The sequence below is a fragment of the Antechinus flavipes genome, chromosome X (genome assembly GCF_016432865.1).
Source record: "Antechinus flavipes isolate AdamAnt ecotype Samford, QLD, Australia chromosome X, AdamAnt_v2, whole genome shotgun sequence".
NCBI classification, from domain to species: Eukaryota; Metazoa; Chordata; class Mammalia; order Dasyuromorphia; family Dasyuridae; genus Antechinus; species Antechinus flavipes.
This window is the reverse complement of record NC_067404.1, coordinates 83,040,118-83,266,127: the sequence shown is the minus strand read 5'-3', so window position 1 is coordinate 83,266,127 and position 226,010 is coordinate 83,040,118. Positions and strand designations below refer to the sequence as shown.

At 44.9% G+C, this 226,010-nt stretch overlaps 3 protein-coding genes across 7 annotated transcripts; 2 read left to right on the top strand and 1 right to left on the bottom strand.

Annotated features, from left to right (window-relative positions):
• The first annotated feature begins 3,888 nt into the window (after window positions 1–3,888).
• GDPD2 (glycerophosphodiester phosphodiesterase domain containing 2) lies at window positions 3,889–13,257 on the top strand. Its single transcript, XM_051968138.1, has 16 exons — window positions 3,889–4,292; window positions 5,670–5,791; window positions 5,949–6,052; window positions 6,482–6,575; window positions 6,809–6,868; window positions 6,988–7,086; window positions 7,780–7,873; window positions 7,950–8,095; window positions 8,208–8,290; window positions 8,388–8,538; window positions 8,770–8,991; window positions 9,186–9,334; window positions 12,195–12,342; window positions 12,470–12,552; window positions 12,737–12,765; window positions 12,875–13,257. The coding sequence occupies exons 2-16, from the start codon at window positions 5,690–5,692 to the stop codon at window positions 12,922–12,924; spliced, it is 1,614 nt and encodes a 537-aa protein (XP_051824098.1). The 5' UTR covers window positions 3,889–4,292; window positions 5,670–5,689; the 3' UTR covers window positions 12,925–13,257.
• Window positions 13,258–18,672: 5,415 nt separating this feature from the next.
• DLG3 (discs large MAGUK scaffold protein 3) lies at window positions 18,673–88,292 on the top strand. Of its 5 annotated transcripts, none has more exons than XM_051969138.1 (21): window positions 18,673–19,352; window positions 22,035–22,088; window positions 22,470–22,520; window positions 23,146–23,270; window positions 23,669–23,838; window positions 24,173–24,309; window positions 24,837–24,981; window positions 25,228–25,387; window positions 28,646–28,802; window positions 29,010–29,112; window positions 67,282–67,396; window positions 79,694–79,870; window positions 79,974–80,049; window positions 80,817–80,916; window positions 83,459–83,500; window positions 84,275–84,325; window positions 84,703–84,804; window positions 85,001–85,173; window positions 85,528–85,637; window positions 85,754–85,845; window positions 86,267–88,292. In XM_051969138.1, exons 1-21 carry the CDS (start codon window positions 18,996–18,998, stop codon window positions 86,371–86,373), a joined length of 2,604 nt encoding a protein of 867 aa, XP_051825098.1. In that variant the 5' UTR covers window positions 18,673–18,995; the 3' UTR covers window positions 86,374–88,292. The 5 variants fall into 5 exon arrangements, with proteins under 5 accessions (XP_051825098.1, XP_051825099.1, XP_051825100.1 ...); XM_051969139.1 differs by lacking the exon at window positions 80,817–80,916 and adding an exon at window positions 82,166–82,211 and having other exon boundaries at window positions 18,674–19,352; XM_051969140.1 differs by lacking the exons at window positions 80,817–80,916; window positions 83,459–83,500 and adding an exon at window positions 82,166–82,211 and having other exon boundaries at window positions 18,674–19,352.
• A 6,558-nt stretch (window positions 88,293–94,850) lies between these two features.
• On the bottom strand, window positions 94,851–208,650 carry TEX11 (testis expressed 11). The gene is made up of 26 exons (XM_051969186.1): window positions 208,576–208,650; window positions 208,366–208,485; window positions 198,512–198,592; window positions 197,628–197,702; window positions 191,883–191,968; window positions 175,078–175,135; window positions 166,900–166,995; window positions 141,920–142,001; window positions 141,136–141,223; window positions 134,529–134,680; window positions 133,128–133,213; window positions 132,572–132,709; window positions 128,310–128,412; window positions 123,750–123,874; window positions 121,162–121,247; window positions 120,192–120,251; window positions 118,386–118,432; window positions 116,723–116,809; window positions 115,043–115,113; window positions 113,716–113,832; window positions 111,387–111,459; window positions 110,232–110,381; window positions 109,339–109,447; window positions 108,458–108,578; window positions 96,650–96,814; window positions 94,851–95,419 (listed from the first exon to the last, which is right to left on the bottom strand). Exons 1-26 carry the CDS (start codon window positions 208,648–208,650, stop codon window positions 95,348–95,350), a joined length of 2,523 nt encoding a protein of 840 aa, XP_051825146.1. The 3' UTR covers window positions 94,851–95,347.
• Between the last annotated feature and the right edge of the window lie 17,360 nt (window positions 208,651–226,010).

Here is a 226,010-nt window from a genome sequence, read left to right as displayed (position 1 = left end):
GAAATGGCAAGAGAACCCCAAATGAGATCACAGACAGTTGCACGTGAGTGAAGTGACTCGATGGTCACAAGAGTGGGGATTCCTTTTGGAACTAGATGGCTGCTGAGGACTCTCAATTTCCAAATGTGTGACATGACCATTAATCCTTTCTCTTCCTTCTACCCTAAAGGTTAGGCTCCTCTAACCAGTTTTCAAGAGGAACTAAGGACATGGGGACTGTAATTTCCAATGATATAGGGAACTCCCAGATAAGGAAACCCCCTCTCCCAATGGAGGTTAGTACCTCCTAAGGAAACTTTTGAGTCTTGCCTAGGGCACAGAGGGGCAGGATTGGAGCCAAGAGGTATCAGAGATGGGACCTGAACTCTGGTCTTCAACGCTCCAAGGACAGTTATCTATCCACGTTGCCTCTCTGGGGGAAGTAAGGCTACTTTAGTGTGTTCCATGAGGATGACCTCCACAAATCTGGACTCCATGCCAAGAATCTTGGATGATGATGTCATGGCAAGAGTTCTGACTGAAGTCAGCCAAGCATTTATTAAGCACTTATATTATACCAGGCCCTCTTTGCTTGAAATTAGGAAAAATTTAACAATTGTGGCCATCCAAAAATGGACGGGGCTGCTTCTAGAGCTAGGGTCTCCCTGCTAAGCACTGGGAGTACAAAGAAGGCAAAAAAACCAGTCCCTGCCCTCAAGGAGTTCGCATTCTATTGGGAAAGACAACAAGGTGTAGCTACAAAATATCTGCAATGAAATGGAGTGTAATCACAGAAGGAAAGCGCTAAGATTAAGCAGGAAGCATTTGGTGGGAGACCAACCAGACAGCAATGTCCATGATCCAGAAACAATTTAGCAAGTGGAAGGCCGGTGGGGAATCAAGGATGATAACTGAGCTTCCAATCCTGGGTGACCCAGAAGCTGGGGCTGGTTCCCCTGATATTAGGAAGTTAGAAAGAAGAGAGGGTTTGAGGAAAAAAGGAATGAGTTCTAGTTTGGAATATGGTGAGTTTTTGAGATGTCCAAAAAGGCAATTGGTGATGAGTGACAAACTCGGAAGAGAGATCAGGGGCTCGAAGCAATGAAATCCGCAGGAGAAAATTATATAGAGTAAAAAGAGAAGAGGACCCAGAATACAGCCATGGGAGTGTCTCGAGGTTGGGGTCCACAGTCAGTAGGCAAGACTTGAAGATCTCGCAAAGGAAACTAAGCAGCGGGCAGGCAGGTGGGGAACGTGAGTGGAAGAAGGCAGCAAGATGAAAACCTGAAAGAGAACACATCCAGGAGAAGAGGGGAGTCAACCACGTCACTCACGTTACAGAGAATTCAAGGATGAGGGCTGAGAAAAAGGCCATTCAAATTTGGCCAGCGGAAACTTTGGAGAAAGCTATTTCAGTTGAATGATGAGGTTGAAAGCAGAATAATGGGGGGAGGAAGTGGAGCCATCGGGCTTTCTCAAGATTAGCTGGGAAGGGAAGGCAATCTATACGCCAAGAGCTAATGGGATGGTCAGATCAAGAGAGAGTTTTTGGAGGATTGGAGAAGATGGGTGCACGTGTGATGGCAGCAAGGAAGCGACCCGTCTACAGAGAAAGATTTGAGATCGGTGAGACTCCACAATAACCGCGAACCTATGTGATAATCGGCTGTGCTGATGATCAGCCATGGGAGACTTAGCCCTTCTCAGCAATGCCGTGATCCGAGACAATTCCAGTAGACTTGGGATGGAGAATGCCGTCCGCATCCAGAGGGAGAACTGTGGAAGCTGCCTGTGGATCGAAGCGTGCTATTTTCACTTTTGTTTGTTTTCTTTCTCAAGGTTTTTCCCTTTTTTTTTTTTTCCTGATTCTTCTTTCTTTAAAAAAAAAATAGCTTTTTTTTTTTTTTCAAAATCCATGCTGAGATAGTTTTCAACATTCACCCTTATAAAACTTTGTGTTCCAAGTTTTTCTCTCTTCCTCCCCTAGACATCAAGGAATGTTTAAACACAGTCAAGTCTTCCACAATTAGCGCGCTGCACCCAAAAAAATCAGATCAAAAAATCAGGGGGAAAAGAGAAAGACAAAAGCAAGCAAGCAAACAACAGTGAAACTCCTCTGCTGCCTTGGGCTCCACAGTCCCCTCTCTGGATGCAATAGCTCTCTCCATCCCCAGTCTATTGGAACTGGCCCAAATCACCTCATTGTCAAAAAGAGCCACATCCATCCCACTTCATCATCCTATAGTTTTGTTGTTGCCCTGGATAATGATCTCCTGGTTCTGCTCATTTCACTCAGCATCAGTTCATGTGAGTCTCGCCAGTCCTCTCTGTATTCATCCTGCTGGTCATTTCTTACAGAACAATAATATTCCATAACGTTCATATACCGCCGCTTATTCTCCAATTGCTGGGCCTCCAGTTTCCAGTTTCCTGCCACTACAAACATGTGGGTTCTTTCCCCTTTTATGATCTCTTTGGGATACAGGCCCAGCAGTTACACCACTGGGTCCAAGTATGCCCTTTGGGTATAGCTCTGAATTGTTCTCCAGAGTGGTTGGATCAGTGCCCCCGTTTTCCCCATCCCCCCAACATCTATCCTCTTTTCCTGTTATCTTAGCCAAGTTGAGAGGTGTGTAGGGGGACCTCAGAGCTACCTTAATTTATATTTCTCTGATCAATAGTGATCCATGATCTCATGGCTTTCGTTTCTCTGTCTGCAAATTGTTCCTCTGATTCCTCTTTCTCGACGTGGCCAATGTGGAAGTGTGATTAATATGACCGTATGCGTTAAATCAATTGTCTTGGGGAGAGCGGTGGGAACTCAAAACCCTAGAAAAGGGAATGTTGAAAACTAGCTTTAAGTGTAATTGGAAAAATAAAATACTAATAAGTGGGGGGGTGGGGGACTGACCTAGGGATACTCTCCAGGCTCCAGGCTCCTTCTTGCTCTACAGGGCAGCTTCCCAAGCCCTGCACTGGATGGACTCTCCCTTCTCATGGGCTCTCTCCCACCTCCTGGACTTTGAAAGAAGGCATTCTGACCCAAGCGAAGCTAAGGGCACTCGGCTAGCCCCCTCGAAGCTAAGGGGGTGTTGGACGGAAGGCCCAACTCCAATGAGGCCGAGGGGCCGGAGAGGGCCAGCCCTGCCGGCAAGCAGTCAGATGCTCTGCATTTTAATGGGGAAGGAAAGAGGGGAACCTCCCGAGCTGCCAGCCTGGGCCTCTCGGGACACAATAGGAGCGGGAAGGGGGGCTGGGCCCTGGCACCCGGCAGGGTTTCTTCTCAGCTCCAAGTGCCGCCGGGATAGATGGAGACTGTGAACCTTCCCGTCCCCAGAGCGGCTCTGCCCCCTTCCCAAAACTGGCCCTAGCTTCTGCCTCAGAGGGCACTGCTCCAGCACCTGGCGGCAGAAGTGCCCACGTCCGCCGGCCCTTTCGGAAGGTCCGGCGGGACCCTTGCCGCCTTTCCCAGCTTTCCGACCCTCTAGAACTTGTGCTTCAGTGGGAGGAGAGGATACAGGCCTCAAAAACAACTGTTTTGGAGCAGGTACGGGCCGGGGGCCGAGCCGGGGCCGGGGGCCGAGCCCGACCCACTAGCGGGTAGGGTGCCAGCCCTGATCTGAGCCGCAGGTTCTGGGTGGGCACGGCCGTGGGGGCAGAGAGCCCGGAGGAGGGGAATGGGAGCCGGCCCTCGGTTTTCCCAAGGGAGATTCCAGCCACCAGGCATGCCTGTCAAGCCGTGGCCTTCCTCCCTGCACCCTGCCCCTCCTTTCGCTGTAAGTTGCAAAAGTTGTGGCCTCCTCCCCCAACCTCAGCCTCCCCCTCCTCAGCCAGCCCTGGGCTCCTGGAGCCAGGACAAAGCCCCGGCCCCCACAGGGGACCCGATGGGAGGAGAAAGGGGAGGCAGCGGCACAAAAGAATTCCTCAGGCAGCTGGGAGTCCCATGACTACGGCCACAGGACAGCCAGGGGCCGGCAGGCGACCCCCGCTCCCTCCTTCCCCCGGGCGCATCCTCCGGGCTCCCTCCTTCCTGCTCCCGCCGGCCTCCCTCCGGCCTCCGACCTCTCCACCGCCTGATTGCCCTCCTTCCCCTGGGGCTCTGAGGCAGGCTGGGTGCCCAGTGACCCGAGCCGTGACCTGCCCCGCAGCCTGTAGGCGACAAGAGCGTAGCTACCTGTGACTTGGGGGAGCTGGGAGGAGGAGGGGGAAGAGCAGAAGGAGGAGGAGGAAGAAGAAGAGAAGGAGAAGGCACTGGGGCTGGCGGCTGCGGCTCGGGCAGAAGACAGACGCATTCGGATTGAAGAGCCGGGAACGTGAGCGCGCGCCTGGGTCTCTGTGGGGGGTGTGTGGGGGTGTGCGCGCGCGGGTATGTGTGCGCGCGCCCCCGAGAGGAGCTGTGCCTACACCAGGTGTGAGGCTAGAGGGGGCCGGGGATGGCCGGGGGGCTCCGGACCGCGGGGGATCGGGAAGGGCGACGGACCGGCTCGAACCGGAGCAAGCGCCCGGCCGGCATCGGCTCGGACTCGGAGCGGCCCCGGCTCCCCGTGCCCCGCCTCCAGGACGGGGCGCCCCTTGGGACTGAAAGGGGGGGCTACTTGGGGATTTGCATTTGTAGAAGGAGCTGGAGACCCGGGCAGGGGAGGACTGGGGGCCCGGGAGGGGACGCAAGGTGGGGGCAGGGTGGCCGCCCAGCAGAAGTCCGGGCTGGACCGCGGGAGGCGGCGGAGAGCTCCGGGGCGGGGGCTCTCTCCCGGCTCACCTTCCAGTCTCCAACTTCCCGGGACAATTCCCTGGGGGGGGCACTTTCCAGGATCCCACTGTCCTCGCACCCGAGCCTCCCTGCCCCACTGAGGCATCGCACCCCCTCGGACTGAGAGCTGGGGGCCAGGCTGGAGCCCGCTTCTGTCTTAGTACCCCCTCCCCTTCCCCTCCAATTCCCCCTCCCCCTGTGTCAGGAAGGGAGGCTGAAGTACCGGCCCCAAGTTGGAGCTGCTCCCCCCCCTCCAACACACCCTGCCCTGGAGCTCCGTGCACTTCAACCCAGGGACCGAAGCTTACTGGAAGGGTGGAGCCCCGGGGAGGGCAGGGAAGCAGCTCCGGGACTGGCCTTGGCGGGGCTGGGGGACCCCCCCCAGCTCCCGGCCAGCCTCTCCAGGTACTGAGGGCACCTTTCCCCACCGGGACTGAATGAGGAACCAAGACCCTCACCCAAGCCTCCGGCTTCTCAGATTTCTGGTGGGGTCAGCCCCAAGGCAGGGCCCCTTACCCAGCCACCCCTGGGGCAGCTGAGCCGGACTGGTCCTCAGCTTGGTTTGGTCCTGGCCAAGGTCTCTGGGAGAGGTGGCTCCCCTGGATGGAACCTGCCTTATCCCGGGGCAGGGCTTGCCTCAGCTTGCCAGGCTGAGTTGTCCTGCCCTAGTCAGTTATACTTCAGTGTCTAGACTTGCCCATCCACTCCCCCTCCTCCCAGGGAGGAGAAGGAACTACCAGCCAGCACTTGGGGCTCCCGCCTTTGCCCTGTGTGCCCTCCGTGGCGTTCTCCTGCCCGGCATCCGCAGGATTCAGGTCCAAGCAGGCTTGTCCCATCGCCCACGCACCGTGGGCGCAGAGGCCCGGAGTGTCCCCTGGTGTCCTGAGGTGGGTAGGCAAGCCAAGTAGATGCCCCCGACAGATTAGGGTCCCTCCTCTAGGAGCGATCTGGGCCTTGGCCATGGCAGAGTCCGGCTGCTTCTCCCTGTGGGCCCGCTGCCTCCTCAGCCTGTACAGCTGCTACTGGAGGAAACACGCCAAGGAGAAAATGCCAACCAGCAAGGTGTCCTAGAGGGGAGGGCAGCTGGGGGGGGCACCGGGGCCACAATGGGCGCCTCTGGGATGGGCTAAGTCATCCTTCCAAGGTGTGTCTCCCTGCCGGGCTAGGATCTTGGCTGGAGGAGCTGGGGGCCTGACCCAGCCTCTCCTGCCCTTTGCAGGGTGACTGTTTCTGGTTCGGCGTCCTGGCTGTGGCCTTCCTGTTCTCGCTGGGCTGGTTGTACATCGGGCTCGTTCTGCTCAATGATCTCCACAATTTCAATGAGTGTGTCACGGACCTGACCTAGTTCCCAAACTGTAGGCGTGCACACACACATGTACACAAACCTTGTGCTATACGCACAGGTTCGCACACATGTGCACACATGTGTGTACACACATGTATCCTTGCATACACACACATCCTATACACACACACACACACACACACACACACACACACACTTCCAAATGAACTCAGAGTTCCAGTTTCCTCTGCCAATCCCACCCAGTTCCGACTCTAATAAGCTCAGTACCCAGAGACCTTCAGCCCCACTCCCCTCCATCTCCCACCACAAACCCTTCACTGTCCCCCTGAAAGGCCTCTGCTGTACCCCGGTTCCTAGCCCCGCCCCTTGCCCCCCCTGAATACTCCCATGAGGGCCAAGGAAACCCTTTCCCTGTTTGGAAACTTCCCTGCCCCTTCCCCTCCTAGGTTCCTGTTCCGACACTGGGGCCACTGGCTGGATTGGTCCCTGGTGCTGCTGCCCGTCGCCTCCGTGCTGGTTACGTATTCCACCCTGCTGCTGGTAGGTCCCAGCTCCCTGCTCCGGTCCGATCCGTACCCCTGGCCCCTCCCCTTCTTTCATAGATCACCGGGGCCAATGGCCGCGAGAGTCAGTTAGAGCACCTAGGCCAGCTCTTCTCATTTTACAGAAAAGGAAACTGAGTCTCAAAGAGGAGAAGGGGCTTGGCCAAGGTCACCCTGGGGTCCATGGGAGCCCAGGTCTCCTCTCACTGCTCCCGCCCCCTCTTCCCCCAGCTCTTGGCCCTATTCCTTCATCTGTGTGGGCAGCCCCTGCACCTGCACTGGCTTCACAAGGTGAGTAGGGGCCAAGGTGCCAGGGCTGAGATGGAGGTGGCGGGGTGTATTTCCCAGCTAAGCAGGGCCACGCCTCTCCCCGCCACCATGGATGGAAGTCTGGCTGCTTGTATTCTCAGGGGCTGCTGTCGCTGACTGTGCTGCTAGTGGCCGCTGCCCTGGTGGGACTGGAAATCAAGTGGCAGGAAGAATGGAAGAGCCTTCGCCTGTCCTTGCAGGTGACCATTTCCATGGGTCCCATTAAATGAGACAATCTAGCCCCCATTTGGCAGACTCTTTCTTGGCCCCCATTGGATGATTCAATCTAACCCCCCCCATTTGTCAGTCTCTCTTGACCCCCATTGGTCGGTTCAATCCACCACCCCACCTATCAGAATCTCTCTTGGCCCCCATTAGATGATTCAATCTAACCCCTCCCATTTGTCAATTTCTCTTGGCCCCCCATTGGTTGATTCAATCTACTCCTCACTTATCAGAGTCTCTCGGCCCCTATTGGTTGGTTCAATCTACCCTCTCACTTATCAGAGTCTCTCTTGGCCCCCATTAGATGATTCAATTTAACCCCCCTCCCATTTGTCAATTTCTCTTAGCCCCCATTGATCAGTTCAATCTACTCGCCACTTCTCAGAGTCTCTCCTGGCCCCCATTGGTCGGTTCAATCTACTCACCACTTATCAGAGTCTCTCTTGGCCCCCATTGGTCGGTTCAATCTATCCTCCATTTGTCACTCTCTTGGCCGCCACTGGATGGGGTAGTCTCCTTGGGCATCCCCCTACACTCGGGAAGTCCTCACAATGGATCACCTTGGGCTCCCTAAAACCATAAGAGGCCCCAGACTCCAAAGGGAAAGGAGGCAGGGAGATTGGGGGTTTCCAGGAGGGTACCGCTTCTCATTCCTTACCTCCCCCTAGGCCACAGCCCCGTTTCTGCATCTGGGAGCAGTGGTTGGGCTCACCCTCCTGGCCTGGCCAGTGGCCGACGCCTTCTACAGGGCTCAGAAAAGAGGTACCAGCCCCGGCCTTCCCATCTTCCCGTGGGCCCTTTCCCCTGCCACCCCGCCACATCTCCCCTCTCCCTACAGATCCCAAGGTGCTGCTGCTGCTCCTGTTCCTTGGGGTGGCCCTGGCCATCTACCTGGCCCCCCTGGGCATCTCATCACCCTGTCTAATGGAGTACAACCAACTTCCCCAGAAGCCTGAGCTTGTAGGGCACCGGGGGGCTCCCATGGTGAGCTTGCACCATGGGGAAAGGGAGGGGAGGGAGGGAAGACTGCCCCCCAGCGCTCCCCTCGCCCCACGCATGTCCCCACTGACACAAGGTCACCCGCTTGGCTTCCCAGCTGGCCCCCGAGAACACACTGATGTCCCTCCAGAAGACCGCCGAGTGCGGGGCTTCGGTGTTTGAGACAGACGTGATGGTCAGGTGAGGGAAGTCACGGGGAGGGAGAGTCTAGGGCGGAGGGCAACCGTGGCGTGGGGGACGCAGGTCGGGCCTCCCCCAACACACCCCGTGCCCTCAGCTCCGACGGAGTGCCCTTCCTGATGCACGACAAACGTCTGGGGAGGACCACGAATGTGGCTTCCGTGTTCCCTGACCGAGCTGCCGGACACAGCAGTGACTTCTCCTGGGCTGAGCTGAAGCAGTTAAATGCAGGGACCTGGTTCCTGGAGGTGAGGAGGTGACCTGAGGGAGGCGGGGGGACGGAGGGTCAGCTAGAAGTGGCCCCTGCTCCGGCAGCTTCGCCCAGGGGACTCGGGGGGCCCAGGTTTCAGTCTCAAATGTACTAAGAACTCAGGCTGCATTCTTTTCCTCCCGGGGCCTCTGTTTCCCAGTGTGTAAAGTGAGTGGACAGATTCTCTAAAATTCAGTGACTGAGCTACGCGTCCCGTGTCCCACTCTAGAGACAGCCATTCTGGGGGTCCAAGAAGCTCTCGGATGCTGACCAGCGGGAAGCCCAGAACCAGACGGTGCCGTCGCTGAGAGAACTGCTGCTGGCAGCTGCCCCCCTCAATCTCTCCGTCATGTTTGACTTGCGCCAACCCCCACCGAACCACACGTATCACCACACTTTCGTCAACTGCACCCTGGATGCCGTGCTGAGTGCCGGGGTGCCCCAGGCCATGGTGATATATCTGGGATCCCCGCCTCCTGACCCCTAGCTCGGGCTCCCCCTGTGCCCATGTCCTGGCCACGACGGGAGTTGTGGTCTGGAGACCCCGACCTCCCCCCCCGCCAGGGATCCCATCCCATCCCGATGGCCTCAGCCACGGTGACGCTCCGCATCCTCCGCCCCCTGAAATCCCCCCCCAAATTCCAGGTACTCTGGCTGCCGGATGAAGAACGGGCTGAGGTACAACTCCGGGCACCCAACCTTCGCCAGGTGTACGGGTATCGAAAGGAGAACACGACTGAGCGGCCCCTGCGCCTCAACCTCCCTTACCAGGACCTTCCACTGACAGACATGAAGTGAGCATGAGGAGAAAGAGGGAGCTGTTCAGGAGAGGGCGGGGATGGGTACCCGCGAGGCTTCCCTTCCGGGGCCGGGTCCAGGGGAGGGAGAGGAATTGGGGGCACGGTACGACGGTGGGTTGGCTACAACTCTGCCATCCCCTTCGTTAACGGATATTTATCGAGGGGCAAACCTCTGTCAGACACCGCCAAAGAGAAGTCCGGCCCTCTTCCAGGCCTTCGTCTAGTCCGACGGCCTGGCTCCTCGGAGCCAGACGGGAAAAGCAACTTGCCCAAAGTCCTGGAAGTGGTTGGGGGGTGGATTTGACCCCGGGTCCCCAGCTCTTCCTACTGTCCTGCTCTGTCTCATAGAAAGAGCTGGAGAGAGAGGTACACGGTGATGTGGGTTAAATGGTAACCCCCATTTGGGAGCACCCAGTTTAGGGATGGATGTTCCTGCTTCTGGGAAGATAGCAGTCCCTCCTGGGGACTGAGTTCCAACCTCTGGCCACCATAAGCGACCCCTTAGGAGATAACGTAGCCCGATGATAAGATCACTGCCTTTGTTGTGGTTCATTATTCAGTTGTGTGTGACCCTCATTCCCCCATTTGGGGGTTCTCTTAGCAAAGATCTTAGAGCGGCTGTCCATTTTTTATACAGCTCATTTTACAGATGAGGAGACTGAGGCAAACAGGATCAAGTGACTTGCTCAGGGTCACCCAGCTAGGAAGTGTCTGAGGCCTGATTTGAGCTGGGAAGATGAATCTCCCAGACTCCAAAGCTGGGGGCTCTATCCAGTGCAGCGCCCACTGACTGGCTTTGTATTCACAAAGACAAAGTTCAGCTCGGTGGTGACACTAAAGTCATTTTGTCATTGTGTCAAATGAGAAGCTTGAACTCAGTGGACCTTAAGGGCCCTTCAGGCTTGGATCGAGGATCCTAGGCTCTTGGGTGTGCAGATCATGAATCCCATGTGTGTCCATTACGGCAGAGTCCCCTGTGGGAGCCGCCCCCTCCGGAGTCCAAGGGGACCCCCCCTTTGCCCCTGGGGGCTTGCCTCCCCCTCACTTTGCTGGAGCTCCAAGATGAGCGCTAATAGTGAAAAGGAGGAGGAACAAGCGCTTATGGAGCACTTCCTCTCCTCCGGACTCTACAAAAGAGACCAAGACTGACATTTTACTTAAGCCTTGCACACCATTCCCTTATGTTTGCTCATTCTCTCCCCCTCCACTGCTGCCTAACTATGGCTCCCTTCCCCCCTGTCTAACAGCATGCTCCGTTCTCCCCAAGCCGGAAAAACCAAACAACCCCCAAACTTCCCTTGCCGTCCCCTTGAGCTATCCTCCTCTATGTCTTCCCTTTCACAGCTGAACCCTGGGACAGTTTGGCAGATATTTGCAACCTGGCTTCCGCCCCCCTCTCCCTTCTCCCCCACTGCCTCTAGGGTTGGTCACCCACTAAGTGCAGTGGCCGGATCTCTGTCCTCTTCCTCCTCTCCTCCTTCCCCTGACTCTGGATGTTTGGCCCGGCCCCCGTAGGCCCTCCTTTGGCGATCTCATCACTCCCCATGGGTTTGATTATTGTCCCTAGCCAGATGACTTGCATTTCTCCACCCGGGGCTCCTGTGCAGTCCAGTCCTGAACTCCCAACCTCCTGCTGCCCATCTCCAACCTCACAGCCTCAGCCTGAGCTCCGGCTCTTTCCTCAGCTCCTCCCCATTTCCAGTGGCTCGGGCTCCAAAGCTGGAGCTCTTTCCTCTCCATCACCCGCCCACTCTCCAGTTATTTGCCGGATCCTCTCAATTCTTCTTCCCTAACATCCCTTCTTCATGTCCGTTTCCCTCAATGCTACGGCCACCGGGATCCCTCATTCAGCCTCTTCATGAGGGTGGGCTGCCCCGCTCGCTGGGTTCTTTATTCTGCATCCTTCCCACACTTGCCAGTCTTCCCCAGGTGACTCCCCACTGCCCATGGGTAGCTGGTAGGATACGTTGCCAGTTCCTTGGCCCAGCCTCGAAAGCCCTCCCCCAGCCCCGGGTCACAATCCCCGTTGCTCCTTTCTGTAGACGCTCTATCTTTCACGCCAGTTGTCATTCATCTGTCTCCCTGTGCCTGGAATGCCCTCACTCCTCAGGTGGAGGCTCTCAGAATCCCAGGCTTCCTTTGGGGCTCACCCTCTGGGCCGCTTCTTCCAGGAAGTCCATCCTGACTCCTTCTGGTGCTCTGTCCTTCAAATCGCCCAGTACTGCCCTACCTATGTACGGGTTGTATGCCCATCCTGGCTTCCTTTGGATTTTGGAGTCCCATAAGTGCCAGTCTAGAAGAAGGGTTCTCAGAAGGGATCCCTGAGGCCCGAAAGTTAGGATGCGTCTGGGTTGTTGATGGAGAGTGGAAGATAGGGAGCCGTCGAAAGCTCTGGAGGACATGATCGGAGATGAGATGGGGGAAGATTTAGGCGACGACTCGGGTGACTAGGGGCAGAGACTAGAGGCAGGGAGTCCATGGAATAGGATGCTGCAGTTCTGCAGTGAGAGGTCATGAAATCCCACACCAAGAGTGGATGCAAAAAAGGCGAAGATGCAAGAGATGTTACGAGGGGAAAACCGATGGGAGTTGGCGACTCATTGAGGGTCGTGAGTGAAGGAGTGGAGGATGACTGGGCTTTTGAGTGTAGGGGATCGGGTGAGTGGATGGTGCTTCCGGGAACCCACCGAGGAAGCTGGGCTTGGAGGGAAAGCTACCGAGTCCCTCCGGGAAGATGTCGGGGCCGAGCCGTGGCCGGCCAGAGGCACCGAACATCAGAGGTTGGGGGGCGCTCGTCCGGCCCCGTGGAGTCCGCGGCCCACGGGACCCTCCTCTTTCTCTCCGGCACCCACAGGCTCCTGCAGCGTGACAATATCTCCGTGAACCTGTTTGTGGTGAACAAGCCTTGGCTCTTCTCCCTGCTCTGGTGCGCCGGGGCTAGCTCGGTCACCACCAACGCCTGCCAGCTGCTGCAGCAGCTGCCCCATCCCGTCTGGCTCATCGTAAGGACTGTCGGCTTCCCTCTCTATCCGCCCCCTCCACTGCCATCATTGCCTTCTGTTAACCCTTAACCCTTGCCCCCCCCAAAGCATCCAGCAGGGGAGGGCTCACTCCTAAATGTCTCTACAGTCCCCCCGGACCTACCTGATGATCTGGACTGTCTCAGACTGTGTGTCTGCCCTGCTGCTCCTCTGGATCTTCTTCCTCCAGGGGTGAGTGCCCCTCTGTATCCCTCCACCTCCGTGCGTCATGGAAACGAGCCCGAGGTGCCGCCGGGGCTCGGAGCCCCTCGGGCCCTCGTCCCCGTGACTGGGAAGCCCCCAAACTGGGAGCGCTATGGGGAGGGGGGAAGCTCAAGCCGCCTGAACTGACAGAACAACCCTTCCCTCTGTAAAGGAAATGTGCCAAGGAGAGAGAGCAGGCCGGTAAGAGCTCGGGTGTTACCCATTTGTTGGCTCCTCGGCTTCCATGTTGCCCTCCCACTCCCGACCGTCCCCTCCGCCATCCATCCTCACGCTCACTGTATTCCTCCAGTCTCAGAGACTGCGGTGCTGCTCACCAAGATCAACAACTTGCTGGAATGAGGGAGGTGGCCCTTGACCCCCAAGCCTACCCCCTCTATAGCCTGAGGATTTCCTGCTTCCACTGGGTGGGACCCGTGACCCCGAGATGCTGCTGCCGGACCGCCGCTGTCTGGGAGTAGTCAGACTCCCCGGGCGGCACGTGGTGGGTGAGTGGGCAGGCCCCCGGCTCGGCCGGGATGTCTGTCCACCCGCCCTCCTGGAGGACAGGGGGGCCTCGGACCCTCCCCGGATGCCGCTCCCCCATCTCCCTCCCTGCCCACCTGAGCTCCTGGGGCTGCCACGAACAAGGTGCTCTCTGACTCTTCTCTGTCATTCAATGAATCGAATCCCCCACATGGTGTCATTTGTCTTTAGGGCTTCGGGGGGTGGGGGCGACACTGGGCTCCGGGTGGGCCAAGGAGCGGGGGACCCCAACGGGGCCCCGGGCTGGAGTGGCTCGCCTCCGCTAGCTGCCCAACAGCACCACCTAGCGTTCCCAGCTCCACCCCGCTTCTCCACGGGCGAGCAGAACATTGCCTGGCCACTGGAGCTGAGGAGTCTGGGGGCCTCCCCACCCACCCCGGCCCGGATCCCGCCACCCCCAGCCCGTCACCGGCGACAGGTCGGGGCTCCCGGTGGCCAAGAGACAGGCTCCGGCCTCAGAGCTAAGAAGCCCTCCGTCACCTTGAGTCTGACCTTCTCTCCTAAAGGAGGGGACAGATTCAGAGAGGAAGGGATTTCTCCTCAGAGAGACGGCCCTGGGTTTGGAGCAAAAGGACTTGGGTTCGAATGTCAACTGACACTCTGGGAGACTTTGGCCTGACCTCTCGACCCTTTGGGCCTCAGTTTCCCCATCTGTTAGAGAGACCGCCTAGTCCAAACCCCTCTTTATAGATGGGAAACTTGATACTCTGAAGAGGGGAAAGGGTTCATTTAAGGTTTTCCTGCCTGGGTCCTCTCCCTCCAAATCCTCCACTTCCAAATTTTCCCCAGCCTCTCCCAGAACTCGGAGCTTTCAAAAACTACCCGGCCAAGAGCAGGGGCATGGGGAGCCAGAATGTTGAGAGAGGGGCACGTCGTCCGGGCCGGCCGCCTTAATTTTCCTTTCCTATGGCAGTCTTGGCCAAGAGGGGAAGGGTGCTGGGGGGGAGAGGGGGGGAGGCGGCTGAGAGGCGGCTATTGGGCAGCACCACTGTTCCCGGTTCCTCCCCTGCCCCGTGGGGATGCCCTCCGAAGCCCTGGTACCCACAATGCTGTATCTTCGGCGGAGGGCATCTGCGTGTGTCCACGGCAACAGGATGTGGGGATTACAGCACAAGCTGCCTCTTGATTGGCGGGGGCGAGTTTGAATTTGCTCAAGAGGCTCCGAGCTCCTACAACCCCTCCTCTCTTCCTCTCTCCTCCCTCCCTCTCTCCCTCAGAGAAATAAATCAGCAATGGAGGGAAGCCACCGAATGTTTGTACTCCTCCCAAGGAGTAGCCTTTCCTGGAGCCGGAGAGATGTGTTGCATGGGAGGGACCGGGCAGGTCCCAGTCTCGGGAGGGCTCATTTGGGGCTCTCTCTCTCCTTTTTTTTTTTTTAAACCCAGTCTTTCCCATAAATCTGTCTGTCTCACCCCAGCTCCCAACCCTGAGCTAGTCCCCCAATGAAGCGCCCCTCCCCCTACCTCCCACCTCGGCTCCTTGTAGCTGGGAGGATTTCAGCCCCGCAGCCCCAGCCCCGAGCCCCAGGGAGGGCTGGCTCGCTGGGGTTCGAGTTTTCCTGCTCCATTATTTTTAGCTGCTGACTCACAACTCCTGGCATCCGGGGCTGGGGCTAGCGGGCTGGGCTGGGGGGCTATTAATAGAGCAGTTGCCGAGCTCCAACCCAGTTCAGTTTCAGGGCCACGTGAAACTGGGTTCCGGCTCCATCTCGTGCCCTTTGGGGATATTAGGGACCCAGACAGTGGCCATGACAGCTACTCCGCCCCAGAAGCCCCGAAGAGAAATGCCCTTGGGGACCCCTCCAGGAGCAGCTCCTGCCCAGCACCCCAAAGGCCTGGCGGGTTTAGAATTGGGGTTCCCCGCAGGGTGAGGGACCGGGAAGAAATCTGTTCCTGGGCCCACAGCCTTCTACTCCTAAGAGAAAAGACTGGCTGCTCCCTCCTTTGAAGGTCCCCATGGGGAGTGATCCTGGGACCCGTGGCCAGGGAGGAAGATGCTGGAGCCCCACGACCAAGAGACTAGACAGAGAAGCTGTAGATCAGCCTCCTCAGCTGAAATGGGGGGGGGGGGAGAACTAGCAGGTTTTCAGCACCTCAGTTCAATCCAACGAGCACATATTCTAGGCTGTGCAGTAGAGATAAGGTCTGCGGGGAAACGCCCTCCCCCAGCCACGGTTTACTGGGGGGCGCAACATGACAATACAAATAAGGTAGGGAGAGAAGGCCCCAAAGGCTTGAGGAGAGGCTTTCCACAAAGGGGGGCGCCGGAGGTTCTCCCCAGAGGAAGAGGACGGCCTGGGCAGAGGCAGGAGATTGTGTGAAGAACAGTGAGAAGACCAGTTTGGCTAAACCCCGCCAGAAGGGGGCGTGGGGGGTGCAGCAAGGCTCTACCATCAGACCCATCTCAGGAAGGCTTTTTAATGCTAATGTGGGCCGTGTGCACTTTCTCCTAGAGGCAATAATAGGGAACCACCGACACTCCCGTGGGTCTGGGTAGGGACCGAGCTGAGTTTTAGGAAACCGTGGGAACAATAGAGGGGAGAGACCGGAAGCAGGGAACGCAGTCAGGGGCTACTGAGATGGTCCGGGCACAAGGTGCTGGGGATGGGGAGGGACTGGCCAGGATCTGACAGGGGCTCAACAGGGACAGTGAGGAAGTGGGCGGAGCCGGCGCCCCCGGGGTGGTGAGCCCCCCCAGCGCCTGCTGTCTTTCTGCTCTCAGCCCTTCTTCCCTCTGCTTCCTACCCCGGATAAACCGGCAAGAGCCATTTTTTTCTTGCTCAAGCCCCAGACCGCGCGCTGCTACAGCAGGCACCCCCGTCTCCGTGGGGAGGTCTCCAGGGCATCTCCGGCCGGTTCGCCCGGATGCCCAGCGGGCACCGAGCTGCCCACCCCTCCACCTCCAGTCATTTCCGTGGCCTTCTTGGCCACGAGGCTGTCCCCCCGAGGACGGCAGAAGTGGGAAGTTGCAGGGGAACGCCGAGTGGGATCGGGCTCCGTCAGCGGCTCCATGTTTCCAGGGCCAGAGCTCCGGTCTCGGGCGGGAGCCGAGCCGGGAACTCGAGGCAACAGTCAGCAGATGGGGGCAGCGTCAACACCCACTCACCTCCCCTGCTGGAGACCTCGGCTCCCAACATGGCTGGGGAAGGGAGGGGGTGGGAACATCCCACTGCACCCCCCCTTAAGCGCCGACTCAGGCCTTGCTGTTGCTTAGCAACAAACCGACCACCTGCAGGTGTGCGGGGTTGCTCTTAACCTTGGCAGGGGGGCTAGCTCTCGGGAGCCGGAGTGGCGGCCCCCTTCTTCTGGGTGGAGCCAGAGTCGCCAGCATGGAGACAGACCCCCCACCTCAGGGATAGGCCTGCTTCGTTCTCCAGAGTGGGAAAGTGAGGCTGCGAGTGGGGAGGAGCATTGATGGCAGTGAGGGGACCAAAACCCAGATTTCCTGCCAGACTCCAGCCCGGGGACGGGGGTGCGAGAGCATCCTGGTCCCCAGAACCTGGCGGAGGGGGAAGGGCGCGAAGCCCTCAAGCCCCATGGGCCAGGCTGGGAAACCCAGGGTCCCACCGCTGGCCAATTCGGTGTGTCAGGGTGGGCTTTAGTCATTGCTGGGGCCAGGAAAGGATCTCCCCCCCCCTTCATCCCCTTCTCTGCTGGGTCCAGGCTGAGCTCTCTGACCAGAGCCCCAGGGATGAGGCCTCAATTAGGCAAGACCTTCTCAGTCTCACCTATTTGTTCCTTACATTTTAAGAGACTCCCCAGAGACACTAACAGCTCCCCCTTTGTCCCTTCAGGATCGGGGAGGGTGGAGGCAGAGAGGGGCCCCATCCCTGGGCAGCCCTAGGGTCCGAGAAAGGGGTCTGATGCTCCAAGCTGGGAATGTTGGCTGAGCGCCCGTCAGTGACTTTGTGAATGGCCCCCGAGCCATGGCCACGGGTTTAGCCATTCATAGCCGAGTCTGGGGTTTCCCAAGGGATCTGCTGGGGAACCTCGGGCACTACTTCCCAGATCTGCTGGAGTTCCCCTACAGGTCTCAAAGAACATGGAGCAGCCCCTCGGAAGGCTTCCTCCTCAGGGAGGTTGTTTCCATGGCCCAGAGACATCTGAGGGCCTTTAGATGGCCCACAAAACCCTCCCTGGAACATTAGTTCCCTCTCCCCTTAGAAACAGGGGCCTACTTCTAGTAAAGTAAGAAGCTAGAGAGTTCCAGGCTAGCAGGAAGTGGAGGACCTCTCTTTCTTCCCCTATTCCTGGGAGACCATGGGAAAGAGTCCAAAAACACTTGGACTTGGGGGTTGGAGTTGGGGTCAGGGTCAGGGTCATTGGAGGAGTCAGCAGTCCACGTTCCTTTGGCCTTCCACCTCTCCCTAGGTCCAAATCAAAGCTCCTCCTCCGAGCCCTTTTCCAACCTTCGAAGTCCTTGGCCCTTCTCATTCCTAGCTCTCCCTCCCCATTCCCCAAGGTTGTGCCTCAGTTACAGAAGCCCTCCCATGCCCAATTAGCTTTCCCCTTCATGCTTTTCCCCTCTTCAGCTCTGTTTTCTCTGTGATCCCAGAGCTTAAAAGAGCTGGGACCGAGCCACAGCACCTGCCAGCAGGGATATTGCTCTTGGGGGGGGGGTGGTCTTAGTGACCTTACTCATTGGAGCCCAGAAATCTGTTGCTTGGATTTGTCTGCTAGCTCGGGGGAGCTCAATCTACCGGCTTTAGAATCTTCCCCACAGCCCTCATGTCCCCCTGGAAAGGGGGCTGTTGACACCCCAGGACAGACCCGTAGGCTGTGGGGGTGACTCTGCTGGGCAGCTCCCTGTCAAATTTGAGGTGTTAGTTGACTGGGGCTCCCTTCCCAGCTTGGCTCAAGTCCAAGTCCCGTAGCCCCGGCTTTCCCGGCCTCGGAGAGGCTGGGAGGCCAAGAAGATGCACTAGACGGTGAGGGTGGGTGAGAACAAAAAGCAGGAGGCAGTGGTGGTCTGGACGGGTTGGACAGAAGTCGGGGGTGAGCCTGATCGTAGGAGGGTCTTGAAGGGAGCTGACTGGTACTGGGGGGGAGAACGGACGGTGGGACGATGGGTGGGCAGGGAGTGGCAGACGAATATATCTTCCCATCTGGAGGACCTCACCCCCACCCCCCATCTCCCCAGGCCCCTGGGTCTCATCTCCATCCTCAGGTGCCTCATCCCCATGGCGAGCACCAGAGTTGCCAAGCTTCTCGTGGCTCCATCCTCAAGAAGAGTAGGCAAAGACCCTGCCGACTTTGGGGGGGGCCACAAAGGGCTAGAAGCCTGAGGCTGAACCAGTTCTGGGGTCTGGCTCTCCGCCCCGATCCTTCTTCCAAGAGCACTGTCCCCCAAGATTTCGGGAGCTGGGTTGAGATAGTGAGGGGGGAGGGGGCTCCCAAGCAGGGGAGGGGGAGGGGGCAGGCAGCGCCGGTTGCCTCGGTCCCTTTAAGGAGCTGCTGTTTAGCATTCCTGCTGCTGCTGCTGCCTCTGCCCGAATCTGCGCGCTGATTGGCTGAGAGCAACTGCTCTGGGAGCCAGGGAGAGATGCTCTTGATTCCACTCGGCTCCATCCTGGGGACCAGAGCAGGCGCGGTCCTCTCAGGAGCCAGCCTTCCCTTCCTCCTGGTCCCTCCCCCTAGCCACCTCTGGGCCTGGGCCCAGGAGCCACCACAGGCGACACGGAGCCACCGGTGCTGGAGGGGGAGCCGTGGGGTCGGGGCAGCGTTGGGGCAGAGGCCCCGGGACGTCCGCCCGGCCCCAGGCCCCGCTCAGCCCGAGCTCCCCCCCGGGTTCCCCCTCCTGCCTGGCCGGAGCCCTGTGATTGTGCCCGGGAGCCCGGTGGGGTAGAAGTGGCCGGAGGCTGGGGGGGCCGAGCGGCGGGGGCAAGTGCCATGCACAAACACCACCACTGCTGCAAGTGCCCGGAGTGCTACGAGGTGACACGCCTGGCTGCTCTCAGGCGCCTCGAACCACCTGGCTATGGGGATTGGCAGGTGCCTGACCCCTATGGAGGAGGGGGCGGCAACGGGGGCAGCGGGGGCTATGGGGGCTACAGCTCCCAGACCTTGCCTTCCCAGGCAGGGGCCGCCCCCACCCCTCGAACCAAAGCCAAACTCATCCCCACAGGCCGGGACGTGGGGCCTGTGACCCCTAAACCTGGCCCGGGCAAGAGCACCCCCAAACTGAATGGCAGTGGCCCCGGCTGGTGGCCCGAGTGCACCTGCACCAATCGGGACTGGTATGAACAGGTATGGACTGGGGGAGAGGGGAGCTGTGGAGGGGGTGGTGCTCGGGAAATTGGAGGGTTGGGGGACTGAAGATGGCAGTGTGAGGGAACTGAAGCTTCAGAGAAGATATCAATGCAGCTGGGGAGAAGGGAGTGAGTGTGTGTGTGTGTGTGTGTGTGTGTGTGTGTGCGTGCGTGTGTGTGGCCATTTGGGGAGAATTTCAGGGGACTGATGTGTGAGGGTGCACCCCATAAGGGTGAATTTCCCTGAGTTTGGGTGTCAGATTTTTGCCTCTGTGTATATGTATGTTGGGGGGGGCGCCTCTCCAGGGGAGAAGGAGGATTGAGGGTTTCTCATGTGTGTATGTGTGGGAGAAAGGCGATTCTATGGGTTTCCATGTGCCTGTGTGCACGTCTGTAGCTAGATGCCTGTGAGCTCCCTCTGCACAGGTCTCTTTGTGTGTGTGTGTGTGTGTGTGTGTGTGTGTGTGTGTGTGTGTGTGTGAGCGTGTGTGGGTGTGTGGGTGTCTTTCTGCATGATATGCTTCTAAGGGCTCTTACGGCTCAATGTATGTATCTGCTGGCATGTGGCCGTGCGTGTGAGTGTGAGTGCGTGTGAGTGTGTGTGTGAGCAAGTGTGAGCGAGTGTGTGTGGTGTCTGCCCGCTGTGAGCAGTTCCATGGGCAGGGGAGGGACGAGAGGTAGCCGACACCTCAGAGGCTCAGGGGGGCCGCCCGCTCAGTAGCGATGCCCCGTTGCCTGGCCCGGCGGAGGTGGGCAGATGGAGCGATTCTATTGTCCGAGATGTTCCGGTGGGCCTCCTCGCCGGCTCCTTTGTCTCCGGCACGTCAGCTCGGTCTGGGGAGTAGGGGGTGGGGGAAGGACAAGGGCAACCACGGTGGGGGGGGGCAAGCAGGGCCAGCTCCTTCTTCGGGTCCCCCAACGGCACGGTGTCTAGTGGAAGGCAAGATGCCCCGGTGTGGAGGACTGCCCCAGTGTGCTACGTCCCTTCCTTGGCTACCTCCAGATGGGTCGCAGCTGAGTCTCCCCCTGCCCCTGCCTCTGTACCGCTTGCCAGCTCCCTGGGTGCTGGGCACAACCCCGGCTTCTACCCCCAGCCCAGCACCAGCTTAGAAAATGGAAGGAGCATGTGTGTGAGGCAGCAAAATGGAGTCTGGACCGGCGGAACCAGGGCCCTGGCATGCCACGCATGGTGGGAGGAAGGGGGTGGACGTCCACGTCTGCCCACGGCTCGGGGTCGGGGCCCTCCCGAGAAGCCGGGAGGGGGACCTTGAGGTGGGGTGAGGTGGCAGCTGAAGGCTCCCCAGCTCCCGCCCGTCGGCTGTTGCAGCCAACGTCTGGGGCTCTCCGTTCCCCAGGAAGGACGGGAGGCTGGGGAGGGAGGCTGGCCAGCTCTCTTGCTCCCCAGCCTCCTCCGTCCAACCTCCAGCCTCCTCTTTGTACCTCTGGCTCTCTGTCCTCCCCACTTAACCCTCCTGGTCCCATCAGCCCTGAGCCCCTCCCCCCATGCCATGCCATGCTTGGAAGCTGGAGCGGGCTTAGGGAGGGAAGCAGAACCTGCCTGGGAGCATCCTGGCCAGGGATGGGGGGCCAGGGGGAGCTCTGGATCCCCCCCAACCCCCGCCCACACATGTAGCCCGAAGCTCAGTTATGTAGAGAGATAGGGGGAGGGCCGAGGCCGGGGCCAGGTTAAGCTGCCCGAGACTCAGCAGGACATGTGTGTGCACACATGTGCTCAGCCCCACGTATGTCTGGCCGCCTGTCCCTCCGGCCCTGAGGGCGGGCAGTGTGGCTGGGGCTGGAGAGGCCAGAAGCAACCGCTTCTCCACTGCCCACGGGTGCCAGGCCAAGGGGGGAGCTGGGAAAGAGCTGGGAGCCACCCGGGGCGGCATGGCCAGCTGCTGCGATCCCCTTTTCCATCCCCACTTAGGCAGAACAGAGGACGAGGGCGCCAGGGCGGGGGGGGGGGGCATCCCCCCTCCCTCCTCCCCCTTCCACCACCCCCTCTGATTTCCTTGGTGATCAGTCTCCTCTCCACCCTGCTGCTTCAAGGGATGCCGGGTTTTCTTGGGCTGATCCCAAGTGTGAGGGATGTGGGGACCCGGGGAAAAGGCTGGGAGGAGGCACGGAGGCGAGTGCCGGCACTGGCGGGGGAGGGGAGCCGGCTGTCGGTCTACCCGGGATGTGCTCCCATGGGAGAGATGGCCATGTGTGTGATCACGGCCAGGGGGGTCCGGGTGTCAGGGGCCATCCCCCAGAGGCCAGGCTGCCTTTTTGTTCTTTGGGGAGTTACCAGTAGCCCCTGAGGCTGCTCCACCCACAGCGGGGCTGGAGCTCAATTAGCAACAGTGCAGTGTGGCCCCGGCTTGTCCGACGTAGGGGACGTGAGCCCCGGCCTGCCCTCCTGTGGGCCCCAGCCCTTTCTAGGGAGCAGAGCCAGGGATCTGAGCTCAGGCACCAGGAAGCAGGCTACAGTGCGGTTGGACTGGGGGCCCGGGCCCCTTCTATTCATCGTGGGGGAGGGGATGGGCAGTGGTTTCTGACATGGATGGTTCTGGTAGAGAAGGGCCTATGAGCCAGTTCCCAGCCTTGGAGGGTCAGGGCCAGGTGGCTGGGGGGGGAGAGGAAGCAAAGAGGAAAGGACCCATTCCCTTCTCCCATGGTGCCCTGTCTCTGCCCTCAGGCTAGCCCTGCACCCATCTTGGTGAATGCAGAGACCTTGGAGCCCAGTCTCTCGGTGAGTGTGCCCCTCTGATCTGAGTTGGGGTCGCTGCTCTGGCCAAGCTGTCCTGGTCCTGAGAGGGTTGGAAGTGTGTGAGTGTGTGAGTGTGTGTGTGTGTGTGTGTGTGTGTGTGTGTGTGTGTGTGAGTGTGTGAGTGTGTGTGTGTGTATGAGTGTGTTTCTTGAAGCAGAGGACGGAGTGAATTAAGTTGCCATTCAGTTCCATCATTCCCAAGAGTCTCTCTCCTCAACCCACCCCCCCACCCATCTGTAGATTTAGGCTCCTCTGCTCTGGGGAGGGGAGGGGAGGTGGGAGGTTGGGAAGGCAGGATGATGGGTGGGTGGGAGGAGGGGAGAATAGGAAGGCACTTGAGGAACTGTCTGTGTCTCTCCCCAGGTAAATGGCAGTGATGGGATGTTCAAATACGAGGAGATTGTGTTGGAACGGGTAAGTGCATTCTGGGAACACAGAGGTAGGGGCAGCAGCTGAGACTCACAAGGAGAAGGCGATCCTTAAGAAGAAAGGGGGTTCAGGCCACATCTGTGCTAAAGGCTATTGCTAAAAGGGCTGCAGTATAACAAACCCCTGGGGAAATTGAGATCCCCTGTTATGGTCCCACAGCACGAGCCACAGAGGCCTGGGGGCTCAGAAACCCGAGCTCCAAGGTGACTTCTGTAAGCAGCCCAAAGTTTCCGTTCACTGTCCCCACTCTCATCTCCTCCCCTCACCTCCCCCAGGGAAGGCTCAGAGCCCTCTTCTTTCTTCACACCGGGTCCAGGAATCCCACCTGCAGGCCGAATGTCCCCGGCACCCTCCTCGTGCCGGCCCCCCAGATCTGGCCTACTGGCCGAGAGCCCACAAGACCGAGGTGTTTGCATAGTGTATCTTTATAAGTGACATAGCCACACGTGGACATCCCAAGTCCCTCGCACCACCCATTTGTCCCCACTCCCGCTCCTACCTTTCTGACCACCAGGAGACCTGGTCCCAAGAAGGAGGGAAGGGGAAGCTCAGGGATCCTGTTGTTCATCCCCTCCCTGAGTAGTTCCTTCTTTCTCCCTAACCCCCCCAGGGGAACTCGGGCCTGGGATTTAGCATCGCAGGGGGGATTGACAACCCGCACATCCCTGAAGACCCAGGCATCTTCATCACCAAGATCATCCCCGGCGGGGCAGCTGCCATGGATGGGAGGCTGGGGTGAGCTGGCGGGGGGGGGAGATGTTTAGGGCTGGTTTTCTCCCCATTCGGCCCACCTTGTACTGCCTGCCCCTGTCCCCTACCCCAAGGCAGGCTGGCAGGCTGGCAGGGTCCTAAGCAACTGCACTGCCACAGCCCTTGCAGATAGGAGCTAGCCCCGATCCCAGGACCGAGTTGGGGATCCCAGGACTGAGTTAGGCCCCAGCCCTCCAGCTTCATCTACTTGTGTGACTTGGGACAAATTGCTCCCCTTCAGAGTTGTAGCTTCCTCAGCTATAGAGGGGGAATAACAGGTGCCCCATGGCAAGGCCCGGAGAGTGGCCAGGCAGACAGGGCTGTAGCCGGGGAAAAGGGGAGGACCCAGTGGGTGATGACGTGTCCCATGGGGGGCTCTGCAGGGTGAACGACTGCGTGCTGAGGGTGAATGAGGTGGACGTGTCTGAGGTTGTCCACAGCCGGGCTGTGGAGGCCCTCAAGGAGGCTGGCCCTGTCGTGCGCCTGGTGGTGAGGAGGAGGCAGCCACCGCCTGAGACTGTGGTGGAGGTCAACCTGCTTAAGGGACCCAAAGGTGTGCTGACCCCCGTGGGCCTCTCCCCCCCCCCCAAGCTTATTCACCTGGATGGGCAGGGGGGGGGCTGGCACACAAGGGGAGGGGGAGGGCCTGGCCTCTGCAGGGTAGGGAGCCCAAGGAGGGGTGGCTCCTCTAAGAGGAGAGTCTCCCTGGGATCAAATCACTGGCTTCAGTAAGGTGGGACTCTAGTCTGGCAGACTCAGCTTTCATTCCCCTAATGTTCTGACTGGGGATACATGTGAGGAGCAGGGGTGGCCACCAATCAGATCTCTGCCTCTCTTCTCCCCCACCCTCACTTGCCACCTCCCCTGGCCCTGTTCTCTTGCTCCAGGCTTGGGCTTTAGCATCGCAGGGGGGATTGGGAACCAGCACATCCCTGGAGACAACAGTATTTACATCACAAAAATCATTGAGGGAGGTGCTGCCCAGAAGGATGGACGACTACAGATTGGGGACCGGCTGCTGGCGGTGAGACCCTGGGGAGGGGTGGTTATGATGGGCCTCTCTAATGGGGGACGGATCCTGGATACTGGAAAGTCTTGGAGAGAACTCTCCCCATCCAAAAATTTTATCAGGTGTGGTTTGTAATTTTATTTTTTGGGGGGAAGACTCATGGTCCAGGGGCCCTAGCTCCATTTGAGCTGTAATTCTTATTTGAGAAGTGGGTGTGTTTTTTTGGTGGGGGGTGAAGTCCAGGGGCCCCGGCTCCATTTGTAATTCTTAGTCGGGAGGTGGGTTCCACCTCAGGCTCGACTTCCACTTAGATCACAGGATAATAGTAGATTTGGAGCCAGAAGAAACCAAGGCCCCAGCATTCCAACATCCCTGGTTCCTAAGCTCAAGTCCCACCTTCTAGAAACCACTCCCAGTGACTGGGTCCCAGGGAGACTCTCCTCTTGGAGGAGTCTCCCACTCCTTCAGGCCCCCTACCCCGCAGAGGCCGGGCTCCCCCTTCTCCCACTGCGTGCCAGCCCTCCCTCCCTCTGCCCACCCAGGTGAACAACACCAACCTGCAAGACGTGCGGCATGAGGAAGCCGTGGCGTCCCTGAAAAATACATCTGACATGGTCTATCTGAAGGTGGCCAAACCAGGCAGCGTGCATCTCAACGACATGTATGCGCCGCCTGACTACGCCAGCAGTACGTACCCACCCGGCCCTCAGCCCTAACTGCCAGCCTTTAGCCTCATCCTAAGTAATGGGTTTCCCTTTCTTTGGAGGCTAGACTTTGGCCACAGAGCAATGAGATGGGCGGATCAGGCCTTTGAATAGTGCTGGGTCTTGGGGTGGGGGTGTGGAGAAAGCTGGGGGATACTCAGGCTGAGGGGGGTGGGAGGGTTAGGGAGAAAGGCAGTCCCTGACTCTTTTCTCCCTTCCCCTACTCCAGCTTTCTCTGCCTTGGCTGACAACCACATAAGCCATAATTCCAGCCTGGGCTACCTAGGGGCTGGGGAGAGCAAGGTCAGCTATCCTGCTCCTTCCCAGGTTCCCCCGGCCCGCTACTCCCCCATCCCTCGGCACATGTTGGGTGAGGAGGACTTCACCAGGTAAGAACTCTGGGACTCATCCTGCCCTTGGTGTGTTGGAGGTGCTGCAGAGGCTAGGATGGCAGAGTGTCAGTGGGAGCCAGCCCCCCACTGGGTCACCCGCTTGTAGAGCAGAGACAAAGTGGAGGTGGGCCCTTCCCTTCCCCTGGCCCTCTTCTCCCTGTTCTTCCCTTCTCCATGTTCTTTCTTTCCTGGCTCTGGCCCTCACTCTGATCTTAGAGCCCCAGGCCCATTCCTCTTCTCTTTGCCTTCCAAGTTCAGTCCCCTTTGTCTGCCCTTTCACCCCTTTAGCTCCTGGCATTCCCAGGGACTTTATTCTCCCTTGCAGCCTTCTTTTCCTCCTTCCCTTTCCCCCTTCCCAGCTAGCTCCCCTCCTTTCTCTCTCTTTCTCCTGTTTCCTCCCCCCGGTCCCTTGTCTTTCCCTTTTCTCTCCTCGGTAGAAAGAGTGTTGGATTTGGAGTTGAAGGCCCAGTCCAGCTCCTTGGTAACTGGGTGCCTTTGGGCAAGTTCCCACCCTGTGAGCCTCAGCTTCCTTTTCTGCCAAATCAGGGGATGCCCTAGATCAGTGGTCCTCAAAGTGTAGTCCAAAGAATTGTTGGGGTCTCTGAAACCCTTTCAGAGGGTCTACAAATTCAAACTCATTTTTTATTTCTAATATAGTAAATAGCTATAAATAGAACCCATGGGAACAAAAACTCTTTGAACGGATCCTCGATAGTTTTTTTAAAAACATGAAGACACCGAGAACAAAAGTTTGAGAACCACTGCCCTAGATAGTCTCAGAGGGCGCTTCCAGCCCCGCCAAGCCTGGGACCGGGTGGCCTGTTTCCTCCCTTCCCATCCACCCTTCAAGGAGACAGTCTCTAGTGGCTAGGAAGAAGTGACTCGCAGGGGGTGCTTTGGTGTGAGCTGGAATTGGAGGTGGGGTGGGGGAGGAGCTCAGCAGGGGGGCAAAAGATGGGGAGAGGACTTCTCCCCATGTTGTCGTCTGGGAACGGTCCGCAAATCACCAAAGGGCTAGCTTTGTTGTCCATTAGGGTTAGGTCTCACAGGCGCCTTAGGCCGGTTGTGGCCCTCCTTCATTGAATGCTCAGGTCGGGGCGCAAGGGGCGGCCTCCCGCCCCCACCCCTCCTGGAGGTGGAATGTGGGTTCTTGATGTCTGTGGTATTCCTGCCTCCATTCCCCATATGGGGTCTCGAGTCCTATGGCATTCTCTCCCCCCACCTGAAGGGGGCACTGCCTGAGCCCTTCCCCCACCCCTTCCAGCGTGGAACGATTGGCTCAAGAGCGCATGCTCAGTCAACGGTCGGGAGTGGCGCTTGCGCACTCGCAAGGGCCCAAGGGGCAACCGCGAGCTCGAAGCCTAGTGGCAGGGCTTTTCAGGTCCCGTCTGTGGTCAGGGCCAGGTGTCGAGGACCGAAGCCGCTGTGAGAGGAGCCCCACGAGGCTGACCCCAGCTACGTCTGGGAGCCTTGGGGGAGCTTCTCCACGGCGGCTGGAACTCGCCGTCCCGGCCGGAAGGGGAAGGAGGATGAGGAAGAGGAGAAGAAGGAGAAAGAAGAAGCGAAGGAGGAGGAGGATGAGGAAGAGAGACGACCAGGAGCCACTGGACAAGGAGCACGAAGAGGAGGAAGCAGAAGAAGAGGACGAAGAGGAGGAGGAGGAGCTGGAGCCCCCCATCAGGGAGGAAGAAGAGGAAGAAGAGGAGGTAGAGGAGGAGGAAGAGGAGAACCAGTTAGAGGAGGAGGAGGAAGTGGAAGAAGAGGAGGAAGAGGAAGAGGAGGAAGAGGAGGAAGAGTGGGGGCGGTTGCTGTTCTAGAAGCGGAGAGGCCGGCGTGGCAGCTGCGGCAGTGGCAGCGGACCAATCAAAAGAGGATCCTGAGGGTGTGGTGGAAGGGAAGGGGGGGGAGGGGGGGAGGACTAGAAAGAGGACTAGGAGGGCCGGGAGAAGGACGACGACGACGACAGCGCCAACAGCCCCGGCGACAGCGAGGAAGACGACCGAGACCATGACTACGACCACCACCACCGCCGCGACCACGCCTGTGACCACCACCGCATCAACCGCCATGACCACGACTACCACACGGACCACAACGACCGCCACACGGACTACGATGACCACGACCACACCCATGACTACCACACAGACCATAATGACCGCCATGATGACGAAGATGACCATTGCCTGGCCGCTGCCGCAGCCAATGCCAACGCCAACTTTCCCGAAGATGATGACTCCGACGAGACACTGTGAGAGCGCGAGTAGGGGCCCGGCCCAGGGCCTGGGGGAGGCCCCACCAGAGCCTGGGCTGGTTTTTTGGCCCTGCTCCTCCAGAGCCCAGTCTCTCTGGGTATGGCCCCCGAGAGCCCTCAGGCCCGAAGAGGATGCCAGGTAGGAGCCATGATGGCTGCCCTGACTGTGAGGAGAACCTTTCCTCACTTATCCCCTTCCCTCCCCTACTCGGCGGCCTAGGCCACGAGCTTCTCCACAGCCCGGGCACTGGCCGTGTTTAAGGGCCTCACTCGGCCCCAGTGCTTGGAGTTTGGGGGATACTGTAGGCAGAGAAGGAGCAGCTCCTGGGCTCGGGGTTGAATGGGAGATTTATTGTTTATTTATACCGACCTCCCGCCCATGGGAAAGAGAACTGGGGCCCCGTGGCCTGCTTCGCGTTGAGCTTCCCAAAGCGTTGGTGAGTTTGGAGCCCCCCTCTCCCCCCAGATTAGAGCATTCCTCCTGGAGGAGTCCCAACCCTTCCCCTTCTTTCTTTTCTGGCTTCCCACCTAAGACAACAGGTAGTAGACAAACGGGAGCTCTGATGTGAAGGAGCCCGGGTCAGAGTTTCAGATGGGAGAGAAGCTTAGAAAGCCGTTGTTTCCACCCCTACAAGGCTCTGGTTGCTTGGGCTGGGCTGGGCTGCTGGGTATCAGTTCATTAGCACATCTGCTGATAGAAAAACTTGTGTGGGTGCTAGCATCTTCCCTGCTTCCACAAGCTAATACCCCAATTTCAACACCTTTGCCCTTTCCCACCCCCAACCCCCTCCTGGGCACTCCTCTGTGCGGGAGATGTGGCGACAGGGGCTTTCTGGGGAGAGGATCCTAATGGAGCGGCTCTTCTCCTAAAAAACCCCTTTAGCCTCTGGCAGCGTTTGGGGGGACGCCGAATAGGCTTCGGAGGGCAGATGCCTGCCTGAAGCCTCCCCCCCTTAGTTCCCTGGACACTTGAGGCTGATCCCTGTGTTCCTTCCCACCAGGGAGCCTCGGAAGATCGTTTTGCACAAAGGCTCCACAGGCCTGGGCTTCAACATTGTAGGTGGAGAAGACGGAGAGGGCATTTTTGTGTCCTTCATCCTGGCTGGAGGCCCGGCTGACCTGAGTGGGGAGCTGCGCCGAGGAGACCGAATTCTCTCTGTGAGTGGCCAGGGGAAGGATGGGCCTGTTGTGGGATGGGGGTGGGTGCGGGCCAATCTTTAATTGTAAAGGGGGGAGGGGGTGGGAGGGCGCCCCGGGGCTTCTGCACCTTAGGTCGGGGGAGCGCAGGTGGACCCGCGCCGTCCTCCTGTTCCCTGACCTCGGGGCCGCGGGGAGGATGGGCTCATGGCTGCTCTTTCCGAACAGGTGAATGGGGTGAACCTGAGGAACGCCACCCATGAGCAAGCGGCCGCGGCGCTGAAGCGGGCCGGCCAGTCTGTCACCATCGTGGCCCAGTACAGACCGGAAGGTAGGAGACCGAAGCCGCCCCCTGCGCTTGGCATTTGGGTCGCCGCTGCCGCAGGGGGCCTGAGGTGGGGGAGGAGGGAGGCGAGGCGCCGAGGGAGGGAGTTAGTGCTCCCTGTCTGCGGGGGGCACGTGGGGCCAGGCCACGCCCTTCCCTTGGAAGTGGCCTTTGAGCGTACTTCAGCGTTCGGGACTCTCGCGCTCTCTTTGTGTTCGCCCGGGGGGCGGGGCTGTTATGCAAATGAGGCAAGGGGCCGCCCGCGGCCCAGGTGCCCCTGAGGCTCACCTCGGGGCGGGGGTGGGGGGTGGGCCCGCGGGCGCCGATTGGCGGGGGCGGGGCGGCCCGGGGCGGAGTCCCGCCTCCTGACCCGTGGCGGGCGGGGTGGAGCGGGCCCAGCCCCGCCTTCTCGCGCTGCCGCCGCCGGCTCCTCCTCCCGCGGCTCCCCCTCCCGCGCTCCCCGCTTTGTGTCCCCGGCCTCCCGCGCGGGACGTACGGACGGAGACCCGGAGGGCTACCTAGAGCGACGGGCGCTTCCCCAGCTCGAGGCCCCGGGGCCCGCACAGGTGAGCTGGGGGTAAGGGTGGGGCGGGCCGAGAGAGCGAGACCTCAGTTTCCCCACAGCGCGTCCCTACCAGCGGCTTCTGCCGCTGCTGGGCCCCGGGCGCCTACCTCCGGCGGGCGCCGGGATCTCTCTTAACTCCGGGCCCTGCGGGAGGGAGAAGAAAAGATGGAGGGCACCCGGAGGGGTAGAAGGACCTGGGAGGGATGGGGCGTCGTGTGCTGCTCTGCACCCCCCAATTCTGGCGTGTGGCAGTTTCCAGCTCAGCAGCCTGTCTTCCCCCAAGTCCTCCACCCCCCCCCTCCCCCATGCCGGCTCGTGCCCGGCCCTAGCTTCCCCAGTCTGATGCTTAGGGTAAAGGGGGGAGGGCAGCTGTGACGCTGCCTTGGCCGCCCCCCACCACTTGTCTGGCCACCTTTGCCTTCGGAAGCCTCCTCGTTTTGTCTCGGGGCTGCTTCATGAAACTCCTTCCCTCCCGGATAGAGCCTGGGAGGGGAGGGCCCCGGAGGTTCCCCAGCCCTCGGGCTTGTCCTGGAGGAGCGGCGGGAGGGAGGGGGGAGGAGGCTCCTTGGGCTCTTAAGTTGCTTGTTGGAGGAGGGCTTGGCTCTCTCCCCGTGACTCCCAGTCGGAACGCACCTGGAAGGCCAAAAAGGAGGGTGGCCCTTCCCTACGTGGCTGCTGCCCTTAGCCCGCACCTCGCCTGATGGAGGGACACCCGGGCTGGGAGCTGGGGCTTTGTGTCTCTCGGTGTTGGGGTGGCCCCCGCCGCAGTGGGGGAGCGGGGGAGGGGGGGAACACCTGACTGGAGGGAAAGCTTTTTCATTGCCTTCTGCTGTGGAGGCCGGCCTCCTGATCTCTCCTAACAGGTGGTCATTAAGTCTATCAACGGTGCACCTTTGACAACCTGGGCAGCTGACACCCAAACGGTCTTTGGGTTCTGGGAAAGCAGCTATTTCCCAAAATGTGCTCTCTGGCGTTGGGTTCATAGGGACAGTTGGGCACTCTAGGCCTCTGCTGGTGGGCACTTGGAAAGCTGTTTTGTCCTTTTGAAGCCCAAGAGTCCCTTTGGCCTCCTCCCACTGGCTGTGCCGCCTCCCCTGGGGTAAATACTGTTGATTCTTCCTCAAATTGGTCTACATTCTGGTTAGGCCTTCATTGCCCTTCCTGTGAAGTGTTTGGGGTGCAGAGTAAGAGCTCAATGAGTGGGTCAGCCTCTTGGCTCCCTTACAGAGGTAGAGGCTGAGCCTCTGTGGAGGAAGGTTAGTTAAACAGCAGGCCCGCGTACATCCGGAAGACCAACAACTCCCAATTCCCACTGTGGCACGCACGGGAAGGGGATTTTGGAGGCAGGGCGTTGAGGGAGAAAGCTAACATGTCACAAAAAGTAGCAAAGAGCTGGGCCTCTCAAGAGAAAAACCCGGACAGGAACAATCCAAGTCTGCCTCTCAAAACATTGGCCAGCAGGGGATGGCATGAGGAAGCCACACCTAGGAAGCACCTCGGGCCATGGATCTGGGGGCAGTCCAGTTCTGGGGGCTGGGCTAGGCTATATGGAGGCCAAAAGGCTCTTAATATACAGCTCCCCTCCAGGGTCAGGCCAGTCTTCTGAGGTGGTCTGGCATCTCCACTACTAACTGGCTGGTGACCTTGGTTGAGGCCCTTCCCTATCTTAATGGGAGGGCTTTCTGCCGGGTGACCTCTGAAGTCCCAGCTGCCTCCATTTTCAGAGCCTCTGCTCTCCATGTGTGAGCTTACTCTTCCTCCAAGTAACTCATGCTCCAGCTAAATTGGATTCCTCTGTTCCCTGTGTAGGTCTTGGGGGCCTTTTCCCTGCAGACTGCCCCCTCCTTCCTTAGCCCCATTAAACATGGGCTCTAGTGTCACCTGCTCCTTGAAGTCCCCCCCCCCCCCCCCCCCGTTTGGCTCGAGATTTGGGCCTTCCAGTGCTCCTTGCCCTTCCTCTTTTTGTCCCACTCCCTGGGCATTATCCCCTCTAATTTGTTTTATTTGGTCATGGGTCCCCACGTCTCCCCCCCTCCACAATTGTAAGCCGTTTCTGCAGGTGACACGGGACTTTGTGGGGTTCCCAGCTCCCCTCCTTCTGAGCACTGGACAGATATTTCTGCAATGGAATCCTGGCAGGCAGGTCCCCAGCAAAGTGGACCCAGGTGTCCAGATTGCAGGCTTCGCAGCTCACTGAGGATTTCTGAGGTTCTCTTGGCTTTTGGGGTGCCAGCTTCCAGTAGGTCATGTTCTCTTTTGCTCCATCAGGCTTCTTTCCCCGAGGCTTTAGTTCATCTCCTTTTCTTTAGGGCAGCTGCCAACAAATTATTTTTTCCTTTTGTTTGATGCCTCCCCTGGGGCCCCAATATGGAAAAAAAATCCTTTCGCCAGTCCTTAGAATATAGCCCCAAGGGACTGACTCCCCCCCTCTCACCATGCTTTTTCATGGATGCTAATTTATTTTTTTAATCAAGGATTTTTGTTAATCCTTTCACAGAAGTTGTAAAGGCCAATTATTGTGGGTGTTTGCTAAGGAAATTAATACAAATAAGATCTCTTGGCAGAACAGCCAGCCATCTTGTCTCCTCGGCCCCCTGAGACTGTTTCTTAGGTGGCAGGAAAGAATTTTAGAAATGTAGATGAGGAAACTGAGACCCTGGGGGGGACTTGCCTAGTTCCTGCTTCCCCATGTCTCCAGGGTTCCAGATTTGTAGTGGCAGACTTCTGGAGCTCTTAGAGCCATCTTGCAGATCAGGAAGCTAAGGCCTGGGGAGGGGAGCCCCAGAAAGATCATAGAACATTAGAACTAAAACATGGGGGCTTCACTTTCTTCTCAGCGTATGCTCCTCTTGTCTTCTTTCTCCTCCTTTTCTAGTTGACGAAGCAGGCTGGGAGGGAAGGGGACTTGCTCAGGACCAGGCAGCTTTTTGAGGGGGCTGGATCATCTGCTCCCCAGAGACACATCCCTGAGCTGGATGCTTTCTTTCAGACCTGACCTTTTAGAGTAAGAGATGCCCATAGAAACACCACATAGATAACATCACACATACTCTATACATGTGAAGGCGTTAAAAAAAACAAAACCCCAAAAAACCCAAACAACAGAAAATGGGAAAGAATCCAAAAAAGAAAGTGAGGAACAATTGCCTGACTTCCTCTTCCTGGCAGGTAAGTCAGGTTTAAGAACAGAGGTGGTGCCAAGCTCTGTGGTGCCTGTGGCCACTGCTCAGGCAGCAAAGGGAGTGAGGAAGGAGGAAGTTCCAGAGGAGTGGGCTGAAGGGCAGTGATGGACCAGGGCCCAGCAGCCTGGGGGTCGTCCTCCAGCTTGGGTGAGGAGGCCTGGGCAGAGCCCGGCCTCCCCAGACAGTGGCCTCTCCTCTTTCTGTTGCAGTGGAATTCTTTTTCTGAATGAGGGGAGGCCATCATCTGAGAGGGAACGGCCTTCCTCTTACGGATGCCTTGGTTCTCGCTTGCTTTCAGCTTGCTCTTCCCTCAGTTTGGGTTTTTTACAACTATGGAGATTTTCTGGAAAGTTTGTGGCTCAGAATTCCAAGGCGAGTCCTAAATTGGTCACTTCAGTAAACCAGGAAGCGATCCTTTATGACTAGCACTCTGAACTGGGATGTAAAGTCCAGCTGGGTGGAGAGGGCTTGGGGCTGCTATTTACTTAAAAGCACCGGCTTCCCACCTCCTCCCATGATAGGAGAAGGAGCCCTTGCTCTCTTTAGGTTAGATCAGACGTTCCTAAATGGGGTCTACGGACTCATATTGGGGGGCAAGAACTTGGACGGGGAATGATTGCATCGTTTGTTTCATTGACGTCTACTTGATTTAGGGTTCCTTTAATCATTTAAAAACTTTATTCCGAGGAGGATTCTCTAAGTTCGCCTAGAGTGCCGGAGGGGTCCACGGCCCGAGTTTGACACTCTGTTAGGTGGAGGATGTAGCTGCTGCTGGCCCTTTGGCCCAAAGGAAGCTTTGGAAGCCTGTGTGAGAGGGGGTCATGGGGGTGGGTGGGTGGGTGAGGCTTCTCTGCCTTGGCCCAAGGGATCTGGAGCAAGATGCCAGTACAAGAAGCTGTTTGCCAGATCCAGTGGCGCCAGAATGAGTTCTGCCTCTTTCATTGGGCCCAGTCTCTGCCTGGGTTCTGGTGGAAGCTGTAAAGGGAAGCCTGCTCTTTACCCTGAAGGTACTAATAGTCTGATACCAACTAGTATCAGCAGGGAGAGAGGGAGGCTGTTATGGGATGGGGGAGAAGGAGGGGAAAAGGAAGGGAGGGAGAGAATAGGGAGACACAGAAAAGGAGGGAAGGGGAAGAGAAGGAGACAGAGAGAGAGAGACAGACACACACACATACACACAGAAAATAGAAAAGGGAGAGAGAGGAGTGAAGGGAGAGAGGTGCAGAAAGAATGGAGAGGGGGAGAAAGGAAGAAGAGAGAGGAGAAGGTCGTAGAGAAGTGTGTGGCATGGAGCCCAACGGGGGTCACCGGGCCTTCCTGGGGTCCTGGGTACCCTGAGGATGCTGGGGATATGTGAGCTTGGCTTCAGAGTATCAAGTGTGGCCTGCGTGGCTCTCTCATTTGTGGTATACATTTCTGACGTTCACAGTACCGCATCCTGGGTGTTTTAGGTGGTTCTTAGTCACCTGCTTGGGAAAGCACAGGGGCAGCTGTTTATCCGGCTTGGCTTTCCTCAGTCAAGATTCCGAGGCAGCTGCGGGAAAGCCCAGAACCGGACAGGAGCCCTCGCTGCCCCAGTTAGCTCTGTGCCGTAACCAAGTCATTCAGCTTCTGAATCTCGACCCTCCCCTGGCTTCCTTTCTTAATATTTCCCCATTTCTATTAAGGGCATCTCATCCCCTTAGTCCAGCATTGTGACCTCAGGGTCATTCTCGATTCCTTCTCCTGCCTCTTTCCAGAGATCTAGGCCTCATGGCCTACGTCTCCACACCATCTTTTTCCTGCAGCCCCTTCTGTGCTTTCCTATTTCAGCTAGCCTGGTTCAGGTTCTCCTTGCCTCTTACTTGGACAGCCCCTTAATTGACCTTCCTGCCTTCCATCTCTTCCCTCTGCTGTTCAGCCACTAAATAGTGTCACAGTAACTGCTAAAGACAGAGGTTAGACCAAATTTTACCCACCTCTTAAAAAAGAAGAAAAAGAACCTTCGGTAGCTCCCTATTGCCTGGCATTTAAGACACTCCGCGGTCTGACTCACGAGTCTCTAAAAAAAGGTCGGATAAATTTGTTTTACTACCAGAGATGCTTCTTTGCAGACACCCAGACACCTCCACTCTCAAAGAACATTTCCTGAAAAAAGTTGCGCTGTTTGCTGTGCTCTGAGGTGGAGACCTCCCATTGTCTCCTTTTGCCTTCCCATACTGCATCCGACAGCCAGGTCCGTTGTGCCTGCTACCCTTAGCTCTTCAGCTCCAGGGCCTCTTCCTTAGGCCAGCCTTCCCCGTGTCCTTCCCCCCCCCCACCCCGCCCCAGCTGTCCATGTATCCTTCCTCCCCCTCAGCCCAGGTTGTTCGTCTACTTCCCTACTTCCCTTCCTCAAACCACTTGTTATTTCTGTCTGCATTCTGTTTCCCTTGAGAAGACCCTGTTGTTCTAACCTTCTGGGCCTGTAGCTCCTGGCATACTACCGCCTCCCACAGTCGAATTGAGGCAGGTGGACTAGCCGATCCCCAAGATCTTTTCTAGCTTTGTGATTTTGCCCTTATTGCCAAGTTGGCTTGAGCCTGGAGCTAGGCGACCATACCAGTCCCCTGGGGGATGAGGAGGGAGCTGTGGACATTTGGAGGAGGGCGAGCCACCTTCCCTTCTGTGTTAAAGGGCCTGGGCTCTGGCAGGGGTACCATGTGGGAAACAGCCCGATTCTTCTCATGTTTATCCTTTTCCGCTTTCTACTATGGCTGAAGGAAACTTTACCAGAAAACTGGCTGTCTGGCCCCAGGCTGGTCATTTGGTCCCTTGGAGACAGTTGATGATCTGAATTGGGGGAAGGAATTTCCTCCCTGGGACTTCCCTATACTGATGAAATCACTGGCCTTGACCTGAGTCTGTCTTGACTCTATGCACATATTGAATCAGGAGGGCAAGGGCCACTGTTTGTTTTTGCCTCTCTAGAACTTTCTCCACAGCAGGCCCTACCCACCCTGTGCTTGTTGAGGCAGGGAAGGCCCTTGTCACTTGGAGCTCTGCTCCCTCAAAAGGCTTTTGACTCTGCCAGGACTTAGTGTGGCCTGACATTAAACTTCAGTCTTAAATTCCACTCTGACAGAGAGGGGGCTAGGGTTGGAGTTTGGGGGCGTCCGCGCTTGTTTCGTGAACTCGTGGCAAGCTAGGAAGCCCTAGCTTTCTGCTCGATCCTCGTGTGACGCTCAGAGCTACGTGGCCCAAAGAGCTTCTTTGCCTGCCACCTTTCTGCCTGCATCCACATCCCTTGCAAAGCTAAGGCTTTTTGTGGCCCACCAAGTTTCTTTGGGGTCAGCTCAGGAATCCATTTTGAACAGATCCTGAGCACTTGAGCAGGGCCAACTTTTTAGAACCATCTTTTTACCTTTGACTCGGATTACCCAAGTTAAGGAGTTCGGTAGTTAAAGACTAGGTTGAATCTAGGGGCTTAGCTGGTAATCCCCAAAATTAGCCCAGAGGGTCCCATAGTAGTCATAGAAAAATATAGCTGTGTTCTTGGGCTAGAGAGGAATTTTCCAAGTGTTCCTCTGTGATGGTTTCCATCTGGGCCCAGAGAGCTCTCTCCGGGTCCCTGCAGTCACACTCTCGAGGGCCCTTTTCCAGAAGTGGGGTCTAAAGTGGGCCACATTTTCAGTGTAATGGAGATTGAGGGAACTGCGATTGTCCCAACCCTGCTGAAGTGAGTCCTGAGGACACTTGAGTGCAGAGGTTCTATTTGACGTGCACTAAAACATCGAAATACATTAACAGAAGTCGGGCCACCTTGCTGTGAAGCCGGTGCAGCCTGTTAAGTAGGACAGGCTGTTCTGAACCAGGGGACCCCATGAGCTGGAAAGCTGACAGAATGGGCATTTCTGTTCCTTTTTCATGCCCTGGAGCAAGGGGCCTTTGTCTGAAGGTGATGTCTAGGGGTCTTAGGGTGTTTCTGTTGTAGGGTGAAAGGGGGCATGGGCGTCCACCGGCACAAAAGTTTGGCTAATTTTGGCATTCAGAATCGGTGCTAGAGCTGGCACAGGGATCTTAAAACTCATCTGATCTGAGCCTTTCACTACACAGAAAGGAAGGAGTAAACAGAGGCCAGGATGCAGGCAAGATATGCCCGCCACATCCCCTTGCCTCCACAGGGACTGTCAGGCCAGACTTTTTGAATCTCCTGCCCTCTTTTGCATTCCTTCAAGGGCATGGGATAAGGGGCAGCTAGGTGGCCCAGTGGATAGAGCACCAGCCCCAAAGTTGGGAGGACCTGAGTTCAAATTACCACTGCCTAGCAAGTCACTTAACCCCAATTGCCTCAGCAAAAAAAAAATAAATAAATAAAAAAGGCATGGGATGGTGGACAGAGTGCTGTGCTTGAAGTTAGGCATCCTTGGGTTTCAAATCAGGCCTATAATATTTCAAAATTGGGTGACCCTGGACAAGTCGTTGAGCAGATATTTATTAGCTAAGTGCTGAGGATGTCAAAAAAAGAGCCTCCGCCAGCCCCTGCCTCCCAGAGGTTCCCATTCATTTGGGGGTATGATGATAATCTGAGTCCTTGTTGCTATGGTTTCCATACATGCTCATGTGGTGCTCAAAATGGTCCCAGAAAAGAGGGAGCTGCTCTTGCTGCCACACCATCCCCAAGGCACACAGAACTTAGGAGGAATTTGAACCCAAGGCTCCTTGACCGTAAGCCTAGAAGTCTAGGCACTGGGCCGTACTGCCTGCCAGGGTGGCCTTGCTGAGCCTGTGTGAGATGTAGAGATGACAAATGTCCAGCCGGATTCCCCCAACACAGGGCCGAGAAGCAGGCAGGGCTTGCTTGGTTTGCTTTTTCCATCCTATGGGTAGAATGCATTCAGATATTTTGTAACTTAATGAAAAAACAAATAAAGTGAGCATTTCCGTATCAAAAATAAATCAGATGTTGAGGATTGCAGAAGAAACTACAAATCTTTATCGTAGAGCTTGCTTTTCTTTTTAATTATATAATAAATTCTATCTGTTGCTCTCAAAGCCATTCTGTTCATCTCTTTCCTTCTGAACCTTTTCCTGCTCCTTCTATGCATTTTAAAAATGCTTCTTTGTTTTCTTCCTTTTTTGGGGATGATATTATTGCTAAACCCCTCCCTTCCTCTCAACTTTTTCCATTCCCCTACACTCTTCCTTGCCCCAGAGAAAACAAAAAGGAAAAAAAATAAAAATAAAATCTTCATAAACAAATACGCATGGTCAAGGAACACCCCCCCCCCTGCCCAGAAATGGGTATTTTTGTTTCGCCAGGACTGGGCTTCATCTTATTTGTGGCTATGAAGCCCTTCTCAGAATCATTTTGTTAACTACATTAAATAAAAATACACAAAGGAAACTCATTTGATTCATCTACCAGGATCAGATTTTTTTTTTTTAAGTTCCTTGGACTCTTAGTTAAGAATCTTTGTGGTAAAATAAACTTCTTGAGGGCAGGGGCTTTTGATTTTATCTTATAGTGCTTTAGCACTATAACTTGGAAGTTGTTTGTTAAAGTGAATTGAACCTCAAAAAGATTTAGGAAAAGTTAATTGAACCTTCACTATATCATGATGAAAAGGGAACATTCAAGTCAGTTAAAAAGTATATCTTGTTGTTCACCTTGAAATCATCTCTCTCAGGAGATGTATAGCACATCAGGCCTCTGGCAACATAAATGCTCATTCGTTTATCAAATTTCTTAAATTTTTCAGTTTTTCTTTACAGTATTGTTACTGTATAAAAAGTTCTGCTTCTGGTTACCTCATTCTGCTTCTTCAGTTCATAATGTTTTACAGCGTACTAATATTCCTTTATGTTTCTATCTACCCCCCCTCTACCCCACCTTCCCTTCTTCTCTCTCTCTCTCCCTCCCTCCCTACTTGATCAGCCATTGCTACAACAGCTAGAACAATATATGCACAAACACACATCAAGGTCTTTTCTTTAATGTCTGTGCTTAGTAAAGGTCTTCCTGGGTCAAAAGATGTGTCCAGTTCGGAGATTTTATGGCGAGAGTCCCCACTTGCTTTTCTCAGCCTCTTCCCACAACTCCTCCAACCATTGTCAGTTTCCTCTTTTGTCATCTTTGCAAATATGATGGGTGTGAAGTGGAATTTCATAGTGATTTTAGTCTTTGTTTCTCTCATTTTTAGGATTTGGAGAATATTTTTCTTATGGCTATTGATAGCTTCAAGTACTTTCATTTGTGAATTACCCAATCATATCATTTGACTATCAATTAGAAAACAGCTCTTGTTGTCATATTTAAATCAGTTCCTTACATAGTTTGGATGTTAAACTTTTATCAGAGAAACTTCTATAAAGATTCCTCCCTTCCTCCCCCCAGTTCACTGTTTCTCTTCTGATTACAACTAAAGTGACTTTGGTTATTTAAAAAAAAAAAAAGTTTTTAATTTTATGTATTCAAAATTGTCCATTTTCTCTTCTGTGATTATCTCTACCAGTCCCTTGATCATGAATTCGTTTCCTTTGTCCCTTTATATCTAAGTCATGTTCCCATTTATAACTTTTCTTGGTATATGGTTGAAAAATGGATATGAAACTGCTTTCTGCCAAACTGCTTCCTAGTTTTCCCAGAAGTTTTTGTTGAATAATGAAGCCTTACCCCAGAAGCTTCATCGAACCCTACGCTGCTGTGTTGATTTGCTTCTGTAGGTTGTGTACCTGATCTGTTCCACTGGTTACCTATTTTTAAATCCCTAGCAAAGAGTTTTGATGCTTAATGCTTAAGAAAGTTTGAGATCTGTTATTGCTGGGCCTCCTCCCTTACTACCTTTTTTCATTCATTATGTTCCCTTGAGATTCTTGAGCTTTTGATTCCCCAAATTAGTTTTTTTTTTTTTTTCCTGGCTCAACTCGGATGGTAGAGTGTATAAGATGTTAAAATAGTCATCATTGATACTGTCGCTTTGGGATCCAGCGGGCTTGGCAGTTGCTCCTGTCCTCTGTTTCTTGTGAGCCCCGAGTCACGTCTTTGACTGTCTCAACCTTGCAGTAGTTCGCCTCACCTCTGGGTTCTCTTGGAGTGGTGGTGTCCCAAAGGACCTCTGTCAAATTAGAGCAAAGGAGAGGAAAATGGAGGGTGATGCTGAGGGGTTTGAAAGTCCGGCCTTGAGATGATCTAGTCCCTCATGTCTGTCATTAGACTGTAAGCTCCCAGTGGGTGTTTACCACAATTCAGTTGCAGGGCTCGATTTGGGGGCAGGTGACTGCTACGTTTGTAGGCAGTGATTTAGGCTGCTTTTTAAAAGATTCATTTCTTAGTTGTACCAGCAAACAGCCCGAGAGCTTGGTTCTTTTTTATATACCAAAGCTAATTGAAGCAGATACTTGTGAGGAAGCATTGAGAGGTGAATTTTTCAGGTCAGCAAGTGAATTCCAGAGATGAACACTTAGCATGAATCAACAGACACAGAAATTTATTCAACTTCTTTTTGGGGAGTTTGGGGATTCAGCAACATAAATGCTTATTTGAATCCAAATAGAAGAATTTCTGGTCTTCGTTTTAATCAAATATGATGTTTTAAAAGCAGAAATTACACAAACTTCTGATAAAGGTAACATGGGAAATTTTAAAATATTGGATTATACAGATAATTCAGTCTTTATTTTGTTCCTATTTGTTCACAGGCTGAAAAGTAATAAGAAGGAATTATACTTTTTCTCTACTCAAGTGATTTTTTTTCCATTTAGAAAGAATTACATTCCCATCAGAATGGGTTCAGTAGGCAACACTACATCTATACCATGAAAGGGGTATAGCGCCCTCCAAAATCTATAAAGAAATAAGGGAAGTGGGATGGGCAGATGGGAAGCAAAGGGTGGGGGAAGAAGACAAGGGAGGGCTCCTGGGGTGGGGGGAGATCAAGTAATAGCAAGTCAAGTTATGGAGCAGAATTTAATGAAAGAGTCAGCAGGGATAGGAAAGACGTGTGTGTGTGTGTGTGTGTGTAGAGGTGTGTATGTATGTATTTAAAAAAAAAAAAAAAAGAATTCCTCAAACCCAGTAGATAGCATGCTACAGCAGAGCTATCCTGCGTTCTCCCTGGCTGGCCGGAGATCTTGGGCAAAGCCCTTTCCGTCTCTTGGCCTCCATTTTCTTCTCTATAAAGTGAGAAGGTTGGACCTTGCTGACCTTGGACATCCTTTCCAGCCCTGGTTTTTTGTGACTCTAGAAAGGAAGAACATATTACTTCCATACAGAGAGAAGCCATTGCTATTTAAAGATGGAAAGAGTCTCATCCAGCTCTCCCTCAGCAGTTAAAGGTCGAGCCTAGAAAGTGAAGCCTGTATATGGCTTGGAGGAGGGACCTCTTTCTAAACCTTTGCTACATTTGTTCATTCAACAACCACTTCTTTGGCATCTGCTTGATGCCCAAGAAGTACAAAGCTCATTAAGATATAGTTCCTGCTCTTGTGGAGGTTTAGGCCTAAGAAGAGGAAATCAAAAATCTGCACTATTGAGAATCTACCTGTGATTGAAGCTTAAGAAAAGTCCAGGAAAGGGAAGCACATTCTCAGCTGGGAAAATCAAGAAAGGTTTGATGGAAGAGATAGCTTTTGAGCTGAGCCTGAGAAAGTTTTCAAATATTGAGATACTGTTTGATTAGAAAGCATTCCCATCCCATGAGGATAAACTGGAGTTTTAATGTATCCTAAAAGGCAGATAGGGTGAAGTTTTTTTTTTTTTCTTACTAGAAATTATTGATTTGTTCTCATTAATTATATAGCAACAATAATGGGACAAAATGGAATAATATTTACAAAATATAAATTATCCAGATTAAAAATAAAAAATAGATAATTTAAATAACTCAAACTCAAAAAAATCATCAAAATTCCTGAATATTCAAAACAAAAGAAAGAAGAAATTAAAGGGAAAATTGCATTTAAAATAAAGAATATTAAAAAAAAAAAAAAAAAAACCTTGGAGTCTTTCCATCAGAACATTCATTGGTCCTATATGAAAGCAATTATATTCTTTTTTTTTAAAAAAAATTATTTTTTAATACATATTGCTTTATAAATCATGTTAAGAAAGAAAAATCAGAACAAAAAGGAAAAAACCATGGGAGAGATTTTTTAAAAAAAAGTGAATATTGCATTGATTTACCTTCAGTCTCCTTAGTTTTCTCTCTGGTTGCAAATGGCATTTTCTGTCCAGTCTGTTGGGATTAATTTTGGATCACTGAGAACTGAGTCTTTCATAATTGATCATTGCACATTTTTGGTGTTTTCTGCTTTTTTTTTTTTTAGCATTAGTTCATGTAAATCTTTCCAGGCCTTTCTAAAATCAGGTTATCATTTTTTATAGAACAATAATATTCCATTACTTTCATATACCATAACTTGTTCAGCTATTCCCCAATCGATGGGTATCTACTCATTTTCTAATTCTTTGTCACCACAAAAAAAGCTGCTACGAACAATTTTGCACATGTGGGTCCTTTTCCCTCCTTTGATTTCCTTGGGATACAGACCTAGTAATGGCACTGCTGGGTCAAAGGGTAGGCACAGTTTTTTATAGTCCTTTGGGCATAGTTCTAGATTGCTCTCCAGAATTGTTGGATTATTTCACAACTCCACCAACAATACATTAGTGTCCCAGTTTCCCCACATCCCCTGCAACATTTATTTTCTATTCTTGTCATCTTAGCCAATCTGTGAAGTATAAGGTAGTATTTCAGAGTTGTTTTAATTTGCATTTCTCTAATCAATAAGTGATTTAGAGCTTTTTTTGGGGGGGGGAGTTTGAGCATTTTTTCATATGAGTATAGATGGCTTTAATTTTCATCATCTGAAAATACCGTTCATATCTTTTATCATTTGGGGAATGACTTTCATTCTTATAAATTTGAGACAATTCTTTATATATCTTAGAAGTGAGACTTTATCAGAAACACAAGCCATTGCTTTGTACTTCCCTTTTAATCTTGTTTGCTTTGTTTGTGTAAAACCTTTTTAATTTAATGTAATCAAAGTTATCCATTTTGCTAAATTTTTCCTTGCTCTCCTAATTTGTTTATGGTATCAGTCTTTATGCCCAATCATGTACCCATTTTGACCTTATTTTGGTATGGGGTGTGAGATGTAGGTGTATGCTGAGATTCTGACGTTATTTTCCAGTTTTCCTAACAATTTTTATAAAATAGTGAATTCTTATTGCAGAAACTGGAGTTTGGGAGTTTATCAAATACTAGATTACTATAGGCTTTGATTATTGTGCCTTGTGTATTAATCTGTTCCACTGATCCACTATTCTGTTTCTTAGCCAATACCAAATGGTTTTGATGACTGCTGCTTTATAATATAGTTTTTAGGTCTGGTACTGCTAAGCCACCATGCTTTTGTTGTTGTTGTTGTTGGTTTGTTTTTCATTAATTCCCTTGATTTAAAAAAAGAAAGAAAGAAAAGAGAAAAAAAATTCCCTTGATATTCTTTATATTTTGTTCTTCCAGATGACTTTTGCTGTTATTTTTTCTAGTTCTATAAAACAAATTTTGGCAGTTTGGTTATGGCACTGAATAAGTAGACCAATTTAGGCAGAATTGTCATTTTTATTATATTGGCTCAGCTTACCCATGAGCAGTTGAGATTTTTCCAGTTGTTTAGATGTGACTTTGTGTGAGATGTTTTGTAATTGTGTTTGTATAGTTCTTGAGTTTGTCATGGCAGATAGTCCCCCAAATATTTTATTTTGTCTATAGCTATTTTAAATGGGATTTCTCTATCTCTTGCTGATGGGCTTTGTCAGTAATATATAGAAATGCTGATGATTTGTGTGGATTTATTTTATATCCTGCAACTTTGCTACAGCTATGAATTGTTTTGAGTAGGTTTTTGGATGGTTTTCTAGGATTCTTTAATAAGTATATCATCTGCAAAGAGTGATAGTTTTATTTTCTCATTGCCCACTCTAATTCCTTTAATTTCTTTCTTTTTTCTATTTCTAAAGCTGACATTTCCAGTACAATGTTGAGTAATGGTAATGATCCTTGTTTAGGGTGAAGTTTCAAAACAGGAATATGAAAAAAGGGATTTCTGAACTAATTTCTGAACAGGTTCCTGAGGCATGAAATTATTGGATTGGAGTCACATGCTACTAAGTGTCAGGAGTGAGAGTGACGCTCATCTAAGAGATGCCAGGTCACTATTTCACACACACACACACTCTCTCTCTCACTCTCACACACACACACACACACACACACACACACACACACACACACACACTCTCTCTCTCTCTCTCTCTCTCTCTCTCTCTCTCTCTCTCTCTCTAAAAGATGGTTTTTCATTTAGCCCAATTAAAAAGAAATCAGAAGTATTGGGTGATGGCAGAGGGCCTGACCCCTAAATCTGATGTGCCAGTGGGGTCTTTAGGAGATTAAGTGTGGGAGCTTGGTCTTCTCTGTTTCTCTTCAGTGTCTTCTTTCTTCTAATCTATTTAACCTTGTTCATGACTCTGGTGGATTCACCTGAAAACACCACTTATCACATGCCTGCTGGAAAACCATTTAACTCATACCAGGTACTTTAATAAATGCTTGGCAAATGAATGCCATCACCCTCAGAGTAAAATCCAAACAGTTTTTCCTGGCTTTTAAAGCCTGACGTAGTTTCCAATTAACTGTTCAGCTTCATTTCCTGCTAGTGGTGTACACCTTCTGTTCAAGCCAGGTGGGATGCCCGACTGTTTCCTGACTGTTGGGATTCTTATTGCTCCCCTCACTGTCCCATCTTTTTACCCTGTATTCTGTAGGACCCACACCTTTTCTCTCCCATCTGAGAAGTTCACATTGCCTTTTCCTTTTTCAAAAACTTCTTAGTCACTTATTGCTTTGGTGCTTCCTGGCCAGTAAGCCACTTTGGATTTGCTTCTATGTTTCCTGGACATTTTTGATCTTCCTGGTCTCAAGGGACCGTGTCTAAAGTTAACTAGGGTTGTGACCGGAGGAAAAACTAAGTTGAACTCACATTAGCAGAGCCCTGAAGTTAAGACCATGGTTGGCCAGGGTTTGCTGAATATTCTTGTGATACTTTTGCCTGTCATTAATAAAGCTTGATCATTGAATATTTAATATATAATAATGCTAATTTCATTATTTCTGCTTTTCTGTTTTCTTTCTAGAGACCTAGTCCTTTTTAAAATGATTATTTCCTTCTTTTTAACATTTTCTTTTGAAATTTTGAGTTCCAAATGATTTCCCTTGTACCCCCAACCCACTGAGAAGGCAAAACAATGTGGTTTCTTTTTCATGTTTATCTTTTTATGCTCCTCTTCAGTTGTGTTTGAATGTCAGATTTTCTTTTCAGGTATGGTCTTTTTATCAGGATTACCTGAAAGTCCTCTATTTCATTGAATATCCATTTCCTCCCCGAAGGATTATACTCATTTTTTGCTGGGAAATGTATTTTTGGTTGTAATCCTAGTTCCTTTGCCTTCCAGAATATCATATTCTAAGCCTTCTGCTCCTTTAACATGGAAGGCACTAAATCTGGTGTGATCCTGACTGTGGTTCCACAATATTTGCATTGTTTCCTTATGGTTGCTTTATATTTTCTCCTTGATCTGGGAGCTATGGAATTTGAATATAATATTCCTGAGATTTTCATTTGGGAATTTCTTCTAGGAGGTGATCAGTAGATTTTTTTTTCAATTTCTGTTACCCTCTGGTATAATATATCCAGTTAGTTTTCTTGCATAATTTTTTGAAATATGATATATAGGCTCTTTTTTTGATCATGGCTTTGTAGTAGTTTAATAATTTTTAAAATTATATTTCTTGGTACTATTTTTCATGTCAGTTGTCTTTCCAATGAGATATTTCATACTTATACTTTTTTTTTCATTCTTTTGATTTTGTTTTATTGAGGTATCATGGAGTCATTAGCTTCTAATTGCCCAATTCTGATTTTTAAGAAATTATTTTCTTCAGTGAACTTTTGCGCTCTTTTTTTAAACCATTAGGCTAATTATGTTTTTAAAGCTGTTCCCAGCAGCAAGAGTAACAGCTTTGGGGATTCTCAGCCCAGATGCAGTAAGGAAAGGGATCAGATAATTGATCAGGAAGAGACTGTAGGATTAGGGTAGTGCTAGTACGAACCACCCAGAAGCAGTTTTATAGTAGAGAAGCACTTGTGGTCAGTCCCAAGGGACCAGAGACTATGGTCACAGTTCCAAGGCCAAGAGGAGGGTTACTGCTTGGGGGGGAAGGGGAAGAGGTAAAGACCAGAGCACAGACCAAGAGAGGGTCACCTCTCCCCAGTTCACATCACCTTGGATTTTCTTCAGATTGAGGTTTTTTTTTTTTTTTTAATACTCTTAATTTCTTTTTCCAATTTTTCCTCTATTACCTTCATGTCTTTGTTGCTTCCAGGAATTGTTGTTGGCCTTGGGTCCAGTTATCAGTTTTCTTTGAGACTTGACTTGTAGCTATTTTCAATGTTGTTATCTTGTTCTAAGTTTTTGTCTTGGTCTTCCTTGCCACTGTAGTAGTTTTTTTATGGTGAAATTCTTTTGTGGCTATTTACTACCCTACCTATTTCTTGACTTTGAACTTTATGGGGTTTTTTAATTCAATTTAATTTTCAATGTACATCCATTTTTTTACATATTTCCATGTGACTCATGTTGGGAGAGAGAAAACAAAATCAAAGGGAAAAACAATGAAAAAAAAAACAGAAGAAAAAAAATGGTGAAAATAGTATGTTTAAATCTGCATTCAGTCTCCATAGTTTCCTCTGTGAATGTGGATGGCCTGAACTTTGTTAAAATTGGGCTCTGTTCAGTTAGGGTTGGGGAAGCTCTACTTCACAAGCTTCAGATCTTTTTGTGCTACTGTTCTCAGAAATTGTTCTGGGGTTCTATAAGTTGTCAATGCTTCCAAGGTGATGTGAACTGGGGAGAGGTGACCCTCTCTTGGTCTGTGCTCTGGTCTTTATCTGTTCCCCCCCCCCCAAGCAGTAACCCTCCTCTTGGCCTTGGAACTGTGACCATAGTCTCTGGTCCCTTGGGACTGACCACAAGTGCTTCTCTACTATAAAACTGCTTCTGGGTGGTTCGTATTAGCACTACCCTAATCCTACAGTCTCTTCCTGATCAATTATCTGATCCCTTTCCTTATTGCATCTGGGCTGAGAATCCCCAAAGCTGCTACTCTTGCTGCTCGGAACAGCCTCCACTCCCTCCCCCTCCTCCCCCTATCTCCCAATGTCACAGACTTCTGCTGACCTCTTATATTGGCTTAGATTAGAACAATATCTCTTCCTCTGGCCCAGGGCTTCTTCAACTTTTTCTGCATGTGACTCCTTTTTACTTGAGAGATTTTTACATGACCCTGGGAATATGGGGATATAAAATAGGTATGCAAATCAAATATTTCCTGATAAATCATAATTTCACGTCCCCCCACATTTAACTCAATGTTAACTCAATGTGGGTCACCACTCACAGTATGCTTTGCTCTAAAGTAGTGGTTGGTCATCTTTTTCTGTGATATGGATCCCTCATTCAGCCTGGTGAAAACAGTGAGAGAATTTATCATTGAAGGGAATCATGATTTTTAAAACATTTTTAATAGCTTTTTATTTACAAGTTATATGCATGGGTAATTTTACAGCATTGACAATTGCCAACCTTTTGTTCCAATTTTTCCCCTCCTTCCCCTCATCCCTTCCCCCAGATGGCAGGTTGACCAATACATGTTAAATATATTAAAGTTTAAATTAAATACACAATAAGTATACATGTCCAAACCGTTATTTTGCTGCACAAAAAGAATCGGACTCTGAAATAGTATCCAATTAGCCTGTGAAGGAAATCAAAAATGCAGGCGTACAAAAATAGAGGGATTGGGAATTCTATGTAGTGGTTCATAGTCATCCCCCAGAGTTCCTTCCCTGGGTGTAGCTGGTTCAGTTCATTCCTGCTCCATTGGAACTGATTTGGTTCATCTCATTGCTGAAGAGGGCCACGTCCATCAGAATTGATCATCATATAGCATGGTTGTTGAAGTATATAATGATCTCCTGGCCCTGCTCATTTCACTCAGTATCAGTTCCTGTGAGTCTCCCCAGGCCTTTCTGAAATCCTCCCGCTGGTCATTTCTTACAGAACAATCATATTCCATAACATTCATAGACCACACTTTATTCAGCCATTCACCAATGGATGGGCATCCACTCAGTTTCCAGTTTCTGGCCATTACAAACAGGGCTGCCACAAACATTCTGGCACATACAGGTCCCTTTCCCTTCTTTAGTATCTCTTTGGGGTATAAGCCCAGTAGAAACACTGCTGGATCAAAGGGGATGCACAGTTTGATAACTTTTTGAGCATAGTTCCAAATCGCTCTCCAGAATGGCTGAACGTGTTCACAATTCCACCAACAGTGTATCAGTGTCCCTGTTTTCCCACACCCCCTCCAACATTCCACATTATCTTTCCCTGTCGTTCTAGCCAGTCCGACAGGTGTGTAGTGGTATCTCAGAGTTGTCTTAATTTGCATTTCTCTGATTAATAATGACTTGGAGCATCTTTTCACATGGCTAGAAATAGTTTCAATTTCTTTGTCTGAGAATTGTCTGTTCATATCCTTTGACCATTTATCCATTGGAGAATGGCTTGATTTCTTATTAATTAGACTCAATTCGCTATATTTTAGAAATGAGGCCTTTATCAGAACCTTTGACTGTAAAAATGTTGGGAATCATATGATTAAAGCAAGTACAAATTTCTTTTAAATTTTAGGGAAAAGAGAGATGGCATTTTTTCTCATCCAAGTTTAGGGATCCCTTAAAATACGTCCACAGACCCCAGGTTAAAAATCCATTTTTTTTTTTTTTGAGAGGAAACATGGCATTTTGACTTTGAAGTCCTACCTTGGATTGAAATCCAACCACTGACAAGTTTCTTAACCTTTCTGAGCTGCTTTGTACAATGAGGCTGAACATACCTGTCGCATCAGCGTTGCTGAGTTGTGGTGAAGCACAAATGAGAACATGGGTGTGAGCTGCTTTGGAAACCTTCGGGCACTCCCTCAGTGTCAGCTGTCAGCGCCACCCCCCCCCAAAGGCCAGGCTGCTCCCCCCCCCTCATCTCCATCAACTGAAGACAATAGTGAGGAGACCTGAGGATTGACTTTGAATCTTCCCGCTGTCCTTTTGGGAACTCACTGTTTCTTTGGACTCATTCTCCAAATCTGTCACTCTCCCCATCAGTAGATGCATCTTGGGAGTGCTAGAGTGGATAGAGAACTGAGCCTGGAGATGGGAAGGTCAAAGATTAAATCTGGCCTCAGATACTTACTAGCTGTGTGCCCTGAGCAAGTCACTTCACGTCTGCCTCAGTTTCCACAATGAGGACTAATAATGGCTTCTCTTTCCCAAGGTTGTTGTGAGAAGGAGATGGTAATTATAAAACACTACAGAAATAATGGTGTTGATGATGATGATTCCTCCCTTTCCTCCCCTTTTCTGTACTTCTCTTTTATTGTGGAGGGTATCACTATCACGCTGGTCCCTTAGGATCATCCTCACTGTTGCACCCTTGCTGATCCGACATATGCAAGCACTTGTTTTTCTCTACATTGCCTCAGTGCAGACCCTCCTTTCCACTCACCCAGCCGTCACCCCAGTTGAAACTCACTTTACCTGGACTATTGCAAGTCTCCCATCTATTTTGATGGATATATTTTGTTTTTACCTTACATTTCCTCATGTATCTGCCCTCCTACAGCGTTGTTCTTTATAACAAACATTTTGTTTTTTAAAAAGGAAAAGGAAAAACAAATTGGCCAAAATGGCTGCCATGTGCCACTCTCCATTTCCCAACTCTGTGCCTTTGCATTGGTGTGCTGGGCCCCATGCCAGGAAAACTTTCCCTCCTCACCTCATCCATTCTTGGTCTTTCTTGAAGCTTCAGCGGAGGTTTTCCCTTCTCTTCCCAGCCACTGGCACCCTCTCCCTCAGAGGTTCCTCTCCATCTGCTCCAGAACTATCTTGTGCTGCTCATCGATTAAGGGTTGACTTTTGTGCTGGAACAAGCTCGGGGATGGCAGCGACTTTTTGCTTATTCCTTGTACCCCCAGATATCGGTCTGGTGCCCGGCATATAGGAATCACTTAAGTGCTCAGCGCTTGATTAATGCCGTTCTGGAGACTTTGTGTCCTGAAATGATGAACAATGAACATCCCTTCACCTGAGCCTGTTCCAGCATGGGGTACCTCCCCTTCATCCTACACGCTTCCCCCTTACCGACTAGAGAATTCCACCCTGTGACTGAACCCCCAGGATATTGAGAACCCGCCTGAACTCATTCTTTAATGAACAAACCCTCACCCCCATCCTGTGCTCCTCATCTCAGTGATTCTGACCCCTTGATGTCATTATTGAAACCCCCCCTTTCACTGCTTCTTCCCCCCAGTCAGTCACACTTTAAAGCCACTGTGTTCTTCGGCATTCCTGCGCCATAGGTAATGGACTTGTTTTCCTTTCTAACACCAAGGACAGGCTTCTTCCTGATGACGTAGACAGCCTCCCTGCGCATCCTTCCCCACACCTTCCCCTCATTAGACCTTCCAGGTCACTGTCACTCATAACCCCTCTTCTTTTGAGGTTTCCTCAATTCAGATTTACCAGCTAATCAGAAATCTGGGAGCTGTTATCTCCTGACCCCACCTTCACCCCCTCCCAGGACTCTCCCTTTCTTTTATCAATGAGTCAATGCCTGACTCATAAGTTGCTTTCTTCCTCAACTCCTTCCCTCATATTAGGGGACTTAAACATACATATGAGTAGTCTCTCAAACACTCTGAACTCCCTGTTCCTCAATTTACTTTAAATTTCCTATGACTTCCTCCTCCTCCTCTTTCCTGCCTCACCTACCCATCAGGATGGCCATACCCTTGATCTTACCATCTCCCACAGGCCCACGGTCAAGAATTCTGAAATTCCCTTATCACAGTCTGTTGTCATTTCACTTCTGCCTCACAACCCTAAAAACCCTGTCATTAGTCCACACCTTGAGCTCCAACCCCTTGACGTTTTCCCCTAAAGCATCACTGTTGCCCTAGTCATACCCTCTTTCCTTCCCCATCTTGACCCTTAGGCCTACACTGCCCTCTCTTCAGTCACTGACTCCTTTATCCTATCTTGTCTTGCCCCATATCACTCCCACCATCCACTGCCTTCATTCTTTAAAGCATGATACTAAATGAAGCTGGAAGAAATCATGACATTGGCCTGCCTGGGTCCACTTCAAATGGAGATTCCGTGATGTCACCTGGGCCCTCTCTGTGGCGAGGCAGTCCTTCTATACCTCTCTTATCCACACCTTCTTCCACTAACCGTAGTTGCTTTTCCAGATTTTTCTGTCCTTCATCAAACTGTTGTTATGGCCTGATGGCAGTTCTTCTTGGCTTCGGATTTTCTCTCCTCCAAGCTTCCTGAAGCATAATTCTAATCGTCATTCCCCTTTCTGCCATTCAGTAAATTCCAGTGACTATCACCTCCAAGATCAGACCTAGAATCCTCGGTTTGGCATTCAAAATCATTTGTAACCTGGCCTCTCCTGCCTTTCTGTTTTTCTTAGCCTTTCCTCCTCTCACCTGCTCTTCAGACACATGCATTTTTCACTGGCTGGCTCCTATTCCGAGAGTTCTCCCCCCTTCACTTCCATCTCCCTGTCTTCCTTCAAGCCAAGTCAAGAAATATTTATTCTGCCTCTCCTGTGTCTGGGCACTGTGGGAGGTCCGGAGAGGACAAATGAAATGGAATACTAGCTGGTCTCTACCCTCAAGGAGCTTGTTGTTGCCTCATCACGTGGAACACGTTGAACAAAAAAAGCTACAAATCAGACTCAGGGGGATGAGGGAGAAAGTCTAGCGTTGCAGCCTGGCCCGCTTCTGACACAGAGTTTCTGATTGAAGTCATCCATTTGGAAGTCCAAGGCAGAAGGCCCTTCCAAGATGGGGAGAGAGAAGCTGGTGTGCAGTCCGGTGAGGACCGAACCCCAGCAGAAATCTGACTTTCTGCAAAAAGCCTTCCTTGATTGTTCTCCACGTTAGGGCCTTCCCTCTATTGACCATCTCCAAGTTTGCCTCTCTCGAGCTTGTTTGTACACAGCTTTTGGCATTCCCCTCTGGGTTGGGAGCTCTTTGAGGGTGCTACTGTCTTTTGCCCTTCTTCGTATCCCCAGGATTTAGTCCAATCCCTAGTACCAAGTAGGTGCTTAATCAGCATGCTGGTTGACTTGAATTATCTTTTTTTTCATTTTTTTTCTGAGGTTGCTAGAAATGCTTCTGAAAACTGTCTTTTTTTTTTTTTTTTAAACTATTTGGCGTTTTATAGGCTGGATAGGTAGATAAAGTGACGGCTTTTTGTAATTGGATACAAATGCTGGGAGGTGATCTCATTCTCTGTGTAGACAAAATGTCTTGTTCTTCTGTGGAGCTTGAAGTTGATGGATCTTTGGAATGGCAGCGCTGATGAAAACCATTGCCATCTAGTTTGGGGGGGGGCCGGCGTGATGGCTGGGGGGCTGGGCCCTCTGACAATGATTCCATCCTAGTAGAGTTGAGTTCTCCAGGCTATTGGAGGCTTGTTGTAATTCTAAGGACATTGTTCAGAATTTAGAATTCAGATAGACACAGTCTTGGGACAAGTTGCCCTTTTCTTCCTGCCCTCACTTGAATGTTCTGTAGGCTATTGCACAGGTGATTAAAATGACACTTTGTCGAGTTGAAGAAAAGTTTGTTGTTATTGTTGTTATCTACCAAGACAAAGAAAGGATGAAAAGCTTTTCTGGGCTTCGGGTCAGCGTTCCCGAGTTCAGGAATATGGACTGTGGTCTGGCTGATTCCGGAAGGTCTCTGGGATAGAGCAACCAAGGACAGTGAGAATGTGGGTCAGTCTAGGGGGCGTCATGTGGCCACGAGGCATATGGGGGCTTAAGATTGATTGGCCGAACCTATATGTAGGTGCTAGTCTGTGGAAAGTAGGGCCGGATTTCACCTATTTTCACACCTATTACACCTATTTGGTATAAATCCAAGTTTGGGATACACATAAAAGCTTATCTAATATGATGATGTGGAAAGAACCCTGGCTCTGGGTTACAGTCCCATCTTAGTCGCTTCCGGGATGACCCCTGGCTGGGCCTGAGCGCCACATCTCAAAAATGAGGGAGTTGGACTCCATGACTTGGGTAGTTCCCGCCCCGGCATTTGCTCCCAGAACACCTGTGTGTGGCAGGGAATCCATTCCAGCACAATTGGGAAAAATGCTGGACTAGATGACTAGATGGTGGTTTCTAGTCTGTCTTAAGTAGTACTTGAATGAAAAGGGGGGGGGAGGTCTGGAATGGCAAAAGCTCATGGCCCATTGTTCCTTTGTAAGCATCCAAGGAGTTGTGGCCATTGTCTCTTGTATCAGGCAGAGAATGTTCTGGGTAGAGCCAGGTAGTGGCAGAGAGCTCTAGGGTCACATCTTTAGCCTTGGCACTGACTAGCTGTGTGACACTTCACTCCTGAAGTCAGTCCCCTTGCTTGTAAATCAAGTGTAGGTATTGTTAAACTTTCTCTCACGGAGCAGTAAAGCATTACAAAGGCATGAACTGCTGGTCTGGAAACCGACTTGTTAGATTTTTACTTTTTTGGATATTTTCTTGCGTGTGGTTTTTTCCCTTTTGTTCGGATTCTTCTTTTGCAATATGACTTATGTGGAGATAAGTTCAATATGATTGTGTATATAGAATCTATAGGCAGATTGCTTGCCATCTAGGGAAGAGAGGAAGAAAAATGGAAGTCAGAATCTTATCAAAGTAAATGTTGAAAACTATATTTACTTGTAATTAGAAAAAAATCAAATATTAAGTGGGGGGGGGGGGAATAGCTCTTAAAAAAAAAAAAAGGGAAGAAAACAAGCCGTTAGAACACATCCCACATGGTGTTTGGAGAAGCCAACAAAATAATGGATAGAAAGTATTTTGGAAATCTTACCTCCCCAACCCCCCAAAAGTGATTTTAATAAATCCTCCTGATTTTTTCTGCCAGGGGCACCTTTTAGGCCCGAGCTAAATTTTGTCATCTTGTTGTTTTTTATTCTTTAGGTTTCTTTTCTCCTAGAGCCATGGTTAGGATTCTTTCCCTTTCCCTTTCTTCCAGACTCTTGTTCCTTCACCTTTTCCCTTCCAGAATTAAGGGAGCCCTGTTCTTTACCAGATTTGCTCGAGTCCTTCCTCTTCCTCCTCCTCATTTTCCTCCTCACCACTCCTGCCATTTTGGAGCCTCATTTTTCCTTTCTCAGTACAGAAGGTCACTAAACTGATTTTGATCATCTATTAGAGTTGTGTCCTAGTGATTCCCATCAGTGTGTCCTGCCCCAAGCTCTGTAACTAACTAGCCAGAGATAGATAGAATGTGGGGGTTGGGGAGAGTCTGCTTATCCACTGGGATGTTAGTCTCAAACCTAGTTGTTCCTTCTGTCTCCTTGTTGTTCAGTTGTTTTAATCGTGTCCAGCTCTTTGTGAGCTCATTTGAGGTTTTTCTGGGCAGAGATGCCGGCACGATTACTTATTTCCTTCCTCGGCTCATTTTACAGACGAAGGAACTGGGGCAAACGGTATCGTGACTTGGCCAGGATAACACAGCTAGTAAATGTCAAATTTGAGCTCAGAAAGACATAGACCTCCCTCCAACTTCATCCACTGTGCTACCTAGCCCATTTCCTTGATCATACTCATTTCTCTTTTCTCCCTGTCTTTTGCCAAGTATAGTGATCTGAACTGCTCATGGTCTCTCCCCGGCGTGACCGAATCCCAGTGTGGGATGAGTATGGTAGTCTGGGTTCTGATTTCTTTCCTCGTGATGCCCAGATCTCGGTTTACCCATTTGGAGCTATGGCAGCACATTGCACCGTTGTCTTTAGGGAGCAGCTCCTGGGTCCTCTTGATCCCTATCATGTTGAAAGTGTAAAGTTTGCATGATTTTCCCCTTATTCTTACGTCAAAGTTACTCACATGGCTTCAAGAGACTGTGATGTTTATTACTATTGACTTGGCATTTCATTACCCTAAAGAGCAGGCTTGGTAGTTTTGTTCTAACCCTGCTCCCTGGGGGATTGTGGGACCCATAGGCTTCTTCATTCCGAGAACCGCCCTTTGGTCTCCCTGCCTTTAGTGTTCTCTCTCACATGGAGATAAGCCAGAATGGGACATGACGAAGTCAATGACCTCTAAGTTGGGAAACCCCCATGCTTTTGAGATTTGAGATTAGAGGCTGAGTACCTTTCATCTGTATCCAATTTTCTTAAATATAAAATATAATAATTATTGCTTTTCATATTTTGGAGAAAAGCAAATGTTTTGCCCTTAGGAGGACAGGTGTGTTTTGCTGAGCAGTCTTGGGTTCTAGGGAATGGGCTCTGGCTAGGGCCCTTTGGGCTTTCTCATTTGGTTTGCTCTCGTGAGTCTCCGTTTTGTGGTCGACCCTGTTTGCCAACAGTAAGTTAAGCACACACTTAATAAACACATGCTCTGTACAAGGTTCTTATGTGTGACCTGTCCCTGTGATCCTCTTGAGTCCGAATGGCTCGTTCTCCGATTCTGCCTCAGTGACTCTGGGTGACCCCATAGGCATCTCTCTGAACCTCTTATGTTGTAGAGCAGTAAACCAACATGCATTGGTAAAAGGGGCAACTTCCTCAGCTCCCTGCAGGCCTGGACCTACCCGGGACCTCTTTTCAAACAAAAGAAGAGTATTAATGGTATTGTCTTAGAACTGGGGTTACAAAATCCAGAGGTACTTCTTTCTTATGTTCTTCTGGCATTTACGTAGATAAGTAAAGATATATCATTTCCAAAGTTAATGCAAAATGATTGGGAAGGAGGGAGAGGAGCAGTAACAATGAGGTTCTCCTAAGAGGCAGTAGCTGAGCAGGATCATGAAGGGGGTCAGAGATTCCAGGAGGATTGGGGGGCACTCCAAGCATTGGCAGAGACATGGAGATAGGGGATGGAGCTGGTAGTTGGAAGGGAAGAGAGAGTCCGTGAAATCATTGTTGAAAGATGGGCAGAAAGTGCCCCGCAAAGGGCGTCCACAATCCAACAGGCTAGTTCGGCCCTGATCGGAAATGACACGATGAGCCTCGTGCTGCAGGAATATCACTCGGGCAGTCGTGGGAAGCACCAGAGGCAGGGAGTCCAGGGTTGTAGTTGAGAGCCTGGTGGATGCTGTCCAGTGGTGGCCGTGGACATGGAGACAAGGGTGAAAGGGAGATGGAGCTTGCGGAGGAGAAATTGGTGAGTTTTAAGGTTTGCAAAGCACTTTACAAAAAGGATCTTATTTTATGCCTTGGGAGGTAGGTGCTGTTATTTCTCTCATTTTACAGATGAGTAAACTGAGGCAGACAGGTGACTTGATTTTCCCAGGTCATCCATCTAGTCAGCATCTGAGCCTGTTTTGGAACTTGAGTCTTCTGCCTCCAGGCCCAAGTGCCCTGTACTTTGTAGCATTGCTTCCTGGTAGCTGCCTGCCCCCAGGGAACTTGGCAGGCAACTCTTTAAGACTCCTTGACCCTCCTTGGACTTTGTGATCCATGCTAGCACTGATCTAGCACTTTCAGGTTTACAAAGCGTTTTACCAGTGTGATCTCATGATGGCAGTAAAATGCATAGGATTACATAGGGGAGACATTTTATCAAAATACAATTACCACATTGAATTAAAATCACTTTCACAATCCCCAGGTTAAGAACCTCTGCTGTAGATGTCATTCACTTAGATTTGGTTCAGGGAATACTTTTCTATTTACTGTTGTAAAGACTTTTTGAAATATACCTCTCTCTTATCCCCTACCCATTTAATAAAGATCCTTTTTTAAAGGAAGGTAGATAAAAAGCACTGCTGCAAAAGGAACCACCATATCAACATCACCTGGCACTGTTTATACTCTGCCACACCTCTGGAAAAAAGGAAAGGAGATAAATTTTCTGTTCGTCTAGAGGGCCAGACCTGGTCATTATACTTTTATAGTGTTCAGTTTTATTGGGGGGCAGGGGGATGGCATCCATTTAAATTACTTTAGTAATATAAGTAGTACATTAGAGACATATAGTATTATTTTCCTGGTTTTGCTTATTTCATTCCACTCCTGTTCATATAAGTCTTTTTCTGCTTCTTTGTATTCATCATACTTGTTTCTTCCAGCATAGTAAGATGGCATTACCAATATTCACGGACCATGGTTTGTTCTGTCATGCCCCAGCTGATGGGCATCTTTGCTCCTAGTTTTTGGCTACTACCAAAAGTGTTGCTTTGAGTATTTTGTTGTATAAGAGACTTTTTTTTCACCTTAATCTTCTTAGGTTATGAGCCTACAAGGGGAATCAGTGGGTCAAGTAATAAAACTATTTTCATCATTCTTTTTTGCATTTTTTAATTTGGTAGAAGAGAACACACCTTTTAAAGTTTTCCCAAGTAGCTTTCGGTTACTATCAAATCGTATGCAATTTCCAACTTTAATTATTCTTTGCCAGTTTTCTGGGTATGATGTGAAACCTCGGAGTTATTTTGATTTATGGCTAATTGTTACCATTCAATCTTTCATGTGGTTAAAAGTTCACAATTCTTTTGCAAACTATTTACATGCTTTGGCCACTAATTCATCTTAGTCATATTTGGAAATTAATGGAAATTTACCTTTTTTGGATTTACTTTTTTAAGAAGTACTTGATGCCAAAAAAAATTTTTTTTCTAAAGGTTTCTCATTCTACCGGCATTGATTTTGTTGACACAAAGGCTTTTTGATTTCATGTCATTGAAATTAAAGTACCCATTTTATCTTTTATGAACTCCCCTGTCTCGTTCTAGGTTAATAATTCTCTTAGCTGTATCTGTGAAAAGTACTTGATCTTCTTTTCTCTTAATTTTTTCCTCTGCTGTGGCCTTTTATTTTCAGATCACTTATCTGTTTTGAGCTTATTGTGGTATGTGGTGTAAGATGTTGGTCTAACCCTTCATTTCTGCAAAGTGGAAAAGATGAGAGATGTGGACGAGATGTCTAGATAGTATGATTACATGGATTCCTAGCTGCTTGAATGGCTGTACACAGGGTTCATTGTTAATGGTTTGATGTCATCTTGCCAGGGGGTCTCCCCTATAGAACTGAGTACGACCTCTTTGCATGGTTGATCATTTTCATCAGTGATTGAAGACGAGGCATGGATGGTATGCGCGATCAGGTCAGCAGCCGACAGAGAGCTGAAATGGACAGCTACCACGTCGAATGGCGATCGGAATCCTGAAAGATCTGAACAAACTAGAATATTGAGGTGAAATTCAATAGGGATAAATGTCAGGGCTTTGGGATTCCCAAAATCAACTTCATGAATAGTAAATGGGAAAAGCATGGGTAAGCCACAGTTTGTCTGAAAAAAAGATCTTGAAGTTTTAAGGAACTACAAGCTTACTGTCAACAGTGCTATATGATAGCCATTTGAATCTCAGGTTTTTGAGAACCGTGGCTTCTATTTTTTAGTTTATTTCATTTATTTATTTATTTTCATTTTTGGCATTCACTTTTTTTTTCTTTTCTTTCTTTTTCTTTTTTCTTTTTTTTTTTTTTTTTGCTGAGGCAGTTGGGGTTAAGTGACTTGCTCAGGGTCTCACAGGTAGCAAGTGTTAAATGTCTGAGGCCAAATTTGAACTCAGGTCCTCATGACCTCAAGGCTGGGGCTCTATCCACTGCGCCATGTAGTTGCCCCAAATTTACTTTTATAAGATTTGAGTTCTAATTTTTTTTCACACTCTAGAGACCTTTCTCAAGATGGCAAGCAATCTGATATAGGTTATACATTTAAAATTATATTAAACATTTTCACATTAGTCATGTTGTGAAAGAATTGGAAAAGAGGGGAAAAAAACCCAAAGTGAAAAAATTATGCTTTGATCTGCATTCAGACTTCATATTTTCTTTTCTGCATGCAGATAGCATTTTCTGGGATGAGTCTTTTAGAATTGTCTTAACTCTTCTCAGCAAAAAAAAAAAAAAAAAAAAAAAAAAGATCCAAGTCTGTCAAAGTTGATCATTGCACAAGAAATGTGGTTTCTAGAAAAAAGGTGTTAGTCATAGTACTATCATAAGTTTAGAGCTAGAAGAGATTATAGAGATCATGGAATCTAACCCCCTTGTGTTAAAATTATATCTTGTTCTGGTCCCCAGACGGTTCCCTCAACTCCTTTCTAGTCAGTACAGTAAGATTTAAGTAGCCAGTAGAAAGTAGCAAATAGCAGGAAGTAGGACTTCAGAAGGGAAGCTAGAAGTCTTGTACATACTGTCAGTGTGGGCGGTTGTACAATGGAAGTAATGATACATCTACCTTTGGGGGGGGGGGTTGGGAGGACCAAGTGAGATAATGTTTGTAAAGCACTTAGCGCAGTGCCTGGCACTTAGTAGACATCACGTAGATGCGCGTTATCATCACCGTCATTATTATTAGAAAGGAATTGGTGATGTGGGCCTGACGCTTTTGAGAAATAAGGGCTCGAGAGGTGAGTAATTCTGGTCATCGTCCACATGGCGAAAATTGAAGCCTTGGAGTCGATGAGATCCCCGTGAGTGGACCCTGAGTTACTCCCTCGGAAGGTGAGACTGGTCCTGGGAGGAGAAAGCATCTGGGGGGGGGGGGGTGTCAGTAGGGCTAGACACTGCCCCATGAAAACTGAGAAGAAGCCCTCAGATTTGACTGTTAAAAGATCCTCAGTAATCTGAGGGTAATTTAGAGGTTGCATTGTAGTGGGTTGAGAAGTGAGAAAGTTGAGGAAGAGATATAGATGGCTTTTTTCTAGCCATTAGACTGAAAAAAGTAGAGAGGGGGGCGTCATGGGAATAAAAAGTGCAAGAGATGGGTCAAGCGAAGGCAGTGGGGCACGTCTGTAAACAGCAGCAGAGGAGGAGCTAGTAGTTAGAGAAAGGTTGAGAATTAGGGCATTTTACGGAGGCACCCGCCAGAAGAGTTAGAAAGGAGTTGGCAATGATCAAGAGGAAAAATAGAGGGTTGGTGTTGGCAAGCAGAAGGGCCGCCGCTTCCTCTGAGCCTGCGGCGAATCCACTGGAGAGAAGAGGCAGCTCATGGTGGACGGTCTCTTTCCACTTTCTCAATAGGGGATGAGGTCAAAGGGAGTGTGGTTGGTGTGGGCAAAGAAGAGGTTTGGGGAGCGCAGTAAATGAGAAAGGAAAAGGGAAAAGAGGGCCCTGGTGAGGTTATAGAACACACGTTTGTAGCCACCATCTGGGCATGAAACTTGTTTTCGTTATGGAACTCGGGGTCCAGATTTGACAAGGCATGAGCAGTGATTGGATGAGAGGGCAGAAGATTGAGGGGAGAAGATGGTGTTGAGAGGTCCCACAAAGTGGGAGTTTAGAAGGAAGGGAGGCAGTGGGACCTCAGTCTTATATGGGTAAAGTTAGAATCCAGGGTGCCCATTGGGGGAACTGGGGGACCAGGCTTAGATGGGTGGGAGGGTGTAGCGCTGGGGGCCACCGGGTCCCCATGTGTTAGTGGGCCAGGGTCCCCACAAGGCCAGCTGCTGAGCGCCTCCTCGGTCCTCACGGATGCTCAGACTCAATGGAGGAAAGCCCAAGTTCAAGTTTGGACTCAGATACTGCCTTAGCTGTGTGATCCTAGGTAAGTCACTTCACTCCTCTCTGCCTCGTTTTCCTCATCTGTGAAATAGGAATAGAACCTACCTCCTGTGGTTGACTTTCTGTTTGTAAAGTGTTTGCAAACTTGAAAGTGCTATGGAAATGCTAGCTGGGATGCCAGTGAAGATGGTTGGGATTGAGGAAAAGCTGAGGTCAGAGGTTGGCCTCTGCTGTTTCTTGGGGCACATTCGTATCAGTCATATTGATGAAGTCAAAGTGTGGGTAGGGTTTAGAGTTTCAGATACATGCTGGCTGCGTGACTCTGGGCAAGCTGTTCAGTGCTCTAGAGCGTGGTGGGGGAGTGTCAGATGCTCCTCAGTGTGACAAAATGGCCTGGGGAAATAGTTCACAAAAGACAGAAAAATACCATAACCCCTCGATGGCGCTGAGTCTGGGCTGGCAGGGATCCGACTGGTGACTGGATTAATTAGTGGCCCTGGTTCTCTGAGTTGGACTCGGCTGCCCTGGGTGACTCGGGAAGGCCTTTCCTCCCAGCCCCGTCCCTCTCCCTGTGACCCACGGCTGGGTTGTTCCCAGCTGCTGCTTCAGCGCATCACTCCCTGAGGCAGAAGCTTATCTAGTCCCTTCAGTAACCCCTCTTGACCATGGCCCGCTTCAAGAGGCAGCTTTCGGCTCCTGGGACAGCACTTGGCAGTGAGCAGCCCTGCCCAAGCAGGGAACGGGCTGCTCGGGGAGCACTCACTCTAGGTGCTAGAAGTATTCCGTTTCCGGCCGTCCAGGAGATTCCTGCATGGGACAGAGAGGCTGGGGCGGTCCACTTTGACCAGAGAAGCGATGGGGGGGGGAGGGTCCCTTGCCTTCTCTGAGCATCCTCGGAGGTGAGGAAGCAGGGCCTCTGTCACCCATCTGCCCACTGTGGATGGCAGCTCAGAATGACTGCCGCATGAACCCTCCCCGGGGAGCCCGGTTCACTTGCCAGGTCATGGGGTGCGAGCAGAGTCTGCCGCCACAGCTCGTCGAAATCTGCACAGACCGAGGCAACGTGAAGCTGACTTTTAGATGAGATCAGGGGCATGGGTTGGCATGGAGGGCAACAGGGGGGCACTCGGGGCGGAGGGAGCAATATTTAAAGACAGACAAGTCGGCATGGCTGAGTTTTGTGAAGTAATGAGATATGACTTGAGGTGTGGAGGGACGGGAGGCCTTGAAGGCCAGGCTGAGGCCGCGGGATGAGAGTTTTGGCTGGGGACCAATGAAAGAAGAGAATATTTCAGTGGGTATAAAAGTGGTCGAGGGGGCAGGGAAGACTCGCCGCGCTCATCTCGAAGTAATGCAGGCTTCAGCGTGGCTAGAAGCTGGAGGAAGTGAAGGTGCTTGTTTGTTCTCTGTTCTCCAAGAGGACCGGAACTTCAGGAAAGTGACACCACAACATGCAAGCGAACGGGATTTAAGGGAAGGAGGGCTGAGATGAATCTAAAAGAGACTGGAGGAAGCTGGCCACTGCTTATGACCTTGGCTTGGGATGGGACCGCCATGGAGAATGAGGAGGACATTGGGAAATAGCATGTTTTGGAGGTAGTCGAGCATAAACCTGGAGGTGACAGCTGTAGATAACGGAGGTGATAGCTGCCATTTCCATAAACACCTTAGAGTTTACAAAGCATTGTACAAAAGTACCGAGTCTCACGGCAGCTTGGCAAGATAGGCACCTCTGGCGCTATTGTTCTTCCTGTTGTGAGTGTTGAGACCATGGAGGCTGGGAGGTTGATTTGGGAGTCATGCGTGGAGACAGAGAGAAAAAAGGGAGGGAGACAGAAAAAGGAAGAGAGAAAAGGAGGGAGAGACAAAGAAAAGGGAGAGAGAAGGAGGGAGGGGGAACACACACAGGAAGAGAGAGGAGCAGAGTGAGAAGAGGAGGAAGGGAGACAGGTAGAAGGAAGGAGAGACAGAGAAAAGGGGAAAGAGAGAGGGAGAAGCTGTGCTCCTTGGGCAATTGTGAGCTATGGTGAGCTCATCATCTGAGGAGAGGGGAGGAAGAATACTCGGTAGTTTGGGATGAGGAGGGGGTGCCTCAGAGGAGACCCTGACATTGCCATGCCATCTTTTTCCCTCCCCCTTCCAGTGCCCTTCCCTTGTGACTTCTGAGGTCCAGTGCCAATGATCTCAGGGTTCTTGCTCTGGACCTTTCCTGCAGTGGGCCGTCTTCCACACAGCATGGCACCCATCCTCACCTCGTGACTACCTTTCAAGGCCCACTTCGAATGCCCCTCCTGCTCCTTCCATCTGGGATTTTCCTCAGTTTACCCTGTCTACATTTTCTTTGTACATGGGCCTTAGTACGTCACCCCCTAGCTGACTGTAAACTTCCTGAGGTCAGGGGTTGCCTTTTGCCCTCCTTGTGGTCCCAGTTCAGCACAGTGACCGACACATAGTAGGTGTCCCTCTGACTTTGCCAAGCTCAGCTTTCAGTGATGGAAGGGATGTGGGGAGCAGCACGGTTGGGGGGGGGAGGGCTGTTTTGTGACCCGGAGCCAAGCGGGAGGCAGAACCCCCCGAGTTGTTCCCCAGTCTCATTTCAACACTTCCATCGGAATCTCACACCTGCCACGTTCACGTGGCGCATCGTTGTGGCTGGCCGTGTGTGGCCTGCTCAAATTGGCGTGGGTGGCTTTGCTGAGTTACGGGCTCTCGGTCTATAGCCAGCTTTTCTTTTTGGTTCTGAGCACCCCTATCCTCCGGCAGGGTAGAGGGACCTGGGGGTTCAGCCGGCCCCCACCCTAATAGATGGCAGGGCTCGCCACCAGCAGACGAGTCAAAAGGAGGGTCCTTTAAGGTGGTGAGCATTCCCTTGGCACTTGAGAGCAGTCTCTGTGCTTGAGCAGAAGGGCGGCTTCTTGTATGTCACTTTTACGGGGTCGTAGAGGCAGTTGAGGCACCACAGTGGAGGAAGACCCAGGCCAGGTTCCAGGCAGGGAAGGCTTGAAGTTACATGTGACCTCAGACACTTCCTAGCCACGTCATCCTGGCCAAGTAACTGAACCCTGTGCCTCCGTTACCTCAGCTGTAAGATGAGGAGAAGAGTGGTGGGGTTATTGTGATGATCCAGTGAGATCCTGTTAGGAAAAAAGCATTTGGCAAATAAATGCCAGCACACAGTAGGTGCTTAAGGAATGCTTGTCCCCTTCTTTCTTTCTTCACATACACAGGAGCAAAGAATTTAGGAGCAGCCCCAGAAACTTCCAGGTAAGGAAACTGAGGTTTGAGGTATCTGGGTCTTGCCCAAGGTCAAGTGATTTCAGAAATCCCGGGGCTGGGACTCGTTATTCCCGATCTGGGATCCCCATGTTCCCCAGCTGCCATAGTCCTAGTTGGCCCCGGGCTTGCTACTGATGGAGGGCCTTGGCTTGTTAGCTGGCTGACCCCTGACCTTCACCTCTGGGTCTCATAATAGTGCCAGCCTTCCAGGGTCGTTGGGCCGTGCGAATGACATGCCATCAGCCAACCAGAAGGCGCTCTGCAAATAGCCCCAGCGGACTTGGAAATACACCCAGAGCCCAGGAGAGCGCCGGGCAGACACCCTCACTTTGGAGCGCCAAGTTTCACGAAAGCCGGATTGTCACCCCAAGCTGCCGGAGAAGGGTGCTCCGGCTGTGGCTTTCTAAAATTCCCTTTGAAGAGACCTAGTTACTAAGCAACTATCATGGCCCGGCTGCTCAGTGGGAGGGGAATGGAACTAGTGGCTTCCAAAGAACAGAAAATAAAAACAAGTTGTTAAAGAGCAAACAGATATGAGGACAGCTATTTTTTTCCTCCCTGGGTTTACCACATACTTCTGTCTTTCATCCATCTTCCCTGAAAAGGAGCCTGACTTGGCCGGAATCTCTTCCTGCCACATGGCAGCGGCCTCCCTCTATCCGTGAGGGCTTGGCGGCAGGAAGCCGAGTGCGGGCCCAGCACTCTTCTGGTCCGAGCTTGGGTTGGTGGCGGCGGCGGCTCTGGCACCACCCCCTTCCCTCCCCCCCTCTCCCCCTCCCCAGCCCCTCTCGTGCAAATGGGTACTAAGGCTCTGGGCCGGTCAACGGTCAGAAGAAAGGAGAAAAGGCGATGTCGATTCTGGACCAGCTTGGCCCCCACACTCAGGGACCTCTGCCGAGTCCCTCCCCTTTTCAAGAGCTCAGCTTTCTTCTCTGTAAACTAAAGGGGTTTTTACCCTTTTTATGTTAGTTTTATAGGGGAAGAATTTCATTCTGGTGGGAGGGGAGGGGGAGAGAAAGTTGGGGGGGATTGTGGAGGGGGCTAGTCAGAAACACCAGCTAAAAGAAAAGGGGCCGAGAATGTTTCTTTTCAGTAGAATCAGAATTTTCAAGCCAGAAGGGAGCTCAGCAGCCATCTGGTGCAGCTAGTGCCCGCTAGAAGCCCTCTGAGGAGGGGGAGTCCCCGGGCTCCCATGTGCCCCTTGAGGCTGAGCTGCTCCATTCCTCCAGGTGCTTCTGCTCACATGAACTCAAGGCCCTTGACCATCTGGGCCGCCCTCTTCTAGATTCTCCCCAGCTTTTCTTCTCAAATTGTATGCAGAACTGGACAAGGATATTCCAGGTGGTGGTGGGCTAGGGAGAGGGCCGGAGTCCATCGAGCTCATCATCTCCTACATCCTGATGCGGCCCAAAGGCCCCACAGCTCACGCTGCTGGCTCCATTCGGAGCCCAAGATCCTTTTCAGCCAAACTGTTCTCTAGCCCCCAATTATGAGGCTTTATTATGTTTTCTTTTATATTATAATATTTTATATTATAATTTTAAAATAATTTTTATATTTTATTTATATCATTTTTATTTATATATTTAAATTTATTTATATAAATTTAAATAATATATAAAATATAAATTTATTATATTTTATATTATGTTTAAATTATGTTTTGCAACCTCCTTGGCTTTCTGAATGTGAGTGTCCCAAAGTTGGGATTTATCCTCTCCAAGTGTTTGGTTTCCATACCCATGTACTCGGGGTCACAAAAGTTTCTTGGGCAAGTGAAATTTAAGCAGCTCTGCTCTAACCCAGCCTCTGCCGTTTTGTGCTTCTGGGGGTTAGGGTTAGACCCAAACGGAAGATGGTTAGTGTTAACCCCACCCCAAAAGTTAGCTTATTATGAAATGTAGAGGTAAAACGAGCTCCTTGTCATTGATTGAGCTCTGAAAGCCCTCGAAGGGAGACTCATGCCTGCCTCTTCGCTAGCTTTGTGTCCACCGGCAAACCCGCTTTCCTCTCCGAGCCTTCGTTTCCTTCTCTGTAAGATTAGTGGGGGGGGGGAGGGGTTATGGATGCTCTCAGCTCCAATGTGGGATGGCTTTTTAGAAATTCCCCAGACACCTTGGAAGCCCCTCCTTACTCCAAGGCCTCGGACCCGCCCGGTGGGATGCTGGCATCAGCTGGGAGGTGGGGGTCCCACACTTGGAGTTTTCCTTTTCCACCTGAGATGAGTCAGTGACTATGGTGCTTCCTCCATGATTTCAGGGAGGAAAAGAAGAGCGAACACAAATTACCAGAACACTCAGCGCTGGCGCTTCTGGGCCTGTCGTGCCCAAGAGTTGTAGACCAAGCCTTTGTGAAGAAGCGGGGCCTTGCGCAGGCGGCTCGGGAACCCCACCCCTTCATTGACCTTTTTATTTAGCTAAAGGGCATCAGGCCCTACCGAGGAAAGGAAGAGCGTCACGTGTCCGAACAGGTGTTTGGTTTTCTGCCTGTGTGACCCTCCAGACGAGACGGGGGTGCCGAGTGCCAGCGCTCTGTGGCGTCTTGACATGTTGTTGTGGAATCGGCCTGGCAGGGACTTCCTGCTTCACTCGGAAACAAGGCCTTCCATTCTGAAAAACAAATTTGAGTGACACTTGGCTCATTTTTTCTCGTTTCCATATCCCTGGGTTATACCCATCGCCTTGTTTTACCTAGTAGGTGGGTTTCTGTGAAGGGGATGGCCATTCAAAATGAACTCCGTGGAAATGCACGAGGGGAAGTTGGTACTTCAAAAAGTCTTGTGGCAAATCACCTTTCTCCCCAGACCCCATGGTTCAGATCACATATCTTTCTTTTGGATTTTAACAAGAGAAGGGAAGAGCTCTTTGGGATGGCGTGATGGGCAATGGGACGTGAGCTTCTGGAGCAGATACGGCAGTGTGGTACAGGGGCGAGGGAAGTGGCGACCTCGTCATAGTGAGTCGAATGAGTTTGCTTGTTAAAGTTGCACTTCCCTCTAAAGCGAGGAACCCTTTTTTGCTTTTGCTGCCCGGATTGAGAAGGAGGCAGTGGCCTGGAGGGCCTTTCCTCCGACCACTCCTTTCTTTATATTTGGGGCCATCTGTTATTTGAAGTGGGCCAGAGGAGTCTCTTCTACCATCTGTTTTCCTTTGGTCTTGATGTTGCTGCGAAGAAGAAACTAGAACCTCCTTCTAGTTGTTTGTTTGTTCAGGGATCAGGTTTCAGGGCCAACAAAGGCCTTCTCTAGCTCAGGTTGTCCAAATGTTGCCCATTTCTCAAGCATGTTCTTTCCGCCTATCGGGGTGGAAAGATTTCTCCCTTCCCAGGTAAGACGTGTCCTGGCTCCTGGCCAACAAGTGATGCCGTTGGCGGGCGCTGCTTTCCGAGTCGACTTGACAGAGATCTGTCAGTTGCTTCTGGAAGTTACATTGTAGAGCTACTTGGCACCTTGGCTTAATTATTCTCTTCTCGCTCCCCCCTCAGAATACAGTCGCTTCGAATCCAAAATCCACGACTTGCGGGAACAAATGATGAACAGCAGCATGAGCTCCGGCTCTGGCTCACTTCGGACCAGTGAGAAGAGGTCTCTCTACGTCCGGTAAGATGCGCGGACTCAGAAAGCTCGTCTGCCCTACCTCCGTCCGGCCTCCCGATTAGTTAGTGGGCAAGGGAGCGTGGACTCCCGGGGCCGGACAAACATGGCTCCCGGGTGCTCGTAGGCTGGAGAATTGCTCAGGGTCTTTTTCAATGGGCCTGATCCTTGGAGTTTCTGCAGAGTCCTTTTGGTTGGATGGTACTGTTCAGTACTCTTGTCTGGTGAGAGTGGGGAAAGCCTGGTATCCCCCTTTCTCCTTAGGAGGCTTCAGTTCATGTAGCTCACTGAGTCTGAGCCCTAAAGCCCCACACTTTCACACCTTGGACTTGGCCACGGTACTGCTGAACTTCCTCTCATGGCTCTCTAGGAGGAGCTGCATTTGGATGGAAAATGGAAACAGAAATCCCTGGACTAGTTTGGGGGCGAAACGTGGCCACGGCTGCCTCCACTTGAGAAAGCTGGTACCCGTTGGAGGCATTCTGGGGCTGTCGCAACTCTGGCGGGGCTTTGGCTCCCGATTCGGGGGGGGGGAGGGGAGGAGGATCCTGTACCTTGCTAGATTTATTTTTCTTTTAATACCAGAATACAGAAGGGAGCCAGCCTTTTTGGCCAGATAATCTCCCAGAAACCCTCCTTTTCCTTTTCAGCTGGTCTCCTTGTGTATTAATAGTGCTTTTCCCTCTTTTTGCCTAAGCCTGAAATCCACTTCCTGTTTGAGGGGAAAAGAGGGGCATGGAAGGGAGCATTGCTAGACTTGGGATTAAAAATAAGGCTGTCTTGTCTAGCCTGGAGCCCTTGCTAGGAAGGAATCAAAACGAGTGGGCCTCCCCCCTGCCCCCGGATGTGGCTCTCCAGGGAATGTGGGAAGCTGCTTTGAAGGCAGTTCCTTTGGAGCTTAATTTTTCGAGATTTCCCCTGTCCTCTCCAATGTCCCAGTTCTCCCTTCCCGGGGTAACAGGTGCCCCGCCTTTTTCCATTCCGGCCCTTCCTTTAGTCATCACCCTCGTAGCCCTCTCAACATCCCCTCGTGGATCGTGGAGAGACGTCGAGAAGGGAGAGAGAAATGGAACTAGGAGGAAGCACGCTTTGGTGATTCAGCTGCACCCTTTGGCTTCTCCATCAGCGGCCCCGGGCGGGTCCTGACCGAGGCCGGGTGGGCAGAGCCCCTCTGTGCTCTTTGCTGACTGCCTGCTTCTCCCAGTCCATCGCCCCTTTTCCCTGCACGCTCCTCTGCATCCCCCTGCCTGGTCCCGGCCTCTAGGTGCTTCCGAAGCAGTGAGTGTGCTTTGGTGACTTCCCAGGCCGGACTCCTGGTCCTGGTGACTGGCAGAGTCAAATACTTCACAACTCAGAGAAAGCAGAACCACTCTCAGAGTGCTCCTGACTGCTTCCAGAGCCGAGTTCAGAGTCTTTCCTTTCAGGAAACGTTTGGTAGGGAAGCCTTCAGGTATCAAGCAGCGTGTCCCTCAGCCTCTAGGTCGTACCTGCTGTGTGTCGGGCACCGGGCTGGGCCTTGTAACTTGGTGCTCATGCCCGTAGCCATGATTTCAGGGGATCCCCCGGGCCAGATTCTGGCTAGATTGTGATGCTAGGCAGCCCCAGGGTTGCGACAGAGAATTGGGGTTGATGATCACAGAGGATCGGGACACCATGTCAGACAGGTGTTGGGATTTGGTGTGACCTGGAGCTCCCGGGCTGGCACACATTTAAGTTCCACTAAGATGGGGACCGGGACTTTTTCTTTTTTGTGCTTTACACCCCTCCCAGCGCAGTGCCTCATTGAGGTGCTTAATTAGGATCGCAGCTTTAAAACAGATTCGTCCGCCGTGAAGAAGTTTGGAGGGCTGCCTTTCGGAGACTGGGGGGCTGCCTGTCAGAGATGGGGGGAAATTGGGAGCCGTCGGCTATGTGAGCAAGGTCTCTTCGGGCCCAGGAGTACTGGAGCCCAAGAAAACTGGTCGGGCAGGTTTCCCAAAGATCCAGGGCCAAGTAAACCGGGGGCTTTCAGAGAGAGTCAGGCCCGCGGCCAGGGAAGGCTTCCAGGGAAAGGCTTTTGTGAATGACTCCAAGTGGAAAGGGCACTTGACTTGGAGCCAGAGAACCCGCCTTGGAATCCCGCTGACGTGACCTTGACCTCCGCCGTACACTGAGGACACGGAGCTCGGCCCTGACACTCCTGCTGGGAATGCGTTCCTACCTCAGAGAATTGTGGGTTTCTTTCGAGATCTGACTTTTGCTTGGAGAAGGCTTTCCATGGTTGTCCCCTCTCCCCAAAGCGTCCTGTCCTCGTTTGTTTCACAGAGAGTCTCTGTTGTCTCTCTGGTCTGAGGGTGAGCTTCACCATCCCCTCTGTGGTCCCAGTGCTTGGCTCGGTGCCCAGCCCAAGGTAGGTGCTTAAATGGTTGGTGATTGGCCAACTAGCCCAAGTACTTCAGGCTAAGTAGAAGGCATTTCTTATTGGATTCTCCTAAGAACCCTGGGATGTCGGGGCTGTCATTCAGGCCCCAGCACTCCGGGGGTCGCTTAGAAGTATCTTGAGACTGACCCTTTACGCTTCACTAGGCCACCAGCTCCCGCTGGATTCTTGGGTTTCCGGACACCTCCACCATCCTCGTTTCTCTCTCATTTTCGGTTTCTTCCTGCCTGTGGCTCACAACCATGTCTGTGTCTCAGTTCCCTGGTGTCATCTCTGAGCTCTCCCCTCCTCAGCCAGGCACCTCGGGTTCCTCTTCCTCCTAAATCTTGGGTAGTCCATTGGGTTGAAACCATCCTCTCCGAAGCTCCTTCAAAATCTAGCGTCCTTTTCTCTCCGCTCTTCCTTCGGGACTTCCGGGCACCATTTGATCACGCTAGCACCCATCTCCTCCTGGATTCTCGCTCTTGCTTCTCTGTCTCCATTGTTGGACCCTCAACCAGGTCATGTCCACTGAGGGTGGTTAATCCCCAACTCTCTGCCCAAAGCCCAAAGCCCCCTTCTGTCTGCTCTCTACTCTCTTGCATGGGGAATCTCCTCAGCTCCCATGAGATCCGGGATTGTCTCACTGCAGAGGATTCCCAGATCTCTCCAGCCAACCTCGGCATCTGTCCCAAGCTCTGGGCCCTCATTGGCTTTGGGACACCTGGATTTCGATGTCCTACTGGCTTCCTGAATTTCACGTTTTCTCCCCCTCCCCCCAATCCCATTCTTTTCCCGAACTCCCACCACAGCCCCACCAGCCTTGAAACTTTCAGCTTCATCTTCAAGCCCTCGCTCATGTCGGGTATCCATCCCATTGCCAGATGGCGGGCCCTCGTTCCCCACGTGGCCGAACCGCCAGAGCCCGGGTCTGATCCTTCGGTCAGCTCGTGTTGTGTAAGGGAGGAGGGGCCGGGCCCATGTACATCCTTGGTGCTCTTTTTTTTTTTTTTCCCATCTGTCTCCTTTAGCGATTCCATCCGGTGCAGTTCCTCTCGCTGCGATTGCGGGAGGGAGCTTAATGTAGTGACAAGAGTACCGGACTTGGTGTTAGAAGACAAACAGCCATATCCTGCCTCGGCCAGTGCCAGCGTCCTAGTGGCCTCAGTTTCCCCATTTCTAAAACAAAGGTTTCAGATCTAAGTTGATCATGATCACCTTGTGAGATAAACTCATAAAGAAAGCGCTTTGGGGATTCTCCCCCCGGGATCACTCCTGGATCCGTCTGCATAATCCTGCCCCTTTTGATGATCCCCAGTCCTGAATTTCCCACAGTCTGTAGGAATTCCCACCTTGGTGGACACGAAGAAGTCTTTCTGGCCTCCTGCCTCTGTAGACTAATCTCCCCCAAAGCGCTGCCCACTTAAAAGCGTGACCCTCCTTTGACCCCCGAATGACATCTTCTTTGATTCACTGGCTAGCTGATGTTGGGACGGTCCTTCCCCTCTCTGGGCTGTGCTATTTTCCCGGGACACCTCCGGATGCCAGCTCACAGCTCTGGGCGGCTGAGCCTCCGTTTATTTCTGCGGCATCATGTCGGTTGTTCACCGAGCGCGTGTGTGTACCTGCCACCGCTGAGGGCGCAGATACAGGATCGAGATGGTCCCAGCCCCCAAGGAGCCCCCCTCCTCTTGGCAGGGGAGCCCATGCTCACAGATTGATCCTGTTTTAGCATTTCGACAATTAGGAGAGTGCTTGTGTAGATGGTGACCGCTTGGGAATGGTTTCCCGGCCGCTGAGGGAGAGGGCCTCCCTGATGCCCTGCCCTTGAGGTCCGGCAGAAGAGCCCAAATAACTGGAAGAACATTGCGACACCCCCCCACCCCCACCCCCCGGGCTTTTCTTCATTGTCAGTCACCTTGTTCCTTCACCCACTTCTCATTAGGAAACGAGTCCCACTTTTGGAATAACACCCCCTTTTGTAAAATACAGACTCGTCAGGGCTCCCCACACTTGTGCAGAAACAATCCGTGCAAAGCAAAACCACACATTTATTAAACACATCTTAAGGATAAGACGACAAGACCATGAAAATCCTCACCCAGCTTCATTCGCTGCCGTGGTCAGAGATTGGGAGATGGAGCCCAACCTCTCACTTTTTGAGGAAACTCGGCCTCAGAGAGAGGGGCAGGAAACAAATAGGAACTCTGAAGTTTACAAAAGTGAATGTTGAAAACTCTTTACATTGAAGTGGCAGGGGAAGGCTGGGAAACTGAGCTCTCTGGCTCCAAATCTGGACAGTCAAATCCAGTGGCAATAGGCACTTTGTTAGGAACCTGGGTGTTCAGTGCTGGGCACAGGAGGGGGAAAAAGGAATGGGATTGCTGCTCCGCCTCCAAGAGGCAGTCTTGGCTCTCCGCCAACTGCGGACACCACCGCCTGGGCCCTTGCTGCCCATCGGAGGTGGGGTGGGCTCTGGCCCCAGCTAGAGATAGCTTGGGATGTTGAGGGCCCATCATCAATTCGTCCCTCCCTTTCCCCCAGTCCCAGAAACCATTGTGGAGGCTGCGGGGAGAGAGTACTAGAGTGACCCACTGGGCACAGCAGAAGGCAAGGGAAGGATTGGTGACCCTCGACTCCACACCCTGGCAACGTCACCTTTGGTCTCGCTGTTGCTGACTTTGATTCGAACTTTGTTTAGGTTAAAATAAGTGGCTCTGCTTATGTGTGGGGGGGGTGGAGTCCTTGAAAATCTCCAGAAATTTTGACCGTAGCTTTGTGGTGCCTTTCAGAAGGGGATCCACCCCACAGCTTGGGGCAGGGTCTCGGGGCCGTCCCGTTGCTCCATTTGGCCTGATTTTGGCATCTGGGGTTTTCATTTGGTTTCAGAGCCACCAAGCTCAAATACTCCCGCCACTTCCAGGACTTCAGGTTTCTCAACAAGTCCTTCTTTTTGCTCCATTGTTCTCCTCACACTTACTGGTCTCTGGGCTTGGAGAAGCCGTGAGATCCGGTGCCCTTGTGATCCAGAAGCTCGAAGGGTCAAAGCTTGCCTCAGGTTTTCTGTGAGCCTTCCATTCCTCCTCTGTACTATGAGGCACGTGCTAGATCTCTCCCACTGGCTGCCCCTTCCATGCATGGTGACGTGGAGAGACTCTAAGGAGGTAAGAGCGGGTGAAAATTCTCTGGAATCATGTTGTTGCTGCCAGTACTGTGAGGATGGGAGCTCTGGGAGTGCAAGGCTGGGGTTTTAGCCAATGCACCTCACTGAATCTTGACCAAATAAAGGTGTTCTGTCTTCTCTCCACCACCACCCCCCCCCGCTTCCCCTTCCCCTCCAAAGGAGGGACTCAGAGGCTGCTTGCTGAGGTGTATCACCAACTGCCTGATTCCACCTGAGTCTAGTCTTCCATCTGCTTAATGTGGAACATGGGCAGAGGCTGGAGGCCACCATTTGGTCCGGCCCAAACCTGGAAAAAGAATCTTCTCTGGCCCCGGGCGAATGGTCCTCCAGCTCTTTCGCCACTCTGAGAGCCCGGTGCTCAAGGTCCCTCCCAGTCATCTCTTCACGTCCGACTCTAACCCAGTTTCCTCAGATCCATTCTTACGTTGCATCGTGAGCTCAAGGTTCCTTCCGATCCTGAGTTCCTACCTGTTGGCATTTTCCAGCCTCTCATTGTCCGCTCTAGGCCGTGTATTTGAGAGGCAAGTGGGCCAGACGGGGCTCAACCGGAGCAGTCGGGCCAGCAGGGGTGCTGCCTCTTTGGGCCTAGCAGTGCCAGCCCAAGGTCACCACGGCACAGTGAACTCGGGCCATTGGAGCCACCGGATCTAACCCATTCTCCCTTAGTCCTGTCTCATCTCCACCTCCTAGAATCTTAGCTTCTTTTTGGGACCAGCTCAGGTGCTGCTTGAGCCCTCCCTGATTTTCTCAGCTATTAGTCTTCTTTTCTTTCTCAGGAGGAAAAAACCTTGTGTTTTTTTTTTTCTGTTTATTTTTTTTAAAAGACAGTAAAGGAAAATAAACCAAAACAAACAGAACCTTGTTGTGTGCCCAGCAGAACATCAGGGAGGATTCAAAATATAGAACGATAAATTTCCAATTCAAGAGAGGACGTGTACTAGTATATTCACGAGTGTCCAACTTTTCTTTGCTTCCTCATAGGTTGTTCTTTTTGTTTGTTCTTTTTTTCCTCTTTCATCTCCCTCCCCCCCTTGCTCCAAGCAGTCTATAGCTAAGCACAGATATATTTGATATATAGATACACACACTTTACCCCTAAGTAAACATGCATCTAAAACAATATTAGTATAGCTGACATATATAATATCTCTCTCTTCATTGAATGTTTCAAGCTTGACTTTGTAGAACATCAATGACTACCAGTCATGCTTTTTTTTTTTTTTTTTAATAAATTTGACTCCTGATCCTTGTCATGATGTTCATGTATATCTCTTCTTTCCTATCCCTGCTGACTCACCTACTTTAATTCTACTGCTTAACCTGCTCTGCTAATATTTAACCTCCCCCTCCCCTGAGGATCTCCCTCCCCCCCTTATTTCTTTATAAATTTTGGAGGGGGAATAATATCCTTCATGGTATATATTTAACCCATTCCCGATGTGAGTTGGTTTTTCAAACTCCGAGCCTTCTTCCCCCCTCTAATGCCTCTGTATCTATTCTTTCTCTGCACCTCATTTGGACAAATCTTTCTTTTGTGCTACCCAATTGCTGATGTCAATCTTAAACATATGGTACACACGACCACGTTAAGTTCCTTGAAATCAGTCATGGATGTAGGCTTTTTTATATGTTAAGTTTTTTGTTGACTTTGGGTTTGGTTGAAAGTCCTGAAAATCTGCAAAATCGCTGAATGTCCTTTTTTTTTTTTTTTTTTTCCATTCAGTACTATGGATAATTTTGCTGGATGTGATATTTTTGGCCACGGGCCTAGATCTTTTGATTGCCAGTATGTATGATTCAGGACTGCGGTCTTTTATTGTGGCTGCAGAGAAGTCCTGTATGATTCTAATTGTAGCTCCGGGGTATTTGCATTGTTTTTTTCTTGTTTCTTGCAAAATTTTCTCTTTGATCTGGGGTTTTTGAAATTTGGCCATAATATTCCTGTGCATTTTGCACAAAGGATCTCTCGTTGAGGTGGTGACGACGGGTGAATTTTTTCTGTTTCTACTTTCCCCTTGTGTTCTATCACTCCAGGATAATTTTCTTGGATTATTTCTTGGTCACAACTTTCAGGTAGTCCGGTTCTTCTTACAGTTTGTGTTCCCCACATCTGTTGTTTTTCTTACAAGATATTTCACATTCTGTTCTATCTTTCATTCTTTAGAATCTCTTTGGTTATTTCTCGGTCTCATGGTTTCGCTGGCTTCAATGGCTTCAAGGGGTCACTACTTGGTGTTTCCATGGAGCAAGCCTGGAAGTGTTTACACTTTACATGGGTTCCCAGTCTTTCTTTGGATCCCCCTGTTCTGCCCCAGGGCTTCTTGATTTTTCATCAGTCTAGGTTTACTCTGAGGCGCAAATGTGTTCTGTTTGTGGGGGAAATCAGGAGAGCTTGAAATTTACCAACGTTTTCCTAGTAGTTTTTGGAGATCCTTAGTGCCAGGCACCAGGCTTTGTTGTTCGGTTGTGTCTGCCCCTTTGTTTTGTGTGTGTGTGTGTGTCTGCCCCTTTGTAATGCCATTTAGGATTTTCTTGGCAAAGATACTGAAGTGGTTTGCCCATTCCTCCTTCAAGTCTTTTTACAGATGAGGAAACTAAGGCAAGCAGAGTGAAGTGACTTTGCCAGGCTCAGCTAGAAAGTATCTGAGACTGGATTTGAACTCGGGTCTTCCTACTTCCAGGCCCGCAAACTTGATTCACTGCAGCAGCACCTAGCTGCTCCGCCTTTAGACAAAGCAGGTGCTTATTACTCTTTTTTGGTATGTTGAATTGTTTTCTAGATGGTGGCCAAGGATTGGCGTGTGTGTGCGTGTGTTTGTTTTCATATTAAGTGATGAGAACGAGAATAGGGTTTCCTTGAAACTCATTTCTAGGAAAAAATCCAATTCAAGGAAACTCTACCTCTTAGGGTTCTGGTGGGTAGGAAACGGGCGCTTGTAATGGCAATCATCACCACGTAGACTCTTAGTTACTGCCCTACCACCCACTGTGATCATGGTGCCAAATTTTAAACTCAGATTTGAAAAACTCTACCTTGTATAATTGGGTTACTGGGACGTGGTCAGCCCGTGTCAGTTTATCTCTTCGTCATTCTTGTTATGGCCTGTCACATGCAGCTCTAGGCCATTTTTTTTTTTTTTGCTTTGTTTTAATTTTAATAGCTTTTTATTTACAAGATATACGCCTGGGTCATTTTACAGCATTGACAATTGCCAAACCTTTTGTTCCAATTTTTCCCCTCCCCCAGATGGCAGGCAGACCAATACATGTGAAATATATTAGAGTATAAATTAGATACAAAATAGGTATACATGTCCAAACCGTTATTTTTCTGTACAAAAAGAATCGGACTTTGAAATAGTGTAGTTAGCCTGTGAAGGAAATCCAAAATGCAGGCGGGCAAAAATAGAGAGATTGGGAATTTAATGTGTGATGGTTCTTAGTCATCTCCCAGAGTTCTTTCGTTGGGTGTAGCTGCTTCAGTTCATTACTGTTCCATTAGAACTGATTTGGTTCATCTCATTGTTGGAGAGGGTCACGTCCATCAGAATGGATCATCACATAGTATTGTTGTTGAGGTGTATAATGATCTCCTGGCTCTGCTCATTTCCCTCAGCATCAGTTCAGGTAAGTCTCCCCAGGCCTTTCTGAAATCCTCCCGCTGGTCATTTCCTACAGAACAACATTCCGTAACATTCACGTACCACAATTTATTTAGCCATTCTCCAATGGATGGGCATCCACTCAGTTTCCAGTCTCTGTCCATCGAGGCCATGTTTTTACTGAACAACAGACTTGTTGCCATCTTCCTTTCCTGCCTGTGGCAGCATTGACCTGAGAAGTGAGAAACATCAAGCTTCAGCTGGGCAACTTCAGTTCTTGTCCTGTTGCAACAGGAGCAGTAAGGGGCAAGAAGTGAAGTAGCCCAGCTGAAGCTTGATGTTGTTCAGTGGATGCCCATCCATTGGAGAATGGCTAAATAAATTGTGGTACGTGAATGTTATGGAATATTATTGTTCTGTAGGAAATGACCAGCAGGATGATTTCAGACACAGGGCTTTCCTCAGGGTGGTGGGGCAGTGTTGTTCATGAGGTGGTGTGTGGGCGCACATACTCCCCCACTGTTCCTGTTGCATATGTTGCAGGAGACAAAGGGCTTTTCTCAGGGTGGTGGGACAGCATTGCTAATTGGGTGGTTGTAATTTCAGAAGAATTACCTGTTCCTGATGTCTTATCAAGCTGAAGAACTTTGAAAGAAATGGATTTTCTTCAATCTCTGCCATGTGACTGCTGACCATATATGCCATTGTCATTATTCTGCCCCGGTTCCTTACTCACCGTCCCTCACCATCCACATACATCCCTTCCCTTGCAGCAAGTAGAGCTTTTTTAAAGCCTCATGGACCTTTGTTCTGGGAAACCTAGGAAAACGTGAGTCGTGCCACCCTGTCTTCCAGAATGCAGCTTCCTTCCCAGGTCACTCTGGCACACTCTGCCGCTTGAGTGCTGTTAAATACAAGTGGAGGGTGTCACAAAACCACTTGGGCTAGATTCTTCATAGAGTGGTAACAGCTTATTTCCACTGAGCCCTCACTGCAGCAAGGCAGTTTTCCAATTATTGCATGACACAGTGACTGCTGCACATCTTCTATTAGGTGTCCTACTTCACTGAAAAGATAGAAATTATTCTCCACAGGAAGAGAAGGCATTATCTGCTTTGCCTTTCCTAGACTTCATCTCCTCAGTCTCTGGTGGAGGCTGCTTGTCCTCTCATTCCCCACATACTCACCATCCCCTGTCCTTTAGCAGACTGCCCCCATGTGCTAATCTCCAGTGTCTCCTGGCCTACTGTTACTTTCTCTACTAATTCAACTTTTCTGTAGCCTAAAAAAAAGCTTTCACCAGATCTGACCAGCAGCACTAGTTTGTTACCTTATATTTCTCTTGCTTTTTCATTCAGAGTCCTTGAGAAAGCTCCCTCTCTTCTGTCCTTCCACTTCTTCTGTTCTCACTCCCTCCTCCAATCTGTTGCCCTCATCATCATGAAATCCACTAGGCCCTCATCAATGAGCTATCCTCCGACTTGTGGGCTAGCTCTCCTCTGTGGTTTTGTGACACTCCTACTGATTGTCCACTGTTGACGTTTCAACCGTGGAGCTCTTTTTATTACTCTCTTACTTGGTCTGATGGTCTCTCTGCAGAGGACTCCCAGATCTCTATCCAGCCTCAGTCTCTCTCCTGGGCTCTGGTCCCTCGATTACCACCTGCCTTCTAGACATGCTTTAAGCTTTTGAGAATGACTCATGTTCGGTCTCCCAGGTTTGCCACCACCTTCCTGCTCGCCTCACCTATCCAGTCTGTGGCTCAACTTCCTGTTTCAGCCCAAGTTATGTTTATAGTAGCCATTTTCCCCGTGTGTGGAGCAAGGATTAATTGTATACCCACAAAAGAAATGCTATGAGACACAAACTAGGATTTGGTTCGTTTGCTCAGAGACTGCTGCTCGAGTTGCAGGAGACCCTGGGAGGAGCTTGGTGGGGGGGGCCCTACTGCCCAGGCCAAGTGCCATCCAGACTCCCCATCCAGGCTTCTGGTAAAATGGGCCGGACTCAGACCATTATTTTTCCATTGATCATCTTCTCCATAAATGATGAAGGGAGAAGGGACTCCTTTCCTCACTACCTGTCACCTCTGATCAGAAAGCCTCTTGAGGCTCCACAGTAAAGGTACCAGGAGCCACCTCAAGGCACGTCTGAGGATGTCTGTCCCCAGAACTGATAGTTGGCAGTGACCTTCCTGCCCCACTCCTCAAATTGAAGGCCTCCTTTTCAGGAGCCAGCCCCCCCCCCCAACCCTCTGCCTCTGCTCCCTTGTTGTCCTTATACTTCTCCCCTTCACATGTTAGAACCCCTGGCTTCCTCGAAGACAGGGCTCAAACTTGATTTTCTGCAGGAGGCCTTTCCTGGGCCCTCTCCCACCTGCTGCCCATGCCTCACTCCCTTCTTTTGCATGTTATTTTTTTTTGGGGGGGAGGGAGGGATGTGAACATGTCTTCTCTTCCTTAGACTAGAAAGTCCTTGAGGGCAGGGAGCAGGCCTAGTCTATCATTGAGGACTTACTAAAGGCCTGTTGAGGGGCTGCTTTCCCACTTCTGGGGGACCCCATTAGAACAGGTAGCTTTTTTCCTGCCTCCCCTTCCCTGTCATGGGCAGGATTGGGATTCTTCCAGCCCAGTCCAGATAGCCTAGGCTACCTCATGGCCTCTGAAAAAGGGGGCACCTTAAGGTGCTGGCTCACCTTTTCTTGCTTCCGAATCCTGTCTCCTTCCAAGAAGAGTTCAAGTTCCCCCTCTGCTTCCGCTGTGGCACCTGCCGTGTGGCCCGTGCATCCTCCCTGGCCCAGATCCGCCCCCTTTCCCCCAACTAGATCACAAGCTCCTGGAGGGCAAAGACTGTCTTGTGCTATGGTGATTGCCCCAAGGCCTCCCACACTGTGAGCTTTTGGTAAACATTTGGGTGCAAAGTGCAGAGCTCCCTGGAGAGGTACGGAACAGGAAGTTATCACAAAGGGAGGGCCACTTTCCCAGGATGCGGCCCGGGAAAGGGGAGTGTCGGGCATTCTTTGATATGATTAGAAAGTGGGAGGGAGTAGAAGCCTTTCCTGAGAGAGAAGGGCAGGGGAGGATCTGCTAGCAAGCCTTTCTGCTCTGGCTACCTTTTAGAGCTTTATTTGACTATGACCGGACCCGGGACAGCTGTCTGCCAAGCCAGGGGCTCAGCTTCTCTTATGGGGACATTCTCCATGTCATCAATGCTTCTGATGATGAGTGGTGGCAGGCCAGACTGGTCACCCCCCACGGAGAGAGCGAACAAATTGGCGTGATCCCCAGCAAGAAGAGGTGAGTGTCATCTCTGCTAGAGGGGAGCCCGGTTTGGGTCCTGAGCACCTTTAACAAAGGCCCTGGGCAGCTCACCTGGCTCTTCTCTCTGACCTCCAAACAGGGTGGAAAAGAAAGAGCGAGCCCGATTGAAAACTGTGAAGTTCCACGCCAGGACAGGGATGATTGAGGCTAACAGGGTAAGTAAGTGTGGTGCCTCGGGAAGCAAGCTGCCGGCCCGGGCAGAGTCTCGTCTGGAGCGTGCCTCCAAAGGGGCCGCCTGGCCGATCTCCGGCAAAGGAAAGGTTGGCGCGTCCGAGGCCGACGTGGATCGTTCGCCTCCCTTCACGCTGGGCGGACGGCCCTCAGAGTTGCCGTGGCATCGGAGCAGCCTAGAAGCCACGGTGCCCGTGGGCAGCCTGAAAAATTAGGGAAAAGAATCACACTGGTAGACGCTTCAGCAGCAACAGCTCTCACGGTCCCTGGACTCAGAATGCCCAGGACACTCCACCTCGCGCCGGTGCGAGGGCCGTGGCGGCTAGCCGCCGCGTGCCGAACTCCACCCGCGGCAAATGAGGGGCCCTCTCCATTCACCCCTTTTCTCCTCTAAGCTTCACAGAGCAGAACTCCTGGAGCAGGAGAGGAAGGAAGGGCCTGGAGTAGCGGAGGCCATCTCTGTAAGTGGCACGGTAGGGCAGGAGCCCAGGAGGAGGCCAGCTTTGGTCTTTAGGAAGTGCCAGTGGATGCTGTGAGTGTGGTCTAGGGAGCTGCACCCTCTTGCCCTCCATGCCTTGCACCCATTAAGTCTTTTCTTCCATCAGTCTCCATTGACCTCCCAGAATCCATGTGTGAACAATTGTCCTTGACATCGCTCCCCGTGTCTCCATTTTAATTTTCCTTGCATGCTTTAAAGCCATTGTTCTGTTTTTTTTCTGTCCTCCCCCGCCATCTTCATGTTCTTTCACAGTCGAGCAAAACGAAACGTAAAAAGAGTTTTCGTCTCTCTCGAAAGTTTCCATTTTACAAGAGCAAAGAGAACGTGACCCAGGAGAACAACGGACAGGAACGTAAGTAGCAGCCGAGTAGGGAGAGCCACCCACCCAGCACTCTGACGCCTGCCTTCCTTCTTTCCTTCCTTCCTTTAGGACACTGGAAAGGGCCAGGGAGGGTGGTTGGGCCAAGTTGGCCGCAGCTGGCTCCATCAGGAGGTGGATGGCAAGGGCTTCGAGGTGCCAGTCCCTGCTCCCCCCTGGCCTCTTCCTCTCATCCTCGCTGCCCCCCTCATCCAAGACTCCCTTGGTTTTCTATAGGGATCTTAGAGACTCTTTCTTTTCCTGTGGCAGAGCTGGGCCGAGGGCACACCGCCCCGGTCTGGTGAGGGCCGGACCTGCCGTCTCTCGAGCCCTTTGTTTCTTTGATTTCTAACGTTAAGTGTGTTCGAATTAGGGGCTGGAAGAGGAGGCGGCAAATGTGGCTAAAATAACGGGACGCGCAGGATTAGGCAGCTCTGTGCCTCCCCGCTAGCTTGGGTTAAGCCTTCCTGTACCCCAAGCTCTGCCCACCGGGCTCTTCTTGGTGCTTGTGCAAAGATGCCCTGGAGTTGGAGGTTGATGGGGAGAGCCGAAAGGCTGGGGCCTTTGTGACTGATGCTTGCGGGGCAACACCCTGGCTGTTGTGGTTTGTATGAGAAGCTGCTGGTGGGGAATGGCGCCCCGAGTTCCTAGCTTCTGTTCCCAAGTTTTGAAAGGAGCTTGCTGGGGGCTAAAGTGTTTCTAGGCACTGAGCACATCGGGCTGGTTTGAGGGAAATTTATGCCGGAGCCCTGAGCCAATGTGGCTCCCATCCTACCAAGGGGCACTCAGTGGCCCCCCCTCACAGCAGAGGACTTTGGGGTGACTCAACATAAACTCCAGGCCCATTATGGGGGCTACTGGTCTGGGGGCTGGGCTCAGCCTTTGGAGGCTGTTTCCAAAGTGGTGGGAAGATTTCAAAGGGACCCTCCCCATGGCTATCCCCCCACCAGGCCCTTAGGGGGGAGCTTTCCTGCTTGGCACTCCATGCCAGGCTGGGCATTAGTTCTCTAACGGTGAATTTGCGTGTGAGAGAGCAGCTGGGCCTCGGCCCCGAGGTGGTGCTGCTGGGCAGCCCGGGGCGAGCTGGGGCCGCAGCAGCGCTTTTGGCCCTTTGCGTGGTTCTGTATGCCTGTCACTAATGTTCTCTGGGTTCTGTATTCTTCCTTCCCCCCCTCCCCCCCATTTTCTCTTTCCAATCTCTTCCTACCTTCTCTTTTTATTTCCTCGCTGTCTATGAAATCAGGACTTCCCTGGGTTAAGTGACGATTATTATGGAGCAAAGAACCTGAGTAAGTCCAACTTACCTCCATTCGCTTTTGGTTTCTGTTGACGTTAGTGGAGCAGTGGGGGTGGGGGCATAAGGGTTCTCATAGGACTCATGGTCCTAGCCACAACAGGCTGACCTCCAAAGTTCAGGGGGCCCTAATACCAAGCCCCCACTCTGCACTGGCCTTTCTTTTACTGCCCTGATGGCCGGGAGGAGAGAAGTCTTGTTCCAGTGGTAAAGACCTAGCTTCTTCCCCTCACTCTTGGGAGACTTAATGGGGGGTGGGGGAGGTGAAGGTAGAGGGGGGCACTGGTTGGTGGAACATGTTCTTCCACAGCACTTGTAGTTTTGGGGGAGAGCCCTTGGAGGGCCTGGACAAGGCCCAGCTGCTGGAATACCAGGAAAAGGGGCTCATAGCCTACAGTGACAATGCCCAAGTGAAGGGGGTGGTGGTGGTGAACGGAACCCAGCGCCACAGAAGGACCAGCTGTTAGGCATTGGCTCTTTGGAAGGCCCTGACCTCAGTTTTGGAAAGCTAGTTGCGAGTAAGAACAGGGAGGAACAAGCAAGGAGGTGGCACCATTGGCTTGTGCCCAGGTCACTCAGGATAGGCAGCAGACAGCTGAGATACCTGTTGGAGCCAGACCTACTGTGTCATATCTTTCTGGCTACCAGGGGCTTTACTGGGGCTGCACTTTTGGGGGAGGCCACAGCATCCCCTAGAACAGTGTTGTCTTGGCTGAAATTTGCCTGGCCTCTTTCTTTGGTCTGTTCGTGTCTCATCTTCACGTGCCCGCCCTGGTGGAAGGGGAGAGGGGGATGTTTGTGCCAACTTGAACCTTCCTTCCAGCTTCTCTGCTCTGGCTCTCATCTCTCACCCCCCGAGCGTCCCCGTGTGTTTGTCCATTCACGTCATAACACGTCCATCTGTCTTGTGGGAGACAAAGACTCCTCTTTCCTTCTCCTCTCTCCCTTTCTCCCTCCCCTCCCACCAAGCCCAAGGAGGGGAGAGAAATGTTTGGGTTGTCTCAGTCTGGAGCGCTCGCGAAGCGGGGGGGCCGTGGAGGAAAGCTGCCGGCTGCGCTCTTATCTCCATCCGGCCCCGGTGGCGGCGGACCTCCGCGAGCGCTCCGGTCTCTTCCCCCTCGCCTTCCCCGAGCTGGCTCTGCTCCCCACTCCACGTCTTGTCTCCCAGAACATCCGTGACTGTTGTGTGTGAGCCCTCGGTGGTGTGTTCTGAATTGGAGTCTCTTTCTTGTTGGCTTGCAGAGGGCGTGACCTCCAACACCAGTGACAGCGAGAGCAGTTCCAGTAAGTGTGTGTCTGGCCGTGTCTCGTGGCTTCATCCGCCATTCTAACCATTTTCATTCCTCTGGTGCATGGCTGCTGCTTCTGGTCAGACAGGTGCTACCCTGCCTGCTCCTAGTGGAAGTCTTGGAGATGCTGTGGCCAATTCCCCTCGTGGGGGGTCAGGGAAGGGGTTCGAGTGCGTGCCCACAGGGTCTGTGAGGCAGAGCTTACCGTTGGCAGCGGGTTGAGCCATCTGGCCCGGTGAGCATTTCTTAAACGCTTACCGCACAGCAGCGGGCATCCGTGTGCTCGGTGTTGGGAAAACCCCACCCAAAACCCACCTTGCCTTCAGGAAGCTTAAGAGAAAGGGGGCTCAACGCAGCCCTGCTTCTGAGTGAACGATCAAGACTTTGCCCTGAATTCAGTGACACAGCCTTTGGTTCTCTTTGCAATTTCCTCCCCCACCCCCAACCAGCTCAGGCCCTTAACCTTGCAGGCCTGGGGGGGGGGGGGTGCAGGTCTAGGGCCTTGACCTTTGGAGGCTAGGGGGGAACAACCACAGGTTCTGAGAGCAGGACTCCGCATTGTCACGACCGGCCAGGTAGGTATTCTTTAAATACCACCAAAGGTATAGGGAGAGGGCACTGCGTGCGCCTCAGTTCCTCTCTCCTGCAGTGAGGGCTTAGTCCACATACCAGGGAAGAGCTTCCTTTGAGCTCCAGACTAGGTTTTTGCTCCTGATTGGGAGGTGCCCTAGAAGACACTCATGAGTCCCCCCCCCCCTCTTTATTACAGAAGGACAGGAGGACACAATTTTATCCTATGAGCCAGTGACGCGGCAAGAAAGTAAGCCCTTTGGGAACGGTGGCCCCGGGGACCCGCAGGAAGGGAGCGGGAACCACTGCCTTGTCCCATCGTTTGTCAGAGGCCTTCGGCCACTCGCAGACCCCAAAAGATGAACAGGGTGGCTTGGAGTGGGTCTGATAAAGTACTGGGTCCCCTTGCGCAGCCCTCAGGCACCACCCATTCAACTCCCGGGATTCTGCTCAGCTACTGACCCCCATTTAGAGGTGTTCCTATGGACTGCAGCGCCCCCCGATAAAAAAAGCCTTCCATAGGCCTGCAAGGAGATTCACTGTGTTTCGAGTCATGACTGAGCCCAGGGTGAGGGTGGGGAGCCTTCCCCGCTGGGCCCTCATCTTGCGTCTGTACCTCATCTCCAGTTCACTATGCAAGGCCAGTGATCATCTTGGGCCCCATGAAGGACCGAGTCAATGATGACCTGATTTCGGAATTCCCACATAAATTTGGATCCTGCGTACCACGTAAGAGCCCAAAAGTTAGGACGGTCCAGCACTCGGTCCATCCTAACCTTTCTGAGGGAAGGAGTCTGGTTCAGGGACACCGGGGCCTAAATTGGGGTGTGTTCGGTGGGGACCGCGTGGCAGGAAGACTATTGCCCCGACCCACGTGCTCTTGCTCCTGTGGGCCGCCCAGCCCTAATCGGCGTTCCTCTTTTAGACACCACTCGGCCTCGAAGAGAAAATGAGGTGGATGGCCAAGACTACCACTTTGTGGTGTCCCGGGAGCAGATGGAAAAGGACATTCAGGAGAACAAGTTCATAGAAGCGGGCCAATTCAACGACAATCTCTATGGCACCAGCATCCAATCAGTGCGGGCAGTGGCAGAGAGGGTGAGACCTCAGAGACCAAGACCCGAGAGACCCGGTGGGGGCCGCTTCTAGGGAGGCCACCTTGGGACCCCGAGCCAAGTTTCTCAGGCCTGTTTCTCTGGCCAGCACTGTGTTGAGGAGAGTCCTGAGGGCAGGGAGACTTGGGCACACGGGGACATCCCAAGAGAGCGAGGGTCCCGGGTCCACAAGAGGACTTAAGTGAGCAGCGCTCTGGGCCCCCAGGCTCTGCGGGGTTGAGGGGAGGCTTGTAACCTTCTGCCACAGAAGTTAAGATGCAGATTTGATTTCTCTTGGTCTGAGGGTTAGTAAGCCCAGACCTTTCCCCAAGGTTCATGGCTCCCCTTCCTCCCCCAGGGGAAGCACTGCATCCTAGACGTGTCTGGCAATGCCATCAAGCGGCTGCAGCAAGCCCAGCTTTACCCGGTTGCTGTTTTCATCAAGCCCAAGTCTGTGGAAGCCCTTGTGTAAGTGCTCTTTTAAATGGGGATGCGGGGGCAGGGGGGAAGAGGTTGGACTTTTCCTCAAATTGCTGCGAACTATAAACCCTGCCTTACAAAGCTTCTCCTACCCGTGTCCGCAGGGAAATGAACCGAAGACAGACCTATGAGCAAGCGAACAAAATCTTTGACAAGGCCATGAAGCTGGAGCAGGAGTTTGGCGAGTACTTCACAGGTGAGAAGCCTCTGTCTGGATTGCCAAGGCTAGTCAGAGGGGCTGAACTTTAGGGTGAAGCTTGTTTCCTCCCATGCTCAGACCCACTAGTGACCTACCAATTCAGCAACCTGAGCCGGCTTTTCACCCTCAGTCTCGGGTGTGACATGATTTTGAATGGGGGGAGGGGGGGTAGGGTGGGGGGAGAGAAGATCCATACTGATTTTCACTCACCTGACTGAAATGTGGCCTTTCCTTGGATCATTTGAAAAGATGATTCCCCAAAGGAAGAGATTTCTGGGCTCTGAGCCCCCAAGGTCGTGAAGAAACCAGCCCGAGCCCTTTCAGTCGATCCCCTGCCACCCTTACAGACTAGCCTTGGGGATTGGGGGAGGTTGTGCCCCGACATGGGACATGGCACTAACTGTTCTTTTCTCTTCAGCCATCGTACAGGGTGACTCGCTGGAAGAAATCTATAACAAAATCAAACAGATTATCGAGGACCAGTCTGGGCACTACATTTGGGTCCCGTCCCCTGAAAAACTCTGAAGACCATCACCCCCCCCGCCCCCTCGCCTCCTCCCAGCCCTTTCCCCAAAACCATTTTCTTGTGAGCAAAACCCAAATTCCCTCCTTCCTCCTCTTTCCTGTCCCTCTGGTGAGAACAAATGACTACTGTTCCTGTCCCCTTTTTTAGATCTGTTGCAAAATTGAGTTTTCTAGTCCTGTTTCTTTTTGTTGGGATGATGTCATCTCGCTCATCCACGTGACTGTGCCCATTCCTGCATGGACCTTCCCAGGAGCAGCTCAGGCGCCACTCCATCACTCATTGTTTTTCTTTCCAAACCAAGCAGCAGAGAAGAAGGCTGATGGATTGTCAATAGACTCAGGACAGAAAACCTGGATTTTAAAATGGGCTTCGCATGACAACGAGCTCCCGGGGCCTTTCTCCCACATCTGTGTCACTCTCTTGAAGCTCTGAACAGTACGATGTAAATGGCAACTGAAAGCATCTTATTTATATGTATATGTAATTTATATAAAATATATAGAAATTATTATATATATATATATTATTCATCAACATAATATATATATATATATGTATGTATACATATATACACATGCGCACACACCACACACACACACACACACACACACACACACACACACACAGCTGGACCAGAAAACCTTTAGGGACTTTAGCGATGGTAACTTTCCGCCGGCAAACCGGCAGGAGAGGGCTCGAAGATGGTACGAAATGTGGTAGACACCGCCCCCTCTGCTCCTTCTGCCTCCCAAGAGTTGAGCCTGGCTGGCAGTTTTCCCCAGGCAGGGGCAGGGGTCTGCCACCCACCGGATTTGTTTGCATGGAGGTTTCCTTTTGTTCGTTTTAAGCTGCTCTAAGACCAAAACCACATTGTGCTACTTGCCGTGTCCGCCTTTTCATGATTTCGGATGTCACCCTTGCTAACTGAGCATCTCATTGTACAATGTCGTGAGGGTTTTTTCTAAGTAGCTCGGACCTGGCCACTGTAGGGCCAGATCCCCCCGGGGGCCAAGGACCCAGAGGGCTCCTATGGGATGCTTGGGGGTGAGATATAGAGCTATTATTCTTTTCCTTCTGTGCTGGGGCAGTGAAGCAGCCCTGACTACTTAGGACCTGAAAGGTTCAGCACTCCACTAAATGAGTGTTCTCTCCAGCTGCCTTTATTCCACCCCCTCACCAGCAGCTGCTTAGCTTACTGTTACTTTGGGAGGAAAGTAGACTCAAATCGGGCACATTTGAGCTGCAGAGCTACATCCGTGTAATAGTGAGAAATCAAGCCTCCTTGCTTTTTCCCCAGGGCGTACGCCCACAAATGCCGGCAACGGCATCAGCAGCAGAAGCCCTTTTCTGATAGGCCTGACCAGAGCAAAACAAAAAGCACAGACAGGGCTCTATCCCTCTTCTCCCCCTGAAGGCCATGTGCCTGGCTAAGGTAGGTAACCTTGCCATGTCTCACTCTTACCCACTGTGGACTGGTGATACAGGGAAGAATGTGGGAGGAGCTGGGCCCCAGAGCTGGTACACTGCACCCCACTTTCCTGGCCCGTGGCAGCTGGAGCACTGTAGAAACACCCCTCCCCCAGTACTTAAGACAGTTAGGAACTCCTAGCCAAATTTCCGAAACATATTAAACTGTTATTCTACCAGCAACATAGACTAGCTGTCCAAGGCTGGGGTGCCAGGGAAAAAGAAGAGCAGCTTCGCCTGGGCACTACACTGGGGCCGGGTAAGGGAGGGGTTATCATACAAAGGCGGCTTACTTGCTGTGAGCTAAAATGAATTTTCTGAACCGTAGCTCGCTCGCTCCCCCTCCCAGAGAAGAAAGGCAAAGATTAAAAGTAACCTTGACATTAGTTGGTTTACCATTGTTCCTTCCAAGGAGACGTATATTTTTTAATAAACAATAGTTGGCAATGAATGATGTCTTAGAGACCTTCTTGGGAAAATTTGCCTTTGGTTTCAAATGCTTAAAAGCTGGTGTGTTTTCTTTCTTAGCCGGGGGGAATTAAGGACCGCCACTTGGCTAGTCAATAAAATGACACTGGGCTCTATTCCTGACCCCGTGCTGGAGAACCTCCATTCTGCTATTCTCTAAGATAGAGGTGAGGATCGCAAAGATTGGGAGATTCCAGACCTTAAGTTCTTGAGAGAAAAGCTAGATGAATTATAAAGACGTTCCACTTAGTAAGACATTAGGAGACTAATAGGCCTTCTCAGAATTGGATTAATTCAGCAAAGAGAAATCCACACATTACATATATATGACATATTGAATAACCAAGATTTGAACTGACACAGGAAGCTGGATGGGAAGGCTAAAGCACACCTATTTCCCAGTATTCTAGGGCACCTTTTTAAGCAAACTGAACCTATGCAAAAAGGCAGCTAGAAATAGGAGCAAAACAGGTAAAGCTAAGTAGAGGCCAAGTAATGATATCATGAACGAGTAGGTGAAAGAACAAATCACAGTAACGATCATGGTCGAGATGATAATGCACCTCAAAACTTGCGGGACACCTAAAAAGCAGTCCAGGAAAATTTCCCTCTGCAAACTTGAAATCTTAAGAAAAGAAAAAAAAAAGGATCCATGAACTGAGTAGTTAACTAGAAAAACTAGGAAACAAAATTAGCAAGCCTAAAGTTCCTATGAAAGAAAAGAAAAATACAAAACTAAGGGGCTTAAAAAGATATCAAATCATTAAACCATAAGGAAAAGGAGAGGGGGAACGAAACAATCATCAGAAAATTTTACATGTCATTAAACTTGAGAATTCAAATTAACAACCCAAATTAACCAAAAAGTAGAGAGCTTAACCCAATCTCATTTTTTAAAAAATAGCCCTCATCATTGGATTTACAAGAGAATTCTTATTAAACCTTTATGAGCCTTGAATGCAAATGCTACCCAAAAATACTCTCACAAGAACAGAAGCCAGAATATTCTTCAGGGGCAGCCTCCTGAGCCAAGAGGGAGGGAAAGCAGAATAAGAATTTCAGACCAATTTCACTGATAAATCTTGAAGCAAACAATAAATTAAAATTTCGAAAAGAGATTGTAAAAATATATCCAGAAAACAATTCACCATGACTAAATCAAATTCAGACCAGAGAAACCGAGATGGTTCAATATAGGAAAACAACATAATTGATCATGTAAATAACAAGAAATAGCCCAAACCCCACAACTGTCTCAGTAGATACAGAAAACACCTTGGGACCAGAAATAAGTCCAAATATTTATATTAAGAGCCTTAAAAAAACACCACCAGGCACGGAAAGGCCCTTTTGATGAGGTTCGGATCCCCTCGATTCCCAGTCACGGGACCAAATGATGAGGTTCAGTGCAGGGCACAGTTGTGACAACCCCTTCTGGTCCTTCGTAAAAGAATTTATGAACCCTAAAAGTTAGACTGGCAAAGTTTGTTGGTACTGAGAAGTCAGCCTTTGCTAGGAGGCTGACTTCCTCAGTGGCAAGGTCCCGACAGAGAAGTAAAGGTCTAGCAGAGGAGTTCTGGCAGAGAGATAACCAAGGGGTATAGAGAAATCCTGGCAGAAAGATAAAGAGGGGATAACGCTGAAAAAAGGATGTCTTCTCAGTGGGCAGGCATTGCTATGCCAAGGAGAGAGAGAGGTTCCTTGGCCTGGCATGGTCCTGCTTTGGGCCTCTGCAAAGAGATGAGTGAGCACAAATTTGTTTTATCTTGGCTAGGAGCTGGGGGCAGTTTGAGTTGAAATCAGACCTAGATCTTCCAACTGAATAGAAGATTTCCAATTGAATGGGTATCTCTGGACTAATCTTCAACTCAATAGAAGGCACAATCAGTAGTGAGTGTTATCAATGGGGGCGTGCTGGTCTCCTCCAGGATAACAGAATGAAACTATTTGTCTTGATTCCCTGGGGCGGGTCTTTCTCGGGGGAGAGCTTCTCTGAGAGTTCAAGGAGAATTGCTCCCCTTCAAGGAGTTTCTCAAGCATTTCCCTCATGGTTCCCCCCCAAGTCAGGACAGTATCAGGATTCCAAAATCACTTTAATGTGATCAGAAACTGCTTGAGACAGAAACACCAGAAGCTTTCCAAGTATAAAGAGAGGTAAAGAGACCTCTAGAAACACAAGCTACAGCAATAAAACAAACAAAAGTAAAGGTCCAAACACTGGCCAAGAGAGAAGATAAAATCATTCTCAGCTGCAGATGACATGGAGGTGGATTTAGAAAATCCCAAAGAATCAGCTAAGATCCAGATCAAATCTTCAATAAGATGGCAAAACAATCAGCATTTCTCTACAATATTTACAAATATCAAGATGAAATGATGTGAGAAATTCCATTCCGGAAAGCTACAAAATACATAAAGGCCCTGGGAGTTGGAGTCTAGAGAGACCCATGGAGGGAAAGGGGATAAATCAGGGAAAGAGAAGTATTGAGTGCTTGTGACTGGATCATAGCAATATAATTATAACAACAATGCTACTTCATTTCTAGCTCTAGCGTTACAACAAATTGCCTGAGAGGTTTTTTTAGGTGCAAATATAACAATTGTATTTGAAAAAACCAAAAGGTCTAGAAGCTCAACGAAAAGTGTGAAGTTGACCTATCATAACTGAAATTCAAATTCGATTCTGAATGAGAGTCTTCTTAATTGGTACTGTTTTCAAACCAAACCAGAAGTAGACTAGGGGATCCAATTAGATAAGCAATAAACAGCAGAGATCAACAAATTGTAGCTCACTGTTTTTCTAAAACTAGTTACTAGAGATGGATTCAATTTCTGACAAGAACTGCTAGGAAAATTGGAGAGCGGTTTGGCAGAAATGAGGGTTGAACCAACAGCTTCCATCATGTGCCTCACGATGAGCTCAAAATGTATACGTGACCTGAAGATAAAAGGTTATACTATAAAGAAATTAGAAGAGAACAGGAGAAGGTACCTTCACAACCTGCTGGGGAGGGGGGACAATTCCTCGTGGAACAAGGAATATGAGATAAATGACCAATAAATTAACAAAAATAAATGAGTAGACCTAATTCATGGATATAATGAAGATTAAAAAAGAGAGTCTGTAAAGTGGAGGGAAATGCTAAAAACTGTTTCTACTTGAATCAAATATAGATACAATTCTGAGATATATACAAGCTGGCAAGAAAATAGAGCACCACGAACCTCTACTACCTATTCCTCGATAGATAAATGTTCTCGAGGAGATGAACAGTTTTTGACATAATTGCAAACTCTAAGATACTGCGTGAAATCATGAATGGAGACAAGTAAATTAAAACAACTTAGATTTCACCTCATACTGCAAATTGGCAAAGATGAGAACAGTTTGTGCTAAAGGGGATGTGGGAAAACAAGTACACTGAGTTACTGGGGGAACTACAAAGTAGTTCAACTGTCCTGGATTTCACGTTAGGACTTTGCAAGAAAAAAAAAAAAAAAAGCCTGTACTCCATGTACTCCAAGAAATCAGAGAGAAATAAAGATCCATTTTTGCAATTTCATTGGTGAAGGTACTTTTTCTACAACTCTTGAAAGCTGTCAAGGGAAACAAGAGGTAAAGTGACTTACCTGGAGTCAGGGTGTCTCGTGCAGAAGTGAAGTTCAAATGATGGTCCTTCGGATTTTGAGATAAGCTCTCTATCTATTCTGTTGTCCTCTTTCCAAAAGACCAATAAATAAATAGTATTCATATCATAACCAGGAGATCCTAGTGCAAGGAAGTCAACAATAGAAACAAGCTCAAATACATGCCAGATCTTCATTAGGGTGTGATTTATGACAACAAAGAATTGGAAAGAGTCGTGTGTTAATTGAGGAATAGATGTAGAAACAACATTGAAACAATGAAATCTTAAGGTACAGTCAGAAATGACAGAGAATTCAGAGAAATATGGGAAGATTTGTACAAAATGACATAGAGCAAAGGAACCGTATAAACAACCAAAACAAATTGGGGCAACGGTGATGTAGTAGATCATGGATCCTCAAACTATGGCCCGTGGGCCAGATGCAGCAGCTGAGGACATTTATCCCCCTCACCCAGGGCTATGAAATTTCTTTATTTAAAGGCCCACAAAACAAAGTTTTTGTTTTCACTATAGTCTGGCCCTCCAACAGTCTGAGGGACAGTGAACTGGCCCCCTATTTAAAAAGTTTGAGGACCCCTGTAGTAGATGGAGTACTGGGCCTGAAGTCAAAAAGACCTCAATTCCAGTATGGCCTCAGGCACTCACTCAGCGTGTGACCTCAGCCAAGTCACTTCACCCTGTTTTCTTCAGTTTCTTCATCTGTAAAATGAATCAGAGAAGAAAATTGCAAACCACTCCAGTATCTTGGCCAAGAAAACCCCAGAAAGGACACTCATGCGTTGTTGGTGGAATTGTAAACTGATTCAACCATTCTAGAGAGCAGTTGAGAAGTATGCTCTAACGCTATAAGACTGTTCGTAGTCTTTGATCCAGCAGTATCACTTATTGGGACTGGATCCCAGAGAGATCATAAAAATGAAAAAGGACACATGTTTGTTATGGCAGCCCTTTTTTTTGTGGTGGCAAAGAATTGGAAATTGAGAGAATGGCTGAATAAGTTGTGGTATATGAATGTAATGGAATACTACCGTGCTATAAAAAATCAGCACACCCATTTAAGAAAAACCTGGAAAGACTTACATTAAACTGATGTTGAGCAAAATAAGCAGAAGCAGGAGAATATTGTACACCATAATGGCGACATAGTGTGATGATCAACTGTGACTGACTTAGCTCTTCTCAGCAATACAGTAATCCAAGACAATTCCAAGGGAGTCATGATGGAAAATGCCGTCCACATACAGAGAAAGAACTATGGAGTCTCAATGCAGATCGAAACATACTATTTTCATATCTGTGTGTGTGGCTTTTCCCTTTTGTTCTGTTCTTTCACAATATGGCTAATGTGAAAATATGTTTAACATGATTGATTGTACATGTATAACCTAAAAAGAAGAAAAGAAAATCCCAAAGGGGTCATAAAGACTCAAACATTACTGAAAAACAATCAATCCAATAAAACACAACAAAACAGGACCTGCCAAAATATGTAACATCCTGGCCTGACCAGCAGACATTGTGTCCTGTGTCGGACCCTTTTGCTTAACTCTGTCACAATGGAGATTTCAGTCTGGAGTAGGATGATCTCTTTACGCCTAAAAATGAATGGGATAGACCAAAATAAAATGCATCTGAGTCAAAAAAAAAGATCTAAATTTCCAAATTCCCTTCCAGCTCCGACATTTGGTTTTCTATAGAAATAATTCCTTGGCAATATAGAGAAAATGAATTTACAGTAATATGTAAAACTGCAACAAGAAGAAAAGCTTAGAAAATTAGGTAAAATTTGGGAAAAGGGGAAGAGGGACATATTTCTCTCAGAGAATTTGAGCTGAAAAAGACTCAAACCAACCTGGGAGGAATAGCCGAGAGCCCTCAACCACTTTCAAAAATTCTATCGTATGGACATGGCTCTCTCTTCAACAAGATGATTTGTTGTGCCACAGTTCTCTTTTAATGTCCTGACCCAGTTTCCCCAATTGTCCTATTCAGTTACTCTGCCTCAGGTTATAAACATTCCCTCTTAATGTTAGGATAAAGGTCTTATATCTTAGTTGATGGGATAAAAGTTTTTATCTATTTTAGGTGTCATTAGAATATCAGGAGCCTCTCTACCAGTACCTCCCATTATGTCATCCTAGGTGCCTCCCCCCATTAGGTCATCCCCATCCAGTACACCTCCCCCATTGTTCTTGTTACTCTATAAAAGAATCTAGCATCTGACATTCACTGCCGGATTCTTTGAGACGATAGTCTCGTTCAGCCCTGGGACCAAACTGTGGATCCATTTGGTCCCAGTAAATGTCTCCATTAAATAAATTATTAAATTGTTCTCTAATCTCTATCTTGCTCAGTTTCCCCAGCATTACAGGTTGAGGCCAGTTCCAATCATCTTGTGATGGAGAGCCATCTGCACCCACGGAGAGGCCTGTGGGGACTGAGAGCGGACCACAACACAGTATTTTCAGTATTTTTGTTGTTGTTCACTCGCTTTTTGTTTTCTTTCTCATTTACTTTTTTTGATCTGATTTTTTCTTGTGCAGCAAGAGAATTGTATAAATACATATATGTAATATTTCTATCGTGTTTAACATATATTGGATCACTTGCCATCTAGGGAAGGGGTTGAAGGAGAGGGGGAAATTGGAACACAAGGTTTTGCCAAGGGTCAATGTTGAAAAATTATCCATGCATATGTTTTGAAAATAAAAAGCTTTTTAAAAATTCTATCACAGATGGATCAGAGATGAACAGGAAAGAAGTGGAATCTGGGGGCAGCTAGGTGGTGCAGTGGATACTTCCTAGCTGTATGACCCTGGGCAAGTCACTTAACCCCAATTGCCTCAGCAAAAAAAAAAAAAAAAAAAAAAAGTGGAATCCACACACGGCAATTAAGAACAGTCATTTTTATTAGTTGGAACAATGCTCTGATGAATTAGAATTAAGAATTAATTAATGTTGATTTATAATTAGAAATGTTAATGAAATGAGGATTAGAATTGTTGATGGAATTATAATTATTGATAGAATTAATTACAATTGTTGATGGAATTTTGATTGTTGATGGAATTATAATTGTTGATGGAATTTTGATTGTTGATGGAATTATAATTGTTGATGGAATTTTGATTGTTGATGGAATTTTAATTGTTGATGGAATTATAATTGTTGATGGAATTTTGATTGTTGATGGAATTACAATTGTTGATGGAATTCGAACTCAGAGTAATAGCATCCAAGGTATAAACCGTGTGTGGACAAGGCCCTTCTCCTCCCAATAATGATGATGTTGTAGTAGTCATAACTGTAGAATTTTCAAGAGATCGTGAGAATAGGCCTAGGTGCTCTGTTACTGTGTACCTCCATGTGCTCTGAGTTCCGGTGGTTCTTATTCTTCATTGGGAGGAGAGCACTTTTCTCTTTCGATGTTGGCCACGATCTCTTTGTACACATCAGTCATCTGGGAAACAGAAACCCAACCAAGCTTAAACAACAGATAAGAAACCAAGGATAGAGTGGGACCTAAGTCACCTCTGTGGCTATCTCCACCCCACCCCGCCCAAGCCCTGGCAATTGCTGGAGAGCCCACTTTTTCTTTGTCAGAATAGGGAAGCGGGGAGTCCTAATGCACTTAACACCTGTCTCTCAGAGTTCAGGCAGTGATGCAGGAAAAGCATTTGGCCAGTGACATAACAAACCATCACTGGACTATTCCTTTTCCTTTCAGATCAAGGGATTTTTTTTCCTACAAGTCTTTCTGGGAGGCTTCAGTCAGTGCCACACTTCCCAATATGTTCTCCCCAACTTATCTACCCAGCGTGTCATCCCTTGTAACAAAGAAGGAGGAGGGAGAAAAAAAAAGCAGTTCAGGAAAATTAATCACAGCATCAACCAAGTCTGAAAATCTAGGTCCTATTTTAAAGTCCTTGTCGCCTCCTCCCCAACTTGGGGCCAAGCATGAAGTCATTAGGATGAAAGTGTTCTAATAATAACTTGTCACTGTTTTGGGCTGGGCCCCCACCAAAGTGGCATTTGATTCCCTGAGTTGGACTTGAGCTAATTCTTTTTCTCTCTATCCATTTAATCTTCCTGTTTCCCATCCATAGAATTATAGCGTGGGGAATTGCTGAAAGCAAGTCTAACCACTACCCAAAATGAAAGATCTTCCATATTCTTCACCAACCTCCATTTGAAGACTTCCCGAGGCAGGAAAGCCACTACCAAGATAAGCTCGTACGTGCCAAACTCTTTGGCCACTTTGAAGGTGCTAATGTTAGCCATCAGCAGTACCATTACACCTTTGGACAATCGTCAGGAAGGCTTCCTTATAGGAAACTGCTGATTGCCTTTCTGTAGCTTCCATCGCTGTTCCCAAACTACTGCTAGGGGTGCCACAGTGCCCAAAGCTTGGAGTCGGGGAGACCCGAGTTCATACCCTGCCTCAGACACTATCTAGTTGTGGGAATCTGGACAACTAACCTCTGATTGCCTTAGTTTTCTCAGATATAAAATGGGGCTCATAATAGCACCTGCCTCACAGAGTTGTTGTGAGATTCACATGAGATCATTTTTGTTAGGCCACTGACATGGTACCTGGCACACAGTAGGTATTTAATAAATGTGTGTTTCCCCCGAGCCCCTCTCCTCTTCCGAGATTCCCTAGTGTCCCCTACTCTTGTCTTTGTCTTACCTGACCTTCGTAGGACTTCTTCAAAGTACCCAGGTGGCTAAGAAAGCGAATTCCTAAACCACACCACTTCTCAGCAATTACGTACAAGCCTTCACCGTACTGAAAGATTCCAGTGTTCCAGGCTTTGGTCATAAGCCAGAGAATCTCAACTTGTGGGTACTCCTTCTGAAAGCAAGAAAAACAGCTCAGGTGGATGCCCTTCATCTACAGTCTATTCCCACCGTGGCAAGGCCAAGTGGGCTTGCTCCACAGAAAATACTCAAAGGCAACATGATTAAATGAGAAGTTATGCTCAAACCTTGGCCCCCACATTTCCCTCAAAACAGGTATCGGCAACCAAAGAAAGCTCCCAACACAAACAGCTGGGATCCTTGAGGTCCTGTTTCTGTATTATGGGCCCGACCTGTTCCACTGATCGACCTATATCTTACCCATACCAAATTGTTTTGATGATTACAGTTTTGTGGTATAGTTTGAGATCTGGTACTGCTAGGCATAGCTCCTTCACTTTTTTTTTTTTCAATTCCCTAGACAATCTGACCTTTTAAGTTCTAGCTCTAAAAAGTAATTCTTTGGAGTTTGATAAGTACGGCACCAAATAAGTAAATTAACTTAAATAGCATTAATTATTTTTAATTATACTGGCTCAGCCTATCCAGAAGCAATCAGCATTGCTCCAGCTATTCAGATCTGCCTTTGCGTGAAGAGTATTTTGAAATTGTGTTCATGGAGTTCCTGTGTGTGTCTTGGCAGGTGGGCTCCCAAATATTTTATGCCGGCTATTGCTATTTTCAATGGAATTTCTCTCTCTCTCTTCCTTTGTTGGTAATATTTAAAAATACTGATGATTTGTGTGGGTTTCTCTTACATCCTGCAAGTTTACTGAACTTGCTCATTGTTTCAGCAGAGATATGCTAAAGACTTTAGCTTAAAAAGGCCAAGGCCTCCCATTGCATCTTGATCTATGTCTTGCCACTGGCCCCAGATGGCTCTGGAGGGAAAGTGAGGCTGGTGACCTTGCCCAGCCCTCTCTCACTTCAAGCCAACTCATTTGCATGGCACGGCATCACCTCCCTGACGTCACGGTCCTCTTCGAGAACCAAGGACAAAACAACAACTGTTTCGACTAGTTTTTTAGTTGAATATAGTTTAGTTTTTTAAACCACCAAATCATCTGCAACGACGGCAAACTTTGAAGCGACAAGTTGAAAAAACCTTTAAGACCAAAAGGAGGTGATTCAGGACCTGGAGGCGGGGGGGGGGGGGAGAGGGGAAGAGTCTATTGTACACTGGATAGCTTTCAGGAATGTTATTTTAAATAACGAACGGCAAAAGAACAAAGCAAATCAATGACACACAATTGTATTAAACTATAATGGGGCAATGTACCAATATATATGGCTAAAGCAGTCTGTTAGAGGAAATTGCCTCTCTCTGAACACAAAAGAAAGGAAGAAAACCAATGAATTGACAAGGGAGCTAAAAAAAAACCCCATAATAAACTCGACAAATTAATAATCCCTAAACAAGCACAAAGGTAGAATTGTTTAGGTCAAAAAAAAAAAAACTGAGCTTCTAAAGAAAGCTTTTAAGAGAGACATACACCAATTCAATCAATGAATTGTTGATTTTTTTTTCTTAAATGAGAGGAAAAATGATTTACCCTGAGGAAAAAAAATGGAGGAGGAGGGACTGACAAGGACTGGAAAGGAAACAGGAGAAAATCATCAGAAACCACTTTAGGAATATGCCGGAGCCAGCCTGAAGCAGCTCCCAGTGCAAGCAGGAATCTGTGAGGAAATCTGCAAATTTTCCAAATCAGAGAGGCTAGAGAAAATGTTAATAATGTAACTGAAAGTGAAAAGTGTGGCCAGATGGTAACCATTTACCCCAGCACCATGACTATACTTGGTTATCTGCCAATCTTAAATGAAAAGGATGAATTGAATATAAAATATCCAAATAGCAAAACAAGAAATATAGAATTTAAATATGCTGAAATTGTGCAGGCCCTAATGGAATTCCCAAAGGGGCAATCAGGTGCTTCAATGTATTCTCCCGGGTCTCTTGTGTCTCACTCTCTGTGACCTCTGCAATTTCCATGACTGTGCCTCTCAGCTCTATTCAGATGAATCCCAGATCTAGATATGGAGCCCCAGTCCTCCTTTGAGTTCCAATGCCTAATGCTCATTTGAAAGTGGATGTCTTTGGGACATCTTAGGTTCAATATGACCAAAATTCAACTCAGGATCTTTCCAATTAAGCCCTCTTCCCTTCCAAACTTCCCTATTTTTGTTCAATGCACTCCTATCATTCTCATGTTTAAGCTTTGTAAACTCAGCATCATCCTCAACAGCTCCCTTCTTCCTCACTCCTCTTATCCAATCAGTTGACATAGTATGCCATTTCTCCCCCACACACACACACTTCCTGCATCTGATACCTTTTTTCCACTCACACAGCCACCATTTTAGTTCAGGACCCCACCACCTCTCACCTAGATTATTGTTAACAGCCCCAGAAATGTCTCCCTGTTCCAGACCCTCCCCACTCCAGTCTAGTACACATTTTCCTTAAACACAGATTCTATTGCTTAAACAGCTCTATGACTTCATATTGCCTATAGGAAAATAATCTCAACTCTGTTCTTTTATAGCCCTATACAATGTGTCCCATCCCATCTTTCCTGCCTCAATGGACATTATCTCGTCTTTCACTCGAGCCCAACTAAATTGACCTTTTCTCTCTTATTCTACCTCTGGTTTCCATATCTTTGAAGCTCATTCTCTTTACCTCCACTTTAGAGTCCCTTTCTTCAAGAAAGCGCAAACACCATCTTCTACATGGAACTTTTTCTGATCTAACTGCAAGTGCCCTTCCTCCAAAACTGCTTTTATATCTGGATTTACTAACATGATGGTTACACTGTGTATATGTTTATACATGCTTTTCTTCATTAGAATGTAAGCCCATTGTGGGTATGGATTATTTCATTCTCTGTACTCATATGCTTAATGCCTAGCACAGTGCTGGGCACATAGTAAGCACTTAAATACTTGTAGATTGATGGATTTTACAAGTGAATGTGACCAAATATTTGGATAACTCCTATACTACACAAACTGCTTACAAAATAGAAAAAAGGAAGCACCGGAAAACTAAATTCTTTCTCTAAAACAAATACCTAAACCAGAAAGAGAGAAAACAGAAAAAGACAAATTATGTGCCAGTATCACTAATGAGCACGGGTTCAAAAACAGTTCAAATGTTAGCAAAAAAAATAATAATACAAGAGTACATTTTAAAATTATTCATCATGACTAGATTTACATTAGTAATACAAAGATGTTCTACATTAAGAAAACTATGAACAGAATTTATTAATAACAAAAATGAAAACCACATAATTATGTCAAGAGAGGAAGAAAAAGAACTTTGACAAAATGCAACATCCAGTTCCACAAAAATAAAGCAAAGCTTCCCCCCCCCCAAAAAAAAGGACTGCAACAGAGAAATGCTCGAAGTTTTCCTCATAAGATCAAGGGTGTAAAGCAAAGAACCATTGTTTCTATTACTATTCAACATAGTACCAGAAATGTTTGGAACATAATAAATGGGAAGGAAGGAGGGAACAAGCAATCAATCGTATAGCACCTGCTATGTGCCAGGCACTGTGCAAAGTGCTTTTTATATTCTCTCATTCTCTCTTTAAAACAACTCAGCAAGATAGATGCTATTATTAGCCCTCTTTTACATTTGAGAAAATGAGGCAGACACAGGTTAAGTGACTTGACCGATGTCACATGGCTCAAAGGTATCTGAGGCCAAATTCGAACTCAGGACTTCCTAACTCCAAGCCCAGCACTCTATCTGCTGACCTCCAATCTAAACAGAGGCCCCTGTGGAACCAGGATAGACTCAAGACTTTCTCAACTCTCCAGAACAGGGCGGGCTCCTTAAAACTTTTCCCACTCACAACCTTTTGCTCAAGAGATTTTTATGTGACCCCGGGGATAAAGGAATATAAAATAGGTACAGAAATCAAACATTTATTGATAACAAATCATAATTTCACAGCCCTCACATTCAGTTACAAGGCCCCATCTGGGATTGCAAATCAGTTTAAAAAGCTAGACTCTAGAAAAGATCAATAAACACATATCTCTCCTTATGTGATTCAGTCAACTGAATTATAATCCATCTCTAACAGTCAGTACTCCTTTTTTCCTGCTCACTAAGAAGTCCAGCTAGTTCTTCAGGAGGTAATAATCAGTGACCACATGGGGCCGTTCTCTAGGGCGAGGTGCCCCTTCAGTCACCTACTTGGTATGGAATGGTTTACTCTAAGGCTGTTTCACACCAACTACAATTCCTTAACAGGACTTTGAAGATCTTGACAACAGGATGAAGGCTTACCCTACCACTAGTTTCTATGAGTTTTTCTGACCTCAGGCCTTTTTCAGCCAATCTCTCAACCACAAGCAATATTAAAACTACATTTTCTTCTTCTTCTAACAATGTGAGGCATAGGTCAGTGAGCAAATGTGAGTCCTACCTAAACATTAACAGGAAGACTTGGAAGCCTGTGACATCATTCCTGGCAGCACTCTGTAGAGTGCCCTAGAAATGCCTCATGTTGACTCCACTGAGCCCTCTGCTCAGGTTTTAGTTCATCCATAGGGGAATAAAGTATGGTTCTGGACTTCCTAGTTCCTGCCAAGACCAACAGCTCCCTTTTAAGTAGTTTGCTTTTTAAAGTCTCTACTTCACATTACCAGTTCAAATGGACTTTTGACAGGGAAGCCTCAAATGTGGGGCTGATTTTTCTCAGTGACAGCCCACTTCAAATCAAGAATTCCCACTGCTGTTGGGGATCATGACCCTCACTATCAGTCTTTTACTGGCAAACACACTGAGTTTTTTGGGACACAAGTGCTTTCAAAGGGGGCACAAGTGTGCAGCACAAAGGGTCTTCCAGTATATGCATAAGCCATTGCCAAGGCATAAGAAACCTAATCATGTCATTATAGAAGGACTCTCAAACTGTACATAACCTTTGATCCAGCAGTCTCACTATGGGTCTATATCCCAGAGATCATAAAAAAGGGAAAAGGATCCACATGTGCAAAAATGTTTGTGGCAGCCCTTTCTCTAGAGGCAAGAAATTGAAAACTGAGTGGATGTTTAGTTGAGGAATGGCTGATTAAGTTATGGTATATGGTATAAGTAATGGAATATTCTTGTTCTATAAGAAATGATAAGCAGACTGACTTCAGAAAAGCCTGGAAAGACTTGCATGAACTGATGCTGAGTGAGGCGAGTAAAAACAGGACAGAACAGTAACAGAAAAATTATGTGGTGATCAACTCTGATGGACTTGGCTCTTCTCAGAAATGTCGTGATCTAAGACAATTCCAATAGACTTGGTATGGAAAATAGCAATCACATCCAGGGAGAGAACTATGGAAACTGACTGTGGATATTCAAGCATAGTATATAAACCTTTTTTGTTTGCTTGCTTTTTTCTTTCTTGTGGTTGTTTTTTCTTCTTTTGCTCTCACTTGTCTTACACAACATGACAAATATGGAAATATGTTATACACACACACATATATATATTATATATGTATATATAATATATATATATATTGCTAGCTGTCTTGGGGAAGGGGAGGTAAGGGGAGGGGAAGAGAAAAATTTGGAATACAAAGGCCTACAAAAATGAATATCGAAAACTATCTTTATATGTATTTGGAAAAATAAAATACTACTGAGAAAAGAAAAAAGTTGATCCATGCTTCTTGTTCCAAAAATCTTCAGACGGTATAGTGCCAGATCAGCCTAAACTTTTCCTCCTAAACTTTTAGGTTTGCGTAAAGTCATTGACAGGTATAGCAATTATAGCATCATTCTGCGTCAATTTTCTCTACTTGCTACCAAACCCTAGACAAGCCTTTAATTCGTGGAGATTATTGGGATGGCCAGCTGGTGACGACTTCGATCTAAGCTGCATCTGTACTCACTTACTGCCGAAAGAGGCACTTATCTATTGACAGTTTCCTTTCATCCATCTTTTGTTATGTTCCTTCAAGGTCTATGTGACCACTCAGGAGCTCCAGTGAAAAAACTGACAGTCAATAAACTCCAAAGGCACAATCTCCTACTGGCAAAGTGTGTTCAACGATCTCTTTTAAACATTAGCTACCTGAAGGATCAATAACATCCAAGACGATCTAATTCAGGCCTTGCATAACACTGTGCAGTTAAAGACTGTCTTTACTAAATGGAAGAAAACTGTCTTGACAATTGCTGATGGCATGACTGTGGCCGTAGAAAACAGACGCCCCACTGCAGGTGGTGATTTGGGGGGGGGTGGGCAGCATTGAAACAATGAAAAATAATCCCAGTTGAACATTCTGTGTCTATTCAGAGACAATTAACTCAATTATACACATCCTGCTGAATAGAGCTGGAGAAAAATCACAAAACTGGGTTGACTGTAGCCACTACAAATTTATGTTACATAATCTCCACCGGGCTCTCATAGATGTAAAGCAATCCTCTTAAAGCCCCCTAATCAATTCCTTCTCCCACTCTCCATAGGGGCTCTTCCAAACCTTAAGGCTCACAAGACAACAGGCCTAATATGTGCCAGGCACTATACTAAGTGCTAGAGATTTGAAGAAAAGCAAAATCTGCCCTCAAGGAGCTCCCAGTCTGATGAGAAACCATGCAACTATGTACAAACTATATATAAATATATGTGACTATGTACAACAAGATATAGGCAAAACAAACTGGAAGTGATCTCAGAGTGAGAGCACTAAGGTTAAGGACCACCAGGAAAGGTTTCTTGCAGCAGGTGGTGGAGACTTAAACAAATCTAGGGAAGTCAGGAAGCAGAGGTGAGAAGGAAGAGAGTTTCGGGCATAGGAACACAAATGCCTAGAGTCAGGAGATGGAGTGCCTTATGTAAGAAAACCCCAAAAGGCCAGTGCCTACTCGCTGTTCCTCATATGTGCCTCTCTACCCTTTGCATAAATTGTTCCTCTTAGGCCTGGAATGTCTTCTATCTGCTTGGGACTCTTAGAATCCCTAGTTTCCTCCAAAGCTTAGCTTAGGTACCACATCCCACATGAAGCCTTTCTGGATTCCATTATACATTGGGTGAGTGTTTGAGGATAGATTTTGCATTTACTTCTGTATGTGTTACTTTTCCTGAGATAAGGTAAACTCCTTTGCTTTTTTTTTTTGGTCTCTGTACCCCTAGTGCCCAGCATAGCTTTAAAATGTTGATTTTAAAAGAAGACTTGGTGAGTGATTGGATATGGAAGATAAATAAGGAGCAGTCAAATACTACTGAAAGAGGGGAGGTAGCATTGAATTGGAGGTAGAGGGAAGACTAGCAGGAAGATGGCAAGTTCAACAAGCTTCAAAGTTGAATCGGAAGTGCTGATGGCACCCCCAATTAGAAACGTCCTACAGGTAATTGGCAATATGGGATCCTACCTCAAAAGAGTAGGTGAGGCTGAAGATGTAGATTTGTGAGTCATCGGCATAAAGGGAATGTTTAAAGCCATGAGGCAGGCCTAGATATCAGCAGGAAAGACCGTAGAAAGGACCGAACTTCGGGAAACGTCCATGGTCAGGAGTGTGTGTGTGGAAGGAATAATGAGAAGGAACGATCAGAGGGTGGTTAATAGTGTCAAATGCTGCTGAGAGGTCAAGGAGAATGAAAGCTGAAAAAAAGCCATTGCAGATGGCAGAGATGACCTCTTTGTGAGCAATCTGAGTAGTAGAGATAGAAGACAAATTATAGGGAATTTAGCGGTGAGTGGGCAGGCAGTAAATGGAGACAGGAGGTACATTCTTTTGATAAGTTTGGCAGTAAAAGGAAGGAGAGAAATGAGATGGGGGGCAGCTAAAGAGGAGAGTGGGGTCACAGGAAATTTTTCTCCATGATGAATGTATTTCTTGAAAGTGAAAAGGAAGAAACTCTTAGAGAAGAAATTAAGAATTAAGAAGAGAGATGGAGAAGGGGAGAGTGATGTGCCTCAGTAGTCCAAGTGAACGGTATAGATAACACAAGTTTCCTCGTAGACTGGAGAAAAGAATGAGTGCATGCATAGGGGAAGTGAAAGATGAGCTAAAGAGAAGTAGTAGATAGATAAGGGAGCTCACATGAGATGACATTTAATTCAGAAAAGGAAAGTATGGGGTCATCTGCCCACAACCAGGGAGGTGAGGGTGGAGCCAAAGGCTTAAGGAAAGAAAAGGCTTAGAGCTGCCCCTATTTGGAACACAGCCCATTAGGGTGTCAAACTTATGGGGCAGAGATCTTTACACATCAATAGATATGCAATGGACTAGGTCTGGAGGACTTTCTATTTTCCCCAGAAATGTTATACCATTCAGGAGCAAGAAGCGAGAAAATGGACAGCGGGGGGTTATCCAAGGTTGGTGCAGGGGGCACAACAGGATGTTTAGAGAGGATGGTAAAGAGGGAGGATCTAGACTTTATGTCAGAAGTGGAAGGATGAGGGATGAGGTACTTTCTCCTTACCCACTAAGTTCAAGAGAGAAAAAGAAGGTAAGAATTCCATGGGAGATTGCAGTTGGGTTTCAGTGAATGCAAGAAGGTGAAAAAAAGGCTCAACATACAAGGAAATCTTGTACCCAATAGCAGAGGTTGAGTGACATGGTTGAGGATCATAGAGATGACAAAAAGTCAATGAAAAACTGATTCTATCAGCTTCATACCTGGCCAAGAGCCGCCTAGGACAGATGTCCCAAATTATGGACTCTACCTCTTTCTACAAGTGGTCTTGGTAGCTCTGAGATCTCGTGTCATAGTTTAGAAGCTTTTCCCTACCTTCAGAGCTGCCCAAACCTTCCTCTAAAGCAAAGACTGTTCCTTCTTCCTGCCTATGTCAAACCGAGTTGGACTAGGACAACCTATGAGATTCTGGTACCGGCTTCTGCACCACTCAGCAGCTTTCTTGAAGACAATTAGCCCCTGGGATGGGGGGACGGGTGGGACTGGAGGATGGAGCAGAGCTTCTAGTCACATTTACTTTCTCTAACAGCCAGAATATGCCAGTGGATAGAGGTGCTTGATAAAGGTCATTTGATCAATAAAGAACGAATGGTAACTAGAGAAAACGAATATGTACAAGATGTTCTTGTGAACAAAACAACCTGCAACCTCAACAAACAGGACATGAGAAAAGTCACATCAGTAACCAGAATAGCTCATCCCTTAAATAGGGAAAATAAGCTACACCAGAGAAATAACCCAACTAGCAAATTAATCTCTGCCTGAAAAGTTAACTTGTCCAATTATGTTTTGGGAGACAAGCAGCGGGAGCCGGACACTAGATCAGAAAGAAATTAGCAAGCATTCAGGCTCGGACAGGAGTTCCTCCCGAAGGTTCTTTTCACTCAATATTTCCTCTCTCTGGAAAACTGAGAACCAGAAATGGGGTTGGGCTCTTTTAGGGGGAAAGAAATGCAACCCTGCAAGACCTCCCCTTTTCTCTCTTCCTTTCCCTTCCTTCTTCTCCCCCCCCTCTCCTCCCCTCCTTACTGGAGAAGGGGGGCAACAGGGTTCAGGCTTAAGGCAATTTGCATTACTATATAAACATGTTAGGAGGTCCAGAGGAGAGACTCAGAGATTAGAAATGGACTCTTCTTCTTCCCAAAGGGAACTTGTCAAATTCTCCCAAGGTGCTTAAGTTACTAGTCAAATTACTAAGGACCAATTAGAGAAACCATCATTCCCCAGATGCCAGGAGATTCCCAGCAAGACCCAATTTGTATTGGGCACAGAATCACAGGATCATAGATTCTGGCTTCAAAAGGACTTTAGTGGATATCAAGGGCAACCCCAAGGCTTGGAAAGGTTAAGTGATGTGTTTAAGGTCACACAGGTCAATGCCAACTTGTACCAAACCTCACATCTGGACTGGTTCACAGGTAATTGTAGACAGGCCATTGAGCTCAGGCAGGAAAGACCAATCTTTACAGCTAATCTGCTCCCAGCCAAGGTCTTTGATTCACCTATCAAAGCAGACCACAGCCCCAAACTAGTAGAGGTGAGGAGCAGGAAGCCACTTCTTTTGCTCTGCTCCTGCCTGGTTCTAAGGACCCCGAGCTCTGCTGCAGAAAGCCTTTCCTCCAGACAGGAATGGGTTGTTTCTCAGTCTCCTGGATGAACTAGGGAGACTGGAAGAGAAGATTCTCTAAGCTGGTTCATTTCCCCTTCCCCTTAGTACCAAGAAAGGTCTTTGGAGGAGGAAATCTAATAAACAATGGCTTCTGGCTTCCAAGAAGTACTGTCCCATCCCAGCCAGGAGGCATTGGAGGTGAGAAAAAAAAAAGATCTTCCAACTAGGCTTACTTCAACAGGCTGTACCCTCCTAAGCCTTCACTATTCCCACTACAATGCGCGTCCTTGCCAAGTTGTTAACCAAGCTCTGCCTGGAGGCCTCCAGCTAGACTCTCATTTCTGTGCTGCTCAAATTGTTAGGAAGTTTGTCCTCAAGTCTAGAGCTAAAATTTATCTCCCTTGAGCTCATACCAATTAGTCAGAGCTCTTCTGCCCAGAGCCAAGTAAAACAAATCTAAATTTTTAGTGCCCGCCCTCTTCCACTGTGCCCTCTAGGGTACCAGCTCTGTAGGCAACAAACTTGCTTTCATCTTAAACCTTTTCATCTCCCACTCCTCCTACCTCCACCCCCAGCTCCCCCAATGGCCCAGCTTCCCTGGCCTCGCCTCCCAGACCTGGTTGTAGTTGTACCCATCACCCCTGACTCACTGGGCAAGGCAAGTTGGAATCCTCCCTGTTCCCTATGGCCACTCTTATTTTCCCTCTACTGCCCTACCTGGTAGCTATTGTCTCCAGACCACCAGAGCACTTCCCTTCTCTCCTCAATGAGTTCAGGGCCTGGCTCACAGCCTCTCCTCTTTAACTCTTGCCTTTAGACCAAGAGATTTCCATCTCCACACTGATGTTCCCTCAAACACCTCACCTTCCCAGGTTCTCAGCTGCCTCACCCACCTCAGTTACACACAGGGATGGCCATACTCTTAATGTTTTCATCGCCCACAAATGCAGCACCCCTAAGCTCATCCCTTATCTGTGCAACCTGTTGTCGTTCATTCTACCTCTCCTTCTTCCTTGCAACCTCTAGCCCTCTTCTTCTTCCTTACCAAGACCTTCATCCCCTCAGCTTTTTCCCAGATCTGTCACTGCTGCTCTGGCTACACCCTCCTCCCTTCACCATCTTGACCCCTTGGTGAATCGGCTCAGCTCTACAGTGTCCTCTTCTCTCCTTGCCCCCTGATCCTATTATTAATCTTTCCCTGCCAAGGCTCAGCCTTAGATTACTCAACACCATGAGGATAAGAGGGGAAGTAACTATGGTGAGAATAACTATGGAGAAAATCATAAAACCATGCTGATTTTTTCTACTACTGGGTTCTCACTGCTGCCACCCTGCTCGAGGCCATTTGGAAGCTGGAAATCGGTGGCTTTTCATATTGTCATATTCACGGACAATTCATTTAAGGGGGTGGACAATGGCAAGTAGCCCTTCTCCAAGGAATCCCCAAAGCTCTAGCAAAGCCCCTCACAGCCCCAGCAAGAGCTGTAATGGAGACTGGCTTTTGACCTGCACCACTCACATTACATCCGTGTGACACAAGGTCATTAGACCATATCTACCCTGAAACACACTAAGCAGAAGGCAGGAACCTGGGTCCATGTCCAATACCCACTCTTGAAGTACGTTTCTTAGCCCGACTTACTGAGCGACTGATCACATTAAGAGCATCTTCGAAGAAACTCCAGATTTCTTCCAAGATGTGCATATCTGGTTCCAATACTTCGTCTGGTAGTGAAAGATTAATGAAACTGTGCAGACATTTGCTGGCAATTAAAAAAGAGAATGTTGTTTAGAGGTCCGATGAAATAAAAGATGCCCAGAATCCCAAGCCCAGGTGTGAGTTTAGAAGAGCTCTCCACAACTATCCCGGGGACTAGGTGCACACGCCTGAAGGGATGACTGCCTCATCCTGCTTGTCACCATTTCCAAAGCTGTGGCAATAGTGGTCATTTTATTTTAGATACGCTTTTATTTCTCAATCAGGCAACAAAATGTGGGATCTTAGCTGGGCAGCTTTTCCTGGAGAGTACTCTCTCTGGTATTCTTAGACAGGGAGACTGTAATAAGATAGTATAGTTTCTTCTGCAAAATCTCATTTCCCCATGTCTGTACATGAAGAACTGTACAGAAGAACCGTAGCCCTGCAGGGTACTCAACTGCTCCTTGACAAAACACACAGGCCCATTGCATATTCTATTAACATACACAGAGTAGCTGTCCTTCCTCATTCCCTTGGCACCTGGAAAGGGCCCTAAGAAAGGGAGCAGACTCCTTGAAGGGTGGGGAAAGATATAGGAATTGGGGGAGGGGGAGGTGCTAGGCAGTAACAAGCCCTCTCCTGCCCTCAGAAAATCTTTGAGCCATCTGGGGGGGCAGGGTTTCTCAGCCTCTCTTCTAATGAGAGACATGCAGAGGGCAGGCCCTGTGTTTTCTGGTGCTCTTTCTGTCTGCTATTGTTTTCAGTGATCTCGGCCCCATGTGCCAACCTGGCCTGGCTACATAGGTGTCCAAGCACTCCCTCACCTGTACTTCATAGTATTGATGGTCGTTCCTTGCAGATAGATAGATATGGCCTTTTTCAAGGTCTTTTTCGCAATTTCGGGATAGTGGGCCGGAGGCTCCATTACCACAGCTTTAAAAACAAAGGAGAAGAGGGGAAGTTCTCAGTAAAGACAGCAACATTTTCTGAGCATCAGCCACAGCAGAGTCTGTCACACACCTACTACAGGCCATGGAGATCATACTTTGATCAAGATGGTTTGAAATCAAGCAAACTCATTTTCTACAATGACAAACCCACAAGTGCTTTTGGAGCTCACTTCTTCCTTCTCTAGGCCAGAGATCCCAGGCTGTGGTCTAGAATCTATCTTCAATACATTTGATATTCACTGATGACTTTTATTATGCACGTGTGTGTGCGCGCGCACGTGCACAAGCCTCTACTGGGTTCTTACAAATGAAGCAAAAACATGGAGCTTACTTGAAGAGGGTTCTACTAACAAGGAGGCAGATTAACAAGGAGCTTTGGAGTGGGCAGTGGGATCCCAAAATGGAGAAAGAAAAGGTTGCAAAGACAGACAGATGCTGCATTAACTGAGGCCCGATCAAGAGAACCATCTCCGGATCCGGGATCAATGGCAAGATTTTTCCCAGGGGCCTCCTAATCAGACATGCTTTTCATGCTCTCCAGAGAGGTGGGCCCACAATATCACACACATATAGTTGCTGGGGCAACCAAAAGCTTCTTTGTCAGAAGAAAGGTTCTACTGTGGGGAAGGCAGGGTTTTAAGGAAGTAACGATGGAAAAAAACAACAAAAACAATGAAATAACAACCCAGAAAGCAAGGCTAAAAGCTCGGCTCTGAAATGGCCACTCCTCCCCCAGTTAGCAAAGGCAAAGTAAATAGAATCCTTACATGCAATTGTTTCTAGTATTTTGGTCTCTAAATGAGGCATCTCCCACATGGAGTCCAGGACGGAAGGGAGACTTGCATCATTCAGTTTGGCTTTGGCTTCAATCTCATAAAGGAGAAGCAAATTCTCAGTTGGATCTTTGGCATTGTCTCCTGAGGAAGAGGTAAAAAAGGCAGCCACTAGGTGATTACAGCCCATTATTCTCTCCTGGTCTAAGCTCTCATCTAGGGAACTTTGCAGGAGGAAGAAAAGAAATTTCATTTACAACTCAAAAGGTTATTCTAGGCCCCCCCTACACACCGCCCCCCCCCCAATCTTTCAATCCCCAGATCACGTCAACACTGGCCATATTCACTAGCAGCACCCACACTTTTTGAAGTCAATGCCATTTTAGGTTGGAGGTTGCCCATGTATGTTTTTAGGCAGAGAAGAGTCAGATCCCGGGTCAGATTTCAGCACACGGGACTGCCCAACAATCACGAGTTTGTTCAAAATTTGAACCAACGGCCTCATGGGATAACAGCTCTCTCTCTCCCAAGGTGGTTTCAGTAAAGGGGAGGTGGCCACTTGTCACTGTGCTTGTGTGGGCCTCAGGGAGGGCCCCCTTGTATGTGTTTGTCCCGTGGTAACCTTCTGACACTAAGAATCGCCAACAGCGAGACACCTCTCCCCTCTCTCTTGTTGAGTGACTACAAAGTTCAGGTTACATTATTAGAATCTCCACGATAGGAGAGCCTTCACGGGTTCTTTGTAGCTGACTTGAATGATCTATTATTCTAAATAACTTGGTCATTCGCAGACAAAGATTGACTTTATTGCTGCTACCGTATATGACGTTATCTTGGTCCTGCTCATTTCACTTATTTTATGCAACTCTTTGCAGTTTTTTCTAAAAGCAACCTGCTCTTCATTTCTTACATCTCAATCATATACCACAACTTATTCAACCATTGTCCGATTGATGGGCACCCCCTCGACATCCAATTCTTTTTGCCACCACAAAGGGAGCTGCTATAAACATTTTAGAATATGCAAGTTCTTTTCCTTTTTCCCTGATCATCTTGGGAAATGGACTTGATAGTGGGATTACTGGGTAGAAGTGGCAGTTCTCAAGAAACTACATCATTTTCTTTCCAAATTCCCAGCTCCCATCGTACCTATTTGTTTCAGGATGTTCACAATTTCTCTGCAACCGTGTACGTGTTCAATTGCATGAGTCAGCATTTCAGCCTATGTAGCAAAAAGGACAGCATTAAGTTAGAACAAGGGATTTCTCAACTACTTGTCAACACATCTCACAACAATTTGTCAAAGAGCAGTTTTGAAAACCAAACATTTTCATGGGCCAATCGAATGGGAGCTGAGTTTACCTCCATTTCTAAAACCACAGAGGCCTCCTGATAGAGGTCATAGTCCTAATACCCCTGGAAAAAGGAGGAAAGCTCAGCAAGAAACCTGGGGGCATATCAATGTCTTCGGTGAATCATAACACCATCTGGTGAGTCCGAGAAATAAGACTAAGTTACCAGGATAGAGATTATATAAAAGATGCCCCTAGATCTCCTCCTGCCCTTCTCCTCTGCCCACCTACACATAAGGGGGAAAACAATTGGGACATGATGACTGCAACCTAGCAGCAGCCTTTAGTCATCTCTGCTCAGCTGAGAACAGCCTCAGAGAACAAGGAACACATTGGGGGAGGGGGGAGGCCTCCAAGCACACCAGAACTTGGCAAGGTCTCAGCAGAGACCCCCAGAACATTGTGATCTAAGCCCCAGGTGTGGTAGAGCCTGGACTAAGAAGAATAAAGGAAGCAGAATATTCTCGATTGCCTACCTAGAACCCTATTCAAAGGCAAGAAAGCTCAAAGAAAAGGAGTACAATTTTATTTAAGTTTCAGGGAAAGATAAGGAAAGGCATGAGGGAGGGGGAAAGAGTATGGAAAAATACAGGTAGCAGAAACTAGAATGGCCAGTCTTGGGAGTTTTCTCAAGAATCTGCTTCTTTTCCCCATTTTTGCCCATTGCACTGAGGCACAGCCCTCAGTAACAACCTCGGGACTATTTCTCCAACAGAACCTATGAAAAAAAGGGAAAGCCTATAACCCCGCTGACAGGGATGACTAGTTTGAATTCTGGCTCTGCTACTTTTCGCCTATAAAGCCATATCACTTCTCTCAATTGAGGCTTCATCACTTATAAAATGGGGACAATAATACTCAGCTCACAAGAAAAGTATTCTGTAGATAATGCCTTTTCGCTGAAATCCCAAGAGCAGATCCTCACTCCCTCAATTTCTAAATGTTTTTGGAGACGGTCAAAGATAGAAATGGTCAAAAAGCACAATTGTGTCAGTCTGGGTGCCCCCAAAGTCTTAAGGCAGAATATTTCAAACTGCCCTAAGACTTTGGGGATACACAGGCTTCACAGAGAAAAAGGTCCGAAAAAAGTAAAGGAGGGTAAAAGAAATATGATGGTAGATAATCTAGCTCAATTAATTGTTCACTACCTGTGTGACCTTGGGTCAGCCACTTAACCACTCAGAAACTCAGTTTTCTCATCTGCAAAAATGAGAAGGCTGTTAGAAGTTCTCAAAGGTTCATTCCTACTCTAGAACCAGCATTCTAGCTGTTCTGGATCTTGGGAACAAGGAAGCATAAAATTTTGCACTTAAGAGACAGAAGAGAAGCAAAAGGAGAGTTTGTCTTGGAGACAGGTAACCAAAGGCCCAAGTAAGATGAGACTGGAAAGGAAAGTCCAGATCTGAAAAATATCAGAGGAAGCCAAATGGTCATAATTGGCTTATAACAGGAGAAAGAAGTGAAGCACCAAGGCTGACCCTCACAAGTTAGCATCTGAGAGAATGAGATGCTCTCTTGTTCCCAAGGCATAAGAATATGGACTCTGAAAGGAGGATTCAGGCCCAGATCGGTGCTCTCTCATTCATACTTAGCTTGAGTTAATGACATTTTTAGGAGATGTCAGAATGACATGTAGTGCTGGATTGAGAATGCAAGCTCGATTCAATCAAGTGGATTTCTTACTGAGGCAAGTCAAGCTACGAGTCACTTCCTTTGAGACATTGTCAAAATTGCCAAAGTGGATGAAATCTCCCAAAGAAAGAATACGAAAAGAAAAACAGCAAAGGATTTGGGTAAAAAACGTGGAGGTAGTCATAGATAGAGACCCACAGAGATAAAATATCCCCTCCAAAGAGACAGCACAGAGTGTTCCAAGGGGACAGAGATGCCCAAGACCAGGTGATACAGGAACTTAGGAGCTGTTTTAAAAATCAGGCCAAGCAGGGTCACCGAAGGCCTCTGGGAACAAGATGGGAGTGAAAGCAGAGCTGAATGGAAGGCAAGCTGGAAGTGAAGCAAGCACCAGATCAAAGGAAGGGAAACCACTTGAGAGAAACAATCCCATTCCCATTGCTTCAATCTTTTCTTTCTAGCTGGACAATGAACGCTCCTTTTTGTCATATTACCTTTTGGGAAGCATCTGTAGCGTTCCTGCCTAGTTCTAAATCCGCGGCAGCCGCCATCAGCAAACATGTTTTTTGAGAAACTAAAACTGCTTTTTCAGAGGGACATAGTTGGGATAACTGAGAAGAAATAAGCAAAACACGAGTGAATGGTGAAAACTCTGCTGGACCAAAAAAATTAGAAAGCAAATCAGTCACAGCCCATTTGGACACCATAGTTTATCCCGTGGATAAGCATTCTTTGTATTATCGGGGCTTGGGTTTTCATTTCATCCTGATTTTGCGGGGTCTGCAACACCTTCCTTAGGGGATCCTATTCTACCAGCAGCAAGAACTGCCTTCTGCCCTAGAGTTCATTTAACAAGTGCTTTTTCTCCTCACTTTCTGTTATAATTTCCAAATAATTTCCTTATGACAAGCAGAGTCCTTGGTATGAAAGAAAACTGAAATGAGTTTGCTCAGAGGCAGTCCAGGACAAGGGGCAGAAGGCTTTAAGTTCCATCTCTGACACATACTAGCTGGCTGGTCCTCGACCTTAACCTGTTGGGGGTCTAGAGACTAAAACCTTCAGGTAAGTTGATGAACTGCATTGATAGAGGGCCTTACCACACTGGGAGTTTCCTACACCACTGAATTCTCTAGTCTGTACCAAGAGGACAACAAATTGGAGAAGATTTTGTCCTTCACTTGGAATGAGGAACACTTCCTGGACTCTCACTGGGGAAAAGCAAACCACCCAAAACCTGTACAATCTGAAGCCATGTGCAAATCTCAAGTACCACCCCCACTGAAATCATTGGGTCCATCTGACGGAAAAAAACTGAGGCCCAAAGGGGGAACCACAAGGGAAGTGGAAGAGCCAGGCCCACATTCTGAAACCAACTAGTCCTAACCATTAATGACTGGTAGTTCCTCTAGGATCTCCAGCATTATATTCGGCAGAATTTCAAGCCCCTTTCACTCTCTATGGCTCTTTCTGGGCCTCCATTTCCTACTCTGTAAATTAAGAGGGTAGAATTTAAAGACTTTCCAATTGTTACTTTCCAGGATATATTAAAGCAGAGCAGACATGACATGGCCATGGAGCTTGCAGGAAGAAAGGCCTATATTCTCTGGGGAAGGCTGGGGTGGGGTGGGGGGATTCCTCTCTATCACTCATACTACACCCCAGGAGTGCCCACTCCTTTTAAATCCAGCCCTGTTTACAGACATTTGAAGGTCCCTTGGCTCTGAGCCAATCTTCAATTCTGACATTTTATACTTAGCATCTGGCTCTAGGCCACCCCTTTAGCACAGCCCTGTTTTTAGATCCCCATCAGAAGAACCGTACTTCGAATGACAGCAGGAAGAAGTCGCGCATGATGTCCAAGCACTTCTCGCATTGCATTGCCAAGTTCCAGGCTTAAAGTAAAAACACCAGAGTAACAGATGAAAACCTTTGGAGCATCATCTCTACCTTTCAGTTTATTCACTGTAAAATCTATCCTGCTATATTGTGTAGTCAGGGGACTCAGGTGAGTCCTTAGAAGTTCTTACTATTCCCTTGAGTGCTAAGAAAAATGTGGAATCCTAAGTTTAACATGTTTCTCTGCATAGAGAGGCCATAACTTACTGTCTCTCAGAGACAACTGAGAGTTCCAGGACCCAAACTCTAGCCTGCAGGCCAACTGGGATAATAATTTGAGGTGGAGATCCCACATGAGACACACACATTATCAAAGATGATCTATGACATGCTCCCAGGAGATTTCCTAAGGGTTCCTTATCTGCACTGGCTTGGGATTTCAGAATCCTGACTCTGCCATTAGACTTAGATTTTGGTGAGAGAGCTGCTAGGGCTACAAAGATAATCACCTTGTATACAGCCCAGTGGTGGGCCTCAACAAATGGGGCTGGACCAATCCCTTGGCACTAGATGGGCCCAAGTGGAGCGGCTAGAACTGGGACTCTGAAGGCAAGCTCTTTAAGTTCCCAGGGGTACCTACACAGTAGGCCAATTGCATTAAAGGAAGACTTCATATATGTGTAGGTAGAATAGTGGAGCTAGAAGGGCCCTGAGAGATCAAGTCCAATCCCCTCATTTTGTGAAGGAAGAAACTGAGGTCCAGATAGGCTATAGCAAAAGTAGGACTCAAACCATGGGCCTCAAGTCCTCATGGGCCTCAGTGGTTATTACACTCATTATACAACATTTATTTTGTGACCTCAACCATGTCTCCTTTTCCTCTCTGGGTCTTCTCAATTTCTTCCCTTATTTGAGGGCACGAGACTTTAATCAAAAGAAATGGGGCCCACTAATTTGTATGTCTACATATTGAACTTAAGTTTTCAAATGTAATGTTATATTTTATCTCATTTTCCTTTATTTTATAAAACATTTCCCCTTTTGATGTTTGAATCTGGTTAAGGCCTTCCTCAGGAGTGTTGTGGAGTGCATGCAGCCCCTTGGGGGCCACATGTTTGACACCTTGGGAATAATGATTTCTGAGATCCCTTTCAATTCTGACATTCTCTGAGCCTATGAACTAGAAGGAACAGAAGAAGTTAAATTCAGTTGAAAAAAGTGAGGCTCGAGCAAAACAATACTCGATTTGGGCAACATCTCTGGAATAGCAAAATTAAAATTCAGCCAAAGGAGAAAGGTTCTTGGGGACTGAAAAATGACTTTTCCCATTTTCCTAAGGTCAAGAGCATTAAGTTCTTGACAATCAGAATGTGGACATTCTTTTCTCAAGCTGAAGTGCTTCATTTCATCCATTTTCTCCCTGAGCTAAATTAGCACTTTGGCCATTAAGGCAGCAAGGGTCAAACAGAACCCGCTGGGGTAGTGACATTTCTGTGCTCCCTTGCTCGCTCATCACCCTGGCAACTGCCTCCACAAGAATTGGTGTGTGGTGGTTATTGACATTTGAAGGCTAATGGGCAAGATGAGACAAAGCATGGAAAGAGAAATCTGAAAGAGAGGGAAGAATCGATCAGCAACTCTGTCATCAGTGAACTCGCCTCTTACCGATTTTTCGAAACCACTGTACTTCGTTAGTCCACACTTCCAAAGTCAGTTTCTCTTTTGCTACCGGCGAAGCAACTTTCCCATAAGCTGCATCAAAGAGAGAATATGGTATCAAAGCTCTGTACCGGTGCTTAAAGAGAATTATTAATTCTTCTCAAAAACTAGCTTCCCTTGAATTTTCTTTTGGAAATTTCAGCCTTGGGACCTGCGTGCACCCCCAAAATAATTTAAGATGAGAAAAGGCATTATACTTAGCTCTCAAAATCAGGAAGATCAAACTTTGGAGAGTCTATTCACCTTTGGGAAGACCACACTCATTAATGCCATCTGATATAACAACCTGGCATCTCTGTCACACTTTAAGCATGTGATATGATATGAGATAGTGATCTCATCGAATCATCACCATGATTGTATGAGATAACAAGATAGTATTGGCTCCATTAAGTTTTAACTCTGAAAGATTAAAGAACTTGTCATTGGCTACAGAGCTAGTAAATTTCCTAAGGTACTACTGAGATAAGGACATAAACATTAGAGTAAAGAAACAAACAGAAAAAAAAGAATGATCACAAGACAATTCCAAACGACTTGGGATGGAAAATGCCATCCACATACAGAGAAAGAACTATGGAAACTGAGTTGCAGATCAAAGCATAGGATTTTCACTTTTTCTGGTTTTTCTTTCTCATGGTTTTTCCCCTTAGTTCTGATTTTTCTTTCACAAAATGACCAATATGGAAAGAGATTTAAAATTATTATATATCTCTATCAGAATGCATGTTGTCTTGGGGAAGGAGGAGGAAACGGTAGGAGGGAGAAAAAAATTTGGAAATCAGAATCTTACAAAACTGAATAATATGTTCAGAAGACTTGCACCTATATTGGATTGCTTGCTATCTTGGAGAGGGGGCTGTGGAGGAGAGAGGAAGAAAAACTGGGAACACAAGGTTTTGCAAAGGTGAATGTTGAAAACTATCTTTGTGTGTATTTGGAAAAATAAAATACTATTTAAAATAAAAAAAATTAAAAAATGAATTTGAAAACTATGTTTACATGTAATTGGAAAAGTAAAATACTGTTAAGTGGGAAGGGAGAGAATGATCAGAAAGAAGTGGACCAGAAAGAAAAATGAAAATTGTTGAAAAAGTGAGGGAAAACAGGCCCACTAAAACACTGTTGGTGGCAGCAACTTTGTCTTAGAGAATTGCCTAGGACATTGAAAAGTTATGTGACTTGAGCAGGATCACACAGCCAGGTTGTGTCACACACTGACATAGACATTGATCCTGGGTCCCCCAGGCTCTCTCTCCACTACACTACACTGCCTTTCTGGTGTGTTGCAAGAGAGAGGAAGGCAGTATCCTGGATCTTCCAAGGTGCATAATCTTGGATAGCCTTGGGAAGAACATCATTCAAAGTCAGAGCTCAAGGGCAAGGGGGACCCAGCAGGAGCAGAAGTTTGTCTATTACAATCTTGCACCAAATACTTATGCGTGAAGGTTACTTGAGAGAAAGGAGCACAGAATCCAAGGGTGGCTACTGGAGGAAAAATGAATGCGGGCTTCACATTGAAATCGACAGGCTCCTCGAAGCACTTCAAGGCCTTCCTAGGGTCATACCAAAGCATTAGCTGGACTACAAAGAAGCAAGCAGAGCTTACCTGTTTTCACCCAAAACAAAAGTCTGCTCATTTCCTCATTCCTGTAACTGGAAAGATTAAGGGAAACACATGAGCACATATCTGTCTCAGGATGCTCTGAGGACAAATGAAAAAATCCCTGAGATGAAGAGAATGCTGGACCTTGAGTCAAAGAGTCTGACTTGGAAGCTGCACTGCTTTCTCTGAGCCTCGGTTTACTCATTTGTAAAATGGGATCATTCCAACCCTGCTGACTTCCCAGAGGCATTGTGAAGATCAAAGGAGAAAAGGGATGGGAGAGTACTTTATAAAACTAAAGTACCATTCAGGTACAAAATGTCTCTATTCTTATTATTCACACACCCTTTAGGCAATGCTCTCCCAGAGTTTATCATTATGATGATGATTTAATTCTTCTCATCTTTACATTTAATTTATATCCTGGGCTTTTTCCATGTTCACTTTATGCTCTCCAGCTTCTCCTTAGAGTCTTACTACCATGCTGTGAGGAAGGGTGACTAGAGTCACTTACCTCCATTTTTTGGTTTCCACAGCTGAGGTTCAGAGAGGCTAATTGGTTTGCCCATGTTTACATGGGTTACCTAGCTAGAGGTGCCAAAGAAGAGGTCTGAGACCAAGGTCTCTATCTATTCCAAGTTTTTGTGATCCTCATTTACCCTTTCTTGTTGTAAGGGGTACAATATAAATGATGAATGGGCTTGTAAATAGGCTTTCAAGGAGGAGATTTGAATTACTTGAAAGCAAACTTTTAAAACACATTTATAAATTCAAAGTTAATATGTAGACAGATACTCTGAATTAAAATCCTAGAAGCCTTTGGTTTGAGAACCAGAAGTATCCTTTGAGATCCTCTACTACAAATCTCTCTCTGTAGAGATGAGAAAATTGTGCTTCAGAGAGAGGAGGAGACTTTAAAGGTCACAGGGCTCATTCCTGGGCCCAGAACTTAGGCCCTCTCTCACTTCTAGGTTAGTAGCATTCTCTCGACTGTATTAGGTTGGCTCGTTACAAATAAGTCTGATTTATCCATTAAAGTAGCTCTAAATGGAAACATTAATTAGTCAATACCATTCAAACCTACTTCGCATTGGTCTAGGAATTTTCAAAGTATTACGAGAGCACTTTTCAAAAATCTAGGATTTGGCCTTTTCCTTCCCCCATCTCCCAGTACACAAACAGAGCAGTTGTCTGACTGAGACCTGACTTACAAGGCCAGGCCAACCGAATAGCCTTCAAAGCACCCCTTTTATGTCTGATGCTAAAGGTTTCTGCCTAGAGCTGACACTAAGGTCTGTCTGCCAACTTAGCTCATACTCAGATTATGGATACCTGCATGTGCAAGCTAGTATGCAAGTCTGCTAGGAGACAGAAGATTCTGGGGTTTAAAACAAGGAGGGCAGGAGGAGGAAGCAGGCCCAAAGTTCTTCACCAATAGGAGAATTCACAACTATTGGGGAGCTGGCAGGCTGAGCTAAACTAGTCATTTTTTTCAGGAGATCGTCCCTCAGCAAAAGTCTGAAGAGATTTTTTTTTTCCTTTACATTTTGTAGAGGTAGAGGATTCTCTGAATGAAAACACGGATACCCAATTCTCCCCTCAAATGCTCAATTCTTAACAGAGATGCTGAGTACAGCAACCTCTGTATTGGCTGATAGCCCAGAAACTGGACAGAAACAGCAGACTGGCTACTCGTAGGCAAGACTCAGGACCAAGAAGGGACCCCCTCCTCTAGAAGGATTATGGGTATCCTCTGCAACTCTGAAGTGTCCAGACTCTACCATAGGGACTTACATAACATTTCCTTACCTATTTTCTTCTAAGTCGACGACGTGAGAGATTTGTGAAATAACAAGACGAATCAAACATCTGTACAAAAAAAATACAAAACAAAGGATGTGGTACTCACAACAACCAAATCCCACAGTGCTTCTAGCCTTGCCACTACTGCCCTCGGGTACCCCGACACAGAAATGACCTGGAAGGCTAAGAAAAGTTGGCCCATGGCATTGCTAGCCCCAACGATAATGAATTGTTGAAGGAGGTAATGGAGGTTTGGCTGCTGGACAGCTTCCCAAGATTATGAAATCGGCAGCTTCCCTAGAAGCCATCGTTTAAGGCAGGAGGCCAGAAAAAATGCCTCTGGCTTCCTTCCAGGTGGAGGTTGTGGGCTATACAAACTATACTGTGCTGGGAGGGGGGAGGAACCCCTAAGGGTTCCTAAACCTAAGGATCCAGTCACCTCATCTCTTCACATCTAAAACAGGCTAATATCCCCAGCATCTCGCCCAGACCCTCTAAGCTTGTCGTGAGAGCCAAATGAGAAAAATGGAAGCAAAGAACTAGATTCCTATGTGTACCTATTAGTGATTACTTGAGGATTTTCTTTAAAAGAGCTGCCTCAAGTCACTGGGAGAAAAGCGATTCAGTAGAGGATGGGTTATGCTTTCTGTATCCAGCCCTTTCCTGGCCAGCAGATGCCAGATCATGGCTCTGAGACAATCTTGGCCTCTAGCTCCCCTTTCGCTGACCCAATTAGGAGTCAAAGCTCTTCCCCCCCCCCCCCCCCCCCCCCGAGCCTTAGAGCAAGCTAAAATTCTCCATCCTGAGGGCAGAACCGGCACCACCTGATTTTTCCTTCTCTCTTGGAGCAATTGGATTTCTCCTTAGCATGAGGAAGAACCATGCCACCTGGCTTAATGATTTCCATCAGCAAAGTTCACAAAGTATGACAGAACAAAATTCTCGTTCTTACTTTCTCCTTAGGCTGACGACTTACTTAAAAGCAATAAGTACTTGTTGCAGGTCTTCCGAATATTGAGCCAAGTACTCCAGAGCTCTAATGGCTACTTCTTGCTGCCCGTTCTGAAAAGATGACACACGTATTTTCAAATGTTAAAAATGGACTCTCACAAACCTGAACAATGTTTCCATAGTCTAGGTTCCTCTTCCTTGAGAAAAGAGGATAATAAGAATACATGGATTCTGCATTTTTATAAGAACACCACTAAAAGATGGGAAGACAAATCCTCAATTCACTACCCTGAAAAGAACAGGTCTGAATACCCGACTGCAACCTCTGTCCTTAGCAAAACTTGAAATGCCATTTGCAAAGCCATCCTCAGGAACAAACAAATGGCCTCTCCACTGGTTCTTTTATGTGTGTCTGCTCAATTTCCTGAGGATGGCTCATCCAGCTTTCATTCAGCTCATTTAAATTATTACAGCCTTTCTGGGTCTCTTTTGCCCCCTCAAAAAATCAGTCTTTCCCGGAATCAGTCCTATTCCCACTTCTTCTGGCTCCCCTTTGCTTGCTGCATCAATTATAAACCTCTAACCTTTTCTTTAAAAGCTCTCTGCTATTCAGCTCCTAATCACAGAATTACCTGCAGTTCTTCCTCCTCCCTGGCACACATGTCTGACGTATGAGCACATTCAGTACTGACCTTTTCCTAGACCCACGTACATTTTCTTATCAACTCTTTAGATGCTGGTGAGACATTTATCGAACACCTACTATGTGCAAGGTGCCAGGGAAGTGACTTAAACAGCAATACATGGTAGCATATAGCAGATGCTAAAACAGTACTGGGCTACTCCCTGACTGGGCACCTCAATTTGAGAGCTAATGCTGCCACTGCTTGGCTGAGGGACCCTGGGAAAGTTATTTAGTCTTACAGCCTCAGTTTCTTCATCTGTAAAATTGGAATAATATTATTTGCACTAAATATATAAAAATGTCATGAAAATCAAATATGTTAATATACATGAGGTACTTTGTAATCAGAAAGTGCCATCTAATTGTAAACTATTTCAGTGACAAGAGCTTTGTTGAATTGTACGTTTTTGAACTGAATTGTTGCTAAGTTTAGAAGAAGGCTAGAGTAAGTAAGCAAGGAAGCCCAAACTTGGAAAAAAGGGTGGGATTTAAGGAAGGATGTAGGATAGGGTGGAAAAAATGAGCAGACACAGAAAAATATTCATGGTGCATTTGGGATGTGAGATAAAAAGCAGACTGTGTGCAGAACTAAGGTTAGGAAGTGAAGCTTGAGAAACAGGCAAAGACCAGATTGTGGAAGGCCTCGAATGCCCGGCTAAAGGATTTAGATTGGTTTCTCTAAAAAACAGGGACTTGTTAATGATATTTCAGTAAGGAAGTGATGGATTGGAGTAGGTTAGGGGCAGAGCCAAGAGTCAAGAGAACTTCTGGTGGCAATTGATGTAGGAATGCACTGGGGTGGCAAGTGGGGAAAGGTTAGGGAAAATTAGGGGAAATGATCTCATAATTAAGGTGCCCAAATAGACTTCTATAAGAAACAAAAAGGGAATGGAGGGGGTGACTGACACTTGAACCTCACTCTCTTCTGAACTGGTTAAAGGAAGGAAGAATACATACATACATACACACAGCTGGGAGCAAAAATATAGTTCAGCAGGTCGAATGGGAGGAACATATGGAGTAACAGTGCCCTGGCCTAAGGTGGCATTAATGGCCCAAGTCTACGTAACCTTGTTCTCTCCCTTCCTAGAAGGGGAAGGAGTCAGAAGCAGAGGGTTACAGGCATTTGTGCTTCCTAGATCTGACTGTTAAAGGAGCTGAACAAGCTTACCAAGGATCTCAGACTAAACTACTATGTAGAGAATGATGGCAGCAATTGAGTCCCCAACTGAGCTACATGACAGACAGTTGTATTTCAACTTGGAATTTCTTCAAAAGATAGTATTTCCCCAATCAATAATTGGTCAAAAACCATGAAGTAGTAGGTCTTAAGGGAAGAAATCCAAGTTATCGATATCCATGTGAAGAAAAAGAAAAAAGGTCCAAGTTGCCATTAGCAAAATGCAACATAAACCAACTCTGAAGACCATCTCCCAATCCTCAGACTAGCAAAGCTGACAAGAGAAGAAAATGGCAAATGCTAGAAGAAAATGAGTGTATTGATGCACTGACAGTAGAGCTGTGGACTGGTTTCCATTCTGGAAAACTTGGGGGATCTATGGCCCCAAAATTACCAGACTGAGCATATCCTTTGACTTAGTGATCCTGCTGCTAGGTTTCAACCCTTAAGAGATTAAAGAAAGAAGAAAAGGACCAATATGTACAAAAATCTTTATAGCAGCTCTTTTTTGTATGTGGTGGCAAAGAACTAGAAAGTGAAGGGGTGTGCCACCATTTTGTACAGAGTGCATTCCTAAGTTCATTCAGAAGCCAAGTCTTATTCCTTTTTCATGTGTCTAACAGCACCTATCACAATCCTCTGTACCTAAAACCAATTCAGTAAAAAAAATGGCTACTGATTTGCAAGATGGTTGCAATATTTCTCTTTCAATCTCAAAGAGAAAAAATAAAGCAGATAGATGCATTACCTCTAAAGCGAACTGGGCGGCCAGACTAAGAAAAGCGGTAGTTGATATTTCTTCGGTATTTGGTTCTTTTTCTTGTGCAATTGAGTTTGCCACACATTGCTCCAGGGCATCAACTGCGGCTAAGGCTAAAATATAAGGAAACAGAATAAAAATATTTAAGGACTTGACACAAAAGACACTTTTTATGGTAAGTACACTAATATGCTAGGTTCATTTAAAAATATTTAGTACATTTTCACAAAATCATATGCACAAAAATCACAATTGCCTTAATCATCAAGTATCAAAACTGTTATTCAATCATTGATAGTATTCAATTACTGAAATATAAGTTTCCTTCAAAATTTGTTTTTTAATTCAATTTTTATTTTATTTTCAGTTCCTGAAAACCCATTACAAATATTTATAGTCATGCAAAACAAATTCCCCTGTCAGCCATATTCGAGAAAGAGGAAGGGGAGAGGAAAGAATATGCCTCAGTCTACACTCTTCAGCTCTCTATATGGGGGGGGGGGATAGCATGTTTTGTCATGAGTTTTTTGGAACTGTGGTCGATCATTGTGTTACTGAGAGTTGTGTCACAAGTTGTATCACATTATGTTACATAAGAATTATGCCTTTCAGTTAATTATTTTTTATAATGATATTGTTATATGCATTATTTTCCTTGTTCTGCTCATTTTACTCTGCATCAGTTCATACAAGTCTTCCTAAGTTTTTCTGAAGTCATTTCCTTTATAATTTCTTACAGCACAATAGTATTCCAACACAATCATAACCAAATTCAGATGGTATTGCCATTTTTATTATATTGGCTTGGCCTACCCATCAGTGATTAATATTTGTCCAATTGGAGTATATGGGGTATTCAGGGAAGACTAGCACCTCTTGTATGTGGGCTTTTTAGGCCCTTTTTAGGGATGCTCATCTACTTTCGCTATCCAGCTTTTATCTAATTCTCACCTGTGGCTCTAAGAAACTGTAGTACGTGCAGTAGCCACACCTCCCTCAGTAAAACCATCTCAGCAGATAGGCTAAACCAGGTCAAGAGTAACTGACAGTTGGTAAGCGAGGGGAATATCTACCCCAAAGTATGCAAAGACTTCTCCAGATGAAATGGGAAGATGAGAAAAATTTGTTCTCCTAGCCATGAAGGTAGCTACAACAGGCACTGCCGTGTGCTTAGAGCTTGGTGAAACAGGTGAAGACACCAAGGTCATCTTGGGTCATCACCAATCATCCTGCCTTTTGTCTTGCCACTGGAACCTAGATGACTCTGGGAGAGGGAGTGAAGTTGATGACTGCAATTTGGCCTCACCTAAATCCAATTCATCAGTGAGTTAAGATATTGAAGTGTCCACACATCCACTTCAATATCACTTCAAAATCTTATTGGTCCAACAATTTCTCCAATTACTTAGATTGTCATTATTTGCGTGAAGAGTATCTTGTACCTGTGTTCATATAGTTCCTACGTCTTGGCAGGTGGACTCTCAAGTATTTTATGTGTCTACAGTTATTTTAGATGGAATTTCCCTTCCTTTCTCTATTTAGGGTTTTTTTTTTAAACAATTTATACAAATGCTAATGATTTGTGTGGGTTTACTTTTTCATCCACAACTTTTCTAAAGTTGTTCATTGTTTCAACAAGTTTTTAGTTGACTTTCTAGGGTTCTCTAAATAAGCCAGGATATCTTTTGCAAAAAGGCAAGTTTTGTTTCTTCCTTGTCTATACTTATTCCTTCCATTTCTTTTTCCTTGTCTTATTGCTATAGCTAGCATTTCAAGTACAATATTGAATAATAATGGTGATGAAAGACATCCTTGCTTTACCCTGGATCTTACAGAAAAAGCTTCTAGCTTATTTCCATTACTAATTCTGCTTGTTCTTAGTTTTATATAGCTAATATTCACCATTTTAAAGATAATTCTATTTATTCCTTTGCTTTCTAGTGTTTTTTCATATAAATTGATGTTATCTTTTCTCAAAAGCTTTTTCTGTATCTATTAAAATAATCATATAATTTTTGTGGGTTTTGTTTTTAATATGATCAATTGTGCTTATGTTTTTCTAATAGCGAACCAGTCCTACATTCCTGGAATAAATCCAGCCTGGTCATAATCTACAATCTTTCTGATATTTTGGTGTAGTATCTTTGTTAATATCTTTAAAATTATTGCATTATTCCAGCATACTGATGATGGAAAGTGTCATCCTCATCCAGAGAGAAGTATGAAGACTGAATGTGGATCAAAGTACAGTATTTTCACTTTTTTTTGTTGTTGTTCATTCACTTTTTTTTTTCTTTCTCATATTCTTTTTCCTTTTGATCTGATTTTTCTTGTACAGTATGACAAATATGCAAATATGTTTTAGAAGAATTGCATTTTTCCCCCCTGAGGCGATTGGGATTAAGTGACTTGCCCAGGGTCACACAGCTAGGAAGTATTGAGGACAGATCTGAACTCAGGTTTTCCTGACGTCAGGGCTGGTACTCTATCTACTGCACCATCTAGCTGCCCCAACTGCACATGTTTAATCTACATTGGATTGCTGGCTGTCTTTCTTTTAAAAAAATTGTTAATTTTTCAAACAAGTTTTTTCATTAATCTCTCTCTTCCAATCTCCTTCTCTCAGCAAATAAAAAATAAACAAAATAAAAACCAAATTTCTCAATATATATTATCTACATAGTCTGGCAAAACAAATTCCCACATTGGACATGACTGAAAATGCGTCTCTATTTACATAATATTTCAAGAATTACTGGTTTATTAGAACCAGAGGGCAAATTGAAGATAGAAAGAATCTTACCTATCATCTCCTGATAGGAACCCCCCAAAGGAAAAATCCTAGGAATGTCACAGACAAAACCCAATGCTCTCAAGACAAAGAAAAAATACTCTAAGTATCTAGAAAGAAGCAGTTCAAATACCAAGGAACCCCAGTCAGGATTGCAAAAAACCTAGCAACTTCTGCTTAAAGAGGGCTTTCAAACACTTGTGATAAAAAAGACCAGAATCGAGTAGAAACTATGAGATGCAAACACAAGATTCAAGAGAAATCTTGAAAGAAAAGTTTGAGTAAATGGAAAGAGCTGGTTTGATGATGTATGGCTAACATTCTAATAGAGGAAAAAGAAATGGAGATGGGGGAGGGGATGGGGAGAGAGGAAAAATTAGCAATCGTGGTGCCCCTAAAAAAGAGAGGCACTGAAATATTTTTAAATGCACAGAAGGGAAGAGAGAACTGGAAAAGAAATCAAAGACAAAGAGACTTTTGGTGGAATTACTTTATAAATTTTTTCAAAAAACAATTGGTATGAAATAGAGATCTACAATTTCATAGGCAGCCCTCCTTTTGTGTGCTGCTCTATAAATGGAAATGTTCCCTTTTGGGGTGTTTAAGTTGAGAATAAAATTTTTAAAAAACAGAAAGAAGGATCCAATCTCTCTACTGATGGTACAAGCCATCAGCGCATCTTTGAAAGAAAGAAAAGGAAAAATCTGGCAGTTTAGAACATTGAAACTGAACCAAATGCAGATTTGGTTTATTGGTATATGTCGTCTCCTCATGAAAAATAGTCAATGGAGAAAGGAAAGCTGAGAAAGCAACCATTTTTTCTTCCATCATGAAAAACTGGCATTGGTTACTGAGGGATAAAGAAAGATAATGAGCAACATGGTACTGTGTTTACAAAGTTAAATATTAACTTGAATGTTCAAAAGGAAAGAGTAAAAAAGAGAGAGAAAGAGAGATAAAATGGTAGGGGGGGGGCCCTGGAGTTTCAGTAATCAGAACTCTATTCTTTTTTCAGCATCCCATATCCAATAAAACCCTGAAGTTCACAAAAGCAACTACTAAAAGGACGACTCTCCTTCAGAATGTCCCACAGCGATTTCAACCCCCAGGCAGGATTGAGCTTACTAGGGTCATTCTTCCTGTTTCTTTCTGGATTCAGAGCACAGCCCAAACAACAAGTGCTAATACCACTTACAAAGCACTTAGCACAACCCTTCCTTCATATATTTCTTATAACAATAATAATTATTTATATATTAATAACAATAACGTATTTCCATAGTTTGAAGATTTCAAAGCGTATTCCATGTTCTCTCGCATGATTCACACAACCCTACAAGGTAGGTGCTATAATTCTCTGTATTTTACAGATGATGAATCTGAGGCAAACAGAGGTGAAGAGGCAAGTGCATGTAGCCAAAGTAAGTCACACTTCCTCAAGGTCCCAGTGCCCTATTTTAATAGCATCCTCATACTGCCCCCATCAGCAGAAGCTGCTAATAGGGCTTCCTGACCCTACTCCTTTCCATAGTTTGCCTCTCCACTTTCGGGGCTACTTCTATCGGGAATCTATAGTCATCTCTCTTCTCTAGTGACAGAGATCATACTCTTTGAGGCTATAACCCCTCATCTCTCTTTTCTTCCCTTACTTTCTGTGATAAAAACCATCTCGATGGCCACACACCTCCCTCCCTCCATACAAACACAACCATTACCAGCGCCGTTGGCTACACTAAGCTCAGGAGAAATTTCCTTACCCTCGTCAGTGTTGCCTCTGGAGACTGCGATCTTGAATATAATGAATTGTGTGAAAATATTGGCGGCATCATATATTTCAGCTTCTTTTACAGCTTCGTAGGCCTAGAAAGAGAGAAATGAGCTCTGTTGGTTGCCAAAACTGAAACTGAGCAAAGAGAGCCCCAAGGACTAGTAACATCACTGAGCTACCCACAAGAAGTTTGTCATCATCAATCCCACTTTATGTTTTTACATCACTGACTTCCCTCCTCCCCTCACTTTCCAGATGCCTCTTCTCTTGTACTGAATCTGAACATGCTGGGAATGCCCATCAGTTAATTCTACCATTTTGGCTTCTCAGGTGGTCCTCTGAGCTCAGCCTTGGCTGGACTTTGGCTGGATTACAATAGCTTTTTTGAAGGTCATGAAGGAAACTACTAGTACATTGTTTCTACTGCTAGACGTCCTTAGTGGTAAATGCCTCAATGTACTCCCCAGTCCCAAAGTTACACCTCAGTTTGAGATATCTACATCAACTAGTTAGCTGAATCAGAGGCAACATGCACAGGGGCCAGAACCTAAAAAGCTGATGGTGAGCACTGATTCTGTCACTTAGTAATCACAGGATTTTAAATATGCTCTCTCCTCTTGGGAGGCTCGTTTGGGATGCCAGGCCTTTTGTACTCCCTGCTTCCTAAACTTGTGAGGAAATCATGCTGTAAACCTCAAAGTGTTGCATAAATGTTGCATATGGAGTGATCTGGTGCCGAGATTGCCCCATGTGGCTGCTGTCTTACCCAGATCAGTCTCTATGACAGGAATGTTTTAAATCAAAATAAATAAATAAATATCAAACTTCAAAGGAGGCCAGGGAAACACAGGTGTCCAGAGGGCACAGGAACTCAGCCTGGCCCCTTTTGGAGATGATTTACTAGTTGTCTCATATGAATCCCCCCTACCTATTCCTGCTGAATGTTAGACTTTGGGGAAAAGAAGAAGAAAGTTGTCAGAGCTGATCTAGTCCAATATTTTCACTTTCTAGATGAGAAATTAAGTGACTTGGCCCAGGTATAAAACCACTTCCAGTCACTCACCAAACTCTGTCAAGGCTAGCTCCAATTCACAAGAAATAGTCAAACAGAGGCTGGGCATTGATATGTCAGAGATATTGTAGAAACAATGTCTATATTTGATAGAAGGTTGGACCATTTTTGAATGGTCTTGAAAACATCCTCCACATACTAGATTCTGTGAAATCTATTAATTTTATACAGCTAGGTGGTGCAGTGGAGAGAGCACTGGGCTAGGAGGTAATAAAATAATGAAAAGTTAGGTGCAAATCTGGCCTCAGATACCTAGCAGCTACCTTTTTCTGCCTCAGTTTCCTCAACTGCAAAATGGGGACAATACTAGCATCTACCTCTTAGGATTGCTACAAGGATAAAATGAGGTTTGCAAAGTACCTGGCACTTTGGTAGCTATTAGTATTATATGTACTTTCTTTTCCATTCACACTGCCACCATCTTCATCCTCTTTTCCCTAGATAACTTTTCAGACAGCCCTTATGCTCTCACTCTCTCTCCTTTACAATCCATAGGAACTTACCTAAAATAGCATTTTCATTATCTAATCAATCAATCATTTTAAGTCCTGATTCTTTAGACTGTTATTTAAAGTCTTCCAATGTCCTAAATCACAGAGGCCAAGAAGGCTGAAAAGTAAGGAGTTCTCCTATTCCCTCCCATGAAGTCTTTGCCCCGCTGCTCCATTTGGGGCAGCAGCCTTACTTTCTGGAGCCTCACGGATCCTCACCTTCATGCATGTGCTTTTGTCATTCTCCTCACATTCATTGGCTCTATTTATCTTTCAAGCCGGCGTTCAGCCTCTTGCCTGCTCATAATGACCTTTGAATTCTCACAGGACTTAAGAGTCTGTACTCCACATACTATCTTTAAGCCTTCCCTTATTATTTCTTGTAAGGAAATCCTTTCTCTAGACTAAGACTTGAAACTCCTAATAGGCACAGATAGTGTCTTCAAGCTCTCCTGTTATCTGTCCAAAACCAGAAGTAGATCACAAGGTGATGAGTACTTTACAGAGGGGAGCTCTGGGTTCCAAACCCAGTGGGGACACTCATTTGCTCTGAGATCTCAAGCAAATCACATAACTTTTCTAAGTCTCAACTTCTTTATCTTTGAAATGGAGAGTTTAGATAGGATGACCTTTTGGTCTCTTCCAGGATCTGTAGCATTTGATAACATCATTACAGTAATCACAACAATGACAATGGGTTTACAAAACACATTCGAGAGATATTAACTCTTTTGGTCCTCACAACCATCCCGGAAGATAGGTACTAAAAGAGCTCTGTTTTATAAAGATCGAACTTGATGCTGATCAGTGCCTAAGACTTGTACCATATTATTACACCACGTACTCAGAAATAAACCGTCATCTCATGGCTTCGGAAATTTTGAGTTTGTGCTTTGTTTCTACAGCTGAATGTGTGAAAATGGCTGTCAACCATCTTCTAGAGCCGCACAAAAGCATCCCCAACTGGTTAGAAAAGGCCTAATAGGATGTACTACTAGATGCAAACAGAAGCTACATCGCCACCTAGTGGCCAAAGGAAGATGCTGGCTGCTTTTAGGCAAAAAGGTCAATTCATTTTCAGGCCTACTAGAGAGGGGAAAGATCTTTTGGGCTACCCAAGCTTTTCTGAGATTTTTATCCAACTCTCAGGAAAATGACCGACCTGGCAGAAAGCATCTGAAAGTGGGTGCGCCAAATTTGGGCTTTCTCAAAAAGTGGGTGTTCACAGTTTGAAATGAGGCAGAGTTTTCTTACTTTGCATGAATCTACACTGTGCGGAGCTCCCTATTACTGTTGAGGGTCTTATCATCCCTCAGTCCCCTAGGCTCACAACCTGAGTCTCACTCAACTCTTCACTTCTCTCAACTCCCACATCTAGCCAGTTGCCAAATCTTTTTCTCTATATCGCCCCAATGTAGGCCCTCAACACCTCACCCCCAGACAGTAGCCCAGTGGGAGGCAGGGAAGGGGAGGGAAATGTCCTGCCTGCCTCCAGACTCTCCTCAGTCCAAGCCATCCTCTATTCAGCCTCTAAAGTTAGCTCCCTAAAGCATAGATCCAACTATGTCACTCCCTTCCCCATTCAATTAATGGCTGGTGGCTTTCTATGACCTTCGGGATCAAACAAAGTCCTCCAGCATTTAAAGCCCTTCATAACCTATCCCTTTCCCTGCACTTTTTCAGACTTTTACCTTAGGGCCCCCCAAACACACTTTGGATACTTTGGAATCCAGGGACTCCGGCTTCCTTGCAGTCCCTGGCACACGCAACACACTGGACCTCTCGACTTCAAGCATTTTCTCTGACTCATCTCCAACTCTTGGCTTCCCTGGCAACCTGCTGCAAGAAACCTTTTACAAGATCCCCTTGATCTTAGCACCCTCTCTCAGACACCAGCCTCAATTTATCCTGCCTAGAGCTTGTTCATCCTGAGTTGTTTGCAAGGACTGTTCTTTGCCTCTCTCTGTATCCCCAGTGCTGAGCACGATGTCCGGCACACAGTAGGTGAAATGAAAGAAGTTCGTACCCTCTACAATTGCGTGTTCTGGGATTGCTCAAGGAAAAGGGAGGATCGGCAGCTTTGAGCAGCAAGAATGGCTCTATTTCTTTCACCATCTAAAATGTATTCCTCCCAAAAAGTCACTTCACTGTCATGGCAAAGACTGCTAGAAGTCAGAAGCAATCAGCCCAGAAAGTGAAAGAATAAGATTATAACCTGAGCAAATTTTCTTCCACTGTATTTTGATAGAAAGAAATGTTATCCTTCAATCTGTGACAGATTTCAAGGGTAACATTGCAGATGGTGACCTTTCACAGCTACAACAAGACTTTTAATTGACGTAGACTGTCAATTAAAAAAAATAATAGAAGGACCTCCTTCCTTCTCTCATTCTAGGTAACAGTTCTGGTAAAGCAGAAACAAAAGAGCCCTGGGAATACTTTGTCTTGCAGTTCTGACAATCTGAAGGCAGAGCTGACATGCTCTCTTGCTCCAGATGGCCTCCTCCGCCTTGCACAAAGTTTGAAACTTGGGATAGCCCTCAATATTCCATGAATGGAGAATGACAGCGTATCCTTGGCGACAAGGAGAGCCAAGAAGACATAAAGAATAGTGTCCCCACCAGCCAACCTAGATTCTCTATGGAGAGCCATATTTGCTATCTCCCCAAAACTGAGAAATTAAAGGACCTTATCCAGTTGCTTTAGATGAATGTAGCACGAAGCTCGATTTCTCTGTAGTTTAGCAAAGTCCAGATCAGTCTGCCCTGATGGATAGAAACTAAGCGAATAGTCATACCATTGCAGGGCTTCCATATAATTTTCTTCCTGTGGGTCAAGAAGAAAGACACGTATGAGATGCACAACTTTTTACTGTTTTCTTTAAATGTCTCTAGAAGCCAATACAATTACAATACTAAAAATAATCAAGGTGAACTTTAGAAAGAAAATCCCTTTTTTTTTTTCAGGCGACACAAACATTTCCCAAACAATGACTGATCTCCTTCAAGTGAACTCAGATTTTAGAGGGTTTAAAGGCTAAATGTCACGATTTATACTCAGTCCTGATCAGCACACATGGGAAAGGGTAAAAACACTAAAGGGAAATGATTTGGTGATTTTGGAAGATTACTTTGATAGTTTGTGAAAATATGTATCAGAGAGGGAAGAGGTTCTGGGGCTTGTGATAGCCTGTCAGACTTAAGGAGAAGGAAAGGAAAGGGTAATATAATAAAGATTTCCAAACCTCAAAATTTTGGGCAGCTTGATTCCAAAGAATATTATGTAGCCAGTTTAGTATTTTGAAAGGAAGCTCTTTTCCTGCATGATGGGCTGAGAAAAAACAAAACACTCATAAACAAAATACTCATAAACAGAAATCTACAACTTTCATGTCAATCAATAGTATTGACTCTAAACTAATCTTCAAACAGGGATTGAAAACAAGCACATTCAGAATGACTCTCATCAGCATCCATATAACAAAAGCTATCAAAATCAAGTAGTATAATCAGAATTTATGAGACAACACTTCCATCGATCTGTAACAGTTTTCCTTCCATCAGTCTCTTTTAACCCATTTTCTCAGCTCCAAATCAGATCATTTCCTGGCAAGGTAATATGGTTGTGAATGAGCCGATAGCAATGCCAGAAATCATTAATAACAAAGCGCATTTCTAGTGTAATGTACTAACGAGATCAGGTCAAGTTCACAATAGAGGCCAATTATGCCTTAGAGCACTTGTAAAGCACTTTAAGACCAGGTTTACACAAAAGCTTTATCAGTTTAAACCCCATGACTCACAGCCAAGTATGTTTGGTCTAGAAATTTACAAGGTTCCAAGACATTAGCCCATTAAGGAACCATCCACACTGTAATAGCATGCTAGCTGAAGGCAGAATTTGATATAAACACAGACTTTGTCCTCTCCTCCTGCTCTTTTACAAAAAGGGGAGCCTGTGTCAAAGTCTAGATTAAGGCTCCTGAGAGAGCCTGACGCCTAGGCCAGTCACCAAGCATTTGTCTAACTATTTAGCCTGACTGGGCAGAAACCTTTCTAAAATATCCTATTTTCCCTGCTTCCCTGCCTTTTAAGGTATACTAAGCATAATCTTGCCTTTGGAGGATGATCCAGGATCATCATGAATAGGTACTATTTGCTCCAACTCTAAATGGTCCTAGATTGCTTTGGATCTCTTTTTTGCAGCAGCCAAGCGATCCCCCTTGACTTGATATTATCGTCCCCATCTGTAACAGTCCCTTCTCCCCCTTAAGCGACTGGCTTTTACTAAAACTACTAAGTGCTGGGAAACTGCATAACCAAGTTTGTTAGTCATAAAAACAAAACACACAAATGTAAACAAATGCAAACTCAAAGTAAGCCCTGAGCGTGAGGCTGAAGTGGACTTTGTGACCCAGGACAATCCTGACTGCTTTCTTCCTGACTCTTGGCTGCCTCACATTGTCCAGATGGCTAAGCTCAGTCTAGGTGAGGGGCTACTATACTCAGGGGTCAACAGAGAAAGGCCAGAGGAGGCGGGGAATAAAAAGCAACCCCTACTTCTCTACCATCACCTTCTGCTATTTTCCACTCCCTGCCTTGGGGATTCTCTGTAGATTCCCACTTTTCAGTAACCAGTTACATACCTGCAAGGATGTTCTCAATCTTTTCTTTCACAAGTTGGTCTTCCTTCCTTTGTAAGAGGAGCTCAATGTGGAGCAGAAATACTTTCCCAACTTCTGCTGACCACTCTAATCGGTTACAGACAGTCTTCAAAAAATCGAAACCAACAGCATCTCTGGAAAGGAGACACATTTGTGAGTGACCCGGCTCTACTGTTTCCCAGGTATAAAAGGACCCAAGGTTGCGTCTACCCTACCAGATCAGAGTTTGAGATGCGTGATATGATGCCATTCTCAGAGAGAGCTAAGGAAAAGGGCAAAAAGGTTTGAAGAACAGAGATCCAGATCAAGCAAGCAGAACAGAGATGAAGAACAAAGATCCCAAAGTTATATGAACATAAACCAGGGTTTGCCAGCGTTCTATGTCAGCTTATACTTTGAATATCTCATTTAGACAAACACTGATGGCTAGGGAGTCAGTTTCAAGGTTCTTTGCTTCCTTTGGGCCCATCTTCCCTCAAAACATGCATCTCACCCATCTGTCAAATCTAAATTCTGAGACGACCAGCCTAGGCCCACACCTATTTCTATGTTCCTAATGAACATTTGGCAAGCTCTTAGCATCCAGTGAGTATTAAATATTAGAAAACTCTTCTTTGACATTTTACGCAGCAGTAGGAGGGAATGCTGCAAACAGTAGGAAAGCAGGAAATGAAGAAAAGTAATAAAGTAATAAATACGCTGTTATACATTAATGCCAATAATTGTCAATAAAACATTTCTAAGTGCTGACTAAACTGTTCGTCATGGACTGTTTTTTTATCTCAGTAAGATTTCTAATAGTTTCTTCCTTTGTGTGAATACAGACATCAGCTCGGGAAGCAAGTCTACAACTCTAAAGGGGGTCAGAACTTAATGCACCTTGTCCAGAAACTTCCTGAAGACTGCTATCTGGTAAGGGTTCTTCACTTGGGTTCCAGGAATTTATTTTTTCTAAATATTGGGAGTTCTGTATTAGGATAGAATTTGTTTCCTTTGTAATCCTTGCTCTTTCTTTTTAATGCATTTAAAAGCATTATCCTGAGAAGCTGAACTCCTCAAAACCTTCTTTACCAGACTGCCCAAAGGATCCATGACACACCAAAAAAGGTCAAGGACCCCTGGACTACATGGAGATCATAATCTCTAAAGAAGAAACTAAGTACTTATTTCAGCTCACTCTTTCGCTCTTCTGAGTTAATTTCACATAAAAAAAAATAGTGATATTAACCAAATATTTCAGACAAATCAATTAATCAATAAGCACTTATTAAGCACTTCCTACATGTGTCAGGTATTGTGCTACATGCTAAAAACACAAAAAGAGGCAAAATCCCCTGCCCTCAAGGACCTTACAATCTGACTGGGGAGATAGAAACAACATGCAAACAAATATATACAAAGCAAGCTATATACATATATTCCCTTTCTGGGAAAGGACAGCATTTTTCATCATAAGTCCTTCATAAGTCTTAGACCACTGTATTTCTGAGAACATCTAAGTCATTCATAGTTGACCATCTTATAATACTATTGTTACTGGGCAATGTTGTTCTGATTCTACTCATTTCACTTTTCATCAGTTCATGTAATTCTTTCCAGATTTTTCTGAGAGCATTCCGCTCGTCATTTCTTATAGAACAATAGTATTTCATCACTTGTTCTGCCATTCCCCCAAATGATGGGCATCCCCTCAAATTCTAATTTTTTGCCACCATTAAAAGAGCTGCTATAAACATTTTAGACATATAGGTCTTTCTCCTTTTAGATTTTTATCTCTTTGTGGGGTTTATTATTTTTTCAAACCACCTCATTGTTGAAAAGAGACACTTCCATCATAGTTGATCATCACATAATTTTGTTGTTACCGTGTGCAGTGTTCTCTTGGTTTTACTCACTTCACTTAGCATTGATTCATCTAAGTTTCTCCAGACCTCAACAATGAGGTGGTTTTCAGGCCAATTCCTATAAACTTGTGATGGAGAGAGCTATTTGCATCGAGAGAGGTCTATGGGACCTGAATATGGATCACAACATAGGATTTTCACCTTTTTCCAATGTTGTTTGCTTGCTTCTTTTTTCTTTTTTTTTTAAATCCGATTTTTCTTGTGCAGTATGATATGTGTGGAAATATGTTTAGAAGAATTGCATAAGTTTAACCTATATTGGATTATTTGCTCTCTAGGGGAGAGGGGAGGGAGAAAAATATGGAACACAAAGGTTTTGCAAGGGTGAATGTTGAAAACGATCTTGACATGTATTTTGAAAAGTAAAAAGCTATTATTAAAAAAAGGCAAACTTCATAATAACAAGTAGTTCTTTTCGTAGTAGCAAAGAATGGGATGTTAAGGAATTGTCTATCAGTTTTGCAAGGGTGAATGTTGAAAAAGCTCTTGGCATGTATTTTGAAAAGTAAAAAGCTATTTTAAAAAGGCAGACAAACCCTTCATAATAACAAGTAGTTCTTTTTGTAGTAGCAAAGAACGGGATGTTACGGTATTGCCTATCAGTTAGGGAATGGCTGAACAAATAATGGCATATTAAAATAATAGAATATTATTGTACTATAAGAAATGATGAAAAGGGCAGTTTTACAGACACTTCGGAAGACTTGAAGTGATTCAGAGTAAAGGGAGCAGAAAACAAAAGAATAATTTATACAATAACAACATTATAAAGACAAACCAACTTAGATTTAGAACTTGGATCAATGCAGCAAACCATTTTGATTCTAGAGGACCCATGATGAAACATGCTTTCCATCTCTTGACAGAGGGGTGATAGACTCGATACAGAATGAGATTTATGTTTTTGGGCATAGTTAACATAGTTATTTGTTTTGTATTGTCTGTTAGAAGACTTTTTTCTTTTCTAATGGAGAGGGAAAGCAGGAAAGAATACCAAATATTTATTTTTAACATACAGTTTTCAATGAACAAAATATATTTTAATTTAGTTTGGAGGGCCTATTTGAATACTCTGTAGAAAGTCTGCATCTTCATCTTTTACGATAGGCTCCAAATATGCATCATAAACACTGCAGTGAGAGATGACCAAATGTCCTATGAAATGATTTTTCTTGTTGTTTTTGGATGCCCAATAAAACCAACTCTGCCAGCTCCTTTATTTTCCTCTCTAAGAAAAGCCTGCAAGCCATCCTTCTATTTAGCTGCAATTTCCTGTTGACTTCTGATTTAATTTATTGCAAGAATGTCAGTCTTGATATCAGTCCCTCCAGCAGTGTATCCATTAAGTCACTGGGCAAAAGGATCTCACAGTTAAATGAATATATACCTAAACACAATCAGCACCACACAGCATGGCTGCACCCTGGCCGCCTTCTGCTACATTCCAGAAATCTCTTTACCCTAAAACTCATTCGAGCCTTGGAATTTATATGGTTTTCCCTCCCTCATCTCCATCTTCCGGGCTCCTTCAAAATCCTAGCTTTTACAGAAAGTCTTTCCTAATCCCTCTTAACTGTAGTGCCTTCCCTCTGTTGATTATTTCCAATTTACCTGGTCTATAATTTGTACATATTTGTTTTCATGTTACCCCCCCCCCCATTAGACTTGAGACCAGGAACTATCTTTTTATCTGTATTATTTGTTCTTAGCACAATTCCAGGCAGAGAATGTTTGATACATGCTTACTGAGGGGGCGGCTAGATGGCGCAGGAAGAAAAGAAAAAGAAAAAAAAACTGTTTAACAACTGACTTATCTCCTAAATTACTCTTTGAAGCATCCCTACCATAACTCTGCCCCACAGTTAAGGATGCCAAAACCCCAGCCCAAAGTCTCTCTTCCCCAGTTGTCCTACAATGGAACACATTTCTTGGGGATCCATAAACGTTAATGAATTCCACTAAGCCCTGATCTGAACTGTTTATCTATTCTCACTGTGCTCGGATGTTGTCCAGGGGATCCCAAAGCCATTGTTCAACCTTTAATGGAGAAGGAATCCACTCTGACATGAGCAGCTACACCACCACAGAGTGGTTTTAGAAAGCTGTTAAGCTTAATGACATCTGAATATACTCCATTTATTGTCACAACCTGGTTTTATTGATGATATCAGATTCAACATTAAACAAATTTGGGCTAGTTAGCTAACACAAGCACAGCTAAGCTCTTAGGACCCTGCATGCCCGGTATGGTCAAATGCTTTAGCATGACTGATTAATTCATTCCTCCTAGGCATTAAAACTGCACCCATCTGAATGACCTGGGGGAAGGACCAGCTTGAATGTGTGACAAATCTAAATTGTATAGTACATGAAATGATTTCATTACTCTATAATACTCAGAAACACAAACTAGTGGCTAACAAGGCTACCAAATAGTGGATCCTGCCAGATCTGCATTAATTCACAAAAATGGATCATTGGTAACTAATTACAACGAGCCTTGATGGGGACATTCACTGTTCACCCACGAATAGGCATCCCTATGAGCTTAACTTGTTCTCTTAATTGAATTAAGCAACACTAACAATTATGGTCACATTATTTACTTATTTGTGGGATCCACATTTGAATCAGTTTAGTCCCTGTGAAATGCTGGATTGCCCGGGACATTTGCAGATCTACTTCTCAAAACAAAGACAAGTTTTTCTATCCTGAGCCATAAGAGGCATAATAAGCTTGCAGCCTGGCCTGGAGGCCCCATTCCCAAAGCTGTGCCAGAAAAACCTTCGAGAAATCAGAGTGAGAATATGACTGGCTCTAGACTTTGGATTCTGCAGCAAGCAATGATGACAGGGCCAGAGACAGAGAAATTCTAACTGGCCAGCCAAGATTGACTGGCATGAATCTTTCCTTTCCAGGTGGACCTGAGCAGACTGGTCCGTGGACTGAGCTTTCTGACCTTGACAGCAAGAATACTGAGGAGTTTTATAAATGGACGCTCTTCACTGAGTTTTGGTTTCAGGACATTTACTCCCCATTTTGCGTAAGTAATCCTTTGGGGCCACATGAAGCTGGGGGTGGGATTAGGAGCTAGTCTTGGCATTCAGGATGAGACTACAGAGGAGGAGCACATATGTGCAAAAGAGCTCCACTCAGGAGGGTCTGAGACGAGGACAGGGCTGAGAGCACCATCTAGTGGTCACCACAGAGATTGCAGGCTAGGAAACCATCAGGCTGTAACCCATGAGGCTTTGGAAGGCACCTGTCCTTGGCCTGTACTTTATTTTCCTGGGGACAATGTAAAGCAGGTGGGCCTCTTGGAAAGTCTACTCTCTGCCCTACACTCAGCCTAGCTTTCAGCCAGAGCTTGTACAAAGAAAAGATTTTATACAATTATACAGTGATCGATTCTGATGGACGTGGCCCTTTTCAACAATGAGGTGATTTGGACCAATTCCAATAGACTTGGCATAGAAAGTGCCATCCACATCCAGAGAGAGCTATAGAGACTGAATGTGGACCAAAGCACGGGATTTTCACCTTTTGTTGTTGTTTAGTGTTTGTTTTTTGCTCTCTCAGATTTTTTTTTCCCCTTTTGATCTAAGATGGAAATATGTTTAGGAGAAATGTACATGTTTAACCTGTGTTGGATTGTTTACTGTCTTAGGGAAGGAAGAAAACGGAAAGAGAGGGAGAAAAATTTGAAACACAAGGTTTTTGAAAGGCAAATGTTGAAAACTATCTTTTATATGGGAAAAGAAAATACTATTAAAAAAAGAAAACCTCAAATGGGGTTACGAAGAGTCCGACATGACTGAGCAAAACCATCACCTCCCGAGGTTGCTATAAAGATCAAAGGAGATAATATCTGTAAAGCACTTATTACAGTGCCTGGCATAGAGCAGGTGCTTAATAAATCCTTCTTCCCTTCTCTTCCCTAAGTCCCCATTTTACTATAATGTGTTCAAACTCGTCTTCTCAATTTTATGTCAGCTAATGCTATTTTTCCTATCTATTTTGAATTCTTATTAAGAGTAATATAAAAGTTTTTCTTTCAACATTTTCAAAGGGGTGGGGAGTGGGGGAAGACTGGTCATCCCCTAAAATAAAGTCTTTTGATGCTGCCAATGAACACGGATGGAGATTTGACAACTTATAAACACAGGATCTTTCTGCCATCTCATAGCACAAATTTACAGGAACCTAAATTTCTCTTTTGAAGCATTTTGTCTTACATCCCATGCCCAGATCAGGAGCCCCCCAAAAGGCAGCAAGTATACAGGAAGAAGCTGTGACATACCTACACATGCTTCAAAGGTCTTTCTGTGGCCCATCACCCCACACTCTGGTTCCCCAGGCTGACTATGGGAATTGGTGGCAGGTACTGCTCCCAGAATGGGACCAAGGACAGGGAGGCCCAGCATTGCAGATTTGCCCTTTTATGAACTCTCCTGTCACTCAGATCTTTGCTTTTCATTGAATCACTTCAAGCTTTCCCTTATAATTAGGCAGATTCCATTAGCCAATGAGCAGACGGGGAGGCCTTATAAGCAAATGGACTCTCTTCTGCCCAGCAGCCTTCACAAACTATATCGTCAAGGTCAAACAATGTGGCATTCTCTGGAATAGCTAGCTACCTCATAACGTGAAAGCATTTAGGGAAAGAAATGCCAATGTGTCCATACCTGTCATTTTCCAGAAGCAATTTTGTAGTACTCAAAAAGAAATCTAAAAAGTTTTCGGGATCTTCAAAATCCAAGAGACTCATGGCAGCTAAAGAGAAAGCAGAAGGAACTGGGTCAGTTTTGCTATTGAGGAAAAAGCAATTTGCAAACATCTTGTTTTATTTTTAAAAAGTGATAAATCAAAGATTCTTCTGGCAGGAAAGTGCTAGTCCCAACTGATCAGCTAAGACAGAGATACTGATTCCGTTTATTTACCTATGGGAAACTAAAATAAGAGCCAGTGTCGTCCTCCCTATAATATTGGTTTATTAAAGCAATACTTGGCAATTACCCACCAAGGCAGGGCCAGGCCTCCTCAGCTTAGTCCTGGATCTGAACACAGGGGAAATAAGACTTTTATACACAAATAAGACCAATTAATTCAAAGTATTGGTAGTTCAAAGTAGTGGAAAGTATTGATTTAATAAAGTAATATACAAATGAGAGCCAGTGTCATCTATCTCCCTATTATGATCAGATCAATTCACTTCATCAACTGACCAGATTTTTAATTTTTTTAATTTTTAAATTTTTAATTGCTTGCTAATCTCTCCTCTCCAACTTTCTCTTTCCTTCTCGGTTGATAACTGTTCTTCCCCCCCCCCCCAACCTCCAAGACCAGTCCCTTCTCCCTACCTCACCTCCCACTCCCCCTAGTCCCCAGTCCCCAGTTTCTGTGATTGCTAAATTAAAAAATAAAGTGCTGATACTGTCTAATGCTCAATGAGGGTTTTCACTGGCTTACCAGTCTGGATTTCTTCATCAGATGCTCCACGTCGCAAAAGGATTTTTATCTTTAAGTATATTCCAACAGGATGTAAACATGCCTATTTTAAACAAAGAAATGAAAATGATAGCATTACTTCTTTGGAACACAAAAGGCTATTTTTGTTGGTTGCTACTTTCTTCAGAGTCATTGCAGGACACCCCCTTCTCTCCTCTGACCCTGCCCCCACTCTGATACACACCTTTATCACCTAACAACCGGACTATTGCAAAAACCACACAGGGGTGGAGAGTGGGGGTTCTGCCTGACTCCAATCTCCAGTCTATTTACTCTATTCTCCAAAGTGATTTTTCTAAAGCTCAGGACCTCGTCATTCCCCCAACTCAAACTCCAGCAGCTTCCTATCACCTCCAGGATCAAATACAAAATGGTTTCTTTGGCATTCCAAGCCCTTCATAACTCGGCCTTCTACTTTCTTAGTCTTCTTACATGTTACTCTGATCCCAGAAGCTGGAGTCTTTGGGTTTATCAAACACTAGATCACTATAGTCATTGACTTCTTAGCCAGTACCAAATGGTTTTAATGACCACTGTTTTATAATATAACTTTAAGTCCGGTACAGCTAAGCCACCTTCAGTTGCATTTTTCTATAAAGTCCAAGCTAGCTCCCTGGAGGTCTCAGGATAAGCAAAAGTCCTTGGTCTTTAGGGGAAGGAAATGGATAAAACTGCCAGTTTTGCCAAGAATCCCTCCTTGATTCTAGAGTCCAGAATCTCCACATTTTTCTCCTCCTCGTCCTGCGTCTAAGTGCAGGCTAAGTGCAGTTCTCTGGCCTCTCTCATACTCCATCCCCTAATGCTTCCTACTATTATCTGTATACACCAAACTTGAGCCAGCACCCAACAGTGAGAAAGGCCATTTTTCCAAACATATGCTAATAGAATCATTGTCCAATGGGTAATTAGCCTTAAGTCTAATTCAAGCACGCCTTTTAAGAGTTTCAGCCCTTTACATTTTTCCATTAATTCCTTTGAAATTTTTGACCTTTTGTTCTTCCAGATGAACTTTGTTATTATTTTTTCTAGCTCTGTAAAGTAATTTCTTGGCAGTTTGATTGGTATGGCACTTACTTTGTTCTTCTGCACAAAGATGTGTTCTGAGGTAGATATCACAGATATTTAAATATTCATTTTTACAAATGAGGAAACTAAGGCTCAGATTTAAGTAGCTTATTTGGTAAGTGTTGTTAGACATTGGTTTTTAAGTCCTACTTCAACAGGAAGGCTTCTCCAAACCCACTTAATTCTAGTGTCTTCCCTCTGCTAATTTTTCCTATTTATCCTGCTTTGAGCTTATTTGTACCTATTTGTTTGTTTTTTCCCCTGTTAGATAGATTATGAGCTCCTTGAGAGCAGGGACTGTCTCTTGCCTTTTTGTGTATGTGCCTGAATTAGACTTAAGGCTAATTACTCATTGGACAAAAATTGCCGGGGAAAGTAGAAACTAGTATGGCAGAAACTAGGTACTAATTAATACCTAACATATACCTTTGATAAGGTCAAAATGGGTTCATGATTTAGACATAAAGAGTGATGCTATAAGCAAATTAGAAGAAAAGGGGATCATCTACCTCTCAGATTGTGGAGAAGGAAGGAATTCATGACCAAAGAACAACTAGAGTACATTATGAAATGCAAAATAGATCATTTTGATTAAAAGTTTTGTACAAACAAATCCAATGCAGACAAGATTAAAAGGGAAACAGAAAACTGGAGAAAAAAATTTACATCCAAGGGTTATGATAAAGGCTTCATTTCTAAAATATATAGAGAAGGGGCAGCTAGATGGCACAGTGAATAGAGCACCAGCCCTGAAGTCAGGAGGACCCGACTTCAAATCCAGCCCCAGATATTTAACACTTGCTGTGTGACCCTGGACATGTCACTCAAACCCAATTATCTCACATTTTAGTTTCAAAAGATTTGAGGCCCAATGAGGGAAATTCTAGGGGAAAACAAAAACCAAAAAACAAAGCTGCCCTTCTTGGAGAAATCCTAATAGTTATAAAGACTGAGAATAATGAGAATGGCTCTGAATACAACCCAGTCTTCTGAAGAGTCTTTTCAACCCAGCTCACTGTCCCTGCAAGAAAGCAAAACTTGAAGCAAGGAGAGACTTGCCATCACCAAGAACAAGAGAGTCTCAAGATTTAATGCTGGGAAGGTAGCCCCTCATTTTCGAGAGAAATAAGCTGCAGTTCAGATCTAAGATTACAAAGGTATTCAGTAGCAGAGTCAAGATTTAATAGACATTGATAGGTATTTAAGGATTAAACTGGTTCCATGGAAGGCATGGATACCACTAACATATGGAAACAGGTACATGTGTGTGTACACACACACTATGTATCTGTGTGTGTCTGTCTCTGAATGTCTGTGTCTCCCTCCCTGCACATCTGTGTGTGTCTGTGTGTGCCTGCATGTTTCTGTCTGCATGTGCGCATCTGTGTGTGTCTGTGTATGTCTGCCTGTCTCTATGTGTGCCTATGTGTGCGTCTGTGTGTGTGTCCACCCACGTGTCCACCCGTGTGTCTACGTCTGCCTGTCTCTGTGTGTGTCTGTGTGCATCTGTGTATGTGTCCATGTCTGTCTGTGTCTCTCTGCCCATGTGTCTCTGCCCGTGTCTGTGTGCCTGTGTCTGTGTGTGATTCTCTGCCCATGTGAGTATCTCTATCCACCCGTGTGTCTGTGTCTGCCTGTCTCTGTGTGTGTGCATCTGTGTGTCTCTGTCCACCTGTGTGTCTCTGTCTGCCTGTCTCTGTGTGTATGACTGTGTGCGTGTGTGTCCGTGTGTTTCTGTCTGCCTGTGTGTCTGACTGTGTGTGTCTGTGACTGTGTGTCTGTCCGCCTGTGTGTCTGTGTCTGCCTGTGTGTGTGTCCGTGTGTCTCTCTGTCCACCTGTGTGTCTGTGTCTGCCTGTCTCTGTATGTATGTCTGTGTGTGACTGTGTGCGTGTGTCCGTGTGTCTCTGACTGTGTCTGTGTGCGTGTCTGTCCGTCTGTGTGTGACTGTGTGTGCGTGTGTGTCTCTCTGTCCACCTGTGTGTCCGGGTGTAACTGTGTGTGCGTGTGTGTCCATGTGTCTCTCTGTCCACCTGTGTGTCTCTGTCTGCCTGTCTCTGTGTGTATGTCTGTGTGTGACTATGTGCATGTGTGTCCATGTGTCTGTCTGCCTGTGTGTCTGTGACTGTGTGTGTCTGTCCGCCTGTGTGTCTTTGTCTGCCTGTCTGTGTCTGTGTGTGACTGTGTGTGTGTGTGTCCGTGTGTCTCTCTGTCCACCTGTGTGTCTCTGTCTGCCTGTCTCTGTGTGACTATGTGCATGTGTGTCCGTGTGTCTCTGTCTGCCTGTGTGTCTGTGACTGTGTGTGTCTGTCCGCCTGTGTGTCTTTGTCTGCCTGTCTGTGTGTGACTGTGTGTGTCCATGTGTCTCTCTGTCCACCTGTGTGTCTCTGTCTGCCTGTCTCTGTGTGTATGTCTGTGTGTGACTATGTGCATGTGTGTCCGTGTGTCTGTCTGCCTGTGTGTCTGTGTGTCTGTGACTGTGTGTGTCTGTCCGCCTGTCTGTGTGACTGTGTGTGTGTGTGTGTGTCCGTGTGTCTCTCTGTCCACCTGTGTGTCTGTGTCTGCCTGTCTCTGTGTGTGAGTGTGTGTGTGTGTGTCCGTGTGTCTCTCTGTCCACCTGTGTGTCTCTGTCTGCCTGTCTCTGTGTGACTATGTGCATGTGTGTCCATGTGTCTCTGTCTGCCTGTGTGTCTGTGACTGTGTGTGTCTGTCCGCCTGTGTGTCTTTGTCTGCCTGTCTGTGTGTGACTGTGTGTGTCCATGTGTCTCTCTGTCCACCTGTGTGTCTCTGTCTGCCTGTCTCTGTGTGTATGTCTGTGTGTGACTATGTTCATGTGTGTCCGTGTGTCTGTCTGCCTGTGTGTCTGTGTGTCTGTGACTGTGTGTGTCTGTCCGCCTGTCTGTGTGTGTGACTGTGTGTGTGTCTCTCTGTCCACCTGTGTGTCTGTGTCTGCCTGTCTGTGTGTGTGAGTGTGTGTGTCCGTGTGTCTCTCTGTCCACCTGTGTCTGTGTCCGCCTGTCTGTGTGTCTGTGACTGTCTGTGTGCGCGTCTGTCTGCCTGTGTGTGTCTGCCTGACTGTGTGTGCGTGTGTGTGTCTGTCTCTCTGTCCGCCTGTGTGTCTGTGTCTGCCTGTCTGTGACTGTGTGTGCGTGTGTCCGTGTCTGCCTGTGTGTTTGTCCGCCTGTGTGTGCGCGTGTCTGTCTGTGCATGTGTGTGTCCATGTCTCTCTGTCCACCTGTGTGTCTGTGTCTGCGTGTGACTGTGTGTGCGTGTGTGTCCGTGTGTCTTTCTGTCCACCTGTGTGTCTGCGTCCGCCTGTCTGTGTGTCTGACTGTGTCCGTATGCGCGTGTCTGTCTGCCTGTCTGTGTGTGACTGTGTGTGCGTGTGTGTGTCTGTCTCTCTGTCTGCCTGTGTGTCTGTGTCTGCCTGTCTGTGACTGTGTGTGCGTGTGTCCGTGTCTGCCAGTGTTTGTCCGCCTGTGTGTCTGTGTCCACCTGTCTGTGACTGTGTGTGCGCGTGTCTGTCTGCCTGTGTGTCTGTGTCTGCCTGTCTGTGTGTGCATGTGTGTGTCCATGTCTCTCTGTCCACCTGTGTGTCTGTGTCTGCCTGTCTGTGACTGTGTGTGCGTGTGTCCGTGTCTGCCTGTGTGTCTGTCCGCCTGTGTGTGCGTGTGTGTCTCTGTCCGCCTGTGTGTCTGTGTCTGCCTGTCTGTGTGTCTGTGACTGTGTGCGAGTGTGTCCGTGTCTGCCTGTGTGTGTCTGTCCACCTGTGTGACAGGCATCTGCCTGTCTGTGTGTGTCTGTGTGTGCATGTGTTTGTGTGCACGTGTGTCTGTATCCGCCTGTCTATGTGTCTGTGTGCATGTGTGTCCGCATTTGCCTGTCTGTGTGTGTCTGTGTGTGCATGTGTTTGTGTGCATGTGTGTCTGTATCCGCCTCTGTGTGTCTGTGTCTGCCTGTCTGTGACTGTGTGTGCGTGTGTCCGTGTCTGCCTGTGTGTCTGTCCGCCTGTGTGTGCGTGTGTGTCTCTGTCCGCCTGTGTGTCTGTGTCTGCCTGTCTGTGTGTCTGTGACTGTGTGCGAGTGTGTCCGTGTCTGCCTGTGTGTGTCTGTCCACCTGTGTGACAGGCATCTGCCTGTCTGTGTGTGTCTGTGTGTGCATGTGTTTGTGTGCACGTGTGTCTGTATCCGCCTGTCTGTGTGCATGTGTGTCCGCATCTTCCTGTCTGTGTGTGTCTGTGTGTGCATGTGTTTGTGTGCATGTGTGTCTGTATCCACCTCTGTGTGTCTGTGTCTGCCTGTCTGTGACTGTGTGTGCGTGTGTCCGTGTCTGTCCGCCTGTGTGTGCGTGTGAGTCTCTGTCCGCCTGTGTGTCTGTGTCTGCCTGTCTATGTGTCTGTGACTGTGTGCGAGTGTGTCCGTGTCTGCCTGTGTGTGTCTGTCCACCTGTGTGACAGGCATCTGCCTGTCTGTGTGTGCATGTGTTTGTGTGCACGTGTGTCTGTATCCGCCTGTCTGTGTGCATGTGTGTCCGCATCTGCCTGTCTGTGTGTGTCTGTGTGTGCATGTGTTTGTGTGCATGTGTGTCTGTGACTGTGTGTCTGTGTGCATGTGTGTCCGTGTCTGCCTGTGTGTCTGCATCTGCCTGTCTGTGTGTGTCTGTGTGTGCATGTGTTTGTGTGCGTGTCTGTGACTGTGTGTCTGTGTGCATGTGTGTCCGTGTCTGCCTGTGTGTGTCTGCGTCTGCCTGTCTCTGTGTGTCTCTGTCCACCCGTGTGTCTGCATCTGCCTGTCTGTGTGTCAGTCTGCCTCTCTGTCTCTGTCTCTCTGTCTCTCAGGAAAAAAGAAAGGTATAATATAGACCTTATAATAAAATGTCCCTCGAGGACAGGGACAGCCTTCCATCTTTGTGTTTATAGACCCAGTACCTGGCAAACAGTTGGCACTTGGTAAACGTGTGCCGATTAGATTATCGGAAGGAATGTAGTGGTTAGGAGAATGGAGCACCACAGGTTCTAGAAGCAGAAGGTGGCCCAGGTAGCACCTTCGCTGCTCTGGAAAAACACCATCACCAAGAGCTGAAGCCAGGGGCAGAGCCATTCAGTACTTCAACCATGTGACAGAAAAGGGGGCGTTATATCTTGGATCACACCAGCTTATACTCAAATTGTGAGAAGAAAGCATAGTGAGAAGAGGTAGAAGTGGTGAAGTGGCAGTACCCAGGGGGTCTGGCTCTGGATTCTCCTCTATTAATGTGATGCTCAGATTCTTTCCCCAGAACACACTCCCCTCCCACCTTCTAGGACTGTCAAGGGCACCCCCAATTCTCGCAGGACCTCAGACTTCCAACCTCACTCTCTTTTCCCACCATCCCCATCGCCCAATCCTTTGCCAAAGCCCGTTTCACCTTCATAGCAACTCGAATACTCCCCCTTCTCTCCTCTGACACTGTCCCTATGCTGAAGAAGGCCATCATCTCCTCGCTCCCGACCCAGTACAGGAGCCACTGCTGGGGGCTCTGCTGCCTCAAGTCTCTTCCTACTCCTCCCTTCATCCTCCATTCAGTCACCAAAGTGATCTTCCCAAAGCACAGGCCTGACCAAATCACTGCCTACTCAAACTCCAGTGGTTCCCTGTCGCCTCCAGGAGCAAATACGAAATGGTCTGTTGGGTATTCAAAGCTCTTTATAATCTGTTGCTCCAGACCCCATACAAAACGTGAACCAGACATGGAATAAGGGACGAGGAAAACTCTGGGTCACGTTCAATTTAGAGCCATGCAGCTGAACTGTCCCTGCTAAAATGATTTCTGAATTCTTATATCTAGAGAAGGATGCCCAGCAGGGGGCAGTGGGCATATGCGACACAGAAGGAAAGCTATTTTCCCGATGGAGTCTGGGTATAAATCTACAAGGAATGGAAGACATTCAGCCTATTCCTAAGTTCCAAGATCAGTGTTACAGAGTATACGACCATGTTTCCCAGAAAATGTTCCTTAGGGCCACTATTAAAGCACAGATCAAGGTCAGATTCAATCTGACCTAGTTCAGAATTGCTTGTTTCCTATGGTATGATCTGGTTCATAAATTGCAGTTAAAATTAATGTTCTATGACCACCAAGTCCAAAAGCTTTTCTAGCAGCCTCTAGTCAATGGAGGCTCTTCAGCCTGTGTGTGTCCTGGAGCTCTTGGGCATCAATCAGTCCGGTGAAGTCTAGAGACCCCTCCTCAGAATCATGTTCTGAAATCCATTAAATACATAGATTGCAAAAGAAACCAATTCTATTGAAACAATCAAACAAAATTCATAGGTCCCAACTCTCTCTATTCAACTTGTCTCAGCAATCTCCAGACTGGAGATCACTTGAAGCATTCTCCTGGACCTTTATTTGAAGGACAAGTGCCCAGACCAGCTGCATTCACTCCATTAGTCTCCCCCGCCACCACTGCCACTGCCTCACCACTCTGCTCCTGAACCTGGCATGGCTATCTCCACGGGCCCCAAAGTCGCCTTCAGATTCTTCCTCCATGACAGACTCTTTGAGGGCAGGGAATAGCTTTCTCTCTGTTTATATTTCTATTTCCAGGACTTAGCAGAGGGGCCTAGAACGAAGTAAGCACTTATAAATGTCTGTTGACTTAATGCCAGATTAGGAAATCTTGTTCCAGGTCCAAAATCTTTAGCCTGGGAGTCAAGGCTCTTCTTATGTGCCTTCAACCTTCCCTGAACATCTTTAGATGCAAAGTCTTTTCACTGTCCCCCATACCCGGGATGCCCTCCCTCCTCATCTCCTATCTCCTGGCTTCCTGGGCATTTTGTATTCATAGCCCCTGGCCTTAGTTTGCTATTTGGCACCTAAGAAGCTTTTTCATTCACTTCTGCCATCTCAGGGATCCTGGGCAAGGGGTTCCTCCCTCTATAGAATAAGGATAATGAGCGTTAGAGGCCATCAATTCTAAACATCTTATTTTACTGATGAGGAAACTGAGGTCTGGAGAGGTTTGCTAACCTGCCCAAAGTTACAGGACTAGTGAGAATCTGAGGCAGGATCGCCAATCCACTATTTCCTATGGCCTTTCTTACCATGAGGATCGAATGAGAGAAAGCAATGTGTCAACTGGAAAACCCACAGGAAACGGAAATGTGAGAGACTGATGCGAGTACCAGGAGGCCCAGGGGTGTATCTGGGCTTTTTCCATATACCCCCGGCAGCTGCTTTCTGCCACACTACAGGAGCGCCTAGGAATATCACAGCTCCTGATCCAGATGAAGAATTCTGGAGCCCAAGTCAGCGCTTAGCAGGGCACCTAGCAGGTGCTTAATAAATGTTTACTAACTAAAGAAAACTTCTCATGCGAGCACATGCACAAGAACTCCCTCAGCAGGAGTTTCCCCCCCCCCATAAAAACACCCACCTAACCATCCCCGCCCACTCCCACTGTTGCTCCTTGAGGTGCCCATCCTTCTTGGACAGCCAAGTGCCAGGTAGCAGCAAGGGGGAAGGTCTGCCATGGCGAGAGTGGCAATGACAAGGGGCAGGAGAAGGCCCTGGGAATGGCAGGGCTCATTCTCATGGCCCCAGATTCTGCCTTCCCTACTTCTCACCACTCTCCTGCACGAGGAACAAGGAACAAAAAAGAAACAAGCAGTTTTGCTCTGGAGGGGCTCCTCACATGCCGCTGCCAGCAACTGCAAAGGGGAAAGGGAGGGAGAGGAGGAACAGGAGATGAGGAACAAGAGGAAAATCCCCCCCTGCCACTCCGTCCTCCAGCCCACACCCAACAAGCCTGCCATGGTGGGCGCAAAGGGCTGGGGCCATTCATGCCCCCTCAGCCCCCTTCTCCCAGGGGCTAGACCAGGGCAGCCAAACCACAGGGCATCCTGCCTCACACTTCCACCTTCTGAGCCCTGCCTCAGCCTCCCTCTCTCCCCCCAAGTCTCCAAGGAGCAACAAGAGAGGGAAGGCAGGAGAACAAGCTTGTCACTCTCGGCAAAGCTCTCATTATTACCCTGTTCTTGCAAGTTAAACCAGGAATTAGTGGCAGAAGTGGAGGGGGAAGAAGGAAAGCATTGAAAAGGAGGTGGAGAAGAGAGAGAAAAGGCCATCTGGCTGGGGGCAGCCAGCGCCCTTTCTCCCTGGAAGCAAAGAGGAGGGGCTGGGAGCCAGAAGCCTGGCCTCCACCCACGGCTTCCCCTCTGCCCCCTCCTCCATTCTTAGCCCAGACTAGAAGGTTCTAACATGGGCCCGGAAGGAAGGAAGGCAGCCAAGGTAGGATGGCCTCCCAGACTCCTCCCTCCTCACTGCCCTCAGCAAACAAGAAAGAGGCGGGGTGGGAAGCCTGAGGTTCCTCGGGGCAGTAAGGGAGGTGGACTTCTGGGAGAGACCAGCTAATATTCGGCCCTTCACTTTACACATTAGAAACGGCTTCGGAAAGGGGGAGGAAGACTGGCCCAAGAGCGGAGACTAAAGCCTGGCTCCCACCTCAGGCTGGCCAGAAAAAACAAAGGCCTGAAGGGAAAGAGAGAAACCCGGCTACTTTCCAGCGTCTACTCCCAGGCTCCTTGCCACTAGATGGCAGCAGCAAGGAGAAAGGGGAAAAGGGGGTCTTTCTAGTCCCCGCCTCATTGAAAAGCTTGAAGGAACCATAGTAATCGGCTAGCCTGGCATCTTCCCTTTACAGATGTGGAAACTGAGGTCCAGAGAGGAAGTAACAAGGTCTAACCCAAGGTCACACAGCGACAAGGGCTAGAAACATGGCGCAGCCTCCAAGGTGAGGTGCTGCCCATTGCTTCCTAGTTTATTGTTCGCCGATAAGCTCCTGTCCCGGTCCAGACTCCTCCCCTGCAGAGCCCCGTCAGCCAGCCACAGGAGACGGGCTTTGGACGCCAGGCAAGGAAGCCACACCTCTGCAGCCGCCATGTTCCGCCCCCTCCCATCTTCTTGCCCCCTTCTAGCAGCTTCTCTGATTAGTTACTGACTGAAGAAAGGAAGGAAGGGAGGGAGGGAGAGAGAGAGGAAGGAAGGAAGGAAGGAAGGAAGGAGGTGGAGGACACAGAAAAGCCCACCCAGATACTCTCACTCTGGCTAAGGGACTCTCCCCCTTCTTCCTCCTCCTCTTCCTAGCCCCGCCTTAACTGCCAGCAGCAGAACTGGGAAAGGGAGGATTAAGGGAAAGGGCTGAAGACAGAGACCAGAACCCCCCCCCCCATCTCGTCCCCTCCCCACTGGCAGCAATGAGAAGAAAAAGCCTCCAGCCACACCTCTCCCACACTCTGGCTTGGGGGGGAGGGGAGCACCCCTTCTCTTCCAATTCTAGCATTTTCTAGCTTTAGCCAACAGCTGCAAAAGGAGGGAGGGAAGGAGAAAGGAGGGGATGAGAGAAAGCAGCTCCTCCCCCACCCTCTCTGCAGCCAACATGGAGCAGAAGCAAGAGGCGGGGGAACAGGGCCAGAAAGCAAGCCTTGCATTTCTCCCCCTTTTGCTGGGTCCTGGGCCCCTGGCAGTGCAGGGAAGATACTCCCTTCCTCAGAGTAATCTGTTTAAATGCATCAAAGAAAGTCCATGCTATTACAAAGGAAACCAATTCTACTGAAATGCAGTTCTCAAAATATTTTGTAAAACAAAGTCAGAGACCCAAGGTTAAAAGCTCCTACGTGTAGCCCAGCTCTCCCATTTTATGGGGAAGGAGACTGAGGCCTAGGAAAAAAGCTGATTTGTCCAATTCACACAGTGACTGAGAGGCTCCCCCCATGATTCTTCCCACTGATCAAGGACATGGGAAGTGATGGTGAAGGGGAAATATAGCAGTCATCCTAAGGTCCCCTGCGCTGAGAGTGCTATAGTTCTAACAATCTATCTGTCCATGGTCTAAAGTCTGGCTTTAGGATAGTCCTACAAACACTGCTGACTGTCAGATACATAATCTGCTGGTCAACAATAACCAAGTTCATGAGACACTGGTGAACAGACTACCCCTCAAATCCACCTCCAAGCCATCAAATGCACAAGTAGTAGGAAGCTCTGGTCTCTCTGGCTTTGTCCTAGAAATTAACCTCCTTGCTCCTGGTTCTTTGCTAAATTCTTTTGGAACTTAGCCCACTTTAACTGGCATTACAATGATCACAAATCGTGCCCCTTGATTTGGAGACGGGTTCAATGCCGCAAATTCTTTTGAGACACCTCTTGACACCAGTCTGTGACCCCCGACCTTTTGGGGGTCTCCTGAACCTCAACAATGAAGTGGAAGGAAGTTTGGGGGGAGAGCCTTTTGCACTTTTAGCTAATAATTCCTCCTAGACCCTACAGCAGCAACAAGAGCTAGGCCACTGAGAGAAAGGGAAGAAGAAAGGGTGGGAAGAAATCTCCAACGCAACTCCACCATCTCTTCTCTCAGCCCTGTGTCCAGGAGGCTGTGCTGGCCTTCAGAGACTCTCTCCCTCCTCATTCCACCTTTACCCAGAGGCCACAAGGAAACCCAAGGGACGGGGATAAAGAAATTCCGCCTTCCCCCACCCTTCTTCCCTTCCACAGGATATCCTTTGGCCCAAAGGGATCGGACAGACGAGAAGTCTACTCAAGTCTCCAGCCTCCATCTCAAATTCTCCCCCTGCTCCAGCCTCACACTCCACAGGGAAGGAAGGAGAAAACACTACTCCTGAGTCTTTACTTCTTGCTTCTTACATGTTCTAATAATGAATAGTGAGTGGTGATGAGTCAGTCAGCGAGCAAGCATTTATGGACAGCTTGGGGTATGCCTGGCCCTCTGCTGGGTCTTGGGGTGGAAAGGAGGAAGAAATAAGCCCCATTTGCTTTTATTCCCAGCATGTCTCCAACTACTGCCCACTGCTGCACAGGGGATGGGGAGAAGGAGAGAAGAGAAGAAAGAAAAGTCTGTCATATTAACTTTGACACACAGAGCTACTACCATTATCACCCCCCACACACACACACACATCCAATTCTTTGCAGGAAAAAAGGAGGGAGCTCCCCAGAAATCTTGTTCCCATACCTATCTCTGGTCTCAGGCTTCTGCCCTTCCTACCCTAGAGCCTTCTTAGTCTATTCTAACATAATTTGCCATTATTCATGAGAAAGGCGGGGAAATGGTGGCAAGAAAATTCATCTTGCTATCACTTTGCCAAAGTCCTTCTTCTTTGGCAAAAAGATCAGTCAGTCAATAAGACTGCATGGTGATATAGGGGATAGAGCACTAGGCCTGAAGTCAGAAGGACTCAACTTTATCAGTTCAAATATGTGCCAGGCACTGAGTTAAGCACTGAGAATATTCCAAAAGGCCCCAAACAATCCCTGCCTTCCAGGAGTTCCCAGTCTACCGGGGAAGACAACATGGAAACAACTACCCACAAACAACCTACATACAGGCTACACTGGAAATAAATCAGAGTGGACAGTTAGAGAAAGAAGAGGCCTGGGAAAGGCTTCCCGTCCAGCGTGGGATTTTTATGGGGCCTTGAAGGCAGCCAAGGAAGTCAGGAGGCAGAAATGAGATAGAGCATCCCAGGCCCTAGGAAACAGTAAAAGGTTCAGAGTGAGGAGACAGAAGGAGGTCAGGGTCACGTTTGAGTACTTGGGTGAAGGAAAGGCACAGACGTGTGACTAAATGGGAAAGGGAGGCAGGACAAGTTAGGAAACAAAGGATTTCATATTAGATCTTGGAAGTGACAAAGTTGAAGAAAACAAGGGTTAGAGTTTAACATTGGGATCTCGCTCCTCTCCAAACCCAAAAGATTCTGTTCCAGCCTTTGTGCTGCTTAGCATAGGACTTGATTTTATATATATAGTAGGTACTTAATAAATATTTATTAACTGATACTGTTGAGTTTTACATTTTTAAACCTGGAAGAGACTTTAGAAGTAAGATACTCCAACATCCTTATTCTGCAGACAAGGAAACAAAGGCACTCCAAAGGAGTTCAAGGCCAGAGAGAATTAGAACATCTCCCAATTCCCTATGTGAGTGTTCTTTTGTGGACACCGAGGACACCCTAATCAATGGAAACAAACATTAAGGAAAAGGGGGAAGAAAAAGCTCCTTTTAATGAGCCTCTTTCCCCAGTGCTAGCAGCAGCAAAGGAAAAGAATTCCTAAAAATGATGATTTAAAAGGAAAAAAAAAAAACAAAGCAAAATCTGGCTACTGTATTTCAAGAAATCATAAACAAATCACCCAGATTTCTTAGAGGCAGGTAGCAAAGTAAAACTGAGCAATTTACAAACATTTCCTCAAAGAAATCCCAAAGGAAAAGCCCTAGGAACAGCCGAAGGTCTCATGCCAAAGAGAAAGCACTGCCAGCCTTCAGAAAAGAAGCTGTTCTGGTGACAGGTCTAACAGGGCTTTTGCACATGTGCAGATCACCTAAGATGGAGGCCCTACGGGAGAGCTGCCAGGCCCTCCTTCTGGGAGAAGACAGTTGGCATTTGCCACCACATGGCTGGGAACAGCTTTTTCCACTGGTCGCCTGCCCAGAACTGGTTGTGCCTTTAAATCTGCAGGATGGAAGTGCAGTTCCTCTTTCTGGTGACTTCCATCAGAAGAGGACTCGTTCGCCCACAGCATGGGCCCTAATTATGTGGGGTTAAAGGGAGCTGAGGTACAGGGGATCCCCTAAAATTGAAGGAACATATAACTGATGAAAAGTTGAGTCAATGGCAAAGACACAGTGGCGCTTCCTTCAGGGTAGTGGAGGAGCTGTGAAATGTGACATAGCTGGTTTTCAGGCAGTGGGACCAGAAGCATCACTGTCACACAAAGAGCCACAGTCAGGGTCACAAAAGACCTGGAAACTTCTAATATGAGGGGGAGTCTTGGAACACTATATATTCCAGAAGACAAAAAAAATACAGGTTTATATCCAAGGATAGCTTACCTTGCAAAGGTGAGTATAATCCTACAGGGGGAAAGTAGATCTTTAATGAAAGAAAGACCAAATATGAGGAGGAGCTTTGAAATGAAAACATAAGATTCAAAAGAAACCAGAAAGGAAGTACATTAGAGCAGCTGGAAGGAGCTCTATGATGATGCAGTGTTAATATGCTCATTAAGAGAGAAGAAGCACATATCTTTTCAGAACCTTAATGCCCTCAAAGTTTGGGGCCAGAGTTAAATATGAAAACCTGAAGTCCTGGGGCTGGCTTGGTGTTGTTCTGAGGTTTTTAAGAGGGAAAAGACAAAGGCATATACTAAAGAAAGGAACTTGTTGTTTGTCATAAATAGAGTGTACAAGAAGGGTGGGAGAGCAGACAGCAGATGAACCTCACTCATCTTTAAAAACACACAACTGTGGGCTGAACACACACACACACACACACACACACACACACACACACACACACAGAGAGAGAGAGAGAGAGTTTGGAGGAGAAATACACCAAACATAGAGGAAAACATAGATGAGGAAGGGGTGGTTAAGAGGGAAGATAATATCAAGGAGAGAATAGTCACAAGCAAAATAAACTTCCTGATCCTAAAAAGACAGGGAAAATGAAAACAAAGGACCAGAATCAAAGTGGATCCGTGCTGTCCGACTCAAGTAGAAGCTGGGGCCACTAACCTGTATATCAAGGATCCTCGACTCCCAAATTGGCCGAGTTTTTAAATGAAATGTATCACTTTTTTATTTTTATTTATTGTGTAAAATATCTCCCAATTGCATTTTAATCAGTCGCATTTGGGAAAGGACCAAACATTTGATTGTCTCTTAGACAAACAAGGAATGACTGAAGAAATTTTGGCATCTGAATGTAATGTAATATTCTTGAGCTACAGGATGTACATCCCACTCAAGCCAACTCACCACTTCCTGATCAGAGAAAGATCCAGGTTAATTACTCTATACTGATAAGACCTCAGAAACTCTCTCAAAGAAATGCTAGTTAATGATACCATCAAAGAATCTAGCCACCCTATTATCCAGATATCTATTGGCTACTGGGTTTTGAACAAGGAAACTCAAGTGGAGCAGTACATTATACCATGAAAGTAAGAGGCCTTGGATCGTCTGCCAGGCAGGCAGTGCTTGGACTTGTGGAGTGAATAGTAGCAGATTTCTACATCTAAGACAAAGAAAAGACTTTTCATTTGTACAAGTGGATTTTACCATTCTGAGCCTATGTCCTAAGGAATCTTGAGAGCACCGGTCATCATCGTACAATGGCTAGTGGAGAAATTGGTTGGAGCCAAGAACTGGAAATATTTACTGGACCCTGATGACAGCATTGTCACAAAAAGGACACAAGAAAAACGTGAGAATAGACTAATGAAAATGATGTATCGGCCCGGAGGATGATGGTCTGGAGCTATCAACTGACAATGAACAATTCTCAAAAGATTAAAACCAGAGGCAATTACCTTTCTGAACACAAGGACTATTACAATCAATATTCCTGGGGCATAATACCAAATCATTTCTGGGTTATGTGACTAAGGATTGGATACTTTCCCTGATCCTGACCGTTCAAGATTCTCCACAATATTAATTATGGGTATTCTAGTGCATCCAAGCCAGAAGGCAATGTCATAACCTGAAAAAAAACTGAAAAAAGAAAATCCTTTCCAAGAGCAATAGGAGAAAGTAAACAAAAAGAAAGAGACCTCAGGTTGCTATCCCTACTTATCCACCCAGTAGCCCTAGGCTATTTCTTCCTCAAAACCTAGTAAAGGTTAAGAGAATGGTAAAAAAAAAAAAAAAAAAAAAAAAAAAAAAAAATTTGCATGAGAGCCATGCACTTTCCACTTCCCCAACTTCCCTTCCCCACCCCCTTCCAAGATACAAGTTCTGCCTTTAGTATCCCGGATGATACGGCCTTGTGCTCCAAAGTAAGGACAGAAGGTAAACGAAACAGTACTGAATCTGGGGGCACGAGTCCATAGCCTACTTCAGGCTCTGAGGGGCATGCTGTTCCCTTAGCAATGAAAGGGAGAATTTAATTTAGAAACAAAGTCTCTACTGGCTCTTCAGGGGACAAAGTCACAGTGACACAATGTTGCTTAGGGTTGGGTAAAGAGTGAATGTAGAAGATAAGGCTGGATAGGGGATCCTGCTGAGGGCCTTGAATGGAAGGCAGAATTGTTTTCATCCATATGGTGGGCAACACCAAAACAGAGGCAAAGTGAGGGAAAGCTCCAGGTGGTCTTAGTGAACCCTCAGCTTTGTGGTCTGTGAGATATTAGAAAGCAGAGCTCCAGCTGCCCTGTCCAGTTCTGTATTCTTTGAACAGCCCCAAGCTGCCTATGTGTGGGAGCTCAATAGTGACAGAAGCTAAAGGAAGAGGAATTATGGCTGGCCCTGGATACTTCTGTTAATCTGTCACCTGAGTCCTATAAAACCCTGGGGGGATTGAAAGAGAATATTTTCGTTCTCTAGGCCCCTTAGCAGTCACCTCCCCTACCATAGGCAGCAGGCCAAGAATCAGGACCACAAGGCCACCGAGCCTTCTCTCCTGTTTCAATGGTCCTTAGTCTGATTCTAAGACAAACGAGGCCCCGCCATCATCATTTCCTAATTCTATGTCTTCAAGGCCAGCAGCACTGGTTCCATGCTCAGAAAAAGGAAATCTACTATGACTCAGCTCCAAATTTCCTATCTCTTAAGCAGCTGGCTCAGGAGCATCAAAGAAGCTGCCACAGACCAGAGAAAATGTTCCATCCCCTTCTTTTATTGCCCATTCTGGGGTTCTTTCTCCTTCCTAGCAGCAACAGCAGCAAAGGGGAAGAGGAGGGAGAAGAGGAAAAGAGAAACCTTTAACTACAAATTAGAGAAAACTCGACAGCCTCCTTCCTTCCTGCCCTGCCCTCTCTAAGTATTTCCATGATTTCATCAATTGGTGGAAAAAGGGTTAACCCTATCCCACACCCCCAGGCTCTTTCATAGGAAGGTCAGAGCAAGTAAAGATTAAATCTGAACTGCTCTCTCTTCAGTCAGGGCTCCCTCTGCTCTCCTAGGCTGGGCCTCCCAAACCTAGTGCCTGTAAGTACAGCAAGCAAAAAAAAAAAAAAAAAAAAAAAAGGCAGCTATACCACATGTGGCCTCTCTGAAACCAGAATGAAGGCCCTATAGCTAGACATGTCTCTCACCCAACTTCCTGTCCCGCCTCCTGCCCCTTCACCTTGCCAGCATGTTTTTCCATCAGCCATTGGCTGCAGGGATGGAAGCAGAGACCAATGGGCAATCAGCTCCAACTGCCAACCAGCTCCAACTGCCTTTGCTATCCAGGGCCTCTGCAGTCTCTTCCAAAGTGAGAATCCCAGAAAAACAGGAAGCCATTTGAGAGGTCACCTAGGTCATACCTTCCCCTCCCCACTTCCATTGGACAGAGAACACTCAGATTCAACACCTCGGTCTAGGTTCTTTCTACCCTATAGTGAAGGAGCCAGAACAGAAGCTTTCCAGTAACCACCATGTTCTCCTGATGACTGGGTGGGGGGAGTAAAGAGGAAGACAAGAAATAAAAGGTAGAAAAGAAAAAACCTGCTATGGTCACCCTCTCCTATGCCAACAAGAAGGAAGGAAGAGAAACGTAGGCCCCACACCATCACTCATCACTTTGAGATCTCCCCTTCTCCCTGGCCTATTCTGGTATTTCTACCAGTAGACATTAGCAGCAAGGGGATAGGAAAAGCTATCCTGCTACCTTTTGAAATTCCCCAAGGACCTTTCTCCTATCCCAGGACTAGCAAAGAAGTAGTAGCAGCTACAGAAAGATAGACAGGCTTGAGGGGAAAAGAAAGAAGCGGAGGGAGAAAAGCATCTTGCTAAAGCAAAACAGAATGAGGATGTTCCCAAACCTCCTCCTTTATGGCTACCAGCAGCAGCAAGGGGAAAATAATAATGATAGCTAGCATTTCTCCAGCATCTACTACGTGATTTCACAGGAATCCTGGGAGGGAGGTGCTATTATGATTCCTGTTTTACAGATAAGGAAACTGAGGCAGGCAGAGGGGAAGTGACTAGCCAGAGTCACACAGCTAGTAAATGTCTGAGGCTACACCTGAACATTTTCTGACTTGGGGCCATCTAAGTATTACTGTAGTGGCTAGAAATCTAGGCCTCCTTCCTGAATTCAAATCTGGCCTCAGACACTTAATAGTGGTGTGACCTTGAGGCAAGTCACTTCACCCTGTTTGCCTCCGTTTCCTCATCTGTAAAAATGAGCTGGAAACAGAAATGGCCAACCACCCCAGTATCTTTGCCAAGACCTCCCCCCATCCCCAAACAGGATCATGAAGAGTCAGACGTGATTGAAAACAACTGAACAACAAAACAACTTCCTAGCTCCAGGACTGGCATTCTCTCTAACCATTGTGTCATCTCCATTTCAAAGATGAAGTGAAGTTTATAATCCAACTTCTCTGTTCGTTCAGGCAAGGAGGAAGGTTTTCCTGAAAGAAGTAACCTTTGATTTGGGCTTTAAAGGATGGATGGGAATTCAATAAGCAATGCAATCCTGGGGAAACAACCTAAGAATTACGGAAAAGCACGAGCAGAGGCACCAGACCAAGCCTGGGTAGCCTTGGAAAAGGGCAATCCATTTTGGCTACAGCATAGCTCCTAGGGAAGATAGTACTAGAAGATAAGGCTGGAAAGGTAGAACTGTTCTACACTGGAGGGCTTTGAATGCACTGAATGCTGATCAACAGGAGACTACGGATGATTTTTTTTAAAGAAAGAAATGCCATAATAAAATGAAATTGAATTCAAAATAACAACCACCAAAAAGTCTTTTTAAAATGCCCTAAGTCTTTCTCAGTCCTAAGTTCTGTCTCCCTATAATGTGAAGGGTGGATTCAAAAAGTGAGTAGGACAGGAAACATTCCCAGAGCTTCAGGAACACAGTCACGGGTGCCAGGCCTACGGGCTCGAAAGCAGGAACATGAGAGGAGCCAGAAGGCCCAATTGCCAACATTTCCTTGTTAGACATGAGATGGAAAAGCAGCTAAAGAGAACCACTGGTTAAAAAGAGTATAGATGGAGAATGGGAATACTATTGCCAAATGGACAGAGGTCCAAGTTTCAAAGAGGGTTTGGGAAGCCAGTGATGTGCCATAGCATGGAAGAGGATGTTGAGTTATAGATGCCCACGGCATAGTGCTGCCTGGAGCACTGGCCTTGGAATCGGGTCTCTCTCTCCATCTCATACCCCATCCCAAAGCAGGAGTGCTCACCCTGCCCCCCTCAGGCTCTCTTCCACGGGAAACTCGGGTATGGAGGTCTGAGAGGCAGCTTTGGGAGGAATATGCATGGAGGTGGTGGAAGGGAAGGCACTGAGTGGCATTTCTCAGGAAAGCAAATATATAAAGACAAAAAATCTCAGCCCCTTGAGGAAGATCTATATTAAGGGAGGGAGAAAAGGAGAAGCAGGTCATATTAGACGGGACAGAATATTTTCTAGGCCAGAAATTCTTCACCCTTTGTGTCTCGGGGCCCTTTGGCAGTCTTCTCAGAAAAATGCCTTTAAGTGCCTAAAATACCTTGAAAGGACATTTCAGCAAAGAATCTTGCTCTAGATGGAGAAAGACGAGTATGGCTAAATTGCTAGCCCTAGCCTACCCCACCATCTTCAGTGGTTCAGCCTCCTCCCCAATCACTTCTGGAGACCTCCCTCTCCTTCACTTCTCTCAGTCCCAAGGGGCATCTGGCTGCCTGCTGCCTAGGGAACTCCCAACCTTTTCATATCCTCCACTGAATATGAAAAGAACTGAATTCTCCAGTTTCCTATGCATATGCACATAAGAAATAGGGATACTAGTTTCTAGATAACAGGGTTTGCTCAAAATCCAATCGCCCCCTTGCAGGCTTCTCTAGCTCCAGAGATGGCCAACCCTAGGCTGGGAACCCTTGGTGTAGTGGAAAGACCCTGTCTTACCTCCAGAACCCAAAGACTGAGGGGACAACTTAAGCTCTTCCAACTGTTTTCTTGAGGAGGTCACAAATTAGCAACAAGAGGAAGGAGGAAGAAAAAGTTATTCTCACTTGTCTTGGGTTCTTTCTCCCAAAATCTCACCCTATTCCAGCTTATTCTATTGACACTCATTGTTTCCAAAGAGAACACTCTTAGGGGAGAGAAAAGACACAACCTGTTAGCACCAGAACCCCACAAATGGTTCTCTTTCCTAAGTCCTGGTAGTAGCAAAAAGAGAAGGGGAGAAACCAGCCCAGCTCCAAAGCCATTTTCTCACATCTCTTAGCATCACCACAGGAGTAACTAAAAGGGGAGGGAAACTTGGCTACCAATTTAGCCTCACCCACAACTTCAAGCTGGCCCCCTTTTTCTGCTATTGGAACCTATATTAATATTAGTCAGTGGTCACAGGGAGGAGAAGGAAAGAGAGAAGAGGCTACTCCTCCTCTCAAGCTCTTCCCAGAATCCTCTCCTTAGCACCAGCACAGCAGCCAGAGGGAGCAGTAGTATAACCTTGTCATTTTGCTGGTCAGTCCTGTGTACAATGGTTATAGAGCAGCAGAGCCAGAAGGCACCTTAGAGATTAATCAATCCATTCTTTTCATTTCGGAGATTTAACAAACTATTAAGAAAGGGGGTGTTTTGTCAAAGGTCTTAAGAGTCAGCTAAGGGGAAAGCAGAAGTAAAACCAGCTTTCTTGCCCCAATCCAGTGCATTCTCAGTATCCTCCTGACTAGTCAAGGAAATGAGGACGAGGGGAGAGAGACCCCATACACCCTCCTCAATATGTCAGTGACCCTCCTTTGCCAAGACTCCTGGGGCAAAGAAGAGAAAGGCAGAAAAAGGACCTGCCAGAATCACTCAGACTGGGCCCAGAAACAGGAAAAGGAAGGAGGTGAAATCCCCCCTTGTAGTTCAGCACCTCCAAGAAAGAAAAGTGCCAAAGAAGCCAAACGCCAGTGCCCCAGCCTATTTCCCAGCCCCTGATCCCTCACTCCTTTTTCTATACTGGTTTCTCCCACTAATAATCAGGGATAAGGGGTGGGGCATGGGGGTGGAGGGGATGAGGAAGGGAGAAGAGTGGGTACTGTCCCCTGCCTTGCTCCCTACAGCAGCGAAGGGGAAGGGGAAGACTAGGAGAAACTTTAGACATCCTGTACAGGCTCATCCCTTCTCCAGATCAGCAGCAGGGAGAGTGTGGTAAGCCTTACCCCTAACTCCTCAATCCCCTTTTCTTTCCCCATATTAGTCCTTCTTCCCCCTTTTCTAGTATGTTCGCTCATTACTAAATGACCTAAATGGAGAAAGGGAGAAGAGGAAAGCTCCCCCCAAACTCCTCCCTCTGTGAGGGGGTGGAAAATAGAGCAGTCAGCCCCCCTCATCTTCCTCTCTAAGTCTAGCATATTCTACCATCAATCACAAGGGAGAAGAGGTAGAAGGGTTCCTATCTCCCAATCGCCAGTCCGGCCCTCCTTCTAGGACTCCTCCCTCTCCGCCACAGCCTGTGTCTCGAATGTCCTCAGCTCCGCCTCCACTTCTTCCCCCTTTTCTAGCATGTTCTACATGAGTCATTGGGCTCCATGGCGCCACCCCCAGGCTCCTCCCTCTGCGCCATGCCGCTGGCAGCCCAGCCCCTCAGCCCCTCAGCCCCTCACCCCCTTTTTTCTGGAGTGGTCGGAGGCTGGTACCCTTTCCAGCCTCTGTGCACTTGACTGTCGGGTGACTCTTCCCCCAAACCCTTTTTTCTTTCTAGCCCTTCCCTAGTGAATCGGCTGCAAGAAAGAAGGAAAGGAGGAGAAATGGTGGCTAGGCTTTTGTGTCTCCTTTCTCCTTCCTAAGTTTTAACTAGCTACGGTCGGATCCTAGCACGAATTTGTGAATTTACCAGGAAGGCAACGCAGCCAGGGGAGCAGCCTTCCGCTCCACATGGCTCCCCCTCAGATTCAGCAGCAGCAAAGGGAAGGGGTGGATTCGGGGGAAACAAAGGCGAGAGAGCCATGGGTCTTGGGTACCTCCCAGCTCGTTAATCAGTACTCAATACTGATGGGTACTCCATGACAATATCAGCAAGAAGAGGGGAATACGCTTTAGCGATCCTTTCCCCTCTTCTGGAAGTTCTAGCACCAGTCCCTGAAAGGAAGGGAAGGAGGAAAGTCCCATCCTCCTAGGCACCATTTTCACTGCCTCCTAGACTCCTCCTCCCTCTCAGACACCATCAACAAGATGGAGGAAGGTGGAAAAAAAAGAACCCTTTGCAGCCCTACCCCCTTCCCTCCTCTCCTCTGCCAGTAGGGGTCAGTGGAAGCAAGGGGAAGGATGCTAGGGGAAAGACAAAGGTTTCTTCCAACACTAACTGGTGCAGCGCTAGGCAGGACCAAGCGCTTGCAGCCTCATGGTGGCAGCGGATGCTACTGCTGCTGCCTCTGCTGTAGCAGCAGCAGCAGCAGGGGAGGGGAGGGAAGGGGAGAAACAACAGCAGCCTTCTCAGGGGTACCATTAGCAACAAAAAGGGAGATGAGGAAGAGAGGCAGGTCACTGTCACAGGTCATGGTAACTTCCTGCTCCCTTCCCTTCCCTGGAAAAGCAGGAGCAAGAGCAAGGGCAAAGGCAAGTGCAAGTAGCCATCCCGACCCACTGACTGATACTGGTTCCCACTCCAGCCTCTTTCCACTTCCTTCTGAACAGAATGTAGCATGGCTGGGTTGTCAAGTAAGGCAGAGAAATCCCCATCCTTACACTGTGTCAGCCACTCCAGGGATACTGATCCTGCTAACAGCAGCAGCAACAACAGGGAAGAGAAACAGAGGGAGAGAGGAAGTGAAGAGGAAATAAAAGAATTCCACTTTGTCTCTGCCACTTACTTCCTTTCCCTTTCCTTTCTGCCCCTTCCCTGGTACAATCAGCAGCAAAAGAGGAAAATCCATTTTAGATTCTCTCTCCCAGGACATAGCATTCCCCTCTGATTTGAATCTCCCTATTTTTCCCTCTTAGTTCCCTTCTTACTCCTTGTACCCAGTCTCTGCCCTATTATAAGTCGCGGACTCTGAGCCATTTAAGGGTCAAAGTTAGGGGGACCCTTGCTTCTATTGCTACAACTGCTTTGAAAGCAACAGCCAGAGAAGAGAAGGACATTTTTCTTTGGACACAGAGGTCCACCTCCAAATCAGATGTCTTTGTCACAAACAGAACAGTGAAGGGCCTAGAGCCTTTTACTTACTCAGAGATCTAAGAATGGAGGAGAAAAATCCATCTTTATTTTCACTAATCTCAAAATGAAATTTACCATCTCCTTCAATTATTTTAAAATATGATTCTGAGCGTACCCAAGGGAACCAAGACACAAAAAATGCCAAGAACCCCTACCCTGGAAGACAGGGCCATTCCAATATTGGTTGAAGAGCTGCTGTATCACAGGAGGGTTGTTCGATTCAACAGAACTAGAAACTATGGATGGTAACTGGAGAGAATTGGATTTTTATTTGGATAAAAGGGGAAATCTTTCTAACAGTTAAAACTAAGCCAAAGTAGAAGAGATTGTTTCAAGAAAGAGCAGGTTATCCTCCACTTATATAATTGGAGAGCTAAATTGTTCATTACTACCCTCTAGCAATATAATGAAAAATGATGTTATCTAAATTACTTTTATAGTTAACACTATATCAAACTACCAAGTTGCTTTATAAACAAAATAAATCAAGAAGAACAAAAAGTAAAGAATTTTAAAGGAAATAATGAAAAAACAGGAATAATTAGATCTCGAATCTCATTATGAAACAAAAGTCATCAAAATTATTTGGTTCTGGTAAAAAAAAAAAGTTAATCACTAAACAAAACCTAAAAACAAATAACTCCAAAAGCCTAGGCTCCTATTGGACCAATGGACAAAGGATGCATAATTTTAAAGGAAAAGTCTTCCAAATCAACCAAAATCGTTAGGAAAACTGGAAAGTTATTTGAAGAAAATTAAATTTGGACTAGCATCTCTCCATATCATAATCTAGCTTTCTACCTAGGCCATCTTTCCCTATCCAGAACAACACCTTCTGAACAACACTTTCAGAAATTATGTCCCCAGCTCCTGGAAATTAATATACTCAACTTTCGAAGTCCTGTCCTGGAACTGAGTTCTCTTGTTTAATGTCTTAAGAGGCATAAAATCACCTCATTCACCATATCTAGGGAATCTCAGACCAAACTATTTTCACATCCTTACTCAGTTGTCACCTGGCCACCTACAGCCTGCTTTGACTTGCACGTCCTTTCCCCCAACCCCTCCAACCTTCTTCTGTGGACACAGTAAGTAAATCAAAAATACTACCATTACTTCTGGTTAGAGCATGTCAGTGGGCTGTTCTAGGAATCAATTCACCATCTTGGGGACTTCCCAGGCCACCGCTATTCTATCTTGTAGATGTGGACTGTGGCATTTTGTATTTGTATTCCTATAGCTGACAATCAGGCAACTGTACATACTTAAATGTTTTGTGATTCATATTCTGAAATAAGCACCATTGAGATAGTTGATTTCAGTCAACAAGCATTTCTTCAGGTGCCTTCTAGCTGTAGATCACTTGGCTAAGCACCAGGATTACATAGCTAGAAAAGGGAACATTACTAAGTCCCAAGGAGCTGGCATTCCTCCTGGGGGAGGGGACCAGACAAGTAAACAGATGTATGTGTACATATCAAATAAATACAAAGTCATTATGCTGGGGGCAGTGAGGGAGCATTCCCATCAGTGGGAATACCAGAAAAGGCACCTTGTAAAAGCTCACACTTGAATTTGCCACACGGTTGTCATTATGTCATTATAGTGGATATGATGTGTTTCTTAAAAAAAAAAAAAAAAACTATGATGAATGTATATATTGGATTCCAAAGATATGAACTAAAGTTTTAAAGGTTAAACTATTATTCAAAGTATGCATCTTAAAAGAAAATAATCACAAAACCTTGTTACCTCATTAGCCAGGTTGATAGTTTCAAGAGCCTTGTCTTGACACTGTTCCCAGTCCCAGTCTAGGTAAATGTTAGCGAGCAGTCGAAGAACTCGAGACTACAACAAAAACATACACAAAGTTAAGGGAAAACGGCATCAAAATAAGACAAGCTAGCAAGCACTTAAGCAATAACAAGAGTTTTTCCTAACCCAGAGAAATCATTAGAAAAGAGGACATCATTAAAGGCCGCCATCATCACAGGATAGATGTCATTTCTGGGGGATACTACAATCAGCATGCTACCACATTACAAGGCAAGACATTATTTTGTGGGGGAAAGAGAACACCGAAGAACTTTACATTTTAGGTTTCTTTATATCAAATCTCCTAGATAGTTATTATTTTTTTCCATAATATCTCACAGACATTCAAGTACTTTCTAGGAGACAATTGGCCTCTCCACTTCATACTTTAGAAAACTAAAGCATAATGATCAAGAGTCATTTTACTATCTCTTATAGAACAATATCATGTGTAGCGTTGCTTTGAACCTATCCAGTCTGAGACAAAAAAGAAAAAAAAAAAAAAAAGACAAGTGCCTCCCACCCCAGGAGTTGATGAATGTTAGCAAGCTACTTTCTAAAGTGCTAACAAAAGACACCTTACTAAATCTAGAACCACACCAGCAGGACAGTGTGTGCCCTGCTGCCTAGGAATCACTCGTAAGCAGATACAATGAGAAAGACTGGAGAAATGACTTCGGTAAGATAGGGGCAGGACTTTTCTGAAAATCCTATTCTTTTCTTTCTTTGAATAGCATAAAGGTTTATTCTATGGATTGACAATTCTGGCACCAGTTCTATACAGAATTAAAAGACACTAAGTCTATCAAACCTACATGTGGTCAAGTCTGTAATTTCCATAGCAGAGTCTGGTAAAACTCAATGTCCAAGGCATCTGCATAAAGGTGTATCTCTCCCCTTTACACAGTAAACTTACGGTAAGTTCTTTTAGTATTAAAGAAAGTATTCTATATGCTTTTTTACACAATTATTTAACTTGTGTTTGTAGAAAAGAAATCTGTTTGCAAGGTCAAAGAGGAATAAAAAGAAACATGGGAGAACAAAGATGTTTTCTAATACATTCTCACAGGAAAAAGTGTAGAGTAGTAGTAGTAATAATAATAACAACAAGCATTTATATAGAACTGTAGGGAGTAATAATCATAATGATAATAATAAACTTATATAGAACTATAGAGAATAATGATAATAATAATAAATATATATAGAACTTTTAAGGTTTTCAAAACTTTATAAATATCTTCCTTTATCCTCACTAAAACCTTGGGAAGTAAATGCTATTATTATTCTGATTTTACAGATGAAGAAACTGAGGGAGACAGGCTAGAGAAGGGAGGGAAGATGAAAAAAACCCAAGCATTTATATGATGCCTATTATGTACCAGTCATTATGCAAAGTGTTTTATAAATATCTCATTTGGTCTTCACAACAATCCTGGGAGGTAGGGGTGCTTTATATTTGACAGCTGAGAAAAATGAAACAGACAAAAGTAAAGTGACTTGCTGCTGACACATCTAGGAAGTGTCTAAGGCTGCATTTGTATTCTGATCTTCCCAACTCCAGACCAGCCCTCTCTGTTCACCATACCACTATGCTGAATGCTGGGGATGTAAACACAAACTATGTATTCTGCAGTTCCAAGATATACCTGGCAGGCTGAAGAACACACATTGTTTTTTGGGGGATTGGGAAATTTCCTTTACTTTGATCTTGCAAGTTGCATCCTCCCCAATATTTCACCTGTACTTAATGATTCTCCTTCCCCACAGAAATTGTTCCAAATCATCTTTTCTCTTTTTATGTCCCCTCCTCTCCATGTCTCTTTTAGCTGAGGGCTTTGTCCCTTACTTTCCTGAGGAAAATTAAAATCACTCTACACAGGGTCCTTTCTTCTTCCCATTCTTTTCATCTTCAACTCTATCCTCCTTTTCCCTTAGTTGTTGACTAAGATGTGGCCCTTCTCCTTACCTAAGACAAGGAAGATTCCAGGTGAGAGACTCGGAAAGAAACATTTTTGTTCTTTGACATGGTCAATGGGGAAATTTATTTTGCTTCACCATATATGACTAATAGGAACTTTATTTTTATTATATTCTAAATTGGTATGGTTGGGGGGAGATTAGGGTGGGAAAGAAGGTACATTTTTGCTGATTATATAAAGATAAATAACCTACGAGTGTCTTATTATATTTTGGTCCTTAACCTGAACCATTATACCAGTGTGAGTCAGGCCCAGCTCAGAATATTTTACATTAGTCCACAGGATTGAATTAGAATGACCTCATAGTTGGCGTAGGGAAAGGAATAGGTGGAGGAATGGGAGGCATAGGTGATATGAAAGGTTTTATACTCAATGACCACCACGTTTCTGGGAGTGTATAAATACTGCAAGTCCTCATAATAGGACAGAACCAGAACCCTATTGATCTTGCAGAATTAGGAAGTAAAGCTATCTGCTAACTTTGGGCAACCAGAGATTGATGTGGAATGTGCTTTGGGTCTTTAAGAACCATGTTCTGAAGATGATAAACAATGTAAAAGAGGGCTTGCTAAATTTGAATAACTTTGCATGTGGGGGTGATTATATTCTCCAGACCCAGACCCAGACCTGGGTCCTTCCTGAAAGCTTTTATTTGGGGATCATCTAAAAACTGTGCTGAATGGAGTGTTTGGCATTTGTATATGGCATTGGGGAGTGGGGGGGTAGAAGAAGGGTATTAAGAACTGTGCTGTATGATCTTTGTTAAGACTCTTTAGTATGAAGCACTTGAAAAAAGAACATTTGAACCTCCCCAGAAGCCCAGAGAACTTCACAGAATCAGGGATTGAACTAATGTGTTGATCTCATCCCAGGTGATGAGTTTGAACACATGTGTGAAAGGAAGAGACAGAGAAAGGGTCATATGGTTAAGTAAACTTTTTTTTTGTCCAATGTTAAATGGTCTACGAGCGTTTCATTTTGTTCCAATCCTGAACCATAAGAACGGCTAGGATCAGGTTTGTCTAAGAACAGGCCTGAAACTTGTCATTCTGACCTTCATGACATCTCTTGAATATGGCCCTTCTCAGATGCTACCAACCCCTGGGATGCAGGTTCTCATTTTGAAACTCATGGCTGGACAATTACCATAGCCTGCTGAGGTGATCTATGTGCCTTAAGTCTCTCCCCACTGCAATCTTCCATTCAGCCAGTAAAATGATTTTCATAAAGCACAGATCTGATCATGTCACATCCCACTCAAAAAATGCTCAAAAAATGGATTTCTGTCACTTTCAGGAGCAAATACAAAACACCGTGCTTGGCATTCAGAGTCCTTTGGAACCAGTCCCCTCCTCCCTGCCATTTACTCTTCCATTCAGTGACACTGGCTTCCTGGCCATTCCACAAATAAGGTTATAAGATGTTATAATCTCTCCACTCTGGCTCCGAGTCCTCCAGACCTGGAATGCTCTCCTTTCTCTGCTTTGACTTCCCTTGATGTTCTTTAAGTCCCAGCTAAAATCCTACCTTCTACAAGAAGCTTTTCCCATCCCTCTCATTACCAGTGTCTTCACTCTATTCCCATGTATCCCATCTACATAGCTTGCTTTATATGGGGGCGTGTGTGTGTGTGTGTGTGTGTGTGTGTGTGTGTATTTGTTTGCATGTTGTCTCCTCCATTAGATTAAACTCTTTGAGGACAGGAACCATCTTTTGCCTCTTTTTGTATTCTTTGAGCTTAGTAGCACAGTACCTAGATATAGTAGGCACTTAATAGAATACAAGCAAAAACAAGAACAATCCCTGTCTTCAAGAAACATACAGTCTAAAGGAGAAGACAATACATAAAATGAAGCTGAAAAGGAGGAGTGAAGGTAAAGTAATCACATGAGGACAAAGTGGAGAATTCCAGGGAGTCAAGAACTGAGCCAAGATTTTCAGGTGAATGGCCATTCCATTTGAGGAACTGAAGGATAAAAAATGAAACCTTAGAGTTGTTTCAATCTGCATTTTTCTTTTTTTCAGGGATTTGGAACATTCTTCCATATTGTTGACATCATACATTTCAAAGCTTCATTTGAAAACTCTTCCTATCCTTTTATCACATATCTATTTGGAAATAGTGCTTCTCTTGGTACCCATTTTGTATCAATTCCCTAAAGATCTTGGCTATCCTACTGTTAAGATATTTGCTTCAAACATCACTACACACACACACACACACACACACACACCCTGTACCGCCCCTTAGTTTACTGTTTTCTCTAACTACATTGATTGTGCAAAAGTCTTTCAATCTTATGTAATTGACATTGTCCATTTTATCTCCTATTTACCTCTATCCCTTGTTAAGAATTCTTCCTCTAATTGTGAAAGATTTCTCTCATCCTTTTTATATATTCATTTGGAATTTATTGTGGTATATAATATAAGATGCATTAAGATCTAACCCTATTTTGAACAGGATCCTAATTCCCAGTTGTCCCACACAATTTTGTGGAATAAAGAGTCAATCCATTTATTTGTCTGTTCTTGGGCTTTTTTTTTTTTAATTTTTTGGAGGCAATCAAGTTTAAGTGACTTGCTCAGGGTTACATAGCTAATGTTTGAAGTTAGATTTGAACTCAGTTCCTCCAGAGTTGGGGGCTGGTGCTCTATTAGGCCCTCCAGCTGGCCCATTCTCAGGTTTATTTAACACCAGAGGACTATGTTCCATTGCTTCTGAGATTTATTTACTTAATCTGTTCAAATAATCAACCTTTTTTTTTTTTTAAATCTCGTATGACAGAGTTTGTTTGTTTTATTGCTTCATGGTATTATTTGAGGTCTGGCAGTTCAAGGCCCCCTTAATTCTAACTTTTCTAATGATTCCCCTTGAATTCTAGACCTTTTGGCCTTCAAACCTGAAAACTGCTGTGGCGCTATCTAGTTCTATAAAGAATTCTTTTGGCTATATGGTCTATCACCCTTTTTCTAAGGGCAGGGAGCTATTGAGTAAATCAGTCACAGAATCCCACCTCCATTTCAAGCAAGTGACAAAAATGTTGTGTCAAAATGTGAAGGCCTGTTAACTTAATGAGAAGAAATTACATCTCTATTGAATCAGAGAGAGAATTGAATCAGAAACATGTGTGTGTGTTATTGTGCATTTATTAATATATACATTGTGACAGTAGTGTTTCAATATAATTGTTCTTTTTGTAAACCTTTTATATTTTATGTACAAAAAGAAGCTGATTCTGAAGAGGTATCTATATGCTTCACTAGAAGGCCTTAGAAGGGAGAGACAGACAGACAGACACACACACACAGCACTAAGAACCCCTGCTTTAGGTTACATAAAGAAAATGTCCTAGACCAAAAAGAGTGACAGGAAATGTGTTTGGATTGGCTGAGTAAACTCTCATCCTATTAGTAGTTTATAAAACACCAAGGCAGTTTAGGCCTGAGAGATTCAAGTGTCTGGCAGAATGGAGAAGGAAAAAAAATTCAATCGAAGCCCTGAGGAGAACTCTATTGTGGGAAGAAGAGTGAGCCAGAGCCCCAGTCTCATCTTCCTTCTCAACTCCTAATTCCAGTCCAGCCACAGGAAGGCTTTTTAAAAATAATTTTAATAGTACTTTATTTTTCCAAATACATGCCAAAATAATTTTCAACATTCACCTTTGTAAAATTTTGTATTTCAAATTTTTCTTCCTCTCCTCTCCCTTTCTCCCTCCTCAAGAGGAATAATTCAATACAGGTTAAACATGTATCACTTTATTTTATTTATATTTTATCTTGTTTATATCTGTATTTATCCAAGTCTTGATTTAATATGACTTGGTAGATTGATTCCCAATGTAGCTTATTCATATTGTAGGTACTTTGAAAGGAACTTTCCTTTTTATTATTTCCTCCTGGATTTTTATATTATCATATACAGATGCCATCAAATTTTGTTAATGTATTTTGTATTCAGCTACTTTACTAAATCTACTGTCTTAATTAGAAGCCCTCAGAAAATCAGAAAAGAATTTTTTTTCCTGTTTACATGAGGTAATTAATTCAATTTCATTATTTTTTTCTTCTTTGTGTTGCTAAAATTTCCTGTCAAATAAGGCAAATAAGTTGGGGCAGAGACACCCTTGCTTTACTTTGGTTTTTATTGGGGAAAGTTTCTAGTATTTCACCATTGTAAATAATGTTATTAGTTTTAGATATATCATTGATAATATTTTGATGGCCCTTCTATGCCCATGATTTTTAGGGTTTTTACTCTAAGAAGCTGTTATTTTGTTAGGGACATTTTATTGCATGTAAAGATAATTTTCAGCGTTCATTTTTGCACAATTTTGAGTTCCAGATTTGTAAGGGATTAAGACAACAAGCAATTTTGTTATACACGTCCATTCATTTTAAACATATTTCCACATCAGTCACAGTGTGAAAGAAAAATCAGAAAGTGAAAAACCATGAGAATGAAAAAAAGTGAAAATATTGTGTTTTGATGTGCATTCAGTCTCCAAGTTCTTTTTCTGGATATAGATAGTATTTTCCATCCCAAGTCTTTCAGAATTATCTTGGATCACTGTATTGCTGAAAAGGGCTAATTCTATCATAGTTGATCATCACAAAATCTTCCTATTACAGTGTACAATGTTTTCCTGGTTATACTCACTTCACTCAACATTCACTTCATTTAAGTCTTTCCAGGTTGTCCTGAAATTAGCCTGCTCATCTTATAGAACAATTCTTAGAGAATACTACTTATAATTCTTTATAGAACAATAATATTCCATTACATTCATATATCACAACTTGTTTAGCCATTCCCCAGTTGATGGCTATCTCTTCGATTTCCAATTCCTTGTATGGCATCTGATGTGATGGAATACTATTATACTGTAAGAAATGATGAAAGGGATAGTATCAGAGTAACCTGGAAAAACTTGTATAAACTGATGCAAAGTGGAATGAGAAAAATAAGGTGAATAATTTACACAATGCTGATAATATCGTAAAGACAATCAGCTCTAAAGTTTCTAAAAATGTAGGAATTTTTCTCAATACAATGACCCATCACAATTCCAAAAGAGTCAAGATGAAACATGTCATTCACCTCCACAAAGAGAGAGAAAAGACTGAGAAGGAAGACTGAAGTATATTTTCTTTTCTTTTGCTCCATTTGCGTTTTCTTGACCACAACAAAGTATTTCATATCTTTTTTGTTATTTTTTCTTTGTTTTTTCCTTTTTGATCTGATTTTTCTTGTGCAACATGATAATTGTGGAAATACATACAGAAGTGATGTTTAACCTATACTGGATTACTTGCCGGTTAGGGAAGGAGGTGAGGGGAAGAGGGGGAGAGGAAAAAAAATTGGAACACAAGGTTTTGCAAGGATAAATATTGAAAACTAGATTTGTATGTGTTTTGAAAATAAAAAGCTATTACTAAATTTTAAAAAATGATCGAGGGGAAATTCTTTCAACTTTCCCCTCTTGAAGGAAAGAGAAGGCAAAGGTCTAGTGAAACTGGATGAACATCTGAAGGAAGTTACCAACTCTGTGGACAGGGATGGGAGAGGACAAATCAAATCAGGCACTGAACTACTTCCTTGAGATGGAAAAAAAAGGCACTAGAAACCAGTGGCTGCCATAGTGATATGTGGAGAACGAAAAAAATGTGGGTTCTGAAACTCTAAAGAAGAGATTAATTATTTCATTAGTTTATAGGCAACAAAGAACAGTGAGGTCTGTATTCTCTACCTTTCAGTCACCTGGGCTAAGGATGCATTCTGTCATAAAATATAATTTATCCGAGTTTTGTTATTAGTCATTAAACATTTTTGTTACCCACAGTGCCCCTTGCCCCTTGTAGATAATGTAGAGGAGACTCCTATAATTTTTTATGTATGATATAATTGCACAGTGCCCCTTGTAGATAATGTAAAGGAGACTCCTATAATTTTTTATCTATGATATAATTGCACAGTGCCCCTTGTAGATAATGTAGACTCCTATAATTTTTTATCTATGATATAATTGCACAGTGCCCCTTGTAGATAATGTAGAGGGGACTACTCTAATTTTTTATCTATGATATAATTGCAGATTTCATCAAATTGTGAAATCCCCGGCATAATTTTTACCTGCATTTCTTGTCCGGAAGTGCTGTTCTTATCCAGTTTTCCAATCTCATAGCTTTGGCTATATGGAAAAAAAGAAACATTCTATTATTACAAATTCTATGTTTTTTGCATGGCCTCAAAGACATAGGCTAACACTACTGTATAGTAAATTTTTACTATTTCACATAATAACAGAGATTAGTCATCAATTAGCATATAAACATCAACAGTAGGAAAGCAACCCCTTCCTAATTGATGTAAATCATAATTCTCTTTAAAGATGTTAACTCAATTAAGATTATTCTAGACTTTTTTCTTTTAGTATCTTCTAATCAATCAGTATTATTTTTAAAATTCACATGTTTACAAGAGACTATTTAATGTACATGTTTTGACAGTCTAAAATAGAAATGCGCAACAATAAAAATAAACAGATGCTTTAATCAGAGAATATCAAAACTTCATTAACAACACTTATTAATTAAGCCTCACAAAACTCCCATGAGGCATTATGAATTATTTTGCAATTGAATAAACAAAAGACTCCCTAATGAAATGACTTTCCCAAGATTATATAGAAATTCTGTGCTACAAGAGAAGGGGGAACGTGTAGGCCCCCGCCCCCAAGGGCCCTGCTTTAACTACAAAGTCATAGCTTAGACTGCTACCTAAGCACATCTCAGGGAATTTTGACAGCCCCAGGGATTTTAGTGAGGGATTCAAAATCTAAAACCCTCCCCCCCAAAGACGAACAGCAAAAGTTGATTACTTGTGGACGTGGAACATGTCATGACTTTAAACTGTGGGGTATTCTCAATTGCCACTAGAAGAACCCACATGACCAAACTCCTAGAAAGAGGCCAGAGTGTACAGAGTGTACAGTTGGCTATACACTCCATACAAAGAGACCCTTCTGCCACAGCCCAAGGAGCCAAAGAGGAAAATCAGAAATAGGAATTTTTATAAGTGGGTCAACCACCCCAGACCAAGACTGAGAAACTTACACAAAGTAAGTCTCAGTCGGGGGTGGGGAGATAGAGATCAGCCCATCTAATAACTGCCAACTCTATTTTTTTTTAACTTTCTCTCACCAACTAGGTACTAAGCTCTGTCATCTCACACCACCACATGCTTATTGGACAGTTCAAACTGGATATCCCAGAAACATCTTACACTCAAACGTGCCCCAAACTGAACGTCTGATCTTTCTCCATAAAACTTCCCCCTTCTAAAATTTTGGGGTGATGCTAAGGCACCATTTAGTCTCCAGGTTTGTAACCTTGGCATTTTCCAGGCTTCCTCATCCTTCTTCCCCATGTATCCAACCAGTCAATAAACTTTTGCTGTGCAACATTCCCTCTCTCTATTCCTGTCGATTCTACCTTGGCAATATCTCGAACACATCCCCTTCTATCCCCGGAAACTGCCTCCATTCTGGTACAGATTCTCATCCCTTCACAACCAAAATTTTCCAATGGATCTGCCTATCTCAAGTCATTTTAGTCCATTCTCCATTCAGCTGTCAAATTGATCTTCCTAAAGATCACATCACCCCCTTAATTCATTAAATGCCAGTGGCTCCCCATCACCTCCAGGATCAAATATAAAATCTTCTGTTTGCCAAGTAGAACAGAGGTGGGAGAGCATTCTAGCCATGGGGGGGGTCAAGCAGATAACTCGCATTTTCATGGAGCAAATAACATGCAAACAACTGTATACATATAAGATACATATATTTCCTTATATGTATATGTGTATGCACATGTATAGTAAGTAAAATATAATCTCAGAGAAAATGATATAGCACTGGGGATGGGAAAGGCTTCTTGCAGAATGTGGGAGGACAATCAGTAAAGAAGAGAGGAGAGGGACAGCTAATTGGTACAGTGGATAGAGTACCAGCCCTGAAGTCAAATCTGGCCTCAGATATTTAATACTTCCTAGCTGTGTGACCCTGGGCAAGTCACTTAACGCCAAATGCCTGAGGGGGTTAAAAGAGAGGCAATAAGAGAGTGCCACATGCAAATTATGGTTAAATAGAAGGATAGCTCACAAGGCAACCTTAGAAAGATGAATAGAAGAGTTAGTTTCATTTGATACCCAACAACAAATTGAAGTGTCCATACTTGGCAAAAACAAAAGATTCCCACAATGATGCTCAAAGTTCATACACAAACACCTGTTGCTGAGGTTGAACAAGAACTAAAATCCTATGAAGCTAATGAAAATGGACAAAGTTGATTCTGTTAACACGTACCTCCCTACTCTGTGCCTTCAATGCAAAGGTAGCCACTACTGGAAAATATGGTTCAGATTAGGAAATGAAAGAAATCAAAGGCTTGGAGAGGGTTCAAAATCCTCAGGCTAAGTAAAAAATATTTTTTTCTTCAAAAAAGAGAGCTGAAATCATTTCCGTCAACTATTAGTTATCTGTTTACTTAGATCACGAACAAAGATTAAAACGATAAGCAAAAGAAGGAAAATGACAAAATGACAATATACATAACCACAGCAGCTCCACGGGGACCTATTTAAATAAGCTAGCGTTTTGCAAAAACAGGAAATAAGTCTCAGAGGCTAAACATCTCTAAGAAATGGCAATAATCAATATAAAATGATTACTGCAGTAGGGAAGCCCAAAAAGCCCAGAAACAGCCTTGGCCAGTAAACAAGATCTCCTCGCTCAGTGGGGAGGCCTGGTAACCAAGGGCAACCCCAGTTCAGAGTACAAGCTCACTTTCAAAACATCATACAGAAGGATGATGGAAGATTACAAGTAATTATCTCAGAAAACCTCAAAAAGTCCCAAAGTAGGACATGAGTCTACAGAAAATTTAACCTGAGGCTCCTCTAAGCAGATTACTCTTGTCACTGCCCTTCCCCCCAAATCCCCTACACATACACAAGAGCATTCATTAATGGTCCAAGCTATCGTTCCACATCTGATGCCATGGGGTCACTCTGAGCCTATTGCATTTCATAAAAAAATTCCACTATTACCACCATAACCTCATAAAATCAGTTTCCAAGGTGGTTAAATTGCAAGCCAGGAGGTTTCTTGGGGGTGTCAGGAACTCATCACTCAAGTCCTAAAAACCATTTTCATGTTCTTCTTTCCCAAAGAAGCCACAGTGAGTCAGGCCAATCCACCTGAGGGGACAGTTAGTCCCAAACGTCCTCCTCTGTATCAGTGCTCCCTTGTTCACAAGAGTCCCAACTAGTGGTGTGGGAACGTATAGAGGTATTAACTTTTTTTTTTTTTTTTTTTTTTTTTGCTGAGGCAATTGGGGTTAAGTGACTTGCCCAGGGTCACACAGCTAGACAGTGTCTGAGACCAGATTTGAACTCGGGTCCTCCTGACTTCAGGGCTGGTGCTCTATCCACTGTGCCACCTAGCTGCCCCCTAGAGGTATTAAATTATAGCCTTCCCAGTCCCACCATTCTCTTGGCCCGTGACAATGAGGAAAAGGAAAAAAAACGAGTAGAAATGAAACAAAACATCTGCCAGTGTTCCCATATCGATCTCTTGTCACCAGGGACAAGAGCTCCAGTCCACCACAGGTGCCTCAGGGACTTTCAGACCTCCATTGATGAGGCTTCATTCAAGATATCTAGAGCTATATCCTCCCAATGGGACAGAAGAAAGGCCAGAAGACACGATTTGCTCTTCAAAAAGACATTTACTAAAACAGCATTATAAAGGCACTATAAAACATTCCCTCTGTAAACACGGGGTACAATCTCCTACAAATAATACCCAGAGAATCTGGGAAGAATGGGTACAGAGTCCAATGGTTTCCATATGTTGGAAACCAATTTTGTCAAAGCAATTCACAACTCCAGAATTACAAGGTCTCAAAGCCCTTTCTTTCTTCACATAGTCCTCCTCTTTGCAGCTCACTTCTCAACTGTCAGGGTTAATTCTCTCTCGAGTCCATAACCAATTCGCTTCCCTGCTCCTTGGGGTCATGCCCCTTGGAAGTCCCAACACCTCAAGCATTGCCTTTTTATATCTATGTGTCACTGCTTCCTCAACTGTGCCTCACACACTCTTCAAGGGATCCTTCAACTGCTGGATAAAGTGTCTCCCTCAGAGAGCAGGTCAGAAAAAAATCTCATTCTTTCCCTGCAGAAGTAAAGACTTGGATTCTTTCCCACTGCTGGCTCTCTCATCAGCCTGAGAGCTCTCAAACTTCTGACTATCTTCAGGGCTTAGCTATTTAAAGCTATGCAAGGAGGTGATAGTGTTCCTTTCCAACTCTTAAAGGAATAACAGGGTCTTAACCCCTTGAAGCCTCCTTATTGCTGATTATATCTTGTGACTATATCAACTGGGGTTAGGGGAAAGCAGAAAGACTAAGGCTAGCCAACTTGTCTCAAGAAAGGCTAGGTTCAGAAAGCTAGAGGTTTTTTAAGTGATCACAATGGGCTAACTGCTCTATTTAGACCAACACACCTCAGTACCCGATGTACTATAATAAGAAGAAGAAATAAGTATCAGTCAAGAACAACTTGGGAAAAGCTTCCGGACCTAACCAGACACATGCTGACTACACTCTTGATAGAAGCAACACAATATTATTAACACCTCTCAGGGATTAATTTTCAAGATCACAAGGAAAAGATCATCTTGAAATTACATATTAAAAATTTTTTTTAAATCCTCCTCTGCAACAACAAAAAACAACCAAGAAGACATCAACAATTACAGACCCATCCATGAACCTACTTTCTCACCTCTAAAAAATCTTTGAGAATAGTTTAGTTCATGCATATAAGAGTGCCTTCCATAAAAATCTGAAGGGAACAGAGAAGTTCTAGCAGACTAAACTCCATAGCAAACCACACCTTCAGTGTCACACAGCTAGCTAAGAGTACAGAATCTCACTGTTTATTGATTTAAAAAACCATTTGATTAGGTATATTATGTCAGTGTAAAGTACAGCCTTCAAATCTTTCCTCCAGGAAAGTGTCACCCATATATTAGCATTATATAAGGTTCCTGATACAACTACAGAGAACTTTGTTCAGTGATTCTTTATTTGAATTAAATGTGGCATAAGACAGTGAATAACATGTCTGCCCAAGGTTCTCAACATGTAAGACATGCTCTACAAAAATAAAAATCCAAATGGAAAAGAGAGTGCCATATAAATAGTGAGTCTCCAGATGTTTCTGTTTGCAGATAACAATATGCTGATCGCATCAACTCCCAGAACATTAAAGGGCCACATTGATGAGATGCACAACTAAGCAAGAGACTGGTCTAGTAATCCATACAGGAAAAACCAAATGGATAAAGAACGCCAAGTTGACCAGATCATGGTATACAATTCGGTAGGCAATACCGAAGTTATCCCTATGCTCCCCCCTCCTCCCTCCTCATATAGAGCTAGATGCACAGGCATTGCAGACTGTAAGGATTGACTACATTTGGGAAATTGAACAATGCTTTCAGTGAGTACAAGCTCTCCTCTTAATGCCCCCAAAATCTTTATACCAATAATAGTCTATGATTATACACATGGCTATAATTCACGGGACACTTTGATCTCAAAATTATCATAGCTGCAAGTGACCCAAAGGGCAAGGTACAAGTAGCAAATATAAGTTAGTATGTTACCCAAAATGACTTGCATACGAGAAATGGCATAGAATATGTCATCCATGACATACAATCAAAAAAGGATGTGGGCCAGCCACACAGCAAGGATAAGAAATAACAAAGGGACAAGCCACGTGTATTACTGACATTTGCAAAATATGAGGATCCTAGAAGACAACCTCTCATACATTGGGGTCAATCATTTATCAAGGGGAGGGGCAGTTAGAGGGTGCAGTGGATAGAAAACCAGCCCTACAGTCAGGAGGCTATGAGTTCAAATCCATCTTCAGACACTTAACACTTACTAGTTGTGTGACCCTGGGCAAGTCACTTAACTCCAATTTCCTCAAGAAAAAAATAAAAATAAAGTTTGGCTATTGACTTAAAATTTATTTTAAAAATCATTTATGAAGGCTATATGGAAGGAAAGGAATGAGAAACTACATGGGATGAAAAGGCATGGACAGGATGTGCATTACAAGAATACAGCATCCTCACCTCCATGACATAATGAAGCCACAGAAGCATAAATATAAAGACAAAGACTGGGGTTCCAAGAAATCAATTGCACAAATGTAGAATGAAGGTGGCCTGATGAGACATCAATTCCCACAAAAACTATCAGGTGGTTTGAATGGACTGCAAGCTCAGTATGAGTCAATTATATGACACAGCAATGAAACGAAGTCATAAAATTGAACACGGCTCCACTCAACAAAGCTGCCTCATCTCATTCCACCCCTTCATTTTTTTAAAAAAGAGAAAACTAAGGCTCAGAGAACATAAATGACTTGTTCAAGGTCAAACAGCTGGGACTTGGATGCAGGCTTTTGGATTCCAAGTCCATTTTCTATACTATACCACACTGGTTCTCACTTCATATGTAAAATAAAATTGGGTTGGACTAGATAAAGCGGCAGTGTAGTAGAATGGAGAAAAAGCACTGCATTTGTAGTCAAAATACTTGGATTCAAAACCCTTATCCGAGGGGTTCTTAGCTTTTTGGTGTATCATGGACCCCTTTGGCCTTGTGAAATCTATAGACTCCTCAAATCATATTTTTTAAGATGTGTTACAAAAATTACATAGGATTACAAAGACCACCAATTCCATATTGAAATAATTATCAACATTTTTTTTTAATTAAAAGTTCCCAGTGCCCAGGTTTCTAAGAACCCCTGCCTTAATTTCTGTGAAGCTCAGTTTTCTTTTCTATAAAATAAAAACGTTTACCAAGATGGTCTCTTTGATCCCTACCAGCTCCCACATCTTCTGGTCTCTCAGGTGCCATCTGTGATTCTCTGAATGCTCTATTTTTGTGTTCTTTAGAAGTGATTAATCCCCATTTCCTTTGGAGAAACTCTTCTAGGAATCTGTTTTAATGAGCCTCTATTTGTATTAAATGAGGCATATGAGACATCATAATGAAAATCATCATAATTAGAGTTGCTATCATGCTTTAAGGTCTATAGAGCACTTTAAAACTTATCTCATTTGACCTTCACAACTCCCTGAGCTATGTGCTACTATCACTCTCGTTTTGCAGAAAAGGAAACGATGACTAAAAGGGGTTAAGTGACTTGCTCAGGGTCATACAACTAGTAAGGGTCTGAGACTGTATTTGAACTCAGGTCTTCCCGAGTCCATGTCCAACACTACCCACTGCACCTTGATCAAACTTTTTTTTTTTTTACCTCACTTGGGTCTCTGTTTCCCCATACATAAAATGAGAAAGTTGTACTAAAAAATCCCACGCTCCCTGCTAACATTCTATATCAGAGCTGAACAAATATGATGATAACCCTCCATCTCAACTGGACATCATGAATTCACTACAACTACACTTCCACTAGATGGTGCTGACACATTCCATTTTTTCAAAACTATGCCTTGCAAAGGTTCATTCTTATTAGCAGATTTAATAATTATTATGCCTTATTTTATTCATTAAAACCTTCCTCAGGTGCCTCATTGTATTACCGAGTTGACCCTGAGCTCTAGAAAGCTATGTAGAAGTTGTTAGCTACATTTTTCTTCAAGAGAAATTAAAGATCTTTGGAATACTGATTCTCCAAAGTTCTACCAGATGTCTCATCATGGTAACATGACCCCGAGTTGTTGAAAGCAGTGTCAGCCAAGTATAGACTTCGGCAAGTTCTTCCACGTTGGAAAAGCTTCCCATATGTTCCCAACAGTAGTACTGGCTGGCCACCTGCTGAGGAATTCCTTGATCATGATAGTTCATGGGAAAAAATACATAATGGCCCTCTAGACTGTATGGTTCCTTTCTGTTTCTTTAGTGACAATAGCAGAAAAAGGGCAAAGGACACTAAGAATTGCACAATTTTGAAAGAATCTAAGAATGTTAACTGTCAACATTTTAAGTGTGAGGCCTTTGTCCATGAGCCAACAAGAAAATATCATTTGAGGAACTAAATCATATCTGTCTTGATATTTTCACTATGAAGCCATAAAATAAAAGGAAACAGCCAGTTAGACTAGTTCAAGGTTGTTCTTGGAGAGGCAAATAAAAGAATTTGAGGAGTTGATGTTACTATGTGTTTAAGGATAACAAGAAACATCATTTCATGGGACATTTAGTCATTTTACTTGTAATGATTGTGATGAGAACATGTAGAAAGACTACCATGAAAATGAAAGCTTCTGTGACAATGTTATAGAAAATGAAGATGTGCAGAAATTCCATAGATTATTCACTAAGATCTTCCAAATTAAATCAACATATATCTTAATATGCAGGGACTTTAACCCAAAAGTGGTCACGGAGGTTTATAGAAAAGGTTTATAGGCAATACAAAAGTCTCACAACTACATATCAAATACTTTCTTCAAAAAGAAAATCATGTGGTACTGGATATGATGAGCACTGAAAACAGCTTGAAGGAAATTAGTTATTAATATGGGAGCCATTTTAATCAGATTTTTATATATACATATATGTATATACATATATACTGTTAGCTTATTGTTAGAACAGCTTAAAATGAAAATAAATACACATTAGAAAAACTAATAGAAAATGAGGTACAAAATTGAGATAACTTCTACCTGCCCATGTTAACGAGCTGGTGATCCCAAAAAGGGGAAATGGATAAAAGAATAGATATTGACATAGTCTCACAATTTCTGAAGTACATACAGAGGGTCTCTATGCTGAAGAGGACAGCGGAAGATTTGATTATCAAGATATATACAAGAGGGAAAGCTAGTAAAACACTTTGAAAAAATCACAGACCTCATTACTTTAAAAAGAGAGACCAAGAAAATATTAATAAGTACTGACTCATATGCCTACTTTGCAATCTCTGCATAACCTTTACAAGAATAGCCTCCACTTGCACCAAGGACATTCTTGATGAAGACATGAGAAGGCAACAGGCAAGCTTTCACAATGATATTCTACAACAGACCACACCTTCAGAATCACAAAATGACCCCAAAATACAGAGAATTCGAGACTGATATGATTTCTGCCCTGACGTCCTGCTCTCCTGATTAATGAATGACTCTCCAGCTCAATATTTCAGGAGGATTCCTGGCCATGCTCCAGCAGGTCACTCACTACTCTACTATCTAGATTTCTCAACAGCTGCATAACCCAAACATGGGTAGCCTTTCCTGGGCTCTGCTTTTCAGCTCCACTTTATGTGTTATCTTTCCCCCATTAGAATGAAAGTTTCTTGAGGATAAAGATTATCTTTTTTGCCTGTATTTGTGTTTGCAGTACTCAGCACAGAAGAAGAAACAGAAGAAATGAACAATCCCCAGCAATTTGCAGAAACTACACACAAACTCAGCCATGAAACATAAGTGCTGAGGTCAGGGTTACTGTTTCTATCCCGGTGACCCTCCCAAAAAAGTGAGATCAGGTCAGCAGCTTTTATGAGAATTCCACAATTCTACCCACTTGTCAGCAATTTATTAGAAATTAATTTGTATTCTTTTTAGTACTGGGAGGGAAAGATACTAAGTTTTTAGATTTTTGTAGTACACTTCTTAAGATAAGCTGCCCTGCCTTCAACTGCGATGGGGGAGGAGGGAGCTGGTTTTTATTTTTCACATATATTGGATTTCTTGGTTTTGGTTAATATAATTGCACCAAATAAGGTGCAAATTGGCAAAATTTGTTTTTTTTTTCCCGTCATGACACAGGAAGATAGTTGATGTAGCCAAATTAAAACATTATTGTTTCTGTATGAAAATAAAATTCAAAGAGTCGGGGGGAAGCTCTAGTTAGATAGCCTGCTGATCATTTCTTACAGAACAATAGTACTCCATTACATTTCTATACCACAATTTGTTCAGCTATCCCCCAACTGATGGCCATTCCCTCGATTTCTAATTCTTTGCCTGCACAAAGAGCTGCTATAAACATTTTTGTATGTGAGGGTTTTTGACTCTCAAAAATTTTTTTATTAAGTAGAGCAAAAGACTTCCCAATAAAGGCTCCCCTCCAATTATATATAATCCACAAATATATTAACATCATATAGCATTCCTTGAAAATTTTGTTGGACTCTGCTCCGATAATGAATACTAAGTGAGGCATGTAATAGGGAGTCACATTCTCACCAAAAATGTTTGTCATTGCCATGGGGGAGCTTCAGTGAAAATGGAAGAGAGATTTCCCATAGATAAGGTCCTACAGATATAGCTGCTTGCAAATGACTGCAACTACAAATTATACTGACTGCATAAAGTCCCACTGGAGAACCTCAGAAGATTTACAGTTCCTCAAGAATTCAGTTCAAGTAGGAAAAAAAGATGCATTATGACTATATGTAACTGGATGGAGAGCTCATAGAGTAAGTGTGGCTAGACAATGACTTGGGATGCAAATTTAACAGGAAGGAGAGAGCAGGCCTGGATTGCCTTTGGGAAATTATACAGTATTTTTAATGACCACTCCCCCCTCTCCTGCCCAAGCTGCTTCCTGAAACAAAGACTCATTAAAAAAAAAAAAAAAAAAAAAACAATATTCTGGTGATTTTATATAGTTGTGAGTCATAAAATACCAATCTCTAAAGAATCAAAATCATGGGTCACCCAAAGGACAACAGAGAGGCACATGGTGGGCATGAGTACGCTGCAATATATTAGCAAGGACAGAGTGTACACCAAGAGCAACATAAAGTAGGTAAGGCTAGCTATATAGTGGGAGGGAGAAATCATTGACAAATCCACATGCTCCACTGGTATTAATTTCACACAATGTAAAAATAGCTAGAACAAAAGTTGCTAACCTGGCAGCCGTGAACTTGTGCTAAAAACTTTTAAATAATATGCTGATAACTATACTTTGTTTTCTTTTGCAAGCTTATGTTATTTTGTCTTATACTTTTAAAGACACATCTTGAGGAGGAGTCAACCCCATGCTTCGTTAGTCTAATTGCCCTAGGCAAGGGCCAAAAAATCAATAAGGTGACAATGTGCTGGTGGGAAGGAGGGCTCCCTACTGGCACACTGGACCCTCTGTGGAAGACAATGGGATAGAGAAGAGGAGGCATAAACATGCTGTAACATACTGGAAAGAGTGTCCGTACTTATGAGATCACAGATTCATAAAAAAAAAAAATGAAATATGGATAAAAATGCAAATAAGTATTGGGATAGGGTCCTAAGGCTGTAGCCTTAGTCACAAGCTGCTCAGTAAACTGAGAGGCACCAAGTAGTCATGCTGAGCACCCAAACAAGGGACTCAAATCTTCACTTAACTCCAAGTGCTTTTTTCTCCAACTTTCTGCTCTCTGACTAGAGTGAAATAATCAGATTCATTAAGTTCTATCCACTCAGAATTATCATTGGATTTTTCCTGGCAGAATATTGTCTAGGATTTTGTCCAATTGTGTTTCCATTTCAGATGTTTTCTACTGCTTCTCCAATACATTTCACCGACACTAATTAGGAACTTGGACTGTGTGTATTCTTTGGTTTGGTGATTTCATCCTATAACTACTCTTTATTCATATTCATGTCATTTTGAAACAACTTGTCTCTTCTTTAAATCCTTCAAACATGTTTGTAAATGATTCTCATGTCTTTCCCATCATTTGGAGAGGAAGCTACACAATTTTTAGCTCCCCTCCCCATCTATTTTACTCCATTCTTCCCAGCTATCCTCTGGATCATTTTCATTTTTGTCTCTTGAATTTAATTTATCAATAAGAGCTTTTCTCAGACAAAAGGAGCATCCAAGAAAAAGAGCTAGCTATCTGACACTGCTATAAACCTATTTGCTCCAAAGACTGAACAACTACATTAGAACAGTGAGAACAAACACACAGAAGGAAACTATTATTGATAGGGACTAGGACTGGGATATGTTTTATCCCGAAAAGAAAAATCCAGAGTTAGTAGTAAATGAGTGTTAATTTCCAAAGGCTTTTTTAGTTCACTATATTTCTCTTCAGGATTATATATTAATTTCCCACAGTCAAATATCTGCATGAATTTTGAAAACAATTGAAATTTACTTGATATTATGTACCTTGAATTATTTTAGGGAACATTAGTAGATACCTGATTATTCTGAGTGGAACCAAGAGGACATCAATTCCAGAGCAAAGAGAGTGGAAGAATCATATCTTATTTCTAACACTCTCTCCAATCTCCTCTTCTACTCTCTCCTCCAGCAAAGCTCAGTATGACAGGGCATCACAGCTCCTAGTATAGTGCCTGGCACATAGTGGGTACTTAACAAAAGCTAACTGAAGCAACTTCTATGTTCTGGGCACTGTGCTAGATGCTGAGGACACAAAAACCAAAGAAAGTCTCTGTTCTCAAAGAGTTTACAAACTATTAAAAGAGACAACACATGAGTCTGTCTAGATAACATCTACACACAATAAATACAAAGTCTTTTCAGAGACTTGGCGCTAACCTGGGGGGAATCAGGAAATGTCTTTTATGGGAAGGAAATGATCTTTGGGTTACTTTTGATGAAAACATTTACTAAAGGCCTCCTTATTGGAAGTTTAGCTTTACCACTCCCCTAACCAGATGGAAATCCAACCTCACTAAGCTGAAATTTCCTGATCTCATACAACTGGGGATGGGAGAAAAGTACATGAGGTGGCCTCTCCCTTTTTTGGCATTTTATTTGCACCAATTACAAGTAAAAACAATTTTCAACATTCATTTTTAGAACCGAGTTCCAAATTCTGTCCCTCCCTCCTTACCCCACCTCATTGAGAAGGCAAGCAATTTGATATAGGTTATACATGTATAGCCATGCAAAACCTATTTCCATAATAGTTGTGTTGTAAAAGAAAAAACATAGACCAAAATAAAAACCTAAGAAAAATAAAGTTAAAAAGTATACTTCCATCCATATACAGACTATCAGTTCTTTCTTTGGGGACGGATAGCATTTTTTATTCTAAGTCCTTCAGAGTTCTCTTGGATCACTGTATTGCTGAGAAAAACCAAGTTATCCACAGTAGCAATATCCACAATATTGCTGCTACTGTGTACAATTTTCTCCTGATTCTACTCATTTCACTTTGCATCACTTCCAGCAAGTCTTTCCTTTTTTTTTTTTTTCCTCCTGAGAGTATCTAGATGAGGTGACCTTTAAGAAAGCTTTCAAGTCTTACATCCATGATTCTCTGAGGATTCTTAAGTTTCAAATCTGGGTAACTGAGAAGATGGTAATGGTTTTTTCAAAAATAGAAAAGTTTGGAGAATGAGTCGACAGAGACAGGTTAGGGGGCCATGGAAAGGGGGTGAGTAGGAGTTATGAGATAATCTCCTCCAACCTGACTCGGGCTCTTCTTTAGTCTATCATCAGGCCTCTACTGGAAGCTCTTCTGGCTTGGCAGACCCTACCAAAAGTTCCAGAGTCTCTGTCTTTGACCTCTAAGATCAAATACTCACTCCTCTAGTCTGGCATTTAAGTGCCTGACTCCATCCCTTTCTAGGTTTATTGTAAAACCTTCCTTCATATGCTCACTCTGACAGTCAAACTGTGATCTTCCCCCAAGATGTGCAACACTGCTCAAGTTACTAATCATCTAAAATTCAGTTTCATCTTTAAAATAAGAGGAAGATGACCTCCAAAAATGTGCTCTTCCCCACCCCCTCACTTCTCTAGTCTAAGATGGAATTTTAGAAAAGGTTAGAAGTGGGTTGGAGGACAGGAAGTAGTTATTATTCACACATTAATGCTAACAGCAGAGCTCTAAAGGAGGTACAAAGCATTCTATAATCTTCCTCGAGTCTTATACATGTCCCTGTGAGATACACATTACACCCACTTTATAAATGAACTGAAGCTAAATCAGCTCAACAGCTCATAGCCAACAAGAGCTAGATTTAAGGCAAAATTGAAGCCCTGGCCTCTCCTAACCCTAAATCTAATACATATTTCTATTTCTTAGAAGCCCCCATTTCTCTTTCCAAAGAACACTATTATTATTAAGCCACAATTCTATAGCATCATTTATGCTATAGGGTCCAATTATGTTCCTGAAAGAATGAGATTTAGGGCAGAAAAAGTACCAGCCTATAGTATAACACTAGTGTCTTCACTATCAGATTTCTACAGCATAAAATAAAATTTGTGATTATGATACTGAAAAGAAAATTAGAGACTTTGATGAATGCCTTGATCACCAGCTTTAGGGAGCAAGCTCCAAATTTGTCTTATGACCCTCAAGGACTCACTACCAAGGTCTCAAATCCCTATTGCCTCAGTCCATCTTGTGCCTCCCCGGCACGTCCCTCTCCTAACAGGTTGATGCCATGGCCCTTGTCGTTACTCTGTCCCCAAACGCTGTCAATTCCCAGGATAAGGGACATTATTTACTTTATAAAAGGGCTGCACATGAACTGAAACTTTTTTGTTAAACTAATATATTTTTAATTATTTAAGTTACCAAAAGAAGACTATGTACACTAAATGCTTCCAGAACACAACTACTGTGCAGAGGCAGGACAACTTGTATCCTGAGTCCAACTGTGTAATTGTCCCAAGTCTAGTCTTTAAAACGGTCTTGGGTTTCTTTACAAAGTGTGTTTCAAGGGTCTGAAACACAAAAAATGTCTGTAAAAATGCAGATAAACCATACCTGTGAACAATGTTATCTGTTCCCAAAGTTGTATTTCTTGATATCTTAAAAATGATACAAGAATTTTCTGTGCAGTCTTTTTGCCCCTGAAGTGGATATGGGAAGATACACTATAAACATTTACAACGTGGTACATACACCACGTTCCTAAATGGAAAGCTCTGAAGACCATCTCCGGAAGAACACAGTATATCTTGGATAAACACAATTCCTTTGCAATGCTGGACTGTTTTCTGGCCTCCTCTGCCTTCTTGCCCCTTCTCCCTCTTACCCTTAGTTCAGGTCCTATCAAGAGCCTTCCCAAGTATTCTCCCAATTGCTAATCCCTTCCCTTCCCCAGCTATATTCTATTCTGCTGCCAAAGGGATTTCCTAAAGTCAAGGTCTGCCCATGTCACTACATAAAGACACTAGAATCCTTAGCTTCAGCCCTTTCCAACCTGGGCCCAGGCTATCTTCCCAACCAAATTGTACACTCCCCTCACCCCGTCTATTCTTCAGAGGACCATCTCCAGCCACACTGGTCTGCTTCACGTTCCTCCAGTTTCTGATTTTGTCTTTCCATTTGTTAAGTATTATATTTGAAATGCGCTGCTACTTCACTTCCACCTCTCAGGATCCTTTGCTTCCTTCAAAACTCTTCCCAAAGGAAATCTTCAACAGAGAGCCATTTCTGAATTCTACCCTCAGCTCCTAGATCCCCTTCCCCAGTTCTCTTGGATTTGTTTTGTCTCTATATCACATATAATTATGCATACATTATCTCCTCCAAATACAATGCAAGCTTTTTTAGGGGAGAAACTGTTCTCTTGTATGTCTTTGTATCTAGTCCCTTTGTACAGTGTCTGGCATGTTGTTGGCATTTAATCAGTGCTTATGGATTAATAATCAACACTTCCAGAATCAGCATGCCATAAGTGCAATGCAAGTCTTTGATATTATCAAATTATGAAACATAAGATTTGCCAGTGGGAAAGGGGAGAGGAAGAGAAAAGAGCCAGATTTGAACTCTGAAAGATAAGTTTTCTCCATTCCAAGCCCAGTGTTTTATATTCCCTGTATCACCTCACTGCCTTAACATGACTATGCTGTTTTAGAAGAAATGTCATCAATAAAAATGTTTTTAAATAAGCATACAGTATGAAATAGGCCAATAGAAGCAGAGAGGCAGGCTGGAGAAAACTTGTCCCTAGATTTTGAAAACATGCAGACATACAGATGTTAACATATTAAGGAAGCAAGTTTTTTTTTTTTAAAAATCTGAATCCTTTAGCTCAGTGGTATCAAACTCAGAAACAGGAGCCATCGGAGAGACTTACACGAATGGATACTGAGTGAAATGAGCAGGACCAGGAGGAGCATTATATACTTCAACAACCATACTATATGATGATCAATTCTGATGGACGTGGCCCTCTCCAGCAATGAGATGAACCAAATCAGTTCCAATAGAGCAGTAATGAACTGAACCAGCTATACCCAAAGAAAGAACTCTGGGAGATGACTATGAACCATTACATAAAATTCCCAATCCCTCTATTTTTGTCCGCCTGCATTTTTGATTTCCTTCACAGTACACTAATAGTACACTATTTCAAACTCCGACTCTTTTTGTACAGCAAAATAACTGTTAGGACATGTATGCTTATGTAGTATTTAATTTATACTTTAACATACTTAACATGTATTGGTCAACTTGCCATCGGGGGGAGGAGATGGGGGGAAGGAGGGGAAAAATGGGAACAAAAAGTTCGGCAATTGTCAATGCTGTAAAATTATCCATGCATATAACTTGTAAATAAAAAGCTATAATAAAAAAATATTTAATAACCAAAAAAAAAACCACAATAAAAAAGTTTATTTACAGTTTAAAAAAAAAAGAAACAGGGGCCATTAAACTATACCTAAAGATCCCTGGGGGGGGCCACATATTGACAGTTTTCAAATTTACTGTGCCCTATTTTATTTTTATTTATTTTGTTAATCATCTCCCACTTACATCTGAATCTGGTTCAGGACTCCCTCAGGAGTGTTGTTGAGTGCATGTCAGACAATCTATTTTTTAGAGTAAACATTAAGTGTCATTGATGATGATCAAAGGCTTTCAAATTTAAATAAACTCATATAAATTACCTAAGCCAATATGAGCATTCTTCAATCTTCTTTTGGTAGTAAGCTTCCACGCCAAAGTTATAACAGAGTATTGGAAGGTATCCAGGCTATAACAAAAAGAAAATACTTTAGTTGTGTGATTTCCTTAAGAGTTGCATACTGTTTCAGTTTATATTCTCACATTTACAGTGAGAAAAGAATTCCAAAGAATTGGAAAATGAGAAGATGTCCATAAATTGGGGAACGACTGAATAAGTTATAGTATATAAAAGTTATGGAATATTACTGTTCTATAAAAATGATGAAGAAGCTGATTTCAGAAAGGCCTGGAAAGATATAGATGAACTGATGCCGAGTGAAACAAGCAGTACCAGAAATACATCGTACATAGTAATGGCAAGGTTGTGTCATGATCAACTATGAAAGACTTGGTTCTTCTCAGTGGTTCAGTGATCCAAAGCAATTCCAATAAATTTTGCATAGAAAATGGCATCTGCATCCAGAGAGAAAACTATGGAGATTGAATGTAAATCAACACCCACTATGTTCACTTTTTCCCTCCCTTCGGTCATGGTTTTTTTTCCTTTTGTTCCAATTTTTCTCTCCCAACATGATTCATAAAGAAATGTGTATATAAAAAGTTAATATACATGTAAAAATAATTATGTGGGGGGAAAAAGAAAACTATATTTACATATATTTGGAAAAATAAAATACTAACATGGAAATATGTTTTACATGACCCCACGTGTATAACCCAAGTCAAACCGCTTGTTTTCCTCAAGAGAGAGTAAGGGAGGGAAGGAAGGAGAGAATTTGGAACTCAAAATTTCAAAGGATTTATGATGAAACATGGGAGCTAGATGGTACAGTAAATAGAGCACTTGAAGTCAGGAAGACCCACAGTTCAAATCTGACCTGAGACATTCCCTAGCTGTGCGACCCTGGGCAAGTCACTAAACCCTGTTTGCCTCAATTTCCTCATCTGTAAAATAATCTGGAGAAGGAAATGACAAACCATTATAGTATCTTTGCCAAGAAAACACCCAAATGGGATCACAAAGAGACATGTGATTGAAATGACTGAATAACTACAGCAACAATGATGAAATACGCTGCCCACCTACTGATAAATAAGCAAAAGATTCAGAGTGCAAAATGAGACAAATTCTTTTGAACACGTCAATATGGAAAATTGTTTTGCTTGACTACACATGTATATAATGGGTTTTTTCCTTATTCTCAATCAGGGAAAGGGTTTTGAGGTGATCAAGTGAGAAAGCTGTCTCTTGTTACTTGTATCTGCAGGAAATATCACCATTCATAAGGCCACTGTACTAACGCAGCTAGGAAACCCAGTAGATAAAAATGCTACACTTGTGGTCAAGAAGACCCGAGTTCATGGTGCTAAGTGAAATGAGCAGAACCAGATCATCGTACACAGCAACAAGACTATACAATGATCAATTCTGATGGACGTGGCTCTCTTCAACAATAAGATGATTCAAACCAGTTCCAAGTAACTGTTCAGTGATAAAGAGAGCCATCTGCACCCATAGAGAGAACTATGGGAACTGAGTGTGGACCACAACATAGCATTCTCACTCTCTCCGTTGTTGTTTGCTTGCATTTTGTTCTGTTTTTCTTTCCCTTCTTGATCCGCTTTTTCTTGTGCAGCCAAGATAACTGTATAACTATGTATACATATATTGGATTTAATATATGTTTTAACATATTGAACATGTATTAGACTACCTGCCAGCTTGGGGGGGGAAAGGAGGGGATAATTTGGAGCAGGAGGTTTTGCAAGAGTTAATGTTGAAAAATTACCCATGCATATGTTTTGTAAATAAAAAACTTTAATAAAAAAATAGACCTTAGTTCAAATATATCTTTAGATACTTATCATCCGTGTGACCCTAAACAAGTCACTTCACCTCTGTCTGCTTCAGTTTCCTAAACAGTAAAATAAGAATAACACCTACTTCCCAGAGTTCTTGTGAGAATAAAATGAGATAGCATTTGTAAAGTGCCCGATACAGGCACCCAACAGGCACTTAATGTTTATTCCCTTCCCTCTAGTTCAGGCTTTCATCATCCTGCACCATATGACTCCCACTGACCAGTGTCTAAGGAGCTATATTGGGCCTTCTCCTCTATTAAATCACTCAGTGGCCTCATCACCCATGGGTTCAATTGTCATCTCTCTGCAGATGACTACCAGAGCAATACACACACACACACACACACACACACACACACACACACACACACACACGGCCCTAGTCTTTCTCCTGAGCTCCAGTCTCTATTATCAACTTGCCTTTTTGCAAGTCTCCATGTGTCCCATAATCATCTTGAGCTCAGCATGTACAAATCAAAATTCATGAGTTTCCTCCCAACCTCTCCCCCTTTCTAACTTCCTCCTTACTACTGACAAGGACCCCACCATCCTTCCATCATCCAGGCTCAGAACTTCAATGTCAGCCTCAATTCTTCACTTTCACTTAAGCCATACATCCAATCTATTGGCAAGACTTAGCATTTCTGCCTTCACAACATCCATATCTCTCCACCGACAAAACCACCATCTTAAAATAAGCCCTTCTCAATGGTTCAATGTTGGAAAAAGGTTCAGCATAATTGACTATATCAATAATCAACCTATCAGAAATCATATGATTATCTCAATAGATGCAGAAAAAGCATCTGACAAAATCCAACACCTATTCCTATTAAAACACTAGAGAGCATAGGAATAAATGGAGTTCTCCTTAAAATGATCACTAGCATCTATTTAAAACCATCAGTAAGCATCATATGTAATGGGGATAAACTAGAACCATTTCCAATAAGATCAAGGGTGAAACAAGGCTGCTAACCATCACCACTGCTATTCCATATTGTATTAGAAATGAGAAGAAAAAAAAATTAAAGGAATTAGAATAGGTCATGAGGAAATCAAATTATCACTCTTTGCAGATGATATGGTAGTATACTTAAGAGAATCCTAGAGAATCAACTAAAAAAAACTACTTGAAACAATTCACAATTTTAGCAAAGTTGCAGAATACAAAATAAATCCACATAAATCATCAGTATTTCTATATGTTCCCAACAGAGTCCAGCAGCAAGAGATAGAGAGAAATTCCATTTAAAACAACTGTAGATAATATTAAAATAAGCCCTTCTCACCTCTCACCTGGAGAGGCTTAAGCCTCCTAATTAGTCTCCTGCCCTCTCTAAACTACCTTCCACTCAGCTGCCAAAGGGTTTTTCCTAAAGGGCAGTTCTCATTTAATGTTCTCAGTTTAATGAACTCTATATTATCTCCAGAAACAAATCCCAAGTCCTCTGTTTGCCATTTAAAGCTCTTGCCAACTTTGCCCCTTCTATATGTCCAGTTTTTCTATACTGAATTCCTCTCCACAGTCTATACTCCAGGGACAAAGTCCTCCCGGCTTTTCTCCCAGATCCTCCAATCCCATGCCTTTCAGAGACCTCACCTGACTTGTGTAAAAATCTCCTCTTCTACAAGAGGTCTTTCCCAATCCCCCTTAATGCTAGTGCTTTTCCTCTGAGCTTATCTCCAATTTCTCCTGTGTCTATCTTCTATGTACAAGATGGTGGGCAGGTTGTCTCCCCCATCCCATTAAAAAGTGAGCTCCATGAAAGCCAGAACCCTATTTTTGCTTCTCTTTGTATCCTCAGTAGCTTGCCTGGCATGGTAGAGAGAATTTAATACATGTCTGTCAATTGACTAAATAGTTATTACTTGATTTACTGAGGAGACTTGGGAAAATTTAGTGCTATTCCTTTGTGTGTCTGAAAATACTTTAGGGTACCCTCAAGACCAGGAGCTGAAAAATTTTAATCAAGACTAAGCTGTATTGGTAAATTTTGCATTGTCTCACACACATTCAAGAGCCATCAACAATATGAAAATTTATCCATGTACTAAGTAGGCTCCCCAGCATGTGCTAAGATCATACAAGATTCCTTGGTAGAATCACAGATTATCAGAGTTGACACAGACACTGGAGTCCATCTAGTTCAATCTACAGTATAAAAAGGCTCTCACTTCAATAAACCTGACAACCGGTCACTCAAGACCACTTGTAGATCTCGAATGAGAGAATCCACTGTCTCCTAAGCCTGCACCGGACACTTTCCACAGCCATACACGTTGAGGCGTTTTTTCTTAAAATTAAGCTTGACTCTACTGCTTTTCAATTTCTACCCATTGTTTCTAGTTGCCCTTCTGAGGCCATTCCCCTCCCACATGAGGGCCCTTCAGATACTTGAACACTTGTGTTCTTCATGAATGTTTTCTCCAGTCTAAGCATGCACAATTGACCCTTAGAAGACATAGCATACAACCACAAAAAGAATTTCTGTCCAACAATCCTCTGCTTATTAATATGAAATGGAACTTAAAAGAGGGAGAACTGTACTTGCCAAATGTGTTCACTACTGTTAGGAGAGCTATCTTGCAGAGACTAAAGGTGTCCTTGTTTGCATCAAGCCCCACAATAGTAGAGGGCTTCTTTTTTCTGCTTAATGGTATTTTATTTTTTCCAATGCCATTTAAAGATAGTTTTCAACATTCATTTCTGTGAGATTTTGAGTTCCAAAGGGCCAGTGCTCCATCTATCGTGTCATTTATCAGTCCCCCCCCCTTTTTTATTTTTGTCTCTCTCCTCCCACCCAACCATCTATCCATTCCTCTCTCCCCCCCCCCCCCCCACTCCTCTTTCTGGCTACCTCTGAATCAGGAGTGTTGTAAACTTCCAGTTGGAAAGAGAAACCTCAAGACTTTTTCCTTTCCTGGGTTAACATGTGGCCATGCATATGACACAGCTCTTTTCTATCTCTATTGTGTTTATTCTTTCCTACTCTAAGGGAGATGTTAACTATAATTGGTTATTGATACTGGGGAGAACACACAAGTATTTGAAAGAAGTCTCTAAACCTTAAGGGTATAACTAGGCTCCAGAGAGGGAGATACAGCCTGGCTCTAAAGGCTCAATGCAAGGGGGAGTTGGGAATATAGATTTTGAGCTCTTGGATGGGTTACACTCACATGCAAGAGATGGCAGGAAAAAATATCAAGGATTCCTATAGCTAAAAAAGGAGATGTAACCAAGGTGCTTTAAAATGTGAAAATATGTTTCAAGATATCCCTTGCACCGTCTATAAGCAAGAAAAACCATAACAGAAGCAAGGTATATGGCATATAGTAAGCATTGTAGGAGATGTTAGATGTTTACTAATCTTATTCATAATAATCTCGGTGTGTGATCATACAATGCCTTGACTTAAAGCTGGAAGAGACCTCAGTGACCATTTAGTGTGATTTCTTCATTTCAGGAACCTAGCCCAGTGTCTTCTAACTCAAGGCACTCTTTGGAAGAATATTTTTGTGATCAGACTTCAACTCCAAAGAAGAGCAAGGAAAATACCTCTCCCCCACCCCCTTGCAGAGATGGGGCTCCTAGCAGAGTACTGCATGTACTAACAGACATACTAATGTGGGGGTTGTCTGGGGGGAGGGGGAGGAAGGTGAAGATGGAAGGACATATTTGGAGCTGAAGGTGATGTTAAAAAAAATCAATAAAATTTTAAAATAATATATTTGGAGCCTCATATACTTTTAAAAATATGCAACACAGGGGGCCTGTGTGGGAAGCCCTACCTTAGGGCAGGGTCTCGGGAGGGAGGGGGGAGGGTCTTAGGATCAGGTAGATTATAGTTATCCCCACTCACCGCAGTATGATTTGAGCTCCCCCACATTCCATTTCCTCCGTGACAAGAGACGGGCAGCACGAGCACAGCTTGTGCCTGGGGGAAAAGGGGGGGGGGGTGTTGTCGATGCAGAGAAGGGCAGAATCTCCAGCAGAAAAGGGAAGAAGGGTTCTAAAATTAAAATCCTCTAACCTGGTAATTATACTGATGCCCAGACACAGGAATAGGCCAGCCACTGCCAAGCTCTGCACATCTCGGAATGGCAGCAGAATGGCAGCAGACGGCCCCTCAGCTGCCAATAACTACTCTGACTTACATCTCCCTATGATTGCCCCCAGCCACCATTGCTTCAGAAAATTTAGAAATGTGTTCTAGTTTCATGATAAAGCAGCAAGCAAAGACCCATTTCTAATTTGTTTTTAATTAGCCTATCCTCAGTAAACAAGCTTCAAATCTAGATATTTACATTAAGAGCTGGGTCCAAAGAGAAATCTTCTAATAGCTTCTGGAAGTAGCTAGGGGCCTTCCTAAAAGGCTGGATGGAGTGGGGGCCCTGCGGGGAGGGGAAGGGCCAGGGTCCCCAGCTTTGAAAACAAAAGCTAAAAAGTGCACAGCAGAGAACAAGAGAACCCCCCCTCCCCCCAAGGAAGCCAAGAAAAGCTGGGCAGCTCTGAAAACAATGTATAGTATGTATTACATAGGTTTTCTTGAAATGGACATTTATTGTTTTATATTGAATCTTCTCTTATGGTCTGCTGTGTATGTACCAATTGTTTTTTTCCTTTTCATCTTGTATTTAAGTTTAAAATTAAAAAAAAAATTTACCACTACCACTCCCCCCCCCTTCCCTCTCCCCAAAAAAAGGAAGAAAAAGAAAACAAAACAAAAGCTGAGATTTCACTCACCAGTTGGGGCAATCTCATCAGCATATCTTTGCAGCGTTCGATGCACGTGACTGCTCGCTGAAAATCCCCTTGAGCAACAGCCTAAGAAAGCAAGAGAGCCAATAATTGCTTAGAATGAAAGGGGGAACAATTTGTGGAGAAGGCTAATCTGGCTAATTTTTAAAAAAGATTTTCTCATCTTGTCAGCAAATCGAGCTCTTCCAGCCAGACTCTCAGTGCAAACAGGCCCCACACCCCAAAGGGATAGCTCCAAGTAGATGGCTACCTGTTCTATTACTGTGCAACCCTCAAGTGGGATCCAAGGCAGCCCCTTCTTGCTGCTGGAAACCAGGAAACCGACAGACGAGCCTTCTTCCCAACTGAACAATTCTTTCACGTGTCCCCAGATTGCACATTGTCTAATAAGCAGCGGTGGGGAAAAGTGACGACAATCTTCAAATGGCCTCAACTGGTATGGATTTTTCACATTGGAAAAGGATGGTGGCCATCCTCCTGCGGCACCCCTACTGCGTGCTAGGTCCTTAAGCAGTTTCAGTAACAGCAAGACAGACAGCTAGACAAGAAGGGAGCTAGCTAACATTTAGAGATGTTTATGAGGCTTGCAGATAGATGGTGCTGCAGAGTTTAAAGTTCAGCACCCAGTCAGAAAGACTCATCTTCCCGAGTTCAAATTCTACCTCAGACACTTCCTAGCTGTGTGACTTCGGGCAAGTACTTTAACTCTGTTTGCCTCAGTTTTCTCATCTGCAAAATGAGTTGGGGAAGGAAATGGCAAAACAGTCCAGGATCTCTGCCAAGACTTTTGTCACAAAGAGTTTGACACGGCCGAACAAATTAAGGTTTGCAAAGCGCTTTTACAAGGAGGCAGGTGTTACCTCCATTTTACAGATGAAGAAACTGAGACAGAGATGAAGTGACTTGCTAAGGAAGTATCTGAAACAGGATTTGAATTCAGGCCTTCCCAACTCTAGAGTCAAGGGCTCTATCCACTGGGTCAGCTAGCTTCCTCAAGCATTTTTAGGAGCTACTATGTGAGATTTACCTTGCTAGAGGGGAGGAGTAAAAAGCAAGCCAGATAAATGACACCTATCCCCTAGGAACTTTTGGCTTAGTAGGGACTTTGGACGCATACACGAATAAAACAGCCTCAAGAAGGACAAAATACTCCGCAGGAGATTAGATGAAGGGATGATTGCTAAGGATTTGGAAGATCAGGGCAAGCTTCATGGCCCCAGAAGAAAGGAGTTTCTCCAACACTTTTGGAGAAAATGCTCTCTGGATTCCCCCCCAACCCTTCTGTCTCCCCTCCTCCCCCATTTTCCTCTCTTACTCCTTTCTGTGTGGGTGCTCCTCGGACCCATTCAGGCAATGACTCTGAGGCGTTTCAAGCTCCAGGTTTCTGAGCCCAGCTGATTGTAATCAAATGCTCCCCCAACACGGGTTCTGGGAGGAAACTTTCTTAAAGGGGCACCAGGTTACAAAGAGCTGACCCTCAAAGAAACCAAACCTCACAGATTACAAAAGAGCATCCAGGTGTTAGGTACTCCAGATATACTTCTGGATTGTTTCTCCAGGTGAGGGCTAAGGAAATGAAAAGTTTATGGAGAAAGAGTAAATGCATCCTTTTGAGATCATGATGCAATAAAAATTACATGTAATAAAGGGTGGGGAGGGGGGAGAATAGACCAAAAATTAATTGAAAACTAAATAATCTAATCCTAAAGAATGAGTGGGTAGAACAACACATCACAAAAACAATCAATAATTTCACTTAAGAGAATGACAACCCCACCAAAATTTCTGGGATGTAGCCAAAGCAGTTCTTAGGGGAAATTTTATCTCTCCAGATGCTTACTTGAATAAAATAGAGAAAGAGAAGATCAATGAATTGGACATGCAACTAAAAAAGCTAGAAAAAGAACAAATTAAAAACTCCCATTAAAAGCCAAATTTTAAACTCTGAAAATAAAAGGAGAAATTAATAAACTTGAAAGTAAGAAAACTATTGAACCAATAAACAAAACTGAGTTGGTTTTATGAAAAAACCCAACAAAATAGATAAACCTATAGTTAATTTGGTTAGGAAAAGGAAAGAAGATGAACAGAACAGTTTGGGTGCCAATGGGGGTGGTTTTAACCAAATAATCTGTATGAGTGTCTTGCAGAGTTAAAGTTCTATACAGATCTTTTATCAGACAAGGCTTCTTCAGACCTGGTATCTTAATAACAGATTAAGACTGCAACATTTTATACGGTCTTATTTCTATCAGTTTACTACATGTACCTTTCACTGTTCCAGAGAAACCAAGAGTGCCAATTAGCGCTCAGCCCTTTTCCTTAGGGAAATCAAAATGCTATTGTAACCATCTAAGCTAGTTTTAATCACATACCCATTTTTTTTCAGGGCCAGAAATCAAATTCTTATGGGAACCAAGAGCTACACCCCTGCCTGCACTACCCCCACTGCTCCAGAGGCGGCTGCAAGCTGGGCCAACAACAACAAAATTAAGTTGCTCATCTTTATGGGGTAATCACTACTGGAGTACAAATGCTAACTAAAAGTAACCAAAATTCTATCATGAATTTTATAGTCGTACATGAAAGGATCCGGGCTTTACCATGAATTTGATTATATTCGTACATGAAAGGATCTGGGCTTCCTCTTAATAGTGGAGAAAGATAAAATTCCAAAGCTGCTTCTAAACCACTGTTTTCAGGTCTGAGGAAGGTGAAGAGGGAAAGTGGAGCAGAGTTAGAGGCAGTGGGGAAAAACCTGAATCCCAAGGTTCCACTGTGTGAGGCAAGAGGGAGACTTCTGATGCTTGAAACCTGTCTAAATCAGTGGTCTTCAAACTTTGCTGCTTTTGCTGGTTAATTAAAAAAATGTTCTGAGTATGCAGCTTCAATATATGTATTTACTTATTAATAAATGACATGTACTGTTGCACTAATAATTATATGCACTGTAAAACTTTCAAAAGGATGAGATAAAGATGAAACAACATTTTATCCCCAAGGCAACAGGAAGGTACTGGGATTAGCCAAAGAGAAGAGTCACATGGTCAGATCTGTACTTAAGGAAAATCACTTTGGCGGCAGCATCCAGGGTAAATCTGAGTGGGGAAAGACCTGAGGTCAGAAGACCAGGCAGAAAGTTGCTGCAATGATTCAGGTGATTCAGTGATGAGAGGTTGAACTAGGGTGGTAGTTCTTTGAGGAGAGAGAAGGGAACCAAAGGAGAGATGTGATGTCTGGGTGATACTGATGTCATATATGGGGGTGATGGAGAGTAAGGAGTCAAAGATGACAAATCTGTGAATGTGGGGACTGGAAGGGAGCTAGGTGTCCTTGGCATAATAGGGAAGTGTAGAAAAGAGGTGAATTTAGGAGGAAAGATAATTAAACGAAACTATGATGAAGATCACAACTGTCATCTGAATAATAGGTTACACTAGCCTGGAGGGAACACTCTGTGATCCAGAAAGATGGAGTCCAGAGCTTCCACAGATGAGAGTGAGGAGATAGTGAGGCTAGATATGGTTGTGCTGGAGCCAAGCACCAGCATTGGCCACAACCGTGAGGGTGTGATGTGCTCCATCTTCAAACTCTCCCAAGCCAGTTAATCATGCCCATCTTGAGGTCAAGCTGTGGTCCTCACTTAGTAGCTTACTGATCTAGATGGTAGGTAGGCCTGTCTCCTGGCAATCTCCTAGAGGTCTGGTGTTTAAAATACTGTCCTTTCTTCCACCTTTGAATCGTTTTCATTTAAGTCCTTCTCCTATTTGTGCTTTCCCTAACTCTCAGCCATGGCTAACTTTTACCATCTAGCCTCCCCTCTCTCACTCTTAAGCTGCCCAGAGCTGCTGGGACAAACATCAGAAAATCTTGCTGACTTATCCACTACACCCTGACTATTTGGCCCCCCAGGATTGCAAAGCAAATAGATTTTCATGTATTTCAAAGCAGTTGTTCCAAACCTGCTCAAACCCCAACTCCACTCCCTCCTTCTTCCCCTTCCTTCCCATTCTTAGGAGATAACCTCAAGTTCAACCTTTTGAGAGGATAAAACCATCTGCTGGCAATTAACATCTACTCTTTCCTCCTTTCAATGTCCTCACTTCTCTCCTCCTTTTCCTCAATCTCAAAGGAAGAAATGTCCATCTTCTTGGCTAGCCAGTCACATCCCACCTCCATCTCTCGAGTCTTATCCCTCTCTATCTCCTCTGTAATCTCATTCTAGCAATAATCCCCTTATCTTTTTCCCAGGCATCTTCAATCTCCCAAGACAGAATCACAGAATTTCAGAGTTCTAGAATCCACCAAACTACCCTCTAGGCCAGAGATGTCAAACAATTAGACTGCATGCCTCCAAAACATATTTCGATGTAAAAGGAAATTTTTCACAAAATAAATAAAAATACAATACAACATAAGTCATGGTAATTTGTGGTCTTCTAAGAGGAAGTGATCCATTTATTTTTTAATTACTTATTTAATGTATAGAAGAATTGCACATGTTTAACAGATTACTTGTTGTGTAGGGGAGGGAGTAGGGGGAAGGGAGGAAGAAAAATCTGGAGTACAAGGGAGTATTGAAAGCTATCTTTGCGTATATATTTTGAAAATAAAAAGCTATTTTAAAAATTTTAAAAGAAACAAAAAAATTATTTATCTACTTATTTGTTACATTTTGAGTTGCAAGTTTTCTCCCTTCATCCCTTTCTACCCTGTATTAGAGAAGGCCAACATTTGGCATATATATGGAACTATACAATACACACTTCCATATATCATATCTTTCTCTGGAGGTAGATGGCATTTTCTTTTAGAATTCTTTCATAGCTGATATGAAGGTTCACATTATTCAGAACAGCTTAGTCATTCTTTGAGCAATATTGCTGTTACTGTATATATACATTATCTCGGTTCTGCTTGTTTCACTGTGCATTATTTTATGCAAGTCTCCATATTTTTTCTAAAAGGCAACATGCTAGTCATTTCTTACAGCACAGTACTATTCCATCACAATCGTGATTCAGTCATTCCCCAATTACTGGGTATCCCATCGCTTTCCAGTTCTTTGGCACCACAATTATAAAAATTATTTTGTAATTATGCTTATAGGTTTGTCTTGGCAGATATATTCCCAAGTATTTCATATTGTCTATAGTTGTTTCAAAGTAACTATTTCTTATCATCTCTTCTTGCAGGTTTTTTTTTGGTAATAAATGAAAATGCTCATGATTTACATAGGTTTATTTTATATTTCACTACTTTGTTAAAATTATTGTTATCAATTAATTTTTAGTTAAAACTATAGGATTTTCCAAGTATACCAACATATAGTCTGCAAAAAAGAAATTTTTTATTTCCTTATTCTCCAATCTGATTACATCAATTTGTTTTTTTCTTATTGCTATTGCTTGCATTTCTTGTACAATACTGAATAATAGTGGTGATAATGGGCATCTTTGCTTCACTCCTGATCTAATTAGGAAAAGCTTCTAGCTTATCCTTATTATAGATCATGCTTGCTGGTGGCTTTAGGTAGATGCTTATTATCATTTAAGGAAAAATGCATTTATTCCTATGCTTTCAAGTATTTTAATAGGAATGAGTGTTGTATTTTATCAAAAGCTTTTTCTGCATCTATTGAAATAATCATGATTTTTGTTACTTTTGTTATTCATGTCAATTATAGTAATAGTTTTTCTTATCTTGAAAGTCCTGATATAAATCCTCTTTGGTCACAGTGTATAATTTTTGTACTATATTTTTGCAGTCTCCTAGCTAGTTTTTTTTTTTTTTTTTAGGACTTTTGCTTTGTTAGTGAAGTTGGTCTGTAATTTTCTTTTCTTCCTGGCTTACATATCAGCACTATATTTGTTTCATAAAAGGAGTTTGGTAGAATTCCTCCTATGAATATTCTAAATAAATTTATTTAATATTGAAATTAATTGATAATTAATATTTGGTAGAATTCACTTGTAAATTCAAACGGTCTTGATGTTTTTTTCTTAAGAATTTCATTTATGAAATTTCTTTTCAATTTCTTTTTCACTTGGATTGTTTAATTTATTGGCATATAATTGGGCAAAATAACTCCCAATAACTACTTTAATTTCATTTTCATTACTGGTATATTCACCCTTTTAATTTTTGATACTAGTTATTTGGTTTTCTTCTTTTTTTAAAAATCATATTAACCAATGGTTTATCTATTTTATTGGGTTTCCCTACCTGTAAAACAGCTCTTAATTTTATTAATTTGATGGTTTTCTTATATCCAATTTGATTAATCTCACCTTTAATTTTTAAGATTTTCAATTTAGTGTTTAACTGGGAATTTTTAATTTATTATTTTTTATTCTTTTTAACTGCATACCCAATTTATTGATCTGTTTGTAAGCATTTACAGAATAAATTTTTCTCTAATTACTATTTTTGCTGCATCACATTTTGTTTTTTGGTCTTGGTTTGTTGCTTCATTATCATCATTCTCTTTGATAAAATTATTGTTTCTATGATATATTCTTTGACTTACTCATTCTTTAAGATTAGGTAAATTAGTTTCCAATTAATTTTTAATCTGTTTCTATAGTTCTTTATCAAATGTAATTTTATTAATTTTAACTGTGGTCACTTTTTCATAAAGGTGCCATGTACCACAGAGAAAAAAAGGTGTATTCCTTTCTATTCTCATTCATTTCTCTCCAGATATCTATCATATCTATCCTATCTAAGATTCAATTAATCTCCTTGACTTCTTATTTCTTTTTTTGTTAGCTTGATCTAGTTCTGAGAGGGGAAAATCCTCCACTATTATGAGCAAGTTCATCCTATTCATATTTAAAGTTAGAATTACTTATTGTATATTTCCCTTCATCCTATTTTCCCCACTGTTATCCTTTTATTTCTCTCTTTTTACCCTATTTCTCCTTAGGAGTCTAATTTACTTCTGATCACTGGCTCCCTAATCTACACAACCTTCTATGAGTCCCTCCCTTATCTTATCCCCATACTTTACTAATTTCTCTGCAAGTTAAGAATTTTAGACTCAACTAGATGTTATTCCCTCTTTAACCCAGTTCCTATGAGAGTGAGCTTCCTATATACTACACCCCCCATCTTCCCCTCCACTGTAAAAGTTTTTCAATTAACACCTCTTTTGTGTAATTTGCTTCGTTTTACCTCTTTCTACCCAATTTTTATTTTTTAGGATTGTCCCATCATAGCTAACTCAAAACCAAGGACTATCTAAATTCTAACTACCTTAATAATTTTATTTTTTTAGGATTGTCCCATCACAGCTAACTCAAACCCAAGGTCTCTAAATTCTAACTACCTTAATAATGATTATATTCTTTTTTTTTATTATAGCTTTTTATTTACAAGTTATATGCATGGGTAATTTTTCAGCATTGACAACTACAAAACCTTTTGTTCCAATTTTTCCCTTTCTTCCCCTTATCCCCTCCCTCAGATGGCAGGTTGACCAATACACGTTAAATATGTTAAAATATATGTTAAATACAATATATGTATACATGTCCATACAGTTATTTTGCTGTATAAGAAGAATTGGACTTTGAAATAGTGTATAATTAACCTGTGAAGGAAATAAAAAATGCAGGCGGACAAAAATAAAGGGATTGGGAATTCTGTGTAGTGGTTCATACTCATTTCCCAGAGTTCTTTCCCTGGGTGTAGCTGGTTCGATTCATTACTGCTCTATTGGAATTGATTTGGTTCATAATGATTGTATTCTTAAGACTTACAATTACAATTTTCTCCATATAGGACAGTAATCAGTTTAACTTTATTAAATCTCTAATGAGAAATCTTTCAGGTTTATCTTCTTATGTTTTTTATAGTTAAAAGTCAAATTTTCTATTCAGTTCTTGTCTTTCCCTCAAGAATGCCTGAAAGTCCTTTCTTTCATTAAATATCCATTTTTCTCCTGCAAGATAACACACAAGTCTGCTGGGTAAGTTATTCTTGATTACAAAGCCAGCTCTTTTGCTTTTTAGAATATATCCCATGCCCTTTTGTCTTTTTACATAGAAACTGCTAAATCTTGTGCTATCCTGACTATTGCCCCATAATATTTGAATTCTTTCTTTCTAGTTGCTTGTAATATTTTCTCCTTGACCTAGGAGCTTTTAAACTTAGCTACAAATGTTCTTGTGAAATTTTATCTGAGGATCTCTTCCAGGTGGTAATTGGTGGATTTTTTTTCAATTCCTGTTTTACCCTCAAGTTCTAAAACTTCAGGGCAACTTTCCTGAATAATTCCTTGAAGTATAATGTCTACTTGATCATGAAGTCATTGGTTTCCCCTTACCAATTCTAATTTTAAGATGTTATTTACATCAGTAAGTTTTGGGGCTGTTTTTTCCAATTGATTGACTTTTATTTTTCATAATTTCCTTGTATTACTCATTTCCCAATTTTTCCTCTACCTCTCTTATTTGATTTTTAAGTTTCTTTTTAAGCTATTCCAAAAATTCTTTTTGGGCTTGTGACCACTTAACATTTTTTTGAAGCTTTACAAATACCTCCTTTGACTTCATTATCTTCTTCTGAGTTTGAACCCTGACCTCCTTGATCTCTCTATCAGGTTCTTTTTCTGTTGTTTATTCATTTCTTTTTAAAATCAGCATAATGCTTGGATATTAACTTTATGTTAGGGTTGGACTCTGATTCTGGGGTGTGGGGGGATCATGTTTCAGGCTTCAGGTTTTTTTGTGGTATCATTTTCAAAGTTCAATGGAGGGGGGGCATTTTTGACTTTTTGATTCTTCTAATATACTATGATCCAGATCAGCTGTGATCACTGCTCTCCATATTTTTCACAAGGATGTTATGAGAGATTATTTATGCTTTGCTAAAATCTAGAGAACATTATGTACAGAATTCCCTCATCTCCTGATTTACTAAATTTGTTCAAATAAAGTTAGTCTGGTGTGGTCTCAACCAGCTGGAGCATGCCACAGTATACTGGAAGTCTGGAGTCAGGAAGGCCTAAGGTCACATTTGGTCTCAGACACTAGCTGCAGGGTTCTAAACAAGTCATTTCATTTCTGTTTGCCTTATTTTTCTCAGTTATAACATGGAGATCATAATAGCTCCCCCCCTCAAGGTTGTTATGAGGATTAACTCTTGATTTTTGGACATGCTGTCTCACCCAGAGACAATAAAAAAACAAATTCTCAAGTTTTTTCTGTACGTGTACACATACTTCGTCAACACTTCCAATAGAATCACCTCGAAGCTAACCTTAATACTGAGTTCCAAACCAACATTAGCCTAGAGATGGCCTGCCTGTGACATATTCGATCTAATTTTGCTTTTCTGGGTGTGGGTGGGCAGAAGAAATGGATGAAAGCAGAATAGCACAGCAACTGTTCAGATGGGAAGCTAAAGTCAAAGGCCCACAATTAGCTGAAAGATGACATGCTTCTTTCAGTCTGTGGAACCCAGACTTAGGCGAGTCAGCCTGGATACAGCAATCAGAAATGAGGGGGTTCTTTTCAAACAAATGCTCCAGACAGTCAGAGTCATAGAGACGGAGCTGAAAACAGAAACAGGTGCTGCCAGAAGTCAGAATCTTAGCATTCACTGGGGGGAAATGATGATTAACTAGGGATCAGTCTTTTCAACTACCTCCACACGTGCACAGATGCCAGTGCCAAGCAAGCCCTGGCAAGAACACCATCCTCAGATACTGAGGACAGAGCTATAGAGGCCACACAACAGAAGCATCACTAAGTCCCATAGGTAACCCAAGGCCCTTGTTACTTTTATCTGGGTATATACATACCACGGTCACTGGCAAGCAGATGAATACCTACCGACTCGGCATGGTAAGAAAGTACTTTGAACAGGTCTGTGTTCACATCAGCTCTCTGTGCTTCTTCTTCTTGGCTATCTTGACATTTTTCCAGTAATTCAGCATATAATTTCTCTAAAAGCTAGAAAAAAAAGAGACATGCAGGGTGAGCCCCCTCCACAGCTAATAATAATCAGAGCCTGCAGGAAAATAAGCAGCAAGAACAACTTACTCTTTGGGAAGTCTCAAGGAATCCATCAGCCAACGCGGGCTGGCCGACATCAACCCATCCTTTCCCAGTTTTCATCGTCATCTGGAATAGAGAAGGTAGAAATGATTTTTAAAATTCACCCCCCATGTAATTATGACAGAATACTATTGTTCTATGGGAAACGATGAGCAGGATGCTCTCAGAAAAACATGGAAAGCCCTCCTAGCTCATGTAAAGTGAAATGTAACTGTATATGAAGTAATAGTAACATTTTGGATATGATGACTGCAGGAGATGGACTGGAATTTGGGGATCTGGACTGTCTCCATCAAGGTTCTGATGATGATGAAGAAACAGTCCACTTGCATGTTGTCTCCCCCATTTGATTATGAGCTACTTGAGGGCAAAGTATATTTTTGCTTTTCTTTGTATTCTCAGCACTTAGCACAGTGCCTGGCACATAGTAGGTACTTAATAACTTCTGACTGACTTGCCTTGACTGATCCTTCCCACTTTGGCCCCCAGTTACTAGTGCCTATTTATAGTAATTTGAACTTATACAAATCAAGTGACTAAAATGTCCAACCCCTTTGATTCTGAGTTTGCGTTACTGGGCTTACTAGGGAGCTATTAATAATAAGGAAGTTGCCACATGCTCCAAAAATATTTATAGCACCACTTTTTATGACAGTTAAGAATTAGAAACAAAAATTAGATGCCCATTGACTGGGGTGTGGCTAAACAAATAAGGGTACATGATGTCAAGGAATCTTACTTACTGTGTTGTAAGAAATGATGTGGGTGAAAAATACAGAGAAGCATGAGGAGATTTATAAGAACTGATGCAGAGAAAAGGAAGCAGAGCTTAGAAAATAATATACACGGTAAGTACAACAATGTCAATAGAAAGAACAAAACACCAAAAAACTCAAAAGGGAATGTAGTAAAATTAGAACAATCAAGCAGAGCTCAAATGATGAGATATGAAAAGATACCCCCAACCTACTCCCCTGGGGAGATGGGCGTTCCATGGGTGTTATGCACTGCACAGGTTTTTAGCATTTTCCAACATACTGATTGACTGTGCAGATTTTTTCCCCTCTTTTTCTTTTTGGTATTTAAAAATTACTATTTGATGATTGTACATGTATAACCTGTATCAGATTGCTTGCCATCTTGGGGAGGGGGACAGGAAGAGAGGAAGGAAAAAAATTGGAAATCAAAATCTTATAAAAGTAAATGTTGAAAACTAAAAAGCAGTGTAATTGGGAAATATTTAACTAGATAAATTTACAGTAAAACAGAAAAATTACTATTTGTTACATAGGATAGGTCTCTTGGAGGGAGAAGAGATGCTGGGAAAAATTATGATGATGAAAAGAAGAAAAGGCATCAGTTTTGGATTAAAATAGAGGTTCTTTGCTAGTGTCATGGATCCCTCTGGCAACGTACTCTTGTCAGAATCATGAGCTTAAATGCACACAATAGAATACAAAGAAAACCAATTATGCTGAAATCAATTATCAAAATACTTTTTTAAAACATGCTCACAGATCCCAAGGTAAAAACATCTAGATCAGAGGTCTCTGAAGTATTCCCTGCTAGCTCACAAACCAGGATTTCTAGTTTTCCCTCTTCTCTCCCCACCCCCATCTACCTAAGACTTACCAAAATCTGTCTTTGGATGGCTTCTTCGTAAGGAGAATTATCATCAAACATTAATATCAGCTTGCATGCGACATGAAATACTGCAAAATATCAATTACATGTCCATAAATATACAGCATTCTTTACCATGCATTTATAAAAAGCAATAGTGTCAACTACAATGGCAGGTGTGGAGCTAGTCATTGACCAAAGTGAGCATTCCATCTATGCCATTAGTATCCCTCATTCAGAGGGAAAAACACCTCTTTGGAAGCTTGCTAAGGGCTGAACCTGACCTCTAGAGACCAGGCCAAGTTAGCTTTTCTCCTAAAACATGTTATTTTGCCAGTATGTTCTTATTTTAGATTATAAATTACTTAAAAGTTATGGAAAATAAAACTCAAATCCAAGATATTATAGTGTACATTTTCTCCTTTGGGATCTCAAACAATATAGACATATTTCATTCTAGGTGATAATCATACCTTCTTTCTTCACAATATACATCTAAAGATTTTCACTTGCTCCTGTAAAGTTTCAACTAAAGTGCCATTATCTTCAAGAAGGCCTTTTCTCAATTTATTTAATCTAGTTTGTATTTGAAACAGGGTAGTGTGGTAGCTAGAGCACTGACCAACAGATCAGAAAGGCCTCGGACACGTTAGTGGTGGGACCCTGCGCAACTTGTTTCACCTCTCAGGGTTCATGACCCTTCAGAGGTTCATGTCCAAGAGAGCAAGATACCCAGGCAGTCAAGCCTAAGAGGCCATTCTGCCAATATATGAATCCCAAGCAATACTATTGGGAAAAGAAACAAAGATTGATTGACCTTGCTGAAATGATGGAGCAACTGAGGCAGCGAGAGCTTATTATCTGTATTTGAATTGAAGAGATTAGAATGGTGTCTGTCATTTATGAGCCTAAGGTTCATTATCATTCTCAGTCATTCCTTATCTTTGTCCTTGCCCCTGGTGTCTACCACAGAGGACCAAGGTGAAATCTTGGAAAATTACTCTGGCATACAGCTTGAAATGAAAGTTGCATTACATTGGGTAAGGATGTTTGGGAAAGAGGGAAGATGAATCATCTCTGCTCAGCTTGACTAGTCAGTCCCTCAGGTGGCAGGAACTGGGAAGTCTGGGAATGTTAATGTCTCTACTATTTTGCAAATGAAAGAGGCAGTGTGTCAGGTTTGGGGAGAAGAGCATGTTACTGGAAAAAAAGAAGAGATAAGCGAATAAAGGTATGCTTTGCTAAAAATAGGCATCTTCCCAGAAAAAATGTGTTGGTACAATAATCTCTTAAAGTCACATCTTCCTACTGGCATACATTTTTAATTTTAGGGACATATTTCCTTTTTATTTTCCAAAGCTCCAACTGCTACTGATTTTTTTAAAAGTACTTTTGAGTTTACACAGTAGTTTAATGTACATCTTCTCCTTTGACCCTCCCAACAATCCTAGAAGGCAGACCCCACAGGTATCTCAGTTGTACAGAGAAGATGAGACTCAGAAAAGTTACCCAACTTGGCCATTCCACTGTTGCTCTGGGTCATCCAGTCATGCTCTCTGCAAGATCTCTGTACATTCTCTCCAAACTTGACTATGTTTCTTTCTTTCTTTTTTTTTTTTTTTTTTTTTTTTTTTTTTTTGCTGAGGCAATGGGGGTTAAGTGACGTGCCCAGGGTCACATACCTAGGAGGTATTAAATATCTGAGGCCGGATTTGAACTCTGGTCCTCCTGACTCCAGGATTGGTGCTCTACCTACTATTACAGCTAGCTGCCCCTCATTAATAACAAATTTTATGCAGGGAAAGATGCATTTTACTCCTCTACTCAAAAACTTTAAGCAGCTCCCTATTGCCTGTTGAGTAGAGTTCATCCATCTCTCCTGGCCATTCTCAGCCTTCTCCAAGTTGATACCTTTTCAGCCTCATCTCTTGCTTTTCCCTTTCCATGCCATACTTCAGCCAAACTGGACAGAGCTCTGTCCCCTAGATGGGAACTATCAACTAACACTTTTCTACCTTTGCTCAAGCTGTTCTCATCCTTTTAATGGCATCCTAATTGCCGCCTGATCTTTCCTTTTAGTTGGTAACTACAACTCCTCCTCACTTAGCACTCCATCATGGACCTATTATCTTTAACAGAGCTATGTGGAAGCTCATTCTGCCACCAAACCATAACCTAGTTGAGAGCAGAGAATTCATCTTACCTAGTTCTGCACACAGGTACTCACTAAATATTCCCTAACTAGTCTATTGTAAACATTGTAAGAAAATCTATTTAACTTGTACTGTAGCTGAAATATTATTTTAAAAAACAACGTTACAAATATGAAAATTTAGGAACAATATGGGTTAAGTCTCTCTTTTTGCAGACTAGCCTTGGAATCTAAGCATCATTTATAATATTGTTTCTGTGCAAATCCTTAAAGCCCAATTTAAATATGAGGGCTTTTTTGTTTGGGGGGAAATGTTCCGAGTTCCAAATAATTGATTTTCCAAACTTTTGGAACACAATCCCTGCAAGCTGAGTTCTGCTTACATGCTATCCCCCATAATGCCTAGCACAACATTTTGAGTGACTGAATAATTCTCTCCCTGCCAGGAAATGATGCATGAGGAGCCCTTGGATTAGGTATGTTCAATCTTGCCAATATTTGCCAAGCTGTGGGAATATATCTAGAATAGTCATTCTTTGATATGTCAGAGATATTAAAATAAGATGCTCCCACAAAAAGAGGCTCTGAATTAGGCTTATATTGACAGATTTGGCCAAAACATTGATTTCTTTTGCTTAACTGTACTTTTCTGCTATAAAAGAGGATTTTGGTCCCCAATTGATAAATGGCCAAAGCATACAATTTTTAGACAAAGAAATTAAAGCCATCTCTAGACATTTGGGGAAAAAATGCTCTAAATCACTATTGATTAAAAAATGCAAATTAGGGGCAGCTAGGTGGTATAGTGGATAGAGCATCAGCCCTGAAGTCAGGAGGACCAGAGTTCAAATCTGGTCTCAGACACTTAACCCTTCCTACCTGTGTGACCCTGGGCAAGTCACTTAACCCCAATTGCCTCAGCAAAAAAAAAAAAAAGAAAGAAAGAAAGAAAAGAAAAGAAAAAGAAAATGCAAATTAAAACAACTCTGAAGTACCACCTCAAACCTATCAGATTCACTAAGATGACAGGAAAAGATTATGACAAATGTTGGATGAGATGTAGGAAAACTGGGACACTAATTAATGCATTGTTGGTAGAGTTGTGAACTGATCTAGCCATTCCAAAGAACAGTTTGGAACTCTGCTCAAAGGGCTATCAAACTGTGCATCCCCTGTGATCTAGCAGTGTCTCTGCTGGATCTGTATCCCAAAAAGAGCATTAAAAAAAGGGAAACAGATTCACATGTGCAAAAAATGTTTTTAGCAGCTTTTTCTGGTGACAAGGAATTGGAAAATGAATGTATACCCATCAGCTGGGTAGTGATTGATTAAGTTATGGTACATAAATCTAATGGAATATTATCGCTCTATGAGAAGTGATGAGCAGGCTGATTTCTGAAAAGCTTGGAAAGTCTTACATGAGCTGATGCTAGGCAAAATAAGCAGAACCAGGAGAATATTGTACACAGTAACAGCAACATTGTGTGATGATCTACTGTGACGGATTTGGAGCTTTTCAGCAATGCAGTGATCCAGGACAATTCCAATAGACTTGGGATGGAAAATGTCATCCGCATCCAGAAAAAGAACTATGGAGACTGAATACAGATCGACCCATAGTATTTTTACCTTTTGTTATGCTTTTTTTTTCTTGTGGTTTTTCTCTTTTGTTCTAATTTTTCTTTCCCAAGATGACTAATATGGAAATGTGTTTTAAAAATGATTGTGCATGTATAACCTATATCAGACTGCTTGCTGTCTTTGGTGGGGGGTAAGGAAAGGAGAGAGAAAAAACTTTGGAACTCAACAGCTTACAAAAATGAATGTTGAAAACTATCTTTACATGTAATTGGAAAAATAAAATACTATTAAAATAAAAAGAAAAAATGGAGCCCAAGAGCAGAGTTGTTGCTTCTAGTCTCAAGCTCAAATACACTGACCTCACAGGGATCAGAGATTCAGAGCTAGAGGGAACCTAAGGAATCACTGAGTCAAATCTGCTCAGACCAAGTGACTCAGATCAAGGTGAGGGGACCCCATGCAAAGCCCCTCAGCTAATCAGTCAGTAACCCACGTAAGATTTGGAGATACCCAACCCAGTGTTCTGCTCTCTCCTCACCACTGCCTCTCAAAAGCTTGAAGCCTTGTACAGGCTTGAGTTGAGACTTGCTTTGTAAACAATCTGTGTTTCCAAGGCATGTGAAGCCAAACGGCCAAGGTAGGACCTAGCTGTGATCGCATGCATAGTTCACCAGGGTACTGTACCTCCGTCTTAGTGAATCCTTTATAGTAAATAAGGTAATGAGGACTATAGAAGAAGGGTCACTACAACTACACACTGCCAGGAGAGTGACTCACTCACCCTTGTCCATTTGGCTCTGGCACTTCTAGACCTTAAACAGGACAATCTTCCTTTCCAGAAGCCATCTGTTGGCCATCACACAGGACTAGATCCCAGTCATCTCATGCAGATGAAAGTGATGCTATTTTTAGCACTGTGTGACTAAGGAGCATCTACAACTATATCCTTAGCAACCCAGTCTAATGTGTAGCAAGTCTCCCCAGCATGAAAATCTTCCTCATTTAACAGAAAATTTCTTATGCTACAGCTTCTGCACATAGTGGGAAGAAAATTGCTAAAAGAGCCTTTAGAGCGGAAGGCTGTGATTAAGTCTCCTTTCAGCTTTCTCTTTTTCAAGGTAAATAATATTTCCTCAAGGCTCTTGTTTGCCCACCCTTTAATCATTTTTGTGGCTCTCAACCAAACAATTTCTTAGGCATATGCCTGGTAACCTTTTTATCAACAAGTGTTTAAGGAATATCACCCCAAGGAGTTCCAAAACAGGAAGAGTTTTCTTATTGTCAGGCTTTTCTTATAAATTGTGTTCAGGCTTTTCTTATAAATTAAAGTTCCTATTTTAAAACAGCTCCAAACTGACTTAGAATCATATAGACTGAATTTGGAAAGAGCCTTCAAGGTCATCTTACCCAACCCCTTCAATTTACAGATGAAGAATCTGAGGTCCAAGAGAGGAAGTGACCCAAGGTCACCCAGCTGGTAAGTGGCAGAACCCAACTTTAAAAGCAGACCCTTTGACTCCCAATTCAGAAACCTTTGCACTACATCAGGCTGCCTCTCTTCTGAACCTTGACGAACAGATGTCCCCAATGCCCAATAAGAGGACTTTTCATCATGTGAGCCAGTTGGTGTATACTCACGTTTAACTTTCTGTTCCACTGTAATTAACATTTCGATTCTTCTGCTTACTGCCCAATTCCATAAGTTTACTGCGAGTACTTCAGTCTGATAAAAGAGAGAAAGATGTCCTTTACCAATCAATATTGTACTTGGGTGCCTCCATTTTATTAGCTAGGGATGTTTTCTTGTTTGCTCTATACTCATACAAATAAGTTGCTATGCATTCAAGGTCTTCAATAGGCTAGTTCTAAAATCCCCATGAAAGAGTTTTTGCTTAGCCTGGGCCACTCTCACTATCCCCTGAACACACTATGGTCACTGGGCTGTCACCTCATTTGGAAAGACTTCTCCAATGGTCCAGCATCAAGTATAACCTCTCTGATGAAGCAGCCAGTGGCTGATCTATGCCAGATGGCTTTATCTCTTCTAACTCCTAATGCATGTTCACCATACCACTCGGTATTTAATTACATAGAATGAACAGCTACCATATTTTCCTGTTCTCAGCAATGCTATAAAAGAAGGTAGTCACCACCTCTCAGATCTGTACAAAAGGAAGGAATTTATGGCCAAAGAAGAACTAGAGAACATTATTGAAATGCAAAATGGATCATTTTAATTACATTAAACAGGTTTTGTGCAAATAAAACCAACACAGCCAAGATTACAAGGGAAGCAGAAAACTGGAGGAAAAATTTTACATCTAAGGGCTCTGATAAAAGCCTCATTTCTAAAATATGTAAAGAACTGATTCAAAAAAGAACAATTTGACCCGATTCAGCAGACATTAACTAATCAGGTAGTCAATCCATTAATCAACATTTATTAAATGCCCATGTGCCAGGCACAGGGATACAAAGAAAGAGAAAAGATAGTTCCTGCCCTTAAGGAGGTCATAGTATATAATAAGGGAAACCACATGCAAGCTATTATGTGTAAACATAGGTAGGTGGGAGACAAAATTATGGAGGGCACTAGGTTTTTTGTTTTTTTCTAAAGACAATAGGGAGCTTCAACATGATTCATAAAGAAATGCGGATTTACATATATTGCATTTAAGATATATTTTAATATATTTAACATACATGGGACTACTTGCTATCTACGGACGGGTTGGGGAGAAGGAGAGGAAAATTTGGAACAGAAGATTTTGCAAGGATCAATGTTGAAAAAATTACCCATATATATGTTTTGTAAATAAAAAGCTATAATAAAAAAAGAAATGTGTATTTTAAAAATTTAATGTACATGTATAACATGTATTTTCCATTCAGGAAAAAAAGGTAGGAGCAACAGGACTCTGTACTTGATTGGATATGGGGAAAGGAAGGAGAAGGAAGGACTAAGGATGACTCTGAGGTTGCAAACCTAGGTTACTGGGAGAATGGTAGTACTCCCACCACTCTCCCATTCAAGGCATTCTCTCCAAACCAAAGAGCCTCTTCCTCCTTGCAGCAAACTGAGGCCCAAGCCTCAGCAGCTCACCAACTCTTCCTGCTAAGCACAGTAAATGTTATGAACCTGAAATAGTTTGTTCACATCGGCTGTTGTTCTACTATTTCAAGTTTCGTCAGTGTGCTATGAGGGAACAAGAGCAAATGCTCTTTTCTTTTTCATGGTTACTGCAGGAGTGAATTATCCCCCAAGGAGTTGTAAAAATGAACAGCATTTTTTTTTCAATGAAACCAGTGGCTGCTTTTTAAAAATATTTAGAAAATTCACTAAACCTATACCTTCCCTGCCCCTAGGAAAAACAAAGGTCAGCGCTAGAGAAACTTCCAATAGCATTGTCCACTACTGGGAAATTTTCAATTTTGGTGACCACAAGCAAGTTTCTGAAAAACAAGATACAATAAAAATTCTATTGATGTAACATTAGGCATGAAAACTGTATATAGACCTGTTTAGGGTATCTCCCAATCAAAGAGGACTGTGAATTTCTTTATTATATCTACCCTAGTTGTAAGAGCAAATCCCCAATCCCCAAATGTTTACAAGTATTACGCCTCTACCTGAGCTTTCTGAAAATCAGTCAATGTTCTGGCTTCCAGATTTGCTCCTTCGATATAGAGTCTATCAATTGACTCGGTCACATGGGGTGAATCTTCATCTGATTCTAACAGCTTTTCAATAAGTTCTGAAACAAAGACAAATGAGACAGATAAGCAATGAATTTCACTCACTAGCTAATAGTGACCAGTCATTTTGAGTCCTATTCAAACAAGAAATAAACCAATTTACAAATACTGCTTTGCTTTCTTTGGCTTAATGAACAAATATGGCAAAAAGAATCTCCGTTCGGGGCAGCCAGATGGCACAGTGGATAGAGCACCAGCTCTGAAGTCAGGAGACCCGAGTTCAAATCTTGCCTCAGACGCGTAACACTTCCTAGCTGTGTGATGATCCTGGGCATGTCAGTTAACCCCAACTGCCTCAGCAAAAAAAGAAAAAAAAGAAACTCTTTTTTCCTTTTTTTTCCCACAGGGGAATATATAACAATATATAATAATAATATTAATGTATAATAATATAATATATATACATATATATATAAATTCTTAACCTGGCAGTTATTTTGTTTCTAAAAAACATTTTTCTTTATTCTCACAAAGTAAAATATATTGGCTTAACATCATAACATAAAATGTTGTTCTTCAAGTCTAAGCTCAATGCTACAGAATAATCATTGCCTAACTCTCCATATTGGATAAGACAATGTAATCAAAGCACTTTGCAAAGTTTAAAGTGGGGATGCTCACTGGCACAGTCCCTCAAGTGCTAGGCCTCCAATCAGGAAGACCTAAGTTCAAATCCAGTCTCAAAAACTTCCTAGTTGGGAGTGAAGTGAGCGGAACCAGGAGAATACTGTATATAGTTAAACAACAAACATCAGGTGATGATCAATCATGATAATCTTAGCTCTTCTCAGCAATACAATGAGCCAAGACAATTCCAAAAGAGTCATGATAGAAAATTCTATCCACATCCAGAGAAAGAACTATGGAGTCTGAATACAGATTGAAGCATACCATTTTCGCTTTTTTTGTTGTTTTCTTTCTTTCTTATAGTTTTTCCCTTTTATTCCGAGTCTTCTTTCACAACATGACTAATATGGAAATATTTTTAACATGATTATGATATTGCTCAAGAATAGAGGGAGAAAAATTTGGAACTCAAAATCTTCTAAAAAATGAATGTTGATAGCATTTTCACTCTTGTTTTTTGCTTGCATTTTATTTTCTTGTGCAACAAGGTATTTGTATAAATATGTATGCATATATTGGATTTAACATATATTTCTACCATGTTTAATATATATTAGACTACTTGCCAATCGAGAGGAATTGGAACTCAAGGTTTTGCAAGGGTAAATGTTGAAAATTATGCATGCATATGTTTTAAAAATAAAAAGCTTTAAGGGAGCTAGGTGGCGCAGTGGATAGAGCACCAGCCCTGAAGTCAGGATGACCTGAGTTCAAATCTGATCTCAAACACTTAACACTTCCTGGTTGTGTGACCTCCCCCCCCCCCCCCCCCCCCCCCCCCCCCCCCCCCCCCCCCCGGAAAGTCACTTAACCCCAATTGCCTCAGCAAAAAAAAAAAAAAAAAGGGTAAAATTTCAAAAGCCAAGATTGGGCATGAGGGACAACCACTGTAGGGCTGGGTAGTAATAAGAACAAAAGAGTTGGGAAAGCACAGGGCCCTCTTAAGGGAAACTGATGACTAGGAGTCAATACAATCACTAGATCATACAGTCACAATAATGCATCTGTTTTCTTCCTTTAATAAATAGTGCTTTACTGTGTATAAGGTTGAGACAATGTTCTTAAATACAAGGCCAATGAAAATTAATCATATACTTCACCTGGTACCCAGAAGATTTCATCTTTCTGAATCAGTCTTCTAAGGTATTTTCAGGAGCTAATGCCATTTTAATGAGAACATATCTTCGCTTTTGTTGCCAGAGATCTACATTGTTAGATAACTTATTTCTATAAGCAATAAACTCTTTGTACTCTCTCCCCACCCCCACCATTATAACATCCCTAGTGAACTCTCAAGTGTAAAAAGCCAAATCCGGTTATCCATTATCCAAGTCTGGCTAATACCTTCCCAAAAAACTAGCAGAAAGAAATGGAAGCCCCTCCTCAAATCCTATGGTCTACCTGATGGAATAATCTTCATACCAGAACTACCTTGTTCCACTAGTCTTCATTATGAAGAGCTTAGTTACCTTGACTACATATTCTGTTCTCCGAGTCTGTCTTCCCCGGCTGATGGAGATGTACAGGGTTCACCAATTAATTGAGTCTCCTAATTAGGGACACTTGATGAAATTACAGGATGTAAGGGAAAGACAAGAAAGACGATAAGAGGGAAGGGTGCACACCTTTCAGATTGTTGGCCCATCTGTACCATGCTGTCAATAAAGTGAAAGGCAAAGGAGAAATATCGTCACGCTTGCTCCATTTATACTCTGCCATAGAAGCAAGAGAATTTTCAAGAAACTGAGTTCTTTCTCCAAAGATGGCTCTCTTTTTGACTGACTCAGAGGGACCAACTTGCTTTTTTATGTAAGCCACTGGGGTGAGACTGATCCTCAGAGGCCTTCATGTAATAGTCAATGCCCCGTTACAAGGTACGAACGGACCACTAAGAGTCAGAAAGGAGTATACCCTCATATCTCAATGTCTTTGTTACCTGCCTTTTAATATCCTGTAATTTCATCCAACTAACTGAGGACTAAAATCCTGGAGCCCAACAACAGGACAAGAAAGTCCCCAACTTGGCAGCACTCCCCAATGCCACTCCAAGACAAAGCTTCAAAGTCCATGGATTTGGCAGGGATGGGGAGGAGGGGACTCACCAGGGCACACACAGTGTGCCAGCCCTGTGGATGCCATGGCTCTGGAACAAAGAGGCTCCCAGGAAGCAGTGTGAGATGAGAAAATGTGTCAAGTGCCTGCACTTCTCCTTCCTGCATTTCCACACATTTTCTGGCTTTGAATTCTGTCAGGCAACAACTTCCCCTGCTTGTCTTTGCCCCCTCAGAGACAGATGCTCTTTAGTCACTGTAGCAACAGAGCAGCCTAGCCCAGAAGATTTGGCCGCTCTCCTCCGGCCCAAAGCCTTTCTCCTCCTGCCCCTAAAGAAGCTTCTCCTTCTTCTCTGACTAATTACAGGCACGTGTGAGTCCTTTCGGGTAGACTCCAAAAATGTCCAATGGCTCAACAAACTAGTATAGCAATGCGATGAAATATTACTGGCTTATAAAAAATGACAAATATGAAAAATACAAATAAAAATGGAAAAATCACATAGCTGAAAGTAGAATTGAAACAATATGATTGACTATATATAAAAAAGAATAAAATCTTTTTTAAAATATACATATAAAAATATACAACTGAAGTGGAACACAGAGCAAATAAGCTGCTAAAGCTTATGCTTAATTTTTTTTTTTGTAAATATATAGAATTTCTATTCCTGGCTTTATTTAGAATTTTATTCCTAATTTTGCTTATTTATTTGGTTGGTGGTAGCAGCATCCTAACATAGTAGAGGGGTTAGGCTTGGAGTTAGAAAGGCCTAGTTCAAATCCTACTAGTGACAGTTGTATGATGTCTCAGGCAACTCTCAAAAATATATCTCAAAAGATAACAGAATTGAGGGCTTAGTCATTAGACCAAGATCTTAGAAGACAGGCAGGCACCCCCTGAACTCTCCAGTCATTCCTCTCCAAATAACTCTTCAAATCAAATTTTGGAGTGTCAGAACAAACTAAATGTCAGAGTGAAAAGTCCAAGTCCAAGAAAACTTAAGGCACTAGCAGGAAAGGTCTGTGACATCAGGGTGAGCAGCAACCCAGAGTAAAGGTTAAGTACAGTTTTGAGTTCAACTCTCAACTCTGCTACAAGCGATGTGACTCTAAGCAAGTCACTTAACCTCTCTATGCCTCAATTTCCTTCTCTGTAAAATGAGAATATGACCTCTCTTGGGCATCTTAACTGTGCTAAGCTCCATGGTATTTTTTTTCTCCCAGATTCTTCCATTCAACTGCACCATAACTTAGATCTTCTAGTTTCCTTTATCACAAGAATTTCAATACGGAGCCGGCTCAGTTTTTCTACTACCAAAACTCTTTATATTCCAAAAGCCAACAATTAGATTCGTGTTTACAGATGGTCTAGGAACAGTCTGATCCTCCACTCTCCCATTCTTGTTTTGCTCCGTCACTACTGCCCCTTCAGAAGTGAAAGGTGCCTTAGATTGGAGAGCAATTCTCATCTTGATTTGTTTCCTGGGTAGCTAAGGATCCTGAGACACATCACAGTCCAACTCGAACAGAAGCCCATTAAGCCTCCCTTATCCAAGCATGCTCTTAAGGACCTGTCGGACAATGCATCTCTATTTGTTGCTTCCTCCAGCTCATTAGAACCTGCTGCCCCTTCCCAGATAAGCCCTGCATGTTCCCTGAAGATTTGGTTTGTTTTAGTTACTATGGTTACCCCCAGACTGTCAGATTTCAGTCTGCTCAACAACAGGCTTAATTGATTTGCTCCTAAGGTATAACTCCACAGACCATTTAATTATGTTTATGAAACCCTAACAATGTGCTAGGCACTAGAGGCAAGAAAATTTTAGTCAAGGTCCTTGCCAAGCAGGCTCACTTCCAAATCAGACTGGAAAAAAAGCTACTGAAAGATTGGGAATACTCTCACTATGGCCCTACAGCAGTTAGCTGAGTTCAGGATGCCCGAGCAGCTCTTAAAGAGACTCCTAGAAGCATCCCGGTCTGCAGCAAAAACTGAAAGAAAAGCATATCATTTCTAGACTTTCTTACTTCTTCCTTACATACAAGGTGGGTATCAGAAAATTATTATGAAGCGCATTATTACAAAAGCAAATCACCTATCACTGATTAATGGAAAATTAAAGATGCCCACATATTTACTAATAAAAAGACAGCTGAATTTTGTTTAGTATGGTATTTTTAGTTTAGATAAATAACAGAATAACAATAAGACCCTCATTCAACAATTGCAAATCAATCACTCATTAAAGACTTACTAAGTACTTATTAAGCCAGATAGAAATGAAAAATCTAGAGTGAGAGAGTGTGTGTATGTGTGTGTGTGTGTATAATCTATCTATTCAAAAAACAAGGCAATTAGGAGTGGGGCAGCATAAAAGACCTCTAGAAAGAAGTAAACCTTAAGCTAAGTTGTGAGGGGAGTTAGGCTCCAAGAGGAAATGGAGGAATGAGAAGACTGTAGATAAGAGATCAAATGTTGGGTATAAGGAACATCAAGTATGCCGGTTTGACTGAAATGAAGAGCAACAATGTGTAATTAGCCTGGAAAGATAGGCTGGAGTCAAATCACAAAGTGTTTTAAATGTTAAACAAAGGAGGATGGAGTTTATCCTAGAGGCTACTGAATCTTCTTGAGCAAGAGAGTAGGTCAGACAAAACCTAACATTTTTAATGCTACAACTATTAGATAATAAAAATAAAAAACAATAAAATGTTGGGTACTAAACTTTCCAGTAAAAATAATGAAAAAATGAAAAATAAAAGTAGCTTTAAAGATCAAAAGATAGTAATGGGTTGTTTAAAAGCAAAAACATTTAATCCAGGAAATTTTCAATAGATTCAAAATTAAAGGGTGATCTAAAAGGCAGTCTAAAAATTCGAACTTCACTGTGCTACTGCCAAGTCAGCAAAATTGGCCCAGCCCTGGAAAAAATTCAACTACACAGTAGCGTGATGGTGAGAACAAACAGGAAAAGAACAAAACTGTAAATTATTCTTCCCTATTCATAGAATTTAGACACAAATTCTTCTTATACTTGGCCCTGAAGATCATGTAGGGAAACACAGAAAAAGAGATCTTTCACACACTCCATTTACAGATCATATTACAATAACGTTAGGAGTAGACAACGACCTGTCTTCCATTCTTTGAGTGATCTGTGATCTCATCAATAATTCCAAATACAACACAGTACAATACACTACTACTCCCTCTTTCTATGTGCCCTAGTCCATGCTCTTCTCCAGAGTGGAGGGAGAAGAGGTTATCTTGAAATCTCAGGGATATCAATGAAGTACGTGTGCTGCCTAGGCCTGAGGCCCATTTGACATTTGGCTTTCTTTCATGGCTTTCCATGCCAAATGGCCATGTCTGCTGCTGGTGAGTCCCTTGCATGACTAGTTAGCATTGTCTGTCCTCAGAAAGTAATAATGATACAGTAAATAAAATAGATACTCAAATAGAAACTATAAATGATTAAATAAGCCTGGGTGAAAGCGAGGTATTAAAAAAATAATAGCAGGTGACAAAGATAATAGCAATACATCAAAATCCACAGGATGCAGCTGAAGATGTATGCAGTAATAAATTTAAAGCACTACATGTTCAGACCAATAAGAAATCAAGAGAAGATTAAATTTCTACTTCAAAACTTTAAAACAAAGCAAGAAGAATCAAATTCAGAGCAAAGACCAATACAAAGGAACACAGGAAATTTAAATGAATAAATGTGAGCTTTTTTGGAATACTATCAAAATTAATAAATGATTACCCAATCTAACACCAGAAAGAAAACTCAAACCAAAATGAGAAATTAGAAGAAAGAGACAGCTGTCAGGGCAAAAGAAATGAAAAGGAGGATCAGATGAGAAAGGGAAGAGAAGATAGCCAGGGCAGGAACATGGTCTGAGAAAGAACTGAAAGCAGGGATTCTTAATCTTTTTTATGTCATTAAAACCCTGGGGCAGTCTACAGACCCCTTCTCATGATGTTTGTAAATGCATCATATAAAATACACAGAATCACAAAGGAAACCAGTTAAATTGAGTTAGAAAAATAAAATTTTAAATTAAGTAATATATAATAGAATATAAAATTATACTATATAATATAATATTAAAATGTTATATGAAATAGAATATAAATATTAAATATACTTGTTTATATTTTTATTTGTTTACATTTATATTTACATATACTATATAATAAATATTTATAAATATAAATAAATATTTGAAAAATATAATTATATATAAATATAAAAAATAAAAAGACTCAAGCTTAAGAATTCCTGATCTAAAACTTTTAATCATTTATGTAGGATACTATTTAAGTCACGTCAAATATTTGGGCAATTGGGTTTGGGGTTTTAGCCAAAGGATGGGACTTCACATTTTATTCTTATAACATTTCATCTTGTTCAAGAGTCAGCCCATAATTCTTGGCTAACAAAATTCTTTTTGGACCCTGATTTTATCTCCCCAAATCCTTGAGCCATCCACAAATTTGAAGACCAACCTTTCTATTGTTTCAACATGTTCATTAATGATTAGTCTAAAAAGCACAGAACTAAGGATAAAAATCCTGTAACTCACCATTACAGAGATCCCTCCTATAATAATAATAACTACCATTTATATAGTGCTTACTATAGGCAAGGCACTACTTTTTAGGTATCTCATTTGAACCTCACAACAATCCTGAATGGTAGGTCCTACTAGTATCTCCATTTTACAGTTGGAGAAACTGAGGCAGAGATTCAATGATGCTCAAGGTCACACAGCTAGTGATTGTATGAGAACTGATTTGATCAGGTCTTCCTGACTGGAAGCCTAGTGGGCCATCCACTGTGCCCCAGAAACAGAAAGTTTGGTTGTTGCCACAATGACTAATAAAATGTGGCAACAGCCAAACATTCTTTAGATAGTCTGTCAAGGAATTTGTTTTCATTAATCAAATGTTCTTGTTGAGAACTCCCAGAAATACTTGCCAGGGGTCATCACCTTTCAAGTAACCAGAGTACAGTAAATCATACTGGACATTTAGGCCATGAAGAACATAATTTAATCTTTCACAGATGATTACGGTACTTTAGTAGACAGCAAGAAATTAGGGTCCTTTTATTTAAGTGAGACACTTGAAAAACTTGTGGAAATTTCCCAGACTGCAGGCCCCCCAATCCAGCTTCCCTTCACAACCCTTCCTTGTCTCCCTAAGGGGGCTGCCCCATATAATTTATAATATAATGTTGTAATATATGATATAATATTAAAATGTTATATGAAACAGAATATAAACATTAAATATACTTATTTATATAATTTATATTTTTATATAAATTAGGAGGCCCCCCATCCAGCCCACACTCAAGTCCCCAAACTGAGCCCTCCCTCATACCCCGCACTGCAATATATTTTACATATGTTAATAATTTATAATATAATACAATATATAATATTAAAATGTTATATGAAATACAATACAAATACTAAATATACTTATTTCTATTTTTATATAAATTAGAAGGCCCCCCAACAGAGACCTCTCTCATGCTGCCACTAAAATATAATATGTTATATGAAACAGAATATAAATATTAAATATACTTATTTATATAATTTATATTTTTATA

Coding starts and splice junctions, on each gene's coding strand:
- DLG3 (XM_051969138.1), top strand. CDS start 18,996: ATGCACAAACACCACCACTGCTGCAAGTGCCCGGAGTGCTACGAGGTG. Junction 23,271..23,668: donor GCCATGGATGGGAGGCTGGG/GTGAGCTGGCGG, acceptor GGGGCTCTGCAG/GGTGAACGACTGCGTGCTGA. Junction 84,326..84,702: donor GCCAGTGACGCGGCAAGAAA/GTAAGCCCTTTG, acceptor CCTCATCTCCAG/TTCACTATGCAAGGCCAGTG.
- TEX11 (XM_051969186.1), bottom strand. CDS start 208,650: ATGAAAACTGGGAAAGGATGGGTTGATGTCGGCCAGCCCGCGTTGGCT. Junction 134,681..141,135: donor TTGCTTCTGGAAAATGACAG/GTATGGACACAT, acceptor TCTCCTTTCCAG/AGATGCTGTTGGTTTCGATT. Junction 116,810..118,385: donor TTTGTTTTGGGTGAAAACAG/GTAAGCTCTGCT, acceptor TCTTTGATGCAG/CTTATGGGAAAGTTGCTTCG.
- GDPD2 (XM_051968138.1), top strand. CDS start 5,690: ATGGCAGAGTCCGGCTGCTTCTCCCTGTGGGCCCGCTGCCTCCTCAGC. Junction 8,992..9,185: donor CCGGGGTGCCCCAGGCCATG/GTGATATATCTG, acceptor CCCAAATTCCAG/GTACTCTGGCTGCCGGATGA. Junction 12,553..12,736: donor TGGATCTTCTTCCTCCAGGG/GTGAGTGCCCCT, acceptor CCCTCTGTAAAG/GAAATGTGCCAAGGAGAGAG.